The 283253-nt window shown below is 40.6% G+C and overlaps 5 protein-coding genes across 9 annotated transcripts; 1 reads left to right on the top strand and 4 right to left on the bottom strand.

Annotated features, from left to right (window-relative positions):
* Positions 1-78884: 78884 nt before the first annotated feature.
* On the bottom strand, positions 78885-210015 carry LOC125751272 (protocadherin-8-like). Its single transcript, XM_049029929.1, has 9 exons — positions 210011-210015; positions 202433-204613; positions 202027-202157; positions 84446-84471; positions 84257-84313; positions 83795-83901; positions 83302-83527; positions 79732-79893; positions 78885-79367 (listed from the first exon to the last, which is right to left on the bottom strand). The coding sequence occupies exons 1-9, from the start codon at positions 210013-210015 to the stop codon at positions 78885-78887; spliced, it is 3378 nt and encodes a 1125-aa protein (XP_048885886.1).
* Positions 210016-228111: 18096 nt separating this feature from the next.
* LOC125747890 (protocadherin-8-like) lies at positions 228112-231870 on the top strand. The gene is made up of 3 exons (XM_049023493.1): positions 228112-230671; positions 230792-230984; positions 231191-231870. Exons 1-3 carry the CDS (start codon positions 228233-228235, stop codon positions 231517-231519), a joined length of 2961 nt encoding a protein of 986 aa, XP_048879450.1. The 5' UTR covers positions 228112-228232; the 3' UTR covers positions 231520-231870.
* A 9816-nt stretch (positions 231871-241686) lies between these two features.
* Positions 241687-250777, bottom strand: sugt1 (SGT1 homolog, MIS12 kinetochore complex assembly cochaperone). 2 transcript variants are annotated; one of them, XM_049023709.1, is made up of 13 exons: positions 250645-250777; positions 250488-250536; positions 250017-250107; positions 249754-249823; positions 248942-249012; positions 248787-248840; positions 248125-248150; positions 247810-247835; positions 247154-247250; positions 246138-246245; positions 244445-244535; positions 244073-244245; positions 241687-242228 (listed from the first exon to the last, which is right to left on the bottom strand). In XM_049023709.1, the coding sequence occupies exons 1-13, from the start codon at positions 250656-250658 to the stop codon at positions 242127-242129; spliced, it is 972 nt and encodes a 323-aa protein (XP_048879666.1). In that variant the 5' UTR covers positions 250659-250777; the 3' UTR covers positions 241687-242126. The 2 variants fall into 2 exon arrangements, with proteins under 2 accessions (XP_048879666.1, XP_048879667.1); XM_049023710.1 differs by having other exon boundaries at positions 247810-247832.
* Positions 250778-251436: 659 nt separating this feature from the next.
* On the bottom strand, positions 251437-265511 carry LOC125747947 (ETS-related transcription factor Elf-1-like). Of its 4 annotated transcripts, none has more exons than XM_049023660.1 (13): positions 262359-265511; positions 262171-262230; positions 261545-261642; positions 261260-261449; positions 260772-261120; positions 259365-259530; positions 258347-258442; positions 257860-257985; positions 257299-257376; positions 255215-255407; positions 253641-254147; positions 252994-253490; positions 251437-252327 (listed from the first exon to the last, which is right to left on the bottom strand). In XM_049023660.1, exons 5-12 carry the CDS (start codon positions 260841-260843, stop codon positions 253001-253003), a joined length of 1728 nt encoding a protein of 575 aa, XP_048879617.1. In that variant the 5' UTR covers positions 260844-261120; positions 261260-261449; positions 261545-261642; positions 262171-262230; positions 262359-265511; the 3' UTR covers positions 251437-252327; positions 252994-253000. The 4 variants fall into 4 exon arrangements, with proteins under 4 accessions (XP_048879617.1, XP_048879598.1, XP_048879608.1 ...); XM_049023641.1 differs by having other exon boundaries at positions 265326-265511; XM_049023651.1 differs by lacking the exon at positions 261545-261642.
* Positions 265512-270300: 4789 nt separating this feature from the next.
* On the bottom strand, positions 270301-276346 carry LOC125747970 (endothelin receptor type B-like). Its single transcript, XM_049023698.1, has 8 exons — positions 275889-276346; positions 275212-275678; positions 273824-273936; positions 273526-273730; positions 273091-273237; positions 272861-272994; positions 272665-272773; positions 270301-271711 (listed from the first exon to the last, which is right to left on the bottom strand). The coding sequence occupies exons 2-8, from the start codon at positions 275647-275649 to the stop codon at positions 271574-271576; spliced, it is 1284 nt and encodes a 427-aa protein (XP_048879655.1). The 5' UTR covers positions 275650-275678; positions 275889-276346; the 3' UTR covers positions 270301-271573.
* Positions 276347-283253: the final 6907 nt, after the last annotated feature.

Here is a 283253-nt window from a genome sequence, read left to right as displayed (position 1 = left end):
TGCTACAATGTTTTCTGATATGTACTATACAGGCCTATATAGAAAGAAGGTAGAAAAAAAGCAAATACACTCATGACTCTCTCTCTCTCTGCTGTTATAGTGTGGTGTAAATGTGTTGGACCAAATGGCGCGCATGTATTCCGTAAGAGCAGCAACATGCAGGTGGCCAGTAGCTGTATTTTACAACATGCTGGACCTGGTGGTGGCAAATTCCTACGTTCTGTACAAGGCATGTACAGGGTGGGAAGGCAAAAGAAGATTATTTTTGAGTCATCTAGCCAAGGAACTCCATTGCCAATTTATGCCACAAAAGGCTATGGGGACAGAGGAAGGCTGCTGCTGTGCCAGGACTTGTATGGACAACTCAGTGTCAGGTACAGGAGAACTGCAACAGAAACCGCAGCAGGTTTACCAGTGCAAAGTGTTACAAATTCACTTGCGCCAAATGCAGGGATGATGGTCACTGGGTCTGCAAACACTGCAAAGTTTGAAACACTCAATTTTTTTTATAAATAAAACAGACTTGTGCTTCCATATATTTTGTGAATGTGTGTCTTTCATATTTGCAGGTCAGTCAGCATGTGGGATATTTGGTATAGATATGGCAGACTTTTGTGAAGGTTTCCATGTCACACACAGAGGTTTAGCCTGCCTTGGATTTTAGCTGCTCTGAGTAAAAAAATGCAAATGTGCCAGGCCTCACAGGTAATGGGTGTGTTTGCACAACAAAAGCAGGAGGACAATGGCCCAAGAAACTCTCAGCAGGGATGCTAGTAGGTGTTAGGCCCAGGGAATTTACGCAAATTTGCGTAGATTTGGCAGTTCTAGTGCTAGTAATCTCATGCAAGCTGAATTTGAGTTAAGTGTACTTATTTACATTGGCAAATTAACTACATACATAGTGATTTCTCTAACTTATATCCCACTGAAATTTGAAACAGCATCATTAAGATTGCATTAAGATATCCTGCCGGTTAAAAGTGAGGTCACTCTGATGGAAGATTTCACCCTGATCCTGGATCTGTTGCCCTCTTGTGGCTGTTAATAATATTTATGGCTCGGGGCAAATAACATATCAGTCACAGCTATGAGATGTACATACAAGCTGTCAACTATGCATCCTATCGCTCAAATTTGTTATCAGGGTTTCCACTGAAAATAAATGTGCAAGGATCACTATCCAGTGCTGGACAATCTGAGTTAAGTCTGGACTGTGGTTGATATCTGCTACAAATATGATATGTAGAGTACGTCATTATCCTACTTAGAAATACCAATGAAATAGTACTTATTTCACATAGAGGGTCTGAATACAAGTAACTGCTGTACAGACTCTGGATACAAAAAATAAGTAACTGTATTCTGTTACAATTACTGGGAAAAAGAAACATAATTACATTTACTTTTGTAATAACTCAGGATTACTTCTATATTACATTATAATAAATCTTAAAAATGAAGGTTGGTTTTCTGATATGTTTATAAAGAATGTGAAGCTGACGTCGCACCATTTAAGTAAACAGCACCTCTAATGTGATGTGTTGACGTTCCTCTTGTAATCAATCCCTCCTACTTGCAGCTGGCTTCAGGTTGCAGATGTACCTTTCTCGATCGCTCTGATCTTTCTTCTTCTTATTATTATTATTTTTTTTTTTACCATACTCCATTTGACGAGAGCAACGTTGCTGTGCCAAATGGATGCCCATAAAAAAAAATCTGTTTAGCTCATGGAAATTTTGCAGTTATTTTGATTTTAAGGAGGAGCTGTGAAAATACCAGCAACATCAAAGTGTTTGACATCAAGAAACATTTATAAGTAAGACTAGCAGACCTATAGTGGTTAAAATCGTTGCCTCACACCTCTGGGTCATGGGTTCAAGTCGCTGGCAGCATTCTGTCCAGGGTTGTTCCCCATCTTGTGCCCATATCGTCCAGGATTGGCTCCGGAGCCCCGGACTCTAAGACCAACCACTGACATTAGCTACAGAGATCCAGGTATCGATATCCAAAGTTAGTTAGCAAAAGTATTATGCACTTCATACAGAGCTGGACAGGTTCATAGGCTATATGAATAATAATTATGCAAATTAACACAATATTGTACTAGTTCAGTTTTATTTGTATATCCCAAATCACAGAAATTCAGTTTTATTTGTAGAGCCCCAAATGACATTGACAATAAATATGATACCGACTGTTCTTAAATCCTCATATAAGATAGGATCATTTTCTCATTGCTATTATTATTATTGTTATTAGGCCACACTGTGTTCTGTTGTATGAGTAGTGTTACTTGTTCTTTTCCTTGTCTAGAGGGAAAAAATGCCAAGGGGAAAACATGTTTTATCTCATGTCCTTACGGCATTCCATAATAATGTATCTGTGTGTGTGTGTGTGTATGTATATATGTTTTAACAACACATGTTTTGTTGCCTTATTAAAAGTGATCTTTTTGACATTTCTTTACTCTTGTCTTTAGTTAGCATTAATATAATCCAAAAGTAGTTGAAGGTGATTAGCTACATTACTTATATTACATTTTAAAAGTAACTTACCCAACCTTGATTACATCAATATCTATTTCTTATGAATAGGAAGGTTTTCATGGGAGGGTAGACAGAAATTCTTGCTCTTCAAAAATATGGCCAAATGTTTTAAAACCGGAAGTGAAATAATACATGTCGAACAATATTTTCTGGGCGGACAATCTTTAAACCATTTTTCCCATAATAGACCTAATACAAACACTGGCATAGTGGCCGTTTAGCCATTGTGGTCACCAAACATCTGTGGAAATGTGGGTTTGAGTCTCCTCTTAGTTCTACATGTGTGAAGTTTGCAAGTTCTTCCTGTAGACCTGGGTTCAAGTCCCCACCCTGGCTCAACATGTGTGAATGTTCTCCCCATGTCGCTGTTTGTTCTCCCCACACAATCCCATCACATGATGTGCATGTGTCCCGTGATGGGTTGGACATCCATGACCACGCATAAGACAAGTGGGTAAAAGCATGGATGCAGTTTACTTGACTCAAGAAACAAAAAAAAAAAAAGTGGCTGATTGGATCCTACAGAAGGGTTTTATTCAGATTATTGCTGCTATAAGTGGTGGCACAAGTTACTGAACCAAGATGTGCACATTGACAGTAAAGTATTGAATGATAGGAAATTTAATTTGAAAATCAATAAAGATTATGATTGCATGTAATTTGCTAATTACGCTTCAAATTGCTGTTTATTAGTACTTGGAGAGTTATTTGTATTAATTAGTTTATTCATGGTGTTTTTAAGTATTAAGTTACCCTGTAACATACATACATTTTCATTCAAGGCTTTCATTCCACCCAGGCTTGTTATGTGTTTAAGTCAATTATAGACTTTTATGCCTAATCTGAATAACAAGTCTTAAAGTCATTGTTGCAAAACAAAAGAGACTTTCATAAGATTTTGCAATAGTAGCTTACTGAAGGGTCCAAAATTACACTCCATTATCAAAATTTGAACTGACAAACTATTGGTCACATGACTGCATCCTTAACCATTAGAGTACCTGTTGCTTTGATCGTGTGATGAAATAAAACTAATGTCGACACGTTAAGCATAAGGACAGTACTCCAAATAAGTCATTTAAGTAAATGGCAGCAGAGATGTTATCAAATCTATGTAATATTTCAATCACTGTTATTAATGTCAAGCATTAGTAAGACAAAAGAATTGGTTGTATTATTGCTAAAGCTAGGCATATTAAAGACATCAATCAAAATGAATTGAATTCTATCAGCCAGGACTTTCTACTGCAGTGAAGCAAACTCTTATTACACCATGCACATTGAAAAACATATTGATTGAAATAATAAAGGTATTTTTGCTGGAAACACTTTAAATCAATTCAGTTTAAAGTGAAATGAAAAACACTACTAGAATATCACTTTTTTGATTGGGTGTGTGTGTGGGAGGGGGGTGTTTAATTGATATTATGCCCCACAAAAAAAGGAGAAATGTCTTCCTTCCCAGGAAAATAATACAGTGTGCATGTAGTAAATAATCCATTAAGCAGTACCATGACCATGCTTTGTAAACTTCGCATAATGATTTTTCATCATTAGAGGGACGGTGTGGTATAGAAAAGCATAGGAAGCATGCTGGTGTGTGGTTTGTCATGTAAGGTTCCACAAGTTGTTGCCCTTGTACCTCATTAGAACACTAGTGTAACCCCTGAGATATCATTTCGTCTGGCAGGAAGTTAAAAAAAAAAAAAACTTGATGGAGCAGGTTTCAATCTATCTGCCCTTTATTATAACATTTTCATTTGCTTATTCAATGTGTCAGAGGCTTAAAGGAATATAAAGAAACACACAGGCCTATCCTGAAAGAAACAATGGTATGTTTACTTATCAATTTTTAATCCAAGTGTACAAAAGTTGTTAAAAATGACCAATAAGGGGACATTAGAACGCTTGAGTCACCACAGACTCCAACTACATAACAGACAAAGCAGCGGCTAATACTAGACAGTATGACTAATGCTATATGGCACAGTAGCTCAGATGATAGCACTGTTGCAGTATTTCTCTCTCTGCTCCACTCTACTCACTGTGTGTGGACTTCTGCCTGTGTTTTCACAGGTCTCCTCCCACAGTCTGAAAACATGATTAGGTGATTTGGTGCAAATTGTACATGGTGTGCGTTTATCTGCTCTGCAATGGACTGGCATCCAATCCAGGATGTTCCCCTGCTTCCTGGCTCACCAAGTCCTTCTGCTGAGTAAGCATATTTAGAAAGTCGATGGATTCATCACAGTGTTTGCTTTATTCTGTACTTAAAATAAACAAATCAGCTAAGCAAGCAAATAGAGTAAAAATATTCATAAAAGCATTTCATTCGTATTGTAGTTTTACTGAAACACACCCCAACTGGTGCAAGGTCGCATCAGCTCTGTGCCATTTTTGTCAAGGTTTAGCCATTCAGTTATAATAAAGGGGTGGTCAGAAGTTGCTTTTAAGTCGTCTGAAAGATGTTCTCCCTCAAATCTGTGGTGAGGGTATTTGTTGAAAGTCGTCTTTATATATCCCAGAGGCGACTTTCAAACCTCAGACATTCCTGCAGGTACAAGATAAGCGCACAGAATAGAAACTGTAATTATTGTTCTGTCAGTTAAAACCCAGGGAAATAAAAGATCAGCCTCTGACAGCAATTTGAATTGAGACAAATTCTTACTTTTTCAGTGTTGTATTTCTGTCTTTAATTGATGTTAAAAGATTGACTTGGAAAAAAACAAAGCATCCCCACCCATGTACAGTAGTGCCCTCCCACCTCTCTCTTGTTGAAGGGGCCAAGAAGGAATTTTATGTGAGACCTTGTGCTGGGAATCCGTGATGGGAATACAGTCTATTAGTCTTATATGAGATTCATATGTGCGTATATTTTACTGATTTTTAACTTAAATCAACCTAAAAGAAAATTAAAAATAGTCAAATCACATTCTGACACCCCTCCATCCAAGTTAAATATTGCTGTGGTCCTGGAACTTATCCCAGGCACCATGGGTAGGACACAAGGCAAGGGAACACCCTGGACAAGATGCCAGTTCATTGTAGGCCACACACTCTTGGCATTTAGAGTTGCCAGGGGTGGGCAATCTTATCCGCAAAGGGCCAATGTGTATGCAGGTTTTTGGGGTAACTTTTAGGTCAGCTGTTCAAACACAGGTGTGAGGACTCTTCAGCCAATCAGTCCTCTAATCGGTAATCTAATTAGGGAGTTGCAGCGAAAAACTGCGGCCCTTTGTGAATAAGACCGCTCACCCCTGAACTAACCACATGTTTTCAGACTGCAAGAGCAGACCTGTTTAAACAGCAAGGGAATATGCAAACTCCATACACAAAGCCAGGGGCAGGATTCAAGCACACAGTCATGGAGGTGTGAGGCCAACGTGTTTTCCACTGAGCCATCGTGTAACGGGTTAGTGTTGTTTATGCCAAGTTCTGGAATGCCTGTTGAGCACAAATTGCTCTCACTGGCCAAAATAACGCCACTCTCTTCACAGATAAGTTATCAGACTAACGTGTTATCATTCCCAACCTATACAAGCCTGTATGGTCTTACAATATACAAGCGTCATTGCATTGTTGTTTTCCTAACCTTCAGAATACGCTGTGAAATGGCTGGGGCAGAATATGTACTTTTCATAGAATGATACTAACAATAACAAATATGATGAAATATGCCATTATGTGTTTGTACGTTTGTTTGCCTATTTATTTTTTAAGAAAATATACCAAGCTTCTTAGTCTGAGGCTGGATCAGAGTGATTGTTTCAATTTGCATGCATGTGACGTATATTGTGGCTGTGTCTGTACTACAGTATCAAATTGACTTAATGCTAAATTACTGAGAAAATAACATACATGAACTCTATATGCTTGATTTTGTATATCATGAACAGTTCACGCCCTACCCTAATCAGGATAGCCAATGAAACTTTCAATTTTTTCTCTTGTGTAACTGCTTTAATATAGCTATAGATATCAGCCTCTTTAATTTCCAGACATGGTTATGCACTGTATCGCCAATATTATGTTATTTATGCAGCTATAGCTAAAAAACATTAAACAATCAGGTATGTTAGCATGTCCCGTGAAGTGTGTTTCGGTGAAGAGTCTCCAGGGTGTCCCTAATGTCCGTGATATGCTTAGCACATGGCTTATATGAACAAATGCTTTGGCTGTGCACGTAGCTTCTATCATACTTCTATCTGTTAAAAATTTGGTTCACCTCTTGTTCTTTGAAGGCTGTCTGAGAGTAATTACCCCTTAAAAAGGCCTTCATTCTCAATGCCCGCTGGTTGTTGTCAGCAGTCCTTGTGCCCCAGAAATGGCCTCCAGAAACAGAATTTTCTGTCTTAGCTAATCAATGATACACCACCGAATGAAAATAAACATGAATAAACACAGCAATTTGAACTTCAAGAAATGGACAAAATAACAGAAACATCACATGAAATAGGAATTTACCTTTGAAGTAGCCTTAGCACCATAACGATGATAACTACAACGGTGATTCGTATTAGATTGAATGCCAATTAGTAGTATGTGTCAGTTATAAAGGAGGTCTGACAATCAGCCCTTTGATATGTGAGTTTTCAAAGCAAAATGAGGCAACTAACAGAGTACCAAATAGTTGGTGCCTGATTTACAGGTGCATCGGTCACAAAAACTGCAAAATTATTTAAGGTGTAGGATACAGTTAAATTTAAAAGTGGATCCTCAGATTTGGTTCTTTTTTTCTTAATGAATTTTAATTAAACACCTTTCCAAGAACTGATCATAAATGGTGAAAAAAGCACATGCATTTTTTTTGTCCTTCTGAAATAGAACTTTGTATCTTCTAGGTTAACTCATGAGGCGAATTGATTAAATATGCAAACTCTGCTCACAGCTGGGGGGCTGAATTTTAGCCCACAACCACGGAGGTGTGAGGCACCCCCTCTTGAGCCGTTATGCATTTAAATCAATTATTTTCCTTCTGATATACACAAAGTAATCTGCACTGCAAGTAGGGGGTGGGTTGGGGTAGAAAAAAAAAATTTAAAAGAAAATCCCCATTAGGTAGGCGTTCACCATTTTCTCAAACTTTCCTAAATAAGATGCTCAGCAGCCAGTTACCACTAGAAATCTCCAGATGACTTGGAGTCCATCTGTGTGCTGCAGCAGCCACTCGCATGATTTCAGATTAAATACGGCGCACTTGTGCACCTGTCTCTGTAAGGCTTCATCATAGTTAGGGCCGAGATCTCAGGAAGGAAAAAAAACCTTCCAAGAAGGCTTTGAGAACAGCTCTGGGAAAAAGTTGCGGAAAGACATAAAGCAGGGAAAGCGCATAAAAAGATTTCACAGGCTTTAGATATACATTGGGACCCAATCAAGTCAAACATTAAGAAGTGGAAAATATATGGCGCCATTCAGAATCTGCTTAGAGTAGGCCAGCCTCCTAAAGTTAGTAGCTTGATAAATAAGAAAGGAAAATTGGACCCAGAGAGCACCATGGCTGACAAGGGAAAAACCATCCATGTGTCAACAATAACCCAGCTTCTTTTTAAGCGTGTGCAGAAGATGGGAAACACGGAAGACTTCTGAAAAATTCTGTGAAAAATCCAGTTTGGAATTAAAGGAAAAGACCCAAGGGAGACTTTGAAAAAGATGTGGTGGTCTACTGAAACAAAGCCTGAACTATTCAACCAAAGTGAACTTGTTGGCTATTTCTGGAACAGAATGACTTTGAAGGATGGTGGTGACAGTATTGTGTCATTTGGATGGTTTTCATCAACTGGAACAGGGAGCTTATCAAAGGGCAGTTTGGATGGATCTAAAAGCAGGTGAACCTTGAGGTTAACTGTCTCATTCTGCAAGATATTTAAGAGTGGTAGAGAGATTTAGCCTTCAGCGGGTCACTGACTCAAAGCCAAAGACACACTTGAGTAGCTTTAAAACAGGGAAATTAATGTCCTAAACGGCCTAAATACCATAAGTTTGAATTTGATTGAGAATCACTGACCAGACTTTTTACAATGAGCAATGAAACCAATTTTATTTGTAATTATTTTGCTTATTGACAAAGGGAGCTAATATTAGGTATAATTGAAATTTTAAATTTAAACTTAATTTAAAAGGATTGGAAGTTTGAACTGTAGGCATTTGAAGACGTAGTTTAGGGTCATGCAGTTTGGTTTGGGCCAGCTTTTTGGATCAGGACAATAACATGACATTTAAAAGGCCAAGCTCTTACATTTAAAAAAGAATAATACAAAAAGGCACAAAAATACAGTATTAACATGTAAAATAAATAATTTGAATTAACTATATTATGAATTACAAATAAGCATTGCTTTTTATAGATGGATTTTTTTTTATTGATATGTATGTGTGAATATTTATTTAAATAAGAGGCTTAGCACAAAACAAACAAATCACTGCTGAACTAGATATATGCAGGGTGTCACAATCATGTGTATGGTCCATCATATGTTATAATATATATATTTTTTTAATGGTCAGCGAGGATCCTCTATGAACACAACTTATTTAATTTAATAAAAATTAAATTTAAAAACAGTTATAGCTAGGTGCTGTATTAAGATTAGCAGCTAATGATTCAGAAAAGTAGTGAAAAATGATGTTTGAAAGAAAACAAGTGTTGTCTGAGTGGGTGAATGATTTGGTTCTTTTGCACCACCAAGTGGACAGATAAATAGCGCTAGACATCAGTTGTCATTTTCAGAAGGACACGCAAGATTGAGAACTAAAAAACATTCAACCATGGTATACATATAGCAATCTTATAAAATTCTAGAAATATAGATGCACATATCATCGGCTACTGCATATCTCTTGACAATATAAATATATGTGTATGGTTGCAGTTTACTGAGCAGTACAGGGCCCAAAATGAATGTACATGCAAAGTGCATTTTAAATTTTAAAAACATGAATGGGGGTGTTTTGTGTAAAAAAAAAAACTTTTTTTTGTTTTGTTTTATGTGGAACTATTAACCTAAGAATTGCTGTTGTTAATGCTTGTTCTTCATGCACAGACAAAAGGTATTATTGCTCTGTCTTCCGCACCTCTACATGACTCTCCACAGCCGCTCCTAGGCTTGACATACAGCCAGTCCCTTCAGCCACTGCACGTCATTGCTCTCAGTCTGCTCCTTTTCAGCTTTGGTTCTCAAAACGCTGGTCTACCTGTCCACTCACTGCTACACCTTAGCCCATGAACTTGTGTCAAGCTTTGCTAGAACATCACCATCAGATGCCTGAGACACTTTTTGCATTCCATATCAAGCCCTCCTGTATATATTTTTCTCTTTTATCTCAGTTTGAAGTTTTTAACATCTGGTCTGACAGAGTATATCGCTGATTATTTTCCTCAGGACACAATGACCTCCTTCCTGTGCAGCCTTTCCATTTGTGGATCTCATCCATAATTTGGAGGTTTGTTTTCTCCCTTATTCATCATCTCTTCCCAAAAGTTGTCAGTTGTCTGAAATTGTAACTTTTTCTTACCAAATAACTAATGGCACAGTATCACAGTACCTTAAAGGTCACCATCGGCTCCCGCACAGCAGCCAGACAGCCCTGCTTAGCATCCTCTGAGCGCTTCAGGGTTTATCTGCCCCCATGGGCTGCATAACTTTTCCTGTTGCCTCCATAGTGGAAGTGGTTTTCAGCTCCTGTCTGAACCCAGGCTACTTGTTTACCTTCACCGCAGGCTAGAGGCATGTTAGAGCAGTTCCAGAATGCAAATGCTCCTTCTCCCCAGTGTCCGTGTGCAATCATGAATTCATCAGGCTTAGCGTGATCACTTCTAGCTTTACACACAAGCAAATGTACTCCTCGAGTGTTGTGCTTCTTAGAATCAGCATTGTTACAGTTTTGGTTGCATGCAGAAGTCACCTGATTTGTCTTTCATTGTTTTGCCGGACAAAACCGAATAAAGGATCCTTAAATGCATATGCTTAAGTAAGCTACCACACAAGCGTGAGCACTCACATCCCCACATAGACGACTCAGTAAAAGCTGTTCAAGCTTACTCTTTGGCAAGTTCCACATGGGCGTACAATTGATATTTGTGAAATATTCATTTTTCTGTTGGCCAAGATTACCATCAGGTGCAAAAACATTCACAGCTATACTTTATGGGGCAAACAAAAGAAGGTATGATTTGTCCTTTGAAAGCTGGCTTCTGCAGCTAGGGATTGCTGTGATTTGACTGGACAATTTGCATGCTCTGAAACCAGGCCAGATCTGTTTAGCTACTCTGCTTAGTGGGCTGTCAGTGTTTACGTCTGCAGCTCCATCGTATAGTTCATCATGTATATGTCCTTCCCTGCATTTTCATTTTTTCATTACAACCCCTGCATGTTCCTCCAAGGTCTCCCGGGACACTTGGCAGACAAATGACTTACGATACATGACGCATTCACAGCTTCCAAGGTACATTAACAGCAACCTAAATTTATACTGAACTATGAGCTCTTAAATTATTCCGGGCCCTTGGTGATTATTAAATAAAACATGGCTTTGCCTTAGCACCCCACCAAAATTTCACTGAGGTATTATTTCAAGTCATACAAAAAGAATAATCTGTAACATATCTGGGGTACTTTCACTATGACACATTACCGTGCCAAGCCATTCAGTCTGCAGATATAGTGGTAACCACGGAAACAGTCCTTTCATCAATACTGCACTGGCCTCAGTTTGATGGCTACTATAGGAGTACAGATCAAGTCCAGGATTTCTTTACAAAATTTTAGTCGTTTAGTATCATAGTCACGGGCATAAATTTGTTTCTTTTGTTGCAAAGCAAGTAGAGAGCATAAACATACAAAAAACTTCTTTTTGACTGTGAAACTTGAGGGAGAGTATCAAAGAATGCCTTTTTTATTTCTACTTTATGAGAGCTTCTCAGGTCACTCATTCTGCACTTAGTATATTTTGATGGGGATGTGATGCAATTTTTTTACAGACTCACTTCTCAAGGACTATTCCATCAGATCTGTGGACACAATAATCAATTAATGAAATGAACTCTGGAGTATAGTATTTATGCATCTGGATCCAGTTTCTTCCTCATTATACCATAGAGTGATTTTAAAAAGCAGTATATAAATGCTTCTTCTTTTTCTCTTCTTCTTCTTTGTGCTATTAAATCTGTTCTATTTGGGTCATGTGCTTGATGTAGTTTATACGCAAAACTGAATATAATAAATATGATGACATGCAAATTAATTGATTTTCCATACTGTACAATTGTTTTGTTCTTCTCACTATTTTTTCATGACTCTATTCACTAAACATGTCTGCTTTATTTACAATTCAGTGCACACAGAATAATGTTTCCTATAATAGCTTTAAATTGGCAGCTAATCATGTACTTTGGGAGTAAAAACTATTTGTGTTGTAATGAGGTACGGGATTAGACTGGGCAAAATTAAAACAGAGGAGACTTTCACACTCCACCACTCTTCCCCTGACCATAACTCTCACTAGGCTGTCAGTATGGAATCATGGGCACAACTCAATATTTTGTGCTGGAGAAAAATAGCATGGTAGCCTGTTAATGATTCCATTTAAGAGGCCTGTTCTATGCACGGGCTGGGAGTGGGGGGCGGTCTGTTCTGCCCTGGTTTCTAAAGCCATTTCAGACCTAATAATGAATGACCCATCAGTGGAATTCAGCCAATCACATACGTTAGTCATCAAAGAACCACAAGTGCGAGCCAATCACATCATCAACTTTTCCGGTTGACAATCCAAGTGCCAGACATTTTTCTTTTTTGCTGCCACTCATGTTTTGTGCCTGTAAGACTGAATTTCATCTTTTTGAACATAGGAACACAAGGAAAATAATAAGATCCAGTGAATAAACTATAGTCATCGATGCTTAAAAATGTGGAGGATTCTTTACAATTTCTGGCATTAATATGAATGTCACATTATCCCATCCACAAGTACATCACATAAAATAGCCATTTTCCAAAATAATAAACTCTCAACTTTCCAGTGAGTGAATCTCTTTACAAAAATCTTTTTAAATAATCACTAACAAGAATGTAATTCAAAAACTAAATTCCATGCCCCGAAACATGAGATAAGTTATATATCATTTTGACATTTAAATCCTTGAAGAGGTATTTGCTGTTACTGGCCCATATAAAATGTGAAAGCATTTCAGATCTGGTTATGTTTCTTAGATATAGTGAGGTGCTGCATCAGTGGAAAATCAAATGAAGTACGATTACATGATCAAACCAGAAAATAGCCACGTTGATGGGACGCCGATTACATATGAGGCCATTTGTACTATGATGCCCTTGCTGTTTGTTAACTATCATGGAGAGCAGCTGTCCATCTCTTACTATAATTTAAAAATGAGAAAAAATCAGTAACACTTTACTCAAGGGGACACAAGTAATTTAATAACTCTGAAAGCTACTGAAGCACAATTCATGAATAAATATAGTAACTGCCCGAAATCCACAAACCATTATGACTGATTAATGATGAACATAGGATTAGTATGTAACTAACACTTAGTTTCTGGTTAATTAATATATTTAGTAAGTGTGTATAACTAGAAAATAATTCAATTGAAATAATATATGACTGATTTGATAAATACTGTTATATTGGATTAAGGGTTTGATTCAATGTACTGTATAGATTCAAGATAAAATAATTTTATTTGTCACATGCATGAATGTACTGTATACCAGCAGTGAAATTAAGATAAAAAGGTTATAAAGAAATATTTAAATAAGCATCAAAGAACCCCATCACTACATATTTACAGTGCAGGTAGCAGCTATACCTTATGTTTGATTGGGAGTGTTAATGATCTTAATGATTCTCAATCAGTCCTGGCCTTAAGCTTCTGGAGGCATCTACCTAAGTACCACCACTGGAGCAGTTTACAGCACGGGTGGTGAGCATCTCTGAAATTACTTAATGCCCTGGACCCAAATTGCTGGATGTAGATGTCATGCAGGGTGGGCAATTCTGTTCTGGAGATTCAGCCAGTGCACCATATCACCCAAAAGCCAAAGGAAACATTTAATCGCATATGCGACTGCAGACTCCATCTGAGAAGTGTTGACTTGAACAGCAGGCAAAATGTTCTCTTGTAGTGGCCCACTTAGTCAGTTACATCACTTCCTGCTCACCCGTATTTATATGTGAAACATGATCTCTGGTGACAAAGCTTGATACGGTGCAGCGGAAAGAGTCAAGTCGAAGCAGCAGGCAGGCATTGCTGTCATTTACAGGTGATCTAATCGACAGTGACAGCCATCTCTCATGCAGTTTTCTTCTTCACACTTGCTCCAGGGTGTCTGTCCGCAGTTTATTAGAAGTGTGCTTCCGATGATAAAGTGCAATTATACTGCTTTTTTTTTCTTACTTTTATATATTCTTCTATTACTCGGGATATATATATATATATATATATATATATATATATATATATATATATATATATATATATATATATATATATATATATATACGGTATACAGTATACACAGAAAAAAAACATGGGTTGATTTAAAAACAGTAACTCATGTTAAAATAAATATATAAAACTGCATGCTGGTCTCTCTAATGGTCTTGAGAGGGATGCGGCACTTGCTTCAAAACAAGCATGAAAAAAAGCACATTTTTTATCCAAACTATGGTGGCTCAGGGACATTCAAGGATTTTCAGAAAGTAAAAAAATATATAATCAGCTAAACAGAAAATAAGGGAATGTTGATATCCATCTGGTAGACTGCGACATTAGTGTCCTTAACGGCCACAGATGATCGCCCAAGCTTAACTGCGCTCATCAGTATCTCTGACTGCCTCTGCCTTCCTGGTGATGCATGACTTCTTTTTTCTTCCATTTTTTGCAATGCAGGAGCAGCAGGGATATTTGTTAGCCCATCGCGACACCTGAGGGAGCGCTCCGACATGTGGGCCATTCTTCACACGGCATACATAAACCACGCAGAGATAAGGTTAAACGCCACTTAAGAGCATTGTTATTAATGACCCCAGCCTGCCCAAGCGCTTTAAGGATGCTGGAAAATGAGCCAGATGAAGTTTGCTGCTTCAAAACAAATGGAAGCACGAAGAAAGGACGAAGCCTTTCCTGCCAAATTCTGTGCATCTTTCTTTCCCGTTACCATTTTTCAGCGCCAGTAACGTGTCTAGATTCACATCTCCATTACTTCATAAGCACTGCTCTAAAAACTTTCTTTAAGGAATGCCAGTCGCTACAAGTGGTTTTCCTCTAAATATGTGAAACACCTATTGCCGAGACTTTTGAGAAACCCTTAACCTTGTCATAATTTAAATAGGCGCCACTACTACAGAGCCTATAGTATAATCATACAAAGCATTATTTTATACATCACATCAAAAGATTCAAAAAGACCATACAGAATTTGACTGCGAAATCAAAATACTAGCTGTCAATGAAGTGGAATGTACTGTAGCTTCAGACCTGCATGGTTGTTGGTTTGATTCCCAGAGATGTTCACAAGTGACAAAATTAGACTCTCATAGTTCGTCAGGCTTATATACATCTTGAAAGTAATCACTATTTCAAAAATGGCTGCATTTTTGCAATAACATCTTTGTAAGAAGCTAAGTACTTTTCAGATGTAGATTTTAAAACTAATAGTTTCTCAAAAACAGCATTACTGTATGATGAAGACTTGAGCAGAACAGGTAAACATTAATTAGTGTGAACAGCTACAGACACTGGGGATCTATACTTGCCAACAACAATCAACTATGTATACAGAGAGAGAAAAAGAGAGAGAGAGAGAGAGAGAGAGAGAGAGAGAGAGTAAGAGATCTGTACTTATATCTTTGTGGGGACTGTCCATTCACTTCTATGGGTGAAACCCCAATTGCAGCAATGACAACCTTACCCCTACTTAGTCCTAACCTTAACCACAAGCAACCAAACAAAATACAACTCGTCTTCTTTAGTTTTGTGATTGCAGTCACAGATTTTTATATAATTGGTCCCCACAATGTAATGTATACTCTGCATGAGGCAGCCAGACCAAACCACGCTGGGCTCTGTCGTCCACCACGTTAAAGTGACGTGGTTAGCTATTGAAAGTCCCTTTTTTGTCAAGCTGCTGAAATAAATGCACGTAGAAGTAAATCGCGAGTCGGATTTTTACAGATCGTTCCAAAGCAAAAACTGGATAAAATTGATTTGTCTCTCACCTCGTGTGTGTGTGTGTCGTGCCCCGCTCGTCCACTCCTCCCGTGTGCCACACCCCTTCATCTACCTCATGTTTACCAGCTGTTTCTTGTTGCTATCATTAGTGCAATCTATTTAAGTCTGCGTTAGGTATGTTTTCCCCAGTCCGGTCATTGACATCCATCTTGTGTTTATTCGATGTTCCTGGTTTGTCTCCTCTCCACTAGACCCTCATTCACTCTATCTCACGGCGTCTGTATTGCTTCTCCGCCGAAAGACATGACAGAATGACCGGACTCATGAAGAAGATGCCTGCCCTGACCAAGGAGCAATACTTCAGTCTCGCTTACAAGGAAATCTACTGGCTCGATCAGCTGGAGGTCAAGGACGACCCGGTGGCATGAGCCCTCGCTTTCTGGATGAGGGATATTTTATAAGAAATATCCCTATCCAAAGATGCGCACCTGCGGCGGCTGAGACGTGGGGTGCCGAAGTCCAAAATGCTCAGGTACAGTAGCCTGGGACAGCGGACTTCCCTACGGTCTGCTTTTGGAGCTACCAGAGGTGCCCCGACTCCGCTGAAAGCTGCAGGGAAGAAAAACTGGAGGAAATGAAGATGGGAGGACATACCGGAGGTCTTCCTGGGGTCTGTCTCGGCCTCCCCTGCAGCAAGTCAGGAGGAGCCCCTCCCGATTCTTAATCTGGCGGTGTTCACGCCCCGCGTTACTGCCACCACTTTGCTGCCAGCGCCAGGAGCTCGCCCCATTCTGGGGACGCACCTGGCATTTAAAGGGGCCAGGTCTATTGGATATGCCATCCCGTGGGTCCCCAAGTTCCCTAAACGGGTGGTGCCTGCTACCGAGGCACAAATCCCAGGTCCAGTCCCCATGGCTCCTGCTCCAGTCCCCGTGGTTCCTGCTCCAGAGGCTCCTGCTCCAGCACCCACAACTCCTGTGGCTCCTGTCCCAGAGGAGGTCCCTGACCCCCCAGACCCTGCTCCCATGTCCCCCACTCCCATGGCCCCTGTCCCCGAGGAGGTCCTGGACTATTGGACCACTCTTCCTTCCCCCTTGGTGGAGGAGGAGCTCAAGTGGGACTCCTCAGGGATTTCCCTGATTGCCCCACTGAACCACTCCAGTGCGTCGCCCTAGTCACCACCCCAGCATGGCAAATTTCGGCCAGGACTTCGTCTCTAAGTCTCTCGGAGAGGAAGAGGACACCTGCCCGACCGTCCAGCGCTCTGGCTCGCCTTCAGTCCCCATGCCTCCTGCTCCGTGGTTGCCTGCGGGTCTTTCGGCTGCGGTCCCGCCTCCAACGCCTCGTCGGTCGCCTGCGGGTCCCCTGGTTTCGAATTGTCGGTCACCTGCGCCTTGGCCAACTGGGACTACGCCTTAGCCGGCTACAGCTTCTGTTCCTTCCTCCCCTCCACCAGTGTCCCCTTTGCCTCGCTCCTCCTCTGTAAGTCGCTCAGCTTTCCTCCTCACCCACTTTAGTGCTCCCTTTAGCTCCATGAAAATCCGAATACTTTAGGATATAACACTACAGGCATTATGCGGGGCACAATGAAAAGGTGCAGGCATGTTTTCAGTTGTAAGAAAATATAGCTTGACTTGGAAGGATATGTCAGAAATCTTTATGGGATATACCTGCCAGGTTATGACTTTTGGACATACCTGCAACATTATGAGATTTATGGCAATTTATACCAATCTGTGTCTCTGTATAACAACGCAATGTAGGCTATATATAATTTATGACACAGGTAAAGTAACGCCTGTTCCTAAGCAGTGGGTCTAATGTAAAATAACACTCGGAATTAGTGATGCACGATTTGTGATCGTTCTTTTGAATTGGTTCTATTCAGTGAATCGGTCGAACAGGGTTTCAGATCTTAAAGAACCAGTTATAGTAGCGTCCCGATCCCAATAGCCAATGCGAATATCATTTGTTATATACTGTATGCTGTGGCTTTGGTTTTTATTCTTTGGTTAAAGCATTTTAGACAATATTAGACATGTAACGATGAATCGCGAATCGGTTAAAAAACAATGTAGATGTATGACGATTTAAACCAGCTGATGTGAAAAATGAATCGCTACTTTAGGAGTACCGTAATTTCCGGACTATTAAGCGCACCTAAATATAAGCCGCACCCACTGAATAAAAAATATATATTTATTTTGAACATAAATATGGCGCACACGTCTATAAGCCGCAGGTGACTACATTGAAACAAAAGAACTTTACATCGGCTTGTAACAAAACAGTAGCCTACCAAGAAAGTCATTGGTCACTGTCTTCCTCCTCTCGCGCACTGAAACCACTGAAGTCATCCCCTTCGGTGTCGGAGTTGAACAGCCTCAGAATTGCTTCATCCGATGTTTTCTCAGGATCGTTTTCATTGTCGAAACCCGTTGATTATCGTGGATTTTTTGACAGTGCTCCACGCTTTCAGGATCCACTGGCAGACTTGACCATAAGTTGCTCTTCGCATGCGACCCGTTTTGGTGAAGGATTTCTCCCCACTTGTCATCCAAGTTTCCCACTCAACACGGGGCGCCACGTTAAATGGACGATTTACACTGATGTCGAGTGGCTGCAAATACTTAAAATAGCTCTATTTCCTTTTCCAGCAGCCAGATCGATCGCCTTCAACTTGAAAGCTGCATCATATGCATTTCTCCGTGTCTTTCCCATGATAAAGCTCTGTATTTGGCAAAATGACAACCTTAATCAGAATGATTCAGAGGGAGCACGTTCGATTTAATGTAAAGAGTTTCATTGGTTCATCTGTTCAGCAATTTCATTGGTGTAATGTTACGGGCCTCAGTTTTTTGGCAGCATGAAACTGGTAAAATCTGGAAAAATCCATAAATTAGCCGCTTCATTGTTAAAGCCGCGAGGTTCAAAGCGTGGGGAAAAAGTAGCAGCTTATAGTCCGGAAATTACAGTACTTCAAGGTACTTTAACGTAAAAACTGGTTTAATATTACATTTGATTTCATAACTTCAGTTTGACATCTGATGTCACTACGTACTCACTTTGACGTCAGTTTTTGGTTTTGACCGAACACGAGATAGAGATCGAATATTAAATTGAGGACACACCCCTGGGTGCCGTGGTGGCACAGTGTTTATTGCTGCTGCCTCACAGCAAGAAGGTCTTAGGTTATTACATACAAAACCATGCTAAAAAGCTGCACATGCAAGCCTTAGTTTATTTGAAGATTTTTTTTAATTTACTTATTTTGATTTTTTCAAAACAGCATTTTATTGAATTTCAGTAGCACTGTTAAGAAGAGGACACGTTTTGCACAGTTTAGAAAGATACAAAAAGGATTTTTTTTTCAGTTCATTTGTCTGCAGCTCATTCTGCTAAAAAATCATGAGAAAATCATATTGTGAACTCCTGAATCGAATCGTGAGTTGAGTGTATCGTTACATCCCTAGAAAATATGTTTGGAAATTTCTGAAGGTACTCCAGATTTTATCAGGTTTTTGGAGGCTGACTGTTCCTACATATTTAAACACGAAAACCTGCTTACATTATTGTTTTTCATTTTAATTAGATCTGAGGCTATCGTCAGGGTCTACGGTGCATGGGCAGGCTGGAAGCAGCAAAGGATGAGGCAGGTAGGCGGAAGACAGGAAAATGAGGGTTTATTAGGGCTGACGGGGGGGGGGGGGGGGGTACAGCGACACAAATTACAACAATGACCGACCTCACAGGGCAAGACGTGGACTGATATACAAGAGACAATTCGAAATAACAGGAACCAGCTGGGCGCAATCAGGGAAGCACACACGGATGATGAGGGGGCGTGGCACACACGAGGATCGAACGAGCTGGGAGTGACAGAACACCCCCCAAAGGCGCACACTCTGGGCGCGTCTCAGGGGAGGTGACGGATGAGACCGGGGACACGGAACCTGGAAGGCAAGAACAAGACCATTAAAACAAGTACAACGGCAGAAGCCAGAACAGGACCTAACACAGAACAGGGAACGCAGACAGGCAGTTAAGGAAGGGAGACACAAAAGGAATAGAGAATGGAGGAACAAAAGGGCCAGGAGTGAACAGAGGCACGAGGAGCAGAGACAGGAGGAACAAAGGGACCAGGAGCGGGCAAGGAAGACCAGACAGGAAAGGCCGGGGGACAAAGGGGAGCCCGAGGGAGCCACAGTGGGCAGCTGGAGGGGCCGCAGGTGACCGGGAGGCCGGAGCAGGAGGGGACCTCGGAGGAGCTGAGGAGACAGGTCGAGGGAGAGGCGAAGGGGGCGAGGAGGGAGCCAGAGGGGGCACCAGGGGAGGCGAGGAGGAAGCCGGAGGAGACACCGGCAAAGGCAAGGAGAGAGGGGGAGCCATAGCAGGCGACGGCGTAGCCACAGCGGGGGAACCCGCAGGCGACCGACGAGGTGTTGGAGGCGGGCAGGGCGACGAGGCGTTGGAGGCGGGACCCATAGGTGATCACCGACCCGGAGCCCCAGGACCCACATGCGCCCCCTAAGCCCCAGCCAAGGCGAGCGAGGGCGAGCCAGGGGGCAGGGCAGTTGGGACCCTAACCTTGCACCTGTGTCCTCTCCCCTTCCGGGACACAGACATGCGGGGTTCTGGCCGGGGTCAACCTCGCCGGGGCGAGGGAAGAGGAGTTATCAGGGAGGTCCCTGAGGGGTCCCAATCAAGCTCCTCCTCTCCTTCCATCAAGGGAAGAGGAGCGAAGTTCTGAAAGTTCAGGAACTCCTCGGGGATTGGAGTTGGAACTGGGGGGACTGAAGCAGGGTTAGGGACAGGGACTGGTAGGGCTACTGGGGCAGTAGACACAGGGGCCAGAGTCACAGAGGTAGCTGCAGGAGCAGCAGGCGGAGGCGGAGGGGCCTTGGGCAGAGCAGCAGACGGAAGGGCCTCGGACGGAGCAGCAGGCGAAGGCGGCGCCGCCTCGGGCGGTGCAGAGAGCAGAGCAGTAGCTGGAGGCGGGGCCTTGGCAGGTGCCTCAGGCAGAGCAGGCACAGGCACCGCCACCTCTGGGCCATCAGGGGGTGCCACAGGGGCCAGAGCCGTGCTAGGCAGTTCAGGCACGGGCAGGATAGGCAGTTCAGGCACGGTAAAAGTGGGCGCTGCGCCTTTAAGAGTCCTGGGGATTCGTGGAATAGCGTCCCACATAGCTCTAGTTCCCTGATTCGCCAGTTGCGCCACCCGATAGTAGTAAGTCCCCAGAAGCGCCGGCTTCTCTGCGGCGGCAAAGTGCAAGCCAGCCCGGTTCATGGATAGGGAAGAGTTCCTCCCGATACTCGGCCGGGAGAAAGGAAGCGGAGAGAGAGCAGGCACCCAGGAGGATCGTCAGGTCTTCCGCTGGCCTCCCCTTCGGTCTCGTCCACCTCTTTCTCCGGCCTGCAGCGGTGGAGAGAGGCTGCGCCGTGTCCTCCAGGACAGGAGCCTCCCCAAAACACTAACTGGGCTCTCTGTTCATCTATCCGCTGCAGCAGTCACTGGAGATTCTCGCGTACCTCCCCTAACAGGTACGCGTCTCTGGCCGGGGACATTCGCGCCAGGAGGTCACCGCTCTGCTTGACCACTTCCAGCACCACCGAGTCCTCCTGGTCCTCGGGCTGTTTGAGCCAATAAATTATCTCTTGCATCAGACCGAGATGCTGGCTCTCGGTCTGCTGCGGCATGTTGGCTTGTGGGTCGGTCATTTTGTCAGGGTCTGCGGAGGACAGGCAGACTGGAAGCAGCGAAGGACGAGGCAGGTAGGCGGAAGACGGGAAAACAAGGGTTTATTAGGGCTGACAGCAACGCACATTACAACAATGACCGACCTCAGGACGTGGACTGATATACAAGAGACAAGTCGAAATAACAGGGAACAGCTGGGCACAATACGGGGAAGCACACATGGATGATGAGGGGGCGTGGCACACAGGATTGGACGACCAATACAATAATGAAAATAAGAAATTAATACACATGCAGTTTCATTAAAAGTAACTGAACAAAGGGCACTTTTCCACTGCACTGCACTTTCTACTTTGGTACTTTCCCTTTTCCATTGAGGTGAGTGCTTCCATTGAGTACCAGTACCAAAAATTCCAGTACTAAAAGTGCAAACCAGCTGAGGTACTTTTTCAGTATTTTAGAATGGAACTTGCTGGCGCCTTTGTTGTCGATTGGTTATGCAAATACAAATGCGGAAAATAGTTACGAACTCAGAAAACAATGACAAACTAAGTAAAAAATATATAATAATTGTTATCTGGTCAGAAGGACAGATACAGCAAAAAGATCAGAATGACATGGCAAGAAATTTTAAAAGTTTTTTGTTTAATACACTAGGACAGCACATATATAGGTCTAGCATGCTGTCCTAGCGATGTCATTTTGTTGTAAAAGTATTGGGGCATTTATGAAGCAAAAAGGAGTTCATACATTTCTCACAAACCCATCTAGGAGTGATTTAAACAGCATGGATGAAACAGCAAGGATGAAAGCGTGCACCCCCCTTTCCCCACCACTGATTCCTTGAAGCGAGTGTTCGATTCATTTAAACGAACAGTTCAACAGGATCAGATCTGTAAATTTAATCGAACTTCCCATCACTACTCAGAATATATTTGTCAGAGCAGGTCCACGATTTGAGTTAGTGGCAAAACAGAAAAAGCGTGTTGCAGATTGTTGATCCCGCCTGGCGTCACGCTTCTCTGGCTCCAGTTCCTATGCTCAGTGCACATTCGCACATCGTGATGTGTTTAATGCCTTTATGGTTTGAGGAAATTTATACCCTCAAGGCTTCGCATGTGTAGAAATTTCAACACAGCCTTAAAGAATCTTATTGTTCACGAGTCAGAGTCAAGTCCAAGTCAAAAAAGAATTAGTTGCAAGTCCAGTCAGAAGTCGATTTAAGAGCCTCATCTCTGTTGATTCCCACCCTTGGCTCTGGGTATTCACTGAGAATTTTCCTCCTTCAGTCTGAATATATGCAGCTAGATTAATTGCATATTTGTCATAATGTATGGATTTGTGTGTGTGTGTGTGTGTGTGCATGTGGGTGTGGCCAGGTATAAAAGTCCGCACAATACAATGAAAACCCGTTATTTTGACCTTTTTTTTTTTTACAAAAACTCTGTGACTCTGCAATCAAAAAATCTAAATTGTCAGAAGTCTTTTATTTTGTTTGCTTACCTATGGCTAAGGTTAGAGCTGGGTAGGTGCTTAAGGTTGTCATTGCTGGAATTATGTTTTTTTCCATATGGAAAAATGGGCGGTCTTCTACAAATGTGTGTGTGTGTGTGTGCGCGCATTCACGTGTGTGTGCATAGTATGCCATAACTAATGACTAAACAGAGGTGAGTGCTACATAGGCTACGTTCACACTGCCAGCCACTTCGTTCAATTCCGATTTTTTGTTCAGATCGGATTTGTCTATCTTGGCGGTTCACATTCATAACTACAAGTGACCTGTATCTGATTGTAATGTGAACGTATCGGTCCTCTAAAATGACATTTCAATCATGCAGACATTGATACGTTTTTACACGGGTCAACCAACAACAAAAAACATCATATCTGTGGGACGACTCATGGAATTAAAAATGGAGGCGTTAGTAGCTCACGCATGTATCGCACTTTGTTCTGGAGGACGACAAACAGTGAATCAGCTATACATGAGCAGGTCGAAAAGGAGAAAAAAAGTCAGGCGACTAGCTTTTTCTGTTTCCGTTATTGCTGAAACTGCTGCACCAAGAGATGTGTGGGTACGAGCCTGTCGGCGCAGGCTGATGATGTCAGCGCATGCGTATAAGCAAAAAGCTACATGAATTCTGATCTGAGCGTTCACATTCAGGTCGCATGACCGTGAATCGAATACATATCCGATTTAGTACCACATATGAAAGTGACACAAATCTGATTTGAAAAGATCAGATTCATGTGTCCACACAGCCCTGAAAAGATCAGATCTGTGTCACATTAAGGCAAAAAAATCTGATTTGAGTCACTTCAGCATGGCAGTGTGAACATAGCCATAGTGGTGGTGGTTGTAGTGGCTCCCCATTGCTTCTGCAAAGTGCTTTGGGTGTCTTGAAAAGTACTTTATAAATGTAACATTCATTCATTCATGTTCATACATGTTCTCCCCATGGCACTGCTATCTTGTGCCCCATTCTACCTAAAATATTTAATATATACACAAATGTCAATAAAATGTCATATTTTAAATTTGCATTCTCTAATATCAACCCCAGTTGATAATTTTACATCTGGAGAGTCTTGTATATATGGAGGTTTCTATCACTACATACTGCAGATGTTTCTCAGTATACTTTCAAAATGATACATTTTGGGAAGCTTTAACATGTAAATGCACTGTAAAACCATTTATGTCTTCAAGCCACTTTTTCTCTGTTTTTCACTATTTCACATTGTTTCCATTATGAATATACACAACATTGCAATTTATTCACCCATGAATAAACTAACTTCCTATCAGTCCCCTATTCAGAGGCCATTTTAGATGAAAAACCACTTTAGAATCCATAATATTATTATGCCTAATTGCTATCCTTAACTTGTATGTCAAATGAGGATTCAAATAAAATGACAGTCCCATTTTGTTAAAAGTTCATCCACTGTTTACAAAAACAACTACCAGGTGGGGTTGTTAATATTTACCTACTTATAAGATGACATCAGGGGCCTGTTTCATGAAGCAGGATTTCTTGCTTAGCAGAATAACTTGTGGGATTTAAGGTAGTATGGGCTAACTGTAAGTGAATGAAGATAAAGTCCGTTTAGCCCAGACTACCTTTAATCCAACAAGTTATCTGGCTAAGTAAGACATACTAAGGGTCCAGTGGGAGGAGTCTACAAAAGAGAGATGAAATTGGACATAGCTCATCTCTGTTCATGTGCTATTAAGGTATGTCTGATAAAATCAAAGATGGATGCACTGCATTACAAAATTATTGAAAAAAGAGATGGAAAGACATCATGTTAAGTTTTCTGAATGACTATTAAATCCATGTAAAAATTCAGGATAACTGTGGGCAGCCCATAATTATTGCATCTGTTGCAGATGTCATGCCCGGCTCGTCCGCTCCTCGTGTGTGCCACGCCCCCTGATTACCCACGTGTATTACCCTGATTGTCTCCTGCTGTGTCCGCTTCCTTTGATTAGTCTTTGTGTATTTAAGTCCTGGTCTGACCTGTTTCCCTTGTCCGTCATTGTAGTTCATTGTGGATCTTGTGTGGTTTAGTGTCTCCTGCTCCCAGTTCCGTAATAAACCCCAGTTTTACCCCGATTTCCGCCTGCTCCCTGCACGCCTGCCCGCACGATCGCCGTTCCGTCCGGCTTAGATCGTGACAGCAGGCATTTATCTGAAATTTTTGTTCATCAGGACTTTATTAGTAAAATGGATTTCCATTGACATTAGTTACTCTTTACATAACATACTGTACATGCATTTTTGTAAGGATGTCAAAGTACATTTAGAAATTAAATTAATTTCTTCAGTAAAAGTACAAAGTACTGTATACCAACCTGAGTTTCACCCCCCCTCCCCAAACCCAGCTTAAAATCATAATTTTATTTTTTTATTATTATTGCTGGCATTATGATTTAATGTTTGTAGTAGCTCACTGCACAGTCCCATGCACTGAGATATGATAAGTCATACTTAATTTCATAAAACTCATATGAGTTTCAACAAATCATAAAACTCATATCAAAAAATGAATAAAGCTTGATGTTTTTAATTTAAAGACAAAAGACAACTATTTACAAGGACGCCCAAATGACAGGAGGGGACAGCTCATTTCAGATGTTGTGCCCATAAGGGAGTAAAGTAATAAATCTTTACTCTCTAGAACATGTTTTTCATTCCTGACCTGCTACAGAAATTAAGTCCATTTAAATTAAAGGATAAGGAGTTGTAGTTAATCATCAGTTAAATCATAATCTTATTACAAAAGTATAGTAAGTGCAAATGCATACCTCTTATTTATATTAAGTTTGAGGGTCATAATGTATGTGTTGCAAAAAATATTCAGTGTTTGTTGTACAACTCACACCACGTTCAGGACCTCCAATTACTGTCTAGTTAAACTATTGTATGATGAGGCATCATGCAATAGAATATAAAACATCCATCCATCCACCTATCCATCCTCCCAAGGTTATCCTGGTCAAGGTGGCAAGGGGCTGGAGCTGATTGCATGCAGCAAAGGGCATGCGGCTGGGGTACACGTAAAATCTAAAGAACACAATTCTGGGCTATGCAATAGTTAAGAACATGCAAGCTGCACACATGCTATTTTTACTTATTGGTGCCTCTCAAAATATGAGGCTTTTTTCCCTTGTTTTTTTTGTCTTTTGTTTTCCTCATCGATGATGAATAATCTTTATTCTGATAGCGAACTGGAAAACATTATTTTATTTTAGATTATCATTTGTCAAAAGTGGATTTTCAATAGGGTGTAAAAAAGTTAATTGGCTAACTGATTAATTAAAGTCTCAAATGAAAGGAAAAGCAACCAAGTTAAATAAAACATCAGTACCCTGGAGCTAAGGGACCATTGTAGTGTGGAGGGTGCCGTGCTTTCGTTATATGCTACTGTAAATCAGGGTCCTGACTGGTCAGAAGAAATGGTAGGGGCATAGTTGTGGATTCCCTGCCCTGATTGCCAATCAGCACCTGTCAGAAAAAGAAAGAAAGAAACAAATCTAAATTATAATACCTAGAAATGCGCAGTCCACAATTCCCTACTCCAAGCCATCTTGAATGAATTAGCCAAAGTTAAGTGAAAAGTCAGTAGCTGACATTGCTTATGAAATCCTCCATTCTGTGTAACTCTTAGGTACTGATATACTCCAACATAAATGTTATCAGAGTGTGACGTAAATGGGATGATGTTTATCTCAGGACAAACACTCCAGTAAGAGGTAGCTCATTTACGCTGTGCTCTGAGCATATATTCTGCGGATTATTTCAAAACATACTAATCATATGTAAATCCATCTTTGCGTGAAGATGGGGTAATTCAATCTTCTTCTAATGTATACATAAAGGTTTTTCCATAATAATTCTCTGTTGATGACCACCCGCCTCCCCTCTCTTTATCGCTCACGATCATGTTTCAGTTTAAGTGCCCATGCCACACTCTGCACTTGACATTGAACATCCTCCACAATCACCAGCTTCTCCACACTCCCGTTATTAATATTCCTCATACCCTTGAAGTCAGAGATGTAGTGCAGAGGGTGGGTCTCACGCCACTGGTACGATGTTCCTTTATTGATGCTCTGATTGCAAAAAGTGCCTTGGCTGTCGATAAATTGCCGATCAACGCGGAGGACTTTTTTTCCCTAACGACAGCAAGGAGCTGAATTTCTCCAGCCAAAATAAAAATTTGCCTGTTATTTAAAGCTGACCTTGAGCATCTTGAGATTTCTGGATCCCAGTGTGCACGTCAGTTTGGCCATAAATCTGGTTACAAATTTAGCTTGGAATGATTGCTTACCTGGTGCAGAAAATAAACTGTGAAGGAGGGGGGGAAATGTAATAAATAAAAACATTTACAGATGGAGAGATAAAAGCAGAACCTGTTTTATTATTTTCTAAGAGTTCCTATGTAACAACCATGCATCCCAGACCAAGGCATATGGTGCACATACAGCTATAAATATATATAGTATATAAGCAAGCAGCATTGCTCTAAAGCAGTGCATCCAATCCATCTTTTCTAGCATGTTCTGTCACCTACTATTACATTTTCCTGTAGCAGCCAACCAAATGTATTGAAAATACTGTATCTTTCTTTCTTATACTGTATGTGTGCGTCTGTGTGCATTAGCTTTATATTACTTTGTGGGGACCAGTAATTTTGATGTGGTGGATACAGTTTCTCACGTCTCCACAAAGATCTGTGAATGCAAAATGTGCATTTTGTTTGCTTACTTATGGTTAAGTTAGGGCTGTGTAGAGGTTAAGGTCTTCATGTTGTGATTAGAGTTTTCCCCATAAAAATGAGTGGAGAGTCCCCACAAAGATATAATTACAAACCTCTATGAGTGTGTTTTTTTTTTTCCCCTTCTCTTCTCAAGGTCACTCGTAATCACTGGGATATTTTGCTTACAGGGATCAAGACAGTAATGCACATAGTGCCTACTGAACGTAACAGACGTGTCAAGAAGACATGCGAGTCTAGCTTTAGTGTTCTTGCATGATATGAAACAAAAGACTGCCTGTTATAGTCATTGTCTTCCTTGACACTTTTTGTTGTGGGGTGAACGTTTCTCATCGTAGTAAAATGTATGTTTAATAAATGTCAGCAGTCATATGAGTTTCCAAAAAAGACTGTATCACTCGGATGTTCAGTCACAATCCCTAAGAGTCTGACTTTGACATACAACCGACGTTCCCAAAATGTTAATCTGCTGAAAGAAATGTTAGTCTGCCCAGGGGAGTTGGGCAGCCAGTTGACCTTGGACCCCCCTAGAGATTTTTTTTCCTCCTTACTTGGAAGTTTTTGCTTCATCTCCTCTATTGTCATCTGCCTTTCTTTCTTTATTTTCTTTCCTTCCTTTTTCCCATTCTCTCTGATGGTGTTTAATGTATCACAACACATCCATGTAAAGCACTACATAAAAATAAATTGAGTTGAAAAAAATAATTATTCTTCCGTCAAGATTTTTTGACTGAAAAAAAATACTTCGAAATGTAAGGTAACAATTGGTTTGCGCATTGGATATAACATGATGAACCACACATAATGCCTTCTTATTAAATTTCTCTCACAATTATTTTTTCGTAAGGGTGTAAACATATGTCATAATGCAGCAGGGTGCCCCTTGTGATCAAGAGGTGTTTAATGAACGATATAAACAAATGTAAGATTCTTTAAGAGGCATTACCTCAGCATCAACGTGCTGGGAGCTGAACGGCACTAAGGTTGCATGTGGGACAGATTGCTAAACAAGGGACAGGAACTCTGCACGGCAAGCAGGTTGCTGAGTGCCCTTGGCGTCAAGTGTCCATTTCCACCAACCTGGCAGAGGATTTAGGACTGAGATTTAATTGAAAAATAAACAGATCTCATGGGACTCGTGCACAAATCTGATGGGCTGGAAGGACCTGTAACCGACAACATGAATGTTTAATCGTGTTGAGTTCTGGATCCAAGGCAAGATTAATTAACCTAATTACATCCAAGTAAAAGCATGAGGGAGCAGATTACTGCCTTGCTTATGAATACCGAATGTAAAATTATTACTTGCACTGATGGGGATTATGTTAGACCAGCTACTACATTTACAGAGTATTTTCTCTGCATTATAATTCCAATAAATAGTTACCACTGGGATGTTTTTTTTTTTTTTTTGAAAATGACATTGAAAATGAATTTGCTTTAGCCTTCCTCTGTACACTTCAATAATAATCTTGAAATAATTACTAATTTCTTTTTATTATATTAATTTATTTTAGACTAACTCTGAAGTTGATGCCCTGTCATAAGTGTGTGTGCATGAGAGAGATGAAAGAATGGAGCTTCTTCTTTATATATCATACAATGCAAATGGGACATTTGGAGAATACTAAAGTAATAATAACATAATGACCTTCACTTAATGTTTCAGCGGTAAGGCAATTTGGAATGTAAATTTAACAGTAATGCAGCTACGCACTAATGACTGACACTTCCCACTATTGCCATTTTAACAATGTTTCAAGATTGAGTGTCTGATGATATGGTTAGTATACATGTTTGAGTACTTTGATCTCTGCAGTCCAAAAATGCAGGTAGTCAATCTGGCATCTTAGAATTGGCCATTGTGTTTGTAAGCGTGTGACCCGTGATGTATTGGTGTTCTGTCCAGGGTTTTTCTCCCTCCAAGTGCCCTGTGCTTCCTGGCCTGGTTCCAGGCTCCCCATAACCCTGTACTATGTACTGATTATGAAAGATGGATGGATAAATAAATATACTGATACCTCAGAAGTACGAATGGTAACTCAAGATCTGACAGCTTGGGAAAACATCAGGTAATTTATGTATATGCAAAGTTAAGGACCATCAGGGTGAACTTATTTATAAGACTGTATGTAATTGTTAAATGATATATGTGCTGCGTTACACTTTTAAATGAATATGTGCAAAAAACATAGATACATAAACCACTAGCCAGTGCTCGGCTGTTTAAGGCAGCAGCACCAGGTTGATGACACGAATCGGCCAGTGTTTGTTTATGCTGTCGGGTGCCCCCGTCGACATACCCTGCAGACCCGTTTCCCCCTGCAGCTGAAGGGCTCCACACCCCACACCTTCACCCGTCAGTCATGCAGCGTTGTAATGCCCACGCTGCTCCAACCAGCCCCTCCTAATCTATGGGCTGGGTGGATGTCAGGGCTGCACGCGGCCTCTTCAATAATTTACCTACTGTGGGAAGGCATCGTTTTTCTTTTTCTCTTTGTCTTAGCACCAAAGCCGCCCAAAGCAGATCTCACTGTCATTTATAGAATATGTCAGTGAATCGTATTGCTTTACAGATTCATAATATCTGTGTTTTTTTGCTACAATTTTACAGTTAATGTGGATTTTTTTGAAGAATATTACCACCCCTCTAGCTATAAAGAGAACAGCATTATATAGAACAGCCATATAAAAACAATAAAAGAAAAAGTCAAGTACATCAATCCAGTTTTGTTTTCAATATACTCAGTGTCACCCCACCTTTCTGCATTTGTATTCCTGCCAAAAAAATTGTTGAAGATCGATGTCGATCAAGAACTTTTAAAACTACACAAAGTATCACATTATACAGCACAACTAACTGATTATTCAACTGGGGGGGATTTCTCTAAATTTGGGGGGGAGGCTTTAGCCGTCAAATTTCACCATAGAGCGTTCTGTGGCTGTGATTTACACATGCAAGAAACAAAATACTGCAGCTTGCAGTATGTGTACACTCATAGAATGATTAATTAAAGCAATCCTGTTGTGGCCAGAACACAGCATGATTCATCTGATATTGTCATTCAGAAGCGCGGCTCTAGCTGTAATGACACATGTACACTTTGTAAAATGCCACGCTGTGTGTGTAACACTGAATAGCTACCCTGTCAGAATACAAAAAGCCATCCATATTCCTCGGTCATTTATCCAGTAAAGGGCCACACTGTGCCTGGAGTCCATCCCAGGAAGCACAGGGAACAAGGCAAGGTACAGCCCGGATTGCACACCAGTCCATCTCTGGGCACATATTCACTATCACATAATAACAGCAATTTAGAGATGGAGATTCATCTAGCGGCATGTTTATGGATTGTGGCAAGAAACCAACATAAATAAGTGATGCCCACTGAGCCACAGTGCCACCAGAACACCAAAATATTTCCATCAAGTCAAATAAGCATGAATCAATGAATATCAGGCAGCACCATCTGTTACTTTACCAAGGAATATTTGGCAATTAAAAATAAAAATTTTGAGCTGAATACAGAAAACAAATTTGTTAAACTGTTAAAATAAATTTAGTTCAGTCAAAGCCAGACAAATCACAATAAATCTCGATTTGTTGACTCCTGATGCACAAAGTTTTGTTGGCTTGTCCTTTTCAGGACCCACAAGCAGGTCTGTCTGCCTGGCAATAGCTGTAAGAGTGGGATGCCACAGCTGCCAAACCATGTCAGATTTCAAGCTGGTAGATGCAGTGAGAGAAATCAATTAGCATTCACTAACCCAGCAGGAAATAAAGCATCCTGGAAGGTTAAATACATGTCTTACCTTCACTGGACAAAAGGCTGATTAGGGTGACCTTTGCACCAAAGCAGGAAACAAAGTTTCTTTCAACTTCTGTATTGCACAAACAGACTTATTTATATATTTTTTGTTTGTTTATTGACTGATGCTTAACCATTGGTACTTTACATTTTAGCCGATCCAAGACAGAGGGCTAATTTACAGTAGATTAAAAACATTTGACTGAAGCCAGAAATCAGAATACATAAAACACCAGGAAAGACAAACACACCATAGTGACAAACAAGGGATCCATGTTTGATGAACCCTGGATGACACTGAAGCTACAGAACATAGTTCAACACATTGCTGATAAAGCAAGCCAAGAATAACATGCTAAGATCTGTACTGCTGGGTCACCTCAGTAGAAGAAGGGATACTGATCATACAGAATCATGACAGATAGAATGAGATCAGGAGTGAGCGAGAAAACAGGAAGGAGAGCAAGACCTGTAGCATATGAGAACATCCTGTATTCATCAGGGAGCTCAGATTATGCTTTCATTGCTCTAAGTAGCATATCAAAGGGCTCAGTATTGTGATTGAGATACTTTGGAGAGGTGAAGTGTCATATCATGCCTGATAGTACTAAAGACCCTTTAACAAAGAGATGAAGAGGGATTTGCATATAACAGGGAATATGCATATGCATTGAAGAAAAAGTCTTACAACTCTGAATTCTCCAAATTCAATAACTAGCTTATCACTCCATATACTCATTATCCTTATATTTATCTTATATAGTTGAATGCTTCTCATTTTCTGTAGAGGATGTGGACCATGACTAGTCTCCTTTGACTGACTGTTTGATACTACTAATAGTTTGATAGTACCAATAGCTCCATTTCAGGCATCTTAGTATTTCTGTCTCAGTTTACATAACACACAAAAAAAAAAAATAATTTGCTGCTTTATATGTATTGTATGGACTGTTTATGCAATGCATAGAAAACATACAAAATGGTTCATTTAGTTTTGTATGTATTTATTTATTTTCTCAGATACACTTATGTACTTCATAACGACATTTCGGTCAGCGGACTGCATATACAACTGTGGTCCCATAAGATTACAGTATAATGGACCTGAAAAATGCCTATCGCCTAGTGACATCATAACCATCATACCATCTGTCGCGTTCAAGTAGAAAGGAAGATGCAGGAGCAAGAGTAAGGGCTAAAGAAAAGGGGTTTATTCAAATGAACAGCAGGGAAGGGAAAACAAAACCAGATCATGGGGGGAACAGAAGGGACCAAGGGTACAGACTATAGGCACACGCAACTTCAATGACAGGACTATGGATCACAAGACCAGAAGTACTTAAATAGAGAGGACTTAATAAGTGAGCATAGCAAGAGGGAACTGATGGGAATCACAGAAGGGCAGGAATGAGAGGTAAGAGTCATACAACACAGGTATTACTTGGTAGACCACACTAGGAACAGAGACAGGATCAGCTGTCCAGGGCGTGACATCATCATAGCAATGCATTACTCATGTGTTTGTGGTGCTGCTCGTATAAAAACCCTATTACTCTGCCTGTCGTAAAGAGGTGCAGCACATACAATTATGTACTGTACATAATACTTGATAAGGATTACAATATATAACTGTTACTGGTTTATGTATTTACTATACTGTATCTTTTGTCATAATTTCAGAGTGTAAACTTTCTACATAAAAAAAAGTCTTGGTGTACAGTAGGCCATTCCATCTGGGTTCGTGCGCGTACATTCTGATGTTTGCATAACAAAATTGCCTAATGACGCATTTCTCCGAATATGTCACCTTCGCTAAGCAATGCATGACGTCAGGTAAAATAACAAAGCATGTAGTGGCCACCTGAAGTACTATTTCACTCATCCTTCCACAGATGGGTGGAAATAATTAATTGATGCCTGTGGATTTGGTGTTACCATTTCCACATGTGTAACAAAGGATGAGATTTTTGTTTTGCACTCACTGTCAGCAGGAACAGTGCCAGGTGGAATGCAGAGAAGGGCCCTGGTCTTCAGCGTATATCTGAGAAGAAGCACGCTGAGATGTAAAGCACCAGATAATCACAACCTGATGACGGGAGAGAACATGAGCTCCCAGATTAGACATGCACAGTACAAAACAAAGAGGGGAGGGATGCTGGCAATATTTAGTGTAGAAAACAAAAGCCCTGTGGAAAGTTTCGAGCTGTAGCCAGGAGGCAAGTCAAAACCCCGGGAAAGTCGATGCTGTAGTCGCTGGCAGCAGGGTGAAGGTGGTGGGGGGTTGGCTGGAATTGGTAAAATGGCAAGACTCCTCACACCCTGGAGTAAGGCCAAGGTAAGCAGCAACAGTCCAGTAAAGAATTTGTGCAGCAGGACCTAAGGCAAAAATGAGTCTTGATATAAATATAGAAAGAGCAACGTTAAAAGAGAAAATGTGGCATGAAACCTATAGTTTTCTTTTGTTTACTACTGCAACATCGTCTTCCTCTTATCATAGAGAAATACAAAGTCATAGCTTAAAATCTTTTTGATTTTGCAAGTTTGTAAATATTTACAGTAGCTGGACGATTATGATTTTTCTTGAAATGGAGATTACAAATAGATAAAACAAAAATCCCTTATTGCTAAAAACATTTGCTGTGATTCTTCAATTATCCAGTTTGGGTATAAAATGATGCCTTGGAAGCTTAGGGCACTGGGGGCACACGATGACACGTGCACACACTGGATCTAACAACCCATCCATCCTCTCAGCATTGCCAGGAGCCTATCCAAGGGCACAAGGCTAGGGTTCAGCCTGCATGGGATGCTAGTCAATAACTGAATCCACAACCTTTATATTGTCAAGCAATAAGGCAGTGTTTGGAGTCAACGTTCTAGCCTCATTTTAATACTGAAGAATTCTTAACTAAAATGTAACCTCTACTCTAATGTTCAAGTCTAGACTAAAAACACACTTGATTAGTCTAGCTTATAGGGACTCTAGTTCTAGCTCTATCTAATTCCCCACTCCCAGTTAGACCTATAATGTTAGGTACAGAACTGGGTGGGAATCAGTGCTATTGGCTTTGGATGAACTGAACTCTCAGTGCTGTCACTATAGCTTCACAATCCCTTGCGGAATTGGAGTGCTGACGTTTCGGAGACTCCCCATGCCTGCATTCCCACTTGCCTTTCCCTCCTACTTACAGTGCCATAGCCATATCTGCCGGAGCTTACATATTGCACTCACCTAATTGTTTGCATTGCCTCTAGTCTCACCTACTTTGGCTACTGCACGTTTTATTTCCCCTACTCCTCTTGGGGTGTGCTGCCTGAAGACCCAAAATTATCAAGACATTCTGCCTACCCCTGCGACATCCCCACTACCTGTGGAGTCTTTCCGGCCTGCTTCCACTTCTGCCTCTGATGTCTCTCCGGTATGTCCTGCTGCTGTACCACTGTTCATCCTTCCATCTGCAAGAGCACCACCACATGCCTGCCATCACCTGCCTGCCCCCTACTTTGAGACTCAAATGTTAAAACTGGGACAGTGAGAATTGGAATTTTGCCATCTTGCCCATTTGAATTCGTCTGCCATCCCATGGAGGATGGGCTCCCCCTTTGAGTCTGGTTCCTCCCAAAGATTCTTCCTTCTAGGGAGTTTTTCCTTGCCACTGTCACCTCTGGCTTGCTCACTGGGGGCTTTGGGCGTAATGTAAAACACTTTGAAACAATGTGATGTTGTGAAAAATGCGTTATACAAATAAAATTGAATTGAATTGAATACCATAGTTTTCAAGGCCAGTACACTTGCTTTTGTTTACTCTTCTCATCCCCAGCCCCACCAGAGAACATGCTTTTTATCCATTTTCTCATCCTCCGAAATGGCTCCTTCATCTTTCATGCTGCTATCTGGCATGTCTGTCGCATCCTGTAGATCCAAAGCAGTATGCATCCTTGTGTGGCCCTGCTCAAAATCCACAAATGAAGGGATTCTGTTTTTAATTTTAATTTTAAATTTTTTTTTTTGAATGAAAACTACTAGCGCGCTTTGCATTTTATGTGTGTAACATGCGTGAAAATGTACCGGGCTTTTAGCGAATTACATCTTAATGAGGTGGAGCAAACTTTAAACGAACTGCCGAACAAAATGAAGGCTCACATTTTCTCAGCTCTGTTCTCATTCATGACTTTGCAAATCAAACCAAGCTAATAATGAGGAACACTCTGTCAGAACACTGTATAGCAATAGCATTAAAATGGCAAAATCACAACATTTTCATCTTGTTGTCATTTTGTTAATGCAGAAGGAACAAAAGATATTCTGGGTGAGAAATGTCACTTGGGTAGGAAAATGGAACCTACAAATGAGAGCGCAAACAAAAGCAGAAGAGCGTAAATATTTGAGCAGTGACTCTCCAAGGTTCTAGCTTTGGGAATTCACCACTGTTGCCTACGGGATGATGCCAGCACAGTTCCACAATGCCTCTAGAGGGGGGAACTGAGGACAATGACAACACCTTTAGTGCTTTGATTCTTTTAAAAGAGGATTTTGTGAGTTTGATCAGCAATGCAGAGTTGTGCCAGTCTTACCAGGTTACTCTGCATCGATTGCCTCTCATGACACGACAGTTTGACAATGCAAAAAGCATTTTGATGTCTGACTTTGCAGGGAAAATCCGTGCTGTGGTGGATTTATTTCTATAGATATTTATAATCTTTCTATATAAATTTTTAAATAAAGAAAAAACTGGAGAGAAAGAGCAAGTCTGTGAGTTCAGCAAGTGTCGATAACTAAGTGGTGTGTTATATGTGACACTGCAGATTATATCTGTCTATCATGTGCGAACAATTCTGTGAGGCAGGTAGGGGACAGTGTGAGGTCAGTTGGCCTTATCATGGCAGGGCTTATCCAGTGACCTAGAGTATTGAGTTGATTCAGTCTACCTCCTTTTGGGTTGGTTAAAACTATTAATGGTTTCTTTTTCCTCTTACTCCCCAAAACCCTGTCCAGACCTAAGAACTCCTGTCTTATTCCCCTTGACCATTACCTACAAGCCCATGTTTGAGCTACCTTTGCTTACCTGTCTAGCCAAGTAACCTACTTTCAGTTCATCGCCATAACTCCAAAATGGGGAAGACTTCTCCCCAGTAAATTATATGTTCCTTCTCCCAACCATGTACCATCTGGTTCTGTTTTGCTATCCCAATGCAATTCTCACAAGTGCATATTTGGACTTTGACAGATGATACAAATTTGCTTTGATTTTTGTTTCTAGTGACGTCCTTTTAGTCAGAGTTTTTTAACCTGCAGGATAGCCAGCATCATACAGCTAAATGATTTAATCAATGAAATTGACATAATTGAGCTGTGAATATTACATCAATGTTTAATTTACATATTCCATTGATGCAAGTTTGTTCCCATACCTCGTTTAGAACCTATAGGAGCCTCCTTCAACCCTATGGTGTTTAGATCATTATTTGATTGGTTCTTCAACAGTGAATGATAAAGCCTAACGATCTTTTGATAATGTAGTAAAAAGATGCAGTAAATTCCTCAAGAAGTACTACTGTTGTGCGTCCATTGCTCCATAAAAATGTCCGTGTTATACGCACACTGTGCCGCATATCTCTGGGCTCCTGAAGAGAAACTGCAAATCATTTAGAACCACAACTTCAGCAATGGAGGTTTTGACAGCCTGAATAGTATGACAGCAGTGTGCATCTGCCAGTGCTGGCCTGTGGTGATGTTGCATAGCATTGTCAGTATCCCTGTACAATACACTTACATCCAGCCAAATCCAACCCAGCAATGCAATGGCGGAAGGTCACGTCAATGTTACGAACATCTTGAGGAACCTGGCAGGGCTGTCAATCTGCAAAATTGGCAGCCAGACCAGTTTCCTTAGTCGCCTGTAGCAGCTTCCATTATTTAGAGGGTCCAGTTCAATACCCCAGTACTTCTTCCAATAGAAAGAATATGCCAGCAGATGTTAGATCTTCACCAGCCATGTATGTGAAACCACAACATGTTTGTTATGACCCTAACTGTATCTAAAGCTCATTATTTATCGAATTATCAAAGTAAAAATGTTCACTTTTGGAAAACTTCAAGACAAGTAGGGCTTTAATGTATTTTTTTAACTGTACACAGTACAGTACATGGTTAACAAATCCACATTTCTTTCAGACCAAGGTCCTGCATAAATTAGCACAAGACTAACACAGTATGACAACGCAGAGTGTATAGTGTGAAATCTATGCAAACACTTCAGGACAGTGCAAAAAGACGACATCTGACACAAACAGCATATTAAACCAAATAGTAATAAGGGCCAGTTTGTTGATTGTGCTAAATTTTTATTGTGTGAAATAATGAGAAACACGTGTAGAAAAATATGATCGTTATTCACTGAGGTTGCAATAAGATAATCCGGAGTAGTCAATTATAAATAGTTAATAATGTACGGTGTGAATGAGTTTGTGTGTGCATGTCTGTATGCTGTGCATGGTATCAGAGTAGTCCCTGAGAGTTCAGTAGTCTGACAGCATGGGGGCGGAAACTGTTTCTGAGTCTGGTTGTGAAGGTCTGAATACTCTGTTACTTTTTTCCAGAAGGTAGAAGGATGAAAAGATAATGTGAGAGTTGAGTGGGGTCATCCACAATGTCGGTGGCTTTGTGGGTGCAGCGTGTGGTCTGAATGTCCATGATGGAGGGGCAAGAAACTCCAATGATCTTCTCTGTTGTCCTCACTATCGCTGTAGGGTCTTGCGATTTGCAGTGATGCACTTCCCAAACTAGACTGTGATACAGCTGCTGTCATGAATCCGGGCATGAGGCACGATGCAGGCTGAACAGAAATTCGGACGACCCACTTGTGGCTCACCGAGACAGAAGGGGTTTATTTAACAAAACAGAATACACTACAAACAAAAGCAGACTTCGAGGGGTCAGAACTAAAAGGGGTAAGCAAAAACTAATTTCCAAACAGGTCAGGGCAACAAAGGGCAGGTAGGCTATAAATAACAAAACATCAAACTACATACATCTACAGAAAAACTTCAACAAACATTACTTCACTGACATCAAACAATGAACCACTAGGGACTAAAACTCAGGCAGGAACTTAAATACAAAACACTGAACGGGGTAATGACAAGCAGGAGTGAGACAGACAATTAACCAATCGGGGAAGGTGCAGGACAATGAGGAATCAGGAAAACACACAAAGACAGGCAACAGGTAAAGTTAATAAACTAAAACATGAAACTCAATCTAGAATCAGAATCTAACAATGGGGAAAACTGACAGGAAAAAACACAATCAAGGGCAAAAACCTAAACTGAATACAAATGAAAACACAGGGACTAGAAAACTGATACACTTGAAACACAAGGGAACAAAATCTACAAAAACAGAGGAGGTGGGATTTGAACATAAGACAGGAAGGATCACAAGCAGCCACATGCTAAATGTGTTGAGCCACGTGGCCAACAGAGAATTGGGAAAAACACAAAGACTGACAATAGTAGCGACGGGATGACCAGCAATGCCTGCTGGCCAAACAGGGAAGGGACACAGAGTGGAACAACAGGAGCTGACCCTGACAGCTGCTCAAAATGCTCTCAATATTTCCCCTATTGTGAGGATGGCTGATGGGAGGTGGGCTCTTCTCAGCTTCTGCAAAGCTGCTGTGCTTTGTTGACTATGGAACTGGGGTTGAGGGACCAGGTGAGGTTCCTTGTTGTGTTTATTACATTATATTGTAACATTCAGAATAAACACTTTCTTTGGCATGGAAAAGAAAAGCAAAGCAGTAATTCCTGCAGAATTATGTTCATTTACCAGCTTCCATAAAAAAATCATTCATTTGAAAGAAAGCTTAAGATGAAGCAAAATTAAAATGGCCAAAATAGGCACTGTAAAAACATAAAATATTAATATGCTACAGCATCTAGGAAGGATGGGTTTCATTCTGAGAATGTGTTTTTTCCCCCTGTTGTTCGGAATTATGAGGCCCACTTGGTATCACATCAGTCACAAACGTTCTTCCGTTGTACTCAAAAATGAGCTACGGCTCCCTCGTTGGGTTGTTAATGCAAAGACAGCCAGAGCAAGATCAAGCTGAGGGAGCTGCCAAGGAGCAAAAGAGGTCTGAGCACGTTCAGCACATAGCATGGAGTGACAGAGAGCTGTGAATGGAACACAGTCATAGTATTAAACTGTTAAATAAGCCCTGAGTTAGTTGATGTAGATTTGAAGTCTTCATCATACAGAACTATTTTTACAAAGTAAGGCATTAATTCCTAACCTCGTACTGAGATAATCAAGCCATCTTTTAACCACTTGGTCGGGGTCACAGAGGAGGCCTGTAGACTATCCCAGATATCACTGGGTACAAGGCTGAGGTACAACCTAGACAGGACGCCAGTCCACTGGAGGGCACATACGTAAACACAATTTGCTTGACTGCATGTCAAGGAGACCTTCACATCCATTGCTATCAGAAGGCTCCTTTGTTCCACCACATTTAACAAAATATGCATTTCCATAGCTACCTGACACAATTTGTAGGAGCAGAATGCGTATTAACAGGGCAGCTGTGCCGCCTGAGGGAAGTGAGCGTAAAGGAATAAAGTTAAACTGCTCGCCATAGTTTCTGGCCACTCACACCCACTTTGACACCCAGAAGGAGCTTTCAAAGGTCAGGTAAAGTCTCATGGTTCCATGAGTTCAGGAACAGAGGGAGTTGTTCAGTGAAAATAATGCTATTATACTACTCACCATGTAAATTCTAGTTAACTCAACAGCTGCTCATAAGCATTTGAGAAGCAAAAATTAGTCAATATTTTCCGTAAATGACTGCTAAGGGCACCCTTATTTATGCTAATATAAGAACAACATTTCATTAATACAATTAGTAGATCCAAAAAAAAAAAAAACTTTGATCCTCCTTGTATAATTTCTGCATATAAATAAAAATTTGATAGCTTAGCAATTGCCCTTTGATGTCATTAAGCTCTCTATGAGTATTAATCACCCAGTAAACATCTGATTAATATGCTAGTCAATCCAGTATGGTGCCAGAGTGATATAAATAATTGTCTTCCAAGTACAGCTCAAAAGTGTCTGTGTGTGTCATAAAGCAAGGCAGGTTTCTCTTTCAGCAAAAGAAGACACTGCTTTGCTTGAAGTTTTACATTTAAATTTTTCAAAAAATAAAAAATCATCATGGAACAAAATCTTCGATAAATTGCACCTTAGCTTGGTTTGTCATCACTAACTTAAAAACATGATTAATTTCAGTATTATTCCCCTTTTATATATCTATCTTCTTTCATTTATTACCATTTTCAGAACTGTCTGATCTACTGTTACCATTTGCACTTTGTCGATGTGTCTCTTGCCTTGTCAGTTTGTCCTGTGTCGTATTATCTGTATTTTTTATATAGAATGTCTATTCAAACTCAATCTAAATTTTGTAATCTAGATTAAACATTTTAATTGGAGGGTACACACACCAGTAAGCGAGAAATGGTATTTCGGTTCTCATGTATGTCTTGCACATAAAATGTGAATTGACAATAAAATATCTCTGAACCTTGAACTTTTTTTTGAATGAAGTTAAAATATAGAAGCAATTAAGAGGCTTGCTGCTCATTCTCTGAACTAAAGTAATAATGCATGTTTCATCATGAAAATAAATGTATAAATAGTCCGTTATCAGGAATATCCAGGCGTCCTCACTCAGACAGGTGTTCATCAAGCATTACCTTTTGTCTTCAAACAATGCAGGCTCCATGACGCAGTTTGGGGGAAGTGGTGACGTCTGCTGAAATGAATGCTCTCTTTTTGCTTGTAGGTACTCTGTGCGTCTGGTTGCCGTGTTCAATGAAATAAGTGGCAGAATTACACTTACATCTCATATTCTCAGGAGCACCCAGCAGAGGCCTAGGATCACACCTCTTACTCAGAATGAGCAACATTGCTGACTAAGCGGGTCAAGAACTCAGGAGCTTTTGGTTTATTCAGACTTTAAAAAATCAATGGAGACAATTAACCTTTTATTTTTCTCATAATAGAAAAGCCATTTGATTTAAAAAAAAAAATAATGCAAAACTACGTACTATTCATTTCAAGTATTTGCTTTATCTAACTTAGCTGCAAATCATGTAGCCGAGATTTTTTAGCTACACTGCTAATTTATAAGTTACCAAATTAGCATATGCCATTATGGTGGAATTTCGGAAGTAGAGCCATAATGGTTAATTTGGGTGATGTTTACCTCATTTTCTCTGCCCTGGTTCCAATGTATAAAACCTAATCAATTTACTACAACATAGGGCAAATCCTATGAAAAAAAGGCAGACTGTTTCGTAGCTTTTATGGACGGGGAATGTAATACATACCTAATTTATCATTTTCTAGTTATGTATGGCACTTTCATTTCTTATATTAAAGTCATGGCTTCAAAGAAATGGATTTAAAGGTGTGATTTATTTCATATGGCCCCAAGCCCACTAATATTCAGTGTGCATGTGTGTGTGTTTGTGTGTGTAGTTTATATGTCCAAGATCACAGTGCACTACCTACAGTGACATTTGTTTCGTAATTCTTCATCACTTTGTCAACTTTCTGTCTACAAATGTCTTTCTGACCTGTCACCACCTGTTGGTAAGGCTGTGTTTTAGTAAGCAAACAATCTGGAAATACTGAAATTCCTCTCTACTGTATATTTAAACAGATTTATTGAATGAAGTTAAAGTGATACATTTCCAAACCCTTCTTGACGTGAGTGAGCAGCTGTATTGGGACGTTGAACCAATGTGTGACCTGAAGGAAGCAATTAGTATCTGCAGAGAAACCTCCTCACAGGGGTTGGTATGCCTCCACTGTGCCTTCATGGAAATTAAATATCATCTTCAGGCTAAAATAGATGGACATATTTGGCAAATTAATCTGTAATCTTAGCAAGCTTCATAGGTAAATCTTGAATTATATAGCCAGACCATTAATGGCTAAATCTACTGAATTCCGAAAATATTTCGCAACATATAAATGTATATATCACGTTACAAATCATAATTTATTCAATATGCAATATGTTTGCAATATAAAACAATTCTAAAATTCTCAGCAGGAACTATTTAAACTGATCATATACATACATATGAGAATCAAGTATATATCTTTAAACAAACAGAATAATTTTTCTTTCATATTCAAGTCCCATTTGGATTTGTTTTCACTTGTGCATGGAAACAGATTCAATATAAAACAAACAAGAAACAACCTGAATTTTTCCTTTTCATCTATTCAAAATGTGCATCAAGCCACTTTCTCTTCCTCTGTTACCTTTGAGTAGTTTAGCATAACTATTTTCTATCAGTAAATGTAATGTCTTAAAACTGCTTAATATAAATATATATGTATTTCAATAAACTATGAAATATCATTTATTGTAAATATTTATATAGGCGTTAAATTTAAAGTTCACAGTTTCACATTTTATTTCACAGGTTCAGCCCCCCCCCCCCCCCCCCCCCCAATCCATGTCCCCCACTTTTGAGGGGAAGAAATTAACACAACTTTGTTAAGTAGCATCCCTAAATAGGGTTAAAATACGGTGATGTTTCTGCTGATTAAATTGTGTCGACCACAATTCACAGCATGTGTTTGCTGCAGGTAGGAATCCCCTCAGACATATGCGCATCCCCTTGCCTGTACACTTGCATTCCCACTGCTCCTTTTATTTCGTTTGTTGGCAGACAGAGTAAATTGCATGCATTCATATTATGCCATACATTGCTTTAATATTATTCACTTCCACAATGGCGTACTGACTTAACGTAGAGCAAATAACAGACACAGATGTCACTTTCTAAAACATTCGATTCAAAAACATCTATACTTTATGCATTTGTAACTTTACGCATTCTGTTTGTATTCTGCCATTTTTGCATACTGAACAAGTCAAAAGCTGAGCTGCCCTAAACTGCGGACGATTCAGTTTTGTTCACACGGACCAAAGTGGTACGCAATACGTAAAGAAAGCAACCCGGGAAAAAAACAAAGATTTGCCACAACGTTTTGTCAAATAGTTACCAATGTAAGTAGACATAAACTATATATGGGTTTAATCTATACCAAGCCTATGCTGGATGCAGTTGTCAACATAATTTTCCCATATCTCTGATAGGCTAATTTATGTTACTGCAACAAAGAAAACGACTTAATCCCAGTCTGAGCTAATGTTAAATAATGTATATTAGAATAAAGCTATAAATCTATGAACGTGTCCTCACATAAAATGTAACGTTACAGTATACTGGGGGGTGAGTAAATTTAAACTTGCAACAAACTATAGAGAAATCTGTTATTTATGCTATTGCCCAGTAGGCCATTTCTGAGTGATTGGCAATTCCATACCAGACAACACTGTAACATTGTATGTATGTCGGTCAGTATCAATCAAAATGTTTAGTTGATTCAATCACGCTGAATGGTTCATCAAGCGTGGCTGGATGAGCTTAAGTGCTAAGACTTACTGTTTGTTCCCCCCCACTTCAAATATCTCTCCTCTCCCCCTGTTATTTCGTATCTCTTTATGATTCTGCTGCATTATGTTGAGTGTGTGGAAAACATGTTAAAGACACTCATGACATAGTTACAGAGCAGCGAAGAAGCTGCTCTGATGAAAAACAGAAATTTATGTTAGCTCACAAATTCAGAAATAGTGTTTCAAAAGATTTTATTTTTGTTTTTGCCTTGTATCTTAATAACTGGTTGTACATATTATTTCCAGTTCCTAACAGGGGGGCAGTGAGTGGGTCAGCAGGCTAGGTTTTTGTGCCTATGATCAGAAGATCATCTGTTTGAGTCCTGGCCTCAACAGTATGGCCACATGTTCATTGGCCAAAGCCCTGACTCCTCAGTTTCAGGGACACTGTACATTAGCTGCCGCTGTGCTGTTACTCCCGAGCCGAGGACAGCAAGATGGGCTCGGAAAAATGAAGCATTCCAGTATGCCTGTACTTCTGCAAATGGGCAATAAAGCATGTTTGTCATATAGTGCGGCAAGATGGAGAATATGGAGTCTGGCATGGGGGCAAACAAAAGTGGATTTATTAAAGGCATGAAGAAAACCAGATCATGGGGTGGTCGAAAGAGAGAGGATATGGACCTGAACACATGACACGATGCAACACAACGTTAATGACGGACCTGAGATTCACAGGACAGGGAAGCACTTATATACAGGGATAACGAGGGGCGATAACAAGAGGCAGGTGGAGTGGATCACATGCTAGAACAAGAGGTAAGATGAATGAGCAGTAAGTGTGGCTTGTTAGAGCTATACCATGGAGGACTTGACGGTAAACCCCCCCCCTCCGGGCATGTACGACTCACCGGAGAGGGATCTAAGGAGCCATACAATGGGACGGATGGACAGGTCAAGACACCGGACGAGACAGGGGCCACTGGACAGACCGACCATACTCAACACCAGGGGAAACACCAATGATATGGGACAGAGTATAATGGAAAATGAAATCACAATTCAGGCAGGGGCCAAAACACCATACTAGGGTAGACGATGGCATTGCTCATACAGTAGCCAGCCCAAGTACGACAAGAGATACAGCAGATACACAGGACCAGACAGGACAGAAATGGATGAAACATCTGACATATCACCCCACTGGACATGAGACCAGACAGGGCACTGCTAGGGAGACTGGACAACAGGGGCCAGATGAGGGACAATAAATAGGACAACATACATGACACACACCAAGACAGATCTGACAGGTACTAGTAGGAGCTACAGAAGACAGTCGTTATGGTAGACGAAGGGTTAGGCTACACATGAGGACTTAAGGAAAGACAAAGTAGTGGGGAATGGGGCTGGGCCTAGGGGTCCTCTGGAGCCTGGGAAGCTGGGTGTTGACCCCGGCATGTGGGTCCTCCTGAGCTCCACCTCCTCTGGGCCAGAGGCCATCACGGAAATAGGCGCCAGGTCACAGACGGCTGAGGAATCTTCTGTTGGAGAGTCTAGGACTCCAGAGTCCAGGCCATTGCAGGGGCAAGCGGGACTGCTGGTGGCTGCAGAGCAGGGGGCCGATGAGGTGGGCACCGACAGGAGAGCAGGAGCTACCGAGCAGAGCGAAGCTTCAGGAAATGAACAAAGCTGGTGCAGGAGGCACCGGGCGGTGGGTGGGGACCTATAGCTGCGGGTAGGAACCATTGGAGATGGGCAGAGAGCCTGGGGAAACAGGTGAAGCTAGGAAGTTGGGCACTTCTGGAAGCAGGAGACACTTGAGCACTTCCGGAAGCACCTGCGTGAGGGCTCGTGGCAGGGCAGCCTCCTCTTGGCCAGGTTCCCACAGCTGAAGGGCCTCTTCCAGGCTGGCGTCCCATGGATGAGCGGCCTCTTCCAGGCTGGGTCTTTCCAGAGCAAGCAGGGGTTGGCATCTGACTGGTCCAGCCCGCTGCTCCACAGCCGTCCGCACTGCGGTCAACAAGCGCTTAATCTGCGGTTAACAATAAACGACAGTAACAAGGTGGTGTGAGCCTCGTGCAGGGCTTACTGGCAGTTCAGAGGTGAGTGATCGCCTCGGGACTCCTCCAGGTAGCCAGGTTGCACCAAAAATCTTGGATGGCCGCCAAGAGGGAGCAGAAGATCTCCTTAGACAGAGAATCTCTTTTCAGATATTCCAGGAGAGGTACACGAGGTTTGCAGGACGCTGGGTGAAGGACAGTGTGAAAACCGAAACTATCCAGTTGGCAGTAGCAAGTGACGTCGCCAGCGAGGTTCATCATTCTGTCATGTAGCAAGGGAGGATCAAAAGCAAGAGGATATGGACCTGACACACATGACATGACGCAACATAATGATGGACCTCAGATTCACAGGATAGGGATGCTCTTATATACAGGGATAATGAGGCAGCGGCAGTGGACCACATGAAGACTGGAACAAGAGGTATGACAAATGAGCAGCATCCATGGAGGAGACAGGAAGATCTGGCAGGGCAGGGCGTGACAAAAAAATTAAGGAAAAAAAATATCTGTTAAAGATTTTCCCATTAACCCCTAAGATCTTTCTCAAAATGAAATTTTGATTGAAGAATGGTACATATTCCGTGAAAGCATGTATGAAAAAGTAAAGGAGTACACATAATGTTTTTCTTGAATGTACTCAGAATTCAGAGAGTATGGTGCATCACCAAAAACATGCAGATAAATTAGGATGCGCAAAAATATTGTTTCAATGTATATAACTGTACTGGCTGAGAGCTAGAACTTTCCAGCCCAGGGGCAAGGTCTACTACTGCCCCGACATACACAAAGCTGCATATAGTCACATAAGATCAAGGCTCCCTCAAGGTCTATGCCCAGGGCAACATACAGGGTTATGCCCTCCTACCAACTCCAAGTGATGACAAACTGTTTGGATAACAGAAGACCTGATTTGAGTCGTCTGACTAAATCATCCTACTTAGTTTGGCATTCTGGGAATGGTGTTTTTCATTGAGTTTTCTTTTTCTTTTCTATGAACATGATTTTATCATTCTTATCCAGTCTACTTTACTGGTTGATAGACATACAGTATATTTTAATGTGTTTTTCTTTTGTCTGCCAACAAGGTGAAGATTTTGAGAGTTATTTCAAAGGTACCTGGCATCCGAAGATTTCCCTGACATCATTTTGTGTCTTTTATATGAATGACTTTATGGCACTGTTGCCTCACAACTCTGGGACCCGGGTTCAAGTCTCCGCCCGGGTCATATGTGTGAGGAGTTTGCATGTTCTCCCCATGTCGTCGTGGGGTTTCCTCCAGGTGCTCCGGTTTCCCCCCATGGTCCAAAGTGTGTCCAAATGTGTGTGTGTGTGTCCCTGTTATGAAATAGAAATGCATTCCATGGTTAAATAAAAACAGCTCTCTATTACACATCAGACTAAAGCAAAGGTACAGTCATTGAGCAAAAACAGGACAGTTTACAAATGTCTGAGAAATGGATACTTTTGACCCAGTGATAAAGCACCAGGTCCCGCATTGTGAGTGTTTAGAATATTTCAAAAGAAAATATTCTAGTTATCATCTTAAGGTGGAGCAAATATCAATTGTTATATTTGATGATTTCAACAAAGTACCGATTTGAAAATGTGCTTTGACCTTGCCTTTACTGTCTCATCTCCTGATCAGCCCCCGTTTCACTGTTGGAACTGCTGTTTCAGCTCCCAGGGTAGGGGGGAACTGGCTTAGCTTTACACTATGTATTCCTGATTTGAGCATAATTACGGAAAAAATAATTAGTCCCCCACAAAGTATAGGATTCCCATTAACACCAGCAATTTAGGTATTGATCTGAAATAGGCCATTTAAATATTTCGCATGCTTTAATAAAAGAAGTTGCATAGCATTCTATGGTGATGTATGGTAATTCCTCTCAGTTTCTCAGTCTCATTTAAAAGGAATGTGAACATAATGGTTCAGTGGGATCAATTATTCATCTCAACCAAGGATGATTATTATTATTATTATTTAAATAGTTGTTAAATTGGTTGATTGATTGATTGATTCATTCATTCATTCATTCATTTATATAACCCACAATTAATGAAATACCATTCATTCTTTGTTTGAAAGATATGACCATGAATTGCATAACAACTTCCATCTTCAAATTGGAGACGAATAGAGAATTTGTGTGAAAAGTGATGCAATATGATGAAAATGTGATGACCGCTCACTGTATGACACACAAGGGAGAATCATAGTTTGTTTTTTTCCGGGATTTGTTCCATATGGATCCATTAAGATTGTTACAATTAATCTTTGCTGATAGAATGAAGCTGAAGATTAATCTTTTTTTATGCAACATAAAAATTTGTTTGCAAATGGGGTCCATGTATTCAACTAAAATTTGCATCAGCAAAATGACCCTGATACATTTACACAAGCGTTCTGCATTTGCGGTAAATTATATGACTATGACAGTAGAGTCTTCATAAGTATTACAAAAATTGTGTTTCATTACATTATTTTATTTGGTGTGGAAAGAAGTGAAAGACAGGTAACATACTATTTTTGCATATGCAGTTTATTACATTAAATTATGCTCTTGGCAAAATTTGTGCATTCCCTATATTTCTGTAATTATCTAGCTGAGTGTGTTTTGAAGTGTTAGTAATGTGGAAGTAGAGATGTGTGTTTCACAAGTATAGCAAGTTATATTTTATACAAATCTATAGATATGCCAACTGAATGACTGAATTAACTAGCTGAATGAAATTTTGTGACATAGTAAAATCAAAGTAAACAATGAAAATAACAACATTAGCAGCAAAATACACCTGTCTTCCATAACCATTTGTGCAGTACAGAATCATAGTACCGTACAAAGCCTGGGGTCAGTTGAAGTCACAATCTGTACGTGATGCCAGTCCATCACTGGGCCTACACTCACGGGCAGTTTTTGTGGATCCAACCTACCTAAACTGCTTCTATTTAGTCTGTGGGGAGCTACCTACACATAGGGAGAACATAAACTTCACAAAAACTGCAGAGCCAGGGCAGGGATCAAACTCACACTCTGCAAACATAAGCTATGCCACCTGCTGTGTCGCTATATCAGCCAGAGTTAGAGAGGAATCAATAACAGTACACATCCTTCGCTGCTGTAGCAAAGACACACAAAAATACAGTTCATCTCAATATATTGTCAAATGTTATCAGTGCAAATCATTTGGTTCAGTTCTGCTTACGGAACACAACAACAAAGCATTTAAAGGCAGAGCTTTAGCCCAACTCAACACTGAATTACACTTCTGAAAGGTGTGAAAAACCACATTTGCAAATCAGCATCTCATCAACATAATGGGAAATGCAGGCACATGGGAGCTGAGAGTAAATGGCTCAATTGGATAGGAAGATGTGTCAATCATTTAATGGTAGAGAGCTATGTAAAAGATAAACATAAGCACAAAACATCTCATTTCATGGGTCAAGGGGAAAGAGACTTACCTGTGAAATGCATCAAAAATGTGAATAGCTGCAAATAGAGAATATTTGGTCTCAAAACACCTTACAGTCGAACTGTGTACTTGTATATGAGGGTATCGCAATCATCCTCCCCAAAGGTGAAACGTGTTGGAGACAGAATACATACCTTTCTAGCAGAGACTGTAGATAGGGGCCATGTCCTCATTTAAAGGGGTAGCTTGACACAGGATTTGCACATAAGGAAACAAGGTAAAAACCTGTTGGAGTTTCACACCACCTGCTGCAGGACACCATCTAGGGCAACATGTGTCTTTGGTTTCACTGACGAAACACACACAGCAATTTTCAGCGTTAGAACTACTTCCTGATCTGCCCTTGTTTTCAGCAAAAGTGCATGCATACTGTGGTAGCATACAGGAAAACCGCAGGGCATCACAATAAACTAAACACGTTCACAAGGCAGGTGACTAACAATGAATAACTCTTCTTACACCATCACTGTGTAAGCAAGCTGAGACCATTATTCCTCATTACCACAAGAATTCCCTACTGTCCACAATATTACAATCACTTCTGTAGCCTCACCAGTTTCAAAAAATAATACCATTGCACCTAATACAGTTTTTCCAAATAAGGATAATCCTTGTAATGTGCTTGTCAGTAAATGTCTTCATAATTGATGCTAAATACATTTTGTGTCAAACCTAAATATAACCCAAACTAGAACTCTAATCTTAATATAATACAGAGTCCTTCAATACCAGACTTGGGCAGTGTCACACTAAAATAATATGATCCCTAGCTGTTGGTGGACATTTCATTTATAATACTCCATTATCTTGCTTTTGTGATACCATAGAATATATGAAATTAAATATTCATATGCAAGATTAACATAGCAAACATTAAAGCATGATGTTGATTAATAGGCACATGAAGCCTTTAAAAATTCCAGATGTTTCCCACATGTCTATATCATGATGTCATTAAGTTGCCGTCAAATTGTTGTTGGTTAGATGTCACTTATGCAAAACATTTGCCCTGTTTATTGCTCTAACCATTAGCCTCTGGAACACGTAAATTTGCTTAGTCAACCTTATGGTGTTTGATGATCTGACATCGTGTTAATGTCATCTGTGACCAGAGTTTGCCTCCCCAGTCGCCCACTCATAAAGAGGTCAGGGCCGTGATTCATGGGCACTCGAGCTCACCGTGAACAGCTGAATGAAAGCTGGAGAGTCGGTCTCTGCTGTTGCCTCTCTGTGCCTGCAAAGTCATGGTGTACTCATTTAATCATCTCGCCCACTATTCTCAACTGCCAGCTGCGAGCTGGAGCACATTTTACACAACTATTCAAGATTAGATTAATGTCATACATGGATGTGCATGCGTACGGAGCCATGACTGAAAAGAGGCTCAATGTCAGGATGCTATTTCAGGCCCTCTGTTTCGGATGCCATAAAAGTGCTTTTCAATTACTTTAAAAGGCATTTTCAGGAAAAGAGCTTTACCCATATATATACAGTTGGTTACGTAAAAATGAAAATTACACTTGCAATCAAGGGAGGTGATCAGTCTGTACAGAAGACAATACATTTAAAATGAAGGTCTTGAATGGGAAAAAATTAAAGAATGTTTACCTTTTAGGATTTTTTGGGCTGATTTTAATGTTTATCTCTTGCATATTTACATTGTACTCGTAATACTTGCTTCCTGCTAATCCCTGTCTAGATAAGCAGCCATAGTATGGATGGATGGATGAATGGACAGATGAATAAACGACTGGATGGATATATGGGAGTGCAACATTTGGCACCACATGCAACATGCAAACCTTTTTTTCCCCAAAAATAAAAGTGATAAAGTTTAATAGTTTCATCTATCTACATATATTTCAATGATTTCTGAGTATTACCACACTCGGCAGAAAGGAAATCACAAACACATCGTATGAAAAACTCAAGATAAGTGAGGGTTAGGCCAATGAATGTTCTAACATACCAATGGAGCACAGCATGAAGTCTGGGTGTGATTTAACACACTACACTCCCACTTCCTAAAAGTTCACGTTGTATGAGCTGCTCAATTAGACGACCGTCAAATGGAGCATTTGCTCTGTGTGATGTGTGCCAAAAGTCAAGTGACACGGTGCTGCTGCTGTCTAATTGGATGTGCAGGCTGAGTTTACTGAGTTTACTAAAGTGATATCATCATTTGTTAATGCATGCATACAATTCTCAGTGGCCTTGTTATTGCTAGTGTCAGATGTGGTAGATCCAGCACCTCAAAAACAGCCACCATTCTGGGATTTTCACAAACTACAGTGTTTAAAGAGAACATCCAGTCAATGGCATTTCTGTGGTCAAAAACACTTTGTTAATAAGAGAGGTCAGACGAGAACAGCCAGAGTCATTAAAGCTAACAGGAAGGCCTCAAGTGCAAAATAACAGCTCAGTGCGGTGATGGAGTGTAGAAAGTCTTCTCTGAATGCACAACTCATCTACCCTTGAAAGCAGTTCTGAAGGCAAAAATGGGTTCTGCCCAACACTAGCTAGGTGTACTTAATAATATATAGTTTTCTTTTTTTTTTTAACAGCAAAAATACATCTTTAGGACCACACGGGGAACACAGACTACCTGTAGATAGCAAAACATGGAAAAAAGTCTCTAGGTATTGTACTTTTGTTTGTTTGTATGTCTGTATTAGATGTATTCTAAGTCTCAAAAGTGCAATGATAGTTACCAGGTGGGAACCATCTACAGAATATAGATTGTTTCAAATTATAGCTAGTGCTAAGATCAGAATTATGAATTTAACCATATTTCTCAATAGCACTTATGCAAGGTTGCTAAAGATCATGCTTGCATGCATGGCATGATGGACTGGTGCCAGCCGTGTACATAATGCAAATAGTTACTTGCATTGTCACATATTGCGCTGTTAGTGTGGTTACCATAATGATACATGTAGTGTTTCACCTTAGGTGTTATATAGTGTGTGTGTTGTTAGGACAGTCAGGGTGGTCAGCACAGTAGGTTAGAGTTGTCGCATGTGTTTGGTCCTTTTAAGAACTACAATAAAAGAGCCAACCTGTCTGAAACCATTCCACTTCATATCATTCGTGCTGCTACGATGCCTGGGTCTGCCAAATGGCACAATATTATTCCATTAAAAACCTAAAATTAGTTACATCACAAGCGCTGGGGTAGTTTGGGAATCCTACAGACTATTTACAAGGTATATACATACATGTAAATGCGTGTGCATGTATTTTCAGACATTCAGAGATTGAAAATCTCATTCCAGCCAGCTGACCAAAGTTGGCAACCCTGCTTACGTTTTAGGAAAATAAAATGCCTTCACCAGATATAGAGCCTCCAGTTATGCAGTTGTACTCCAGAATGACATTTCCATTTACTGATGTGACCTTGGAGCAGAACTTTTAAAAATACAGGAAAAAGAATGGAATGCATTATATTCCATTTTTCATTTCTAAAACCTTGTTTTTTTCTTCTTATTATTTTTTGATTCAGCTATTTCATTGCAAGGATCATTATTTTAGACTTCTATACCTAAGCACCTCCGAAGACTTAACAAAAAACATCTGAACTCCCTGTGCCTCTTGCCAGCTTTGGTTAGCCAATATGATGGATTGCCCATTATACAGCCTATTTCATCTGATCCGCTTTTCTAAACTGTATTTTCTGAGCCATTTTACTTGAAGCATCCATTTTTGCAAGACATAGTTATCCATCAGGGATGTAGTGAGCAACACCAGGCCGTGGCTTACCTCGCAGGAAAGCATCTGTGACGTATTAAATGACCAAAATCCACCAAGGCATTGGTATATCCTGAGATTGATTTGACTTTTTGTATCTGTCAGTCTGAAAAAAACAACATAGATCTCCCTGATTCCATTAAAGTTGTCCATCACTATAATTCCCTGTTAATAAAGCACTTAATCTTGCTTTGTGACAATCAAGGCAAGTTCCTAATAAAAAAAAAAACAAGAAGATCAAAGGAGGAAACCTAAAGTGCTGGATCTTGATGGAGCAATTCTGTCATGGAACATGACAGCAGAATAATAGGTATGTTTAGAAACTAAAATGATTACTTGAAGTTTCCCTCCGTGATGTCTGACATCTCCATTACAATGTTTATGAGTATTTAACATTGTATACTATTAGCATATGTGAAGTAAATGTGGTCCGTGAATTTTGTACAATATAAATAAATATTAAAATTGGAGTCTGGATTGCCTGTGTCTATGGGTTTATGGAACAACAACAACAGCATAATAATAATAATAATAGTGATAATAATGATAATAATAATAATATTTATATTTATATTAATGTCATACATGCAAAACATACAACCACAAGAATATTTATATTAAAACTAATGCAACCTTGGATCTTACAGCAGCAGACAGGGAGAGCAGATATAAGAAACTGAAATATTTGGTTTCAGTTTGAGAACAAGTAGTCCATCTTCATAACTGATTGAGAGCAACAAGCATAGGTGGAATTTCAGACAAAACAGACAATTATAAGAAAAAGTATCTCAATGATAAGAAATCCAATATGTATTGAAGAGCTCGCTTGAGGCTGGCTTTTAAGGGGACCGATAGAACAAGTCAGTACTCTTCACAGAAGACCAGCAGCAGGCAGACTGTTGATTGATTACGATGTAGTATAACTGCAACATCTAAATCACCTACTAAAACAATTTGACTATGGAAATGTAGTCTCCAGGCAGTCATGCAGTTGTGCAGAAACAGACAACATGAAAGAAATAAATGGCAAAAGAATAAATAATAAAACAAATATGCCTGGACGATTTCAAATATCTAAGGAGCAGAAAGCAATGGAGAACAAATTATTTAAACATTCTTCGTGCTGATAACTTTTATATCAGAACGCGTTAGTTACCTATGCCTAAAATTGGAATCATAAACCCTTAAAATGCAGCCCATAACCCCTCCCCTCCATCTTTTACACAGTGACAGCTTACCCAAAGGATAATAAAATCGTGTCACTTGAAGAGAACAAAATATTAATTAAATTTGTTCCACTGACAGTTCTGGCTTTAATTCAAAACTTGATACAGCATATTGTTTGCAGAATTAAAGGTTGAATACTGTTGCAGCTTGTCATCATATTTACCAGGAAGTCATTTCCATAAGCTTGCATAATTTGCATGACACTGGGACATCTTCATTTTCTCTAAAAATATGGAATAATACATTAAAATTTAATATGCATACCTTTCAGTTATGTGGACACAAAGGTTAAAATGACTTGAATTGGACATTATTATTATTATTATTATTATTATTATTATTATTATTACTACTACTACTACTACTACTACTACTACTACTACTTGGTGACTAGCTTATGCATACTGTTTTTTATATTTTATTTTTCCTTGGTAGCAAGACCAAACTGACAGATTTCTTGTACTGGTATAATATGGTTGTATGTTTTGCATACATGTTAAACTTAAATGTAAGCTGCTCATTCATCTCAGCACAAGGTTATCATGCAATGGCACCAAGGCACTCCTTTAGCAATATAAGCATAAAAGGAGGACAGCGTCCATAGAAGAGTCGATGAAACGGGCTGAATATGTTAAGTAACTGCTTAATCAAAATCCCTGTCCTTGGCTGTTGGAGGGGAAGAACATGATAAATAACTGAAAAAGGGAAGCTATCTCTTGGGCTGGGGTCCAGAAGTGATGGCTACAGAGAGAGAGAGAGAGAGAGAGCGCCTTCACTCACCAAGGCCGCTCTCATCCTGATGACCTAGCCACCATACTTTCTGGTAGCGGAAGGGAGTAAAGCATGTCTTGGGTATGGGTGCTCAGCGTTCCTCATACTGGCTGCCATCCTCTTCAGAACTGCAGTTCTTTCAAACAAACACACAAACAAACAAAAAAAAATCTATAAATAAATTGCAATAAACAGACAAACAAACAAAAATGAACAAGTGAATGAATGAACGCGAAGATCACATGCCTGATGCCGTGCTTATTACGATATAGGACAGGATGACAGGATGGTACTTTTCTACATCTTAATATGCAACTTGAACATTACATGACATACAAACATCTGTGTCAATATAAACAAACCAGGGAGGCCCAGTATGACAGTGGTGCTACGCAAGATTATTTAATTCAAGATTCTTAAATTGTCACATGCATAGTCATACAGGTGCAACATGCAGTGAAATGTATCCTGAACCGCCTGACTGTGCAACTAGTAACAAAGTATATGAAAATAAATAAATGAAATTAAATTAAATAAAAAGGATACATAAATAAAAAAAATTAAATATAACTTTGAATATAATACAGATTTGACACAGATTTGCAGATGCAGTTATAAGTTACACAGTGATGTTTTTGGGAAGTGATTTCTGTTGTATTGGTCTCATATTATGATTTTAGGCTCATGAGAAAAATTTAATTGATTCCAACAGTGCGCTTTAGTGCATTAATGATTTTGTTTTAGTGATTTAGTTTTCTAATTACAGCTTTTATTTTTTCCCACTACAAGAGATGTATTCTGCATCCTTAATAGTGTTGCATAAGCTGCATAAAGAAACTATTTCTATTTTCTCTGTTACTGCAGGGAGTAAGGCTGGTACAATTAAACATCCACCTTACCTACGATTGGGCCAAAGATAATACTGTTTTGGCAGGACAAGGTTATTTAGCTACATAAAAAGGGCACAGACTAATTGGTGGGCTTGGGAAACTGTAGAGATCTGCTGTTTCACTGCTTCTCATTGCTCAAATGCAGAGGGTCAGTGTTCACCATTAAGAAGCCTTTGTCCACTGTACAGGACATGTATGATTAGGGGAAACTAACACAATGTGTGTATAACAGGAAAGGAAAGGAATCAAGTTATGAGTCTGCATTAGTAACTTTGGTAACACTTTACTTGAGGAGACATGAATAATGTCATAGTACACGATTACATAATGCATCAATTACCCAATAACTAAGTGTTTGTCAAGTACTGATCCCAGGTTCATTCATCATTAATCAATCATGACACCTCATGTATTTTTATGGGGAAATGTATATTAGTTTATGATTTGTTCTTAATAAATCAGTTAAATTTTACCACAAGTGAATTTTTACCATTATTAACTATTTAATTAATTGTTAAGTAATACAGTGCTGAGGGCAGCATGGTGGTACAGTGGTTAGCACTGTTGCCTCAAACCTCTGGGACCCGGGTTTGCGTCTCCATCTGGGTCACATGTGTGCAGAGTTTGAATGGAACGCATGAACTATCACGATTGATTAATGATGAATAAGCATGGGATCAGTACCTTACTAAGACTTAGTTACTGGTTAATTTTTGCATTAAGTAGGCATGTACTACTACATTATTCATATCCCCTCAACTATAGAGTGACCATAACTTTTTAAATCTCCTGTGGCGGATAATTAAAAAAATTTAGCATAAAGTGAAAGTAGAGACAAGAAAAAAATCCAAGCACATTCTGTAATTCCACTTGCAACCAACCTTGTTCCAAAATGTACCGTATTAATACAATTCCACAGTATCTGGAAATGATAGTAGTCTTGATTCTGAGACAGTTCTTTAAGCATACCTTCTGTAGTATGTGATCTTTTTTGTCTGCCTGCTTGGAATAGGCTGAGAGATGTTCAAAGAGGAGCTGAATGAGTCAAACTCTCTATTAGTCTGCCCACGTCAAGACAAAGAAACCTTATACCTTCCTGTGGGGGCAGTGGGAATTTTCTGAGATATAAAAGACATTTTAAGCAAAAATAAAACCTAGATGAGGGTATTATTATTAATCTATGTTTAGCACATCTAAACATACAACACAAACTCATAACAGGAACTAAAGAGGAAAAACCTTCTCCACATTTTCCATGTATTCTTGTCCTTAATTATCTGGAGTCAGCTGTGGCTTTATTATTCCTTGTTAAATCAATACCCCCCAATACACAACTTTAAAAAAAATAAAACGTTCAGTACTTACAATTCAGTTTTGGTTCATCCAAGTAATATTATATAAAGCAATGCTCAGTTATTTAAAGGGTATTGACTTTAATGTTTTTTTTCTGTTTTTCTATTAATATGATTTCCTCGCCAGTTTGATTTTTTTCATAGTTCCCACACCATAAATACTATAGCTGAACATGGAAGTAGAAATTGCATTCAGTGTACAATTGAGGGTTTTTTAACATTGCTGTGATGGAGGATTCTTTTTACTGAGAGGAAATTTTGGCACCTTTTTCTGAGTGTGTGTGAATGCACAATATAGTAAAAATTGTTGCCTGGTTGTCATTGTGTGCACATCTATATTACATGCTAAAATGTTTCCATAATTATCTTTACCAAGGATGCGCTGCTTCAGTTCCAGCGTTTGCATGCACACTTTAATTAGTGTAATTTAACAGCCACAATGTTGTAGGCTGAGCTACAACAACGTTGTTAATAATTTTAAATAAACATTATGTGGACATTGCTGCAATCAAATATCTACTTGTGTCTGTCTGTCTGTCTGTGTGTCTGTCTCTTAACTGTATTGTCCTCACAGGTACATAAAGTTATTTCCCTGCCCTGAGTAGCAAGAATGAACCAGCTAGAATGTCCTGATGGTTTGTAATCTACATTATGGCTTTTTGGTGGATTGGACAATTGCACAATGCAATCGAGAGCAGTTCAGAGAAGTACACCATCAAACAGCCTCAGGCTATTGTTGTTTTGTTCTTTTGCCTTTTGGGAAATAAATGATCTTTCTCTAAAGCTAAATAATTATTTCAGAAGTGGGGACATTGACTACCTTGCTCTGTGAGTTTTTTTGTCAGCATTGTTCACCTTGACACGTTTCATGGAAAGATAATGACAAAATTAAAAAAAGAAAGTTTATCATTTGAGGAGCTTTTTCAGGGGGGAAGCAAATTAACATTCAGATAGGAGGGGTTCATTGTGTCCTGAATTGCCACCAATAGAACACTTTAAAATGTTCAGCCCTTTAAGAGTCTTTAAATTTGTGACTCCAAAGTTTGAATAAGAAAGCTAATAGAATACAAAACAAAGCAAGCTGGACTGGATTAATTACACAGGAAATAGGAATTACACAAGTACACAGGAAACTGACCCAGATAGATGGAACTGCATCCTTCCTTTTTCACTAATATTCTTTTAAGGGGCTGAAGAAGATCCCTGGTCTCTCAGTACTGGCGGTATTACAAGGCTGATGAGAGTGGGGGATATGGAGCCCATCAAAGGCAGCACAGGTCACAAGGCTTGAGATGAACAAGGCTAAGGACACTCTGGATGGGATAGCAGTCTATAAAAGCTCTCACACACCCACTCACCCACCCACCCACACACACACACACACACACACACACACGCGCGCACATGTAGGGTATACCTATCCTTATGGGGCCCGCTCATTCACTTCTATGGGAAAAATGCTAACGCCTTAACCCCCACCCAGCCCTAACCATAACCATAAGTAACCAAGCAAAATACAAGAGTTTGTGCATTTTTAGTTTTTTCATATCAGTCACCGATTTTTATAAAATAGAGTTTTCCCTTATGGGGACCAGTTTCCTGGTCCCCATAAGGGAAAAAAATGGATATTTATCACGTTATGGGGACATTGTGTCCCCATAAGGATAGGTATACCCGCTCACGCGCACACGCACACACACACACACACACACACACACACACACACGCAGGTTTGTAATTATATCTTTGAAAGGACTCTCCATTCATTTCTATGGGGAAGACTCTCATTCCAACATGACAACATTAACCCCTGCCCACCCCTAACCTTAACTACAAGTAACCAAACAAAACATGAGAGTTTTGGCATTTTTAGTTTTTTGATTGCATTCAAATGGTCCCTACAATTCAATATAAACATAATCCACACACATACCTTTACATCATTTTGTTTGTTTGTACATTTGTTTGTTTCTTGTTTACAAAAAAAGCTTGGAGAATTAATTTCTTTCATATATAAATGTCTAATGAAAATGAAGCATCTGAAGTGTGAAAATAAAGGCAGATTTCCTGAAAACTGTCCAAGTTGTAATATATCTGGAACATACTTTGTAAACAAAACACTATTGTTGAATTATAATATACAATATTCATGCATTTTAAAATTTCAGAAATGTCCTCTGTTTCCTAATAATAATGGTACCAATAATTCGATTGTAATTAAATAATAATTCAATTGTAATAAAAATTTTAAATAAAGTCTAAAGTCACAGCACAGCAAAGAACATACATTTTATTGATAGAGTGACTTTATGGCTCTGTGAGCTAAGTACTACACCACAGAAAGAAGGTAAAACCTTGAAGAAAAGGCACGAAGGCTGCAGCAGTCTTAAGCAAGGAGGTTACAAGCTGTAATTTTGGTGGGCAAGCGAGAAATTTCAGCTGTAAGGTGATGCAGTAGAAAAGTGTTTCCCAACCCGGTCCTCAGGTACCCAGAGACATGTTTTTCCCCTTCTAGCTCACTACCACACATTCTATGTTCTTGCTACTGGAAGCTGGGAGGAAGCAAAAACGTGGACTTTTTGGGGGTCCCCGAGAACCAGACTGAGAAACACTGCAGTAGAATAAATAGAAATGATGCTGTCTCCATTCTGAAGACATGGGGGACAGTGTGACAGCATGGAATCTGTGAGTTTTTCCTCTGGGCTCACTGCCACCCATGAGACACTGACAGAACGTGGAACAGCTGTGACCATCATCTCTAGCTGCAGGTTAAACATAGCTGAGGCAATGAGCTGTATACTTAACTCTGCTGGATAAGATCTGCATAACAGTGCAGCTTTGTGTATTTGTTTATTTGCTTATTCATCCAACCCTCTACTCATCTTGCATATGCTTATTTTTCATTAGGCAGTCATAGGGACCCCGGGATCACCGGGTTAAAGTACACCTGTGAGCTCCCATTGAACACAAGATTGGTTACTAGTAGCTGATTACCACTGAAAATGAGACTGATAAATGAAATGCCAATAGGTAACTCATGCCATAAGTGATTGGATAGTAAATGGATAACAAGATAGATGGGTCCAAGAAGTCTTGGCATCCAAGAAGTTGGTTTCAATAGGTAGAAAAAATATATCATTACTTCTGGTGGATGTAACTAATATTTATACAGTAGCTAGCTAATATTGGGTAGATATATACCCAAGCATCATATAGGTTTTTACAAGAAACTATGGAATGGTGTTAAACCTAGCCAGACTTTTAGCATCCGGGCCATGAAAGGATTCCACATCAAAATGTTGTCAGAATGTCTGGAAGGGCTGACTTTATGATAAATATGGAATCACACCTTCAAGGTGATGAGGCATCGCATAATGTTCCATCACTTGCACCAAACTTACGAGTCTGGGTGCTGAACAGGGTGAAGGTGATCATATATCCCTGTATTCTTGGACTGAGTGACAACTCATTTGTCAGAGTTCCTCACTGACTTAGAGGTTATGTTCCTTTTATGGTATTTGATGGGCTGAGGAGAACATGGTCATTTGTCGACTTGTATGTAAAAAAAAAACCTTGCATGAAATTTGGTATCGACACATAGTGAAAAGGTAAAATAATTTGATGAAATCTAATTAGGTAAGAATGTTTTGACAATCCTGTGTGAGATACAGGCTGCCTTCTGCAAACTTATAACATAATCAATAATCATAGGTTCCTAACATTTTTTGAGCAAAAAATATATATGCCAGCCATGGACTAGCTAAGACCACTTTAATGATGTATTTGTGCCTTCTGGGAAGGTCATCTGTAAGACATCTATCTTGGGATGCATGCCTCTCCTCTGGTTGGCATCGTTGTTGCTCTCCCACCGAGCTCTTACGTGGCAGAAGCCTTTGGATGTATAGAGGCGTCTCTGGGATGAGCAGACGTTCCCTTCCACCAGAAGCACTTTCAAGAAGATGACATCAGGGAGACCTTCCTTTCATATGTTTTTGTACAGTTTGTAATTGTTAATTAAATATTTCAATGATTAGCATGGTGATGTTAAAATATATTCTATATTGTACAGTTAAAACGTAAAGGTCACTTAAAGGTTATTTTTCATCCAATGGTTTTCCCCAGAACCTCTTTTATGTGCCGATGACAGACAGACTTTGCTCTTGTTACAGTTTTACTTCTTAAACTCAACTCTAATGCTTTTGAAGAGAATTTGTCCATATATATTTATGTAGGTATTACAAGGAACGAATGACAGTGTAACATGTGCGATAGGCAGAACAGTGAGAGCAGCTGATTTAAAAATACACAATGTGCAGCCCTCAAATAACAACCTGAGGTTCGACAGCAGTAACAAAGCCTCCCTATGAAATAAGTGGTGCCAGGCCCCCGAAACGGACATCTGACTCGTCTCAGCTGAATAAATTCTTTCATTATAAGCTTGGCTCAACTCAAAAGAGAAAAGAAAATAGGGTTTATTTTACAATTATGCTTTTGAAGAATAAAGCTTCTTCACGCTTTGGGCGTTAATAGGAACAAAATTCCCCATGCATGGTTTGCTTCTGAGGCAGAACTGTTTATCTGTTCACTCATTTGGCATCTCTCAATAACATACATGAAGATATGTTTTTTTTATTTATTTTGGCAGAAAAGCGTCTGTGGCTGAAATAAACATATGGCATGCATAATAAAAAAGTTATAACTAATTTACTTCTTGCCGTTATTATAGATAGATATAGCTAGATTGAAAAATATACATATATAAATATACATAGATAGACAGGGATATATTATGCGTGTCTATGTGTCTGTATATTTTATGAAGGTGTGTGTGTGTGTGTGTGTGTGTGTGTGCAGATCATCCCTAGGTGATTTATTATAGCGGATGTGCCTGTGGGTTGACTTGTGATTTCTTATAAAGTTGAAACACATGCCGTCTCCCTTAATTACTGTCATGAAGGCTTGACTTTCTGCAGTGCTAGATTGCATTTCCCTGACTCTGCACTCTGACATAAACCTTGAGACCAAACTTTATATGACCTGCATGTTGAAAAGTAGCATCTAGTGTCAAATAAAACAGCAGTCCAATATCCGGTGCCTTAAAATATCCCATAGAGAATAAAAAAAATACTGGAGTGTATCCTATGGTAATTCTAACTAGAAGTTTTACAATGCAATTCAAAAATGTTATTTTTCACAAGGAATGTAGTATATATGTTTGTGTGTGTGTGTATGTATATATGTATGTACATATGTATGTATGCATGTGCTTTAAATATAAATCACAAGCCTATGATGAAACAAAAAAATAAACATTCAACCTATTAAAATGTTGTTCTTATCAAGGAACACACCCTCCCTTAAAAATCAATGTACTGTCATAAAGCTGAATGATTATCTTATTGCCAGGAAAGTTTATAAAATTCTTCCCTCGGTTTTTGTCTGAAAGAGAAAAAAAAACAAAAGGCTGGGTTACCTGGAGTTTAGGGACAACAAGGATAAATAAAGCTCTCTGTGTCTGCCTTTGCTAGTGGCTCTGCCTATGCATGAATCTAAAATTAGAGCGCCTGGGGTCAGTGTGGCCAGCCAGCTGGGGAATCGGACATTGATTGTGCTGGAGAATGCAAGAGACACAGGCAAGGAAGATTGAAATTGCCAGCTCAGTTGTGCACATTGCAATTCTGTGTCCCCTCCTTCCAAGGGTACATCTCTCCGGCAAGAAGGACACAAGGGAATAAACCTGAGATGCAGAAGGAAATATTGCATAGTTTAAGTACATTTTACGCACTTAACTCTCATGCATCTTCTCTATTGCTTTTGAAAAATAGCACATTGCATGTGAGTTACCTAGTGCATCCCCTCTTATAAGAGCAACTCAATGTCATGTCTGTCTGTAGCATATGCCTCTATACTCTTTACTTATAAGTCTTCTCCAAAGACATTTTTTCCCCAGGACATCACTGTGTGGTTACAGGAACTTACCAGTCCTGTACTGTACAAAACTAAAACCACTGGGGACAAAGCAAAGGGTATAAACAGATCAACTCAGGATCAGTTTATTTTGAATCTCGAACATTACTATTTTGTAAGCTCAATCAGATATGACTTTAACTATTCAAAGGGATTAGTTGAGTAGATGAGAAGAGTCACAGACGAGTTACATTAATGCTTGTTATTATTACTATAATTAATGATGGGACTAGCATCTGTATAACAAAATTTTTTTTTTCCCACTGGGAGTATTTCCTTTGCATTTAATGACATAAACAGCAAGGTCTTACGGGAATATAATGCCATACCATGAGAACTGAATCTGGAGATTGTGGGGTGTTTGGAAGAAACCAAAGTGTACTTTTATCATTAACATTCAAGAATAATCAGTGAGAGTATATCACCATTATGATTACATTTAATTATAGCTGCTGTTGTTGTTATTATTTTTATTATTATTATCTTTATCGTTATTCCAACTATCCTATACATCTGACTTAGTACAGACTTTTTATATAAATGATTGCATCTAAATTACTCTTGCTGCAAAAGTGTCTCTTTTGAGAGTTCCATTTACTTTAGGCTTAATGCAGCGAAAGCTTTCCAGATAATTCTACATTAATGCGTTCCAAATTAAGTGTCAGGAAGACCTGATTGCTAGCAAAAGTGTAAGAGTTTTCCCATTAGGTGTTTATTATTCATAAAGTAAGGCTGTGTCCCAAAGCTTTCTTTTATAATTTAGGCTTGTAATGATAGCAGCTGGGATGACATTAGACTGGGGACATGTTTCCAATAAGAGTACTCTTCCCCGGAGCAGTCAACAATCCGCCTCTATTACAATCTAACCACACAGAATAGCCCATCCTCATATTGGAGGTACATTATTGAAGGAATCTTTATATTTCTGAACATTTTTTATTTATACAAAATCCTTTTGGAGAAGATTTTTGAATTCCGGATTGGACCAAATATGCCATATAACAATATCTACTGTGACCACCTCAAGTATAAGCAAAATATTTTGATGAAATACATTGACACTTGGGGGTGGCATGGTGGTGCGGTGGTTAGCACTGTTGCCTCACACCTCTGAGACCCAGGTTCGAGTTTCTGCCTGGGTCACATGTGTGTGGAGTTTGCATGTTCTCCCCATGTCGTCGTGGGGTTTCCTCCGGGTACTCCAGTTTCCCCCCAGAGTCCAAAACATGCTGAGGCTAATTGGAGTTGCTAAATTGCCCGTAGGTGTGTATGTCTGAGTGTGGCCTGCGATGGGCTGGCCCCCCATCCTGGGATATGTTCCCTGCCTCGTGCCCATTGCGTCCGGGATAGGCTCCAGACCCCCCACGACCCAGTATGATAAGTGGTTTGGAAAATGGATGGATGGATGGATCTTGACACTCAGATCTATGGGACAGACACTTCAATGTGGTTATAACAACATATTTAGCGGAAACATCAACCGTGCTGTCCTCCTTCTTCACTGAAAGCGAATTTTTGAACTCGGCAGCCTTGAGTGCTATTTAACGTAACGCCAAGACGTCTTCTGTGTCTATACATCAGCTACCCAAGGCAAAAACACGCTGCAGGTATGCTAGGAAAATAGACTGAGGACTCATTGAAAAGAAGCAGCCCTTGGAAATAATTAAAAATGGATACAAGGCCATAAAAAAATCAATTGAGTAGCCAAGAAAGCTGGCCTATGTATAAGTATATAAAACAAAATTTAAAAAAAAGATATTTTAAAAGAAATCATACTTATAAAAAACAATGTGTGTATGGAAGGACATTCTGATGGGGAAGCACAAGTTTAATTGTTTGTTTTATAACTCAGTTAGGCCCAAAAATGTTGTCTTGAGGTGGCTATAAACCTCTTTATTTATCTTTGTTAACATCCATGCCCCAGAAAAAGGCTCAGACAAAACACACATATTTAATGATCAAATATAAGAATGCTTCAATGTTATATTTCAAAGTTTTTGATGGTGGTTGGAAGGTGACTAGAGCAGTACTCTAGACGGGGGTGGAGAAGAGCCCATGTCTTCCACACATTGCAGCGATTGCTCAAGTTTGTGATGTTCAGTTTACTTTTTGATGTGTGCAGAAATAATAAAAAAAAAATTAATAATAAAAATAAACCCTGATGGCAGTCAGTTTTTTTGTGGATAAAAGCGGTTGGAGGTGATACAGCAACATCAGACAGAATATACCTATATAAAAGTCAAAGAGAGTCAAACAGAGAAACATGTTTTTTCTGATCAGTTTCTCTGTGATCACCAGTAGTGATTGGCTGCATGTTCTCAGCATAAAGCTAAAGGGCCAGGTGTCACTTCTCTAAAATATTTATCTATTGCACTATTAATCAGTCCAGTATGCAAGTGGGGCAGGGAATGCAAATACATCACCCTTTGTAATTGCAGGTAAAACTAGACTTCTGGGCAAATCAGAAAGTTTTCTGTTGGCTTTTATGAGAACCTCTACAGTTCACAAGGCTCTGACCCCCAGCAAAACCTCATTTAAGAATTGATCAGAGGAAGGTTTTAGATACCAGCATCAGTATGCAGAAAGTCATAGCTGTGATGCAACGGCGGTGCTGTCCTCTGGCTCCGCTGACAGACTGCATGCTGAGTTTAAAAAAAGCATTGTAGGATTGTGCTGGAAAGGATATATGTGAATGTCTTCTCAATGGAGACTTTCCAGGCAGTCACCAGACACTATACTGTATACTGGTGTAAAAACATTAAACTCATTATAATAAGATACTGTTGCAAGATTTATGTTGACAAATTCAATATAACAACATCAGGTTTAGGACATCTCATCAAATCAGTAGGACTTCAATAAATAGCATGTGAAGGTCATGCGTGCTACCTGAAAAAAAAGATTAAAGCAACTCATAACTTATTTCTTTCACTAGTTAAATTGCAAATTGTATACATTTGGTCACTGAGATAAGATTAGGGAAAATATAAATAAGTAATATTTAATTGTTTCACTCTCCCATATTAATAAGAATGCTCTTGATAAATGAATGCTCACACTGCTCTTAGTGCTGTTAATTAAAAAAACAGATTATGCATTTTACTGTATCATTAACAGCTACCAACATCTGGCTCTGGAATTAAATTAAAAACAGAAAGCTGGGTCTGTTTATTTGTGTTGATTCATTGTGATGAGGCACATTTCACTGCAGTCCTAGGTGTTTTCAGCTGCTGCTGTATCCTCTTATATTTAACCTTTTAGTGAAAACCATTTGCTGTGAATCCCTTTGCTGCTGATTAAGATTTATTTGGGATAATAATACTGAATACTGTTTCTCCAAATTGGGTAATGAGAAGCTGAGCATGTTTGCTACATCGTTTTATCCCTAAAGGCATTGGTCGGTATGAGTGTCTTGGCATTTAATATGTGCAGTGACACGTTGTTAATTTGTAATATGGGAAATTGGTGAAGGATTATTTTAATCAATGGGCCTCCAAACATTTGAGGGGAGGGCAGTCTTCTAGTACTCACATTTATTAATGCCCAGCGCATCACATGACTGCTAGGATCCTCAACCCATTGTTTTAGTTTGAACCCATTACAATGTAATTATAAGTCACAGTTTGTGTCATGAAATGTGGGACGAAGGATAAAAGGCAGGCGTTTGGGGCAAACAAAGGGAGGATTTATTGAAACAAAAACTGAACAGAACAACAGGGGCTCGAAAACAAATAGAACTGTGAGGGGTCAAAACAGGAGGACAGCTACAGAGAAGGACAAGGGAAGATGGGTAGAAATGAATGACAGATATTTAAATATAAAGACAAACAGGGGCAACAAGCAATAGTTCAACAATTTACTTTGTACTTTTTTCACCAATGACTTTTCAGCTTCAGTAAGAAAAGAACAAAAAAAAAATCTGTGCGTGTGGGTGACTTCTCTGCCTCTGCATACTTTGATACGAAACTGACCTATAATGATTATTTAATTCTGGGCTCATACATCCTCTTCGTGAAGTATGTCATCCCTGTTGATCTGCCAGCACACTGTTTCAGCCTACTGGAAGGCCCTGTATGCAATGTCCTCTACATTTTTATGGCAAGGAAATAATAATAATAATAATAATAATAATAATAATAGGGGCGGCGTGGTGGTGCAGTGGTTAGCACTGTTGCCTCCCATCTCTCGGTCACATGTATGTGGAGTTTGCATGTTCTCCCCATGTCGTCGTGGGCTTTCCTCTGGGTACTCCAGTTTCCCCCCACAGTCCAAAAACATGCTGAGGCTAATTGGAGTTGCTAAATTGCCCATAGGTGTGCATGTGTGAATGAATGGTGTGTGAGTGTGCCTTGCGATGGGCTGGCCCCCCATCCTGGGTTGTTCCCTGCCTCGTGCCCATTGCTTCCAGGATAGGCTCCGGACCCCCTGCGACCCAGTAGGATAAGCAGTTTGGAAAATGGATGGATAATAATAATTATAATAATTGTCACGCTTGGCTCATACGATCCTCGTGTGTGCCACGCCCCCCTGATTATCCACGTGTGCTTCCCTAATCATGCCCAGCTGTACCCTGTTGTTTTGCCATGTCTTGTCTATTTCAGTCCACGTCTTGCCCTGCTTGTTGTCCGACATGGATGTTAGTGCTGTTGTTCTGTCCTGCCCTACCCGTAGCCGTCTTCTCCTTAATGAATCCCCGTTTTTCCCGACTTTCGCCTGTCTGATTCATTCTTCCCTGCCAGCGAGAACCTCCAGCAGCTGGCCCAGCGCATGACGGAGCGGAGGATAGCGCTGTGCGTCAAAGAGGCTGTCAGGCATGACACAGCTTCCTGCCACCACCGTCAGCCGGAGGAGAAGGAGAAGGAAACCGGCGAACGCCCTGACCATCGCCCTGGGGGCGTGCATGCTCGTCCCCACTTCTCTTCCTGCCTGAGATCGGGAAGCATGTCCGATCCTCTCCGACGTCACCACCACCGCTAAGCTGCCTGCTCGGGCGGCTCCCACCTGCCTGGGAACGCGCCTGGCCGCCGCGGAGCTACCGCCGCCCCTTGAGAGGTACAACTTCCGGGTAGTGCGGCTGGCAAATAAAGGGGCCAGCGTGATAAGGGACGCTATCCCATGTATCCCCAGGACTTTAAAAGGGGCAGCGCCAGCTCTCACGCCGCCAGCCCTGGCGGCGCTTGCCGACGTGCTGGATCTGCCTGTCCTGTCTGTGCCTGACCAGCCTGCCCCAGAAATCCCCGACCCAGTTCCGCAGAGGCCCACCACGACATCCCTGGCTGGGACGTATTTCACCCTCCAGGGTGATGGAGGACCAGGTGGCATGCGAGACTCCTGAGGCTGCCTAATTGATAACGCAGCTCCAGGAAGCCTTTGCAGCATTTTCTCCAGTGTCGTAGTCATACGAGCTGGAGGAGATCGGCCCATCCTTGGGGAGGCTGCTACAGTTAAGGACGGAGCAGTCCCCCTCAACAGAACCCCCCAAGATTCCTGAGGCGCCCTCTGCTGGTCCAGAGTCGGCAGCTGCTGCACCGCCCGAGCTGGAGAAAGCGGCTACGCCCGAGGCTCTGCCTCTGCCCGAAGCGCTGCCTGCAGCTTCGCCCGAGGCCCCACCGCCTCCACCTGATGCAGCCGCTGTGCCCGAGGCCCCTCCGCCTCCACCTGATGCAGCCGCTGTGCCCGAGGCCCCTCCGCCTCCACCTGATGCAGCCGCTGTGCCCAAGGCCCCTCCGCCTCCACCTGATGCAGCCGCTGTGCCCGAGGCCCCTCCGCCTCCACCTGATGCAGCCGCTGTGCCCGAGGCCCCTCCGCTTCCGCCTGAGTCCCCTCAGCCTGCGGATCCGTCCGCGCCTGTGCCTGCTGCCCATGTGGCTCCTATCCCGGTCCCTGACCCCACTCCAGTCCCCCCAGCTCCAGTCCCCGAGGAGGTCCCGGACAATCTGACTATTGCTCCTTCCTCCTTGGAGGAGGAGGAGCTCGAATGGGACCCCTCGGGGACCTCCCTGGTGACTCCTCTTCCCTCGCCCCGCCGATGTCGACCCCAGCCTGATCCCCAAATATCTGTGTCTCGGAAGGGGAGAGGACACAAGCACAGGGTTAGGGTCCCACCCGCCCTGCCCCCTGGCTTGCCCTCGCTCACCTAGGGCTAGGGCTTGGGAGACACCTGCGGGTCCTAGGGCTCTGGGTCGGCAGTCGCCTGCAGGTCCCCCTCCGATGCCTCGTCATCCTGCCTCTGCCGCGTCTCCGACGCCTCATCGGTCGCCTGCTGCAGGCTTGGCCAGCTGTGGTGTTGCCGTCGCCTGCTGTGGCTCCCCCTCCCTTCTTGCCTTCATCGGTGTCCCCTGCTGCCCCCTCCGACTTCTTCCTCGTCCCCGTCGCCTGTCCCTCACCCTGCCTCCTCAGCCCCTCCAAGGTCCCCTCCTGCTACGGCCTCCCGATTGCCTGCGGCCCCTCCGGCTGCTGCCCGTCGCCCGCTGGGGCTCCGTCGGGCTCCCCTTAGTCCCCCATCCTTTCATCCTTGGTTTCCTGTCTCTGTTACTCCTCTGTCTCCTCCTGTCTCTGGCCCTCGTCCCTCTGTGCCTCCTGGTCTGTCTGTCTGTGTTTCCTGTCCTGTGTTGGGTCTTGTTCTACTTCCTGTCCCTGTCCCTCTTCTGTGTTTGTATTCTGTTCCCGGTTACCCATTAACGGTTGTGTTCTTGTCTTCCAGGTCCCGTATTCCCAGTCTTGTCTCATCCGTTGCCTCCCCTGAGGTGCGCCCAGAGTGCGCGGCTTTGGGGGGGGGGGGTTCTGTCATGCCCGGCTCGTACGACCCTCGTGTGTGCCACGCCCCCCTGATTATCCACATGTGCTTCCCTAATCATGCCCAGCTGTATCTTGTTGTTTTGTCCTGTCTTTGTTCCATTTCAGTCCAGGTCTTGCCCTGCTTGTTGTCTGTCATTGATGTTTGTGCTATTGTTCTGTCCTGCCCTGCCCGTAGCCGTCTTCCCCTTAAATCCCCGTTTTCCCCGACTTTCGCCTACCTGATTTGTTCAACAACAAAAACAACAGGGGTAGCTTGGTATTGCAGTGGTTAGCACTGTTGCCTCATACCACTGGGTCCAGGGTTCAAGTCTTCTCTGTAGTTCCATGTTTGTGGAGCTGGAATGGTGTCCCCATGTCATCATGGGGTTTCCTTCAAGTACACTGTTTCTCCCAACAGCCCAAAAACATATTGAGGTTAATTGGCGTTACCAAATTGCCTATAGGTGTGCCCTGTAATGGGTTGGTGCTCCACAGTGGGTTGTCCCCTGTCAGCCCCTTTTGGATAGGCTACTGACCCTGAATAGGATAAGTGCTTACAGAATATGAATGTATGGATAATGATAATAAATAATTGTATAAGGAAATTGGAAAACAAAAAATGTAGTGTAGGTCAATGGGTAATATTGTCACCTCCCACCTCTAGGGTTGAGGGCTTTGACTCTCACCTCTGCTCTGTTCATGGAGCATGTATACAGTATCTGAGTGAGTTTCCCCCAAGCACTTCGCTTTTTTCCCACAGTCCAAAAACTTACAGTCATGTTAACTGGCATCTGTAAATTGCCCACAGTGTGCGAATGTGTGTGTGCATCCCATTCAGGTTATACCCCAGGGCACACTAACTGAGAGAAGTGGTTAGAAGATGGATGGATCTATTTATTCATGTCTAATTTTTAGGTTTTTTTTACGGTGTATGTATTATTTCAGGCTTGCTGTGACCGCAAGAACAAAAGCAAACTATAAAAGCAAGCAAATTACCCTCGCATTTTACCCAAAAAAAGATGATTTAGTTGCTCTCCCTCTTCTCTCAAGCAAGTTCTGCTTCCCACCAGACCCCTAAAGGATCATACGACTGCCCAGAACTGCAGAAAAAGGCAGTCAGCAGGGATGCTTAGAGCATACACTATAAATCAATAGAGAATACACCTGAAACCTTCAGTGGTGCTCAGAGCAGAATTCCTCAGTCTTTACACTCCATTTGGAGCTGGAGGCTGGTTGAGAAACCAGGTCCCAGTGCTCCTCCCAGTGAGACCTGCTCTGCAGAGAAAAGCAGAAATCTCCCCAGCTTGCCCTCCACGCAAGGTTAAACGCTGAGCTGAATGATGTGAACTGCTCCTAAAGCCACTGGGAAAAGGGCATGTTTAAGCGAAGCCCCCAGACGTTGGCTGTGGGGAAATGGAAAGCATACAACACTGGAACTGCAATTATCCCCGTAGTTCCAGACCAGCTACTTCTCATATCATTTTGGATGCTGGGATCAACTGTGCATTACCTCCCCTGTCATACAGCTTTGCATTTACACCTGCTATGCCTGTTGTAATTACTTTACATTCATTACCTCTAATGGCTCTGAAGGCGTTTTAATCAGTTTCCCAAAATATGTGGATACATCAAGTCAAAGCTGTTGATTTAAATGTCAAAACTGGATAATTAATCTTAGAGTACATAATTAATAATCCTTCATAAATCCCTCGGAAATTTCTCCTGTCATATTTTTAACCACTGGAATACGTGGAGAGCTAATGCCAAGCTAAAATTATAATTTTATCACTGCTTTAATCTTTAAAATAAACACTTGATTGTGGAGAGCAGAAACAGGTACGAACAATAAATCATTTCTTTCAAAAGGCTGGCTGTCATGTCATTTGGCAAATGTCTCAAATACAGATACAGTAAAAAAATAAATATGTTGTTTTAAATATTGCATGAAGCTAGCTTTCTTATTTGTTTATTCTAATTTGTGCCGCTTTTCTGACAAAAGAGTATATCAACAGACATTGCATATAAAGAATATAAAATCAACATGCCATTTTGACTAAGTTGCATTTGATAATAGGACTTAAACAACCCTTACAATCTGCTTTACAATTCCTTTTGTCCTGGAAAAAGTTATTTAGACCACATGAATTTACCGATTTCAGATGTTTTCCGATATCTGTCCATTACATTCAATCTCGATATATTTCATTTAATGTCAGAATTAAAGTGAAGTCATATAGCCTAAAAATCTCTGTAAGGTAGTCCTTTGTCTTAATAAATACAAATAAACCTACGTAAAATAACAAATACTGTGGTGTCCTGTTGTAAGTAAGACATCATGATGTTTAGTAGATAAAATCAGCAAACTGAATTCAGGACCAGGGGTACCATAGAAACAAGTATCTCTTCCTGTCCATGACTAAATCTTTACCAGCAGCTTCTGAGTTACAAGAGAGTGCAATCAATAAAGCCAAAGAGATTAGGCTTATTCTAATCTGATAAATCTCAGGGAAGCTATTATATCCCTTTACACTCCTGACTAATTGAAGTGTCATAAACATTAAAGATCTGTATATAACACGCTGACAAGGTAGCCATGTTTGAACATTCAGCTTGCCAGTGATAAAAATATTAATAGCAGGGGCAATTTTAAGATAAATGATAAAGGTTTTGCTAGTTGAGGCCGATTATTATGAATACATTGCTTTCAAATAATCCAATAATGTGTTTAGACAAATTATTGGTGAAAAATATTTATGACAGATTTGCCTTTATGAGAATTTATGAGAATCACCATAATACTTGCTGCTAAAATTTAACTTATTCACTAATTTAATCTTCAGAGAGAGTAATCTTCAGAGAGAGAAAAATTTATATATTGCACATTTCATCATACTGTACTGTAGCTTTCTGAAAGCTTTCAACAAATGCTGATTTGAAGCAACAGAATCAGTGGTGAATATTACATAATTACTGACAGTTTATGTCAAAATAAAAAGACAGAAGGCAATTCCCGAAGATGGAGTTAAAAAAACACCCCAGTAACAAATATATAATATTATATATAATTAAGGAAACGGAGACCTGTCAGAAAAGATATTTCAATTCATGTCAGGGATCTGTTAGGCAAACATGTGGAAAACACAGCAAGATAGGCTGGTTATTCTTCCAGATGGAGATAAGGTCGTGAGGACATTATGTTCCAATCATTCATCCAGTGAAGGTTGAATCCCAATCATCAGTGAAGGACTGAAACTGTATTTAGGTATTCTGCTTGACCTTGGCCACAGACATAATGCAGTGTAAATGACAGCTGATGGAACATGAATCTCCAGACAGATTCTCATATCCAACATATGGTTGAGTTAAGAGGTGCAGTCACCTACCTTTCAAAGAGACAGAAAGAGAGAACCTTGAGTCGAATACTTGTGCTTATAAAATTTAACTTAATATTTCACTTGGTTTCCTTAGCAGTTTCTTTACTATATAAAAAATATATGAGACATTTACAGATTATTAGTGGGTTCTGTGTGTGGATCGTGGGTCTGATTCTCACTAATAAGTCTGTGTCTGAGTTTTGCATTTTCTCCTCACACTTTTCTTTCCCTTAATTTTTCTCCCCTGCATCAGAAAAACATGCACTTGCTGGGTGTAAATTATCCCCGTCGTGTTAGTGTGCTTTGTAAAAATTCTTCTTAAGCCTCGACATAATTAACAGTTATGACCATATGTGGCAACACCAGCATTTTTAAATTTAGTGTTGCACAGTAAACTTAACTAAGCAATGCAAAACCATATGGAACATACTGTAAACATCGAGCCACCGATCCGTCCATCCATCCACCCATGCATGTAAACACTTGTCCTGTTGAGGGCTACAGATCAATGAGCGAAGATACCCAGCTCCGGAAAACTCTTCTCGGGGGGATTCTGAGTTGGCACTTCTAAACCAGCTATGTGATTAGAATTTCTCCACTATGGTAACATCAACAAAAGTATAAACAAATGTGACAAACAGTCTGGAAAAACCATTCATAATACAGTAACAAAGGAATATAACTTTAAAAGGGTCTTTAAGAATACCATCAAATGTGTTAGCAGGATTCTGAGTTTCACTCTAGAGTGAAGATTTAACTAATGTGACCAATTGAATTCATTATCATAAAAATCACTGAAGTCGTTTAGGGGACAAAGGTAAATCATTCCATTTATCCAGATCATTGTAATCGATGCATAATGATTACAGCAAGTATTCACAAAGGTTAAGAGGGAACCATAAGAATGCCAATGGGTGAATACATTAATCTAGGCTCATTTGACTTTGAACGTTGTTAAGGTTAATTAAAATGGCAATTATATGAACACAAGCATGCCTGATAATTTCTTTCATAATGTAAATTGATAAACTTGTAAAGAAGTATCACAGTAATCCAGGCTGTATCAGCATACTGGCATGATCCATTGTTCAGCCTAGTATTCTCACCACGCCTCTTTGTGGATATTCAAGGAAACTTTTATTTATATGCCAAAAGTAGAAAACTCAAGGCAATAATTCCAAAATTACCCAGGGAGCCGGCTGAAATGTGGGCTGACAATATCAAAAATAATTTAAATTGCAATGTTTGTATACTTTTTTATATAAAAACAAAGAGATTGGGTTGAGTCATTCAGCCAAATCAAATTTATGTTTGTAACTGCTCAATTTCTGGAACTAAACTTAAAAGTCCATTGCTTTTCTTTGTAATTTTAACATATTTGCATAAAATACTATTTTTTGGGACACAGAGGATGATTTTTGACAGATGATCAAATTTGCACCAGGAAGTGTCAAAAATGTAAACATATTTAATGCTCGGGATCTGGAGTAATACACAAAGAAGTTAAGCCAAACAGATGCCAATAAGATGATTATGTATCCTGTATTAATTTGCAAACAGCTCCAAATGAAAGTGTTCAATAAAGCGTAAGGCAAACACAGTGTCATGTATTCGTTTAATCATCCTCCCACCAGATGACAATAATTAACACAATAGGTTTGAAAGCCCAGACTGTTTTAATTGTCTATGCAGATGTTTCTGTCCGATTCATTTTTTTAAAATAAAAGAAAACTTCAATCTATTACATACAATCCCAGTGTGTGTGTAGAGAATAAGAAGCTGCGACCAGATGATTGTCTAATGTCTAATCATATGTCACTTTATTGAGCTTGAGCTGTCTTACTATAGCACCTGTTTTTTTTCTTTTCCTCTGTCAAAAATAATTATCCATAGTCATACCATAAACCTGAGATTTTGAAGGGAACAACCCATGTCTTTCCCACAGATTTTACTGCAGTATAACTAGTGACAAGGTAAAAAAAAGAATATGATATTCAGAAGATTTACTTTTGTAGTTTAGTAATTTTCTAGTGTTGATCACATACAATTCAAAACAATTAATGTCTGCATATGCAGTTATATGCATTCACCATATGGACAAAAGTATTGGAGTACACCTCTTAATCATTGAATTCAGGTGATTCATTCAGACCGCAGGTATATAAAATCAAGCACCTACCCATGCAGTTAGATTTACAAACATTTGTGAAAGAATGGGCTGTTCTAAGAACATAAGAAATTTACAAACGACAGGAGGGCATTTGGCCCATCAAGCTCGTTTGGGGAGAATTTAACTAATAGCTCAGAGTTGTTAAAATCTTATATAGCTCTGATTTAAAGGAACCCAGGGTTCTAGTTTGCACTACATGAACAAGAAGGCTATTCTATACTTGCTGTGTAAAGAAGTGCTTTCTCAAATCTGGTTTAAAATGTTCTCCTGCTAATTTCCACTTATAGCCACGAGTTCTAGTATTTTAACTAATATTGAAGTAGCCATTTGGCTGAACAGCATCTAGACCTGTAAGAATCTTATACACCTGGATCATGTCCCCCCTTAGTCTCCTTCAGCTCAGCTAACCTCTCCTCATACAGTAAGACATTCCTCTAGGACCAGGAATCATTCTTCTAGCCCTACATTGAGCCTATTCCAAGGCATGAATGTCCTTTTTAAGGTATGGTGACCAAACCTGCACACAATATTCTAGGTGAGATCTTCTCAACCAAGGAAGCTTAGTGAATTCAACCATGGTACTTGTGTTGTAATGTGGAAGTGTTTATGAACAGAAGACCATGTAAAGTAGTGTGTAAAAGTGACAATGCTTTGTTGATTCAAGTGCACAGTTTCAAAGTTCCTCTGGCATTAACACCTGCACAAAAACTGTGTGCTGGTAGCTTCATGGAATGAGCTTCAACTGCTGAACAGCTGCAAGGAGGCCTCCCATCACTAAGCACAATGCCAAGCATCAAAGGGAGTCGTGTAAAGCACGCCACTACTGGACTCTAGAGTTTTGGAAACGTGTTCTGTGGAGTGACAAATCACACTTCTCTGTCTGGCAATCTGATGAATGAGTCTGGGTTTGGTGGATGCCAGGAGAAGGTTACCTGCCTGACTGGATTGTGCCAACTGTAAAGTTTGGTGGAGGAGGAATAATGGTATGGGGTTGTTTCTCTGCAGTTGGGCTAAGCTCCTTAGTTCCAGTGAAGGGAATTTTTAATACTTCAACATATCAAGACATATTGGACAATTATTTGCTTCCAAAATTGTGGGAAGACTGTGCCTCACTGCACAAAGCAAGGTCCATAAAGACAAGGCTGGATGAGTTTGGTGTGGAAGAATCTGACTGGCCCTGACCTCAACTCCACTGAACACCTTTGGGATAAGCTAGAACGGAGATTGAGAGCCAGGCCTTCATGTCCAACATCACTGCCTGACCTCATAAATACTCTTCTGGATGAAATGGCAAAAATTCCTACATAATCACTCCAAGAGCTTGTGGAAAGCCTACCCAGAAGAGTGGCAACTGTTATTGCTGCAAGGGGGGGGGGGGTCCATATTGAAACCTATGGATTTAAAATGGGATGTCATAAAAGTTTCTGCAGGTGCAATGGCCAGGTGTCTCAATATTTTTGTCCATTGTGGAGCTGCAGTGCAGCAGAAAAAGGGAAAGAGGCAGTCAACACAAGTAGAGCGCCACAAATTTATGTATTTATTTTAGCGTGTCTAAACATCCGAAAAAACCCGCGTCCTCGCTTGGGCATGCGTGCTCACCACTCCCTGCATGCATGAGCGTATGTAAAAGGGAATGAATTCTGCCTAAATAGTAGGAGCCCCTACACACACCCCCCTCAGTCCAACTTGTGGGGAGGCCAGACCACTCGACTGGCACAAGTCACAATCTGCTGGGAGGCTCAGCCGCCCCTGCACATGCACAGAAGCGGGGGGTGGGGGCTGCCAGGGTGTCCACGTCCAAATGGGCAGGCTTCAGATGGTCCACTGAAACTCGGTCCGGCTTTCCCCTAATGTCGAGTGTGAAAAACTTGTCCCCAGATTGTAGCACATGGACGAGGTCATCGTAAGGCGACCGCAGCGGGTCCCAATGAGCATCATGGTGGACAAAGACATATGCGGCCCCGGCTAAACCCTCTGGAACAGGTATCTGGGGCACCCCATGTTGAGTCGTGGGCACTGGAACGAGAGCCCCAGCCCTGCAGTATGGAATGCTGAGGTCCAGCGCACCAAGGGGCTGTGGTGCTGGGCAGGAAATCCCATGGCACCCGCAGAGTCTGCCCATAGACTAACTCGGCCGACGAGGATTGTAGGTCTGGCTTGAGAGCTGTCCGGAGGCCTAACAAAACCCAGGGAAGCCTGTCCACCCAGCTGCCATCCCTGAAGCTGGCCTAAAGAGAGGCTTTCAGGGAGTTGTGAAAACGCTCGCACAGACCATTAACCTGAGGATGGTAGGCTGTGGTACAGTACAATGAAGTGAAACCCCCAAAACCTGGGCCACTGCAGCCCAGAGCTCAGAGGTGAACTGGGCTCCACGGTCCAAAGACACATCAGACAGTACCACAAAATGGGGCACCCAACCACCGATGAAAGCCCTGGCCACATCTGCCATGGTGGTGGATGACAAAGGTACACTCTCTGGCCACCGAGCAGACCTGTCCACCACCGTTAGCAAGTGAGTAAAACCCAAGGAAGGGGGAAGAAGCCCGACCAGGTTCACATGTATATGATCAAAACGGTGCTCAGGCACCACAAGATGTGCCAGCGGTGCCTTGGTGTGTTGGTGTACCTTAGCACACTGACCCGGAACACAGGAAGCGGCCCAACTATAGACATCCTTCCACAGCCCATGCCAGACAAACTTGGTGGCTATCAGACGCTTAGCCGCTCGTCTGCCTGGGTGTAAAAGCCCGTGCACCACCTCGAAGATGTGACAATGCCAACCGACCAGCACGATAGGCCTAGCTAGACCAGTTTAGATATCCCACAGGAGGGTGGCGCCACAGTCAAGGAAGGGAACATCAGCCAGCCGCAGACTGTTGACTGCAGTCCTATAAGCCTGCTCCTATGGATGGACCCGCTGATCCGCTGCCGATCGAGTATAATCCACTTCCAACTTGGTTGGAAGACACTTGGCAACTTGGTTATGCTTTCCTGCTAAATGCCGGATGTCAGTCATGAACTCTGATATAAAGGAGAGCTGCCGCTACTGACGAGCAGACTAAGGCTCCGATGTCTTAGCCATCGCAAACGTCAGGGGCTTGTGGTCAACGAAAATTGTGATTGGGCGGCCCTCTATGAGGAACCGGAAGTAATGCACAGCCAAGTACAGGCTAAGAAGTTCGTGGTCAAAGGTGTACTTCCACTCGTGTGGCCTGAGCTGTTGGCTGAAAAAGGCCAGCGGCTGCCAGGCACCCTCCACGAACTGCTCGTGCACGGCCCCCACAGCGTAGTCTGAGGCATCAATGGTGAGCGCGACTGGAGCATCAGACAATGAGTGGGTCAGCATGGTCACGTTTGTCAGAGCAGACTTGGTAGCTCCAAAAGCCTTGGTCTGCTCAGCAGTCCAATCAAGAACCTGCTTGGCTGTCGTAATCCTGAGAGCCTCATACAGCAGCCGCATCATCTGGGCAGCCCATGGGATAAAGGGATGGTAGAAAATAACCATGCCCAGGAACTCCTGCAGGGCCCTGGCTGTAGCAGGCTGCGGAAATGCAGAGATGGCCTCCACTTTAGAAGGCAGTGGAACTGCCCTATTGCCCAAGATGCAGTGGCTGAGGAAATCGATGGAGGACAAACCAAACTGGTACTTTTATGGGTTGATAATTAACCCATGACTGCTCAGATGCTCAAAAAGGGTCTAAAGGTGAGCTATGTGGTCAGTTGGAGTTACTGGCCACCAAAATGTCATCCAGATAGACGAACAGGAACGGAAGGTTCTTCAGGACACTGTCCATGAGCCGCTGGAAAGACTGGGCAGAGTTTTTAAGCCCAAAAACTATCCAAAGAAACTCAAAAATCCCAAATGGGATGATGACCGCAATCTTTGCAATATCCCCTGGATGTACTGGGACCTGATGGTAGCCAAGCACCAGGTCAACCTTCGAAAAAATGGATGCCTCCACCAACCGGGAAGAAAAGTTCTGGATATGTGGGATCGGGTAGCGATCCGGAGATGTGGCATCATTACGCCGACGGTAATCATATGCAGAGGGGAGGTCCAAGCACTGCTGGAACGCCGAACAATACCGAGGCTCTCCAATGCAGCAAACTCTGCCCTAGAGATAACCAATTTACCCGAATCGAGGCGTCGGGCTCGGGCATGGACGGGCGGCCCTGTCGTGACAATGTGGTGTTCAATACTATGCTTGGCCGTGAATGATGTAAAAGTGGTCTAGGTGAGGTCTGGGTACTCTGCCAGCAGGCGGGCATAAGTGTTATTTGCCCCCAAGGCACTAGACAACTGAGATGAACCAGCCCTGCTGCATGAGCACAGCACTGAATGGAAAGTCCTGGCATCAACCAGGCGCTGGTGTTTTATGTCCACCAGCATGTTGTTAGCACATAAAAAAATTGGCACCCAGTAGGGAAGTGGACACCTTCGACACTACAAAACGCCACCGGAACCGTTGGCCACCAAAACAGACTGCCTTGACACAAGTGCTATAAGTCAGAATACTGCGGCCATTAGCACCTTCCAAAGTCTAGCCCTTCATCCCGGAGCGCGTATCCACCATCAACACAGGCAAAACACTCACCTGTGCGCCCGCTCCAGCTGGCGCTAACAAGCGCCGGCCCGTGCGTTTCCCGTCCCCAAGGGGGGATGCATTTTTTTGCTTTGTCACCGTACCGTGCATGGTAGAAGCAGTGGCCTGATATACTGCTCCGCTGCGCAGCAGAAACAGTAGCACTGGCCCGCGGCGGGGAGCTATCCGAGCTCTAAGCACACATGGCTGAACAAGCTGCCAACCTGGCAGTATGCACTTTGTCAGCCTCCCTAGCAAGCTCCCTGCAGTCTTTAAGCGGGAGGTTAGCTAACATCCCCCGCACCTCTGCGGGCAGCTGTTGTAGAAAAAGCTCCCTATAAATAAAGCAGGGCTGATGGTCACCTAGGAGAGCTAGCATGTGATCCATCAGCTCCAAGGGCTGTGAATCGCCCAGCTCGGGCAGCGCGAGTTTGTCTTGGAAAGCTTGTAAGTGCTCAGCAACAGCACTGCAACGACGTAATAATATTTTGTTTTGTTCCTCCGTAATCCCGTGCAAGGCGAATTGAGCCTCCGCCTGCACAAACCAAATTGCCGCCTGGCCGTACCAGAACCCTGGTATTTTTAAGTGCAACTGTGTTCACGAGCATGGTCGGGGCGAAAACAAACACACCGAAACATCGGGGTCACCACTGTGGGAGCTGCGGTGCAGCAGAAAAAGGGAAAGAGTAGAGCGCCACAAAAAAGGTGTATTTGTTTCAGCGTGACTAAACACCCGAAAGAAACTGTGTTCTTGCTTGCACATGCATGCTTACCACACCCTGCACACCTGAGCATAGGTAAGGGGGAATGAATTCTCTCTAAAAGGTAGGAGCCCCTACACCATAAAGTGTATGTCACAATTTACTCATTCACCCAAAAGAGGCTAATTCACAAGCAACATTATTCATAATTGAAATGTTAACACCATTAACTAAAGTTACTTTTCATTACAAGAACAATAAGCCATCGGCATATAATCTCAAAATCAATTATTAGATCTTTAAATAAAAGCAGGTCACCAAATGGCTTCATTTTCTCCAGCTACTTACTCAAGCATAATGGATAAAGAGATTTCTGACTTATAAATGCACTGCATTAGATGTCATGCAGTAAAGTGGCTTAAGCCAGAAGTATGTTTTCACCTATAAAGATGTACAGCTGTAGCCATAAAGAATGAAGTTAATGAAATATGAAATGTAGCGTTATGTAGAGATATAAGTAACCTGACATTGCATTTATACATCATTGGTCATAGAAAAAATATGCCCACTAAATGGGGAAGACTTCCTTTAGTGTCAGCTTTATTACTTTCCTTACAATATGAGATGTAAAAATTTAGTTTATTACAGTGGTAATCAGCTTTGGCTTAGTTTGTGAGCAAAACCATATCATAAAACCTCTATAGTATAATTACTCACAAAGGAAAAAACTGCCTCTGTTGCTAGACTCCCAGCATCAGGCTCATCCATCTTCCAACCGCTTATCCTGGACAGGGTCCCAGGGGAGCCTGGAGCCAATCCCAGGCAACATAGGGCAATAGCCTGGGGATATCCTGCACAGAATGCCAGTCTGTTGCAGAGTACATACAAATGCACTCACACAGACACTCAGGCTCACTATAAATAATGATCTGCACATTAAACACAATTAAATACTCTTAAATAAGATGATATGTTTTACATGAATGCTACAGCTGCAGTAACTGAAGCAACTTAAGGAAATCCAATGGTTGTGTTGAACAGTGTTCATGTTACTTTTGACTCACTGACAAAGTCCAAACAAACTGCTCCCAAAAGACTAAACATGTTAGATATCTTAAAATGCTCTTATTCACACTCCTGTACTGAGAATGAGTACTTGGAATAAGTTTTCACTGCCACCTCTTTCCCCAGGGTGGGTGTACACACTGTATGATGTGTGCTACTTCCATCTTTGATAGAAATTTATCTAGTACATGGTCATGGTCAGCCAGAAGCTTATTTTGGGAAACATAATGCACAAGGATAGGATACCCTGGACAAGATGCGAAACTGTTGCAACACGAATACTAAAACTGTCATATACTCTATGCAATTAGAGTCACAATTTCACCTACAGCTTCACCTGTAGCTGCATGCTTTGGGACTCTCAAAAGACAAACTCAAACTCCTCACAATAATCAATTAGTTTGAATCATACTCATTGAAAGCCTAGTTATTGAACAAAACGACTGCAAGGTGAAGTTATAAAATTATACCATGAAAAGCATTTTCATTCCTTCATTTAATCTTCTGCTTCTAGTCTCTAGACAACTGCACTTTTGAGATACCTTTTACAAGTGAAAATCTCAAACATTTTTATTCTTCGATATTAACCTGCCCAGCTTCCAGGAATTGTACTCCTCCTGAGTCAGGAAACGGGCAGGGAAAATCATCACAGATCCCTCATACTTGGGCCACAACCTCTTTGAACTTCTCCCCTCTGGCAGGCTCTACAGATCACTGTGCACCAAGAAAGCAGTATAAGATCAGGCTCTTCCCACAAACCTTCACTCTTATGAACAGCTGACCCAGTTGCCTCAACTCAGTTGTACTGTAACCCCCCCCCCCCATTACTACACAATACATCATTGTTGTAAATTCATTGCATTTACTGTGTTATATTTTACATATTGTATTTATTCCAGCATTCCTTGTGTCCTGGGTATGATGTTAAACTGCATCTGGCCCTACAAGTGGTCCTCCAACTTGCAGGGAAAAAAATTCTTTGGGGGTTAATGTTGGGATTGGCACTCTCCACGGGAGTAGCTCTGCTACAGCCGCCTGCAGGAAGGCTGCACGCATCATGAAGGGGATGGGGCAAAGCCTTCGGGATCCCCATCCCTGGATGAGTGAAAACCATCGGAGAACTAACAGGGTCAGGTCTGTTGGGGATCGGGGCTGGTGTGATGCTGAGGCGCCACCTGCCGCATGGAGGTGCTTGGGTCTCAGTTTCAGGTGACCCATCTGGGTAGGCACATGGAACATCTCGTCTCTCTGTTCCTCCATGTTCCTTGACTTTGTGAAAGGTCAGGGGCTGCAGGTCACTGGATCCTGGATCCGATGCCCCGAGCCGCATCTTTGGACTTGGTACTCCAGTACTGATGGTGGGGCGAAAGACATCAATCACATCCTCGTGGTCAGATGTTGGAAACTCCTGTAGAACTGCAGGGTCTACAGAAGTGCCCAGTTTGTGAATTCTGACCACAGACTTGTTGTTGCTACTCTGAAGATTCAGTTAGATCCAGTAGGCTACCACCAACTAGGAGAACGTGGCTAGATTAGCCAGACTCCAAGGTCAAGCTCTTTCTGATGAGTTTGCACGCAATTTGTGTGAAGAACTTGCAGATTTGGGTGCGACTGCTGACTCTAATGTGATGCGGAGACCTTCTGAGATAAGGCCCTGAAGGTTGCTGAGAGTTGTGTCGGTGTTGCCGGTGTTCTCAGAATGAGGTGTTTCATCTCGCAGGGCATGCTGGATATTAAGAGGAATCGCAGCACTCTACTTGGTGGCAACTCCAGGCTATACCGGGAACTGAGAAGAATGGCTGTGAGGGCAGATAAGGACACGTTTGTTAGATGAATCTGTAAGCAGGTGACACACCGTCGGTGGTCTAATTACCTAGATCCTGATTACAGAGGAATTGAAGCATTACACACATCTGAATCTGTTACTCGGAGACTTGCAGTCAGGGCGAGTGATGGACCGGTCCTTACGGATGACACTGGAGTAGTGACCCGCTGGGCCAGCTACTTTGAGCAACTATTTAAAGCTGACCCTCCAGTATAGGATGTTGGACATCTCTGGGTCCAAGGTTCTCGAAGCTGACCTTCCAATCAGCTGTGAACCACCCAATCTCACTGAGATTGCACAGGTAGCGAATCAGCTAAGGGTAAGGAAGGTCACAGGGATCTGTGGTATCCGGGGTGAACTTCTCCAGGCTGGTGGTAAGACTGTCCTCCTGGCATTGCAGACAATCTTTGCTTCCATTTGGGAGTCAGGCATCATCCCAACTGACTGGAAAACGGGACTTGTAGTCTTTATCTGGAAAGGGAAGGGTGATCGCCTGGATTGTGGTAACTATAGAGGGATAACACTGATTTCAGTGCAGGTTAAGGTCCTTGCTAGGGTCATCCTTAGCAGGATCCATGATCACTTGCTTGTCTGTCAGCGACCGGAGCAGTGTAGTTTTACACCTAAGAAGTCTACCATCAACCATATCCTTGCACTGAGGGTGCTTATCAAGAGCATGCTGTGCAGAATGGAAGGAGAACCTCTGTGTTCTTTCCATTTGATTCTAGAATTCGCCCTGGGTGTGTTCTTGCTCCTACTCTATTCAATGCTTGTATGGACTAGGTGTTGGGCAGGGTTGTGCTGTTCGGTAGCTGTGGGGTATCTGTTGGCGAAGAAAGATTTACTGATCTTGACTTTACCGACAATGCTGTGATCTTAGCAGAGTCAATGAAGGCTCTGATTGGGGCTCTCGAGAGACTGAAGAGTTTGAGTGTCTGGGATTGTGGGTGTCCTGGATAAAGACCAAGATCCAGGCATTTAATGACTTCTTGGGCACAGCCGTCAGTAGTGTGTCAGTTTGCGGAGAGAATGTCGACCTTGTCGATAGATTTACCTACCTCGCCAGTGACATTCATGTCTCTGGTGACTTTTCCTATGAAGTCAACAGATAGAGTGGAAGAGTATAGGGGGTCATGAGGTCGCTGGAAAGGGGTGTGTGGCATTCCCGATATCTTTGTAAGAGGAGAAATTTCCAAGTCTTTAGAGTCCTGGTGCTCCCTGTCTTGCTGCATGGCTGTGAAACATGGGTGCTATCTAGACTGGACTCTTTCAGTACTGTGTCTCTTCAGAGAATCTTTGGGTACCGCTGGTTTTACTTTGTGTCGAATGAGTGGTTGCTTGAGGAGTCCCGAATGAGGGACATTACCTGCATTGTGAGGGAGCATCAGCTACGGCACTAAGGCTATGTGGGGTGTTTCCCTGAGGGTTTTGCTGAGGACCCAAGCGACTGGACCAGGCCAAGGGGGCGCCCAAGTAACACACGGCTGTGGCAGATGGATGGCTACTTCCGGAGGGTGGGACTGAACCGTGTATCTGCCTGGGGGATTTCCAGCCGGGATCCCGAGGAATTTCGCTGTGTGGTGGGTGTGGCAACATGCTGCATCAATGTGATAAAAAACTGTTATTTTGACTGTGTGAGGACCATTTTTCAGGTCCCCACAAAGATCTATGAATGCAATCAAAAAAATTACTAAATGGACGTATTTTGTTTGGTTGCTTATGGTAAGGTTAGGGCTGATTATGGGTTATGTTCATTATGTTGGGCTTAGAATTTTAGAAATAAACAGGGAGTCCCCACAAAGACATAATTACAAACATGTGTGTGTGTGTGTGTGTGTGTGTGCATGTGTGAGAGCGAGAGAGAGAGAGAGCATATATAGGACTTGTCCAAGGAACCTGATTCTGATTAATTCAGTTTCATAAATATGAATTTGTCTTCAATAAGTAGAATACTCAAATGAGCAGAGAAAAATCTAAAATATATCAAAACTTCTCCCTTTTGTTTACCAATGGGTAAATGTCTGCTGTATATACTATATTATGCAAACATCTTAATATCCAACCTTTAATAAGACTTCTGAAATAAAATGAATAAAAAAAGACTACAGAGACCATTCACTTTCATGCTTTCTAAATATTTCTAACTACTGTATACTGTCCATTAATTTATGCGAAACATGTATAAGGAATTAAAAGTTACTTCGTGCAAATTACACCTTCCATTTAAATGGACTTAATATATTAAGAGATAAACACAGACATGCAAAGTCACAAATATTCTTTTTTAATTAGACAGCTTCCTGTTATTTAAATATTGACTTGCAGGAGATAATTCTGCAGAAGATATGTCTTTGTTTACACTACGTGTTTGTATATGCATGGAGCATATTTGGATACTGGAGCAACTTAATTGTTCTGGCTTCATGTTCTTTTGATTGGTTTGAGATGACCCAAATTGTGGAGTAATTCCAACTCTGGGTGGACATGGTGCTGCTACTGCTGGTTCAGCAAAGAAATGGTTTGAAATTTCAAAAATAACATAAAGATTGCCTTCTAATTATTAATGAAAACATAATGAATCAGTAGGTACATGTATTTAAATCTATATACCTTTATCCTATCCATATTTTAGGTGATTGAAAAGATCCTTATAAATCTCATATTCTGCCAAATGACTTTACCACAACACATATTTACTCAACCTGTTCACCTTAACTTATAGTTACAAAGTCATGGAAAATTCCCCTTTTGTTGTTATTTAACGTATTACTTTGGGTTTTCTTGGTTTATCATGTGTTTGTTTGTGTATTTCCATTATAGTTCCTTGTTTTTTCTCTATGGTCCCTGTTTGTGGTATGTTCTGGTGGTCGATGAAGGAGGATTTCTTGCTTAGCCAGATAACTTCTTCCCCTTACATTTAGCCCTGACTACCTTAAATTTGACAAGTTATCCAGCTAAACAAGAAATTCTGGGGGGCATTCCATGAAAGTAGCTAAAGAAAGCCAGACTTTCCCAAAAAAGTCAGAATCAATAGTACCATCTCTAAACCATCTCTAAACTTAGCCTCATGTTGTTCCACTAACGCAATTCAGCTTTAACTAATCAAGGCTCATACAAGGCAGGCTTGTATAGTCTCATTTAGTGCGCACACCCGAGATATGTACAGTATTAAGCCCAAATGAATGGATGAATGATCAAATTAGTGAAAAACCAGAGAGGTGTTTCTTTCCCACCTCAGAACAAACGCTTCAGATGGAGCTGTATGAAAAATACAGAGATGTAATCGCTAAAAAGGCAATACTGTGGCCATAAATAAAGCCAAGGAGCCAGGCTTGGCAAAGAATTGCAGACAGACTAAATGTGTAAGTTATGTAAATGTTACAAATGCCTAGTACAATTGCACGGTTGTACATGCTGTTGCCTTACACCGCAGAAGTTCCTGGTTCGATTCCCATAGCCAACAGGGAACCTTCTGGGTTATGTTCACGTGCCATTCTTACTGTATAATGTTATTCTGTATTATCCGTATGAGATGTTCTGCACAAATAACCTTATCTTGTCTTTGCTTTTTACTAATAAACTTTCAAAGTAGACTGTGAGTGAAAATATAAATATATCTTCCTGTTCATATTATTTTAATGGATTTTTTTTCAATTTCAGTCATTGCATTTCGTGTTTGACTTTTGTAATATGGGTATGCTTTAAATTATTTTGAAATTAATTGGAATGCTGAGACAAGATTATTATAAGCTTTATTGTATTTATTAAATGACATGAGTAGTGAGAGCGCGGAATTTCGTCTGATGGAATAATCTTTTGGGAATCTGTTCCCACACATCGGACGCTGTTTGAGACAATGCTTAACTAAGTGAGCCAGTTAACCTGGCCCAGAGCAGACATGTTCACTCGCGAAAGTTACCATGGTAGCTCAGCGGGGATTCATTTAAGACACGTTGATGGAATGGAACTCCCACTTTTATGAGCCAGACTTGTCGAAATAAGTCAGACTTTCCCTTAATCCTACTTCGTGGAACAGCCCTCAGTTTTTCTTGTTTTAGTTTTCCTTGGTGTTTGGTCCTTTTTGTATCTTTTGATTGACCCCACCTGTTCCTTGTTGCCCCTAGGCTCTTGATTGTAACAACCTACACCTGCCCCTTGTTAGCCCTCATTATCCATGTACAGTATATATATATATATATATATATATATATATATATATATATATATATATATATATTTGTTTGTCCGTCATCTGTTATTTTAGTTAGTCACTTTGGTTGTTGCTGTGTGGTTTTCTTACTCTGCTGGTCTATTATGATTGGTCCTTTTTTGGAAGCTAAGTCATGTCAGGGATCTATCTCCCTCAACCCCTCATTAGTTCGCAGCCCAGCAGAGAGATCTGCTCTCCACATCTAGCTGAGTGACCTGTATGCACTTCAGGTATTATGAGACTGTTTGGTTTATCACCCAGCTACTCAATCCCAGTTTATATCAAGTTGTCTCAAAGAAGCAGGAAGACAACACCTATAGCTCTCTCCTATGTTACTTAGTGGGGATATGGATAAGCTTTGGGGAGTCTTTGCATATTCATCAGAATCTCATTAAGCCTGGCTGAGAAGGGGCTGCCACCCCGTATTCCGGGGGGAGGGCTACTGTGTAGCTGGTGTCCCTGGTCCAAAAGGGGGCATTCTGCCTGTTCCAAATCCTGAGAAGGTCAGGGGTTTTCTTCACCTCCTGTGAATGCCATGCTTGGCCCCCATTCCAAGAGGAAGAAGCTGACTGTTCCTGCTTCACACGAGCCTCCAGAGCCTGGCCTAGATAGGACTGTGCAGTTTAAGTCCCAGGTTATGGACCCATAAGAGGCTGCTCAGCCTGTCTTCATTTATATAGCTTTTCTGTGGAGGGGTCCCTGGTGGCATGGATGCTACTGGTGCCTCCCAGATTCACTGCCAGCTCCTGTTGTGGTGCTTCCTTGCTGATAAGTCCAGGCCCTTGGTGGTCCACTCTCCTTGGCCTTCTATATCACACCGATGGACCCTGCCCCATTAACCCTGTTCTGTCCCTGTTCCATCTTCCCCAGCTACAGTACAGTGCTGCTGCCCAGCCAACCACCCCACAGCTAAACCTATGGTGGTTCTCCCTGCCTGGTCTCCTTTGTCTTGCTCCCCATCCAGTGTCAAAGTCCCTCAGCCGGTGGTCTGATCCTGCACCTTCCCAAATGTGTGCCCCTTGGTTTGCTCCCTTGCCTTCCATGCCTCTGGCCATTAGTTCTCTTTATCTGCCTCAGTCCTCTTAATGTTCTCCCTTGCCGCCTGACTATGTCTCATTTGTTCCTCCTGTTGTGTGCCCCAAGTTCAGTTCCCTGTTGTTTTGCCCTTTCCTGGCTCATTGTTCTCAATCTCTTTTGGTTCCCCTGTGGTGTATGGTCCAGGTGCTGTCTGTCCTGTCCCTGTTCTTTTCTTCCATGTAGTTATGTTTTATTTGTATGTCTGTTTCCTGTTTAATCAGCAAGAGTCACTGGCCATCCCATGTCCTTAACCCTTAGTATTTCCCTGTTCCCCTGCCCACCATGTGGCTTAACAGGCTAAGTGGTCAGCCATTGTCCAAACTCCCCTTTTGTTTTGGGTTGCTCAACTAGTTTGACATTGTGGTCTTGGTATATCATGTTCCTTGTTTTTGCTCCCTGTTTTGTAGTATGTTTAGTTTTCCTATATCTATGACTCTTTCTGCATCTGACCCCACCTGTTCCTTGTTGCCCCAACTCCCATTTGTAACCGCCCACCCTCCCCTTGTTAGTTCTCATGTCCATGTGTGTACATTTCCCGGTCCTTGCTCTGTGTTCTCAATTGGTTACTGTATAGCCATTACCCTGTTTACTGCTGTTCTACTATTGGTGTTCCCAAATGTTGCCCAGTGTCGTAATTGTCATTTACCAGTTTTGGTTTAGAGTGAGGTTTAATATAGCCTTTTTGAAGCTGCTATAACATGTTCAACTTGAATCATCACCACTGACTCAAAGGTCTACAAAGACAAGCAATATTATATGGCATATGATAGCACTCTCCTAATCTTACAGATATACCTAATATAGCATCAGTAAGATCAGGGTTTCTGAGTAGCTCAGCTTCAAGTCCAGGCATTCATTACCTTGTAAGCAGACTACTGTAACCCTCAGACTGATGTAGATTCAAAATTCAGCATGTTTGGTATTCAATCAGCCTAAATTTTATGTTACATCCCTCCTTGCCTATCTTCATAGGTGCTCATATCTAGTTCAAGTCCTTGGTTCTGGCCTTCAGATATATTAATGGACAGGTACCCATCTGTAACAGGTTCTCTGAGACCTACTTTCCATCTTGCCCTCTTTGGTCTGCAAACCAACTTTTCTTGGAGATTTCTCTGCCATGTGAGAAGTGTCACTCCAGATGTTTGTCTTGCGTGGTTCCCTGATGGGGGGATGAGCTGCCAAACTACATCTGGTCATCTGAATTGCTACCTTCAAGAAATGCCTCAAGATTCATCTGTTCCAGGAATTCCTGACACCACTCTTGCCTGAGTGTTCTTAATGTTGCATTTCCTGTCACTGAATAGTCTTATTTGGTTCTTGTTTTGTTTGTTTGCGATGTTATGTAACTCGTGAACAGTCCTGACACCTACCTACCATGTACTTGTGGGTATAACAATACTTAACTACCCACGCTAATCACAAACTTCCTCAAGTTCTCAGTCATGGAGGCACTATGCCAAGACGGAAAACTTAAGACGTGGGGCTTCCCCATTTTGTGGCTACTAAAGTATATATTCGTGTGAAAGACCATTGAATGCTGGAGGTCATATATACCACTGGGATTTTACAGAATCAGCATGACAATTACAAGAGTCTTCCTGATGGAATGAACTCAGTTCATTGATAAATAGCTAGAAAATATGTAACCCTGAGAGGAGTGGGAAATATTAAGTGGCTCCACCTTTTACATCACAGGAATTACTCTCCTGCTCGCTTTGAAAGAAAATCAATTCATCTAATACATTTTGCTCATTTTAAAAGTACAGTCACAGAACAGAGAAGAAGGGCTAAGTGGCATGAATTCTCTCCCACCTGTATATTTAGGGGGACAAAATAATAGAAACACTTCAAAAAGAGTTTTTAAAAAGAACTAACTTTACATAAATGTAATCACATAAGCACATGCAAGGGTGCTTCAGATTAGGTTGAATGCCAAATAGCAGTGAATATCAGTTATAAAAGAGGTTTTACAATTAGTGCACTGATATGTAGGTTTTCAAAACAACATGAAAAAACTAACAGAGTTCCAAAGAGTTGCTACGTGATTTGTCGGTGACAAAAAAATCGTAAAATCATTTAATATGTCAAAAGGAGGCATCTCAAAAAGCATGACAGTATTTGCCAAACACTGGACACCTAGAATATGTTCAAGCATCACAAAAGTGGCCACTAGAGATACCACAGAACAGACCAACTGCATGACCCACTTTCGATGAAAACTGTAAGTCTCAGTCTTCACTAAGCTGGGATTTACGTCACTGCTGCCATGTGGTGGTTATTTGTATCGAAGGCCAATGCACAAAGACACATGACCATGGACCCGTGAGCCATGGAAAAGTAATATGGTCAGTCAGTCAGTCAGTCAGTCATCTTTTACCCTTTTTTCCCTCATTGAGAAGGGTTTACAACTGGACTAACACAAGGGATGTCTGTTGGTATGGGCAGCTATTGAGTCCAATGATTGCTCTGCATGGCCACAACAATAACCAAGGAATATAAGGTAATTACACTAGAAATATTGTTGTTGATGATGTTCCCATATTGAAATATAATAATATCCTCACGTGCATTACTAAATAAATGCAAGAGGAGCTTCATAAACATCATGATAAAGTAAAATACGTTACTTTGCCTCCTCAATAAACAAAATAAATCATCATTGAACCTTTATGGGAAATTCCGGAGCACAAAGTAGTTTTTCATCTCCTTCATCCCTCAAAAACTAGAAGCTTTTCTTCTTGACCAATGGTCCCCTATTCCATTACACACAAGACTCGCATTACAGCATTCCATGAATGATTAAAGTTGTTATTAAGGCAACTGCTTGCCCTACTACTTGTACATTAACATATGGTTATGTGTTGCTGTTATTTTTATCCTCTCCACGTACTTTATTATTTATGATATAAGTGTATACGTTTTTTTCAGGTATTTTTGGATTTTTTTCCACATATAAATCCCATAAGCAATGCGTGACAATGTATAATTTATTTAGTAGGATAACTGAAATTAATTGACAAGCATGACAGTAAATAAATGGATGAATATAAATAAATGGAAATGGAAAAATTGGAAAAAATAGAAAAATGGAGAAGGTCCATGAAAAGAGACCAAAGCCAAACTGTGCAATAAGACCTGAATCCACTTTCATTGTCATTGGCTATGAGACCAGAAGCCTCACATGTGTGCTAAATCATTCTGAACTCCTTTGACGCTTAACAGGATTTCTGTACCACTGTTCAAAGACGTACATTCCAATATTATTTCCTATCACCAAGGGATGCAATATTTTAAGTGCTTGAATCAAATCATGCACAGTAGCAGTAAAACTCACAGTAGCAGAAAAACTCTCCATTCATGGTATTGAACAGGGAGGACAAAATATGACCACAGCAGAGACAGAGGTGCTTGTATCTAATTCGCATAGCTAAATTTTAGCATGGAATTATTAATTATTAATGTATATTAAGCTAACTGAACTAATTAGCTAATTAAAGTAGCATTTTAAATAACTGACAATGTCAATTCATTTTCAATCAATTCAAGATGTTAAAATCTGAAAATGATGAATTATCAGGAATTATATGCTGAATTTTGCTTCTACCATCCTTTATTCCTTCATGGAACGCTAGGGAGTCACTGTGGTGGATAAGCATAAATATGTATCAAACCTGACATGAGCTATTTTTTATATTTTTCGTCAGTATTAAACTGGTCTCATGTTTATATTGTCAGAAGTGCAATTTGGAGATAAAAAAGCCAATTCAAGGCATCTCCACTGTGTTGTACATATTGCTAAGACCATATGTATTCAGCCAGCTGTTTAGCTTTATGGCCAGGAAATTATCATCTAGATAAAATTAATATTACCCTCCATCTAAGTGACACAGAGAGTCAGTATGATACCCTTATTCCGACCAGCTTAAAAAAAATGTTGCAAAACTCATTTGTGCTTTAGTCATAAGTTTATTTGGTGTATATAAATCATGCCAGCAGTCAATCTATTCAGCCTGGAGAGAAAAAAAATAAGCTTGCAAGCTTTCTATAAGAATCACGAGAGTCAACAGCATTAGAGTCAACAGAAAAGAGCTTCACGCCTAAAGCACCTTGCACTTTGATTTCTATGAATCATATCTGTGTAATTCTATATATGTACATCCATATATTCAATTGCTTCTGTCAACACAATGTTATGAAACAGATGGATGAGAAGTAATGTTCATTTCACAGAGGTCACTGGGGCTGACCCATGTCAGAGATAAATGTCTACATGGCCACCTTAAACTGAGATCCTAACGTTTAGGCCTTAACCTTTAATTTGCTCCCTGCCACTTCTTTCCTGAAATAATGTTCTTACAGCTGTACCAGTGAATTTAAGGAGAAAAGATATGTACTGTTCATATTAATTAATTAATGAGAAACACGGGAATTCTGAAGCTTGAAAAACAGCATTGATGATGGGGATGCAGTAAAATGAACTGTTTATAAAGGCAGGTTCTTTCATTGCTAAAATCTAATCAGTATTAAGTGACTCATAAAATTTTTGTCAAGAATTGTGTGTTGACTGTTAATTATCTATTGTTACGTCGACACGTAAAGAACATGTGAGCCCCCAGATACCTCATTTGTTCATTATTGCCAGTGGAGTTTTTAGTTGCTCTCTTTTGTCGCCTTGCTTTTTCAAGACTAAATGTTAATTTTGCATATTTTGTTGTTGCCTCCTATGATCATATTGTATGATGATATTATTACATTTTCCCTGCTCTGCGGTTATATTCAAGTAGAGATGATGTTGAAATGCAAAGGCTATCAGGAGAAAATATCTCTTAATACGGCGTGTGTTACAAATTTTCCATGAGGTAGTTTTAATGCATGTATTTTTGTTGCTGTGTTTATGTTACTGTGGATTTATATACCACTTGTGTAAATGCTGGCAAATGGATTATATATAAATGTAGTAACTAGGGTGATGACATGAGGGGCAGCACTGCATTCTCATACCTCTACAGTTATGGGTTCAATATCTGCCCTCTTCTCTGTGTTTGGAGATCCCTCCATTTCTTCCTGCAATCCAAAATAACATACAGGTAATTGAATTGGTATCTCTAAATTGCCCACAATGGTTGAGAATGTTCCCAGCAGAGGAGTGACTGCCTGTCCAGGATGTACCATGCCTTTTGACTCCTGGGTTGATTTCACTGTGACTCTTTACTAGATTTGTTTTTCAAATAAATTTAAATCCCTTCAAAAAAAAAATACGAAATTTAGAGTGAACAGAATATGTTAAATATTTTTTTGAATTTAATTACCTTTTCTTGAATGAATCACTTTCTCATTTGAATCCTATCCACTTTCTGTCATAGCAACTTTTTAATCACCTTTGTCATACACTGTATCCCGCCAAAGACAAAGGATACCCCTTCTTCAGCAGAAAAAATGGTGCTCACTGGTAAATAACCATTTGTTTTCATTTTCAAACCAGAGATAAACTGTCAGCACAGAGCCCTGAGCCAGGCGGAACATCTTTTGGATAAATTATAAAAAAATTAAGGTAAGGTTGAATTTGGGCTCTTCAGTAATGGAGCAGACTAATGTTTCAAAGGAAAAGAAAAGCACAATTGTCCTGGCTTTATACCCTGATGTCCATTCATGTAGTCATTAAAGTCAAAGCCTGGCCAACACACTATTAATTTTCTATTTATAACTGCACACATCCCAAGACTTTCGTTAGAATAGTGCACAACAGCTGTGGCCCAGTCCATGGAGGTGTATGTGAATCATTAGTCATGGATCAACACCAAGACATCAGCAGAAGCCACTGGGCACTGTGGAGCCTTGTCAGGGCCCAGGGCTATCCTAACCACGCACACCTGTAACCCCTAACCTCATCAAAATGGAGTATAAAATAAAGACTGGGAAGACTCGGGGCAGCTAGGGTTAGGAACGTGAAGGCTCATAATAAGGCAGAGAGCCATCTTTAATCGGGAACCTGCTGAAGAAGAATCATCAGAGGGTGACTGGCTCCAGCTGGGTGGCATGACTAAGAAGGATGAGGAGGCTCAGAATGAAGCTTTTCCTTTAGCCATCTTCGCTGATTGACAGAGCGGGTTCTAACCAAAGGCTGTGGGTGTATCTGTGTGTGTGTGTGTACTGTTGCTTGGAGAATGTTATATATATATAATATTGATATGTAATATTTCTTTATCCCCTCATAGTGTAGAAAGCTTCACTATTCCTTGGGCAATGTTGCCTAAGGGTTTTTTTCATGACTGTTAAATAAAACACTGAAATGTTTTTTTTTTTCTTGTATTATTCTTGTGTCATGTTCTGCCCCATGCTCAGTAAAACAGTGAGAGAATGTTCTGGAACCGTTTATAATGATCTGTACCCCTGCATTATTTTGACACAAGATTTTCAATACTGTCATGTTCAATAGCAGCAAAATGAGGCAGCAGAAGGACAAAAAGAGCTTCCCTCTGACAAGAAAAGCGTCAGAATTAAATTCTCAAATTATACAGAGGTGTATAATATTAAGGCTTGCCAGTTAAAAACACTAAATACTTTTCATTTTAGGATGATGTGTTCTGGCCTGGCTGAAAAATATTACCACTTAAATGGAAATAAATGATTGGACTTGTGAACTTTAAATTACTTTCAGAAAAGTTGCTGAAACTCTCTATTCTCTCACTTCTCTATTTTCTCAGAAAAAGAATATATATGAATCACTCCTCAACTCCATGACAACATGGCAATCAACCAATTAAGGAACAGCACTTAAAAAAGCCCATCAATTAAGCAATTGCCTGTAATGACATAACTGCTTCTCAACTCAGAATCTGGGAGACCCTCAGACAATCCATATTTTTGATCTCATACACCTGTACCAGGTATTTGATCTTCTTCATTATTTGGTTCAGGTATGCAGGAAGGAAGCAAAATGTGGACTTTCCAGGGGTTGAGAAACTCTCACTTAGCAGCTTTGCAGTTGTTATTAAAATATATGGAATACACTGACATAAATTTAGAGGTAGCTTAAGAACCTTAACTACATCTTTAAAAACAACACTTTAAACACAGCCTAAATTACTACAGTGAATAGCCATCTGTACAATTAAAGTTGCCAAATTGATATTATGCTGAAGTCACTTGATGAAAATGGTCAAAGTCAAAAATAATATATGAAATTATGTAAGTTAAAAAGATCCCTTTATACGAAGTACCTATCTATGACATTGCAGCAATTATTATTATTATTGTTGTTGTTGTTGTTTTAAAATGAACAACTTACAATTGTATGAACTGCATTGTTTTAAAATGCTTGTGTGAACAATAATCTTTTTTAAGTCTCTATGTCTCTAGTTCGGTTAGCAAATAAATCAAAGATACATAACAATGCAAACACAATGAACCATGTGCATCACAATCAAGCAATTAAATGTGCTAAAGTCTGAAAATGAACATGGATAAAAATAAGCTCTGAACTAAGTCTTAATCACAGTGCTGTTTTATCTGAAATTCTCCTTGAGAATCTGGACACAGGCCAAATCTGTAAATTTGAGTGCAGATTGTTTTAGATGTTTAGTTGTCAAAATACATCCATTTGAAAGTTATTGAAATATCTATGTCAGTTTTACAAAAACTCCAGCATGACAGAATATGTTACGGTGGCACCTATGTTATATAAATATATATAAATATATAATATATAAACATATATATATACACATACACACGCATGAATTCAGAAATCTTAATTGTGGTCTTGTCTACGATAATGTTACTTCTCAAAGTCCATTTGAATGAATCTCTTCTGTTATTCCTTTCCAACTGGCACATTATTAATCATAGACTCTTCAGGATTTAATGGGCATCTGCTTTTCCTCTTTAAAACAATGTGCAATATGGGACTGGACGTGAAAAGCCATGTGAGAAGCCTGTCTTACTTAATGGCAGGCAGCTGACAATGCTTGGATTCAGTGTCAAGGTTCAGTTAAGCAAAAGGAGAAGTAGAAAGAAGGGCTGCTACTGCATATTTACAGTAATTCTACTAAATATATTTACCTTCTTTAGTCTTCTTTAAACTGACTCTGCCCCACTCAAGTTCAACTTTTAACATGCATGTACACATTGTTCATTTATTACTACTAAACCAATTAAAAAAGGATAAGCAGTAGTACCTTTTATCTCCCAGTTAATTCCCACCAAGACACTAATGAATTTCTGAGCACCTGGGTCAGCCAAAATGTGTCCCGTAGCCTGGGTAGGTCTCTTCTTGTTGTCTCTTACAGTCACACTAGGGCTTTTTTTGGCATTGCTCAAGTCGCACCTCTGCCGGAGGCAACTGCTCAAACTTACCTCTGAAATCTGCTTCTCATTGCACTTATTAACACTTAAGTGCTTTCCTTGGGCAGACACCCAAAGCAGCCCTTCTTTATGCAAATAAAGGATTTAAAGACACACCGTTTATAGTCTCAGCTATTTGTACAGCCTTCAATTCACAGGGAATTTACTCAGGGGTATGAGAAACTCTGCCTATATGGGTGTCACATCTGTGACATTTATGACACAAGTACGCATTGGACACCAATTCTTTGCACAGACAGAAAAAGTTATTAAGTTATTCATTATATATAAACGACATTAAAATTACAGATGAAGACTCTCAGACCCTGAAGAGCTGGGCAGCGAGTGTGGGTGATGGGTCCTTGTGGACCCATTCCCTGGCGAGAAGGGACCCACCTGGACCGTGGGACCAAAGGGCCTCAGAGGGCCAGCAGGGCCAGAGGACACTAAGGCACCAGGACTTGGGACTGGGTTAGTGCGAGCACTGGGCTGAGATGGGGTCCCCAACGCAAGACTTGGGGCAGTGGTTCTCAAAGTCGGTCCTCAGACCCCACTGCCCTGTTTGTTTTCCAGCTATCCCTGCCCTACACACTGCTGATTACCTGGATCAGGTGTGTTCAGTCAATGAGAAGCTGAAAGACAGCTGGCACTTGTTTGTGCGGCAGGGATAGCAGGAAAACAAGCAGGGCAGTGGGGCCCGAGGACCGACTTTGAGAACCACTGACTTAGGGCAAGGCCTAGAGGGCATCTGCTAGGTTGGTTCAACCCAGTGACTGGGGAGTTGGGTGTCGACCTGGTAGCAGCTGGGGAGTCAGGCACTGGCCAGGCAGCGAACAAGGAGGAATGAGGAGACCTTCGGTGTCGAGCCAGTAGACTGTGAGGTGGTGTTTTGCCGACAACATCGGGAGATGTGGTGGGTACTGGCAGGACATCAGAAGACTGGGCTGGAGCTGGCGAGACATCAGGAGACTGGGCGGAATCCAGAAGTACATCAGGAGTCTAGATTGGGCCGGGACTTCTGGAGGCATGTGGGGCAAGACCAGGACACCTGGAGGTGAGAGGGGAGAATCCAGGGCACCTGGAAGCGAGCAGGGTGAAGTTAGGGCACCTGGAGCCAAGCAGGTCGACCTGGCTGCTACGAGGTTAACTACAGATGAAATGGCACTTGGGTGAAGTGGCCCTCTTGAGGCTGGGCACCTGGACCCCAGATAGAGTGGCCCTTTTGGGGCCGGGAGCCTGGCTCTTTTCTTTCAGACGCGCAGCAGAGCTGAATACGGGCTGTGGACACGTGGCAGAGGTGAAGATGACAGCAACATCTGGACCGGATTCTGGAGGCACGGAACGGGCGGCGACCTCTCCCGGGCTGTACTCTTAAAAATCAGGTGGAGTGGAGGCCCCTACTGGGCCGAGTTCTGGAGGAACTGCGGCAGCATGACCAAGACCTGGCGCTGGAGGTGCAACGACAACTTCTCTTGGGCCTGGAATTGGAGGCACAGCGACCTACAGTACTGATCACAGGCACAGAAGCTTAGCCTAATAAGCCACACACCACATCTCATATTAGCCTTGATAATATCCTTCCTGTCCGCATGAAGAATGTGCTAGCTTCGGGCACTCTCCACACTGCAAGGTTGCACCTCCACTTCAGGTGTTGGCCCAGGAGGGTGAAGTAGTCTTCAGCTTGAAGGCGGGGCTGCTCTGGCAGACCCAACAGCTCTTGCTGGGTTTCAGAATTGGGAAACATGGGGAATCTGGTCTGCAGGGTGTAGGGAAGCCTGGAAGCCGGGGCTGACATTAGTGCTGTGAAGTTTCTTATAGTGTCTAGTCAATCTGTCATGACATGAAGGACAACGGACTTGAGGGCAGGGATTAGTCAAAACAATAAGAGGTTTCATTTTACCAAACATAAACTAAATAAACTGGAGCTGGAAATAAACAGGACCACAACAGATCAAGAAGACAATACTTATAATTGGAAGGACACAGAATTATAGACGGAGCAACATTAATGACTAGACTGGGGAATACAGGACTGGGAAGCATGTATATACGGAAAAAACAAGGGAGGTAAAGAAAGGCAGCCGGGAATGATTAACAAACGAGTTAAGACAAATGAATAAAAGATGTAACTTGTTAGGGTAATGCCAGGGAGTAGACAAGAAGTTAAGGTGGATTCATATATAATTTTTTGTTTACATTGCTTGTAAACCATTTTTTAGCTTTTCACTGCATCCTTAGTTATCCAATTTGAAATGCACTTGAAATTTTAAGTGTAGATTTCTGTAGATTTCATCCATCTTCCATAACTGTTTATCCAGTACCTGCTTTCGGTGGCCTGAAGCCAGCACTGCAAGGTCCCCAGCAGAGGATAGCAGTCCATTGCTGAGCATTCTCACCATCACACACTGTGGGCATTTCAGAGATGCCAGTTCACCTAATTGTGTGTTTTTAGACTGCAGGTGGAAACATACTGAGAACAGGCAAACTCCACACACACAGACCTGAAGGTGGAATATGAATTCCTAGTCCCCTAAAGCATATGGCTAGAACATTTGCCATTAATATTAACACATTAACTGTGGTCATTGCAGCAACATTTAAATGCTACCACTACCCTGCATAATGTCTCACTATTTCTTTCGGGAAATCCTCGTGAAATACCCTCACTACAGCTTTGAATGGCATTTGACCTTTGTGACCTTGGAACACTCGGAATGTTCCAGGCTGCTGCTGATTATGTAGGGCACTGTTTAAAGATGATTTTGTTAGAACTGACAGGCCTAATCCTGACAAATGCATCACTGAGTATGTTTTCAAAAACTCCACGTAAGAAATGAATGTGCAAGGAAAGAAGGGAGTGTGTACACACCACCTCCCTCATAATTGAAATAATGTACTATAGATTATCTGGCAGTTGATGATGTTGAGAAAGCCCCTTGTTCTCACAGCTGTGAGCTCATGGAATACGAACGTAGCTTTATAGACTCATAAATCTGGTGGCTGACTGGACATAGCGAACGCGGCCCTACCGTTTTTCCGATAGCTCCCCGGCATTATTTATTCAGTTTGTTTAGCAGCGCTAGCAGCTGTGGCAGCCCTTGCAGGGCAGACCTATCGAACCGAGGTATAATAGATGTAATACATCAATGCATTTGAGCTGAACAGCTTTAATTAGGCCTTCCTGGTCATTTAATCAATTCACTCTAGTACCAGTGGGATTCGGATAATACCAAACCTCCTCCAGTGCATGCAAATCGCCGCTCTTCAGTGACCTGTGCCACTCACACCGCAAGGTTAGACAGCAAAAATGCTAATTTACAGCTAAGTGTCTATTATCAAACAGTGCTGCTGCTGGAATATCAACTAATGGTGATTATTTCAGTATAGCAAAATAAAGGTCTGGATTAATAATTCAGAAGGCTGCCATTGTCCTTGCTACCATGTTCTATCAAAACACTGTAATTTTAAATACCACAGAGCCCATGTGCTTCATATAACTCCAACCAGAATATCTTAACGCACTATTCATCCATCCATCTTCTAACCGCTTTTCCAGAGCAGGGTCATGGGGGGCCCTGGAGCCAGTCCCAGACAGCAAAGGGCACAAGGCTGGGGTCCACCCAGGAGGGGATACCAGCTGGTACACTCTTTATTTATTTGGATACTGAATGGACATGCAAGCTACGTTCACGCAGACATGCAAGAAGCAACATGTCAGCATCCAAAGTTGGTTGTCGTCATACTGCTGACTACGAGTTGATCAATATTTATCAATTTCAATATTTGCAGTGCCACAAGGCTCTGTGATCTCAGTAGCAAAACATCAAGGCGTCCTTTTCCTAATTCTCACGTTCACTGGGTGGTGCCTATTGATGGTAAGCATTCCTGAAATGTTCCATGTCTTTCAAGAGTGTGATAACATCACTGCTGATTGCCCTTCAGCTAAGGAGAAGATGTCTGGGAAAATCGTAGCAGCAGACTGCTCGACTCCCTGCCGCGTCGGTTTCATCTCCCCCGTCGCATCCCAGGATTTGCCGTCTGTGAGGGTGTCGTCCCTTTTGAAAGGATGACTCCCTGGTGAAAAGCGTCGCTCTGGCTGACTTCACTCTCCCACCACGCTGACATATCCTCCCTCGGGTAATGATGTGACTGGTAGACATTAATTGCAAAAGGCGACACCTTGCTCATAACAAGAGTCCCCGCCGAATGCTCACTTGGGTTTAGAAGCTTGCTGCCATTTTGCACGTTATATACAACTACATTTTAATCATGAATGTTTCTGTAATCTATCTTATTAGATAAGGTTTTTGTCTTATTTTTCATTTTAGCTGTGACAATTATGTGTGCGTTTTTTTCTCTAATCCTATGCCTATTTCACATGCACATTTTCAAAATATAGAATTCATTATCTTCAATGGTGACCCTCAGAATATGTATCTAATAAATATGAAGAGGAATTTAGAGTCAGGACAAGGAGAGATCCTTTAAAAACTGCAGAGAGCAAAAATATAGACAACAGCTGAAAAGATGCACAGCAGCAGTGAGGCTAGTCAACATGCACCACGTAAATAGTGTTCATCTGCATCAACAGTCCATTCTGATTAAAGTTCTAACAGATCTTGATGGAAGTTCTGATGTCTGTAGGTAACTCATAATGATAAAGAGTGTTGGCAGGCAGCAGGAACACAGCATGGAGCAGTGGGACACCACAAGACTAAAAGCTGTGGGAGGACAGAGCATACAGGAGAAGAGTATACAGAAATATATCAATAAAGGTGAACAAAGTCACAAAAGCAGAGAACACAGCGGGCAAGAACAGGGGACCAAGACTGAATTTGGGAACTGATGGGGCATAAGGGGGCAGAGGACTGCGGTTTTTATAGCAAGTCACAAAGAGAGGACCAGACATGCATATGACCTTGCATAAATCTGTGAATGAAACAAGGAGGTTGTCCAGCAGGAAGTTGTATAAGTCAAGCCTGGAGAGAAGAAATTTTAGGACTTTCACAGAACGAGTATCAATTTATCAATTCGTCTTACATAAAAATCCCTCCACATTGCAAGAAGGGAAAGCCAATAGGCGAGTATTACATAGCTAGCTAGACAGGAATTTCAGCACTTCAAGAGTAGCATCTGTTCCCCAGAAAAGCAAAATCATGTGGTTAAAATATGAAAAGTATCAATATTGGTGTATTATCATCAGAATACAGCAGTTACTGTCTAATGTTTTTAACATTATTTTAACACCTCAAAAGAGAGGGGTTGAGGTCCTACGTATCGATAACCAGTAGGCTGTAGATTGCACTTTGTTTGGGCACTAATCCCCAAAGTGAACAGAGTACCTAAAAAGATGAAGCTTTGAAGGCAATGAGAAAAATAACGATGAACCAATTAACAATGATGGCAGGAATCTGGATTTATAAGATCACCAGTTCATTGAAACCACCGGTTGTAATTGAAACATAAACAAAGGAATTGCTAGAACCAGCTATTTTTTGCCTACACAAAATATATGCAGCAACATCTCCTTTAGAGACCTTTAGTACTATTGTGTAACAAGCCCACAGTGTGAAATGAAATGTCACTATGACTGCATTCGCGTGCAGCATAAAATGATTCCGGATTTAAAATAGAAAAGGAAATGAAAACGCCTTATGTTAAATGTTGCCTAAATTGTTATTCGATAATCAGTGTCATAGAGCTACAGCAATGAATATACAATCACCTGCTACTTTGTAGGGTCATTTACAAAAGATACTGTACACACTCAATAAATGATCCATTGTGTATGTGTACATGTATACAGTATATGTACGGGGTGGATAACAGAAACGCCGCATGAAAAAAGACTTTGAAGTACTTGAACCTCAATTACAAACGTAGCTACAAAGTGAGTTATTTGGGTTTGAATGCCAATTAGCAGTATGTGTCAACTATAGAAGAGGTCTTGCAGTCAACACTTTGATATGTGAGTTTTCAAAGTAACATGAGGCAGCTAACTGACTTCCAAAGAGACCAAAGAGTCTTAAGCGTTTAAATTCGTTAGTCACAATGAACTGTGTCACATCATGAAAGCACATGACAAACACAGACGAGTTGATAAGATGATAAGGAAGGAATAGTGGTGGTATGTCGAATATTGCCAAGAAGGATATAAGGGCACTTATCAGGATAGCTGCTATCCACCACAAAAGTATGGCCTCAAAAATGACCAAAGGACCGAGCTGACTTCACAAAGCTGGAATTTATGGTAGGTCTGTCGTTTGGACTCAACTCAATGCATAATATGATCCTATGAGCACCTGGACCCCTGAGCAATAGAAAAGTAACATGGTCTGATGAACTCTTTCCAGACATGTTGACTGGCTAGAGAAAAATCTTGCGAAGAAAGCGAGAGTACATGGCTTCTTACGCGCAGGTGTGTATGCAATTAGCCACCATAGCAGTTACTCCTCTATTCATAATCACTTTAGCATTATTAATCTAAGCACAACAATTTTCTAATAAGGTATAATTGATATACACAATGCTCCATTATCGTGATTGTTTTAATTAATGTCAATTTGCTAATATTGTAGTCATTACCTTGAACAAAAGGGAGAGCAGCCTAATGATATGCATCTATTCGTTTACGTAGTACTCCCACGTTTAATGCCTACATATCACCACCTCTGTACATCTTGTCTTTTTCTTTCTCCTTTACTTCTTCTCTTTGCCCTGTGCCACCTTGCTCAGATAGCACACTGTTTGAACAAGACACGCACAATCTCCGAACCAGCAGATAACACCATTGCGGCTGTCACCTTTAACCCTGCCAGCTGTTTTTATTTGCTTTTTCTTAAGAGCTCTTAGCTACCTTAATATTGGCACTAATTTTTAAAGCATGCTGGAACAGCCAGTTCAGCACCACTGAGAGCTCCCCAACTGACCAACGGGAACAGTCACAGTGGTGTCAGTCACCACTTGACACCTGTTAATAGTTCCATAAAAGAAGTGTATATTTGCCGTTTAGGTGATTACATCTGAACTGCATCTTCTACAGGTATTCTACAGGTAATGAACAAAAACACATTCAACTGCATGAGCATTCCAGTCCATTGTGGCACACACACACACACTCACACACACACAGACCTGTACTCATATCTTTGTGGGGACCATCCATTCATTTCTATGGGCAAAACCCTAATCCCAACAATGACAACCTTAACCCCTACCCAGCCCTAACCTTAACCATAAGTAACCAAACAAAATATAATCTTTTGGCATTTTTGTGTTTTCCAAATTTTTATAAAATTTCCCAAAAATTGTATTTTTTTGTGGGGGACTTAAAAATGGTCCCCACAACATTAAAAAAACAGGTTTTTATTATGTATACAGTACCTGGACAACACACGCACACACACACACACACACACACACACGCAGACATACAAACACACAGACTGGTGTACTACATCAACACAGGACGGCTAATATATGCTTTTCTAAGGCACATCCTCAATAGGTTCCCTTTTCGCATGCTGTACATCACATCATACAAAGACAATAGATAATGGAGCAGTGACATTAAACCCCCACTATTGGCGACCAGTAACTCAGAAGAATGACAGCCTCCCCATAGAGACACCCGCATTATCAGACAACCACACTGTACCTCCATCATCTTCTACTGAATACAGAAACATCAAGCCTAGAGTCGAAAGAGGAGGCAATTTATTGCAGCTCACGCAACATGTTATCTATGGTACTAATGGCTCTGTCAGTATAGTATGTAAGATGGTGTAAGTGATCCCTCACGAGATATGGTGTCACTTTGCATTATAGAAATGAATGACTTTGTTTATTTATCATAAAGATGCAATAACCCGAAAGGCCATCCATTCAATGACATTTTCAACCATGGCTGGAAACTGGACAGAACTGTAACTGTAGAAAAACATTAAAGTGTACTATTACATTAATGAGAAATGTCCAAACATAAATTTATTTTAGTCATTATTTAGCATTCAATTTCAGGAATATTTTTGTAACATAGAAAACTCTCTCTCTCTCTCTCTCTCTCTCTCTCTCTCTCTATATATATATATATATATATATATATATATATACACTGCTGCAGAGAATATATTTAGTCCCTTTACATCATATGCTGTTTTTAATTATTAGGAGAATGTGGTATTTATCATCATATCACTAACAGCAGTATTACTGGCTTCCACCATTCAATCAATCATGGCCTAAAATAAATGTTATGCGTCAAGTACATCACAGATATTTCCAGTAGTTCTGTCTAAATCTGACTGAGGCAAAAAGTAATGCAAAAATATTTAATAAAATAGAATTATTTAATAAAATAAAATTTATAAAAAGTATTAAGTAATAAAAGATAGCAGTAACTGATATTTTATATATTTTTAGTACATATACCTCATTTGGACATTTTTTTTTAAACGGTTTTAAAGTATATACAATGATCAGCCAAAACCCACCGACAGGTGAAGTGAATAACATTGATTGTCTTCTTATTATGGTACCTTACTATGGTACCACCATTATGTATTAGGCAAGTGAACAGTCAGTTCTTTAAGTTGCTGTATTTAAAGAAGGAACATGAGCAAGGGTTACGATCCGAGCAACTATGACAAGAGGCAAATTGCAATGGCTAGATGACTGGGTCAGAGCATTTCCAAAATAGCAGGTCATGTGGGGTTTTCCCATTATGCAGTGGACAGTATCTACTAAAAGTCCAAGGAAGGCCAACCAGTGCACTGGCAATAGAGTCATGGTCACCCAAGGCTTATTGATGCACGTGGGCTTGTCCGTCTGGCAGCTTCACTTTGCACCATAGCACAAATTGCTGAAAAAGATAATACTGGTTATGATAGAAAGGTGTCAGAACACACATTGCATCACAGCTTGCGGTGTATCGGGGTGTGTAGCTGCAGACCAACCAGAGTGCCTGTGCTGACCCCTGTCCACTGCTAAAAGCGCCTACAATGGGCATATGAGTGTCAGAACTGGACCATAGAGCAATGGATGAAGGAGGCCTGGTCTGATAAGTCATCTTTTCTGTTACATCATGTGTATGACCTAAACATTGTTGCAGACTATATATACCCCTACATGGCAACAGTATTCCCAGATGACAATTGTCTATTTCATCAGGATAATGCACTCTGCGACATTGCAATAAATAATCAGGAATGGTTTGAGGAACATGAAGAAGAGTTCACGGTGTGGACTTGACCTCCAGATTTCCCATATCTCAACCCAATCGAGAATCTGTGGGATGTCCTCGACAAACAAGTCTGATCTATGGAGGGCCCACCTCTAGGGTTACCGTATTTGGTGAGGCAAAAAAAGGATGTTTCTAGGAATCAGAATATTAATGAGTTTTCAGTTCACTGATCAATCAAGTACCGCTGCTCTTGTGAATATTAATGGTTTTTCGCCTTCACCGGCCAATCAGGTAGCACTTGTGCATATTGTTTCATTTTTAAAGTAAACTTGTGCATAAGCCTTGAAAATGCTGTGTGATGATGCTGAGTGGCTCCTATATATTGAAAAATTGGTGCCTTTTTCTTCACTTTTTACTCTATTCTACTTGCAACACTGGGTGGTGTTGCTTGTAGATGGTTTTGGTGCTAAAGATAAGATAAGATATGTTGAAATGAGATGAGGTATGATAAGTTGAGATGAGATGAGGTAAGATAAGATAAGATAAAATAAGATAAGATAAGAGCCTTTGTTAGTCCCATGGGTGGGAAATTTGCATTTTACTGCGGCAAAGTGGACAGTGAAAAAGAAATAAGCAGAATGCAGAAAGTTCTTAAGCAGTAGCAGTAATATTAAACAATCGAAAATAAAACATAAAATACAATATATACAATACGATCAAGAACTGTACAATATACTGAAAATAAAGTATCAGTGTAATGTAGGTTAAGTTGATTGGTAAACCCAGACAAACCGCCGATTTTTGAGAAAGCGCCCAGGCACTTGGGCAGATGCCCAAAAATAGGAAGTGTCCAGAGATATGGTAACCTTACAAACCTCGCAACATACACAACTTAAATGATCTACTGCTAACATCTTAGAAAACACAGGACAAACAAGGAGACTGACAAGCCATAAGAATTGCATGGGATAACCGGGCTCGGTGCATGCTTGAGAATTCAGTACGAACTCGTGAGCTATATTTTTAGAGATTTAAGGCACAGGGCTCTGAATTGTGAGCTGCAGCAGGGGTGGGAAGGCAGTTGCTGTCATCGGAATTATTACACATTTGTTTATCTGCTGAAAACAGGATGGGGTGACCGCGTTGATCGGTAGAGCGAACGCTGTGAAGGACAAAGGCAGGCGCAAGGCACAAAAGAGCTTCATTGTGGGCCTGGCGGATGAGGAAATGAAGGCATGGCTGGGAGCAGCTTGCGTGTCAGCAGACATGCAGAGGTGAGGGGAGCAACTGAAGGAGCCACAAACAGACCCTATAAACATGCTATTAAATAACTCACTTTTATCTTGGGCCTCCCAGTAAGAGCACCAGTGTTTTTGGGAGGACCTATATGCACATCTAATATTAAGATGCTGGGAGGAAAATAATCTGAAGAGGCCCAGTTAAAATGGACGTGAAATCGCCCATTTTTTATTCAGGACTGACAGACAAAAAAACAATATTAACCCTACAGGTCACACATAACATTCGCATGATACTGACACGGTAGAAGAGAAACACAAAGTAACAACAGGAGAATACCTAAAAATCCTGCCCTGTCAACCCCCCCACCCACCCACCCACCCAATTTTACATATTCAAGGGCCCTTGTCAAGTGCTGGGCCCCCTGAATCTGCCATGGTGTCCATGCGCCTCCAATGGCCCTAGTAACAAACAAGGAGCCAGAAGTCAGTAGGAAGAGAAACACAATAAATAGCACAAAGGAAGTGGGACAAGCAGGACTAAAAAGGACTATGTGAGTAAAAAGAGAGAAGGTGTGACTAGACGCTGACCTCAGACAACCCAGCCCAGGCCTTGGTGTAGAGGCAGAAAAGACACTCCTAATCTCCTGAATTGGCCCTTAGAGCAAAGAGCCAACAACAGAGTACTTGCCAGAGATAGTCACAATCTTCAGGAAAGATGGGAGAGGAGGGGCAGGCAGACTTGGGCAAATACGTCATGTAAATGTGAAAAGTTAGTGATCAGTGCAGGAGTAAATATAAAGAAAAGTGAAGCTATAAAGGAGAAGCAGATTGTCTGTGGACTGTTTACGCTTGAATGAAGCTAGGTAAACAAGTGTTCTGAGAGTCGAAATGCTTTCAACGTTTCAGTGATAAATTCATCCTTAGCTTTTTAAACATTTATAGCTACGATTTTCTAACGGCAGTATTGTAAATTTAAGGGAAAATTCCAGCAACACTTCTTGCCAGGGAGCTGGCCAGGGAAGACAACTATAGGCTAAGCAGAAGGTCGCAACTGGGCAGCACTCGTTAAGCAAATGGAGCTCAGGTGTGGCCACTTAAAGTTTGTTTTAATCACCTCACACCGCAGTAAAAGGCAGCATCCTGGCCTGATCTGATGTCAGATGTGTGATGATTTCAGATAGATAGTATTATTTATTAGTATATTTTTATATTTAGGTTTATAATTTATTAGTGTGTAATTTTATATTTCGTTTATTATATTCGGTCTCATTAGAAGAGGTAATTCAAGCCCTGAGCATTAGTGAGGGGCTTGACAGTGCGAGGGTGATCTAACCCCAAGCTGAAAATGTGCATTAGCCCAGCACATGATCGTGTTTGCAGTTAAAGAAAGAATATTCAATGACCTGAGATATTTACTGCTCTCAGTGGCTTCATCATCAAAGCAAAGGAAATCATATCAGATTACTGCAATGTTCAGTCACAGGAAAGACGCAGCCTAGAGACAGTTGTAGCTCGGAGAGGCTGGTGAAAACGTTGATATTTTGCCATACTTGATGAAGCCAGAGTGTATTGTGACCCTTTTGAGTGAAAACTGCACAGATAGAAACTGAAAATGAGGACTTTACCAATTATCACAAGGGAATTATGAGTAGCTGGGGTTTTCCACAAACAGATATATTACATCCCAGCAGGCAGAGAAAACATGAAGTATAGTGCATCTGTTATGTTTTCAACAATGTGCTGTTCAGATGACAGGTTGTGGATATTTTCACAGGTTTTCCTGGATTTTATTTTATTTATTTATGTGCCACCATATGGTAACAGACCATAGAGGAGGACACTTTTTTCTAAATATAAAAACTGTCCATTATAATGACATTATCTTTGTCATGTAATAAAGGGGAACACGCTGAGCCTTTAATTTAATGGTTCAAAAAGCAGATTTTTAATTATCTCTAAGTGTCATGGAAATAGTGAGGTCAGTTGTTTAATAGGTTCCATTTTTGAATCTACAAGTTTACCTACTGAATGACTGTTTTATGATTAATGCTGAATTTCAATGGACATTACTTGCCATGACTCTGTCCACCTTAATTATTAGCAACTTAAACTGAATCAGTGCCATCATTCCTTTCTAGAACAAGAGAAGTACAAGAAATTACATGGAAGATGGATACCGTATATGAAGGGCGAATAGGAATTAAGTTACAAAACCTAAAGCAGTTCATACAAACTGAAGAATCTGTTATTGTGAAAATATGTTGTTTGTGGCAGCTGCTTGAAATTATTGGTGACTCGCTATCTTATCCACTGATTGCATGCTTAGCAACTGGAAATAACCCTTGACATCCAGGCCGATATAGAGCAGAAGGGAAGAAGAGGTGAAATGAGGTGATCTTGGGGTTTCTGCCTTGAATGAATGAAGAGAAACAAACTGTGGAACGAATACAATATTATCAATAAAGGAGTATTCACACTGCAGTTCACCACACATGGCCAGTAATGCTCTATATTAACACTATTCAAGACAGAAAACTTATAGGCTAGTGAATTGTTATTTCCGAAGGATTTAAATGGACTTTAAAATGTTCAAACCAGATGATTAATTAATTGAACCTTTCTTTTATAAGTACTCCACCTACAACCAATGCCATCAGTATGAGTTTAATCAGACTAATATATGTATATATATATATATATTATAACTACAGAATAAGCACTTACCAGCTATGTTGCAAGGCATTAATATTGACGTTAAACATCACATGTAAAAGACGACAGTATGATAAAAAAATACAGTATTTTTGCATGTTCCTTCAACAAAATGTCTTTATAGAAGGATGAAGATAGTCGGGGTTATCAGTTCGAATTTTTGATTAGAATGAATGATACAGATCTTGTATTTTTATTGCTTATCCAGATCCAGGCTTAATTACAAGGCCAGGAAAAAAGGGGAGGATAGTCAGCTCTGCTACAAAAGTAACGAAACAGATTAATCACATGCAGCTAGAGGATAGGTTTCTAATGATGAAAATAAAGCAATAATGTTCTCCATTTACATATAAATTAACATAATAATTGGTTGCACTTTATTTTCTCAAAGGGTCTAAGCTCGTCATTGATGTAAACATGTCAAAATTTCCTATGCATTTTTGGTAATGAAGGTAAACATTGAACAGTTTATATCTTACTAAATTACCATATAATTATCACCGTTTTCTTGAATGGCTTAAAACGGCAGCCACTAGTCTTAGCTGAACAAACCAGACAGCACCATTGAAAATGACATTATGAATCCCTCTTAAGAAGGCTTTGCGAATTTCCGTATGTAATTTAACCCATGCAACATAGATTACCACATTTTATGTATGCTGATATAAACAACAGAAAGTCAAAACTTTCATGAAAAATCATAAATCCCCCTGATAGCTGTATAAAATCAAGCCGCGATTTTAGATATTATCAGAAACCCAGGTTAATAATTGCAATTTCTGCTGTCCCTATACAGCACCTAAAGCAAGCTGCTGTTTACCTATTGGTCATATGAAATACAATAATTTAATAAACCAATTACACTAATCTTCCTAGTAGAAATACAAATAGGTAGACTTCTTGTTTCTTTTTTAAAAAGTATTAGCTTGCTTTTCATTTAAATAAAATTTGTTCTCTGAATGTGCCATAATAAAGGTATTTAGCAACAAAAAGCCATCAATGCACAAGGTTAGGGTCTTCTGTACAGTAATTGTATTCATGTGATGATCCCATGTGTGCACTGGCTCACTATTGATGATTATCTGAAATGAAGAACACTGTCACTAGCTATAAATCCAGCAGCCTCCTGAACGGAAGATCATTAACATCCTCTCTCAGTAAATGATGTTTGCTTTCTCTCTTCCCTCGTATTAGTATTCACCGCACCTTCCGGCCGCCTGCACAATGAAGCGGGCTAAAGAGAATCTCCGCTACAACATGTCTAAGCAAAGACACCGGCAGATCAAATCCATCAGCAAAGTGAACGTCTTGCATCGCCGGACAAACGGAAGCCGTGGGTTTTGCCGTGCCGTATGCGAAATTGGTAAAGATGAGATAAAAATCGGCAGCTAATATGCTCCGCGCCAGGTTGATAAGACGCCTGCTGAATGTGAGATCGGGAGCATTGTAAACAAGAAAGGTGGTGTTCCTCTGCAGCACTGCGCTGCTCCCCTGACAGACGGAGGTTAGTAGACAGAAGCAGATGGCCCGGTGATAATGGCAGCCTTTTGGAAGGAGACGTGCAGGCGTTCAGCCAGACCTCTCTGCGTTCCTGAAAACAAGACCTGCTGTATCTCAGTCTAAAGTCATGTCTGCAATATTAACGATCCGTGAATGTCCTGCTTAATTTGACCTTCCTCGGGGGTAAAAATATAACACTCGGTGCGGAAGAAAAAAGGCGCATGCAGATGCGCTTTGCTTAGTAGTGGTACGTTCATGTTTGTTAATACTGACTCAGTTAAACGTCAGGCTTCCTGCAACTTTTTCCAGATATTAATTATACTCTCATGCTTCTTTAACATCCCACATGAAATGAAATAAAGCAATTTTTCAGACTGACAGGCTGAGGGCTGGCGAGATGCTGTGGCTGGCATGAATATTTGTTTAGACGGCAGAGTGCTTTTGTTGGGTCAACAGAGGCAGATTAAAAGAGTAATCCTTCTTATGTAATTCACTGAATTGATGAACACAATGGCGGCCCTTCATTTGTTTAGGAAACCCTCGATTAGAGACATTGGTGCAGCACAATTAAAATGGTTGTGCATATATCACTTGTGGGATTGAAGAGTGAGGAGTGGGAGTTCAAATGTGTAACTCAATATTCACTATAGTTATTTTGTTTACCGCAGGTAAATCTGTGTTTTCTGTGCAGAAAAAAATAAGAAATGTACAAAACCTTTAATATCAAAACAAGTGTTCAATGTGTCATAGGAATAGAATGTTTGAAAAAATCCTTTATGCTATGATTTTAGGTTCATATAGAAAATGTGGCAGGTCGTCTCATGAATGTCTCTGTGTACTTATTCATCCATCCATTCATCCATCTTTCATACCACTTAACCATTTTGAGCCTGAATCCCATGCTAGGAAGCCCCAGGCACAAGGCAGGGGGCACATGGGATGGATGTCTGCTTTATTTGTCTTACATGATGAGCAGAGCATCTCTCCCCTACATCCCAAAGTAATCATGTCTTGAAGATGTTCTGTCATGTTTATTTTGGTGGTATGTACTTTTTTGTATTTGAAAACGTTTGAATTGTTAGCTGATGTGTCTGCAAACCTTTATGGTTAAGCACAAAGGTAAATAAACCTATGAAATTAGCTGTGTTCATGTTACTGGGTTTTGTCACAATTGCATTTCTTGTTTTTTTTTTCTGTTGCAGTGTTTGCATTGCATTGCCTAGAATTTCCCATGCTAACTAGACTATTTCACATGCACTCTAGTTGATAGTATGTTAACAAGCCTGCAGTTAGCAAATTGTTGAAACCATTAATGATGCCATCCTTGCACATGTTGCACACATGCAGAAGCAGATTCAATGTGCTTTGGAACCGCACAATTTAACTGAATGGAGTCGCAGTAAAATAATAATAAAGGAGTATTCTTTATTACTGGGACTTACGTTACAGTTCGCTGCTGTGCTCTCTAGTCTCACTCGGCAACGATGAATGAACCGATTTCACGTGACTGCATGGTTAGGTCTAGTTCATACATTATTCTTTCCATTCGCGTATTCGTGCCCTTCCGGTCTGGGGAATGTCTGTCCACGTGGCAGCTTGCGATCATACTGTGGATGCAGATGGTTGCGGCCGATGCATGCGTACTGCAATGATATTCCACAAGAGCAGCAGAGTGCAGATGACATGTCCTAGGTCTGAAAGAAGCTTACGCTAAAGCAGGATGAGGACGCTTTAAAACCGCAAGTCTTCTTAAAGTCTTCTCTGGTTTTTTATAAAGAATAAAAACACTTCTTTTGTAAAACTACTTAACTTAGTCAGTTTTGTCTCACAAACAATTTAGGCAGTAAATATGTATAATATTTACCTCTGCCCAATCACATTTCTCACTGAAAGTGCTATTTGATTCTTGTGATAAAATTAGATTTTTGGGTAGAAATGAATAATAAAACATAGGTGGAATATGCGGAGCTCGTAAGAGGTCAGGGAGGGAAAATATATTTTTAAATAGTTTTGCAAACCCAATACACTTGCTAATTGCTGCAACGTGACAAGGATAAACCTAAATAATTTTTGTGTGTGCACTTTGCATTCAATGGCCAAGCTATCTTGTTTATTTACTGGTGGTGAATATGATAAATACGGATAAAAACACATATATGAAAGTTATATGGCATAGTCCCCATAGTTTAATGCTTAAAGCAAACATAACTAGACATGTCTGTATGGTTTAGGTTTATACTTATTAGTCGATCAATGTACCCCTTATGATGAGAAAAATTTTGGATTCACGGTTTCCCTTGCCCGGACGCGGGTCACCGGGGCCCCCCCCTGGAGCCAGGCCTGGGGGTGGGGCTCGATGGCGAGCGCCTGGCGGCCAGGCCTACACCCATGGGGCCTGGTCGGGCGCAGCCCGAACAAGGCACGTGGGTCCCCCCTCCAATGGGCTCACCACCCATGGGAGGGGCCATAGGGGTCGGGTGCGAGGTGATCTGGGCGGCGGCCAAAGGCGGGGACCTTGGCGGTCCGATCCTCGGCTGCAGAAGCTAGCTCTAGGGACATGGAATGTCACCTCTCTGATGGGGAAAGAGCCTGAGCTGGTGCGCGAGGTTGTGAAGTTCTGGCTAGATATAGTCGGACTCACCTCGACGCGCGGCTTGGGCTCTGGAACCAGTCTCCTTGAGGGGGGTTGGACCCTTTTCCACTCTGGAGTTGCCCGCGGGGAGAGGCGCCGAGCGGGCATGGGCATACTTATTGCCCCCAGGCTGGGCGCCTGTACATTGGGGTTTACCGCAGTGGACGAGAGGGTAGCCTCCCTCCGCCTTCGGGTGGGGGGACGGGTCCTGACTGTTGTTTGCGCTTATGAGCCAAACAGCAGTTCGGAATACCCACCCTTTTTGGAGTCCTTGGAAGGGGTGTTGGAGAGCGCTCCTCCTGGGGACTCCCTTGTTCTGCTGGGGGACTTCAATGCTCACGTGGGCAGCGACAGTGAGACCTGGAGGGGCGTGATTGGGAGGAGCGGCCCCCCCGATCTGAACCCGAGCGGTGTTTTGTTATTGGACTTCTGTGCTCGTCACGGACTGTCCATAATGAACACCATGTTCAAGCATAAGGGTGTCCATATGTGCACTTGGCACCAGGACACCCTAGGCCGCAGTTCGATGATCGACTTTGTAGTCGTGTCGTCGGACTTGCGGCCGCATGTTTTGGACACTCGGGTGAAGAGAGGGGCGGACCTGTCAACCGATCACTACCTGGTGGTGGGTTGGCTCCGCTGGTGGGGGAGGAAGCCGGCCAGGCCTGGCAGGCCCAAGCGTATAGTGAGGGTCTGCTGGGAACGTCTGGAGGAATCCCCTGTCAGGGAGAGTTTCAACTCCTACCTCCAGCAGAACTTCTCCCATATCCCGGGGGAGGCGGGGGACATTGAGTCCGAATGGGCCATGTTCCGTGCCTCCATTGTGGAGGCGGCTGACCGGAGCTGCGGCCGTAAGGTGGTCGGTGCCTGTCGCGGCGGTAATCCCCGAACCCGCTGGTGGACACCGGTGGTAAGGGATGCCGTCAAGCTGAAGAAGGAGTCTTATCGGGCCTTTCTGGCCTGTGGGACTCCAGACGCAGCTGACGGCTACCGGCAGGCCAAGCGGAATGCGGCTTTGGCGGTCGCTGAGGCAAAAACTCGGGTGTGGGAGGAGTTTGGTGAGGCCATGGAGAACGACTTCCGGACGGCTTCGAGGAAATTCTGGTCCACCATCCGGCGGCTCCGGGCGGGAAAGCGGTGCAGCATCAACACTATTTATGGTGGGGATGGTGCGCTGCTGACCTCAGCTCGGGACGTTTTTGGTCGGTGGAGGGAGTACTTCGAAGACCTCCTCAATCCCACCGACACGCCTTCCAATATGGAAGCAGAGTGTGGGGACTTGGGGGTGGACTCGCCTATCTCGGGGTGGAGGTCGCTGAGGTGGTCAAAAAGCTCCTCGGTGGCCGGGCCCCGGGGGTGGACGAGATTCGCCCAGAGTTCCTCAAGGCTCTGGATGCTGCGGGGCTGTCCTGGTTGACACGCATCTGCAGCATCGCGTGGACATCGGGGGCAGTACCTCTGGACTGGCAGACCGGGGTGGTGGTCCCCCTCTTTAAGAAGGGGGACCGGAGGGTGTGCTCCAACTACAGGGGGATCACACTTCTCAGCCTCCCTGGTAAGGTCTATTCGGGGGTCCTGGAAAGGAGGGTCCGCCGGATTGTCGAACCTCGGATTCAGGAGGAGCAGTGTGGTTTTCGCCCTGGCCGTGGAACAGTGGACCAGCTCTATACTCTCAGCAGGGTTCTGGAGGGTTCATGGGAGTTTGCCCGACCAGTCTACATGTGTGTACATGTGTACCGGGCTCCCTTTTAAGGGCGGTTCGGTCCCTGTATGACCGGTGCCAGAGTTTGGTCCGCATGGGCGGCAATAAGTCGGACTCGTTTCCGGTGAGGGTTGGACTCCGTCAGGGCTGCCCTTTGTCACCGATTCTGTTCATAGTTTTTATGGACAGAATTTCTAGGCGTAGCCAGGACGTTGAGGGCGTCCGGTTCGGTGACCTCAGGATTAGGTCTCTGCTTTTTGCGGATGATGTGGTTCTGTTGGCCTCATCGAGCCGTGACCTTCAGCTCTCACTGGAGCAGTTTGCAGCCGAGTGCGAAGCGGCTGGGATGAGAATCAGCACCTCCAAATCCGAGACCATGGTTCTCAGCCGGAAAAGGGTAGAGTGCTCTCTCCGGGTTGGGGATGGGGTCCTCCCCCAAGTGGAGGAGTTTAAGTATCTCGGGATCTTGTTCACGAGTGGGGGAACGATGGAGCGGGAGATCGACAGGCGGATCGGTGCGGCGTCAGCAGTCATGCGGGCGCTGCATCGGTCTGTCATGGTGAAGAGAGAGCTGAGCCAAAAGGCGAAGCTCTCGATTTACCAGTCGATCTACGTTCCTACCCTCACCTATGGTCATGAGCTTTGGGTAGTGACCGAAAGAACGAGATCGCGGGTACAAGCGGCCGAAATGAGTTTCCTCCGCAGGGTGGCTGGGCTCTCCCTTAGAGATAGGGTGAGGAGCTCAGTCATTCGGGAGGGACTCAGAGTAGAGCCGCTGCTCCTCCGCATCGAGAGGAGCCAGATGAGGTGGCTCGGGCATCTGATCAGGATGCCTCCGGGACGCCTCCCTGGGGAGGTATTCCGGGCATGTCCCACTGGGAGGAGGCCCCGGGGAAGACCCAGGATACGCTGGAGAGACTATGTCTCTCGGCTGGCCTGGGAACGCCTCGGGGTCCCCCCAGAGGAGCTGGACGAAGTGGCCGGGGAGAGGGAAGTCTGGGTCTCCCTGCTGAGGCTGCTGCCCCCGCGACCCGACTCCGGATTAAGCGGGAGATGATGGATGGATGGATGGAGTCGATCAATGTTTCATACTTTAAACGTAAAACTTTCAAAAAATATTTTCTCACCCTGACCTCGTAGGGGCTCTGTAGTAATATATCATTAAAAATATAAATAATAAGAGGTTCCCAGCGCTATTAATATTTATTGTTTTGAGCTGAAGAAATTGTAAGGACAAAGTTTACGTACAAGCCACCTTCTGGATACCCCTACCCTGCACATGCGCAGTCAATGCACAAGGTTTCCGCAAGACTTAAAAATCTGGGCTACCCGCGCACCGACCACAGACGTCCGCAGCCATGGAAGGTCATTTGGGACTTAACGTCTACTCTATGTCAACACGTCAAACAAATTACATCTTAACACGTACATTATTTACATGTTAAACCATTTGGATGTCTTAACATGTCTTAAAACTATTTGTTAACGTGGCCAATGTGAACCTTTTAAGACGTTTGGTTGGCATAAACGTACACACCCCTTTTGATGTGGGCTATATGTATGCAGTATAGTAAGTGCCCTGTACGTTGTAGTCACGTGGACTCTACGTTCAACCATGTGAGTCCTACGTTGTAATTACGTATTGGCAACATATGTATTACGTGTCAAACGTGACTGTGATGTATTCGGCACAGTCCATTTGTTGCAGGGGTGAATCGTGGGCTTATTTAAACTGACAGAACAGATATCTGAAATGCTATTTTTGACTAGGAAGAATTGAATTAGAGATATCTGCAATACATATACAGTCTAGCGATTAAATGTTAAAACACCTTGCCATACTTTTGCATGTACTGTTCCTGTGCTGCAGAATTAAACTATTTTAAAATGCAAAATAATTATTCTGTGATTGCATTGTTTATTTTTTTCCACGTTTTTTCCAAATCTAATTTAAAAGAAAAACTTTAAAAACATGGAATGAATCGGGCAGTGACAATCAATCAGCTACCTGAGGTCATTATCTAGTGACCGAGGAACATTTTTCTCTTCTTGCAATGATTGTTTGCAGGGCTTCCCCTCAAAAACCAATAAAGTGGTAGCACCCAATTTTTTTTTTGACACGGACGTCAAAGTAGACGCTAAGTGCCAAATGGCCTTCCATAAATAATGTGCGTGTTAAGACGTCATTTGTTTGACGTGTTGACATGGACGTCAAAGTAGACGTTAAGTCCCAAATGGCCTTCCACACGCAGCCAACCCCTGCTAAAATATTTACGTTATGTCCCCTCAACCGCAACAAAAAGAGCACGCGGAAAAGTATGAATTGGCCTTTACATAGTCATATACGAGGATATAATGTAAATATTCCAGCTCCCTTTGACAAAATGCAACAATAAAATAAAACCCTCAATAATATGCACATTGCGATGGGCTGCCCCCCCATCCTGGGTTGTTCCCTGCCTCGTGCCCATTACTTCCGGGATAGGGTCCGGACCCCCCGTGACCCAGTAGGATAAGCGGTTTGGAAAATGGATGGATGGAATAATATGCACATGAATTGCATTCACTTTTCATTAACATCAAACATCTTAACATTTTAAAGCGGCATATCATCGTGCTGCTTTTACCTGCAGTTCAAACTCTTTTGCTGTGTGAACGCGAGATACTTAAGCCCAATTGCTAAATGAATTAATGGCTCTAATAACCAAAACATGTGTACCAAACGTGCTTATTATACTGGTCATTACATGTACAAAAGGATCAGCGATATACATCTTCGCTTTCTTACCTATTAAACAAAAATAAAGGATTATTCTTTATTACTGGGACTGACATTACAGGTAACTGCCGTGCGCTCGCACTCTCTTGTCTCTGGTTTCATTAGCCAGCCGCGAAGGAGCCAAATTCATATGGTCGAGCATGACAGCCTGGGCACGCCAGTATTACAGGCTGGGGTGACATTATACTGCATTTAGAAATAACAAATTGTGTTTAAAATGACATAATTAATTGGGGGGATCACAAGTTGCACACTGTGGCAAATTTTAACCCACTCTGCACACACATCTTGCATTTGAGATGAAATGTGATTATTGATTGTATTAAAATTGGAACTCTACATCCATCCATATTCCATCTGCATGCCCAGTCAGCGTCAGTGAGCATGCATTTCAGAAAACACAGAAAAAGCAGGAGGACGTTATGGATGGGATAGCTCTGCATTACAGGACACATAGTACTTCACAGAAACCCACATGATGGGAAATTCACAATCACAAGTTTTCCCAATTGCATAGTTTTGGGAGGCAGGAGGAAACCCAAAATGGTAAGAACATGCTAAACTCCGCACACACAGTGAAACAGGATTTTAACTGCCAACCCTAGAGGTAAGAGCCTACAGTGATACTGCGTGTCAGTGTGACCCAAATATTTTTTTCTTATATCTCTAAATGAAGTTAGCTGAGAGTGGGCCTAATTGATCATAACTGTCACAACATGCTATTATAAATGTATTTTATTTACTTTTTCCATAAAAAGGGCTGTATAGTGAGTAGCATTGTTAACTCACATGTCTAGGGTTGGGGGTTCGAGTCCTGCCCCTGCCCTTTGTGTGTTGTAGTAAATGCCCCATTAACTTACTTTTTTAGGTCTTGAAATCAGTGTGTAGAACAAATAATATATGTTTATAACTACAAAAAAATTATGAATTCTTACATAAAAATAATTCCTGAAACACCGCTAGATCATTCTGCAAATTGTCAATGATCCTTTTATATCTGAGACCAGCCATACTGTACAGTGGAATCGCAATAATATGAATAAACATTCGGTAAATTACCCTCTACACATTAAGACTTTTGTATTCATAATTCTTTTCCTACTTTATCACTTTAAAACCATCCCACGCACAATTTTTTACCTCCAGTGCTAATTTTGTGCATTACACATAATGTAAATATTTTTATAATCCTCTTATACGACTTTCACATACACCACTCACAAGAAAGCCAATATAGATTGAATATACCATCTGTCTGAATCCCACAGTTAAATTATTGAGCAGGGGCAGAGGGCAAAGTTTCAGCTTGGCCTCATACTATATGAAAGTCTGTCCAGAGACACTGAATAGTATTAATCCACATTCCTATTCTCCCACGTCAGTGAAATTTATTCCCATAATAATTTATTTGCACTGACACCTCAGTTCCGCCTAAATAACTCACCCAGTACTCAGAATTCACTGCATTCACTTGTGGTAAACAATGGGAGAACACTAAGAACACTGGGACTTATACTGGAAATAAGTATTATTTTGTGGATGCAGATGTACTGTATGGGACTTTTATGAATCGGAACAATTAGTGGCCATGTGAGTCAATGAAAAACAGCAGAAATAGAACTGGTTTTTAAAAAATCAGATTGAAACATCATTATATTGTCCCTATTTCCCTTCACTCCAGTATATACAACACACTCCAGTACATCACACTATAACTCCACAAAAACTTATTTTCAGACCTTGAACCCTGATCCACAAGCTTTTTTATACAAACTATGAGGTTCATAATATAATGCTGCATGCATGTGTACTAAACATTCTGATATTGTCAATAACTTGACGACAGGCAATCCTAGGGATAATGTGAAACAACTGAAATATATCCCATGTATTTCAGGTAAATAACCCATTTTATCCTATTAGTATCAAATTCCCTGGATTTTTGTGAATGAGATTTTATTAATTTATTGATTACGTATTTATATACATCATCACAGTTAATTAAGGTAAACATGTGTGTAGCTGTTCTTTATATATACCACATTCTTTACTGTAACACCGAAGGGTGCTTCTCACCTTGTGTAGCTGAGGGCTAATACTCAGTACAGTGCTTGTTGAAGCATAATATAATAGTCACGAATAAAAAAAAATCTAAAGCATTAAGAAATTTGCTCACATCCTTTTTTAATGTACAGCATGCACTGCCCTGAAAGGCTTAACCTTTTGTATGTATTTCATTTTCAGTGTCTGTTGTGTTCATGACATGTTCCCTGATAAGAGACCAAAAGGACCAATTTATTTGTGTTACGGTCATCGCTAGGACATTCACCAGTTCCTCAAACTCTTTTGATAATTCTCTTGGAGGACAAACACACAAAATGAAATGGAAAAGTGAAATTATGTCAGAACATCCGTCCTTCCTGCAAGGATGAGTGTGAAGGTAAAGGACATACAAATTCTGCAAAAGCACTGAAGGCCTGAAGTTCTTCATGGGCGCTGTGATTCATTTCCTTGATTGAGAAAAGGCCTTCAAGCATTTAAAGACACATGCACTGATTTATTAGTTCAGACCTCTGCTTGCACCAAATCTGCACCAGTCTGGATTTTCCACTCTGACATAAAATGTGAATGGCCAGAGCAGATAAATAGCTGAAAACGTCTTGCAGAGAATGATCAATATCATTAACATTTCCCATCAAATAATGCATGTCTTCTTTGATGTAATTCCAGTTAGCAGTTGTTTAGCATTTCTCACTTTGAAGAAAATCCAGCATTACTTTATACATGTATAATTTGTATAATATTTATATGTGTGTGTGTGTATATATATGTGTGTGTATGTGTGCATGTGTGAATATATATTCTTGTTTTTGTAATTTAATATATTGACCTTTTGGACAAACCATGCAGGACAAAATAAATCATCTTCAAAATACATTAAAAAGAGAAAAGGATTTTATACTTTGGTCTGTACATCGTAATGATGTGTCTTCATTATTCATCAGTATATCTTTCCTTCATTTCGTGAAGGACCTTGATGAGGCACGTATATTTATAGACAAACCTCTTTAAATAATCTGACACTCTCCCTGCCAGACAAAAACCTCAACAGCATACTAAATCTGTCATGCTTGTTTCATTATTCAGTCCTCATGCTCTGCCCTCCATTTGAGATGCGAAACATGAATTACACAGCTCTTCTTGATGCTCAGTTTCTCTCCTCCTTCAACAGCCACTGCAGTCCCATCCCATCACATAGTGTTGACTACTGAATACTGCAATTCTGTTTTGCTTTCGGTCTTCCTTTCTCTTTTAGTCTCTCACATCCACTTCACTTCTAAATGCACATAAAAACATGAATTTCGATAGATCTGCAATGTATGTATCTTTATTTTTACTGTACTTGTTGACAACATGCCAGCATCTACTAGGAATATATGCTAACATTTCTTTGCTTCATTGTACGTTTGCAAGGAATATGTAACAATGTGTAAGGCATTCATAAATACACTATTAATTTTGTCATGCATGCAGACTGGCTTTTATAAAAAGCAACATCTTGACATACAAGGTCACATTACTGCAGCAAGTGAAATTTGTATTTAAGTGATGACATTGTACACAGTCTTTTAGCTGCAAAGAACTGTCATGGATTTGTCATATTTCTTTCCTTTTTTGCGATATTTCTACATTAAAAGTTAAGAAGCACTTTTTCTTTTCTTGATTTCATACATTAGACACGTAAACTAGGCCTAATTAGTCATGCTGCAAATTTTCTCATAGGACAGTAGTTATATGGAAAAATAAAGAGTTCATTGTTTAATTAAAGGGTGATATGTTTTTATTTTCTGCTTAAATAAAAATACACTGTGAAGCTGTACCATTACATCCCTGAAATTTATGAATTTACATATAAAATATGCATACACACACACACACACACACACACACACACACATACACACACACATAGCTGTGTACTCAATTTATAGGCTTTGGTGCAACTTTTATGGAAAATTCATGGATGGATGGATAGAAAGCCAATGTATATATTCCAGGAAATAACTACCCAGATAAATTTGTAAAATGGCGTGCTACATATGACCATAATAAATTCAAAGCAAATAAGAATTTATTCATGTTTTTTCACATATGTGTATTGTGTAAAGTTGTGTAGCGACAGAAATAAATAAAACAAAAAGTTGCCCCTGAATAATTGATTTTATTCACATTAAATGAGACACTGAAAAACTTTCACAGTGAGACTTTAAAACACTCCATTAAAGATGCCATCATTCAGCAGCTTAATTTATGAAATACATGCAGTTCTGCAAAGTGTTTTTGATAAATGCTCCAATTTACACTGAACTATTATCAAAAAAGAGAGGGTGGATAATGGTGAGAACATTTAAGCGCCATCATCCAATCAGTCCCTCTAGATGACAGCTTTAGATGAGAGAACAGGTGTGCCTACTTCCAGTCTGATACCAGCAGTGTATGAAATAAATGGACGTAAATCCTCCTGAAAAGTTATGTTTTACTCCCATTTTTTTGTAGCAAGCCACAAAAGGCAATAACAATGTAAACAATCTGTTCATTTTGACTGAGCATATTGAAAAATATACCTAATTCACAGTTTGAAAGTGACAACAGTGCTGTAAACCAGGAAAATAAAAAGAATAATAAAAAAAAATTGCTGGTGTATTTTGGCTTCAGAATATGCATAATATGACTGATTTACGAAATGTGGCTGCTGTGAAAAGCACAGGCTTATGGATAGAAGTTCAGAGTATCAATGGAGATGATTTCAGAAAATGCAGATGCTCTTCTGTTTCTCCATTTGTTTTTTTATTAATAGAAATTCAGTTGTGGACCAGGCTGTGACACTACTCTCACCATCAGGGTCAACCAGAGAAACCTGCAATACCAGTGAAACCATGTCAGTGTTGTGGGACAGCTTCCATCACCTGGAGGTCTTCTCTATATTGCTCTTCCTGAGATAGCAATGATGGGATTGCTTTCCTCAAAATTGTTAAATTGTAATCAAAGACATTGGCCTGGTTGTGACTTCTGCAAAGACAGCTTCATGGAGAGTGTGTAGTGCATACCCACGGAGAAGAGGGTAGGAGAGAAGGTTAGCTTTATTCTTTACCTGCCTTCATGCTGTTCCTTACCTGGATATTTTTCACTTGTTTTTTTTTAAAAAAAAAAAAAACTTGGTGGTTTTATCATTTACCACAAAGCATGATCTGGTGTCCTTCCACTAAAATGGGATGCAATAATGAATAGGTGCTGAGGAGAAGGTGATAGAGTGGAAAGGATATAAGTCAATGGATGAGGGAGAGTTGAAATTCCAGGTCATTACACAGGGCATAGATTGAATTTTTTTGGCAGGCCACTGTTGGAAGCCTGCCACCTGCCCACCAGCATCTTGTAAAGGTCGTCACCAGTAACATGGTTCGTTCCCCTCCCATTGCCATGGCTTTGCAATGAATGAGCCACAACCAAGTCTTTCGTTTTTTTTCTTTTTATTATTTTCTTTCTCTGTCTTTTTTTTCTACTTTTGTCTTTCACTTCATTCTTCACGTATGAATTGTTTGCCACCCACTATATCTCCTTTTATGACTTAACATTTAACAATGTATTTTATGCATTGAGTGTTTCCCAATCTATTTTAAGCACTTAGTATTGCAAGAGCCTCACAGCTCTTCTGTCACGTGCGTGATTCTCACACTGGCTTTATGTGTATAGAGCCTGCATTATTTCTCTCTGTGTGGCTTTTCTTACACATAATTCAGTTCCTTGTCACTGTTCAACTAGACACAGTTATGGTATCCATCCTCGTTTTTCCAAAATTGTCTATGGGGTGTGAATGTGTGCCCTGCAATGGCCTGGCACCCTGTCCACGGTGCCCCCTGTGTCGTGCCCTAGGTTTCATAGAATAAACGAAAGGCTTTCTTTTCATCATGCACATGTTTAAAACATTTGAAATATTTCTTAAATGATGCTAAAAAATGCATTTATGGTTTTCACTTTATTTTGACTTTGCATTGGTCTCTAATTTTGGAGGCATTAAAAATAATTTTAATATGCATGAAATATTTCACCTTTTTATGTCTTTTTCATGTGTTCTGCATGCATTTTGTTTCCTAAATCATTAATTTCCACCCAATAAAGTGAGCAGTGATCAAAGGCACTCTCTGAGGAATGACCTAGAAAACTAAGTAGCATATTGTATCTCAAGAAAGATTTTATTACTCATTAAATTTTGAAGAAAAGGCTCAAAATATTCAGGAGTATGAAATAATGGGAATTTCTGATAGATGATTTCCTCCTGTATTTACCTACATACCTGCATAGAACCCCGAGGGTCCTATTCCCTAATGCATAGGACTTTCTGAAGGATGGTTAAACATATTCCACCTGTATTGCTGGATTCTGTGTTTCCTACTGTGATACAGCTGTTTACAATTTGGAGGCTTTTAGTTGTGCTTAGAGCACGATCTCAACCACTGGATATGAATAGTATTGGCGTTATCATTGATTCAGTTTTTTTATGTTATTGCGTAACATTTTGTGTGAGGAGGATGGTAGATGGTGAAATGAAAGGAAGAGCCCCATGTATAGCGGAAGTACAGGTGTTTAAAAGCACTTACATACTGCAAACCTGCAGATTATCATTCAGCAAAAGAGAGAGAGAGAGAGAGAGAGAGAGAGAGCAAAGGACTTAACTGTAGTTAACCACATGTTTATGAGCCTGAAACCCATGACATGCTGTCAGATGTAAATATTTATGTTAGTACCTTGCCATTATTAGAGTAAATGTAAATACAGGTGAAAAGTATATAATTGCGCCAGAGAATGACATTCCTAAACAAAGACGGCTCTCACAGCAGCTCTTAGCATTGCTGGATGCCATTATATTGAAGAGTAAAAACAAGGTAAAACACTCTTTTTCTCCCTCACATGCAAAAATACACACAAGAAGAAAAACAGAAGGTGAAGACCTGCTGAGATGACATTTATTCAAAACCAGGCCTGAAATTCTGTGCAATGTAGCTGTCCTCTGCAAGCTGACGTCCTGGAAGTTTCACACAAGCATCGTGCTTTATGTGACACCTTATGGTGACATGATACGCTTTTAATGGCAGATGGGCTGCCAGTTAGAAATAAGCTGGTCAAGTAAAGGTAATCTACACCAGAAGAGCAAGGCAAATCGGAGAACCAGAATAAAAGTATAAAACCGGAAGGTTTCCAACTCTAAAACTTAGTCAGCCTAGTGAGAAACTGAAATAGAAACATTATTTAATATGATGGATTAATAAAGTAAATGGCTCGCAGTGAAATTTATAATTTCATATAATATTGTCGTCCCCCTTATGAATCTTTCAAACGCCACATCCTACGTGTTATCATCATCAGTTTAACTTATGCAAGCAAAAGTAATAATGGCAGTTTTCCTCCCGCAACCATGTCCGGAGGCCTGTGTCATGGAGCTGGATCTTGCTTAGCCAGAAAATGTGTCAGATTTAAGGTTAAAATGGACTTTGTTTCTAAACAAAGTTAACTGATGACGATGGTCATATGACTTGGTGTGGATGCTGATCCCAGATTATACCGTGTATTCTTTGTCCGCAACAATTTACTATCAATTTAAGGCAAAAGTGCTTTATCATCATTTTATTCCCCCAAAAAAGTAGCTAGCGACCCAAACAGGCTAAAGTGGTTGCATTTTTGCACACATTTTAATGCACATTTTAAGTGCCAAACAGCACTCGATGGATTTTGGGCCTCTTCTGATTGGTGAGCATGACTGGCACGTGAGGAGCACAGCACTTCTGATTGGTGAGAATGACTGTCACACAAGGTTTGTTCAGCTATTCTCACAGTTTTAAAACCAGGCTTAGATGTGCTGTTTAATACACATTAATAATCCATTAATAATCCTTTTAACCGGTGAAAGTGCGTTCAGGCGCCATTGTCTACGTATCCTTGCAGATATGTGGCGACGGCTTATTCATTAATCTTTGAAGACTGAAACATCAGTAATGAGAATTGTCCATGCACATACTTCAGATTACTTAAAATACACTATATTGACAAAAGTATTAGGACACACCTCTTAATTATTGAATTTAGGTGTTTCATTCAGACCCATTGCCACAGGTGTATAAAGTCACACAACTAGCCATGCAGTCAGGTTTTCAAAACGTTTGTAAAAGAATGGGTAGTTCTGAAGAGCTCAGTGAATTCAAGCATGGTGCTGTCATAGAATGCCACCTTTGCAATAAGTCAGTTTGTCAAATTTTTTCCCTACAAGATATTTCGCAGTCAACTGTAAGTGGTATTATTGCAAAGTGGAAGCATTTAGGAACAACAGACACTCTGTAACCACATACATGTAAGGTAACAAAGCAGGGTCGTCACGTGCTGAGGTTCATAGTGCATATAACTGGCCAACACTCAATAACTGGCAAAGTTCCAAACTTCCTCTGGCTTTAACCCCAGCACTAAAACTATACATCAACGGCTTCATAGGACGGGCTTCTGGGGTCGACTAGCTGCATGGCAGCTCCACATCACCCAAGCATTGGACTCTGCAGCAGTGGAAATGTATTGAGTAAAGTGACGAATCATGTGATCTGCCAGATGCCAGGAGAATGTTACCTACCTGACTGCATTGTACCAACTGCAAAGTTGGGTGAAGGAGGGATAACAAAAAGGAAACACAAAAACATGAAAATAAAAACGCAAAATGCAAAAAAAACAAACAAACATAAAAAAAAAAACGAGTGGTCCTGATTTTAGTTACTTATGGGATTAGCCCTGCGAGATCAGCTACTCCGTCTTCAGTTTCTCTATAGTTAGTAGAAGGCTTTAGGAATGACAGATGTGTTTTATTAGATTATTGGACTATAGTGGTATGTTTTATCGATTACGTCTGTATATTTATCTCCATAGCCACATGGGGGCTGTTCCACGAAGCGAGCTAACCTCAAAAGCCAGGCTTATTTCGACAATCCCAGCTTAATTTTTCCAAATTCGGTTCCACGAACGAGGCTAACCTGAAGCTCCGCTTAGTTACTATGTCAACATATGCTTTTGGACAAGCCTGCTCCGCGGCAAGTTAGCTGTGAAGCTTAGTTTAGCTTGATGAATATGATTGGACAAGCCGTGTGATGTCACAGCAAGACATTCTGCGGGGCTGGGATTATTCTGATGCTGTTCTCACTCTCTCTCTCCCTCACTCACACACATGGACCCTCCAATATAAAATTATTACAGATTACATGCAGATGATTCCAATTACTCAGAAAGTTTAAAATGACAAGGAGTGCATTGAAGACTTTTACATGAATAACCATGGCGTGCTCGTTTATTCATAATCCAGTTGATGAGGGAGCACGGCTCATTCGTAGAGCTTTAAGGCAACAGGTTCCACAAGTACTTTGGCCCAGGATAGATCAGTTGCATTTTCCGGATGATTATTTATACGGGCGCTATAGATTTAGTAGACGCAGTATTGCATATTTGTGTCAGTTATTGGAACCTTACATTTCTAAAAACACACATCGCTCTAAAGCCTTTACAGTTGCACAGTCTTTGTGTATCGCTTTGCGTTACTTTGCCAGTGGTTCATTTCTGTACAGTGCGGGGGATGCTGAACATTTAAGCAAAGCTACGGTGTGCCGTGAAATCAGGAAGGTTTACGTTGCGTTAAAGTCCTTTTTAAATATATTCATTACCTTTCCTGGCCACAGAAGGAATTCTTGCCATTAAGGAAACTTTCTTTGGAATTAATGGTGCTGAATCTTTAAACATCTACTCATTTACAACACATAAATAATTACCCGATAAGTAACTGAATTTAATTTGTCAGGCTTTCCTAACGTCATTGGAGCCATTGACTGTACACACGTGAGGATAAAGGCTCCAGCAGGTCCAACAGAGCTTGATTACATAAACTGCATATCATATCACAGTATTAATGTACAGGTAAGTACTGATATTACCTCACATTTATATACGAGGTGAATGTGCAGTTGTCCAACAATATCAATGTATGTCATTACCATTTCCTAAAATGTTTCAGATGGTATGCACTGCTGAACATTTCAAACATTGTGGCAAAATAGCCAGGATCAGTACATGATGACAGAATTTTTCGCGAGTCTTCAAAGTGGGTTTTAAATTAATTCTTTAAAAATGTAGTTCTAATTAGATTTACTTTTTACCATTCTGAAGAATATTTTTGTATTTAATCTTCACTTGCTGCCCGGACCTATTCGTTCCACTCATGTTGCTCCTGAAACCAAGCATTATTACAGTAATAATTACAATTGCATATCACTTTTTATCCAAGATGGACACATATAATTAACATGCTGTCCTGTTTATCAATGTGTTAAAATAACCTTAAAGTACCTTACAACTGGTAACACAATGCATATGTAATAGGAAATATTAATGACTATATATTTTGAAGGCTTGAAACTGTTCTCATTTAGTTGTTAAATATTTTTACATCCTTAACACAAAGATTACTTAAATCATGTTCTTACGCATTTAACCTGTCAGCTATTTTCTGCCATGCAGCCTCACGAGCTTTGATAATACAGATCGTGTTCCCCTTTCTAGTTATTATATCTTTGTAGTCCTCATAGGCTTGTAATAATAATTCTTGCTCCACCTGGGAAAAAACGCAGCTCTTTCCTTTGCTTCCATTCTTACTTATCCAGCATCGATTAACAAGGCTGCCTTTTATATCGCGTGGACGCGCACGAGTCTCGCTTATCAAGCTTGGCTTGAATTAGCGGAGATTAAATACACCTGAATTTTGTTCGTGGAACTCAATGAGCCTGAAGTGAACTGTTAGGCTAACTCAAGCGAGGCTATTACAAATAATCCTCAATTTTATAAGCTCGCTTCATGGAACAGCCCCATGTTTTATTGATTATAAATACATTAAGGAATGTTTTTAAAAAACAATGTTTTATTAATTACATTAAATTAAACGTTCACATTTAGCTGGATAGTATAACCAGTATTTTATTATGGTTTTATCAACACATTTAGATTATTATTGCATTTTTAGCTCGATAGTTGTTGTGTTATTGAGTAATTGGTGGTGATTGAGTGAATATCGGCCCTGTCGGATCGGAAGTTGTATGTTACTTGCATGTACTGCTAACATGAAGCACGGTGCAGTAAAGCTCCACTTCAAGTTTAGCCGTCTCATCTGAGTCCTTTATTTGATCCGTCCCATGCAACAACATGGTGTCAGAAGTGGGATAGAAAGGGATAGAGACCATTAGAGAGAGTTTGTAAGAACTTGAAACAGATTGACACGCGGGACTCCTGAGCTAATCTGGAAAACTGAGAGCAAGTCTGTTGGAAGAATGGAAGAACAATATGGGGCGGCTTTAGATCCCTCCACCACCAAAGTTTGACATCTCTAAGCCAGAGGAATGACCTAAGTAGAAAAAAAGGTTTGAGAGATACCGGATAGCATCGGGGCTGGAAGAACAGCTGGATGAAAACCAGGTAAACACCTGAACCCTCTGGGGTCCAGGGCTAGGGAACACACTTGCACTGACTGGGGCATGGTCACACATGGCAGTTTGTTTGGATCCCACATATCTGGATGGCGTTTCACCATTGCGTTGCTCATAAAATTACCATGCGAATGCGATTCGAATATGCGTTAATGTGACTATTTAGAAAAAGTAAGGTGACTTGGTTTATTTTTTGCCGATTTAACATAATTCTAAAAACTTTAATACTTCCCACAATGGACGCTTTGAAAAGAAGACAGATTACGGATTCAGGCAGTGTTTTTTGCATGTTCCTGCAATAATATGTCAGCGAGCTATGAACTGAAATACACAAGAAAGATACGCGGCATCACCGATGATGCTGTCAACTCCAGAGGGTTAATACATGTATACACTATGGGAGAGGGTACCAAAGACGTTATAACATCGCTTGCATTAACGGCAGTGCAGCAGGCCGATTATGCAGTTGTGATGAACCGACTCGAAAACTACTTCGTAGTTAGCAGAAATGTGATTTTCGAATGTGCGGAGTTCAACCAAAGGTATCAAGAAAGCAGAGAGACAGTACATAATTTTATCACTGCACTGTACTGTTCAGTGGAATACTGCAGCTATGGAACTTTACACGACGAGATGATATGTGACAGACTTATAGTGAGCCTATGAGACAAAAAGCTGTCGGTGCAACTTCAGATGGATGCTGAATTAACACTCGACAGAGTGGTTACACGCGCATGACAAAGTGAAGAAGCAGCAGGAGCTTATGAAAACTAACTTTAAATTAGATGCAAACGTAGATTGTGTCCAGCTCCACCAGAAGGCATATGCAAAAACACTAGAGAAAATACGCATGCAAGCTAAGAAGAAATATATATTTTTCTAAGCAATGCATGTCACAGATGTAGGAGAGCACCAGCTCATGTAAAGCAATAATGTTTGGCGTGAGACAAAATTTGTAATAAATGTCGCAAGAAGGGACACTTCACGAGGGTGTGTTGGAACAGAAGGGTGACTGCAATAGAGATCATGTCAGAAGCGCCAATAGATGAGGATGACACTGCTTTTTTGTGATTAATCAACTCGGACAGTACAGAAAATGAGTGGATTACTGAAGTAAAAATAAATAATCACAGAACACAGCTGAAAATAGGTACAGGAGCTGATGTAACAGTTATCCCATAATCAGAGTTTACTGCATGTAAAGCATTACCACCATTGCAGAGAACCGATAAAGCCTTATATGCGGCAGGTATGAACCATCTCGCAGTGAAAGTGAAGTTCACTGCCACACTTAGAGGCAGTCGCCGAAATAACACCAGTGTGGAGTATGTGTATGTGGCATCAGGACTGCAGTCAGGACCACTACTGTAGGTTGCACTGCAAGTGTAGCACTAGAACTTATCACTAGAGTTGACGGCACATTTTGTCCTGAGACTGTGATTGAACAGTTCCCAAAGTTATTTAGTGGGTTGGGAAAATTGCAGGGGGAGTACAAGATAAAGCTTGAACCAGATGCAAAACCACACTCTCTATCAATTCCAATACGCATTCCACTGCCACTCATGTCTAAAGTCAAGCAGGGACTGAGGCGCATGGAAGATCAGGGCATCATTTAAAAAGTCAAAGAGCCCACAAACTGGTGTGCTAGCATGGTGCCAGTTCCGAAACCAAATAATGAGGTTCGTATATGTGTGGACTTGACAAAGCTGAATCATCGGTGCAGAGAGAAAAACACATGCTGCCCTCAGTAGAATATACTCCTGGTCAGCTAGAAGGAGCGAAAGTCTTCTCAAAATTAGACGCTAATTCAGGATATTGGCAAATCCCCCTCTCGGAAGATTCCAGACTGCGGACAGCTTACTCCATTGGGGAGGAACTGCTTTAACCGTTTATGTTTCGGCATTTCATCAGCACCAGAGCACTTCCAACGACGAATGTCCTGTATCTTGGAGGGCTTAGAAGGCGTCGTTTGCCAGATGGATGACGTGCTGGTATACGCAGAGACACTGTAGGCTCACAAGATTCGTCTTTGGAATGTATTGTAAAGACTAGCAAAAAATCACACTGAAACCTGGAAAATGTGAATCCTTCAAAGATTTGGTGAAATTCCTAGGTCAAGTTATTGATTCCCAGGGAGTCCGAGCCGAACCAAATAAATTGAAAGCAGTGACCTCTATGGAAGAGCCAAGAGATCAGCGGCGATACACGGTTCCCAGGGATGGTGAATCACATCAGGAAATACATACCTAAACTAGCAGAGAAAACACAGTGGTTACGCGGACTTTTGCGGGCAAGAAACGTGTGGACATGGGGACATGCCCAGGAGCAGGCATTTGACAACATCAAGTGTGAGCTTAGCACCACACCTGTCATGGCACTGTACAATAGAGAAACATATACGGTCGTGTCTACTGACTCATCCTTGTATGCACTGGGATCTGTCTTACTGCTGGGGCAAGAGGACCATGCACTGAAGCCAGTAGCATACGCTTCACGGGCTCTCAGTAAAACAGAAAGAAAATATGCCCAAATCCAGAAGGAGGCCCTAGCCATCACATGGGCAACGCTTCTCCGACCTTGTGGTAGGTATAGACTTTCACATAGAAACTAACCACAAACTCCTTGTACCCCTGTTAGGTTCAAAATACCTGGACAAGCTGCCCCCAAGAATTCAAAAGCTGCGAATGAAGTTGATGTGATACAGATATACCATCTCTCGTGTAGCCAAAAACATGGCTTCCGCAGATGTGCTGTCGAAAGCACCTGAAAAAGGAAAGCTAGACACTTGTCTAGAAACAGATCTCAATCTGTACATGAATATGGTCATGAACAGCTTATCTGCCTCAGAAAAGAGACTGCAGGAAATACTAGAACATCAAGACCGAGTCAGTGAGAGAAGTCAGGAGATGGAGTCGTGAAGGCTGGCCAGACAGAATATTGAGAGGTGGTAGGTTCCAACAATATATGCCGTTTGCTGGAGAGCTGACTGTGGAACAGGGTCTAATACTCAGAAACAAAAGACTGGTTATACCTAAAGCGCTACAACCAGACATACTACAGAAACTGCATCTAGGTCACCTCAGTATTGTTAAATGCCATGAATGCAAACAATCAGTTTGGTGGCCAGGACTAAGTACTCAACTAAACTCCCTAGTTGAGAGAAAGAGTCAACCACAAAGAGCCATTGATATCCTCTGAATTTCCGGAGGTTGTAGGCACAGATTTGTTTGAGTGAAACAGCCATCAGTATCTTTTAGTGATTGATTATTTCTCCCGTTTTATTAAGATAGGGAAATTATCAGGAACAACATCAGCAGCAGTTATAGACCGCCTTAAATCAATTTTTGCTCGACATGGGATTCCTTCAATAGTGCAAAATGACAATGGACCCCAGTTTTCTTCAGACCTTTTCAGCTACTTTGCAAGGACATGGGCATTTAAACATGTCAGATCAAGCCCAAGATATCCTCAGAGTGACGGAGAGGCTGAAAGAGCAGTCAGAATGGTCAAAAACCTGGCATATCAAGCAACACCACTTTAACGGTCACAGTCCTGCTGAACTGCTCATGGGCAGACGCCTTAGAGAAGTGCACAATGGTGGCTTGTATTGTGTATTTAGTCCGCGTCTGAATCCATCTTCCCCAGACTTGTCCTTGACGTTAGTAATGTTAGTTAATGTTGGTTTGTTGCCGTCTGCCCTGTCTTCCCATTCCCTTATTAAACCCTCATTTTCCCGTAATCCTGCTTACCTGCCTCATCCTTCCCCGCTTCCTGCTTGCCTGTCCAAACCCGCACCTGACAGAATGACAAGTCTCCCAAAGAAAGCATCCCCCGTGACCGAGGAAGGTTACCTCGGTCTAGTTGAGGAGGTGCTGTACTGGATCGCCTAGCCCGACGTCCAGGATGATCCCCGGGCGTGGGACCTCGCAATCCAGAGCCGGGACATCCTGGTGGGGATGCCTCCAGCGGCTTCGGGACTGGATTACGGAGAGGCGGAGCTACCTGGACCCACTGCTGAGGGAGGAGGTAGCCGACCTGCTGTCTCCGCTGGTAGCCACACGCCGGAGATGCAGAAAGAAGCGGAGAGAGTGACAACTGGAAGAAGAGTCGACGATCTTCCTGGGAACCTGCTCTCTCTCCGCGGCGTCGATTGCGGCTCAGTATCTGTAGGAACCCCTTCTGGTCCGGAAACCGATGAGGCTCGCCCCTGATGTTGCCGCCGCCGCTGAGCAGCCCCCGCCACTGGTCGCGTACCACTTCACAGGGGTCTTAAGTTTTAAGGGGTCTAGAGCCGTCTGGAACGCCATTCCCCGGATCCCCAGGGCTTTTAAAGGGGCAGCACCCGCTTTCACGGCACCAACCCTGGCGGCGCTTGCCAACGTGCCGGATCTGCCTGTCCTATCAGTGCCAGACCAGCCTGTTCCAGAGATCCCCGACCCAATTACACAGGCGCCCGCCGTGACGTACCTAGCTGGGACGTATTTCACTCTCCATGGTCTCTTCTGGAGGGTGATGGAGGACCAGACGGCATGCGAGGCTCCTGAGGCCGCCCAACTGGCAACGCAGCTCCAGGGAGCCTTCGCAGCATTCTCTCCAGCGTCTTCATCGCCGCATCCTTGGGGAGGCTGCTACTGTTGAGGACTAGGCAGTCCCCCTCGACAGACCCCCCCAAGGCATCCCCTCGAGGGACATCCCCACCAGGATGTCCCGGCTCTGGATTGCGAGGTCCCATGACCGGGGATCATCCAGAGATGAGATTTAGTATGATAGCTTTCATTCCTCAAGTCTGGAAATTTCAGAGATACCAAAGACTGAGTAGCTGATGACATATTTCCGTAATTTACTGGCTGGGTTTGTACCTCAGGAATGCTCGTTTTTGTTTTTCTGTGTTTTCTTTTTGTGTGCTTGAGTTTTGCATGTGCGAACTGCCAATTTTTGTTTTCACGTTTTTTGTTTTTCTGTTTTTTTCTCTTTTTTTGAGTTTTGAACTTCAGTGCCACCGTAGCACCGTAATGGAATAGGGTCTTTTTTTCAGGGCGTGGCCTAAGTCCCTTAGTTCCAGTGAAAAGGAACTCTTAATGTTTCAGCATACTAAGACGTTTTGGACAATTCAGTGCTTCCCAACTTTGCAGGAACAGTTTGGGGAAGACCTTTTTCTGTTCCAGCATGACTGTGCCCCAATACACAAAGCAAGGTTCATAGGGTTAACATATTTGGTTAGACGAAAAAGATGTGCCCAGGGATTAGAGTATTAATGAGTTTTCATATTCACTGGCCAATCAGGTAGCGCTTCTCTCATGAATATGAATGCATTTTCCTTAACCACCCTGTAGAACAAAAATTGGCATCCAGGGAAACTTGGACATATGGGACCTTTACAGTAAACTCTCATTTACAATCTACACATAGTTGACACAATATACATGTATACAAGTCTTTTTCATGTATACAAGTCACAAAACGCTAAGTTAAAATTTATAAGTATTAATGAGTTTTCCCTGTCCAACCTGTAAACCAAAAATTCACGTTCAGGGAAACCTGGACGTATAGTACCCTTACTTCAAAATAGCCACCCTTTGCTCTGATTACTGCTTTGCACACTTGCTAAACACCTCTGGGAACTCCTTCAAGACTGTTGGAAAACCATTTCAGGTGACTACCTCTTGAAGCTCACCGAGAGAATGCCAAGAGTGTGCAGAGCAGTAATCAGAGTAAAGGGTGGCTATTTTGAAGAAACTAGAATATAAAACATGTTTTCAGTTATGTCACCTTTTTTTGTTCAGTACATAACTCCACATGTGTTCATTCATAGTTTTGATGCCTTCAATGAGACTCTACCAATGTAAATGGTCATGAAAATAAAGACAACACATTGAATGAGAAGGTGTGTCCAAACTTTTGGCCTGTACTGTATATATATATATATATATATATATATATATACACACACACACACACACACACACACACACACAAACACACACACTGTATATTCTCTTTCTGTCTGGGGAAACAACTAAAGGGGTTAATTCAAATGTAATGCTGTTTAGTAACTGACAGAGACACACATTGTGATTAGGTAGGGAACCCGGGGCACCACCCATTTATTTACCCAAATTAGGGGGCACTGCAGGTGGATGGATAATAGTTTTCCGTGGAATAGTATATTCAAATGTGTTAGGAGCAATGCCAATGATTCTAACTGTTATAAAACTTTCATGGTAAAAATGCAACTTCCATTTAAATGAATGTCATAAAGCAGGGAGTTAGATTCCCAAGCCATTTCCCAGGCACATTCTGGTTCTCTAAGGGACAGAGCCATCTCTGACTCAATGTCATCCTTTCATGATTAATTGTGAACTTCATAAACAATTTTGATGGCCGAGCTGCCGCAGGGAAGATGCATAATTGCGCATTGATCACACACGCATAAACGAGGGGGATTGCTGATTTAGTTGCGATGATGGGGTCACATTAACTAAAGCTTTGGGGGAATTGCAATATGTGTGTGCACTCGATGGATAAAGTTGCCTGCTATGAGTGCACCAATAAATGTGTTATACACTAAGGGTATAATTTCCAAAAAGTTCTTTGATACCAGGGCATGCAAATTTCTGAGGTAATTAAGCTATCGACTGTTTTTTATGCATCACAAGTTGCAGTTGTACGATTGTGAAGAGTCAACATAACAGGAAATGCCTCGAAGGCTTTAAGAAGATGTTAGTAATGTTTATGACATTTTTGCTGTTTGTTTGTTTTCTCTCATTATGTTGATGAATTTTAGCTGTCAGACATTTAGCGTAATGAGTTCTTGTGATATTTATCTTGGACTTCAGTTATTTATTTATTTTGTCCTCACATCCCAAGAGCTTAACTTCTGACATTTATCACGTCGCCTTTTTTCCTTCTCATTCTTTCAGTTTTGCCCCTTTTTACCCTGCAATTCATAATGACTTGTAAGACAGGATTTGCGATGTAAGCATTGAAAAAATACATACAACTTTATTTTATTCTGTAAATGCATTAAAAAGGTCTGCAAGCAACAAAAATGTCTTTTTGTAATGATTTATAGCCTGCATGCATTTTGTAGAATTAAAATGAAGAATTAATACTTTAGGACCATCTTTTTTTCTTCTTATTGATTATGCCAGGCAAACGTTTGGGGTACAAGTACATAGCTTAGTGTTTTGTTTATTTACAACAAAGAGCAGACATTCACTGAATTTTTCGGGCTAACAAAATAGGTGAACTTTATAACGGTCATACATTGGTAACAATACATGTCTACTGTTTCATTAGTATCAATAAGAATGAAAAAAATATAGGTGTTTTAATACTATACTATTTGTCATGCCATTTTTAAAATTATAATAAAGTTTTGTAAAATCAAACATCTGATGTCTTGTTAATTCTTACGAAAATCTTTTGCTTATTGATCTTGTTTCTCAAAATGATGTTTCAGTACGTTAGAACTGCTTATTATGAGTATAAGCAAAGTATTTGAAATTTATTGCTAGTAAATCTATAAATATTTAATCAATGCGAGAAAAAACACACAATGTAATCCAAATCTAAAACCTGACATTTGCGGTTATGCTTTTACCAGCAGAGAGCCGTGTTGACTTTTGTTACACCCTATTCCAAAATATCTTCTGCAGAGCCTCCTGCACCAATCCATCTCCTACCCTTCAGAACCAGAGCGTCGGCCTGGTAATTTTTTTTCATAATTTGTCTTGGCTGACAACCTTCTCATGCTCAGCACAAAATAAACAAAAATAACAGCCATGCTTTTTATTCTCAGAGGAACATTTCTGCCCTCTTAGCCACTGACCCAGTGCCTGAATCCTTGATATCCTACAGTAGGGACAAGAACATTTTCCGTGTAACAAAGGAAAAACAACCTCGGAAGCTATGCATCCCTTTCAACGTTGAATGCATTTTTTCTGAGAGCTAGTGTAAATGAAAAGCTGTGTATCTACCGTGGACCGTTCAAGCAAATCAACAGAAGTGCATCTTCAGTAAATAAAAAACATTGTTAACTCCAAAGTACTATAGATTAAGCATTATAATGACCACCTTGGGGTTAGTTAAATGTTCCAAGGAAACATCAAGGTCACTTCATTAGCCTAATGTGTGGTTGTGTGCATCTTAATGTCATTTAAATGACTGAAGTATCAAATAAAATGAGTTACATTATCTCATAACAGATTTTACAATCAGCCTTTAAGTCTTGGACATAAGTGTAATAGTTTTGCTGTGAGACACATTGAACTAAAAAGTGTACTGTATCACACAGGGTCCTGAGAAATACTCCCTTATGTCATTGCTATTGATTGTATATTATATGATTGTATATTATCTGTCGGGGAGGCATGGTGGTGCAGTGGTTAGCACTGTCGCCTCACACCTCTGGGACCCGGGTTCGAGTCTCTGCCTGGGTTACATGTGTGTGGAGTTTGCATGTTCTCCCCATGTCGTCGTGGGGTTTCCTCTGGGTACTCCGGTTTCCCCCCACAGTCCAAAAACATGCTGAGGCTAATTGGAGTTATGAAATTTCCCATAGGTGTGAGTGAATTGTGTGTGAATGTGCCCTGCGATGGGCTGGCCCCCCATCCTGGGTTGTTCCCTGCCTTGTGCCCGCTGCTTCCAGGATAGAATCTGGGCCCCCCGCGACCCAGTAAGATAAGCAGTTTGGAAAATGGATGGATGGATATTATCTGTCTGTCTGTCTTGGAAATTAATAATAGATAAATAAATATGAATACTAACACTGTAACAGAAAACAGCCCACAAGAGTAAATTAAACCAAATTCCTTTCAAATGCATGTATGGCCAACAATTTTTAACAAAAAAAAAAAAATGTATTGGTTTCATTTAATTTCATTTCATGTCATAAGCCTATAAACTGCCAACTGCTTTGCCAAATCATTTACCATTTCTGTATACTTTTTCAGACGTGTAATGGAACACATGACTTCATTTGATTGAATGTGCTAATATTTTTAATAAATCAATATTTCAGATTAGTATTATAGCTGGATAATTACTTAGCTTGAGAAGATTGCATCAGCTCTGAGTGACCGGAAACTCATCAGAAACAGAATATATATATATATATATATATATATATATATATATATATATATATATATATATATATATATATATATATATATATATATATTGGAAGCTCTACTTTGCTGAGCCCAGTGTGAAAGATTTCTACACATAATCTGCTAATCTGCTCTAGGAAACTGCCCACAAGCCCAAATCTGTTCCCTAGAAGGTGGCTGTTGGACTATAAAGTTCCTTAAATAAGTTCTCTTTTTTTTAAGTTAGTTAATTGCCCAATACTGAATTAGTTAATTGTCTAATGCTGATACTAATACACAAACTTCTTCTGGAATGCATAAGGGAATAAAAATTATAATTTATGACTAATTGCCGTCATTTATTTAAATTTTGCACAATGGCATTTTAGGGAAATACATAAAATTGTTTTTATAGCCATCAAGCAAATTCAATTAGCCTCTATGAGATTCACTGTTTCACATGCAGCATCAGTAAATGGCCATGAAGCTGCTGAACCATAACAATGTTCCTTAATCCTTCATGTTTCATCATGTCATCAGGTATCATCTCACTACCAGCTTAAGTGTTAACAATATATGAATGTATGATTCCATTCTAATCAGAAGAATGTTGCTAAATTCAGTCATGAATTCCTCTACGTCTAAGACTTTAACGAAATCATTACTTGCTGTTGTGTGTCCCTATTAATTACATTTTCAGATGAGATATCTTCAGCGTTGCGCAAACTAAAATAATTACTTTGGCTGCACAGATTACCAGGAGAGAGTTCATGATCCGATATGCCATTACGGAGAGACACCAAATGAAAGTAATCTTGCACGATAAATAATGTTTCTGTTTCTTATGACAGGCGGCCATCGCTGTTCTACTGTACCATGCCATATTGGATGAACAAAACCCTTCCCTCTTTTCCCATGCAGATTACATTCTGATAAACTGGTAATGGGAGAACTTTGGATATAAATAATTTGTCCTATGCGCTGCTGAGGGAGCATTTCTGATGGAAATTTATTCAATTAAAATCAAATCGATTAAACACATGAAAAGTTTTACCGTATGTTGGCAAGTGAGTTGAGACAACTTAGGCCCTGTTGTGCTACAGGATACGATCGGTGTCTCCGGACTTGTGAGTTTAAAAATGTGCCGTTAAGCGCCTCGCGAGAGGCCCGGAGAGAATCATCATTGATGGAACTGATATAATTTGTTATTCACTCTCCCGTTGTGCATAAGTTTTCAGGTGAGCAGCGATATTAAAAATTAATTTTGGGTAAGGCTTTGCAGTCAGAGGTCTTCTGGGCAATTCTAAAATTGTCAATTATCATGATTTAAATAGCGCTTGACATATATCTTATGCAAATGGTCTTCATTCAAAATATCATCAGTACTGGTTTTATGCATATGATTATTAGATCAATGATACTTAACATCACATTATACAATGTTTTTAATTCTCAATACAGCTTCTGTATTTTCAAACACAAACTGGAGAAAAGCAACCTGTTAACCTGAATCAAACATAAGAATCGAGGTAAAACAGATAGATCAGTTACTATGATTCCCAGAATACCAAGTTTAAAGTCAGATAAGCAAATGAATGGTCAGCAGTTATCGTATTGGTACTCAGCTTTTCTATTCTGAGAGGACATATTTAAATACAATGGAGTCACATCTAGCAGTTGCTTTTTCTTGCCCAGTGCAGTCCAGTGATCTTTATCTTTTTTTTATCTTTATCTTTATAATTGATCATTTACAGACTACAAAAATTCTTACACGTGTGTTACTGGGATTAATCCAGACTCAAAAACACTCATTCCATGTCATGTAATAAACCGTCATTCAATGCAAAGTATCCTGTAGAATATTATCCTGTAAAATATGGGGAGGATCTAGGCATGCCTAAAGTTCTGAAGTAAAGTACTTGTACTTCTGAAGTAAAGTACTCAGTGTGTATATGTATGTTCACTTGATTTTGATAATTGTGCGAAACAAGGTTTTCAAACATGTGAACAATTCAGTGATTCTCAGTTTAATTGGAAAAAATTTACAAAACTAATTTGTGATAAGTTAACATTATGCTTTCTATAATATGCATGTACGTAACTTCTTGATATATAATATTCTAATAAATAAGTTAATTCATTTAAGAAATATTTGAATCCAGTACATGAATTCAGCAATGACTGTGATCATAGCATCACAGTATTAACTGAAGAGAGGCAGATGGGCTGTTCCATCAGATCCGATCAAACCAGGACACACAGATTAACTGGGCTAATTTAAAAATATATGCATTTATTTATTTGTTTTTAATATCCCGCCTGTTCCCTCTGTGTCGCCTTTCCTTCTCTGTCTGTCCGCGTTCCCTGTCAGGTCCTGTCCCATTTCCTGTCTTTGTGCCAGTTCTGTCTGTCCGTCCTGTTCCCTGTGTCTTGTTAATGGGTTTTTTCTTGTTTCTCAGGTCCTGGTTCCCCGGTCTCGTCTCGTCTCGTCCGTCGCCTCCCCTGAGGCGCACCCGAAGAGCGCGCCTTTGGGGGGGGTTCTGTCATGCCCGGCTTGTAAGATCCTTGTGTGTGCCACACCCCCTGATTATCCACGTGTGCTTCCCTGATCGTACCCAGCCGTGTCTAGTTATTTTGATCAGTCCTGTCTATTTAATAGTCTTTAATAAATAATAAATCCCCAGTTTGCCCCGTATTCCGCCTGCCTGCCTGTTCCTGCTCGCTCGCACTGCCCTTGCATATTACCCGCGCTCCCGGATCGTGACAACAGGCTGGTTCTTTCATTCTGTTCATTAGAAGGTACTTTTTTGGGAAAACACAGTGGACTGTAAACCTTCTCACCAATACATATCCTTCGCACTGACCGCATGTTCCTTCAACAAGTACCGCATGTTCCTTCAACAAGTACCGCATGTTCCTTCAACAAAAGCACAGAGACACACTTCTCATTTCTATGGCTGTAGTGGCAGGTTCCAAATGGGCATCGAAGGTAAATCCTCCCTAAATAGCTGCCTCCAGCTTACATTTCGGCAACTGAGGTTCGGACGTGTTCTTACAAAGAATCACTTAATCCAAGATTAGATGATGAGCGACAGTCTGTAAGTAGACCTTCTATTTACCAAGAGTGTAGCCTGAGATTTTACAGATAGCTCACGTTTTTGGAGGACATCACTTGTATGTTGCTTGTCTTCTGTGGCGCACAGACACAGAGTTTTGTTGTGACAAAGTCCTTGTTTACGCAGCTCTTTCATGGTGTCCGGTGGGCTTTGCCACATTAAGATAGAAACACTGTACAAAATGAATAAAACATTATGCTGAGCAGCCTCCCGTCTTTGTTATGTTTTCCTTTGAGTTTGGGGAGCAGCTATATTTACATCTGTGTCGTGTTTCTGAACAAACACAACATGCGAATAAACACAAAACGATCCCATTTGTATTAAAAGAAAAACTGTTTGCCTTAAAGTATGATAATAAAACACCCTGATTTCAGGTCACCACAATCTCAATTCATAGATATTAAATTTAATACTCAAATACGTATTTTACGTGAGTTTGAACAGGGTGTGAATGTTGGTACCAGACATAGTGATTCCAGTATCTCAGAAATATCTCAGCCACCATCCTGTACACACTACAGTATCTAGAATTTACTCAGAATGGCTGATTTGTGGGTAAAAATATCTTGTTAAGGAGAAAGGTCAAAGAGGACTGGCCACACCTCTTAAAACTAATAAGGAGGCCTCAAGTGTGAAAATACATTTATAACTCATTTACCCTTGAAAAGTTCTGGAGACTGAAGGTGGGCCTTCGTGGTATTACATACTGTAGGGGTATCATTGCTAGTTATTAGGGGTAGGAAAAAATATTAATTTTAGGATTAATCACGATCCTGGTTTTGATGATTCAGTATCGATGCACAAAATCCCAAGATTGATTTACTTAATTTGTGCATTGACTTTGAAAACATTTTTGCTGAATTTTACTTGCATTGATCCTTTTATCATATAGGTGATGCTACTTTCTCTCTCACTACAGGATTTGAGCCAATCATGTTAAAGGATTAAACTATTCAAGTAATAAAGGACTTCAGATCATCGGCCATACCAGCACCCTTATCAATTATAGACCGTTAAGTCACATCCCATGAATTCACATAAATTTTTCTAAATGGCCAATTACATTTAATTATCTGTTTTGACATGGGAAATGGAGATATATGTTTTTCGTAGTTTTCTTGCTTTTACTTAGTTTTCATTTTTCAATGTATATTTTCAGTTAGTTTTAGTTCAGATTTAGTTGCTTTTGTATTTGGCTTTCAATGCTGACACATGCAGGTCGCAACAGTTTTGCACAAACTAGTGTTATAGTACTCAAGACTGGAGTTGGTCTTGTGACCACTTTTTTGTGGTCTTAGTCTCGTCTCAAAATCGAATTTAGTTTTACTCGACCTTGTCTCAGTCTCAGACATAGAGGACTCAAGGTTTTATTTCAAGAACATTCAAGACCACTTATCAAAATGCCTCAATATTTATCACAATGCTGTAAACCGTCCTGCTTCAAAGTTCAAATGAAACCAATAAGATGCGTCTTATTTGAAAACAAATGTTACATTTGTACAGAAGCATTTACATTGAAATTTTTAAGAGAAACGTCCATGGTTCAATTTATACTGTGACACAAATTTTATGGAATGTTATCCTGCCAATAGGTTTTGGCAAGTTTCAACACCAGTAATATTAGACAAAAGTATAATGGTTAGCGATCAAATATTGCAATGCAAAAATATGGAGACACGATGAAAAATGTATTAATTGATGCATTAAATGTAATTGGGGTACAAAAAAATAATTACATCTGCTCAGTTTTTGCTCCACTACATCTCTTTTCCTGCTCATCTGCATAACTTCCAAGTTAGTGTTGGTGCTTGTGGTCAACCAATCAGCAAGCTATCTGTAAGCACCTCCCTCGTACTTTGTGCTCAAATGAAAAGTACCTAGAGTAGGTACTGGAACTGCCTCTGAGGAATTACAATTAGGCCAAGTTCCTGTGGTATGAACATGACAAAAGTCCCTGGTTCAGGAAAAAGGTTCCGGTTCCAGGAAAAAATTCCAGCAGTATGAACATGCCTAGACAGATTAGTTCTGGATTTGAGGAACTATATTCATATGTTCCTCAAATTTAAATATCATGATATACAATCCTTTGGCCTTTAACAGTTTTCATAATTTGCTTCTAATGACTCTGTTCCATTTAAAGCTTTTTAAACACCTCTGCAAAAACGTAAGGCTGCTATACAGTGTTTCATATCTCATTCCTATCAGATATATATCAGAATGTAATTGAATCGGGGCATCTGTGCCAATACCCAGCCCTACTAGTCATACTTATGCTTATAAAATACATTGTTTTTCACAGGTTTTTTTTTAATATATATAAAAATATATGGAAGTAGATGGACACAAAGAGAAAAGGTGTTTTGAAACATTTTCTTGAAAGAAATCAAAGTTATGGTTGGTTGGAGCAAATGCGGATGAACAAGGGACTCAAAGGCCCCCAAACTCCAAGAAACTGCTCTTATAGGCACAACAGCTGATTTTTAAACATAAAGCAAAGTCTCTGCTTTCTCCAAGTTAAAAATGTCACATTTCACCCTGCATTACCCTGCATGAAGCAGAATGAGCAACCGTAAATATTGCAGTTGTTACTTCTAGTGCTCCGAAGGTTTTTCCAATTCCATTGCTGTTTGTTGGTTCAAAAAGGTCTACAGCTTGCCAGGTACCAATGTGAGACAGCTTTATTTTTTGCTTATCTTTAGCAGACTATGCTTTTTGTTCTTTGGCTTCTTTTTCCATTCAGTATATACATATATTAGGGGTGCTGATGATTTAGGTTTAGATGTAGAAAGTGCACCTATGTCGAAACCACAAGTTTACTCAGGGATTCATTTTATTGTATAATATTGTGCAATGGGGCTTGCATGAAGAGATTCTCCTGGGAAGGTGAGTGAAATAAAACTATACAATTATAATACTCCATTCCTTGCTGTTTAGTAATAAGTGATACTCAATTGACCCCCAATATCAGTGACTATGTACTTCTACAGCTAACACTTGCCTTAATTGTGCTACTTCGTGACTTTGCAGAAACCTAATGAGCAGCACAGTGATTATGGCTTAAGGAATGAAAGTGATGCATGTCAGGCTAGAAGGCCTTGTACTGCTGTAACTACTTTTTGACACATGCTGGTTATGTGACATGTGCTGGTGCCATTTCACCATTCTGAAAGCACTAAAGATTGTACACTGGGAAAAGATTTAATACTTTTTGTAAAGATTATGCATGTATTTCTTTTAGATACAGTGAAATATCAAAGAGTCATAAAAAGCTTAGTTTGCCCATGTCTACTCCACTGAACATTCCTACAGCCTCTCTTAAAGTGTGTCACGTCAGTTTGCGAATGCATCTAGTCAGACTTCAGTGTTATGCAATTCTTAATGTTTCACAGTGGGAGATTTTTATTTCACATCTTGGGAGGAAACAAATCATTGGTCAATCCGTGTTATAATAATTAAGAATTTATTTCATTTTTTTTTTCAGCTAAAGTAATATAATAGTAATTTACACACTCTACATGTCAGTTTTCCAAGCAATAAATGTTTTTGCTATAGAAATAAGCAAAAAAAAAATTGTTCAAAGTTTGCAACTTTATTTATCTTATCTATCCATCCATTCATTTATACAATCATTTATTTGATTGCCATACCACCAGATACAGAAATGTGTTAATGTGTTAATATGAGAATGAAAAAAAAAAAGTGACGACAGGCAGTTTCCATGGCAACTGCGGCACTACTTTTTTTTTCCCCGTCACACTGAATTCTGCTCCATACTGGAGAGGATTCATCTCTGGGACGCAGCACTGATCTTAACCTCTCACTCAGGCAAATATCACTGTCAGATCAGACCATAATATGGAAAGATGTGTCCATTACTTTGGGGGGCTTAACTGCAGCATTTTCACAGATCTGCTCAGTATTCAGCACAAGCTGTGTTTCTTTGGACTTTCCCTGCTGCTACAGATAATTGCACCAACCACCAAAAGTGCTGTAGCACTGGCTTCTCATATAATACATGAATGTCATTTTGCGTTATGTCCTTGAGGGTGAACGATGCCAGTTCATTCCTAGTTCACCTGTAGTGTGAATAAAAAAAGCAAGGCCAATGAATTTCACTGTCTTGGTGCGTCACTGTGGCAGATATATGTCATGGCAAACACAGGATTGCTTTGCAGGTGCTCTGAATTTCCTGAAGAACAGCTTCTAAAGACGTTCACCTTCTGTGTAATTTGTCCTGTAGCTGTTTTCCATCATATAATTGCAGTATTACATATGATCATCAAATTCAAGCAGGTGACTTTGCTCAAAACTTCAAACTGCAGCTTATTAATCACCCAAAGTAATTTAAACATTGTCGCTTTACACATCAAAGGTTCAAGTCTGGACAGTGTGTTTGTAGTATAAATGAGCACTACAGTACATAGAACTTTCATGAAATAATATTTTATTATAAAACAATATTTTTCAACATTGATTATATTAAAAAAATGTTCAGATAGTAATTTTATCATGCTGACATTGACTGAACCTTTGTTAAAATGTAAAATGTGGAAAGAAGATTCCATTGTAATGTTATAGTAAAAACGTCCTTTGCCAACCTTGAGCAGACCTTCACATAACATTGACTAATGTCTGGGAATGTTCTCTATTTAGCTGGGTAACATAACACTAAATTTGCCAATAGAATTCTTCATACCTGTACATGGCTTATTTCAGCTGCTCCCTTCAGGTGGATGAGTCATATCACTCAAGTCCAAAACCTCACAATTTAGCAATATCTTCTACCCCAATGTTACAAGGATCCTTATCTATGTGCAACTCTTCCTCCTTTAATCATGCTAGACATGCTATTTGTCTTCTGAAATATTCCATTTGCACTGTTTTATGTTTACATTTTCTGAGCAAATCTTTTGCACTTTATTCCTGATTCAACACTGGGTTATTTGATATATTTTCTGTGTTCCTTGTTAAGGATTTGTTCTAGACTGTGTAGTATCTGTTTATGTCCTCTAGTCTTGTTACATTTAAATAGCGCCTAAAGTTACATGCAATGCATAAATAAACACATTTTAATTTAATGCCAGACGTTACAATAGACTAAATAAACAACTAAAGTAGGATATACATAAAAGGTAACATATGTTACTTTTTTTACGCTTTTGTATTTTGCTGTATTTTTGCAATAAATCAATAGTAATTGGTAAACCTGAATCCAAAGCAATGAGATAAACATTTCTATGCTGCTGAAGCTCTACTGTATGTCTACATTTCGGTTATTTTAATTAGACTGTATTTAAAGGTTTTCCATATCCATATGACTGCTAAACCCTGCGACGACCCGGCATCCCATCCAAGGGCTTTGTACCATGTTCTTTCCACGAGAGGCTCCAGGTTATCCTAGATCCTGTACTGCTAGTAGGAAGTTTATTGGGTCCATCCCTCTTGGTGCTGGCCATCTTTTTATTTTTTATTTATTTATTTTTATTCTCTTCCAACACACTGGGACTTTTCATAATATGTCCAAAATAAGCCTGCTTCAGTCTTGTCATTAGTGGTTCAAATATGTGTTTTTGAATGTGTTTATATACGTATTTTTACAGAGGCATCCTGAATAGGGTGTACCCCTGCTTTTTGCCTAAGGTTGCCTGGGATAGTGTCCAGATCTCCCTGTGATCCTGCCCAGGATCAGCAGTGCCTATGGATGGATCGCTGAGTGTATTTATATGTGCTTGTGTTTGTCTCTCTGTTTGCTTTCACAGTTTTTTTGTAATCTGTTAAAGAATCCAGATTATTTTTTTTTCATCAGCATTATATCCACATTACAGCATTTCTTCATTCTTGCTGTTAATGATTTTGAGGGTGGTTGCATAAGACAAGATCTTACACATGTTAATGAAGCCTGACATATCTTTTAATTTGTAAATTCTGTCCCATTTGGCAAAAAATAACTTCAGGCAGTTAATTGGAAATGAGAAGTTTCTATCCTGTTCTTGAAGCCCAGATTTCTGCATCATTGGGATAACACATTTTCCTGAACAACAATTTTGGAATTGTGATGAATGGCAGTGTAGAGGCGATGGGAGACATCGATGGGCTGCCTGTTTGTATCTTCAGCTCTTGGTGTGAGATCCTTAGAATGGTGTCTAGGACACTGGACATAGCAGGACATAATAAGAACTGACGCGAAACCTTCAGAATGTTTCAGCAAACACCCCCTTTCTGATAGTGATGAATTGATTCCCTCACTTAGCTCAAGTTTTATCTAGCACCTTGATTTGACACTAAGTAATATGGTATATTATATGTAGGCACATACATGTATGTAGCTGTGCTTGGGCAACTTCACAGACAGCTAGTGTGTTTCGCTCATTCAATAATCTGTTAGGAGAGCTGCCAATCCTGCTTAGCCTGTTTTTGCTTGTAATTGCTAGCAGGTGTCCTTAAGCCCCAAGGACCAGGGCACTTCCCATCTTTATCCTAAGAATTTTTTATTTGTAATAATGCAATATGTTATGCACAAGTCTCAATCAGATTTAGAGAGCAGTTTAATATAGAGCATTAAATCATCTCTTGTATTTTCATTTCATTACACAGTAATGCTTGGTACTGTCAATCCAATAATTCATTCACTCTCAGTAACTGTTTATCCAATTTAGAGTTACAGGTTTTAGTATAAGATACAAGTGGTATTCATTAAAATACAGGTGGTAATGCATTAAGTATGCATTAATATTCAGTAATTTACTATAATTGTTTCAAAAGTAAATAGACACAGGCTGGCTGAAACTTTCTAACTATCCAGTAGCACTGAAAAGAGACTTGCTGAGATGCCCGGCTCGTCCGCTCCTCGTGTGTGCCACGGCCCCTCATTACCCACGTGTGTGCCACGCCCCCTGATTATCCTCGTGTGTGCCACGCCCCCTGATTATCCTCATGTGTGCCACGCCCCCTCATTACCCACGTGTGTGCCACGCCCCCTGATTATCCTCGTGTGTGCCACGCCCCCCTGATTATCCTCGTGTGCTTCCCTGATCTTGCTCAGCTGTGTCCACTTATTTTTGCCGAGTCTCGTCTATTTGAGTCCATGTCTTGCCTTAGTTCTTTGTCCGTCATTGATGTTAGTCTATGTCCGATGTTTCCTGGTCCCCGTACCCGTAATAAATCCCCGTTTTCCCCGAATTTCGCCTCCTTCCCTGCTTCCTGCCGGAAGTTCGCGCTCACCCAGCGAATCTGACACTTGCCTTATTCAGTTACTCACAAGCTTAGTACAACAGCTTAGTATTAATGCTTACATAGACAGTACAGGTCATCAGGATTAGAAATATTAATTATTATAACTATACATTGAGCTACAATGAACTATGTCATCCTACAGTTGATGTTTATCCACAGATTTTCACAAATTTCTTCCTCAATGTCATGTTCCTCCACGATACAAACGTTTGCAATATGAAAATGTTTCTTTGTATACAGAATTGTATACATCATTGAGGACGTTGTCTAAAATTTCCAGTTTTAATTGATTTTGAGGGAATATTTAGGGGATGATGGCAAAAATGTCTGTGTGGTGTAACCATAAAGACTTTGTTCCAAAATATTAAAGTTGGTTTAAAAAGGTGATAGTCTCAATAGAACACTCTTTCTGTCACGCCCTGCCCAGTCGATCCTCCTGTTTCCTTTCCCAGAATGACGCTAACGAGCCACGCCTGATTCACATTAGTCTTTCCTCTTGTTCCTGCCTTCCTGTGATTCACTCAAGCTGCCTCTTGTTCTCTTACCTTGTTAGTCTTTGTGTGAAAGTGCCTCCCGGTCCTGTGCTCCCTAGTCCTGTCATTAGTTTCTAAACTCCAGTAAAGCCCCTTTGTTTGACCCTCATGCCTGCCTTCGGCTCCCTCGCTTCCTGCACATGACACTTACCCCTTTCACACCAAGCCCTCGCCGGAGCCGGTGCTGGAGCTTACATCGGCCCCACCAAAATCCATCTTGCATTCACCCTGCAATTGGCGTCGAAAGGGTAGACAGATGACGTAAGTGTGTGCGTGTTGCTGTGGGAGGGGTACCATTTCGGAAGTAAAGAGAAAAATGGATGAAGACGCAAGACTTTTTTGAATTTACTGCAAATGTTTACATTATTTATAGCTTTATATGTTATTGTTCCAGGGTTTAACCCAACACAGTTCATTCAAAATGTCTGAGTGTCTCACGAGTCATTTGATTACATCTGCCAGTAACTTATTCCTGCACTTCAGTGTTCCAACGCAAACTACCATTTGTGTGTTTCAGTTAAAAAGAGGACTTCAGTTGGATATGCGTTCATGGATGAACTGTGAGTCATGCACGATAACATGTGGGGATGCACATAACTGTCATCCATAGATGGATTCACCTTTAAAAGTGGTACAGTATGTGAGTCAATCAGTTGTTGTAACTGTAGAAATGCATACTTATAGGATGTGCATTTGTGCTGCTATGGCAAGACATTACCGTGAGTTTTAACCTTTATACCAAAAATGTAGTAGAATTTGCATATAAAGGTTAAAATGCATAGTAATCTCATGCCAAATCAGCGTAAATACACATAAAATAAGTATGGGATACTGAGGGAACTACTGTGCAATATGCATTAATGGACTACTTTGATAGGGAGAGTGAAGACAAGAATACAATGAAACTTTTATTTTACAAATATACAAATAATCAAAAAATATGTAAATATTTCCCGTGGAACTTAATAAATATAAAAACTGATGCTCTTATCCATCTGCATTCTCAGTGTTAAAACAAGCACATAAAAGACACGATAGGTAAATTTAACATCAATTACTGACATTTCAGGCAAGGTAGTGTGAGTGTTATTTTCGTTGCTATAACAAAGCAGATAGCTGTATGGTACAGTATGTATCACTGCCTGGTCACCAAAGTCAAATTCTAATGGTAACTTATTAGTTAGCTAAGTTGTCATTACAGTGATATAAAGCCCAGCCCTTTTCCCAACACTACAGTGTTTAACGATATGCTATTTTGTTTGACGGATCCTTGGAAGGCATCCGACATACACCGCATGATGGTTCATAGTCGAAAGTTTATAGTCGCATTACTGTACAAGTAAACGCAACAATAATACCCGATTCCTCCAAAGCGTTTGCGGAGTTCCGTGCTCTAGTCAGCTGGTTAGCAGGTCTGTTTCCATACATGGAGAACATGATAATTGTTTTTAATGCAGCTAGCTTGGCTTTTATGTAGCTCAGTTTCCGACTTCCTGTATTCTTATTTGTTTTTAATCTTCCTTACGGCTTACTCTGTTATTCTGATGACTCCGGCCTTCTCCACTTCACTCTGCATTGCTTCGTAAATTTTTGCTTTCTGATCTGACAGCTCTAACCCCGCCTCCTGACATCACACGCCCTGTGACAGGAAATCATATTATCACAGATAAGGAACCCTGGTGATCGTAACTGCTGCATAACTAGGTTAGTAAGTCTTTTTTAAATATCAGTTAATTAGACATTTTTAATGTATGATCCGGTTTACATATCAAATGTATGACCCCAGGAAAACATTCACAATTCATCATATAAATGATTATAAAATGATTATAAAAATGATTCTTTACTTTAAAGAGTATGTTTGAAACAAGAAGTCCAGCTGCTTACATAGGTGCCCATGAAAATGTCTATAAAAACTGATTTTAAATTTAAGTGAGAAATGGTGTAACCGGTTACACCATTTGACTCCTATTACAAGCCTGTTTGTCAGAGGCCAATTTTGTGAAATATCAATAGTTTATGGTGGTGACTAAGTGTAATATAAAATAACTGACTATGTGGAACTATTTTCAAATGTCAATATTATGTTTTTGGAAAAAGTGGTGATTTATTCACAACTTTATTATCAAAGCTAGGATGTTGTATGGCCTTGCTGTTTTAGAAATGTTTATCTGTGCATATTTGTATTCCATTCACTAACAAATGTAAGCAATATATTATGTAATACATGTATGTTATTTCACAGTCTAGCAAAATCAAGTGGGTGAACAATGACTGTTGAACATGAACAGCAGCTTTAAAAGACCTAAAACTCCAATAATTGAGTGATAGGAGAAACATTATTCAAACATTAAAATCTGCATCTGTATAATACAATTGATAAAATTTCTGCTATTTCTTAATTGATGCAATATTCATGATTCTCAATCGGAAAAGGCTGGATTGCCCATCCAGGTTGGGGATGACTTACTGCCTCACGTGGAGGAGTCTAAGTGCCAGGTGTATTTGTGCTGCGTAGCGAGTTATGTGGATGCTGTACCTTTCTATTGTGCTAAAGAGAGAGCTGAGCACGGAGGCAAAGCTATCAATTTAGCGGTCAGTCTACATTCCTGCCACAGCTATAATCATGAGCTTTTGCGTAGCGACCAAAAGAATTAAATCTCAGATACAAGCAGCAGAAATGAGTTTCCTTCACAGGATGTCTGGACTCAGCCTTAGGGTAAGGAGCTTGGATATCTGCAAATGACTCAAATTAGAGCTGCTACTGTACACATCAAAAGGCATTGAGGTGGTTTGGGCATCTGTTTAGGATGCCGACCTGGGGAGGTGCTTCAGGTATGTTCGCGCAGGAGGAGACCCCTTGGCAGACCCAGGACATGCTGGAGAAATTATTTTCAGACTACTGTCCCCACCTCCCAGCCCCGGATAAGTGGCAAAAGCAAATATCCTACTCAATATTGCAAAAATGCAAAAACAATTAAGATAATGCTAGTAAAATCTGTTTTTTTTTTTCAAGTTTTTAAAACAATTATTTTTAATTGTATTCATACATGCACTCTTGGGCTACGTTCACACTGCCCGACACATTGTCTAATTCCGATTCTTTTGCTCAGTTCGCATTTGTCTATCAGATCGCATTTGTCTATCAGATCGCATTTGTCTATCACATTTGTCTATCAGATCGCATTTACATAGATAGATAGATAGATAGATAGATAGATAGATAGAAATTTATTAATCCCTCGGGAAGGTTCCTCTGGGAAATTCTAGTTTCCAGCAGCAGTACACCAGCATATTACAAGTTATAAAAATACAATATAAGAGGAGGAATTTAAAATACAAATACTAAGGTAAGAGCCAACATACAGATAAGGATACGAGTAGGGAGGGGGGAAAGGGAAAAACTATTCACAATAAAAGGGAAATAGAGGGATTTAGCAGCAGTTATGTAGAGACACAATGTGTATAGAGATTGTGATATGTATATGCCAATAATCTATAAGGTGTATATATAAATAGATATTGCGTTATTGCACATTTGTCTATCTGTTCACATTCATAACTACAAGTGACCTGCATCTGACTGTGATGTGAACGCATCGGTCCTCCGAAACGACACGCATGCGCGTTGATACGTTTTTACACGCGTCAACTGCGTCACCAATGTACTCATGCATGTATCGCACTTTGCTCTGGAGGACAATTAACAGTGAATCCGCTATACATGAGCAGGTCGAAAAGGAGAATAAAAGTCAGGCGGCTAGCTTTTTCTGTTTCCGTTATTGCTGAAACTGCTGCACCAAGAGATGTGTGGGTACGAGCCTGCCGGCGCAGGCTGATGATGTCAGCGCATGCGTATAAGCAAAAAGCCACATGAATTCCGATCTGAGCATTCACATTCAGGTCGCATGACCGCCAATCGGGTACGTATCCGATTTAGTACCACATATGAAAGTGACAAAAATCCTATTTGAAAAGATCAGATTCACGTGTCCACACAGCACTGAAAAGATCAGACCTGTGTCACATTATGGCAAAAATCCTGATTTGAGTCACTTCAGCACGGCAGTGTGAACGTAGCCTTGGTGGGTCCATCCATCCATTTTCTGAAACTGCTTAATTCCAACTGGGGTTGTTGGGGGGGAGGGGGAGTGGAGCCTATCCTGGGAACAGGCAGGAAACAACCCTGGGCAGTTGCCAACACACCACAGGACCAATCTGGCCTTGCCAATCAACCTATCCTGCACGCTTTTGGACTATGGGAGGAAACCAGAGCCGCTGGTGAAAACCAACACAAACAGTGTGTGAATTCCACACAGAAAAGACCCGGGACTGAACCCAGGACCTACTTGCTGTGAGGCAGCAGTGCCAACCACTGCACCCCTGTGCCACCCGTCTTGGTGAACAAAATATTTAAATTAATTTCAATTGACATGAAACCAACATGAATATGAAATGTACATTTTACCAAACCTGCTTTTAAAACATTTTTTTTTCAAATTTTTTGGATTGCTCATCTTGCCAAACCTTATTTATCACTGACCCACTTATTGTTAAGAATACTTGTATCCAGAGTTGGCCCTGGGTTTGACTCCTAGCTGTCTGTGGTGAGGAGCCTCAGAGGTTACAAAATTAGCATGTGTTGCACTCTTTGGGCAGGTTAAACAGCCTGTAGCTGGTGTACAGGGACAGCTCCTGTTGATGGGATCCTCTGGGATATAGGCTCCAGGCGTGTTTTAACATGGTTTGTGGTAAACAAGTTAAAAAGGTGGCTGAGTACAATTGGAGGTGTTTCCTGGTCTTTGCACCTCTTCTGTTGTTGAGTGTTGAGGGGGAACCTGTGGTGGAGTTTTCAGCCAAGTGCGTCCGAGGAGCATGGATACCCTGACAGAATCAGGGGCCTCAGTATTTTATCGGGGTCCAAAATTTTATGTCGGGGTCCCTGTTGGCAAAATCAGCATCAATCCCCACTCTTCTTAGGGCTCAAGGTGACATTTTGCAAGAAGCCCCGAAATATTGAGCTAAGCCCCTGTACTCAGCCAATACAGATTGGAGGTTAAATTAGAGGGGGAAAAACTCTTCATATTCTCTAACAAAGCTATATAATCTATAATTAAACATATGTAGTTAGTGGTCATGTCAGCTAACAGTTAAATTTACCTCTTATCACAATAAGATTTTGGCGATTAAAATACTTTTGAAATAGACATTCAAAATCTTCCATGCAGGGTATACTGCATGTAAATATACCGTATAATATTTTAAAGCAATGGCCTCCTTAGCCTTTATTTCAATGAAGGATTTATTTAGATTACAATATTGAACAATATAAAAAATATGTAATATTGCATGGAAGAATCTTGCTACCTGCAATCACCGTTCACTAATGATCACCCAATTAGATGTACACATTTGTGGCTCCGCCTGCTCTCATGTGATTATTTTTTAACGTAAATCCACGTTGAAAGGTTCTGAATGTGAATACCGGAATCAATTACAGATTACGTGTTCCTTGGAGGCAAATTGAGATTTGCCTCTGGCTATTTATTTCAAGGCAGATATTGGTCACTGATTATTCCATCACACAAGTCCATTTTCAATTTAAATTGGGTGTAAAATAACTATTCAACTCATTCTTGCAGCTTTATTAAATGTCCCTGAAATGTCATTTTGCCGCTTTGATTACCTTTTAGTGATTCATATACTTTCTTTTTGTAATGTATGACATTAATCCCATGTTAAACATTTTAATTCTATCTATCAGTGTTTTGGTTATACTCTGACTGTAATTGTCAACAGTTGATTTAATTAATTTAATTTAATCGATATTAAAATATTAAAATCATATATACACTTTTTTCAAATTCAGCAAATTTCTCTCAGTCCGCTAGCTGTGTGTCCCGTTCTGTATGTGTACTGAAAAACACACAGTGTTTCTACACAACCTTAGGTCTGTAAACAGGGAAAGACACAAAGTGGCTCAGACCAAGCCACGCAAAACTGTTCCAGCCAATCAGTAATAGAGGTTTTTCACCAGGGATAGATGGGAGAACTGATTGGTTGGAGTCTACCCTCCCCCATTCTGTGCACAATTATGAATTGTAACTGTAGTTCCACCCAATAAATACACAATGGGTGATCAGTCCTAGGAATCATGATTTACACAGTACTAATGTTTCACCTACTGTGATCAACGAATATTCTAAATGCGATAATATAATCAAACTGAAAAAGGAAAATAGTCATTCAATCGTGATAATTAATGTTCGATGGTACAAAAGAAAAGCAGCACTAGCATAACTGTCTGCCTCACAAGTACTCAGGTGGGCCTGTGCTGCTGCACTGAATGAATGACTGACAGGAGTCACACAGCTTCACTTTCATTGATTTAAACAAGAGAATAATTCAACGAAAGCCGTGTGGTAACGATAGCAGACGCTTCACAACGCAACTCGGTCACACAGAGAGGTCTGCACTCTGAACGATCTAAAAAGCCCCATTTGGAAATGTTTCGGATTTTTGGTCAGAAGAGGGCAAAATTGTGGAACCTTTTTTATGGTCACATTTTGGGAGTTTTAGCTTCTGTCAGAGCCTGTGAGCAACAGGGGGCGTCCACAGGTGGTAGATTGAGAAAGCTGATGGGCTGGAGCCTACCCTCCCACGTCCAGAGCATGAGCATGGACTCCCTCTAACTGATTGGCTGGAACAGCTTTGTGCGGATTGCTCTGGGCCACTTTGTTCTTTTTCCTGTTTACAGACCTGGGGCTGAATAGAAACATTTTTTTTTCCTATCAGCACAACACAGAACGGACAGCTAGCGGACTGTGAGGAGAAATTTGCTGTATTTGATAAAAAGTGTAACTGGGTTAAAATCGCATACCCTACCTTTAAACTAAAACATTAAAACGTGTATTTTGCTATTCTGACTGAATGAATATTGAATGATGAATATGCTAAAGACAGAAGCTTCATGCATTGCAGGTCCCCAATGGTTTTATTATTTCCCATTTCCCGTTAAAGAAAAATAATAATTCTTGCCCTATGTTTATCGCACAAAACTCGCTTGGAGAGCTGAATATCCCTTCTTTATACCGTAACATATTTATTTTGTAATGTTTAGGTATGTAGATCTTTTAAAAAACACATTTATGTTGAAATAAGCATACATACATAAGTAGTTATGTCACCAGGGTTCATGTCTCCGCCAGGGTCACATGTGTGTGGAGCTTGCATGTTCTCCCCATATCGTCATGGGCCTTGCGCCCGTAGCCTCTGGAATAGGTTCCAGACCCCCCTCCTCCGGAACCCTGAACAGTATAAGCGATTTCAGAAAATGTATGGATGGATTGAAGTAGTTATGTTTGTTTTTCTATTATTTTGCCTGCTTATGGACATAATACACAAAAACAGATTTTCGAATTGTTTGAACCAATGTGTTTTTTTAGAAGGTATAATCAATCTTGGGGGCGGCATGGTGGTGCAGTGGTTAGCACTGTTACCTCACACCTCTGAGACTCGGGTTCAAGGATCTGCCTGGGTCACATGTGTGCAGAGTTTGCATGTTCTCCCCATGTCGTCGTGGGGTTTCCTCCGGGTACTCCGGTTTCCCCCCACAGTCCAAAAACATGCTGAGGCTGATTGGAGTTGCTAAAATGCCCATAGGAATGCATGTGTGAGTGAATGGTGTGTGAGTGTGCCCTGCGATGGGCTGCCCCCCCATCCTGGGTTCCCCGCCTTGTGCCCATAGCTTCCCGGATAGGCTCCAGACCTCCCACAACCCAGTTGGATAAGTGGTTTGGAAAATGGATGGATGGATAATTGAGCATCACTTTTGGCTTATTTGGACAGCATTAGTTTAACCATTTTTGTAGTTTTGCTATAAGTTTTTGTGTTGTGTTTATGAATATGTGTCTGTGGTGATAATGTCTGTTTTCCACTTTTCCACAGAAAAGTCTGTCTTGTGGGGTGCAACCTCAAAGAACAAATCGCTTTTTGTTAAAGTTTTTATCAGCATTTTTAAGCACCAGATTGTTTTCCTTGAATCAAATATATCTATTCCAATATTGCTGTTAAGGATATATGACAAATAATTTACATTAGACTGTGAGCCAGCAAAAAGTCTTTGAAGTGGTACAGATATGTTTACGTGGAGTCTCTCTGTATGGGAGTTACTTTGCTTTTTACGACTCTGCGTACAATAAGCACAAACTATAAATTCATTGTCCCAAATTATAATTCACATTTTATTTACTTATATATGCTCTCCGTCTTTGCTATATATTCTTGGTCCTGTAGCTGCAATGATTTCTTACATCTTCATGTTGTTTTCGACACTTGTGTAAAAAAAAAAATCAACTCGACTCTGTGGTTTCCATGCTCCATTCTATTCTACAGAGCTATTAGATAGCGCTCATAAATGGATAGCTATTTCATTATAATTATGGTTTCTATTTCAAGCTGTGCCTCATACAAATGCATGTGCCTTCCTTGAGGCTCTGGCTTGCAGTATTTGTGCTAGACATAACAGTGACATTTACTTATACCTGTAATTTGTGTCCAATTTTCACTGTGGTTGGTCTTTGACTAATAAATGAAAGCCAGAATTAAAGCACAACCAAAACTAAGCTTCCTATTAATATTGCCTGCGTAGGTCATTTTAGTTTTGGAGAAAACTCACATTAGGTGTTTATCAGTTATAAATATTTTCTTGAAATGGTGCCTATTAGGTCCCTAACCCCCAGCTTACTCTGTCTGTCTACATGCTCTGTGTGCTCCTGTATGAATTAATCCATCCATCTTATAAATTCTTATCCTGGTCAGGGTTATGGAATCTCTTTAAATCATCTCATTTGTATCCATTTACCTACCTGTCCCAAAACATGTGGTAGGTTCACTGCATGAGTTTCCTTTGACTACATCCCTTTTGATCAGACATTTTCCAAAATAACAACATATATAAGCAAGCAGGTTGACCAGTTAACAGCATGCAGTCCCATCATTCCCTTTGACATTGATCTAAAGCTCCCATCTAATTCCTATCTCATAACCCCTGCAACGTTCTGAAAAGAAAAAACTGACAAACACACTAAAACCTGGTGAAATGTCACTATGGCAAACTGTAAACAGCTTATAATATTCCAAGGATATTTTCCAGAATATAAAGTTTGAAAATAATGTCTCCAAAGGGGATTTAGTAACGTATGCTTAAGAATATCCAATGAAAATCACAACCCCAAAATGTGCAACTACGTAGTCAGTCCTGCTACAACGTGACTAATGTGTTCCTGAAAAACCTTGTGTTCACGGCAATTACTTGCTAAAATACACAGCTCTGATGGAGAAAATGGGGTTAGGGGAATGGGACTACAAAACACCGTAACTTACACAAACAAAATTAATGAAACAATTAAAACAGCAGTACCAGTGGCCAATAATGTAATTACATGATTTTAAATAAGAAATAATAATAGGTTAATTCTTAATAAATTACATCATAAACATCTCCTATGGGTCTTATGAGACTCATGAGAATTACCTAGTAACTTCAAGCTAATGTGCAAAACTATCTAACCTCACGATCGCGGTGAGACGGGAGTTGTGAAACACAGTCACCATGTGGCCAAGCACGCACTGAACACAAATACAATGGAATAAGTTATGCGGAGGGGCACTATATAGTCTACAAAAAGCAAATACAAATCAATTACAAAAGGTTGCTATGTGTTTTTTATGATAATTTGTATATTATTTTTAGATTTTTGGAATCTAAGACTTTGACATGTGCAATGTGTGGATGTGGCTTACGAAATGGTCGATTCTTTTAGATTTGAAAACCAGTTCAATCTATTCACTGAAGATAACTGGTTCAAAACAATGATTTGCCAATGAATATGTTGTATTGGGCTTGTAGTGGAGATCCTAGACCAAAACAACTGGTGGGGGGCGGGGGCATACTGGGTCCAGTTGTTCTGTTAGGGGGACCTGATGTACATGACCTTAATGTATGACCTTTTCATCAACTGAAGCCAATCGACCACCAGCCGCGTTTGCGTCCGTCAGAAAATGTGCTTACATTTGTGTCTTGCCTGTTCCCAGTGCACAAAATTTTAGGCAACATATATAAAGATAAATAATAATAATAATAGTAATAATAAAACATTTATTTCAGACCCAAGTAGCATATGTATATAGGGGGGGCCATGCATGTTGTCACGGGGGCACCCTATATACAATATATTGCTAAAAGTATTGGGACACCCCTCAAAATCATTGAATTCAGGTTTTCCAATCAATTCCATAGCTACAGGTGCATAAAATTAAGCACCTAGGCATGCAGACTGCTTCTACAGACATTTGAGAAAGAATGGTTCGCTCTCAAGAGTTCAGTGAATTCAAGTGTGGTACCATGATAGAACCCCACCTGTGCAATAAGTTCATTCTTGAAATTTCCTCGCTACCAAATATTTCACGGTCAACTGGTATTATAACAAATTGGAAGAAATTGGGAACAGCAGCAACTCAGCCATGAAGTGGTAGGCCGTGTAAAATCACAGAGCGAAGACAATGCATGCTGAGGCACACAGTGTGCAGAAGTCGCCAACTGTCTGAGTCAACAGCTACAGACCTCCAAACTCTGTGTGGCCTTCACATTAGCTGAAGAACAATGCATAGAGAACTTCATGGAATGGGTTTCCATGGCTGAGCAGCTGCATCCAAACCTTACATCACCAAGTGCAATGCAAAGCATCAGATGCAGTGGTATAAAGCAGGCCTCCACTGGACAGAGAGCAGTGAAGACGTGTTCTCCGGAGTGATGAATCACACTTCTCTGTCTGGCAATCCGATGGATAAGTCGGGATTTGGTGGTTGTCAGGAGAACGGTACTTGCCTGACCGCATTGTGCCAAGTGTAAAGTTTGGTGGGGGGGGGGGGATTATGGTCTAGGCTTCTCGTCCAACATCATTGTTTGACCTCACAAATGCTCTCCGGGAAGCATGGTCAAAAATTCACATTAACACACTCAAAAACCTTGTGGACAGCATTCCCAGAAGAATTGAAGTCATTATAACTGCAAAGGGTTGGCCAATTCCATGTGAAAGCCTATGTATTAAGAATGGGATGTCATTAACTTTCATCTGTGTGTAAAGACAGGTGTCCCAATACTTTTGGCAATATAGTGTATATACAGTAGTCATTATAATTACGTGTATAACAATCTTACCAGTATTTAGAACTATGAACATAATCATGTCTAGAGGAAAGAGGAATTGTCAGAGGATCTGCATAGCACTGAGGGGACATGCAGACTGCAAATTCAGAGCCGGAAGTTGGATTTGAATGTGCAACCCTCAAGGTCTGAAGCCGATGTTACCCATGTGTCATACATCTAAGCTCCATTGAAGTGACCACTCGCAAGTGAAAAGACATTCCTCTGGATATTCTTGCATTCTTGTAGATATTCTTCCACATCCGTTTCTCTAAAATAAAACTCCAGACATCTCAACTTTGCGAGACAAGTAGGGCCAGACTCTCATAAAACCTCCAAATATCACAGTCCGAGATGGACACAAACACATTAAAAAGTATCCTGTTACAAATACTTGTTATTCAAATATCCATCCATCCATTTTCCAAAGCGCTTATCCTACTGGGTCGCGGGGGGTCCAGAGCCTATCCCAGAAGCAATGGGCACGAGGCAGGGAACAACCCAGGATGGGGGGCCAGACCATCGCAGGGCACACTCACACACCATGCACTCCTATGGGCAATTTAGCAACTCCAATTAGCCTCAGCATGTTTTTGGACTGTGGGGGGAAACCAGAGTACCCGGAGGAAACCCCACGATGACATGGGGAGAACATGCAAACTCCACACACATGTAACCCAGGCGGAGACTCGAACCCGGGTCCCAGAGGTGTGAGGCAACAGTGCTAACCACTGCACCACCATGCCGCCCCTTGTTCAAATATAACAAAATAAAATGTAATAATGATGTGAGAAAATGCATTTAATTAAAATATAAGTAATATGTAACTACATGTAAAATAGTAACAGTACCTGATCCATACGTGTACCTTCACAGCCCTAGTAACATGTAATATTTACAAAACATATAGCTTGCCTTAATTTTAAATAGAATAATTATTTTGTGATTTACATGTGTTTAGTGTTAATTGTCAAATGAAGACTGGCTTTTGTAACATTGGTAATGTAATGAGAGCTCAACAGGCTGCACCTGCAGTAGCGAGGTGGGGTGGGGTTGTTGTGCTAGGGGTAAATCGTGGTTCTGGCCCACATAATTAGGGAGGGCAGCTGACAAGGGTGTTGGTGTGTGTGTGTGTGCAGGCACAAGGAAGAACACCAACGCTTTACTAAGTTATTAAGCCTTGCAGTAGAGTGCAGATACTGTTTATATATATGTATGCATACATACACATATATTCATATACATTCATACATATATACATACAAGTTCACCAGTCGATTCTCCCTTTTACATGGGCTTAGTGGCTATATAAAAGTGCCTATACATTGAGCTGATAGAAATTAATTTTGTAAAGTGGGTAACCTGATTCATGGGTACAGTCTTCCATATATGACAAACCATAACATGCCACTGCATGAGCTTGCCTGTTGAAATTAAATGGAACGCCACTATTGCAGGGTAGCAAGTTCTAGAGCCCAGCACTGCTGTTTGCTAATTGCTGTGTTTTTCTGTTCTACAATGACATTCAGTGAGCAATATCTGATAGTAAATTTTGCTACATACTTTACCCTGTCAATTTGCACGAAAACAGCTTCCTTTTTTGGACTACTGGTTATGGGAAAATGAATTTCACAACGAGCAAGCTGGGTGAAAACAGGATGTCGCATGATTTACTTGCATCTAGCTGAAGATGGCGATAGGCTATATTTTGTCTGTAAGTCTGGTGATGAAGATTTTTGAAATGATAGAAAATAAACAAAATTACATATTTTATTAAATATTTTAAATACATAACATAATCTCTCACAGTATTTTGTTGTTTTTTTCTGTCCAGTAAAATACAAATTACAAAATACTCGAAGTAATTAAATACATATTTTAAATGCATTTAATTAAAATACTACCCATCTCTGATCACAGTGCATATCAGGTACATATAAAGCTTTCTGAATGTTACCTCACTTAGTATGGCCTGGGACTACAGGCATGTGTTTGTAAATTGTATAAACACAGTAATTTATTTATCTGGTCCTAGATAAAATATTTAATATTGCTGCTTTTCATATCTTAACATAGAACATCTTATATGTAGACCTCAAAAGTGACAGAAGTGGGATGCCAATATTTTATGATTTAATATTTTTTTAAAAATTGCTCCTGGAGAAGAGAACAAGACCCTCCACTTTTAAACTATATTAATAGTAAAATGCTTAGTCAGTCACACTGTAATATTCTTTTCATTAAGATGTTGCTAAACTGTAACTATTGTGCTAGATTAGAGACTGTGGGAGCTTAAGTGACAATTAAGGTACATAATATAGATTGAATTAATGTAACATAACAAATATATCTGAAATGCTCAGAGGAGCCAACTTAAACCAACAACAGAAAGACTGTAAAACTCAAGAATCTTGTTCTCATATTACTACAAAATATATCTAATTGAGAAATGGATGGGGCTGTACAAATGGATGATAATCTATAAATTAGAAGAGATTTTTAATTGCTGCAGTGGAGACATTGTAATGTTTTCAAAAATATTGCTGGAATTTAGTATGAACCACCACTAACTATGTGAATAGAAATCTTTGCCCTTAGATGATACTTAATGTCAGTGCTGAGATACCATTATGAAAATATGTGTATCATACTTGCACAGTTATAGATTTCCCCAGGCGAAGCGAAAGTATTCTGTTACCTCAGAATTCATCAAGCTGTGAGGAATAAATTGAGTTTTCCTTCACCTTGTGATCAGTTTAGAAGGACAGTAATTACATTATTCGTTTGTGCTGTTAGGATTTTAAGGTTTAAAAAATGCAGATTGTTCTGCGTGACAATTTTACACGGGCCAAAGTAATCCATAAGAAGATGTCCAAAAAAGCCACTTTCTGGCTGAAAATTTTGTTTTTTTTTCCAAATTTGAAACACTACCTTCATCAGCAGTAACTGGAAACTCTCAATATCTGACTAATCTGTAATGCAAAAATGTAATTTACAAACCATGTATGACTGAGCTGAATACAGTCAAATGTAGTGACGGCAGAACCACTTCAAGCTCTCTGAATAAACAGTTTTATTAGCTCATATTTATTTTTACTTCACCATAAATACATATATAATTGTCTTCTGTGATATAGGGACATGTTTCAGTACTAACCACCCTGCACCTGCACTGCACAGAAATAGCAATAAGTCAGTTTTATCACAGAAAACAATTTGCTCATGCTGAAGAGATTTAAAGACTTTTTGAAAACAAACCTTTTCAAAGATAATTGAATAAGCTGTTCATTCAGCTTCTCGCTGTAAACACCAATGATACAGTGTTTTGCCATTTTAAATATTGAGCATAAACATACAGGCATTTTATTATGTTGTTTTTTATGTATTTACTGTAGGGTCAGTGAAGCACAGTGCGGCTGTTGGGACTTACAAACAGTGGTCAAGGGGTTCAATTTGTGATTAAGAATTTCAAATTCTGATAGACGGTGGGATGCCGCTGTGTTCCATTCTTAGTAAGTAATTCTGCTGTATTTTTCTCTGGTATAGAAGAGTGCAGTATTTACTGTATGAGGTAATGACAGAAAGCAGTGATATTCCAGAGAAAGTTCATTTCAGTTGTTAATTTCAGTCTATAGTTTCAAATTGTGAATCGCATTTGATATAATGCTTACCAAAACAGTAAACAATTAAAACAATTTTAAATAATGCCCAAAGTCCTTGATTGGAGTATCAATATGTCTCTGGTAGGAGCAGGTAATGGAATAAAGGATGAAAATTGTTCTTAACATCATCAGTTTTGCTGTTAAAATTGTGTCCAGTTGATGAAATATATTTTGTGATTAAAAAAAGTGTCTTGATGGTGCCACGATATTGGCATCGGGCCTCGGATCATTTTAGTAACATGTACAGGCTTAAATCTCATTAACTCACATGAAACTTCTATCCACCCTGTCATATTTGTGCAGTATTTTCAGATGAAGATTATACATGATACAGAATAGGTAGTAAAGAATCACTCTCACAAATGTATCCATCCATGTTTGGTTTGACTGATTTACTAGGTGTGGAAGGATGAACCTTGGCTCAGTCGATAACACTATTCCCTCACAGCTCCAGGACTGGGGCTTCACATCTGGCTCTGTGTGCAGAGTTTACATGGCGTAGTGGTTTTATGCATCACTAGTTCTCTTCCCAGGCTACCTTCAGAATCTATTATTGACATAGGAGCCATTTAATGTTCTTTTTGTCTTTATATTATCTTGTAGGTTCTCTAGTAAACAAAATGCTTCCACATTAATAGAATTAATTTTAGATTAATTTCAAGATGTACCATTCAGTAGAGACCATCAACACACATCAGAATTCCATTATTGTCTGCGGGATTTATACATCCCAAACAAAAAAAACTGTAAATATAGATGTACAATAAAATTGCACTGACCAAGTATTGACTTACTCTCTTTTCTGCACCCTGCTTTTCTTTTTCTCTTCAAATGCACATTTAAATTAAACTTTTATAGTGCAGCCTTTACAATTTAATTTATGAGTGCATGCAGGCAGAGGTTAAAAAAAACCCAAAGATTGCTCAGTTGCGTGATTAATGTTAAAACCATTTGCCCTAACAAGTGACTCGCCTCAAATTATACCAGACCAGAACTTGTTGTTGGTTTGGTTTCCTAACAACCAAAAATAAAAGCTTACCATTAAAAAAAAAACATTTAAAACCCAACCATTTCAAGCAATAGCTTCCATCCATTTGGGTTATATGCATTTATATAACAAATATTACCCATCATGCACAAGAGGATCAAGAGGAAAAACATTTTCTAAACATTCCTCTTAAACTTTTTCCAGTGTGCTTACCAACCATAATCTCGCTAGAAACTAAATTCTCTTTTTAAGCATATGGGAAGAAATCTGAGTGAATTTCCTTTTATCTTATCTGACACAAATCTCTTCACAGTCATTTTACTGTTCTTGTGTATTGCTGTTTGTTTATGAGCATGGAAATTACCGGTGCCCAAGGAAAAGGTAAATGCTTATCAGTCAAGCGTCCCTTTTTCTGGGTCTCCAGCTTTGCTGAAAATGCTGATTCTGTGGTTCACCAGGTGGATGTAAATCTGGAAACTGGTAGGCGACTCAAAGGAACTAAAAGATAGGCAGAGGGCACCTTCAATCTTGTTTACATTTCTATGTGTATCTATCAAAGAAAGGACTTCAATCCATTCCCAATACTGCCTTAATTGTATGTTCATAATTGAAGTGTGTTTGTTAAGAGTTTCTTTTGGGAGACCTAATTAGCTAATCGTCTTTACCTTACATTATAAATGTCAAACCCCAAAATCCAGTGTGCTTGAACAGATGCTAATAAACAGAGATAAACAATGCAAATCTCTGAGGGTGTCCTGCCACCTAGTGAACAGTCACAGAATAATGTAAGTCGTAATGCCTGTAAAGCACATTTACACTAAGCCAAATCCTAAGACAAGATAATGTTAATGTTTCAAGACAAACAGATGCTCAAGGATACATTAAACCTGCCACAAAGGGTACAAGAGCACGTTACCAGAAACCCTTGTCATTCTAAAGACTCTACTCAAGCAACAAACATGGTACAAGGGATTAAACTTACACTAAAAGTAAATGAACAATAAACAGCAACAGTTTGTTACTACCATTTCCTGCGTGTATGTATATAACATGAACACCTAAGCTGAGTTCAACAATGAATCAACAATGAACATAAATCTTACTTAGGAAGGGAAGGTATGGGAATTAACTGCCAGTGAGTGCAAATGGCAGTGTGTGAGAAATGGCAGTGTGTGAGATATAGGTTGCGATGATTCCTAAAGACTATATTACTGTAGCAAACACTGCAGGTGACTCCAGTAAATAGACCTTGAGTAAGATAAAACCCTCCAGCAATACTATTTAGCTCTCCTGTTCCATTTCTTTTAACCCTCATATGTATACAATCACCATACTCACCTAACATTGCAGCGAAATATAGCACTAGTCAGTTTCTGCAGTTATCAATAACAAAAGTGATTTGATTTTTCGGCTTTGATGGGTGTCAAGAATGTATCTCTCAGGATGAAATAAAGATCCAGAGATTAAGCCCAGGCTTCCTGGAGTATTACAGTGACTCAACTGGCTGTTAGCTCACAGTCCCAGTCTACCTACTCCAATTTTCCACTCAAAGCCAAAGACGTGCTTTTCAGGTGAATTAGTGTCTCTGAGTCATTGTAAGTGGTTGCTCTGTGAGTATGTGTCTTGGTAGTGACATTGGTGGTATAGCCTGTCAAGGACATGCTTGGAATATGTTGGGATTTTTTGATTGATAGATGGATGTTTTGTTCAAATGTATCTGTCAAGAAGAACCTAATAAAAAAAACAAGTTAATGAGTGACATGAAGCATGACACTATTTACCTGAAGCAATATAATATTGTCAAGTAGTTAAAACATCAACAAATAGATCAAAAAGGAGTAAAGTAAGGGTTTTATATCTACGGTGATGGGATAATATACGGTGCCACTTCACTTAATATAAGGCTGCCCATATAAAAGGGTTTTTGAATGGTTTATAATCTGGTTATTAATTAGGTTGTAACACTTTGTAAATTATTAATAGACATTTTTAAACAAGTTATAACACAGTATTATTTTTATTAATGAGTTACTACCACTTACAACTAGTAAAAGGGAGCCTTATTGTAAAGTGATACCTAATATACTTCTAAATAGAATCACTGAGTAACAGTTTACTTTACGGGCACAAATAATTTATTGTTACTCAAGAACAAATCATGATCTAATACAGTTCCTGCATGAAATACATGAACCATCACGACTGATTAATGAACAAACATGGCATCAGTACATAACTAACACTTTCTGGTTAATTAATACTTTTTGTCTTTACCTTGTAGTTTCTGCAGTAAACAAAAAGTATGGACGAATAGCCTGGGTCTGATGGCCACCTGGGTTGTGTCAGGAGCGTGATGGCGGTGTAGACGCACTCTGCTGGGCACCTCCAATGCTGGAGGTTCACGGCCTTCAGGCACAGCGTGTACAGAAGTGAAACCACGGGAGCTAACGGTGAATTACTGACACTGCAAATTAAGGTTGTAGGTGGCATAGGTGTCCCCTGCAGCTTATTTACGTTAGCGAACCTCAGCCTGGCCTGAAAGAGGATTTTTATCGAGCTGAGCAAACCCTGTCGAGATAAATCACGTGTCTGTTTGACGACGAGCATATATGGGCCATAATCGTAAGTACAACTTTTCTGTTGATGGATTTTCTGAACAAAGTATTTTACATAGAGAAAGCTTTGCTTCTGTGTCCCTGCACCTCCAGCTTATAAATATGTCCTAAAACACCAGAGGGAGTGACATAGTATAAGCTCTCAACTGTTTTATCGTTTACTGGCATTACTCTGCTGAGTATGCAATGGTAAACGTGTAACATCACTACCTGAAGATTATGTATTACGAAGACTTCTGCTTGTGCAAGGGAGAGTTCTTGCTGAGGACACAAATGTCAACTCCCAGCCAAGTCCTGATGACAGTCATGCTTAAATCCCACTGTATCACGTCTCTCCATCACTGCTGCATTTTACACTTTGTTTGAAGATCAAATACTGCATGGAAACAGCCTCAGTCCTCTGGGTGTCCAGCAAGACAAAGAGACACCAAGGCTTTGTTAAGGTAAAATAATTCCCTGAATGTAAAACAATGCACCCTTATCAACTGTCATATCTCCACATATCACCTTTCGCAAATGAAAAACAATGAAAAATGTCCTGAAGATTGTAGAGTATTGATTGTGACATTAAAATGGCAAGAAACTATTCCATTGTGCTGTAAATGACTGAGGAAACAAACACACTTTGTTTTCCACCTTTCACGTTTTATATTTTGACCTAAGCAGCTCAGATATTCTGACATTTCTATATAAATAATTGGATCGTGTTACTTAGTTGCTAAGTTTTATTCATGTATGTATTTATTTATTTGTTTTCCAAAGTACCCTCAGTCATTGACAGATCTTGGATTATCTAACGGAAGTGATATTTTATATTTAGCAGTATTTCGTATTACTGTAAATTGTAAATATCTGTTTTCCATGGAATCCAAGTGTGTCACACAGCCTAGCACTTCCACTTTGCGCAGCTCAGTGCTCCGATGCTTTACCTCACCTGAATATTGAGATCATCTGTTCATAAACACACGCCAGCTTAATAATTGTTGACACTTTGATCCCCATGGGGAAATTGTCTTTATACCGCACCGAACTTGCTCTCTGTAGGCAAGAGCAAGCTGGCTGTGAAGGGCAGCCACCCATAGTATCACCAAGGGAGCCCGGGGTTAAGGGCCTAGCTGGAAAACCCACAGATGTGCCAAGGCCAGGCTCAACCCAGCAACCATCTGATCACAGGCATGGAGGCTTAGACCACTGAGCCTCACTTCCTGCCTTGGAGCCTTTTTCAGCTGTTCTGTGTGAACTCCATCTTTTCTGCTTTTTGCTTGTTTTCTGACTTGGTTTTTATATATATATATATATATATATATATATATATATATATATATATATATATATATATATATATATATATATATTTCTGACGTTATTTGCCAGGTTGTTTTTGGCCTGTTTCCATTATTTTCTCTGTGTTTGGATTTCCAATTCAATTTGTTGGCTTGCCTGTTTTTCGGTGGAAGAATTAGTATTACGTACAGCAATTTTCAAAGAGCAATATTATAATGCAATTATTGGGCTGGTATTGTTGTACAAATGTATTTTATTATTTTGCACACATTTCGAAGACTACTAAGAAAATATAATGCTGTTATTTTGAACTCTTAGTATAGGAATGTGCACATACTTATGTACTATGGAACCATTTAACCTTAAGTCAAATAATTTGCAGGTATAGGCTATTGTATTATTATTAAGTTTTTTTGCATGTGCAAAGGGAAAGCCAAATGTAATGCAGCAAGATAAATTTTAAAATGGCATTCCGAAAGATGAAAGAAAGTAGCCCTGAAGCAGTGTACTTGCAAATAGATTTTAGCCCATATCATGATGCAAAGGACCTGTCTGCATTTACTTTGCTAATTTTCTGTATAAACACTCATCACAGTCTTAAAATCACTGCCTTTGCTTGATAGTCATTTCCTTGCATCACAGCTAAAGCTGTCTTTACAGCCATGCATGAAATTTTATAGAAATGAATAACTTTGCATTGCATAAATTGAACAAATGTCATATTATTTGTGTATCATGCAACAGGCCACAGATCTCATAAAAATGCATATCTAAAATAGATTTTTTTTTTTCTTGTAGAGTAAACATGCTAAGTAAACTCAAAGGTGCAGTTTCAAATTCATTTTTTATTTTTGTCAACTGCATGGTGCAGGCGGGAGTGAATTTGTAAAATCTCAGTGTTTAAATTAATCTGAACGCACTATGTCTGACAAACGGTGAATAAATTTAAACTGCTCTGTAGCACAGACTCATCAGATCTTTCCAAGTAATACCATAGCAGTGGCAGGGAAATAAAAATTCCTCAGTGAGTAAACTAAGATCCCTGGGTGTAATAATTCTTTGCATTACAAGTCAATCTGTGAATGATGTACTGACATCAAGATATATAGGTCAAACTTTATACTAATAATTACTATCAAGAAGTGGAATATTTGCACTAGAAATTATTTATGTATATAAATATTGATACATTGATACATTGATACATACACACACACCCGCACACACACACCAATGAGCCAAAACACCAACTCCATGTGAAACAAATAACGTTGACTATGCATATATATTAGATGGGATATATTAGATGGTAGGCTAACATTGAGTACTTGTAGTTACCATGTTGAATGCTGAAGAAATGGGCATGAATTAAGATCCGAGTGACTTTGACAAGGGATAAATCCTTATGGGCTGCCGTCTGGGTCAGACCATATCTGACACACACGGCTTGTGGTGTGTTCATGGTCAGCCATTGTGAGTACCTACTGAAAGTGGTCCAAGGAGGGAAAAACTATGACAGGATGTTTGGCAGCCAAGACTCATCGATGCGAGATATGAATGAAAACTATCTCTTATGGTACAAACCAAAAGACAGGCTACCGTGCCCCAAATGGCAGATAATTCTGATGATGACCACGGGAGTGATGTTTTAAGACACACAGTGCATGGAGCCCTGCTGTGCATGGGGCTGCATAGCATGGACTTATCAATCTAATATATCTCACCGATGCTCAAGACTTACCAGGCGGTTCACATGATACAACAGAAAATGGGATTCACTGGACCAGATGACCTTCTTCCATTGCTCCAAGGTTCAATTCTGATGTTCGTGTGAACATTTTAGCCGTTTTTGACAGTGGACAGGGGTCAGCACGGGCACTCTGATTGGCCTGCACCTATATAGTCCCATATGCCATAAGACCCCATACCACATTTGTTGTGACACATTGCTTCCATGATCATCATCAAACTTATGTGCCATTTATGCCACAGTAGCCCTTCTAGTGGTTTGCACCAGATGAGACAGCCTTCAGTCTCACGTATGTACAGTGTGTATATGTAAAACAAAGTCATTACATTAATAAAATATAAGTAAATAGATAAACAATGAGCTAGGATACTGATAATTTACAGATAAAGCATTCATTTTACAATCACCTGATGAAGGTGATTACTACAATAATTCCTAATAATATTTTTGTTGACATTCTTCATATTTTTTCTGTTGATGATGTAAGAAATGACATTTTGAGAATGGTTAAAACTGCTATTGTGTTATGGAAGTCTTACCGTAGAGAGAGGTGAGATGGTACTTATTCAGTCTAGGAATCCCTTACTAATTATAAGGGTAGCAGTTTATGGCAATTAAATGTGGGTGGGAGAAATTGCTCGTAAACCGGCGTTAAAGTTACGAAAATAATGCACGTAACATTCTAAACTAACTTAGGTTTTTAATCATTTTAACAAATTGTTCTGTGATTCACTGTCCTCAAACATATAAACTGTGTTTTACTACCTTACACAGTTTACAGGAGGAGCATATGGCTAACTGTAGACACGACTGTAGATCTGGAAAGGTTACATTATTGGTTTTGGATTTGATTGGATAATTAATCATGGTTTAAGGGGTGTGGGATCTTTTCAGAAGTTTTGGGGAAGTTCAGGGATAGATTCGCTGGTACACAAAAGCCAACACAGAAAATAAATATATGGTTGTAGTGGGTAAGAGAAACAAAAAACGCACAGCACACTGGTAATGTGGGTGTGAGGGACCAATTTCAGCACAAACAAGCACTGGACTGGTGTCAAAAGCATAGTCAGGGTTACTGGGGCCAAAATAACACATAACACCCCAACCTTGCAGGAGCCAGTGAAACCTTCAACTAACCCAATGAACAGTCAAATCGCCGGTTGTCTTTCTTCTGAGAGCCCCCCCTCCCTCCCCCTCCCCCCCCCCCCCCCCCCCCCGCCAAACAAATTGCTGTTCTATTAAAGCTGTGACCACAAAAATGAGACACTCAATTCAAAGGATAAGCCATCCTCACTAATAAAAAAAAAAAGTAGCTGGAGTAATTAGCCGCAGAGACAAAATTACCACCATTCTCACATGACGCCAAATGGTAACTGGTTTAGAAATTAAATAATTAGGTACAAATAGTAGCTACGCACATGAGTCACTATAACAATCCCAGTATCACCGGTGTTCAGTTCTCAAGCTCACAGACTTAGAGGTATGGGTGCAGTGAGACCTTGCTAAATGAACATGTACTGACTGTCCAACTCATTATTTTAATATGATCTATTGTAGTTAATGTGTCTTTTCTGCTATTTTAATTTGTTTTTATTGAAATTTTAAGGAGGGCTCTCCTACCCTGGCCAGAATTCAATGGTTTTAATTCCATGTATCCGTGATTTCACAGCTTTCAGTGTACGTGCCTAATTTACAATTAGGTTACTGCCTGCAAGCCAGAAAATAAGCAGAGAAAAAGGCGAAGTGTGTTTTCATCACTATTATCATTTGATGGCAGAGAAGCAGCTTTATTTCCCCGGTGATTGGAATAATATGCCATGTGTGACACAAGCTTCACCAAGGTGCATTACTGTGCGTGCTTCTCGAATATAAAACCTGTTTTAATGCTGTGTGGCTGAATGAGTGCATTAAATTTATACATGAAATGTCATAAATGTTCCACACACTGGCTAATCGCTGCTGAACTTATAAAAAGAATATCTAGATGATAAAGACACCATTAGTGTTAGTTAATATAAGCAGTTTTCAGATAGCATTTTGCACAGGCACTGAAGAGACAGACAGGCATATAAATAATCTGCATGTTTACCGCCGGTCTCATTTCAGTTTCATTATCTCTGACTCATCTGAGGCTGAACATTTCTTTGCTTGCTCCTGACTTAATGTCACTGTACGTGCTGCACTCATGCCGAAAAGCACCAAGGTTCCTGCATGAAATGATGCAGGGCTGACAGCTCCATCAAGCCCCAGACTCTTAAGGATATCCAGTGCTGGGAAACAAAGTTCCACCGGAACTTTGAGGAATAAAATATTTATTATATTCATTAGTATTTAGCTATAGAAAGATATTTATAACATGCAATCAAGTACTTTGGAATAGTGGGCCATTCTAGTCACAAACCTGCTACCTGAAAAGACATTATTTGAAGAGTTATTGTAATTATTTTATAAGGTAATGGGCTCTTAACCATACTTCTGAGTCCATGTTTTCTAATCAGTGAAGAGCTGTTTACAAGTTTCCCCCATGGTAGTTTAACAAGTATCCAAAGAAAAAGCAGAGAAAACCAGGATTTACTCTCAGTAGGTGCGGTCGTACATTTAATTAAATGCTGCAAAAGCAGGGAGTTTTCAGAAGAATGAATCAGTCACAAGCGAGACTATTTGGCACTGGCAGGATTACAGCCTTGGCCTCTTCTCTCGCATGCAAGGTGATTTAGACTAAATCGGGAGGTATCTTTCAAAACACTGGTAGCAGAAGCAAAATATATTGATTGCAGGCCAGTAAATCATATCCTCTATGGCAGCTTTCAACAGTAGTACATGTAAATTACCACCAAGTAACCTGTGTCTTGTAACTAGCCAGCATATATGTGAGGAGACTGAAAGAGTTACCTAGCAGTATGAGGTAAATAAATGACTGTTTGCCACAATGGAAACGATACATACTTGGTTTGTAAGTCTTCCCACGAGAAATACTACTAAACCCTTTCAAAATTCTTTAAAGAATTATCTTGCCACTTCAAATTATATCTGTCTGTTTAAATCAGTTTTATAGTGAACGGCTTTTCAGTGAGCGTATCTAGATGGAGGATTGGTATGTGTTTAAACTCATCTAGACAGAGGATTGGAAAGTTTCAAGTATTTCAAATGGCCCTTCCAAAGGAGTTTAATATGTCCATCCATCCATTCACTTCCAATATCCACTGATCCAGTTGGGGTCACAGTGATCTGGCGGCAATCTTTGGAAGCAATAGGGCGTAAGGCAGAGGACAACCTGAACCAAATTCCAGTCTGGTGACACTCATATATACACATTCACTTACAAAGTCATACCTTGAACAAAATTTGAAGTCACCAGTTCACCTGCCAGCCTGAATCGGGGATGAGAAGTGGAGAACTTGGAGGAACATGCGAGCACAGAAATTTTCCAGGGGATGCTGTTGGTCTGAAAGTTCTGGAGCAATGACATTTACCTACCATCTAATTTAATGACTACCTGAAATTTAATAATGAAATAAAACGGTAATGTGATATTAAGCATTAATCTTATTTACTTAAAGTGGTATTACACTATAAAACCCCATCACCCTACACTGTTATTACATAACATCATTATCTGCGTAATTAATGCATTCACTTGATAATTATGCAAAACACTGTCCAATGACATCTACATCCATGGAGCTTTGTTTAACTGTGTGTTTGGTTAAATGGGCTTTCTCTCTCTTAAAGAAAAGGAAATGTCCCTGCTGTAATCCACTCAGCACAAAATGGGAGCATTTATACATCACCACTGCCATCACCACTAATACCAGCAAAAATAGCTGAATTCAACTTAAAGTGGAAGGATGCCTATTGGGAAAAGCCGCCTTAGCCTGACCACTAACTTACTGGACTGGAGCAATTCTTTCTGCCCCTCCCCACAAATTGAACTAACAGCACTTTGTTCTTGTGGGAACACTCAACAGAAACACTGCATTTCAGTGGTGATAACTTAACATCTCACTCTCTAATGACCACTTTTTTCACAACCAATTCTCCACTGGAAAACTCAGCGTTTTTAACTTAATCTGACATAGAAATTAGGCTATAGGGAGTATAATCTGTGATGCATTTGACACGCAAATTCCAACCTCAGCAAAAAATAAATTGTTACACACGGAACTATTTAGAAGTAGGAACAAGTGAAATCAATATATTATTGCATCACCGTACTTTCCATTAAAAACCATATAATTTGACAATAAGTTTCCCCAGCCGATGGATTCTTTGACTTAATGTCCATTTAAGAAGAAATAAAAAGATTTTTCAGAAAAGTAGCCAACATATAACTTTTCAAAGTTTAATATAATACTTTCTGCATAAACACAGAAGTCATTAATTATTTTGAGTATTCATTGTGCATTACTTTCCGAGTAGCTAAGGCTCCAAAGCTTCCCGTCAACTTTGGATGTTTCAAAGCAGTATTTCAAGCCACGCCCATTACCAAAGGGAGGGTCACTCTTAGGACTCAAAAAAGCAACATTATAACTGCACTGCTTTCCCAAAACATATGTATGAATCACTTTTTCTTTACATTAAAGTTTGTTAAAAAGGTCAAGGTATTGCTTGACTGCAGTGCATGTACATCTCATATTAGTATCTCATTATCGAACTTTACTCATCCTCTTTTGGCCAAATAAAACAAAAACATTTCCAGACAGGAAAGGGTTTTTTTAAATCAAAAGGTGAAGAAATGGGTAAAGAGAATGAAAAAGAAGCATTTCTTGCTCAGGCTGGTAAACTATCTGTCTCGTCGACAACTAATTTCCCATTATGTATGGAAGTCATTCCGAAGTTCCGCTCGGAATTGATCGACTGCTTATTAAAACGTGCAAATGCTCATTGAGAGAAGAAATTAGCACTCTGGACAGATGAAATACAAGATTTGCCGCAAGACAGGGCACTCGCTACTGTCCTTCTGATTTGCATTACAGGGCCCTGAAGAGGAAGACTCACATTTATCTACACAGCCTAGAGTCCATAAAGTGTCCTGTTTGATTAACTTGGCACAGTTTTTTTTTCTTTCTAAAAAAGCAAAAGAATGTGCTAATTTCGAAATGCATCTTTGAGCCTTTTTTAAAGAGATGACAGAAAAGAATAAAACCACCAGTAATTTATTATGTTTCAAAGCCATAAACACTTTGGAACTAATGCCCAATGGAACTTTTTATTACAAACATAAACCATTTATATTTCTTTCCTCACCATTCAGTGTATCTAAAGATGGCTGTAGTCAATTTGAATGGCATTAAAAAGTAAACAATAAAAAGCTATTTTTCTGATGAGGATTTTGGTTCAACTAATGTTGTAGAATACATTTTACTGCCTGAGTATTATACGTAATATGCATTAGTTTGCTCACGTCTCCTTCTCAGTATGGGAAATCAATCATTTCATTTTTAATTATAATTTCCATATAATTATAATTTCCATTCTCTCATTGGAAATTGACTTTCTTGTCCCCCACATCTACTGAAAGCATATTTACGGCCGTAAAAGCAAGGAAGCATAGGATCTGGCAGCTGAACAGAATAAATGTGGAAAATGTCTTGCTCTCACGCAAAAAGGCGGGCTGTCTCCTTGACCGTCAGCCCAGAGTGCAGGGGCTTGTCAGCTCCCGTGGCTGTTGGTCAGAGTGTGAAATAAGCAGGTCACCCTTCCTGGTTTTCCTCACAAATAAAGCAGTCACTGTTTTACTCCTGGGCTCGGCCACCCTCCCACCGCACACATGTAAGAGCAGACGTCTGCCAGCGGGATACTCCGCAGTCCACCACGGTGATCCGCCCATGCCTCTGGTGAGCAAAGGCTCCGCCAGGATACTGCCTGGCATCTGCTGTCACACACGGCGACCTCATGCAGTGACGCTTCTCCATGCCAACGCCGTTTGAGTGGCCAGCCGATCTGGCGAGGTGTGGAGCCAGCAGAGGACGAGTCGACAGACATCAGCCTCAGATCACACTGACCAAATATGCGAGTGTCATGTTTTTACCCGTCCTTCTTCCTTGTAAACACACTGTGTGATTTTTATGAGGATTATTGCAACCTTCCTCAAGGCCTTATCTTACTCTGCACTAAAAACAGGAACAACATAGTGCTCCACTCTCTTTAATATCTCTACGTACTTCTCACAGGAATGTCTTGCATCTGCAGATTGAAAAAATGTGTGAAAGCTAATGGCTCCAAGTTCGGTCTCCTTTTATACCTACAGGTACTGTATAAATGCACCACAACGTCATTTTAGTGTACGATCTCTTGTTTTGAATTTATTGATCATTATTATTTATTAAAAGAATGTGTTTCATACCGATACCCTTTATCATAACGCATGACAGATGGAGAACATTTATAAGGCTGCTTATATATCCAGAGGTCTCAGTGAGAAGCGTTACCCACTGAACATTTGTGCTATGACCCTTTGGGCAAAGGGAAGACCGTCAAGGTAGGTGCAAGACTCGTCTGCTTCTGCTAATACTTCCAAAAGCAGAGAATAAGAAAGTTAGTTGTCCAGGTGGCTTTAATTTTACCAGATGTCAAATTCATAATGCAGTTTCTTAGAAGATCCTGTTCACAGGCCGTATAATGATCCCGTAAATTATTTAGCTTTTTGTATTAAGAATTGATAATGTTTGTGTGATATATTATGTTGTAATATTAGCCATAATGAAAGAAATTAAGTTGACTGTGCAATAGTGCATGAACCTATTAAGTAATAGACAAATTAAAAATGAAACACCAGTTGAATTACATTTGACTTTTTTCTCATTTTATTAAACTCATTCTCATACTTGATTCTCTCCCACTATCCTCACTGTCCTTTCTTTGCTTTATTCATTTTGTCATTATTGCACTCATGCTTGCATATCAAAATGTATAATTTTTGTACACCAGTGGAGATGTCTTAGCTTGGTTGAACAGTTCAAAGCTGTATATTTGATATTTAGCATGTTACCGTAACATAAATAAGACAAAAATAAATACAAAATAAGTTAGCTTTCAGTTTGCCATCCAAGCAATGTTTTGCAGGACATAATGTTTTTGCCCAGCTATATATGTTATTCCTTACATGTTGTGAAATTCATCTCTGAAACCTTTTCATTTTGTTAAATTAAACTCCACACTCCAGCTAGCTTTACTGGGAGAAAATAGTTCTGTACAAATTCAGTTCTCTGCAGAAGGTATTGTTTTTGTTAATCAATATATAAACAACATTCAGAAATATATAGATTTAGTTATTGTAAATTGTCTGTCCTGTAAATGTTGTGACAAAATTGCAGCAAATACTATTTCTTCAATACTGCCCCTTATATAGTAGGGTAGAGTGGCAAAGATTGCATCATGGGGCAATTGCATGGGGCAATGAGTCGTACTGATGCGATTCATCCTGCACACAGTCAGTTAGCCCCTCCTCCTTCCTGGAAGAAGGTGGCCACTATTCCTTCTGCAAAAAAATACTTTTTTTATGATCAAAGTTTTTGTCATACTGTCTAAATTTTTATTAAATTTCAGTGTCTAGATTTTGTAGTTCAGATGCATTATGATAATAACGACATAAGTGTCAAAACACGATTGTTACTTGTTACTTGAAAATGTGTTTTTATTTTTATATTTATATACCAATTTAACTGAGTGAAGAACCTGACTGTACACAAATAAAGTCAATAAAGGAGCAAAATGATGTTATTTAATTTTAATGAAAGTAGCAGCTGCCCCTGTGGACTGTGGCAACTGTCCCTTGTTTTGGGGGCAGCTGCAACATTTGACTTTGGCTATTTAAGTTTAAATTGTACATATATTATGATATGTACACATGTTACAGCAATGTGGGGGGGTAGCTGACAGATGTAGGTTTATTGTATTGAAATTTTGTGTCTCCAATACAAACCGTCTCAGAGAAATTGAAGGAAATGCAAAAAGTGCTACGACCGTCTCCACTCTCCCCTACTTGACCAAGTCAATTATGATATACAATTGCATGCAGTGAACTGTGTAACCATTTCCACTTTCCATATTCCCCAATCATAAGAATTGCAAGGAACTGAAAGATATTTAACCCAAGGACTCACTCGGGGAAGATGCAGGCTCCAACACAGGGGTCAGAAGATGGCCTAATAAACCATTTCACCATGGGAAGACTTTTCCAACTACATATTGAGACACCTCCCAACATGAAGAAGGTTGGCATGCAAGCAGAAAATGGAGGGAAAGAGTGGAGGAGAGGTGAGGGGAGAGAATTACATTTTTAAATGCTTTGAATTGTTCACTTTGTGGGAATTGTTCACTTTTTACATAAAACAATTGTGATAAAAATGTCAATTTAATGCTATTGGCCACCATGTCAATATTGTTTTTATAAATCCATCATTTATGTTTAGGAATGTGCTAAATACATAAAGCTGTGATACTTGAATCAGAAAAGATTTTCTGAAGAAAATTTACGTGTCAACATGCAATGCTTAATAATACCCCTGCTTTTTGAACTGTGCCTTTGGAGCGTGTGCAAAGACTACGCAGTCATATCTTCAGTGATCCAGATTTGGCTGAATGAAAGAAAAGTGCTTGATTTGGCTCCTTGCAAGGTCCTACATCAAAGGCATGACTGAAGATCAAATGGCTTCATCAGCATGGAAACAGAGTGCTTTACTCTGTAACGTTTTCCTTTCTTTTTCCATCACATATCTCTATTTGAGTGCCGCGGTAAGGTGCCTTAATGGGCAGCAGGGGGGGGTCTCACGTCTCATAGGGTTGTGGGTCTGATCCCTACCCCGGCTTGTGTGAGTTCATATGTTTTCCACATTTACCTGGGTTTCTGCTAGCTGCTCTGGATCCCTCCCAGTATTTCAAAGATGTGGAATTCGGTGTCTCTGTATTACCCTTAGTGTGAGTGCGTGTCCTGTGATAAACCGTCATCCCTTGCTAGGTGAACCCTGCCTCATGTCCCCTGCTCCCTGAGGAAGGCCCCAGGCTGACTGCGACCTGCTTTGGATAAGCAGTTACTGAATATAAATGATCAGATGGATATCTCTATTTAATGCTGACACCAGTAGCATTAGTAACATTCTCCTCTTTATTTTTACTTTTCTAATTTATCGGTCATAGCTAAGACTCAAGTGTACTGACCTGCCATATACCAAGATGGAAGACATGGCTATCTGTACTGCACATCCATATGGCCTATTAAACTAGCCAATGAACAGTACTCCACAGTGTATAATACTGAAAATGAAACTGAAATTGAAGAATAAACAGCATAACACTCTGATAAAGGTGCAGGGTGAGCTGCAGCAGAAAACAGCAAAATAGCTAACAATGATGTGGACTGGCCAAAAGGAGATTCTAGGGGCTAAATGGTAAACACTGAATTCCTGCTCCTATTTATTATTTTCTGCCAAAATCGTAGGCTTAACCACTTAATAATGTTAAACTGTGAAAGCAGAAACAAACTGTGAAAGCCAATTGATATAAGTACTTAAAGCCGGAGTTTTCATAGTCTTCATGGCACATAACAAGGTAAAAGTCTTTACGGAAATCCATTTGTAATTATAATCTATATAATTATGAAATGAACATTTGAATATAGAATGCTCTTCTATTGCTGCCATGATTTCTCTTCCCGCAGTGAATCCTTCACAGCGCAAGGCTTCTTCTCAAAATGACTCGCTCCTGGAGTGATTCCAAGTACAGATCCTCCATGCCCCCTCTGGTGTCTGTGTGCTGCTTGTTAAGGGGCTCACGTATGCTGCTATGCCTCTTTGCCTGTTTGGCAGATAATAGTCAGAACTTAGTTACAGTACAAAGTAGGGGGATGATCCTATGGGAAGACCACTGTAGCATGTCAAGATATTAGCCGGGCCTCTATTACAATGCGTTTTTGCTTCATCTGAATATAAACACAGCCAGCTACTGCTTGAAGATAGGCTACCTTGAAAGCCATGGATGAGACTAAACTGACAAGCCATTTGTTACATTTTACTTCAATGCAGAGGTCCCTGGTAATTTCCATTTTAAAATCCCATCGAGAGCATTACTGGGTGAAAAAGGCAACTTTTGCAATTCTCATAGTCTGTACTACTTTATGGAACAATTAATTAATGGCTGTGATTTGACAGTACAGTCTACATGCCCAGCTTCAAGATAAAAGTAGCTAATTTGCATAGGCAAGTCTTGAGTTTTTATTCTGCCAGGACTTTGTACTGCTCCAAATTAATGTTCAGAGGAAATCTCATCTGCCTCATTGTAGTCATGCAGTTTCATTTTTTCACAATGATTTCTGACTCTCTCAGACTCAATTCTCTTATTAAATCTAAGCTCCTATGTCTCTGAACTATGTCTCAATTATGTTTAGATCACATGACATTGAAGGAGCACTTGACCAGACTGATTCAGAAATACAATCACTGACAATTTTGCATCATTCTGTACACCAATGGGCCAAAATATTATGACTACCCTCACATAAAATGAATAACCTTGACTATCTCGTTAAAATCAGCTCATGTCAAGGTCATATACTACATCCATCCATCCATTTTCCAAACCGCTTATCCTACTGGGTAGCAGGGGGTCCGGAGCCTATCCCGGAAGCAATGGGCACGAGACAGGGAACAACCCAGGATAAGGGGCCAGCCCATCACAGGGCACACTCACACACCAGTCACTCACACATGCACTCTCCTATGGGCAATGTAGCAACTCCAATTAGCCTCAGAATGTTCTTGGACTATGGAGGGAAACCGGAGTACCCGGAGGAAACCCCACGACGACATGGGGAGAACATGCAAAATCCACACGCATGTATCCCAGGAGGAGACTCAAACCCGGGTCCCGGAGGTGTGAGGCAACAGTGCTAACCACTGCACCACCATGGTGCCCCCCATATACTACATATACTATGTATTATATGGTGGGCCAACTCTCGGTACTCATAGGTAATGTGTTGAATGCAAATGAAATGGACAGCATTGTGACTGACTGTGATAAGGGCCAAATTGTTATGACCAGACAAGTGGCTCTGAGCATCTCTGAAACGAGAAGACTTGTGGGGTGTTTATAGTCGGCCGTGATGAGTAATCTCTGAGGGAGGTCCGAGGAGGGAAACTATGAACCGTTGTCAGGGTGTTGGGCAGCCAAGACTCATCAATGTCAGATATGAATGAAAGCTATCCCTTATGGTACAAAACAACAGAAGGATTACTGTGGCCCAAATCGTAGATACTTTTTATAATGTTCATGGCTGTAATGTGTTAAGACAGTGCATGGAGGTCTGCTATGTACTGTATGGGGCTGCATAGCTACAGATCAGACTCACAGATCTCACAGATGCTTGACACATACCTGGCCGTTCATATGGTGCGACAGAAAATGAGATTCATTGGGTGACCTTCTTCCATTGTGCCGTAATGCAGTTCCGATGCATTTCTGCCTATTGTGGGTGGTTTGGAGGGTGGACAGGGATTAGCACAGGCACCCTGGCCTGTGGCTGCACAGCCCCATTTACCATAGGGCTCGATACACTGTGTGTTGAGACTCCCATGATTTTCAACAAAATTATCGGCTATTTGTGCTATAGTATCCCTTCTATTGGTTCATACCAGACGGGATAGCCTTCATTCACATCCTGCATCGATGACTGATTGCCGTTTCTCCTTCCTTGGGACACTCTCAGTAGGTACCTACCACAGCTGACTGTGAGCTCCCCACAAGCCTTGCTGTTTTAGAGATGCTCTGTCCATAATGATTTGGCCCTTATCAAAGTGACTCAGATCTTACCGCAGTCCATTTCATCTGCGGTCAGCATGTCGACTACAAATACCGAATGTTCGCTTACTATCTAATGTATTCCATAGTCAATATTATTTGCTTCACGTGAGATGGTCATAATGGTTTGGCTCATCGTTGTATAGAAATTCATATTGTTTTTAAAAAAATAAAAGTACACATTCATGTGGCAGAGACAGCCGATTCCCAAAACAGAGGTGATTTGTCCATTGTGTGTCTACCTACCATTTTGATCATTTATCCCTTTTTTTCTGCTCATTTTTTGGTTTCTTTCGGTAAATCACAGAATGTTGGCTTTTAAGGGGTTCCAGTGGTGCTGTTTGTTTTGGGAGGTTTCGTCTCGCTTGGGTTTTCTGCTATGCCTCACCTCCCCTCTAGCCACAGATTTATTATAATGAAGACCTTTCCACATCCATTTGGGAATCTTCTATTAATCCAAGGGCATTATGGGAATGTGGTTAGGAGGTTACGTTCATTGTTACACTAAATCCTCTGTTAACATCATCAGAGAGGATTAGGCTTTACCCAAAAAAAATCTGAAAATTTACCATCCATGGCAAAATAAAAAATTTGATTCCTTATGGCATGATTGCAAAGGGATTCAACTAGAACCACGTGTGATTATTATCATGTAAACCAAACCACAGCAGGGCATTAGGCTAACTCAAAAACCATTTGAACAGTGTGCAGGGCTAGTAAAGCTGTAAGTCCTTGAAACATCCATCCATTTTCCAAACCGCTTATCCTATTGGGTCGCGGTGGGTCTGGAGCAATGGGCACGAGGCAGGGAACAACCCAGGATGAGGAGCCAGCCCATCACAGGGCACACTCACACACCATTCACTCACACATGCATTCCTATGGGCAATTTAGCAACTCCAATTAGCCTCAGCATGTTTTTGGACTGTGGGGGGAAACCGGAGTACCCGGAGGAAACCCCACGACGACATGCAAACTCCGCACACATGTAACCCAGGCGGAGACTCGAACCCGGGTCCCAGAGGTGTGAAACAACAGTGCTAACCACTGCACCACCATGCCGCCCTGTCCTTGAAACATATTTGTTAAAAATAACTTTTATTCATCTCTAATGTACAAACTTCCTAACCTTTGTCCTATGTTAGCTTTCTGTTCCTATCTCTTATGTTAAATGGGTCGGTGCCGACCCGTGTCTTAAATCAGCCATAAAATACCCTTAAAACAATTATCTATCATGCAATTTGTTTCTTACCTCTTGCTTACCTTGTTAAGCTTCCTTATCTATGAAAAGATTGGTTTTAGTATTTTTGGTTTGGCTTCCTGGACCTTTCTTTTGACAGCATACCTCTTTTTCAATAAAAAAATAATGGTAAAATAAACCTGAAGAGAATTATATAAATAAACTGAACTGGTCTTATCTTGTCTTACATGTCTGGGCATGCCTAATGAAAAACATTTTTTCTTTTATTTATTTTGTTTAAATAGAGGTTCCTGGTGCAGTACACAAATGTATGTGGTGCTTTTATGCATTTTAAACTTAAAAAGGGGGTCGGTACCGACCCCAACACCAGAGCTGTTATAATGTTGACCAGAGCATTTATAATTTAGTGATTTTTTTGTTTGTTTGTTTAAATAGAGGCACCTGACAAAGTCAAAAACTCTTGATGCAGTACACAAATTTATGTGGTGTTTTTATGCATTTTAAACTTACAAACGGGTCGGTGCCGACCCTAACAACATAGGAAGGCAAACAGAAAAGGGTAACATTACTAGTGATTATGCATAGTATATTTTTTTATTCTTACTGAATTGTACAGTCGTGGTCAAAAGTTTTGAGAATGAAACAAGTATCGGTTTTCATAAAGTTTGTTGCTTCAGTGTTTGTCGATCTTTTGCCAGATGTTCCTATGGTAAACTGAAGTATAATTATAAGCATTTCATAAGTGTCAAAGGTCTTTATTGACAATTACATTAAGTTTATTCAAAGAGTCAATATTTGCAGTGTTGGCCCTTCTTTTTCAAGACCTCTGTACTTCACCCTGGTATGCAGTCAATCAACTTTTGGTAAAAATCCTGACTGATGCCAACCATTTATTGCATAATCACTGCTTAGAGTTTGTCAGAATTTTTGCGTTTTTGTTTGTCCACCCGCCTCTTTAGGATTGACCGCAATTTCTCAATGGGATTAAGGTCTGGGGAGTTTCCTGGCCATGGACCTAAAAATATCAATGATTTATTCACCGAGCCAGTAGAATATCACCCTTGCTTTATAGCACAGTGCTCCATAATGCTGGAAAAGGTATCGTTCGTCATCAAACTGTTTTTGGATGGTTGTGAGAAGTTGCTCTCGGAGGATGTTTTGGTACCATTTTTTATTCATGGCTGTGTTCTTATGTAAAATTATGAGAGAGCCCACTCCCTTGGCTGAGAAGCAACCCCACACATGAATTGTCTCAGAATGCTTCACTGTTGGCATGACATAGGACTGATGGTAGCGCTCACCTTTTCTTTTTTCCGAAACCCCCAAACAATCGGAAAGGCGGTTCATCAGAGAAAATGACTTTACCCCAGTCCTCAGCAGTCCAATCCCTGTATTTTTTGCAAATATCAGTCTGTCCCTGCTGTTGGTCTTGGAGAGAAGTAGCTTCTTTGCTGTCCTTCTTGACACCAGGCCATTCTCCAAAAGTCTTCCCCTCACTGTGTGCGCAGATGCACTCACACCTGCCTGCTGCCATTCCTGAGCAAGCTCTGCACTGGTGGGGCACTGATCCCACAGCTGAATCAACTTTAGGAGACGGTTTTGGCGCTTGCTGGACATTCTTGGGTGCCTTGAAAACTTCTTCACAACAGTTGAACTTCTCTCTCTTTGAAGGTCTTGATGATCCGATGAATGGTTGATTTAAGTGCAATCATACTAGCAGCAATATCCTTGCATGTGAAGCCCTGCACCTGTTTCCTTGCAGGTAACCATGGTTAACAGAGAAAGAACAATAATTTCAAGCACCACCCTCCTTTTAAAGCATCCAGTCTGCTATTCTAACTCAATCAGCATGACAGAGTGATATCCAGCCTTGTCCTCATAAACACTCTCACTTGTGTTGAGATTAAGTTAATTTTCATAGCAAAGAGGGACTTTGCAATTAATTGAAATTCATCTGATCGCTCTTCATAACATTCTGGAGTATATGCAAACTGCCATCATAAAAACTGAGGCAGCAACTTTGTGGAAATCAATATTTTTGTCATTCTCAAACCTTTTGGTCACGGCTGTATGGCATGAAACAGTGCAGCATTTTTCATGACACGCAATTAGTAATGTGATTTGACATGCAGCCTCTAAAACATATTTTTCTTCTTCAAAAACATCACTACTAACTAGAATTTGTTCATAACATATATCTGCTCTCCAATGAACACAATCTATCATGTCAGATCATACTGCTTTGGTGTACTGCCTCTTTAAGAATAAAACATTGCTGTAATGTTTCAGCTTGCGGTGTCAAATCATGGTCTGAATCTGTAACTGAGTCAAAAACCACATTAAATGAGTTTAAAGAAATACAGAAGCATGCAAAGAGACCATTTGTGATATCTGAATAGACATATTGATGCTAAAGAGGCAGATACTTGATTAGCAAAGGGGACATGCAGAGAGAGGGTGATCACACAGTGAAGAGGCAGCTTTCAAGTCTCCACAGCCTTGCTCCTGCCCTACAGTCAGACAGGAGCTTCCAGTGCATCTTGGTCAACATGAAACGGCTTTTCATGCCAGTTAGAAATGACTACCAGCCTGAGGCCGCACAAGGCACGCAGCTCAGTGACTAATTAGACAGCCCAGTCACTTAGTATAATTGATGGGTTATATTAGTTTTCTCATTTCCTTACTCGGATCACTTTAGGGACGTAGGGAGAGAAAACAACATGTTGATTTGTCAATGGACTGCAGAGGATTTCTTAAAAAAAAGTCTCGCTCCAGGAAACAGCTGATCAAAGCTGCAGCTGGTAGCAAACTGCAGCTTGTGAGGATCAACTCCGAGTCTTCTAGAATTCACCATCACTTGCTACCTCAGTTCTCAGTCAACAGTGCTGCTAGATGTAACAAAGGAGAAGGGTGAGAGACAAGGGTTTTCTTTCATTATGGACAATACAGTGACATTGTATGAAAAATTCATTGTATGAACTTCATTGCTAGCTCAATGGGTCAACTAGTTTCATATCTTAATCTGGGGATTCACGTAGAAAGCAGAATAAGGTACGTGTGCATTATTCCTACATCTGTGAACAGCTTAGGGTCAAAAAACTTTACTGAGCTTCAAAGATGTGGATGTTTGCCAGGTACATGTCTCATGTAGTGCTGCACAATAAATGAAAATGGCAGGAGTGCGATATAACAGCAGGGCTTCAGAAAGAATTTCCATCATGTTTTTTCAACCAATCAATCCATCCTTCTCCTAAAGCACTTATCCTGGTCAGGGTCACGGTCAAGTCTGGAGCCTTATTTCCATTTTAATCCATAAATTTTGTATGGTTGGAACTATTGACAAAAACATTCTCAGAGTTTAAAGTTTAAAGACCAAATACAGTAAAACCTCGGATTGTGAGCATAATTCATTCTGGAAACGTGTTCGTAATCCAAAGCACTAGTATATCAATTAGAAATAATGGAAACTCAGATGATTCGTTCCACAACCCAACAATATTCATATAAAAATGATTAATACAAAATATAAAGTAAAAATGCATAAAACAAATTAATCTGCACTTTACCTTTGAAAATAAACGTGGATGGTATGAGGGAGACGAGAGCGAGGAGAAGAGGAGGGTTATTTTGTAGGACGACTTTCACTATAAGTAACGGAATCATTGCTATGTGTTGGCTCACTGGAATCTTTTTATTTTTGTGCTACTTTAACAAGGAACCGGTCCAATGACAGCCGTTTTTTCCTCCTTTTCGATTTCGCGGAAATGTTGACATTGCATTGTTGTTAAACAGATTTATCACTCGCACTGCAATGCCCTTATTTGGGTGGTACTTTTCTACTAAATTTTGACTATACGAGTGAGGCACGCCAACTATTGCCAAGCATGTAAGACGATTACCCATAATCCCGCAGCGAGAATGAGAGAAGCACCATCGGCTCAGTTGTGATCACATGACGCTCGGTAGGCAAAGCGTATACGTAATACTCATATTGCAAGACCTCGCTCGTTTATCAAGTTAAAATTTATTTTAAAATTTTGCTCATCTTGCAAAACACCGGCAAACCAAGTTACTCACAATCCGAAGTTTTACTGTACCTGAATTCCTGGTATCTTCACAGCTACGCATTAACACAAATTGCACTAGAGAAACCAAAAAATCATGGGAGTTTTGAAATATGGACGCACCAAACTGAATACATTATAATATATCTGAATCTCATATATTTGTGAAAGATACATTTATCAAAACATTGTAGGATTACACAACATCTCACATGTCCGACAAACCAGTAACTGTACAAAATTAAAACGCAAAGTTTAAGAATGAATTAATAAAAATAAAAACATGACCATATTACACTTGTCAGTCTGTTTCATAACAAAATGATGCACAAAATCAGCTCTCGTTTGTTGGTATGGGATTTTCGGTGGCACGATGATTAGCACTGTTGCCTCACTCCACAGGGAACAGGGTTTGAGTCTCTGGCTGTATATCTGTGGAGTTTTCATGATCTTCCCATGCTGTCATGGGGATTTCTCCAGGGTCTCTCTTTTTTCAAAAAGTATGCTAAGGTGAACTGCAGTGTGTGTGTGTGTGTGTGTGTGTAAATGGCCCTGCAGTCGGTTGGCAGCCCATCCTGGGTTATTCCCTGCCTCGTGCTCTTTGTTTCTGGGATATGCTCTGGGCCCCCATGACCCTGCAGGTATGGAAAATGGATGGATGAGCATTCATATCAGGTCTTGTCATCTACAGTATTTTTACTAGAATCCAAGGATATACCTGAATTAAGGAGCTCTGCAAAATATCTAGCTTTCACACACAGTGGCATCCCCAAAACAGACATAATATCACAGAAATTATTTTTACGGCCAAGATATGTTTACGGTTGGCTCATTTTTAGTTAATAAGGACCAACAAACTTTGCAGACCATAAATAAATCCTTCACTTTGATAAGCATTTGAATGTCAAAGTCTTTCTGAAACATCATTCTAGATGTTTTTTTTTTTTTACTTATTCGCTGAGCTCTCTGAGTTCCTCTCTTCTTCCGTCTCAGACAAATGGATCACTAGAGGTTACTCCAAGAGCCGCTGAAATGTGTCAGTCTCTCAAGCTTCATGAAAGAGTAACTTAAAAAAAATTGTACACTGTGGGACCTATTTATTAAAGTGGACCTTTTTTTAGCTCCCTTTGTATTTTTGAAAGAATGAGTAAGAAACCCCAGTATGGTAAGTGAGCATACATTAAATGGGTGCACTGACTGACCGCAGCTACCACTATTCTGCTGCCACTGGGAAAAATCTGAACGGTTCATTCTCTACAACATGCTGGAGGCCACGTCACTATTGCTGAAGAGAATGTCTGTCAAGCGTGAAAAGGCCACAACACAGTCCTGCGTGTTTTGCCAGTGGTTTTATAATAGACCTTTTCTCTAAAATGTTTTAAATTAGAGTAATGTATGCACTGCATTTCAGCTATTCAGGATAAGTACCTTTCCCAAGGGTACAACAGGCATTCCGTTAAATGTATTTTTTTCAAGGCTTTGTTAAAACGTTTGTTACAATACATTCATGTATCAAGCAAGACAGCATGACAAGCAAAAATGTCAAGTTATTTGGATATTGTAATTCTTTTATTCATCTGCTTTAAATGGTCTGCAGAACTCTGAATGCTATTTCCCTTTCATTTTCATACCTGGCTTTGAGCTGAACATGCAACATTCATAGAGATGTATAAAGACATTATTATGTTCATTTTCTACTCTACATGTTATGAGGGTTTAATGAAGAGAGTACAAATGGTAATGGCAATGATGATGATGAGAGTAATCCAGAGATTCACCCTCGAATTCAGGTGCTCAGTAGGGATCATTAGAAGGTAACGGCAGCAATTAAGGCTTTATACAGTGTCAACACTCTCAGAAATGTATGTACTTAGAGAACATCATATTTAACCCTTTAACACTGATTGAGTGAAAATGGCTTGCTGATTAGCACCTACATCAAAGAGGTACTAAGGGTCTTAGAATAGGGAGACAACCACTGTGGGCCAATTAGACTGTGTTTATAAGTTCATGTGGCTGGCCAGCCTAGTTAGCTAGTTCAGATACAGAAATGTAGCATTTAGAGAAGCTACACCTCTTTCTCTTCAACTGCGCAATGGGTCTTGAGCTGCTCTTATTCATAACTTTCTGTGGTCGTAAGTGGGCCCAAAGGAAGAGTTTTCAGAGCACTCCTCAGACAGTAAAACAACCACATACTGTGTTGAAACAATCAGACACGAAAAGGCTTGTCACCAGGGATCAGTTCACAGGAGTAATTAGTGATGCCTCCTTCCGGAGAGTGCTTTGCAGTTTGTGCAAGAAAAGTCTTTGTCAACTCTCAGTGACGGTCATTACCTCATCCTTAGAGGACAGCAACCTCAGGTATTCTCACATTGGTATACAAGAGAAATGACCTGTCACTATACAGTATGTTTTAGAATGGTTGCTGAACACAAGAAAGCCATTGGGGAGGCAATAAGGTTGGTAGAAGATCTTGTTCTGCAAAAGGTCAGGGCTAGATACAAAATTACTGTTACTAGAACTATGTGGGATAAAGGATGAGTGACTTGCATGTTAAAGGTGTACAGGGGTAGGACCACATGCCTGTGAGTAATTTCACTAACACACCAGTTTGTACCAAATAGTGATGTGTGAAGAACTATTGACAGCATATAATATCCAAGCACAGAGAAAAAAAAACTGTATTCAAGAACTGGAGATTTGACAGTTGTTTGCTGGAAACGGACCCCCCTGTCAACACTGTTATTTTCATATCCAAAAATGCATACATTGATCTTCAAGTTTGCTCTGCACATGAGTACATGTAAGCACATTACATGTGTAAGTGGTGTCAAACCTCACCTGATTACCTAGATGTTTTGTATAAGTGCCAATGAAGTTTAAGGATCTTGCTATGATACCAAACCTATAAGGCATGAATATCATTAGTAGGTGATGCTTATAATATTCAAAGTTTGGACAGACAACTGTTACTGATTGAAAGGATGCAGTGACATTGTTTGTTTTATTCAGTCGGAAGTCTTTGATTTTGAGGTGAAACACCTCACCAAACATCACAATACAGTAGAAGAAAACCCATGTCAGCAGCCAAGAGTAAAGTACCTTGAGGCAGGGAGCCTTGCAATGTGACTATGTGACTATTAGTGATCTGCTGAATAAGGCAAAAGCCTGATTTGCTAGACACTGGTGTGAAATGTTATAAGGTCAGACAGGTACAGGCATTGTAGACTGGCTGAGGTAGTGAAACAAATTAATCTCCAGGAGCAACTGCGACCCTCCCCAGATATACAGAGTGCAATTCAATGGCCCATGGCTAAGTATTCAGAAAAGTTTGATACTATAAGTAAAAATCTACCAACATGGAAAGGTCAAAACTGCCCAAACCTTTTGATGTCCTTGCAAAAGCACTGAAACTCTGTCTACCAGAATTATGGATTATTGTTGAACTTTTGGAAGGGATGTTCCTAGATTTCAATGTATGATTGCATAAATCTCTGCAAATGCCAAAGGTGAACCAATGAAGATGTTTTTATCGCTGTCAAGTGTTTAGGCCAGGGTTTACCAGCCTTTTTTAGTCTCGGACACTTTCCTCTAAGCAGACTATAATGGAAATGAGGACGTCTTTGTAATTACAGATCTCCCAATCCAGTCTCAGAAGTAGGAAATGCTGCATGAAACATCCTTCTCTTATGGAGCTGTGGAGTGTTTACATTCTAACCTGAAAAGCAGTTTTCTTTTTTAGACAGAGGTCACTGGTGGCTTTTGTATATACATGGATTATACAAAACTGAGAACACTCGTTATGGATGTTTCAATACGACGTTACTTAAAAAGTGTCTCAAGCTGCCCATCATCAGAAAAGACTAAACATCTAATTTATATGGTGTCCCCATGCCACAAACAGATTGTTCACATTACTGATGCTGTACTTCTCTGTGTGAGATCTCACTTCCTATGAAAGCATTTCATTATTAATTTATAAAGAACAAAATCACAAACAGAATGTCCCTAAACAGTTAATTTCTTGCTCTAAAAACAAACACCCCAGATGTGAAATCCTTTACAGTCATTCATACATCTTTTTAGGAATAACCAGTGAGAGATTGAGGGAGAATCTGAAGGCGACTTTCCACTTTCAAAACACATCTTTCATTCACCTCTCTTCCTTCTGCCGCATCGCCGCTCATCTGCCTGCGCCTCCTCATTCACTAATCACATGGGGACCGATGTCAGCTGTCAGTTCAGTTCAGCTGAGATAATGGGGCTGTTCTCATCTAGCCCCAGTGGAAAGCAGTGGATGGGTGTGGCCTTGCCTCGGGCCCCGTTTACCTTGTTTCCAGAGGATTCATTTTCTGACAAGGACTTCAGTTCAGAGCTGGCACACGGCACAATTGCAGCAATGATCACAGGACTCCAGTGGTTCCATGCTCTGCATGACACCCCTCCGTCACTGATGGTAAGACCATCTCACCAGCTGGGAATCTGAGAGCCAGAGGCAGAGTGAAAGCAGGGCCAATGACAGCTACCCAAACGCACTGTGCAGAAACACGCATCAGTAACAGTTAATATGAGTGATCAGAGTGCCTAGCTCAACATTGCTAACATAGCGAGACAGTGCTGTTTAATTTAATTTAATGGTAATAATCCTCCATGGAAGCATCATTTACTTATTTAAGACAGTGATTTCTTATTTGTGGGATAACAGTGTTACTGATTAGTAGCTGCAGGAATGGTAATTTTAAAAATGTTAAATTGCTGTATATCACATTCAGTCAATGGCCTCAAATTTCTAGAGCCCATATCTTGGTGGAAACCAAAAATAGGCTCCTGATCTCTTAAGAAATATTGCCATCTATCTTTGAAAGGTGTTCACATTTAGCTCACTAAACCTATAGCTGTACCGGTGTCTCCATATGTCATGTAATGTTACCCTTTAATACCCCATAGCAAGATTCCAGCTTATCTATAATTCATCAGGAGATGGTTCATTGTGTTTCTGAGGATGTGTAGTGAAGCTTCTACAGCAACATAGACTGCATTTACCATGCTTGAATTAAAGGACCCAGCTGATACCAGAATTTTCTGAATCATCCCAAAGATCTACCTCAGCTTGCAAGCTGCCTTCTCACCAGATCTTACTGTTACATTACTATAAGAACAGGTTTTTTATTTTGCTTAATAATTTAAAATAAAAATGTCTAACTATTAATGCCTGTAGTGGATCTATTTCATTGTATTGAATTTAGATTTAACTGAAATGAAATTAAGTGTCATCATTTGTATGAGAACAGGTATATTGGAATGTGTCAGTTTTCACTTCTCTTACATTGCTGTCCATTTTGAAACATACACATATATAAAGGTCAGAGCAAAGCTTGAGGTCAGAGCACAGGGTCAGTCATTCATCTAATGTGCTCAGAGCATTTTTTTTTGTTATTTAATATAAACTCCATCCCTCTTCAGAAATGCTTTCACGCCCCCTGCTGGTGTAATCTAACATTTTACTAAGGTGGTGAGATGAACATGCCGAAAGGTTGCAATTGTATGAAAATGTTTCATAAGAGGCCCTTTCCTCTATCAAGCAAAAAAAAAAAAAATTACCTTGAAGTTGTATCTTCAAATAATTCTCCAGAATGTTGAGATGCGCATTATGGGCAAATCAGTTTCTCAGTTAAAAAATATTTGGATGTAATTCTGTAAATCTTTTCCTATGTAAGTGTTAGAAACCGACTTCAGCCCATGGTATCATTAGCATCAGTTTATTTCTTAATACTTGCGTTTTAAACTCTGAAAATATAATCTGTTGCCTGTTCTGAAATTAGCTTGATCGTTTGATTATTTTACATTAGAGCACATCATTGAAGGTGTTCTGTGAAATCTTTCATAAAAATGATTATGCTTCACCTTGTGGGACCTAATAAAGGAAAGACTAATATCCATGGATCAGGAGCTCCGGTCTGTATTACAGAGCGTTTCTGGCCCAGCCGTCAAATGAAACTTTAACTTGCAATGACAAGCTACTTTCTTCTCAAATTGGCTTCCCTTGTAGTGATATAATAGCATGCAAATTGCTCAAAGGCCATAAAACTGGGGAACACATCGCCTACATGCGAAATTCATAAATGCTACAACCTGTCATCTAATGGCAGCCCAGCAATACCAGATATTACAGATGATGTGATGGCTGCCTTAGTTACCCTGTAAGTTTGAAAATGACTCATTTATTGCTAATTTTAAAATAATAGTGATGAGGAACAAGAGTAATAAGCAAGACTTACAAGTTCCCCCAATCATGATAAAGCGTACTTTCCATAGTGTCAAAAAGCTCACTATTAAAGATGGCCTTTGATTTGCTGATTGTCTTAGAAAATCAGTTTCCAAAGTTATTAACATTGTCTCGTTCTATCAGAAGGGAACCACTGAAGGGTAGAATTATTGGCAACCTTCCACTGCTGCAAGGTGTGACTCCCAGCTGAGAACGATCTGCCCAGTTCTTCAAGCTCATGAGAATGGATACGTTGCCTATCAGCAAGCTCTACACACATAGAACTGATTTTTAATGCTCTAGATACCTTAACTCCGTCAAAGTTTGCCACACATTAAGTCTGGGTTTCTTAAAGCTACAGCTGTGATCATACTGTCACGTTCAAAAGTCAGAAGGGCAACCCACATACATGATTGTTCTGTGCTTCCGAGAATTTTATTCATACAACAGTAGGCTTATTAAAAGCAAACAATATACCAGTAAGAAATAACTAAACAGTCCTAATTCTGGATCCATACTTTAATCTTCAACAATGTGGGGAATGATGATCTTGCCAATTCATTTCAGGAACCCCCAAGCGCATTATTCACAGAGTTGGCTCCTGTCAGCTACTCGTTGTCGGAATATGACTTCATCCCCTATCTGCCACCAAGCATTTTGGAAGAGTGTGCATCTTTATGTAGAATTTATGATTACATTATAAAGATCTGGGCCATTATCCAACACATCACAATGGTAAATAAGTAGGGTAAGTAGAAGATGCTTTCAGCATTGCCTTTGGTATATGTATGTCATTTCATGTATTTCGAACTTCAGTAATATGTAATTGTAATATAAAAGTTTTGTATGACAAATTTTACTTACACAGCATAACACCTAAAGATCTTTGCACATTCCAAACCGCTTGTCTTACTGGGTCGGGGGGGGGTCCGGAGCCTATCCCGGAAGCAATGGGCACGAGGCAGGGAACAACCCAGGATGGGGGGCCAGCCCATCGCAGGGCACACTTACATACCATTCACTCACACATGCATACCTACGGGCAAATTAGCAACTCCAATTAGCCTCAGCATGTTTTTGGACTGTGGGGGGAAACCGGATTACCCAGAGGAAACCCCACGACGACATGGGGAGAACATGCAAACTCCGCACACATGTGACCCAGGCAGAGACTCAAACCCGGATCTCAGAGGTGTGAGGCAACAATGCTAACCACTGCACCACCATGCCGCCCCCTAAATATGCTCGTATTTGTGAAAAAAATTATATATATATTTTAGAAAATCTCTATTTGTTCACCTGTATTACTCATTTAATGAACTATTTCATGTTTCATAAAGCTTCTATTAGCTTTACTTCACAAACTGCTTCACAAGTAAGACCTTACGTGTCATTGAAGCTTTCCAGTTTTTTTTTCTTCTTTAATATCAGTCTTGAATTGACTTTTGTCATGGGATCAATAGTTTTGTTTAGGTTTTGCTGACATTTAAAACCAAATGAGAATGGAGGAGCAAATCTATATCAGCCAGTTTATAAATTCCCATTTATTTTTCTGTATCGTGATAATCAAGAGGTAAAAAGTATTAAACCATGGTATTGAACAAGCCTTTTCTTAATTATAAGCTGTTTTGTTCACTTTGTTTCTATGCTCTTGGGCTTATCACCAATGGAAACATGTTAATTTAACAACTATACACTTGTATAAAATGCAGGAAGCTCAGTCTGAGATTACCAATTATCTTAATCCCTGAGAAACTAATTAAAGTTCCTTTCCAAAGTTGTATAATATTTAATTTACATATTTTTAATTTCCAAAATATATCAATGACAGGTTAGGCCAGTAACAAAACTTGGAACTTCCAAGATGTAAGGATTATGTATGCACAGCAGATGGCAAAGTAGTTAACGTGCAATATTAGCAACAAATAAAGTGTCAAATTTGCATCTATGAATGCCCATTACTGTCACATCTTTAATTGCAAGCGGCAAGGATTTCAGTTCTACAAAATCAGCTGTGTTTTATTATGAACAAACCGAACACTTACATGGTCACCTGAATCCATGACTGCCCCAAACCCTGCATTTTATGAGGTATATAGTTTTAATAACAGAAAAATGACGGTAGGGTGATCATTGCTGAAATTGTGGCACACAACAAATGGTTACCAGCTCTGAAGTCCTTGTCTAAAACCTTAGTAGACTTTAGACTGCTTATAAAAGCCACTCTTTTTCATATAAAGCTACCTTCTGCTAAACAGACTTGTTTTTAGAAAGGATTATATATGTTTTTTCTTGCCTGACTTCTCTTCATCAAATATTGAAAAACAAGCATGTTTGAGGTGTGAGGATTCAAGCAACATCGGGCTGTTAAATTTAAATGACTCGCATGCTTTAATTCACTGTGGCACACAGCAGATTCCGATACCTTTTCCTGCAAATTCCACTCAATTCTTGCCAAGCTCTGGCTTTGAAACCCCTGCTGGCATGTGACCAATGAATTAATGGCTAATGGCAAACAGACAAATATCCTCGGTCATCTCATTTTGAGGGCAGGACAGATGTCTTTCTGTCACTTTGAACATAATTGCTTCTGTTTGCCCTTGATCCACCGAGCCAGGACTGCCATTTAAAGAAAATGTACACCTTTTTTGCATATATTTATCAATAATTGGAACAGGTATCTCATTTCATTAGCAGCACAACATAATCCTTTAAAACCAAAAGAAAGATTTTCCCCCCTTGCTTCCACCTCTCAGCACCTGAGAACTTATTGAATTTCTCTGCACGTTGAGACCTTTCTGTTGCACTGCAGTCTTCTTCCACGCCCTGTAATCAAACCAGCCGCAATGCATATATATGCAGCTTTCTATATTGGGGTTTTGATGGAACGAAAAAGCGATGTGGTCTTGTGGTCCTTGTCATTTCCATAAATAACCACTAGATGGTAGTAAAGAATGTTTATTGTGCACGTTCATATAAGTATAGCAATTGAAATATTTTCTGTGTTGTCTAGAAACCTAGCATTAACAGATATAGAGATAATTGAGACTAATTGTATTTTAAGCAGTAAATACATTTAGATTTCACAGCTGTCTGCCAACTGCTTCCATAATCTTTAAAGACACTAAAATGGCTGTAATTACAGATAGAACAGCAACGCCTAATAATTGCAGACTTAGCTTGATGGCTACTATAGATTTTTATTTCCCAGTCATCAGGGTCGATGTTGCTGCTCTTTAATAGGGATTTCAGGCTCTGAAAACTCTTGCAGGTCCACGTGTACAAAGGTTTGCGTAGAATTTGATTGTCCAGCTTAATTGGTCCAAACTGCGAATTGTCTCTTTTACTTGACCTACGAACGAGGTGTGAAATACAGTGTTTTTAACATAGGATACGATTTCTGAAATTAAATGGTTACCTTTGTTGCATTGAAAAGTCAAATATATCTTGTAAATTGGATTTAGATTAGGAACCCCGTTGTATATTAAAGATGGACAATTCTGGGCGTCCTGGGCTAATTTGATTTGTGGGAACTTTAAACACTTAACATCTTACATTAGAATTTCAAGAGTAAGTCAGTCATTAACGGAAAGATAACGCCAAAGTCTGTGAAACAGCAGCCTTGTTAAAAGGGTTCGCCTCTTCCCCAGTGGATGAAGTTCCAATGGAAAGATATACCACTTGATGGCGCTGTGGTCGCACGACACGAGTATCCGGGCAGTTTTCCTGCGACACACCAATATCAATCGAGGCGATTTAAGGGTACAGTCACTTAGCAATGTCACCCTTCTGTGGCAGTAAATGGATTTTGAGTGATTTATTGTACCAGTTAGTTTTGGTGTCTGTCCACTGAAAAGATTTATCACAGTAGCTAGTATTTCAGAGAGAAAAAAATAAAGAGGAACACATTTAGCACAGCAGCAGCCTTTATACCACAGTGACTGCAAAAATAGCATCATATTCAACACTCTTCAGCCTATGTGCCATTTGTTGTACAAAATGTCTGTTTAATACATACAGCAGAATCATGACAAAGCCTTGATTTCAAGCGGAGCTCGGTGCACTGTGCTTAAGATTCAGTTTTCGGCCTTGGAGAAGGACACCCGGTAGCCACAGAGGAATTGCTGATGACACCACCAGCAATACACAGGGCACGTGCAGAGAGAGTAAATACCGGCCCATTATGATGGCTGAGTGCAGCGGGAAGGGGGGGGGGGGGGGGGGGGCATAACTCAAAGGCTTCATGCTGACTGCCAAATCCTTTGTGTCCTGTAGGAAGCCTCATGTAAAAAGCATCGTACCACATGAATGCTCTCTACAAACTAGCTCTACACATGATACATTTCATCGCATGTGTGTGCGCGTGTGTGTGTGTGTGTGTGTGTGTTTGTGTCTGTGTAGAACCTGATAGAACCTGTTCTTTTTAATGTTGTTAGGACCATTTTTCAGGTCCCCGCAAAGATCTGTAAATGCAATCAAAAAAGCAAAAATACCAAAAGTCTCGTATTTGGATTGGTTACTGATGGTTAAGGTTAGGGCTGGGTAGGGGTTAAGGGCGTCGTGATTGGGATTAGGGTTTTTCCCACAGAAATGAATGGATGGTCCCCATTTATATAGGAAGACCAACTGTGTATGTGCGTTATAATTAGTAAAGGCAGCAGAGATGTACAGCAGTAAGTCATGTGATCTCACAGCTCCAGTTCGATCCTCCACCCCCACTTTTGACAGCGTTCACATGTTATCTGTGTGTCTGCCTGGGTGTCCTCTCACAGTCCAAAAACAGGGTTAGGGTGAAACACTGTTTCCAAACTGCTCATAGTATGCGACTGTGTGTCTAAATATGTGCCCAGATGAACTGGTATCCCATATAGTGGCATAATTAACGATTCCATTAGCTGAAGAAGACCTCTACTACATTCCCTTAAGATACGAAGCCTTCAGTTAATGTTATTAATGAAGTTTCATAGTCTGATGGTCACTGTTTAACCGAATTATGATTATATGCATATATTTTTTGCTGCTTACACCCTGCTTATCAAATACTCATCAAATTCAGACAGCAGTCCTCATCTAAATGTGTTAGTAAAAGGTTAGGAGTAAAACCTAATAAGTTAGACTTTAAGGAACAGTTTTTACATAATTCAAATTAATTTGTCACACTAAAACAGATTAGAAATTTATTACATTAAAATATGTTATAAATTTGTCATAAATTAAGAAACTTAGAAATATATCTCGAATACATTTAAATACATTTGAATACATTTATACATCTACAGTACATACATTTAAATATTCACAGAACAAATGCAGCATGCGTAAGGCCATCCTCTTCAACACAAGCTTAAACTTATTACATATATAGTTGCAATAACAATTTTCTGAATATACACTCATTTCAGTATTAAATGGGGGTGGTTATAGGTTACCTGTTCTTCTTAGAAATATACTTCTGTTCAATGAGTCTGTTTCTGCTTAATTTTAACAACAGAAAGTTCTGAAAGCCGCTGATTTGACACGCAAACCCCCCTCCTCAATTTGGCATGAGTGGGTAACTTTAAAAAGAGGTTGCAACTTCACACAGCATGTTGATATACTCGCTGTCCTGACACGACACACTGGGCTGACGTGCTGTGTCCTGTGTAGGCTGGTAGGACAGAGGGGGCACTGTGTCTGTCCTGGTGAAGGCTTGCCGGAAGCCTCTCACCCTCGTCATGTGACTGCTGTAGCCAGGGTCCTTCCGGGAAGTGGCATTTGTTTGAGGAAGCCTGCAGGCAGCCGCCAGGGCTGAGGGTGATGTATTTCCCCTCCCATAGGAGACTGGTGTGTTAGCAGGGATTACACAGTAATTGCCCGGCCAATCTGCTGCAAGGGCGTCAGGAGACTGAATCGAACCTGAAACAGAGCGTAGGCATCATTATAAACAAAGAGAACCGCTACAAAGAGAGTGTAAACAAGACCTGCGTCACCAATCCAATTCAGATTTCCGACAGCTGCTGTTAGAAAATACATCGGATGGGAAAATGGGGAAAAGTATGGCTAGGATAGGCTCAGTGAGTTAACATGCTGTGCCTGCAATAGGAAGGTTGTTGGGTCAAATCCCAGGGTCGGCAAAGTGGTTTCACCGTTGGGCCCTTGAGTAAGGCCCCTAACCACAATTGCTCCAGGGACGTCCTGACCCCCTTTTCACAAAAAAAAGCATGTTGCTCTGGATACAAGCATCTGCTAGATAAATAAAAAACAATTGTTTCTTTCACCATTGCCCATTGCCAAAATCAGATAAACTTACAGGTAGCGTGAGCATTCAAATGTAAGGTTTTCCTGCACCCATCTCCGCTGATGTCAGAATCACTGTCATTGAAGTCACTATCCCCCTTGCCACTGTCCTTCACGCTGAGCTGATCACTGTATTCAGCGGCACTGTAAAGACAATTAAATACATCAGCATTAATTTCTCAAAGCACACATTGATATCTCAGACCCTTGAGGCAGTGGTGGCGCCAGTCCACATTAATACAAGTAATTTATGTTCTCATAATTCTTACCTTAGTTGCAAAGTATTTTTATCATTTGGTGGAGAAGAAGAGGATTCCAAATGATTCAAACTGAAGCCTGGTTCTTCTGGACAGGAAACGCTGCGCTTGACAAAAACTTCAGGCTCGCTATGCATGTTTGAATAACTTGAATGAACTGACAGGAGGGGATTGTTTGAAAAAAGATTCTTATTTCCGTAATTACTGTCTCCATTTCTCTGGTTCTTTAAGTAGGAAAATCCAACAATCATAATTGCCATCATTAACAGGACACAGCCCCCAGCGAGTATGATAATAAATACAAGCGAAACATCCAAGTCCAAATATTCTATATCGGTGGGTTGTGATACAAACACAATCTGATCTTCAGAAGGCTGCATGTCCGTCACTAGGAAGCGGATGGGGGTAGTGATTGAGAGGGGTGATCTCCCATTGTCGGTCACCAAAATTTTGATTTCCACCATGTCTCCAATCATGAAAGTCAGACCATACTTGAGGACTATGTCTCCAGTATCCTTGTTGATAGAGAAGAGTTCCAGGTCATCTTCCACAATCTTGAAGGTGAGCTTCCCATTGGCACCCTCATCTACATCTCGTGCCTTCACTCTAAGGACAGAGTAACCTGCAGGTGCATTGTAAGGTATGGCTACCTCTGCAGAGTTATTATATAAATATGGATAAGTAATATATGGGGAATTGTCATTTTGGTCTACTACCTCCACCCTAATTAAGGTTGTACTCGACAGTTGAGGGGTACCACTGTCGATGGCTATGACCTCTGCTTCAATTTGCTTCAGTGTTTCGTAATCAAAAGACCTCATAGCAAACAAAGAGCCTGAAACAGGGTGTACAGACAGATAGGAAGACAATGGAGCTCCTCCAGCAATTTTTCTCTCTAGCAGTTTGTATGTCACTTTGCCATTATGTCCTACATCCCAATCACGGGCTATCACAGTAGAAATATATGAGCCAGGGACATTGTTTTCCATAACTGAGACTTCATAGACTGACTTGCTAAAAAGTGGTGGGTTATCGTTTTCATCACTCACCCTGATGCTGAACAGTTTTATCGTTTTGAAGGGTGGGGATCCAAAGTCTTGGGCAACTACCGTCAGGTTGTACTCTGGAATTCTCTCCCTGTCTAAGGTGGTCATTGTGACAATCATGAAAGTGTCTCCATATGCCTTCTGCAGCCTGAAATGTTCGTGCCCTTGCAGACTGCTGGTAACACGTCCATTTGAGCCAGAATCTCTGTCCAAAGTACTGATGAGAGCCACAAAACTGTCTTTAGCGGCTGCCTCGGTAATGTAAATAACTCCCTCACTAACTGAAGTGATTGGTTTGATGCTTATTTCAGGTGCATTATCATTAACATCAAGAATTTCTACTGTGACTTTACAGGTAGATGGCACTGAGTTCATGCCTAGGTCCCTAGCTTGAATTTTAAATTCATATGACTTTTTTGTTTCATAATCAACTGAAGCTTTTAAGGTCACAGCACCAGAATGTGAGTCTATTTGGAAAACTCGTTTTGCATCTGTGGAGGGGTCATCAGTAAATCCATAAACCACCTCACCATTAGCACCATCATCGGGGTCAAAAGCATGCACTTTCAGCAGAAGGAACCCCACAGGTGCATCTTCAGCCAGATCAACCTTTAATAAACTCTTCTCAAATGATGGACTGTTGTCATTATAATCCAGCACATTGATATATACATTCATTGACCCTGACTTAGCAGGATTTCCCCCATCTATAGCTGTTAGTTGAATTGTATATGAATCCTCCTTTTCCCTGTCCAATTCTTCAAGCAGAACAAGCTCAGCAAATTTAAGTCCATCCTCACCTCTTTGTACGTCTATACCGAAGTGGCTGTTAAAGGAAATCTGATAAGTCTGAATGTAGTTCTGGCCCACGTCTTGGTCTACAGCGACGTCCAATGGTATCCGTGTTCCCACCGCTGTGTTCTCAGAAACCTCGATGTACCTCTCGTTGCTGGAAAACTGTGGCGAGTTGTCATTTATATCCATTACCTCGATCTCAATGTGAACTAGCTGAAACTTTTCATTGGTGAAAACGACAACATCAAAAGAGATGAGGCACCGAGGTGAGAGGGGGCACAGTGCCTCACGGTCAATGCGCTCTCCGACAGTCAGAAGTCCATCCATCTCCCGCATCTGGATAACACATGAATTCGCCTCGTGCATGAAACGGAAACTTGTTTGGGAATTGTTTGATAGATTGATCTTCAAATCTTCCAACAAATTACCTATTTCCGTGCCGGGGTTATCCTCTTCATACGTCTGGTACTTGGTTGTTATACTTTGTGCAATTATCAGCAGACTAACAAAGACAATGCAGTGAAACCACACTCTCTTCCCCGAATAATTATTCATTTCTGCACTACAACAATATGAGATATAATAACTTCTGATGTCTAATCAGCAGAAACAGCTGCTCGTCACTGCCATGCAAACCTCTTAGAGCCCTTAAGGTAAGAGTCCTTCTTGGCTTTAAGACACCCTGTATGCAAATGCCTTAGTGCTCAGACCAATGGCCTTAAGCAGAAATAACAAATGGTCTTCTTTTGTTACAAATGGCACGTTCCTACAAATTGTTTTATAGTTCGCAGCAAATGTTTGCAATAGTTGGACAAGCGAAATAGTTTCAAATGCTACAACATTTTAATTCCATTCCAAACAAGTTAAACTGATAAAGTAAACATTGTTAGTTGCAAACGTAATATAGTTTTTTTGAAATAATCAATAAAGTGAACTATGAGACCATTATAGTTAGGCTACGTTTTGATGGATCAATCAGCAATTTACTACAATACCTTCTGGTACTATGGGGACAAACATGCTCTTCCAGCCATAATACTGCATGTTTGATGTCTTGAGGGTTTTAGAGTATGCAAATATATGATTTTAAAGAAGTCCGTTTGTTAATGATATGGGCTACTGCATTGACTATGGACAAAACAGACATGGAAGTAATGTGGATTGAGTATTCATTGAACATACTAAATATATAGAGAGTGTGAAGTAGATTGCCACTTCCTCAAAGACCTGGTAGCAACTTAATCTTTATTGACAATTTTTGTCAATTTTTGGGTTTATCGGTCCAAGGGAAAGTATTTCATATAATTAGCAGCTGAAACACTAAGAATGGAGATTAAGCTGATGTGATAAGGATCTGCTAGTGACAGTTTGGGAATCAGTGTTAAGAGATAACATCAAGATAAACATAAAGAGATTAATTTTTATAACTTTATATTTTACAAGTAGAGATTAAAAATACCCTATACAGTGATTTAAAAAATGAATTGTTCCTCAGACGTGATGTTCATCCAAATCCTTGTATATAAGAAATGCAAGCATGGACTTCCTGGTAACAAGAAAATTCAGCATGCAATCCCTCTAGACCAAATAAGAAAAATTCAGTTTCTGTTTCAAGCTTAGCTTGATGTCACTGATACTTGATCAAAGCATATTTTGTATAAGCCAAATGCCATTAGTCTAAATTCAGTTCAGTTTTATCATTCGACTATATATAATTATTAGGACAAAGAGGAGCAGTTTTTCTGTAAGGGATCACACAAGCGTGGCCAACTGTTCTGATCTCGTTTTATCAGACTTCCAGGGAATGTCCGTATGCTAAGGGGAAATGCAGTAAGCATTAAATGACTTAAAGCTAGGCGACGCTGGCCATTCCGATAAGCAGAGGAGCTCCTGTGTACTTGAATAAGGTATACGTGCAAAGCAAACCGATTTCAATGGAAATATGGTGCTGATAACAACTCACTTGACTTGTTTTCTGTCTTTTTCTCCATTGCTACAGTAATCAGAATCCTATATCAGCATCTTCATATACAGGGAATATGAGGGAGTATGTGTGAGTTTGTATGAACATATGTATATGTATGTATATGATATGTGCAAAATATGGAAGCCCTAATCGGTGTTGTTCATTTCACCCTTAGGGTCAGTCGCACCATGCTGAGCTGATGTTTAATTTATACCATTTGGATGGTCTGATAGCCAGAGATGGTTTAGCACCAGTCAGATGGTGGCCAGAGTTTAACAAATGGGCAAGTGTTCGCAGCAGATGGAGAGGTGACAGGGGGAGGGGTTGGCCCAGACTCCCTGTGCTATTAACACCTCCGGTGTTACGCCGAGAGGGGCCTGGAGTCTCTGCACACAGCTTCAGCTATGGAGTTTAGAGTATTCCCAGTGCACACATCACAAACCCTAATGGAATACAGATATCGGAATGCTTGTGCCCTCGCTGTCAGAAACAATATGGTCCTTTACATTTTACCAACAGCCAAGTGAGAGCTGTATAATAATAAGAGTTGATACACAGTGTGGTAGCATGCTGGCTGGAAACTGACGGATACATTATAAGCAATGTAGCTTTACCTGATACTACAGACTGAAGATCCCAGTGGAATGTCAAGCTCAATGGCAGTTGCCTGCTGGTTAAAGACCAGTGATATCTGAACAAAATTTTAAAGGAAATGCAAATGCTGTATTATATGCTCGTTTATTATCTGACATGTCATAGTATAAAAAAGGGTCAGACAAACCAAAATTCAACTAAGTATTATGCGTGCTTTATGAATAATTGATTTTGGTTGTTCCAAGCTTATTTAGCTTTGTTTACTGTAATAGTAATTTTGGGGTGGGAGGAGAGCTTGTAATGTAAAATATTCTTTGGAATATTAGATTATTTGTGTGGTCTTTTCTCTGCGTTTGTCAAGAAAAACTCGTAATGGGTTTGAACAGCAAAGACTAATTATCATAATTAAATGCAAGAGACATTTTGTAAATACCAAGTAATTCTGTATTTACATAAGAAAAAAACTCCTTAGGGATGCAAGAGAAAACTAAAATCCTTTGTAATTTGTTCTCAATGGATTTATCCCAGTCACAGTAAATGCAATATAATTGAATGTTGATGCATATGTACAGTTTCTTACAGAGGAGAAAGGAATTGAGAAGGACATCACAATGAATGTGATCATGTTACGCCTTTAGAAAACAGAAAGGGATAGGCTGAAAAAAGAAAAACCCTTTAGCATGCTGGAATACATAATACACCCCCCATGCCTCACCCCCCCCCCCCACCCACCACTGCCCATTTGCTCCTCAGAACAAGGCACCCCCCCACCACCCCCTTTCTTTTGTCTGTTTAGTCCGTTTTTGAATGAAGCAACTCCTCTAGGAGTAGGTTGACTCATTTTTGCTTCTCTGAGAATCTTAATGGTGAGCTGGCTTGGTCTAAAACCGCACATCGGAACATTCCTCATAAATGTCCACCATAACAGCGCCTTTCATGATTCAAGCTACATTTTTTCATATATGTGAACTATGTTATGTGTCTGATGATGCTGGTATTGACTGGATTGAAAGCAGGAAAAATGCCAGCTTCTCTTACATGGTGATAAACGCTTGGCTACATCTGTGCAAATGCACACGGCTGTGGTTCATGTTAAATTTGTCGGTTATTATGTTTATAATCAATAAACCATTTCTAGTGTTCTCATGATTTTCACTGAACTGCACTTGTGGATATGACAGAGTTTGTACAAGCTGTTGTGAGCATGATTAAACCTTCTAAACATCCAGTTTGTATTTTACATAAACCCAACATCTCATTTAAATGAATTTTTTGTGTTGAATAATACATGATTGCATCATGTAAGGGACTGCAAGAATCACATGACATTACTTCCAGCAATAGAATTACACTCCTGCCTTAATCAAGGGAGCGACACCTGCAGGATAAATCCAGTACTGCTTTCCTATTGATGTCATTTGGTGTCATTAGAATGTAGCTTCATCCTTTTTGAAATCAAGAAACTCTCCGTTCTGAACAAATATATTAAGTTGTTTTTTTATTTATTTTTAAGGCACAGGTCTCCTCCTCAACTGCCCCTGATCTCCAGCGAAAATGTTTCTTCTGGCATATCTTCTTATGTCCTGAAGTGTTAACGTTAGCAGCCTTTGGACTGAGGAAGTAGTTTGAACTATGGCTACTCTGGCCAGCATAATAGCCCCCACACACACGTACCCACACACGCGGTGAGGCTTTATAAGGCCCCAGCTAGCTAAAATGTGAATGTGAGCGCCGGCCCAGAACACCCCCAGAAGGTGAAAAATTTGACAAGGGTTAAGGGGAGTCTGGTTCCCTAAGTATCGTGCCATTTGGATGCAAGCTGAACAGGTTTTTGGTTTGACATAAAGAACCCAAACGTCTGGTAATCAGGCTCGTACATTTGGGTGTTCGGCATGTTTCACATAAACCATAAGCAATGCTTAAAAGCGCGTGGATCACCTCGTTTTCTCTATGGATAACTTCATTATACAAAAAGACATAAATTACTCAGCAGACATCTGTTGAATAAAAAAATGCTGCATGTAACACGCTGTTTTCGACAGTAATCACAAAATAATGACACTTGCAATGTCGATGGTTTTTATTATTACATGTATCTATTTTCAAAGAGATAAAAACAGAACATAAAGGTGAATGTAGATCAGACTTCACGCAGCAGGGGTGATTTGCTGTTTGGTTTCACCACTGAGGGTCTTGTCCATGTCACCACAAGATGGCAACAGCGATGCCGCCAGTGCAAGCGCTGGCAGCGGACAGGCTATAGTACCAGAAAACGTCGTTAACGTCTGAGTGATATTTCATTCGTGGCGACAGTGTGCTCCATTTTAAATCTCTCTTTTAAAATCGGCTTATTTTGAAAAAAAAAATGCCATTACTGGCCCCCGCTTCTCTGCTCATTATGGATGACAATTCATTTAGTACTAATTTAATTGCTTCAAGGGTCACTTTCTAACTAGATTAAATGACTTTACGCAAGATGAAAATGGATAGATTGGTATTTCTCTCTTGCTAAATTTTAACTCCGTAAGCCCTGTTGTAACCAAGCAATCATTCAAAAGATGTAAGGATTTAGGGGCCAAATATAATTAGAGCTAATTTTAACAGCAAAGGGTAAAAACAGATTACGACTGTGTAAATGTCAGTAAATGCAAATTAGAACATTGAATGAAAAGATTTGAATATATTATCAGATTCTTTTTAAAAATTCATCTGTTTGTGGCTGTTTAACCAGGTATTCTCTCTATTTAGTTCTCATTATTCCACATTCATTCTATTACTGAGAGATACTAGATTAACATGATGTGCATGTCACTGATATAGGCCTAGAACCGGGTGTTTAAAATAATGAGAGCATTGATAAAATTGATACTATTGTATTAATAAAATTGGTGGCAATTGGAATGAAAGGAAAATATGGTAGACTGTCTGAGTCCAGAGATAAGCAGGAATTAGCATCCCCAAGGCGGTATCTACCCCACTGTGGGTGTGTGTTTCCACAAGCTCCGGAGTCCGATAGAGATCAATCCAGCTGTATCCACAGTGTGACTGGCAAGGAGCGGCTCCATTGTCAGCTTCATAGCCTCAAAATACACCGTGATTGTACCGTCAAGAGGAGGTTAATCAGATCCCAATTCCGTAATGAAGTGCCGTTATTTCAAAGGGGGGACTTTAAAGGCAATAAACCCTAGAATTGAATCACATCTCAGTGCACTCAGGGAACAAGAGATGAAAGGGGGTCTTTGTGGACATCTTAAGAGTTTTTTCGTTCTCTTGGGTTTCTCGGCAAGGGCCTTCTGAGATACTTCAGTAATTAATTGTCTCAGTTTAAGAAATACTCACTTCATTTTTCTTGTAATCTTGCCCACTTCAACTTTTTTGGCATGAAGGGCTGTCAAGCCTAATTGATTTTTGAAGTAATTTTACATTCTGATCCAAGCAGCTGTTAAAGAAGATGAATTTGATTTAACCGGTTGCATTAAGGTTATTTTCAACCGTGTTCGAGACAGGGCGACTTCACTTGGACTGTCAAATTGATGTTTGATGAAGGGCATATAATTTCCTTGTGGGAAGACAATCAAATACATTGTGATAAGATAATGTTCCCCAATCCAATTGAAGAGTAAAAGCTCTTCAGAAGATAAAAAATTAATCACATTAATTAGGGATTGCTCTTTGCATTTATGATCCATTTGGTAAACGGATAAGGTGTACGGCCGATTAATCAGATAACATTCTTCACAGCAGAGGCTAAATCCATTTTTCCAAGGTGTTATAGTCTGTTTTCTGAATTAACAAAGGCTTTATTGTCTGCCACCTATTTAATAATTGAACAGTCATCTGGGGAAAATTTGTTAACAGGGCAGACAATGCGGGATTCTGCTTAGAGGTGCTTAAGCGCTGAGGATCAACTGAGACGGAAAATCCCATCCCGGCGTGAGGAGGGTAAATATGAGGGGGCAGAAGGGGATCTGTCGCTTAAGCTGAGCAGTGGCGGCACTGCGCCATGCTCCCGTGCCAGCCTGTGCCACCCACCCACCCTAACCGCCAGCCAACCAGCCGGCCACCCCAAAATCGTTTCTTGCAGCCTGCCGACGTGTCATGCAAATGGATGCAGAAGGGGAAGGCAGAGGCCCTGTTGTTGCTCTGTATACTTGGAAGAGTCAGACTCTGCTCCTTTTCCTCATCTCAGGCAATGACGATTCACCCGGAGGCTCTCGAAGGGGCTAATTAGGGGCACGCCGCTCAAACGTTTGGCTTTAAAAAATACACAACCCTAATGCATATCATTAGTAGTATGCAAAATATTAAATAAGCTTAGCAATGCATTTCATTAAAGATCAAAAGTCTACACGTGCATTTGATTTTTTTTGGGAAAGTAAGTTAGCGATAAGCTCACATTAATTATTGTATTAATATTAGCATAAACACTGATTAGCCATTTGTTCAACAGCTGCCTTCATCTAATCATACAGTACAGCACTGACATGTAACAGCTGCTCACCTTCATTTATTTATACCTAGATTTTTATGCAGGTGTATTGGGTTATTTATTATACCCAAATCATCTGAGTGCATATACCCAAATCACCTGTATCAAGTGTATACATATTTTCAAGCTTTTGGCCATTAGTCTCTTCCTTAAGCCACAATGCACCCTGAGGGTTCAGTATGTACCCAACACAATGTCCTACTCCTGGCATGCCCTGCACAGAGATGGTGGTAGATGGGGATGACGGCTAAAACAAATGAGCGCTACCAATGAATCCATAATTTAATCACAGGTGCGAAGAAAAGCTGGTGAAACAGATGAATCTATCTAACAGATCAGTGCATTGAAGGCCTTCATGGACGACCTTCAAGATAAACACCATGAATACTTGAGTCTCCATGTAAAATAGAACCTCTCCCTTATGGTACCTCTTTAAGTGTCTGTCGTCTGAGTAGATAGAAAGTATTATCAGTATAGGACCAATCCTTTTTCCTGCAATGAGGAAGCTGGGCTTGAGCATTTCCACTCCAATCAACAGTATCACTTATAAACTGAATTATTTTTATGTACCCGCTGCCACTGGATTCTGTACAAGCCATTTTGCGTGAATGTATTGAGCAACATGCATTGGGCGAGTAGACTTCAATCCACAAAAGGAAAATTAGTTTCATATTTCAGGCTGCCCCTTTCAAATCTTTTAGGTAGTTTTAGGTAACTGCAGCCCATTTGATTTCTCTCCGGGTTTTTACACTGCTGTTGTGAAGGAGACACTCCTAGTGAAAATCACATGGTCGATATCGCTGACATGGGAGAGGTGAAAAAGCCTATTGATCCACTGCTCGTTCCCCCATGCTGCCAATTCAAACATGCTCTTTCATTTGTGAGATGGTTACCATTCAATCCTTGTGCAGGCATTCTCATTAAAAAACATTCCTGTCGGTTCAGGTTTTCAGAAATGACAGACATCCTCTGGTGTAAAATCGACGCCTTGTTATTTCCATTTTAAGCACTTCCCTTTGCCTGAAAACATCCTCGCAGTGGCTATATTACAAGCATTGCGCTCTAAAGCCGGTCAAGACAAATTACGATGCAGTTGTGCAATTTGTTTTTTATTTAAGGTCTGCGAAAATGTTCTGCACATAGCCTACACCTAATCAAAATCACCCAGGGCTCTGTTTCGGTCTCATTTGGAATGGGAGTTTAAGGCATATACATAGAAATTTCTATGAGAAATCCTAGTGATGCTAAAACTGTCTGGAGCTATATGGGAGTGGACTGACTCCACAAGCTGTATGTCACTGTAGCTGGGAGATTGCTATTAGCATGTAGGCCAGTATATTAGGACTCAGCACCCTTGATCATAAGAATAAGATGGGCGTGGCAAATTCGCAGACCTTACACCATCTCTATTGCTGGACATTCATATTGGTGTTTTTTATTGAGTTCTGAGCGATAAGCATGCGAGTTTCCCAATCTGTCAGCTTCCATCTCTCCTGCACTTCAACACGTTGTTGTTTCCAGCCAGAGGCTCCCTGGTTTACCCTCTCTGTGACCCCTCCCCCAACCACAAACTACTCTTGGGAGCTTATTGCATGTTCAAGTGACTGAAGTTTAATCCCTTTCAAGTGGCTGAAAAATTTAAAATCAGTTCTTCAGAGCTCAGCTCAAATGGTACTACCCCATTTTTTCCATTGCTGATGATAAGCGCAAAGATTTAACGTTAATTGTGTCCCGGTTATCACTACGACAGAGGTGTTTCTACACGTAACACATTTTTCTTTACATTTCTTTACGACTGTTTTTTGTTTAAGCGGCTAATTATAGCATCCAATCCACACTACATTTTTCACTAAGCTCCAACAATCCTGAATTCTGGCATCTTCATTGCAGAAGCATTCAGCTGCCTGAGAACAGCTAACCAAATCCTTCCGAAGTCCTTTCCTGCTCCTTTCCATTCCCGCCAACACGATTTAGCCATCCCCAGCGAACAGGACCTCGCCAAGCACAGAAGGAGTGCTCTGAACTGTGAATGCCTGCTGTGGACAGGCAGAGGCCAGCTGCAATGGACCGTGGGTGCTGTTCTTGCTCTCGGTTGCTCAACACGGTACAAATTAATATCAGATTAAATAGAGCACAACACTACTCGTGGTCAGCAGCTTAATGCAGCAATTTCAAAAATAGCATCAAGTTGCAGATATGAGAAGTACAGCGGTAACTCCCACGGCCAAATGTATAACTGGGAATGAGTATGTGAGAAGCATTCAACATAGACAATAGGTGTAAAGAAGGATGAAGGGAGTCAGAAAGGAGACCATGAAGCCCAGTGAAGTAACCAGTTTCCAGTGAGAGGCAGTTTGTTTATATTTGTTGATAATGAGTGATATTTGAAGTCTACAAGACACTTTATATGTATGAGGTGCACGTCTTCAGCAGTCAAGTAACTTCCCATCATTTTTTTAAATTAGTGACCCTAATTCTCAGTCATGTGAGAACAGACATTTATAACCTCAAAAAGGGAGGGGGCACCGGCTGCATACAAAGCCAGCAGGGTCAGTTTAGTGTGACCAGCCTGCCTTTCCCTACACATCTCCGCTTCTCAGCACTGGATCATTTCTGCAGCATTGATTAAATTGTGAAGTAATTCTGTATATAAACCTCCTCAAGTACACCAGTCTTAGTTCATTCTTTGATAATATAATGTATTAATGCATGTTGTATGTGCAATTTTCTAAAATAAGAAAATACTAAATTCATGGGAATCTTATTTCTGATATATAATGGTATTTAATGCTTTCATTTTTGCAAAATTTATTTGATTTTATTTTAATGTTTTCTATTGACCTGTGGAGGCCCTGGGAGAGGAGAAGAATGAACCCTAAAGATACGTTATTGGGAGATTCTCCTTCAAACTGCTATGCATTATGTAAAAATAGCAGGACAATAATCTTGGGTAGCTGGGCTTTCTCCATTGCTTTATCACATTAACTCTGACTTGAGTTAAACAGGAGGGAAAGTAATGGGGAAAAAATAAATTATTACTATTTACATTTAAATAAGAAGTTCTTGAACTTTTTAGATGCATCTTTAAATCAGTGGGATCCCCCTTTAAAAGTCCATGATTCCTCCAATTTTTTCCGTCTCATTCTGTTTTGTTTTTGTTGTAGTGGCCATTATACTGTCAGTTTAGTTTTCATTCTCGGTGCGGTTCGGTTAACTAGAACATTTCTTGTTCACTACTAGCATTCGTTTCTGCTTCTCTTTCCAATGATAACCCTGTTCGGCATATGGCCGGGGTTAGGGTCAGACGTATAAAATGTTGCCGAGTTCAGACAATGGTTAACAACACATGAATAAAAATAAAAAACACAGATAAAACTGCGGCAAATAAATGTCAGGGGGTGGGCTGAGGAGGGCGGCGTTTGGAGGTGCAGCTCAGGAAGCGTGGTCGGCAGCCCTGCCCTCCCCTTCCACTTCATTACTGTCATTGTGCCTGAGAAAAGGGCGCTTTCTGTGTCTTCTCAGGGCAATCTGTGCGTTTTTACTCGCCAGCTTTCTAATGACTATACAATGATGATTTGGGGGTCCCAAATGCCACTCCCCCGCCCCCCATCCCATCCCAACACTTTGTTTTGCTTCTTGAGAATTTGAGTTCTTTTCGAGACCACCATCCTGTGTCCTGTCTGGCAGAGGGCCTCCGAACCCCATCCCCTCTTACACACTGCCACCACCCCCATCTCCCAGCAGCCTCCAGGTCACTGGACAAAAACAACACACATTCAGCTTAATGTTTTTACACCCAGGACCACGTCAATGTGCAGAGTGCAATTTGTAACTGAAATGGGCTACGACCACCCCGCTGAGCTGAATGGTCATCGTTTTGCTTATTGTTTCCATGCGGCCCTGATCGTCTGGAAACATGGAGGCTGAGCATGAACACATTTTAACACTGAGAAACACATCTGTCTTCAAGACGGGCGAGGCGGTGTGTCACTGCCAGGAGAGAAGAAATGGCCATTTTAGTCCATTTCAAGTTTGGAGGTCCATGGCTGGAACAGGGGCTACTCAAAGCAGCGGAGCAAAGAGGAACAAAGAAAAAGCAGGATGGTGTGAGAAAAAAAATGAATCAAAGAATCACAAGCATTGGGGTTTGCACATCATTACTAGGGAAAGGGCAAACAGAAACCAGCTATCAATGTTGGCGTAACATAGACATGGCATCCGCAGCCCCCAACACGAAACACTGACTGATGACCTAGACTTCAAAGATTATCAATTTTTAAAGCAAATTTAAATAAATAATTTCAGAAAAAAAGGTCAGTATATGGGATTATATGGGAACAAAAAGACTATATATGCATGTCTATACAGACTTTAAAGTTATTTGGCTTAACTCTTTGGATATAGAATTTCTGCCAGGTTTGAGATTCAAGGCTAAAAATGAGACTAGTAAACTTGACATATGTCAATAATCCGATCCATTTTTTCCTCATTTGCAAAATCCCTGTGCTGTTAGCCCAAAAGCCGCTACAAGCCGACCCAAAGCTGTGTGCAGCCAGGGCCCATGACCGATTTCTTTCCTGGTATAAACAAAAGAAGTGTCAGGCCGATCTTCCGCACGTATCTGAAGCTGGTGCAATTTCACTGCCTCCCTCAGAACGGCTCTGCTTTTCGGACGCATGTCCATGGTACCCTGGACTGCTAGGAAGCCCTTTGCACTCACGTCCCTCTGTCGAGTGCATCCAAATCAGAATGACAGCAGTGCGCAGGTGAAGTGGCCCCAAAAGCACATTAGCAGCTTCCCAGCCAGTGTGTTAACAGCTCTGACAAGTGCCTACATGGCGGCCATGTTTGTTTTTTCACAACTGTGTCGCCTAGTTAATCTTTAAAATCTTGTCCTATTAATGGTGAAATTCAGGAGACCTCAGGCGGTTGGATCAGATGCCAGAAAAAAAGTTCACTTATATTTGTGTTTTGACAAAGTCTTTACACCTTTATGTCTTTACAAAAAAAGGTAAAACTGCATTAACTTCTGTTGCCTTTGTCCCAGTTGGGTTACTGACATTGGAGTGGCTGTTGATCAACTGTATATCGGTGTAGTGTGTGATTCTTTGTGATTCTGTGTGTGCTGTGTGCAGCTGGCCTCCTGTTCATGCCTTGTTCTTTCTGAGGTAGGCTCACCATGCACTGTATGGATGGATGTGCAGTGTTACTCTTTTTTATCTTCCCCCCCCTAATGTACAACTATGAGGACATTTTGTAATCCAGGTTTAGATGATGCCAGAGCATTGCTAAAATCTTAACTCCTCCGGGGGCGTAGCCCAGAGACCAAATCTGTCCGAGGGTTCTCGAACTAAGACCAAAACATCTGAGCGAAACAAATCATTTGGCTCATGATGCGTCTGTGTTTTAGGCGCCTGTGTTTTGTGTCATATGCATGAGCTTATTTTAGTTCTTTAGGTTCTCCAGTCTTTCTTTTGTTCACTCACATTTCCTCTGATCTGGAGATTTTCTCCTTCATTGTAGTTTTGGATGACAACTTACTGAAAAAAAGCAGGAAACAGTTTTCTGTAGAAGTTTTTCTTATGAAATGAAAAGATTGTGTTCAAACCTGGAAAAAAGTGAGCAGCGTGTAAGTGTTCAGTAGCACAGATGTAGGGGCATTTCTGAGAGAATTTCTAAAATAGAGCTTACAGTGAAGGAATTGTCTTCGGTAGTTCAAAGGCTTCAGAGGCATAAAAGAGAGCGGGATTGATGTTTGCGCGGCAAACTCCGAGCATAAGTGGCCCAGGGTCTAATCAGACACCCACAGCCCCCCCCAACACACACACACACACACACACACATATGCACCCCCCTCACCCCAAAAAGCCTGAGGATTTTCTCTCACTATTCAGGCCTGATGGATGAGTCCCCTTTGTGTTTCATCTTTGCACTTTCTTTCCCTTGAAAAGCCCATTCATCCCATGCAAACGTAGAGGGGAACTTTTGCGCTCTGATTTTTTGCAGTTTTTTTCCCCTTTTCTTTTCTGAGGCTGAAGTGTCGCTCACGAGCGTTCCTCTGTCTGGCCTCCCGTAAATTGTCTCTTCTTTGTCCCGCTCCTCGCCACCCTTCACGTGCCCTGACTACAGCAGAATAATAGGCGAACGAAAATGTTGATTTACTTCCTTGCTCTCCCTTCAGAAGCGAGAGGGGGCTCAGCTTTGAAAACACATGAACTTGTACTGATTGTCTTCTCTGTACACCTCGAGAACTGTATTTTTAAATCACTTATACTGTAGCATAGTATATGAATGTTCACAACTTTGGAAAATGCTTTCTTTTATATGAATTCCTTGTGATAACAGTGTGAAACAGATAATTGTGATTCATATTTTTGGACTTTTCATTCCTTCACATATTAACAATGTGTTTAAATTTCATTGTTTCATTGGTAAATTAATAAATCCATAAGACTCAGTAAACACATTTTTTTTATCAGTTGATGGATTATATTAGATTATATTAGATTAGATTAGATTAGATTAGATTAGATTAGATTAGATAAAATCAAATTAGGTTCAACTTTATTATCATCATACAGGTACAACGGAATACAGATTAGCATCTAACCAGAAAGTTCAAATAATCGAGTAAGATGCAATCGACGGTGGAGGCAAATGGTACATTACAGTGCAATAAGGCAGCATATAAATGAGAATAAAAATCTATAGAATTTGAATTTTGAGGTAGTATTTATTGCAATACATGATACATGACATATGAATAGATGAAATGAAATATGTTATATACAGGATAGATATATGTAAGCGGGTAAAATAAACATAAGGGGCAGCCGTAAAGTATTGATATTTAGAAAGGTCAGTTTCTGAGTGGTAATTGATGATAGTTCAGAATGGTGATGTTTTTGTGAAACCTGAGCCTGCTGGTGCGGGACCTAAGCTTCCTAAGAACGGAGGAGGGTAAACAGCCCATGTTTTGGGTTGGAGGCATCTTTATAGGGATTCATCAGTGCCAGACAACATAAAATGACAATTTTGAAAATCCATCAAAAGCTTTATAACCATATTCAGTATAACCAACATTGAGACAATATTTTCTCTAATAACACCCACTGAGAATTCTTTGTAGAGCTCTGTTCTTTAAATATTTCAGTGAAAATTTTGCCAACAAGTATGATGATTGACAAATGCAACCTTTTCACCTACCTTTAAGAAGCCCTTATCATGTAATGAACCCCCATCCAAATACAGTATTTCACTTTTCACACAACCGGGGGTTTAACTAGAAACTGTCAGGCTCTGTATCACCTGACCCTGCCCGTTGTGTCTTTTCCCATTTGACCTGCAGGTATTGCTGGTTATCCTCCTTTTCCCCTCTGTCTCTTAGCTCTTTAGCCTTGGGTGGTTTCCTTCTACTCCCCTTGACCACTGCGTAGCTCATGGGTTGAGTGAGGGGCTTAGACAATGACACTCCTCTAGTCAGGGGTTTGAAATTGGCCTTTGACCTGTTTCACTGTTGGTTTATTTTTAGGTTTTGTTTTATCCTTAGCTTTTGATTTTCCTTGTATCTTTTATGGTTTATCTTTACATTCCTGTTCTGGTTTATCCTGCCTGTGTTTTTTGGTTTAGTTCCTAGTGTTGTTAGCTTTCAGTGCTTCATAGTGCTCAGTGTTTGTTGCAATTCCCTTGTTCTGTGATTGGTTAATTGTAATGCATCCCACCTGTTTCTAGTCCATCATTATCCCTATGAGTTGATTACAAGTTACACCTGTCCTTTGTTTGTCCCGATGCCTTGTGTGTATTTAAGTGCCTGGTCTCAGTCAGTTTGTTAGTTGGTCATTGTTGTAAGTGTTACTGTCTGTTTGTTCCTCTGTTCTACTGCTGAGTTCAATTCCCAGTGTTTCTGCTAAATTCCTTTGTTGTGCTTTGTTTCATGCTCTTAGCTAATTCAGTATTTTTCCTGTTTTGTTGACCCCTTGTGGTCCTTTTCTTTTGGTGCCTTTCCCCCAGTGTTCTTTGGTTTCCCCAATAAACCCCTTGGAACCACGAATGGATCTTCACCGTCTTTTCCTGCCTACCAGCTATTGGTTGAATGAACCAAAGAATATCAAGGACTATGCATTTTGATTTTGTTTCTGATGGCTGACTTGTGACTTGTATGACTCTATTCCTTTTCTTTCCTCCTACTAATTTTACTCGTATAGAGAATTCAATATATTGGAACATTTGTAATGGATGTTATCCATCTGCTCTTCAATACAGAATGAATCTCACTGGATTTCAGCAGATATATTGTTTCAAGTTAGATTTTGTGTTTTATACTTTGGCATTCAGTGTTGAAAATGAATACAAAAGGATTGCATTTGCTCATACGAATTCGTACATGAGGTATTCTGGTAGGAATATGTGATTCGCTATGGCACTTATAGCTGCGAGATACAGTTGCAATTTGTGCCTCACAGTGAAACTTGGTTGCACCCAATGGCGTCTGTTTACCTTTATCTACCTGTGGGCATACTAGTTATTACATAATTAGTCACTCTATGTTTTTGGGCAGTTATTTAGCATTGAGGTATTATTAAAATTACAGCTATTGTAGCTCTATTGTCTTCCATGACAATCAAGCTTTTTGTGAGTATAATTTCCCTTTATGTTTGCTATAGGTACCAGGAGTAAACTGGCATGTCACTTCAAACCCAAATGATAATTGTTTGCAGGTGAGTTCCAGTGGATCTTTGTGTAGATTCTGCAAGGGTCTGAAATTGGAATTGAGACATCGTCCTTTTATGTGTAATTCTATTAACTGAAATATTGTGAATGTGGGTGGAAATAAATGGTTTTGTTCATGTTTTGTTGCTTTATTGTAATTATTTGTTTGATTTTGATTGAACTAGAGGTAGTATATTTGGTAAGATATGAAACAAATGCCGCATGCCAAAGTGTAAGAGTTGCCTCGGGGGCTGAGGGAAGCGCACAGAGCAGCAGCCCGTGGAGCTCTGTCTCAAAGGGATGATTTCTGAATGGGAGCAGAACCCTCACCTGATCTCAATGGCCCCATTCGTGTTATCAGTTCACATGCTTTTCTACAATCCTGCAAAATTAAAAAAAAAATCTAACTAATGCAAGGGAGCTAAAGCAGCAGAGTGAAAACAAGAAACCCAGGAATAACCTGGAGATTCATGTCGTCACATTACAACATACTATCTGACATGTTGGGTATAAAATTAAGAGACAAATAAAAAAAAATACAACACAAGGAATTCTGTCACAATGTATTTATTCTTACATGTTTTAGTAAATGTTAGTTATTCTGACATAGGACACGACATATGTCTAGCTGAAGCAGAGAGTAAAGCTATAACATAAATAAATCATTCTTCATGTTTCATGATCTATTCTAATGACTACAGGCTGGTGTCTCCACCAGCTGACTTAAGCTATGATTCGCTGGGGCCTGATCTTATACATCCTCGTTGGAAGCATCAGAACTACTGGCGCAAGGCCATAATTTAACCCTGACAGTGTGGTCAGTTAAATCAGCATCAGGTAGGTTTTATAACCTGAAGCAATTGGCATGAGCCTAGTCACCAGTTACACTAGGAATGCAAAATCCACTCATCCATCTTTTAAGTGCTAATGGCAAACAGGGTCAGTGGCCAGGCAGGCCTGGAACCTATCTCCGGGAGCATAGAGCACAAAGCTGGTGTATGCTGTACCCTGCATGGGATGCCAGAGGTAATGCAAGGTATTTAGTGCAGAGGAACTATGTGATGCACCTTTAGAAATAACGACTGAATGCGACACCACACTTTCTGCTGCTTCTTATATCAATGTCGCCAGATTAAACATAATTTATTTTATGCGGTTTTCAGTAATTGGTGCATCAGTTACTAAAATGTCACTGATTAAATGATGAAATCCCTGCATGGGAAAACTACTGTTCCATATAGTGCAGAAAAACAGGCTTCACTCCTGGTAATATAGCACTATTGTCAGAGTGCTGGACCGCAATGAGAGAATCAATCAAATATAACAAAAGGAGGTCGCATTTTGCTTCAGTACGATTTTATTAGACATCTTCACACAACACAAACGCGTTTTGCCGTAATGCCTTCACAGCACACAAGTGTTTCAGCACACACGGTGATTAAAAGTACAGTTTTACTCATGAGTTAAGTGCTGATTTGCTGTATTAAATTCTAAGTTGTATACATGGCTAATAGAATTTTGTTATGCAATTCCCTCTGTGTAACGATATAAGCCAAGAGAAGACATTTTATATCTAGCAAGTACTGTATCTTCACACATTTATGCTAAAATTGACATGCCTGTAAAGTGACAGAAGAAGATGCTTAGCAACTTGCTTTTGATTGCTAAATACAAATTCTGTGTGAGAGATTAGAGAGCATAGCTGTTGCAAATCTTTAATAATCAGCTTCTTTAAATGGCTTCTAGCAACATACTAGTTTTGCTTCTGGTAATTGTTGCCTAAAGAAAAAAAAATCACCTCAGTACTTTTTGTGTTGGCTTTTGCCCTGGGAAATATTATTTAAAAGAATTTATGTTAAATACCTGCATAACCCATTATACACACATGATAATATACTGTATAATACACAGAAATCAAACACGGAAAGAGGAGAAAAGGTAATTCTATGCTGAATTATGTACCTCTAAAGTACTTGAAGCTAAAAGTTAGACTATAGCAATTGAACTCGGCAGAAATTATATCAAAGGGAAGTTCTAGTGTCACACTATACTGGGATCCTCTTGGGAATTAGGCTAAATTATGTATTCCATGGATTTTTAATTCAGAGAGAAATCCAATAACACATTTTAAGATAGAGACATAGGATTTTTCTCACTTTATCTAAAAGCAGACTTTCCTGGTTAATTAAAATCTGACAGGCTTTTGGAGAATAATTTCCCGCTCACTTGAATTCACCCGGTCAAATATATTGCCCAACATATAATATTTCTATACAAATGTGCTTCTGTATGCCAAAACTTGAAACATTAAAAAGCTCTTACGTTCGATATCCAGATTGTACTTTTGGGTCGTGACACGTAGGTGACACATTTACTCTGAAAGCGTTACCACTGCTATGTTTTTTCATGGCTGATTTGCATAATCCCCCGTCTCATTGTAAAATCCACTCGTAACTCACTCGTGTGCCCTGGAATGGATATTGCTTTAAGCAGAAGAAAGCGAACAATTATCACATCTTTAACCCTAAAAGCGGGAGTATAGGAAAAGGTCGTACTATTGGTCCCATCTGTTACATTTCTTTAAGGTCATCACTTCAGTTTTTGGGCAATGTTTTATGAAAGTCTGTTGGAAAATAAATATGGATTTCCTTAGCTGCGAATCATCTTTGTAGATCATGTAAATACAGCGTGTCTTACTTCAGTGTTTAAATATATAGTCCATTGCAATTGTAACTGTGTGGGGCAACTGTAAATATTGTGTCGATGGGTTTCTATTCCAAAATAGGTTAGTAGCCTACATTGAATGAGGGTCAATATTTCTCTAACTTTGAAGTAGCTTAAATTATTATATGGGTATACAAAACAGTAATGTATTATCTTGCTTAATCGTTTGTGAATCCAAAGCAGGAGGGTTCCTTGAGGGTTCTTTAAGCGTCTGGTGGTCTTTAATACCAGCATGAAATTATCTTGGAAGACTTTACATCCAGGATCGTATTAATACAGGACACACCCCGTTCTCCGATATGACGCATTTATATTAAAGGTTATAGTCCTGAACGTTTAAATAATTGACCATTGTATTTCCAGTTGCATCCCTTCCGTGAAATAATATAGCTTAGACGTCTTCATTGAACCAAATTGTACGTAGTTTCCCTAAAAAAACTGTCTAATGGCTAATGACTTTGTTTCCTTTGCTGTTTTAACACATTGCGGTCTTTGTCTATGGATGTTGTGTATATAATGAGTATCATGCTGTGCACTCCCTTTGTGCTAAGTTTAGCGAGCGCAGCTCCCTACCGAGTTCCATTATTTGGAAGAAAGGATGTCTTTATCATATTAGTGCTGATTTATTTACTGTTCAGATTTTCACCCAGATATAACGCATTTAGTATATTTAATTAACAGTTAGTAAAATTAACAAGTCAACAAAAAATTATACGGTTACCGTTAGGCGTTTATTTTTACGATATTTACATATGCTGGTTATTAATGGATTTAGTAACCTTAATGAGGTAAAAAAATAACCCTAAAGACACTTCTTTAGAGCAAAGAGTTGCGCAGGTGTCTATATACAAACTGACCTTAAGTGCTATATAGCGGTTTCGACGCAAGACTAAACGAATGAAATCCTAAATATCTTAAATAAAACATATTGTTTATCGGTTTCCAATTTTAAATACCTATTATGTGCTACAAAAAAACTTCAATCCAGATACTCTTTCAGATGCCTTACCACTATCGGTTCGACCTTTTTACTAACATAATTTATGAGGTTCCAGACCTATAGTTGAGGCAGCATGTGGTGGCAATAAAGACTCTTAATTGTCACTCCCTATTGACAGTTCGGTTACGGAATATTAACAATTTTATGCCTACTACAAAGGCTGCTTTTCCTTCAACTCATACAGCTGCAGGAGGTTAAATGACAAAGTAACCTAGAGATGTGACACCATCTGCTATAAATTCCCGCTTCCTCCAAGATCGCTCTTACATTGTAGCTTGAATGGGCCTTCAGAGTATATCTGCGTTGCCCACTTTCTTCTCTTAATTTTTGGTGGATCTTGTAAGCCCACTGGGTCATAAATACTGTAGCCTACTGGGGGCCCAATCACACTCCCCAAACCTGAGTATGGCAACATGCTCAATTAATTGACTATAGACAGCTGAGCACAAACTCTGGTCAATGGGTCAAAAGATCGAAACGAAATATAGACATAATTGCAGTCAATAGCCCATCAGTAAGTTTTGCCACAGCTCCCTGTACCTCAACGTCATTAAATCAAAACTGAATTACACAGAAAGAGACATATCAATACAACAAAGGGCAGAACTGTACTAAATCATAAATTCTCAAAGGAAGTTGTTTTTCATTCATTGGTCACTACACGCTCAGAAAAAAAATGGTACAAATTTGTACCATTGCTTATCACTGCGGCTGTACCCTTGTACTTGTACTTTTTAAAGGTACAGAAATGGACTCTGAGGAACATTCCAAAGGTACAACCAGCATTGATGTACCATCAATGGTACAGAAATGTTCCTCAGAGTACATTTCTGTACCTTGAAAGGTACATTTACCTACAGCGAAGGGTACAATTCACAGACTCTTGACGGTATATCCCCAGTTACAAGCAAAGGTACAAAATCCCCCCCCTTTTTTCTGAGAGTGTATGAGTTACTTTTAATGATTTATAAGGACAGTGACATCCCGTGTAATCATCCTGCTTCACTCGCATCTGAGGGTTTTATTAGACGCATATAGAAGTACCACTTGCCTTGGAAACTATGAAGAGACTCTAGGCTAAAATATCATAATAAAATATTAAAGCTGTGTAATTAGAGTAAACTATAATCCTATATATGGTTCGTTCACAGGCCCCAGTTGTGCCTAAGGGTGCATATCACCCTCAATTTTATAATGTTCCCCCTCAGGTGGGAGTCAGGCAGTTCATGACTGCGACGTGGTTAGAGATTTTGTTATGGACCTTTACGCTGTTAGCTTATATAAATATTAACAATACCTGATTAACCTATTTATTGATAATGTTGAAGCATTAATGCCAATGCTTATCATGGGAATTTAAAAAGACCAGTTGCATAACAATTAGAGTGAATATTGTCTTTCCATAATCCATTAATTGTACTTGTTGTCAAATATTCTGAAACTGTCTTGGATACGTACTTCAGACTATTGAAAAAACTCAAAACTAGGTAGGTCTATTCTTTATAACCCCGAAATGATCCCCAGAACACAAGTACAGCACTTAGCTCAGTCAGTCCCATATATTTGCCACTATATATACAGGATATTAAAGTCTGCCTTTCATCGTTGTGTAATGTACTTGAGACATTAGATGTCAGGCATCCATGCAAAGTCATATAGTTAGGCAATTATGCATGTGAATATGTTATGAGCCACGAATTGGGCAATGGGTGAAGGTATTTAATAGTCCTGTGAAGCAAAAAATCCTAGACAATAAAGAGATTTATCTCATCATTGGAAAATCATTAGAAATCTGGAGGGGAGGGCATCACAGATTGCAGGAACAAAGCTCTAAACACTGCCATTTTGGATAATGCAGTAAATGAACTGGAAGAGAGGAGGGTGTGGTTTGGGAGACATTTCTTAAACGCGTTAAGTTATTTCCTCCTTCACGCTGGTCTTAAGTTGTATTCATGAGTTGTTAACTACTTTCCAATGTTATTCCCTCTCGTTGGTTTTATTTCAACGCCCTGTTTCTTTTCTGGGTACCAGATGGCTGAGCATTCACCAGAGTCTTTTGGAGATATTCACACGGTTATACGAAGTCTGTATAATCCTAGCAGACATCTAGCAACAAAAATCTTTGCCTAAATGAATTAGTAACACATCGAACTCACATAGATAAAAAGTATGCTATGTGGTAAGTGTGTTTATATGTCAGTACGAAAGAGAGAATTGTATTTCATTTGTAAATTTATTTCTTTAAGAAATCGGTAACAATACAGTTTTGCCCAGATTCATCTGTGCAAGTAGATATAAATTTCGCAAACGCTTAGCTTTCACAAAAAAGTAAAAGTCATTTGAATGTTACATTGCAAATGTTTTTCGGAGGCTCACAAATACGTGTTAATTTAATAGCTGTTTGCTTCAAGCCTGCCAAGTAACCTAATCAGTGAAAGTTTTGCTAATTGAGTATTAACTGTTTTAAGGAGTAATTAGTTGATGGTGTGATGGCACGCGAGTTGAGTATGCAAAGGTTATTGGGGTCGCGACAGATTCAGAAAACAATGCAAATGTAATCTTAATGGCAAATCAATTCAAGGATCGATTGTTTAATCCCCTTTGCCCATTGCTTATCTACGTAACAAAGAGCCAAATCACCTCTTTATCATACCAAAAGGTCTAAGCCTACTCCGGAGACCGACGCATATGACTAACTTAGACGACAACCGACTGGCAATCATGAGAACAAATGTAGCCACAATGGCCGGCTATCTCCATTTTAAAGGGAAAAAATGCAAATATACTTTGGGAATAAAAGATGGATTTTCTTGGCTCGGTCTAATTCTGCCATTGTAGAATTCGCGTGCAGGCGACAAGGCTAGCACACAGATCACACCAAAGAATAGATGTATGCCGAACTTATAATGGCATTTAACAAAAGACAGCTCAGTCGGGTAAGTCTGCCTGGCATTTTAAAGAGATCTTAGAGGAACGGAATCTCCCACACGCAAAATAATCCATGCAGCAGCTAGTGATTCAACACCGCATAATTTCTTTCCGATTACAGTGTGTTCAGGTAGGAGTTTAAACTGCAAAGCAAATGTAAACCCTCACCACATTTCGAGTTTGGAGTCGCATTCCCGGGCACTGTGATTTGCTTTCCCCACATCTTAGCCGGAACCAAATAAGCGTTAATTCTACTAAAAACATGAGGGTAGGTGTTTTGCATATTAGAATATAAATCTCCGTCGGAAGCATTCTCAACAAATACGACGTGAAATTTAGGTCAAATGCCGTATTCATTCTGAGGATCATATCAGTGAACGGTGCACTTTAGCAACATTTTTCTAATCTACGTTTATATAAGTGGCTCCATTAGTTATTAGCTTTATCTTCTCTTGAAATTGGCAGATGGTTCTATTGCCTGTGGTTATTGGCAACTCATATTTTGTCCTTCTGCCGGCGAGCAAGAGGGGTCTCAAGGAAACAAAAAGACAAAATCCACTAAATAGCCGTGACGAGCTTGGTTGGTCTCTAAATGTATTTTAATACGAGCCCGAAGTCCTGTACAATTCAACACCCATCATCGTTTAGTGAAAGAATTATGGCAGTGATTGGGGTTGAATGAGGCAGCACAAAAGATACATGTGGCGCTTGCTCATTATGTTCAACTTAGGCGCACCCCTCTGTGGAAACTGTTAGAAATTCCTCTCCCAATAGGCTGCAATGCCAGAATAATACAGACGTTGAAACCTCCAATGGGATACCCCACTATGCTATTATATCTCTCTTGCTAACGAGGGGCTCGTAGCCTTTGATATAATCACTCTATAGAAATCCGTCCAAATCTCTGGTGCTTAATATAAATCCTATTTAAATGGGATTTCTTCACCTGCTTAGCGGGCAAGGTTAGAAAAAAAAGATGCACAAGCAGTGACATGCATGTTAAAACCCCACAACAACAGGCATTTCAATAGTATACTGCAGCCTGATCACACGAGATCGTGTGAGTAAAACATTCATGTACAATTTCAATAAAAGTCATTTCAAGCAGAATCGGCTTTGCGGTCTCGTCGCCAGGAACTTGAGTTCACACACAAAAACGAAACACAATTTGTATTAGCAAAAAGAAAAAAAAAACAATCGCGCCAGTATTTCAACCATATGTCACAACTTGCTATTATTTCAAGAATACATACATTTTTTTCCCATTTTTTAACGGCTTAGTATCACAGTCCCTATTATTCAATGGCATGAGCTACGACATCTCACTTTCATGGCTCAGATTATGTTTGCGTTGCCAAATTTAAAAAGCAGGGAAATTTTTTAAGTAATTGTAAAATGTGTACAAAGCCTATTTTAATTCCATTTCTCTGCTAAATTCTTCGTTCACTCAAGGAATTTCCAAATAGGCTTAGAGTTCTTTTAAAAGTACCATTTTTAATTTCAAAGGGGGATTGGTCACACTTCGTCTCATTTGCATGTGGCGCCCTATAAACCGCTCCAGCGGCGCAGTTTTTGGAGTTCGGAGGGAGACTTCGTAGGTGCTGCATCGTAGTGCCTGGGTGGTGCGCTGAGACCATTTAACACTGCCAAATGCTTTGTTTTATTTAACAGCTAAGTTATTTAGATTAGTAAACCTATATATTCGGACACTATGGCTTCAATAAGGACTGAGAACTTTGCATTTTTCTGCCACAGTTGGTTATTCGGATTAACGTTTCTCCACATTTTGGCTCTCTTACCCGTTGCTTCTGAAGGAAAAACGATGAAATACCAAACGTATGAAGAAGACAGCGCTGGTACAGTGATCGGCAGCCTTGCCAAGGATATGTCATTAAGTCCTCTTAATAGCAAGACAAATTTCAAGATGATGAAGCAGTTCAACTCTTCTTTCATCAGACTCAGAGAAAGCGACGGACAGCTTACTATCGGGGAACGAATCGATAGAGAGAAAATGTGCAAGCACACTCTTCAGTGTCTCATCGCGTTCGACGTTATCAGTTTTTCTAAAGAGCAATTCAAATTGGTTCACGTCGAGGTGGAAATAAAAGATATCAATGACAACCCTCCAGAATTCTCTAATAAGGAATCCACTGTGGAAATTTTTGAAAATACAGCAGTGGGCTCCCGAATTCCTCTGGATGTTGCAGTAGACGCGGATGTGGGTTCCAACTACATCCAAAGCTACCAAATTTCAGTAAACAGTCATTTCACCATTGATGTGCTGAACAGAGCCGATGGGGTTAAATATGCGGAGTTGGTGCTAATGAAACCGCTAGACAGGGAGACTCAGTCATCGTATGTTCTTGAGCTTGTTGCTACTGACGGAGGAAATCCATCCAGATCTGGCACGACTAAAATTCACATAAAGGTTAAAGACTACAATGACAACAGCCCCATTTTCGATCAGAATATTTTCTCAGTTGATTTATTTGAGGACGCGCCCGTTGGGTTTCTCCTGCTGGATTTAAACGCAATCGATCCAGACGAGGGTTTAAACGGAGAAGTTGTGTACGAGTTCGGTAATCAGGTGCCTGCCGAAATCCGACAACTTTTCAAAGTGGACCGAAAAACCGGACGCCTAACTCTTGAAAGCCAGATAGACTTCGAAGCAAAGAAAACGTATGAATTAGACGTCCAGGCGCATGACTTGGGTCCCAACCCAATACCTTCAATGTGCAAAATAATTATTCATGTTCAAGACGTTAATGATAACGCCCCTGAAATTAGCATTACTCCTATGACTTCTATTACAGCGGGGATCGCATATATTACTGAGGCTGCAGCCAAAGACAGCTTTGTCGCTCTCATCAGCACCTCGGACAGCGACTCCGGCGCAAACGGGGAAGTCAGATGCACTTTGTACGGGCACGACCACTTCAAACTTCAGCAGGCTTACGAGGATAGCTACATGATCGTCACCACGGCACCACTGGACAGAGAAAAGATAGCAGAATACAACTTAACCGTCGTGGCCGAAGATTTGGGATCTCCTCCATTTAAAACCATAACGCAATATACAATTAGGCTTAGCGACGAGAACGACAACGCCCCTCTATTCAGCAAACCAGTGTATGAAGTTTCTGTCGTGGAAAATAACGCTCCGGGTGCATATATCACCACTGTTGTAGCAAGGGATCCTGATATAGGGAACAACGGAAAAGTAATATATCGGCTTTCGGATGCTCAAATAATGGGCTCCCATGTATCAACATTTGTGTCCCTCGATCCTGCTACGGGTTCAATTTATGCACTGAGAAGTTTTAATTACGAAGTAATGAAACAGTTGGAGTTTCGAATCCAAGCTAGCGACGGGGGGTCTCCACAGCTTCACGGCAGCGCTGTCATCAGCCTAAAAATAGTCGATCAGAATGACAACGCTCCTGCCATCACACAGCCTGCTCTCCATAATGGATCTGCTGAGGTCCTTCTACCAAAAGATGCGCCTTCTGGTTATATCATCACCCAGATAAAAGCGATTGACGCCGACGAGGGCGCAAATGGGGACCTCTCCTACAAAATTATCAAAGGGGACAACGTGATGTTTTCCATGAACAAAGCCACGGGGGATATCCATCTGAATCGTGAACTGAACTTTGATGTGAGCGAAACCTTGACGGTCTTAGTCACCGTCAACGATAATGGTAGACCTTCACTGACTTGCACGGCGACTATCTTCTTAACTGTTGTCGCAGGGGCGCCCCCCAGCGACCGAACCATGGTAAAGCAGAATAACGAAGACTCAATCCAGTGGGACGCGTCAACGGTAATCATTGCCGTTCTAGCAGGAAGCTGCTCGTTGCTTTTGCTGGCAATTGTCTTGATTGCAACCACATGCAATCGACACAAGCAGGATAAGAACAGCGGCGGATTCGAGGACAAATTGGACATGGGACACATGGAGAATGGGAAGAGCAGCCATAACCTGATGTCCAGTCACAGTGGCGACATGTTTAGTGTTACACCATATTCCAAGCAATCCTTCACCAATCTCCCCAAAGCAGACAGCGAGATGTGCTCAAGCTCAGAAGACGGCAGTGAAACAACGTGTGTGTATGAGTCTGAAAACATAATCCGAGGATCTAAATTGGAGGTTAGTGATAATTAATTATTATTTGCTTATATATTTATATCCAATGTCATTGTTCAATGTTTTCCATTGTTCTCTATAATGTAAACTCATGTTAAGCTGTATTGGCTCATGTTTCTCCAGGGCTATTCTACACTGCCTGGCTATGGCAAAGAAGCTGTCAGACCAATCACAATATGGAAAGGTAACTCTTATACCACCATCTCAGCGAGGGATCCTCAGTTTAGTGGCAAGGATAGCGGCAAAGGGGATAGCGACTTCAATGACAGCGACTCTGACATGAGTGGAGATGGCATCAAAAAAGACTTCCAACATGGTGAGTTTTTAATATTTTTTATTTATATAGGCTACAACTCTAAATTTAGTTACACAACAAATATTCATCTCAGGTGCTAGATGCAGTACAGAAAAATTTGCATAGTGTTTTCTTTGCAAAAAAAGCCTCCATATCTTTTGCTGTACATAGGCCTATAATGTTACATGCCATGCGTTAACAGTGAAGCATCCGCTCTCTCTTGTCAGGTTTATGGGCGTGTACAACTGAGTGCAAAATACTCGGTCATTCGGACAGATGTTGGAGTCCATCGGCGATCAGGAACAATCCCAGCATGCCCCAGGGGCAGCATCTCTCCACGTTTGCAAAGACAGCCTCACTGCCGAGAAACACGCTCCGTAGAGACACCTACCTCCATGCGCATATCCCCAAGACTATTGGCTTGCAGAGCGTGTACGAAAAAGTCCTGCACACCGAGTTCGATTATGTGCTCAGCTCACCATCAAGACCCGGCAGCGCTGAAGAATCCAGCGAAGACACCTTCCCACCCTACGCGCCTCCGGTTCCCCACAAATAGAAAATAAAGCTTTAGAAATGGTGACATTATTCAAAAACTGTGGAAGTGAGAGCCCACTGGGCTTCTAGTTATTTAATCATTGACTTTGTAAGGGAAAATATGATATCTGTGTATTACATTTTAAATGTCAGTGTAAGTTGATTGTAACGTCACTTGTATGACTTTGTCTAAATACTATGTATATTATGCAATATTTTATACGCACAGAATATATTTTTATAAAGATATGTAAACTTAATATTATTGATTTTCATGGCATGCTTACTACTTAAAAGAGGCCTGAAGTCATGATGACACTTGGGTCTTTGAGGCCATAAATGATCTGTATCAAGTTGATAACAATGTATTTAATTATTTGAATGCAAATGTTACTGTGTTTGTTTTATCACAATATCTTTTAAATAAACATTAAAATATTTGATTTTGCGGTGTATATATATATATATAGTGGTTTAACATCCGGTTAAGGATCCAGTTCACAGGTTAACCTCAACAGGAGTAGTCGTCCACCGCAACCCCCCCGCCTCCAGATGGTTGCAATATATGGTCACCTGCACCCGCAGTCAGTCTGTCTTCATCGATTCAGTTTAAGCTCACTCCTCCTTTTTCTTGCATTTGGTTGCACTCCCTGGTTGTTCTTGGCAGCCTGGGATGCCATAGGCGTAGAACTTTTGGATCAGTTCCAGTTTAGTTGCCGCTCGCCTGACGCTGCTTTTCCACAGCTTCCCCCACGTGTAGCTGCGTATCCCGCTCTCCCGGTGCGGCAGTGAGTGCTCGGAGACTAGCCTGAGGAAAACTGTCATGGGCCTAGAGGCCTTGGCATCGTAGGTGTATGTCAGTGTCCCTTGTGCCATATCCGTGCCACATGGGATATTTGTAGTTCCTGAATGCATGTGCGATCATGGCTACTAACCTGAATTTGAACTTTGAATGTGTTAGCTTGTAAAAATTGTGATGTACTGTGTAGTTATTGTCATACTACTAAATGTAAATTTGTAAGCCTTCAGTCATACATCTACAAATTTCAATGCAAATTATATTCATTGACTTCATACTGAATGAGACAAGCAAGCATAGTTTACCCTAGAAAAGCAAGGCATTTAAAGTTTTGGGGTCAGATAAAATTTAAAAATGCCTAGGCTTTCTTTACGGATGCTTCCAGATAACTAGTGAAAGTCCATTAATTAAACACCACCGTGTACCGTGTATGCACCCAAATAACATGTAGCCTAGTTAATGCAAGACTGCTATTTGCTTTACTATTATTGGTGCTGGGTAGCAAGTAAAAATTCCTAATGAAACTAGGCTAAAATCAGTTTGATCAATGGGTGTCTGGAGAGTTTGCTTTAATCACCATGTGTTACTTTGGTAATGTTTTGGTAATTGGGCTAATACAAACCATTCAATCAGGTTATGCCACTGCGCCATGCAGGCCTATCACTCAATGATAATGTGTACCAGGAAACTAAACATCAGTAAAATTACCATGCATCTATAAATATTGTTTTTTTTTTTTTTTTGTGGGAATATACCTACCTGGGTGTTCATTTTAGGGTATGACCGGAGTGAACTATAGGAATAAGAAACATCAAAACATTTGGGACTAGCTATCAGTGTGATGTATTTTAATGTTTGACAATTGAATATCCTGCATCTTTTCTTGGTTATATGGGACTTAGAAGTTGCTAACTGGTAATGCAGGTTAGTGGAGCATGTTGGATTGAGTCAGACACTGACAATGAAAGGTTTCCCTATTCTCCTTGTTACGTTAAATGCCCCGTTCTTAAACAAAAAAAAACAAAAAAAAAAGTCTTGCGTTTCGGCTTTGTCCTTTCTCTCAAAGACATATACTTCATGCATCCGTGAAAGTGTGGCTAAGTATTTGGATGACTTGCCTAACAAGCCCTGTACTGCCTGGGAAAGGATCCAGCACCCCTGTGAGCACAGACAACCCTGTCCAGGATAAGCTGTTGGAGAGAGGATAAATGGATGACTGCGGTAAGCAGTTTTTCTTGGCCTTTTAAATGCATTTTTTTCTGGGTATGGTAGGGTAGTTACAAGATGTCGTGAATTAGCTGTCATTCTGAGTACGTAGAAACCCCATAGTCTTACCTTTTTTCTTACCTTGTGGCTGTTTCATCTCATATGTAGGTCTAGTGTAAGTGGTGTTTTGTTTTGCTTTTCTTTCTTTCTTTCTTTCTTTCTAAATATGTGGTATGACATTTTGCACGATTGCCCTTTGTGTATTAGTAGCGAAAACTCTGATTAGGATGGAAGTTTACTTGTGCACTTGCTGACAGGATGGAACTGTCAGTCTCTACACTGGAGGGTATACCATGGAGATCAAAGAGGCCAGTATTCAACTATGGAGTTTGCTGAGGTAGTATTTGAAGTCTTTGGTCCATATCTAAAGTGTGGTTTTGAAATCGGGAACAGCCAGGAACTGGCAATTCTTCCACATTATAAACCAGATCTGCAGACCATGTTATGTGTTGCGGCAGCATGATGCTAAGGCTTAGTGTTGTTGATTTGTGGGATTTGGCTCCTGATTACATGAGCCTACTGCTAACATTCCCTGTCCATTTTTTAGGTATTTTGAATTTGTGGCAGTTTTCTGTGATGCTTTCCAGGGCATGATGCAGACTGCTGTCTGGGTCCTCTTACTCCTGGGATTTTGGGAAGAAACCAGAGCATGATGGCACATGCAGGGCTGAGGCCAGATGTGTTGAAGGTGGATGGTAACAGTGCTGCCCCCTGAGCTGCTACTCTGCTTGAGGATGTTATTGCTGTCTAATCAAATAAGGACAACAGATTTTAATTAACAGCACTGCAGCCTCCTGGATAAGCCTGATTAGTTTTACATTATCAACAGTGAACTGAACACTGGCCAATATTGTGAGATGAGTGAATTTGGCATTTTTCAATAACATTATGTGCTCACTTGTAATGGGGGGGGGGCTTGTTTAAAAGGGAGATGCTACCTAAATACTCATCAAACCTTTAGAATATGGCGATGCTGAGCAAGGGGTGTGTGGTTGGTGTAAAGTTACAAACAGAAAAAAAACATAACAATTATTAATCTTTTGGAAATTAAAGTATACTCTTTAAACTCTGAATGACATTCTTTTTGGTGGTATTTAATACAGAGAGATTTGCCAGTTTTAACATTGCTTTGCACAGGCTTTTCCGCTTCTGCTTTTGTTAAGACGCCCCTGAAAATGAAGTTGGCTGTCAAATACACAGCTGCTGCTCTATATGTTCTGTGCTCTAATGCTGCTAGTGGCCTTCGGTCTCATCTCATGCATAATAATCAGTGGTCCTAAACATCCTCCCACCTCCATTTTCCATCAGGACTGCTGTCAAAACAATTTCCGAATTAGCTGGGCGAGGCCAATTCACCGAGCAGCTGCGGCATTCATTTTGCAGAACGCTTTATTATAGTTATAACCAAGTCATTCCCAGGCAAATTTATCTCTGCGCTGATCATTTGAATAATTTATTCTTCAGTTTTGTAGAATGTTTTGCATGTCAATCCACATTTTTCCTTACAGTAGCTGGACCTAGTAGATTATTTATATGAAAGGGAGCTTTTAGCATTTTAATATAAGTGAGTGTTTCAGCTGTTTATTGAATGACAGGTTATGCAGAAAGAGCAGACATTTTCACTAGGAGTAAAGCGAATGTATATTGTCAGACTTATTTGTATAGATTTTATGATTTTAAAGGCATGAATAAGTATGACTGGAAATGATGGGCTTCAAGTGTTTGTTTGGCCAGATCAAGCCAGCCAGCTCAGAATGGGACTTCCTTTGCCTGGCAGTAGACCAGCCAATAAGCCATAAAACATGGAACCTCTGTGGAAACCTTCCCATTTCCATCACTTATGAAAAATCTTCCGGCCTGCAGTCCAGTGGCACCCTGACGTTGGTACATGGGCCAGGAACATATGGTAAAACCTTCATGTGATTTTTTTCAAAATATTTACAGTTTACACTCCTGCCAAAAATGTACAAACATTATATTGTAATGTATTAATTCTTGGAATTTTCTCCTTTTGTTATGTAAATGAGTAATGTCAGTACTGTAAAGAATAAATATCAAACCATTAACCATTGATAAAATAGACAGAAAGGCAAGTACAAGCCTCTGCAGTCTGTTGTATCCTAAGCGGCGTTTCTTTGTTTTGCTTTTGTGGCACAGATGGAGAAGGGAAGAGGAGGGTAGTGATTCGGACAAAATGTCCGTCCAAACCCCAGAGGTGCGACACTGCGGCTGAGGAGAGGAACGCAGCCAGCGGCGGCAGTAGCAGCAGCAGGACAGCAGCGGGAGTGCCGCAGACAACCAGGGGCCTCCAGAAGAGGAGGAGGAGGCGGCAGTGGTGGCGTGCAGCTGCGGAAAGCCGTGTCACGTGGGAGTCGCAGCTCCAGGGTAGCTGTGCCAGTAAGTCCATGAACAAGCAAAGGGGTCTGCGTGAAAGCGTTAGAGCGCCATGTGTGTGATGTGAGCTTCACAGCAGAGTACCATAAAAATGTGACACATTAAACATGGGCAGTTTAATGCAAATGCTTTTAAATTGTTAAGTGTAATGATATTTCTATCTATCAAATCAGTTTATCAAATGCGCATAACTATGCATACAGCAGGAGATGTAGGCAATGAAAAGAGTCTTAATGTCTGTCCGATATAATTTGCAACGTTTCCAGAGTCTGTGACTAAACTCAGTCTCACATTTGGAACTTTGTTTTTCAATGCTAAATCATCTCTGTTCTCGTCAGAGATGCACAATCTCCCTTCAGCTCTAAATGGAGCTGCAGTGGTCATTCGTAGATGTGAGGCCTGGCATCCGCAGGCCCCCATAATCCCGCCACCCCATTGTGTGAGGAATTCCAGGGCCCGGCATCATGAAGGCTCCCGGGAAGCAAACTGTGGCATGGTAGATTTCTCTGCTACACCCGCCACTGCAAGCACCTTTAAAACCTATGAGATGGTAATATACCGCAAAGATGTCCAAAACCCCATAACTAAATCAAGGATGCCAAGAAAGACTTGAGGAAATAAAAAAAAAAACCTTTGCAGTTAGCCAAACGTTAAGGGCAAATCCATTGGCTGTTTAATGAAATGGGGAAGAGGGGCTTAGATCACATTGATGCAGGTCACTGAATAAGCATTAAGTCCCTTCATTGCCAAATTTTAAACTGCATAGTGTGAGAAAACTACAAAGGTAATAACAAAAATTGTTTAAAATGTGCCACGATTAAAATACTACAGAAATAAAACCCAAAAAGGTTAAAATCTCAATGAGGCACTTTATTTTACAGAGAGATCTTGAGGGAGAACCCGGAGCCATAACCCTGGACTAAATAATGTTGAACTAAATAATTTTCTGCATGAATTGCTGACACAACCTCATTTGCTGTCAAAGATCATGTGAGCACCTAGCTCACTACTGGCTGTAGTGTCTTGATTAGAGGCTGCTGGGAAGCTCACCATTTACTGCTGCTGATGGGTGGAACGCATATTGCGTGTTCTGTAAGACATCAAAGTAACTGCCTAAAGTCCAAATTAGTCATTGATTTTCTTTCTAATTGAATAGTACACAATTGTAATTATTACTGTATTTATAATTTTCAGAAATGACGGTATGTTGAGCTGCTGCTCTTCTGCTTCGAAAGGATTCAGGACAGTGGTGTTGGTAGGTGGGTAATAATTTTCCTCTATCACTTTGAAAATACACATTCATGCCTTCACCTGTGCACTGATCCAAATGTAGCCAATACAAGATTGATAATTTTTAATTGTTACACTACAAAACAATTCCTTTGCGGTACCTATCGGAATTTTGCACAAAAAAACACCACATATTGCACACATTAATGTGCAGATATAAGTTGTAATAAGAAGAGAAAGAGTGTTGTCCAGTGAAATGTTTTACAGGGTATGCTTTCTCTTCAGTTATGCCTGAAGAGTGTGGTTTTTGCAGAACTGCATTGTGGGAAAAAGTCTGTTTAGCCCTGTATTCTTTTTGTTTGGGAGTAAGTTGTTAGATAATAGTCAGGGAACAAAAGACCACTCACCGTGAATGCCACATACTGTATAATTGTATATACACATTCCTCCTGTGACCGATATAGATGCTTGACAATTTTTAGGTGGGTATATTGTACAGACTCCAGGGACCTGGATAAGCAGTGAAAAATGAATGAATGGATCATATGTTGTGTTTTGCTATGAATTCTGAGAGTTCCTGACAAGTCTTGACAATTTGTTGAATTTACTGCAAGTTTATGGAGACTCATGTGCAAGGACTTGTGGAATGGTCCAAAAGACCTTCAAGAAAGTGCCAATGTTGGACTGAAGTAAGACTTTGGTCATTCTGTTAAACTTACTCTGAGCAGAGAGATCTGCAAACTGGCCCTTCAGGACCGGAATTTGGGAATCCTGCTGTAGATGAAGCTCACACTTCCTAAGGAATTTAAGTTGCTTGAAATTTACAAACTAAAATTTTGCATCCAGAATATTTGTCATTTCCTCGCTGAATTTTAAACATTTCTTTGCTAAATTTTGCCTTGTTTACAACCCCTTGTCCAACCTCACGGTCACACCTGATCTCTCACCTAGAATTGCTTAATGAGTTTCCTTTGTTCCTGAAAATCATGTAGGTTTTTTAAGTAAAAGACGATTTCAAAAATTCTGTTAATATAGAGGAATGTTTCCTGATCCCAAGCATCCTGCTACCCATGGTGGTACTCAACACAAATCCGTCTTTGGTAAGTAGTAGCATTTGATTTTACCTGTTGTCTTACAAAAGCAGCTATTGCTGTTCAGTGTAATCTATAGATTAGGGTTATGGATTATGATGAATGATGCTTGACTGAGTTTCCTCTTATAGCCTGCTTCAGATGGCAGGGGCTACAACAGATTTACAAAGAGTAATCATATTGTCAGAATCACTCAGGCTGTTAGTTTAGAACCAAGTTAGTTTAGAGCTTTTCTGTCTACTTACATATTTTGCTTGGTTCCAGAGGGTCACGAGTATGAATGTTGTGGAATCATATTACCACTGGGCCCTAGAGCAAGGCCTGAAACTAGCAGACCCTGGGCTGTGATCTCAAGATTTTGTTGATGTTTGTTATCTTGACCTCTCCATATCTTGCCTCAAGCAGCTAAGTTTCCATGTATTTATGTCTCAAGCCCTGTGTCTCCACCCAACTCTGTCTTTCAGTCCTTAGTTTGCAATTTTGAAGAATAAAACTGATATGAAGAAAGCCTAGAGACTTGGACTGCAAACTGGAATACATTCATGAAAAGCAATACTTCAACTTGCTGTTACTCATTTGGCATTGTCATGCAATGGTGTCTTTTAGACTTCTTTTGCATGGTTGAGAAATATAGTTAATTTTATTCCACAGGAATTATGGATATTATCCCAAAAATGAGGTCTAACGTTGGTGCTGGATCTCAGGAGAGCACATCTGGAATTAATCCACACCTCATCACTCAGCTCAGGAAACTGCAGAATTTTGAGTAGTTTGCTATTCGTTGGCGTTTTTCTTGCAAGCAGTCAGTGACCACCGTACAAAATAATATCTCACTGCTAGACTGTTAAGTTACCACGATAGGTGAAGTTGAGAATATGAACAGTAGTTTTGATAGTTATCTACCCTCCTTATCTAATTAAGATTTGTCCTCTTATTTTTGAAAACTTGCTGCAATGGGAACAACATCCTCACCTATAGTCATATACTGCACCCATTGGACGGTATACACCTTTTGATTTCTTATAGGCTTTAACTAAAAAAAAAAAAAAAAAAAAAAAAAAAAGCTAACCACAGGACTCAAACCCACAACCTTCTGCTACAAGCTACCTCTGTGAGTCTATAAGCTGCTTTCTAAGGGACATGAATCATTTAAAAACATTAAACCATGTAGGATATAGGATTTTAACCAGCAACTCTTTATTGTGGGCACAGTGCTTACCCACAACACTGTGTAAGACTTACTTTGGACTAAAGGGAGTGTTGTATATATATATATATATATATTGATATATTACACACACACACACACACACACACACACACACACGCACAGTGGTCATAAATTAAAGGAAAACTTCAGATATCAGATATCAATGGGGAACAAAATCATGCTGGATATCTATACTGATGTAGATTGGGTAATGTGTTAGGAATGAAAGGATGCCACATCGTTTGATGGAAATGAAATTATTCAACCTACAAGGGGCTGAATTCAAAGACACCCCGAAAATCAAAGTGAAAAATGATGCAGTCCATTTTGCCAAAATTTCATTACAGTAACTCAGAATCATACTCAGTAGACTGTATGTCCCCCACGTGGTTGTATGCATGCCTGACAATGTCAGGGCATGGTCCAAATGAGACCATGGATGGTGTCCTGAGGGATCCCATCTCACATCTGGACCAGGGTATCACTAAGCTTCTGGACAGTCTAAGGTGCAACCTGGTGGCATTGGATGGACCAAAACACAATTTCCCAGAGGTGTTCTATTGGATTTAGGTCAGGCGGGCATGGGGAGCAGTCAATGGTATCAATTCCTTTATCCTCCAGGAACTGCCTATATGCTCTTGCCACATGAGGCCAGGCATTGTCGTGCACCAGGAGGAACCCAGGACAGACTGCACCAGCATAGGGTCTGATAATGGGTTCAAGGATTTCATCCTGATACCTAATGGCAGTCAGGGTGCCGTTGTCTAGCCTGTAGAGGTCTAGACGTCCCTCCATGGATATGCCTCCGCAGACCATCACTGACCCACCACCAAATCGGTCATGCTGAACAATGCTGCAGGCAGCATAACGTTCTCCATGGGTTCTCCAGACCCTTTCACATCTGTCACATGTGCTGAGGGTGAACCTGTCTCATCTGTGAAAAGCACAGGGTGCCAGTGGCAAACCTGCAAATTCTGGTATTCTATGGGAAATGCCAATCGAGCTCCATGATGCTGGGCAGTGAGCACAGGGCCCACTAGAGGACGTTGGGCCCTCAAGCCACCCTCATGAAGTCTCTCTGACCAAACAATCAGAATCATTCACACCAGTGGCCTGCTGGAGGTCATTTTGTAGGGCTCCAGCAGTGTTCATCCTGTTCCTCCTTGCACAAAGGAGCAGATACCGGTCCTGCTGATGGGTTAAGGACCTTCTACGGCCCTGTCCAGCTCTCCTTGAGTATCTGCCTCCTGGAATCTTCTCCATGCCCTTGAGACTGTGCTGGGAGACACAGCAAACCTTCTGGCAATGCCACGTATTGATGCACCATCCTGGAGAATTTGGACTACTTGTGCAACCTCTGTAGGGTCCAGGTATCGCCTCATGCTACCAGTAGTAACACTGACCGTCGCCAAATGCAAAACTAGTGAAAAAACCATCAGAAAAGATAAGGAGGGAAAAATGCCAGTGGCCTCCACCTGTTAAACGATTCCTGTTTTGGGGGTCGTCTCATTGTTGCCCCTCTAGTTCACCTGTTGATAATTCCATTAACACCAAAGCAGCTGAAACTGATTAACAACCCCCTCCGCTACTTAACTGACCAGATCAATATCCTAGGAGTTTAATAGACTTGATGCTATACTGATTAAAAAGTGTTCCTTACATTTTTTTTGAGCACTGTGTATGTATGTATGTATGTATATATATATATATATATATATATATATGATTTTTTTTTTTTTCAAAAAAGGACTAGCCTCATGGTTTGAAGTGGTGATCAGCTGACCAGGGTTCAATGACCAAACCCCGAGAAAAACCCTGCTTTCATGGGGCTTAAGGAATCTCTCCACCAGCCAGTGGATTTGAACCATAAACCTTCTGATCACAAACATTCTGTTCCAACTCACAGAACCACATACTGTTCACAAGCAGAGTGCTTTTGGTCTCTCAGAGTATTTTAACTGAAGCCAAAAACCTGTCTGATCAACAAGAGAGGAACGTATGGTATGAATTAAACATTCACCAGGCTGTCACAGAATTCGATGCGTTTGGGGCAAATTCATATCCATTCTCCTGTGGTTCTTTATGGCACAGCTGCAGGACAGGTTTCCTAAACAGAGGAGACCAGGGTGCGAGTTGGTGCTGTAGGTCTGCTCTTGGGAGGAATCACAAAGGGAGGAGAGTCTCATGAAACTTCAGGCATTCAGATGAAGAAAATTTAATTGGATTCTTGTCATAAGGATCCAGAGAGAAAGACCATTTGTATAGAAAACTCAAGGTGAATAAAACCTTTTAAAATAAACAATTTTGATACTTCATGATGGAGGGGGCAGATGATATTACATTTATTCCTTAGGATGATTTTTATGTGGGATTTACAAAAGTAAATGAAAGATGAAATACAAAAAGAGAAACTTTAATAAAAGATTATACATCTCGAACGAAAACCACCTTCATCATCCATTTTCACTATGATGGAGAAATGTACAATATTGCTAGGACATTCGCCAGGATACTTAGAGTGGGGTCTGAAGGAGCTCCAGTGCACTGAGAATCACGCTAACCGATCTCAACAACAAGAGGGACACACGCAAGCAGAAGAGACAGGGTGAGGCCTCCTAGCTCCTGCCTTATCTGCCAGTTCAGAATTTCTTCCACTCTGCGTCGTCCGGGGGACTCACGTCTACTTTCCTCTTTCCCACGTCCATCCAGTTTGTGCTGAGGACAGTCCCACCAGACTCCATCTGCAAAAACCAGATTGTTTGTGTTAAGAGACACATACGATAGACATAAATGACACGTGACCCTTATTGGGCAGCTAGTTTATTCGATAGCTGGAGACAAATGCTGCATTAAGCTGAGCCATCACAGATCAAGCCATGTGAAAAATGTTACCCACAAAGGGCATCAGAGTCGGGGACGGATTTGGCACCTTATCTACAGCCGTGGCCAAAAGTTTTGAGAATGACATAAGTATTGGTTTTCACAAAGTCTGCTGTCTCAGTTTTCATGTCAATTTGCATATACTTCAGAATGTTATGAAGAATTAAGTGCAATTCATCTGACCAAAGTCCGTCTTTGCCGTGAAAATGAACTTAATCCCAAAACACCAATTGCCACTGCATTTCAGCCCTGCCACAAATGGACCTGCTGACAATTTCAGTGATTCTCCTGTTAACACACGTGAGAGACAAGGCTGGAGATCACTCTATCATGCTGATTGAGTTGGAATAGTAGACTGGATGCTTTAAAAGGGGGTGGTGCTTGAAATCATTGTTCTTCCTCTGTTAACCATGGTTACCTGTAAGGAAACAGGTGCAATTATCATTGCTTTGCACAAAAGGGCTACACAGGCATACAAGGATATTGCTGCTAGTAAAATTGCACCTAAATCAACTACACATCGGATCAGCAAGAAATTCAAGGGAGAGAGTTTCAATTGTTGTGAGAAAGGCTTCGGGGCATCCAAGAAAGTCCAGCAAGCGCCAGGACTGTCTCCTAAATTCAGCTGCGAGATCGCGGCACCACCAGTGCGGAGCTTGCTCAGGAATGGCAGCAGGCAGGTGTGAGTGCATCTGCATGCACAGTGAAGAGAAGGATTTTAGAGGATGGCCTGGTGTCAAGAAGAGCAGCAAAGAAGCCACTTCTCTCCAGGAATAACTTCAGAGACAGACTGATATTCCGCAAAATGTGCAGGGATTGGACTAATGAGGACAGGAGTAAAGTCATTTTCTATGATGAACCCCCTTTACGATTGTTTGGGGCATTTGGAAAAAAGATTGTCCAGAGATGAAAAGGTGAGCACTACCATAAGTCCTGTATCATGCCAGCAGTAAAGCATCCTGAGACCATTCATGTGTGGGGTTGCTTCTCAACCAAGGGAGTGGGCTCTCTCACAATTTTGCCTAAGAACACAGCCATGAATAAAGAATGGTACCAAAACATCCACCGAGAGCAACTTCTCCAGCCCTCCCATCCAAGAACAGTATGGTGATGAACAATGCCTTTTCCAGCATGACAGAGCACTGTGCCATAAGGCAACCAAGTCGCACGGGGAACAAAACATTTTGGGTCCATGGCCAGGAAATTCCCCAGACTATAATCACATTGAGAACTTGTGGTCAATCCTCAAGAGGTGAGAGGACAAATAAAAACCCAGAAATTCTGACAAACTCCAAGCATTGATTATGCAAGAATGGGCTGCCCTCGGTCATAATTTGGCCCAGAAGTTGATTGACAACATGCCAGGGCAAATTGCAAAACGTCTTGAAAAAGAAGGAGCAACACTGCAAATATTGGCTCTTTGCATAAACTTAATGTAATTGTCAACAAAAACCTTGACACTTATAAAATGCTTGTAAGTATACTTCAGTTTACCATAGAAACATCTGACAAAAAGATCTACAAACACTGAAACTGAAACAGAAAATTTTGTGAAAACCAATACTTATTCCATTCTCAAAACTTTTTACCACGACTGTACTACAGCGGATGGATAAACGCTTTATGGGCCATCTTAATGCAGATAAAGGATGACATCTTGGAAACAGCCAGACGTGGGGACACCAGCACGGCTACTCTCACTCACAAAGGACTTGTTCATGGCGCGTTTTACTTCATCAGAGCCATCAGAGTATATCTGTTGGAAGAGCTTGTTAAGGGCAGCGTCCCCCTCCAGCTTCTCGTTCTTCTCTTCTTCCTTGATGTCCACCACCAGCTTGTCCCAGTTCCGAGTATAGTGTGAAGACGATGGGTACTGGTCTAACAGGGACAAAGAAGCCATCAAGTAACTTGTCCGGTACTAGCTTCACAGTTAGGCCTACAGTGTGAAGGGACAGGGTACTGGTCTAACAGGGACAAAATGTCTGATTTGTTCTGTTCACACAAAAGCTCTGTCCTAATTTGCTGGAAAACTACATGAGTGTCCCCCCACACCAAGGTGGCTTCCCAGCACACTAACTTGGCATGAAGTGTTTCACGGTGGGCAGACTGTCTTCCCCCTCCAGCTTCTCCCACCTGATCGCTTCAGCCTTCTTCATCTTAATCTCCACCTGGGGAAGTGAGAGAAGTCCTCAGGTTATTCAGGTCATAGCCTTGCATGTGTGTGAGGAGTCACTGAACGTACCAGTCTCCCCACCCCATGCCGACCCATATAGGTAGCAGCCAAACCGCAGGGAACGGCAAGTCACAGAGCTTCAGAAGCCAATCTGACACGTCCATCTGACATCAGTACACCACAAAGGTAAGCACTCCCAAAGGTAGCTCACCCTCCAACCGATGCTAACAGGCAGGTTTGGACGACTCGGGTCACTGAAGAGTCAGAACACACAGAGTAAAATGACCATGTGGTTTGACTGGGTAGAAGCAATTATTATAATAACAGTGCTAATAAGACCCCAAAGTGACCGCAGGCTATACAATATTAATCCACCTCCCACTTCTGTGGATGCACTTAAAGCAAGGTGACAGGCATGACATATCCAGGAGCTCCTGATGACTTTGCCGCCAAAGCGTTGGAGTTAAGAGAGCCTACTATGCCCTGGGGTGATCACAGAGCTGTCACCGTCACGGTCGTTACATCCAAACCCACCCTGCTGTGTCACATCACCCATGTTTTTAAGCCCCCTAAATAACACTCCACTTTCCTCATCCATGACGACTCTATGCAAGCTGCTAACCTGACAGTGGGGGGCGTGAGAACATTACTCCGAAAATCGTTTTGAAATGATTAGAATGGAAAAGGTTATATGCTGGGTTTTACTGCATGTCTAATAACTTAATAAAAAATAACCCATTAGAGCAACGCTGTCAGCCCAATTTACAAAGGGGGGGAAAAAAAGACCTGCAGAGGCGTTAAGGTACTTGGGGGTTCTAATGGCAACAGGCAACACGAGAGCTACGGCTGCGTTCACAGGCGATGCGCTAATCAGCTTTCATCTTCTCCTCGTCCCCTCAGGTGAAATGCAGTCATGTTGACATTCCCCCCTATATGCAGCTGAATGCTGAGAGAGGCTCACAGAGGACAATCAAGGCAGATTTCAGTGCATGTGTGTTGGGGCGGGGGGGGGTCTCTCTGACTCCTGGAGGCCGTGGAACAAACAGGGCTTTGTGAGACCCAGCACTCCCCTGCTAATGGAAGCCGTGGATACGGATCCCGCAGCAGAGAATGTGCACCTTTGTGGATGGGGGTGTAAATCTCTCTCTCGCACCCCCCCCCCACCCCACTAAGCTGTCCTTTCTCTAGCGAGCATCAAAAACAGAACACCAGATGGCGGATTTTGCAGACTTACACAGGAAACACAGCATGTTTTTGTAACGGGACTTGCAGGTAACAGGAGAATCAGCTCAAGCAAAAGCATGACCTTCAGTGCTGACACCACCCTGAGCACCTGGTACAGCATCAAACACCCCAACACACCGCATTCTGCACAGGTCAAACTGGATTCTTTTTACATGCCACACTTCTCTCTACATCAGACTATACTCGCATCCTCCGATGTCACAGCACATGACACACGGCCACTGAAATTCATACCCCGCATAACTAACCAACAACCATAATAACTCGTTAACAGCAGCCTTGTAAGTTCTCACACGCGGCCTCACGGCTTCATGGCTTCCGACAGATGAGAAATAAGAGGGTTCCCACGGACCTTTGTGGAGAGGACTTTGAAGCTGCTCTGCTGGGGATCCACGTGATGTAGGAGGATGAACTTCAGGCTGAAATCCTCCCCAGACGGCAGCTTCACCTCGGCGCTCAGCTGCGGGTGAACAGAGTAGTTAATGGGACATCTGAAGTGTGACAAAATAAACTCAGTTATAGGACGAGTCCAACTGATGGCTTAAGGGCATCTGAAAGAAAAATGACTGAGGGTGCAAAGTGGACTTCATAGGAAGAAGGCTGGAAGGTAATTAAAATGATTCTTCTAAAGCAACCAGCCGAATACACAGGTAAGCACGGTCGTCAGATCATGCGTGCACCCCGCAACGTGAAAGGGCCTCTCAAGGTCATACTGGAGACAGATACACTGTTCTCAGAGAAAAACTCTTTTATTCCAAGCTAGTGTACAGGTGGCAAAGAGGGCCCAGCTGGCAGGTGCACTGCCCCCTAAGGTCAATGCCAGTGTACTGCTGTTCGTGGGGATGGGGGGAGGGGGCTCATCACTCCCCCCTCTGCACAGTTGCCTATCACACCTGCGTCAGCCCGGCGATGCTGTACATAACCACCATATGGACAGCATTTTTTAGGCAGACTGAAGACTAAAATGCCCCGCGGGCAGATCCCCCACATAAGCAAATTAATATTTTATCTCATCTCCATCTAATTTGCACCAAATTATTATACAGAGCTCGAAATTTTAATTAATTTACAGAACAGATCAAAACAGTTTCTTACTTTGGTTTTGGAAGCTTTTAATGATCCACACTTAGTCCCTTCAAACATTTTATTCTTTTAACTTTCAAGGTATACAGTATACAATAAATATAAATATTATAAAATAATAAATATTGCTAACACACAAGAAATATGGTTTGCAGTGAGGAATCTCTTCACTCACTGCCTCCTGCAGTGTGATGAATTGTATGGCCTGGGGAGAGTCAGCCTCTCATCACGTGCTGTGATCTCCAGGCTCAGCAGGCTGGTAGATCAGAGAGAAGAGGAACCCACCGCTTTTTCTGAGAAGCTGACCCTGACGTCCTCCTTTCTGGCATTTTTCACCATGATTGTGACAATGACCTGAGATTCTGTCTGGTACCAGTCATGTCTAGGACAAAAAAAAGCCCTCTGATGTTATTCCCTGGAAGAGACAAGTCATTTACTAAAAGTGCACCCTCACACAAGGAGGATGCACGACCAATACACAAAAGTAAATGTCCATCTAAAAGTTTCTTTGTAACAAAATAAAAAGACAAAGACCTTGTATATCATTACACAAGGTGTAAACCTCCATCTTTATAAAATACAGGCACATTCAGAAGGCTTTCTTATAATCAGCCGGAAAATGTGCAATTACAAATGAGCTGCAGTTACTGCATTAATACATACAACACAAGCAACAGGGGTGGAAGGTTTATTACAGTTAATTAATACCTTTCACATTTTTTATAATGAAGCCCCAGCTTCTCAAACACTGGCACCAGTGCTGGGTGGAAATAAAACACCCACCACGTTCCAATTAATGTGGCATTATAATTTCTTAAAGGAAGTTAATATCATAAAAATAGAAAGGAGCAAGTGTGGTAGCAGTGTAACATCTAAAGAGATCAGGGTAGGGATGTTTAAAACTGCGCAGTGCAGCGTGAAGGCAAGGCTTAGATACTTACTTCACATTAGCCGTTGCTGCTTGCTGCTAGAATCACATAGGGGAGAAACATTCAGCTTACTTTAAGTTTTAGGTATGTAAGATACATGGCACAGCTGGGCAGGCAAATTACTTGTAAGGAACACAGAACCTTGAAGGATGAAACAGCGCCCTCATGTGGTGAACCAAATGATACAGAAACAGTTTCCCCCATTTATCATTGCCTGGAGCGACTTCTTTGGGCAAAAGTCTCATTTCCATAGACTCAAATGTCTGGGGAAAACAGAAGCCTGGTCTCTTAACCAATGACACTTAGTAAAATAAGTATGAACCTCACCATGTTTGTTCCATTGTGTCTTCCCACTGTAATGAAGAGAATATGGCAGCTGTGTTCCAATATAACAATAAAAAAACCATCTAATTACAACTGTATTTCAAAAATACAAAGAGCATTCTATAAACAGCACCCATAAAAAGAGAACGGTATAAACTAAAAAGGTCAAATAGGAAAAAAAAAAGGAAAAAAAAAAAAACACAAAGCTACCACAAAGCTACTGCGTAATCGATGAAAGTACTTCACAGCCATTTCAGCAAAGCAAAGCCAATATCTTTTTCCCACAAGACTAACCGTTCACTGGTCTTTTAAATGAAAACGGAATGGGGCATTTAGCAGGAGGGGGTAGTGACAGGTTTATATAGCACTCTCCCAAGCCCCAAGGACCAGGAGATGGTGAGAAGATTCATGTTCATTCTCCTTACTGTCATTCCACCTGCCGATATCGCATTAAGCAGTTTCTACAGCAGCTAAACACATTACTGACACTAACAGCTAGACGCATGCCACTGTTATTTCTCAGCCTGCTCATTAAAACTGCATTGTAAAGGCAGTGGGTAATATAGTTTCTCTAAGAACCTGGCTGAATTTAAGGTGATGAACAAGCATTCCAGTAAGATGGAGCCAGAGTCAAAGCCAATGGACTCGGGCACATTTCTACTTACAGGTCATACTCTCCTCACACAGCTTGATCCATATCTCAAAGGATTTATCTGAATCTGTGTGTGGGGGGGGGGGGGGGGGGGGGGGGGGGAAGAACATTTAAAACCAGACAAGACCTTACAGTCTACAATGTTAAAAAAGAAGCTGGCCAACTTACCATCTAACTGTTGTCCTGCTACAAAGGCCTGGTGTGACAATTCGAAGTTATTCAAATAGTATTCTGCAATTCTGCAGCATAAAAATAAAGATAATTGCACTTACATAACAATAATGACAAATTAATATGTATATTTACTGTTAAGGGTAGCACATTTACTTGCTTTAATTTTGCAAAGCATTTGAAGCCAACACCAAGTATTCTGCAACTATGAAACATTCTGGACATGCAGATGCAGGTAACTTCTGCAGAAAAATGCTTTACATAATATAATACATTAATTTTTATCTACCTACAATTTAGCCAGGGGCAGGTTAGACTTCTGTGCCTGTGATCGGCAGGTCGCTGGGCTGAGGTCGAGCCTCCACATATCTCCACTGGGTGCTTGAATAAACCCTTAACCTTCTCAACATGCTTCAGGGGCACCAGATAAATGACTGACCCTATGCTCAGGCCCCAGTCTTCAATCTCACCTTTATATACGAGTGTGCGTGTCTCAAAGGAGAGCTAGATGGGATTCGTAAAAAGAAGCATTCCAATTTATCTGTACTTTGGCAAAAGGCAAATTAATCCTCATCTATTTATTTTTTCTCATTTTGTTTCAAGAAACACTTCTCCATTTGCAGTATTAACAGTTTTCTGAGCGGAATTCGGCATAAATCTCTCCTGACACCTTATATCTGAGAAGAGCAACATGATGCCAGGCCTGACCATTTGCAAAAATACCCAGCACCATCTGCATATACAGCAAATAACCCAATTACAGTGGAAAAACAGCACACAGGGTTTATATCAAACAGTTATGTACACACCCTCTTCTCATGAAAGCAAGGGGGAAATCGGGCTTCAGCTCCAGGGCTTTCTTGACATCCTCCACGGCCTCTACGTGAGTAAATAAATCAGCGTTGGAATGTGCGGCGATGAACAACACAGGACCGATGCCGATTTTAGACCTGGTTATTTCCATAGAGAAACTGCGCCCTACCTGCCGTCAATGGTTAAATGACTAACTGCGTTCAGGCGCCACATGAGAGCAGTGCATCAGTAAACATCAGTCTCAAGACACTCTGCTTACCGCTGTAGTTTTTCAGTAAGATGTAGGCATAGGCCCGCTGGCAGAGCCATTCCGCGTTGCTGCTCGTCTCCTCCAAAGCCTTGTTCAGATCCTGCATGGCAGAGTAAACCGACGGAATGGTAGGTGTTTACAAACCAGCGTCAGCATGCCGCCATAAGGCGGGATACTCACGGATTGCTGCTACACACAGGCCGAGGCCCTGACGTTTCAAACATACGGAGCACGTATAAATCAGACATTACATGAAATTTTAGAAACCCTAAGAGCCAGGTCGTTAGGAAATCTCGACAGCTAGGAAGATACTACGCGAGCTACATAACGGACCACTTACGCCACTGAACCAAAGAGCTATATACCCTAAGGTTGTGGATTTTCACCCAGCAGCCTAGCAAGTTAAACAGAATCTGCCTTTTAACTCGTCCTCATATAATCATATTTTTGTAGTTAATTAACCAGTCGGAGTCACAGTACCTCAAGAGCCTTCTCGGGATCTTCGTCTATGACGCTTTCCGGAAAGTTCCTGAAAACGGAGAATAAAACATTGGGCAAAAGCTTAACACAGAGACCGGATAATGCAAATACGCCAAAGCGAGGGTTGTGTTAAATTATCAGCGAGTTACCCACTAACCGTCCGCTTGCCATTAGAGCCACTTGTCGTTTAGAAAGTTCTGGATGACAGTCGCGGAGACGTCATGACTGTCAAGTAGACCGTGGAAGAAAATGCAGACTTCCTCAGCGCCGATAAACTCGGCAAGCAAAACTGCAGCACCACCCTGTGGCTCGGAGAGGTACCGCGAAATACAACAGACGTCAACAAATGTTCTAGATGCCACATATTTTATTGGCCCTGCGCATCTAGTATACTGCACTGCTTATTAGTGAAGGGTCAAGGGGGAGCTGAAGTCTACCCCAAGCAGCACAGGGCAAAAGGCTGGGGTATATACATATAGAATTTTACAAATGGGCTACTTAGCCTAATTACCGTACATTTATTTGGCTTGTGGGAGGTAACTGAAGTACCCAGCAAAACTCACATAACATAGGGACACACATGTATACAGGATTCAACCAGCACACCCCCACACTCTGGAGGTAAAAGTCAACAATGCTATTACTGCATTTATGGAAATAATCAACATTTACTGAACATTAATAATCATCCCAATACTCAAAGATGCATCACAATTTCGCCAAACCTATTTTTGTCCCCACTTTACTCTTCATAAATCACATTAAAATACCTATGAATCACCAAGCAGCCTCCAGGCCATCTTCTCTGTGACCAAGCACAGCAGTAGCATCAGTTGTGTTTTAATTCATTGCACAAATGACCATTTTAAAAAATGCCATAACTCACAATGAAAGTTCCTTTGGGACTCCAACCAGTTTTGTAATGTTTTGTGAAATTGAGAGACAGAAAAAGGTTTTTCACATTTATTTTTATTTGCTTGAAAATTAAACTAACATAAAGAGTGGGTTTGTTTTGTACACTTCAGAATGCATTTCACAGCACTAATATTTCCTCAATGACTGCTATAAAAAAATTGTAAAACATTTCATATTTATAAAATACAATATGCAGTAATATATTTCACATTATCTACATTGTTTCAAAATATATGCAGAATACTAAAATCTGATCTTCAATTTTATAATTTTATCAAAAAGTACAGTAGTACAAATTTAAAGAACACAGTGAGAAAATATTTTCTGTTAAAACACTTAGGAAATTCAGCGATATGTAATGCTTGTATCAGTTGTATGCATAAAAGCTGAATTTAATACTTAATGCATATTTTAAAAATCAAAACACATAAAAGATTCGGATTGACATGTGCATTGGTGTAACCAAATTGGGCTCCGTCACAGCCCAAAACACAGTCAGGCTAACTTATGAACTGGTACCATTAAAAGCAGACGGTCTTTCTCCAGACCAAAAACCTGAATGTTCCATCCATTTTCAGCATATAGTCAAGCAAAGAGTAAATTGGACATTACAGGCAACTGCTGTTGTTGGGCTATGGGAGTGCCTGAAGGAAATCCACACAGACACAGGGCCACCAGCACCTTGGGCAGCTAGCTATCTCGTATCATTCTGAAACCACCATGTTCCTGCAAATCCTCTGTAAAATTCACAGTCTCGGTGCACGGTTCTGCTGACCATGCCAGTCTACCACTTGGATTGCTGTTCTGGTCAGGGTTGCAGAGGAATGCGGGTGACAGGTAGGGGGACACCCTGGTGAGGTGCCAATTAATTGCAGTGCCCATAATCTGGGCAATTTACCCAATGGGAGGCATTGCTCAAGGAAACCTGCAGGAACAGGGAAACCAGAAGAGAAGCTATTTTATATTTTTAATGTTGTTAGACACACACACACTTTACATACTACATATGTGCATTCTTCATTGAGACTTTTTCTCTAATTGTTCCATAAAACTATTACCACTCATGCGTAGATTAACAATCATTAAAAAGAAAAAAACTATTACAATGTAGTTTCACTATATTTTTGAGAAACAGACAGAGGCACAGTGACAGGAAAGGCAGGGCAGGCAATGGCCTTGGGCCCCGAGCTGGGAGGTCCTTGGGGGCAGCCGATTACATAGTACATTGCAACCACAAATCTGCTTTATTTATGCATTTTGTGAAAGTGAAAAGTGAAAATGCAGGTCTTGTGTTTACTAAATCTCTTTGTTGATATTAATTTACACTTCATGGAAAAATAAAGATAATAAATTTTACCATGCCGGGGGAGGGAAGTTGGAGCGCTCCATTGAGTTTTGACGGGGCTTACAATATCTTGTCTAGATTTAAGCCAAACTTTGAAATTTGATAAACTTTACTAACTTGTCTTACATTTAAAGATTAGGGGCCTTAAGGGTACATGACGACCTCCCAGGTATATATACAGCAATACATTAACTTTAGCATTTTCAGGTATAACACTTCAGATAAGTGCTCCAGAAAATATCTGACCTGTTCATCATGCTGGGTCCTGTTTGCTGCCCTCCAAACCAACCCAGGCATCACTGAGGACGACTACCCCAGGGGCCTCGGACTTCATTCCCATCTGCCTTTCTAACTCCGTGTCCTCCATCTCCAGCTTTTCAGTTGGTTTGTCTTCTAGGGCAGAGATGACCGAGGTTATGGCGGTACCCGAGGTTTGGGAGGGCAGGTGCTGGCCACCGATGAGCGCAGTCAGAGAAACCCCTTCTGCCAGCGATAGGGATGTGGACAGCACACTCTTTTCCTGACTTTCTGAGTGGTCGTCTGAGGTTATGTTCTCCATTATGACTGCAACTGGCTGCATGGAGGGATACGTCTGTAGAAAAAAGCTAGGAGATGTGGCCAAGGCCCCAGACTCATCCTGATTGGCCAGGACTATTCTTGGAACGGTTTGCAGCGTCAGTGTCTGGATTGGCTGGTTTTCTGTCGACAAAACCACCGGTAATTGTGCTTGACTGGCTAAGAAGCTGAGGAGAAAAAAAGAAATTTAAGCCTGTCGTTTTAGCCCAAAATATAAATGCAAAATTCATCCCGACATAATCTACACGAAAACATATTGCATAAAAATAGCTCTAAAAATGTAACAAAGCAGAGCTCTCCATTCCAGACAGACGTACTTCACAGGTTGCATCGTCTCCCCCTGGTGGGCGTCACCATCGCCATCTCTCTCTTGGGCGTACTGCAAGTTCTCCAGCAGCTGCACAGTCCTAAACACAGAGCCGTTTTGTCCTGGCTGCACTGACTGGATGTTCTGCAGCGTCCTCATCATCTCGGCAGACACGATAGGCAGGTGGTGCTGCTGGATCAGCCCCAGGGCTCGGCCTGCCTGTCCATCTCCTGCCTGCTGGAGGTTCCGCACCTGCTCACATGCGTTATTGGCCGCACACTTTAGCTTCGCTCTGGGTCCCGTGATTCTGGTTCTCTGTTTGTCACTCTTACTGGAAGATTTAGGAGCTGGTGGCGTCTGGATGGGGCTCTCAGGAAATGTTTCCACATCCGCCACCCGGCTGCTATCAGACTGCTCCTCATCATCAATCCATATCAGATTCTTCGGCATCTCTGTAAACTGGTAGACCAGCCTCTGGCCCTCCACCTTGGCCAAGATGCCACGCTGATAGTAATATCTGCCACAAAAGAATAAATGTAAAAAATCACTATTCTAGTCTCATTGTGTGTTTACGTGTACAATTCCACAGCATGCTGAACTCTTTTTCAACCGAGACTTTAGTTAGTAGGTAACTTCCAAGCTCCAGGGGTTTATTACACAGGACACTTATGTGTTTAATGAACAGAAGGGAAATAATAAGACAGAATGACAAGTAAGAAGTAATTACAATGTGAGCTATATCAGGCTAAATGTCATACAGTGGCATACTGCTCTAAGGGATGCAGAATGGGAACACTCAAGGAACGCAAAAGAATATTAAGCTAATCTCCAATATGAACATTTACAGATGATGCTTTTAAAAGGCAGAATCAAGAAAGAATGTAGCAGATAAAAGAACCAAAATATATCTGATGTACAGTATAAATAATGTACTCTGTACTTCAAAGGTCAACAGGGCATAGCAAGAGCTGCCAAAGGGTCTCCAGGAGAGAGGGGTAACATTTGTAAGCTAAAGACACAACACTCATATCATTTATAACATGGTTTTAAACTACCACTCTTCTAGCAATGGCAAGAGGCAATTGGCCCATAACTCCAGGTGCATGGATGTTTCCTGTAAGTATCACACTGCCCCAAAAGAATTACATTGTAATACTGACTACCCACCCCCCCCCCCCCCAAATAATACATTCGTTTATTGCAGTACTTGCTATTCAATACACTTCTTGTAACGCAATAGCCAGTGGCTGCTTTTTAACAGTGATAGGGTTATCTTCTCATCTGCGCTTGTTCTTATTCTTCTTTTAAAGAAGAATTTGGTATTCCAGTTTTTTTCCCCCAAAAACAGGGGGCAGGGGGGCTCGGCTAATATTCGGACCAATCATATCACCACTGAGGCCTTAAGTAACCCCAAATGCTCCAAAGGTGTGGGGAACTGGGTAACCCTGCTATCTGACCCCAAGGTTTGATCACTAGTGTGTCTTATCATTTTGGGCAGAAGTACCTATTAAATGCGAAATGTACTGTGCTGCACCTTGAATGCACACTACAGGCAGTTATCATCACTCTATTGGAGGGACTTACCTTAAAGCTCTGCCCATACTTTCATAATTCATGTCAGGTTTATTTTTGTGTCTCCCCCAAAGACGTGACACCGCCTTGGAGTCCACAAGCTTGAAGATGCCTTTCTCCCTGTGAGTCCATTTAATGTACCGTGGACATGTGGACCGGTCCTGCAGAAGGGCCATCAGAAACTCCCAGAGATAGAGTGTATTTCCTGCAGGTCACACAGGATGTCGCTTGGTGAGCCAAAAACAGAGTGATAATTACCAGGGGCCGGTTGCACAAGAGTTAAGGTCTCCTTAAAATAAAGTCTGTTACACAAAACACCCTTAATTCTCATCCTTAAGGTTTCCTTAAAATTTTCTCTTAAGTACTTAAGCTTTTCTCCTTATCTTGGTCTTATACTTAAGGAATCCCTTAATGGTTGTACTGTACAAGACCGTAGCAACCAAACTAAGGGAAAAAAAATAAGGTACCTCTAACCGTACCTTAACGGCAACTTGGCCGAGTTTATGATAATAAACAACGAAAATGAATACATCCCAAAAAGAGTGTTCTGCGACCGAGAGAACCCCTTTAGATACGCTTAATGATGAGCAATTCATTTTGCTTTATAAATTTGACCAGCAGTCAATTTATGATTTGTCCGACCGTCTGCAGTTGGATCACCCCACAATTCGAAGCTGTGCTCTCCCAGCTGCATTGCAGTTAATGTTTACTCTGCGGGTTTATGCTACAGGCTCCTTCCAGGCTGTAAAAAGTGATGTTTTTCATGTCCACAAGTCAATGGTGTGCCGTGTCATTCATGTCCGCTACCATCGCTGCCTCATTTGAAAGAGGTTTTGGAGGTGGACCTCCACCTTGAAAATGACATTTTGTACAGAATAAATTCTGTTTTTTAATAATTCTGAATTATTTCTTTTCTAGCACATTAGGTTGCAGTCTAAACGTTAAGCCTGTTTCACGTTCAGCTGAGCTCGCTAACTAACCATGGCCTATAACGTTATACACCGTTACAGTCTACTTTATATCTATACCTTAACTTACTTTAATGTGTAATAACCTATTGAAAGAAAATGAGCAACAAGAGATCTATTTCACTGTCAACAACATAAACTAACGTTAACAGTTCCCTCAAGTCCTTTAGTTATTTAACCTATCTGAAGTTGTAAGTTAACGTCAACTGAAGAGTTATCTTACGAGTTTTGTCGCATTCTCTCTTATAATTAGTGATCTCTTTTTTGGCCAGAACCGATAAGTTGTATTATTTGGACCTCTTGGATGGACCTTTTCACCAGACTTCTGTTTGATGTTATTTGCAGATCAAATTTACTTTTTAGTATGTTCTTTCTTTTATTGTATTCCTCCAAAAGTATATTTTTTCCTCCTCTGACCAATTTGGCTCTAGTCTTCTTTCCTCCTATTTCTTTTACTTTGTGAGTAACTTTGTGAGGCGATAACGGGTATCACAAGCAGGTGCAAATGCAAGCATACGAACTGTCTCCATGGAAACGGGACAATTCTACTGCTGTAAAACGTCTTTCAGTGTTGTAAATCCCTTTATGCTTTTCCTTAACTAAGGAAACCATTTAAGGGGTTCTGTGCAGCACCCTTAAATAAATCCCTCAGCTAAGGAGAAATTAAACCTTAAATGTCTTACTTAAGGGGACAACTTAAGGTGTCTTGTGCAACCGGCTCCAGGTTTTCAAATTCCTCATAGGACATTTTCATACATTAGTATCATCTTTTTCAATGGATGTGATTTCTAATTTTAAACAAATCGATTAACAGAAAAAATACATCATGAGGTTTGGATGTTTCCCGGTATATTCTCTTGTAAAATCTACCACCGCAAATTCACGATCATCTCACTCCAGTTCTGCTTTTTGTCCACCAGATGAGCAAAGCCAAATCAGACACAAAGTGGCTGCTCTCTATTACTCTCATTCTACTCAGTCCATTGATATTTTTTTCCATTCCTTTTCAAAATTTTCCTCCCCTCATTTTCCCGAATTCCATTCCACTGGTTGGGGGACAGAATGTGGCCTAAACAGTTTAACGCTGGAAACTGAACACTGACATATCGCAGAACACTCATACTGCACCTCTGCCATCTTTGTTTCGCTTCTTTATCTGGAGATCTGGTGTTGGTGACTCGGGTCGGGGCTGTCGGGGTCGCCTCCCTATAGGGGAGGGGACTAAGAATGAAGGCAGGAATAAAGGATACACTAACATGCACCAAATGATTTCATACTGAAGCGAGGGCAGCATGTGGCTCAGTGGGTTAGGATGTCATGCCTGTGATCAGAAGGTTGTTGGTTCAAATCCCAGGGACAGCAGAATGATTTCACCTTTGGGCTCTTGAGCACGACCCTTAACTAGTAATTTCTCCAGGGTTTATCTGACCCTGCTTTCTCAACAATACAAAATTTGCATTTCTTTGGGTAAAAGTATCTGCTGAATGAACTGAGAAGAGCAGCCATCTTACACAGTGATCATTCAGTGCGGGGCTGCAGTGTAAAATATTTAATTCCATTTTAATATTATAATTAACTACAGATAATATACAAACATTCACAATTCATGTGTCTGATTTAACTTGACATTTTGTTTGTAATCGCATCTTTTACTACATCTTCATTCTTGCAGTGAGATGTCTGACGTACCTTTTTTCTTCCCGGGCTGCTGGGTGGTCGCTCTGGCCACAGCGCCTTGCCGAACCTTGCCACCCGCACTGCGGGACGACTTCAGAGTGGCCATGACCCCACTGCTGCACTGTGCAAATGGGTGACCTGCAGACGGTCAGATGGATGAGACAGGTTAGCAAGAAGCCAGGAGCCTGAGAGCTAGCTTGACAAGTGTCGGGGCAAGAGGATTCTGTTCAAGACTGGAAGCCCAGTTACATTTGCTTTTATTTAGCAGATACTAAATGTATCAAGCTACATTAACACCACCAATAAAATGTTAATTTTCAATTCAGGACTGTGCAGTTCACATTTATATAGGCACTTCCTTCCAACCTTCTGTCCAACATATCGCATCTATTTAGCATCAACTAAAACTGACAGCAGGTGGGCAAAGCGATACAAAAGAAAAGGATCTCCATCGGATGGGTGGACACCAGCTAGGTCAGGTTCATAGCATACACCTCACCCATGTGCTCCTCATCGAAAAGTCCTCTGGAGGAGTCCATTCTCAGCAGGGCCCCTGCTCCTTCTATAGGTTCCATGGCCTCATCACTATTTTCCACTGAAATCAGGGAAGAACTATTAGGCCATTCTGCTTCCATATGAATAAGGCAAAACATTTTTTAGCTATAACACTGCATTACAACACTGCTGGGTAGGTGGCATTAAGGTAGATGGACTGTTTCAGAGTGAGAGATGCTATTGAAGGCAGCAGATGTTCAAACAGCATCAATAACAAGATGGAAAACTCAGGCACCCAAATCGAGATCACGGGAAACTTAGAGGCAGAAGCAGTCTGGGCTCTTGCCTCAGATGAGGGAGCTTTTAGTAGCTGCAATTAGCACTAAACGACAGCAGCCCAGGCTGCCTTGGCATTAGTGTTCCAGCGTGTGAAAAAAAATCAGTAATAAGGATCAGTTTATGAGCCTGTGGGTTTGGGCCAAACAACTAAAAGGTGATTAAAACACAAAGACATCAGTGCTCACACAAGGGTTTACAACCATAAATATAAATAGTACAGATCTAACAGTTGTGTGCTAAGAAGTGCTAATCTCCTTAATATGCAACCAAATGACCTCTCAGAAGAATAATTAAAGACAAAACATCCATGATCACACAAAGATACTAGAATTTTTGTGTAACTCCTTCAAGCCTGAAAGCTAGAATGTTTTGTAAAAACAAAGGATTAAAAGCTATCCATCCTGCTTAACCAATAAAGGGTTGGGCAGGGTGGAACCCGTACCAAGTGTCGCAGAGCACAAGACAAGGGTACACCTTTAAGAAGGCCAGTCTATCACCAAGAACACATGCGCGCACGCGCACACACACACACACACACACACACACACACACACACACACACACACGGGCAGTTTGCTGCTGCCAATTCACTAGTGTGTGTCGGTGTGTAAATCGGTTGTATATTTATTCCTTCTGCACACAAGGAGTCAGGGATTTGTGCCATATTATAGTTTATGAATCACCTGTGAAAGTCACACCCCCTCCATGAACCCCAGGGTCCTCTGCCCCCACAGCTGGATCGAGGCCTCCTGATGCCGGCTGTTCGCAGGTTAAGTCCGAGTAGCTAAGCAGATGGGAGCTGGGGACCTCCTCGACGATAACAGCCGGGAACACCGAGGGGTCACTCAGCTGCACAGAACACAAGACAGACACTGAGGATCACATGGAGAGCCAGGTCAATGCGGCATAATGTAGCCTCCGAGTTACTGATGTGGGCCTGAACCATGAAAGAGGAACTTCACCTAGACTTCTTCATCGAAATATCCAGTTGTTCATTTTGAACACACAGCCAAAGTGATATATTCAGAGCTAAAAACAGCAAATCGGCAACGTGCCAGCGTGGGGGGCTGTGTGGCTCTGACACACAGGCTTTCCATTGGCTAAGGGGAGAAGAGATAAGGGGCGTGTCTAGTACCTTGTTACTGAGAGAGAGCCTGAGGATTTCGCTTAGCATCATGATGGGCCGGGCAGAAGCCAGCAGCGTCAAATACCAATACCAACACCGACACCGATACCAAAACCGACACCAACGGAAGGGCTGCACATGAACACGTTCACTTCTATCTCAAAAAGCCCTCCGACACACTTCCTTCCTCACGACTTGTGGAGGCTGTGAAACCCTACACCTCTATATGCAGAGATCACCATAAGGCCTGTACTGACTGCCTGCCTGCCTGGAGGGCAGTGGGGGGGGGGGGGAGACAAAAACCACAACGGCTGCGGTCGCTGCATATGCCATGTGCCTGTGCGCATGTCGGCTTCCGATGGCGCTGGGGTTGCAGTCAGACACGAGCTCAGTGGCCATCTCAGCAATTCGGCGGCCATGACATAGCCCGTACCCTGGGCTTCTGCCGCCACGCTTCCGTGTCACTTCCGCACCCCCGTACCACCCACCCCCCCATCACTCGAGGCAACCCCGGACAGATCAGAACCTCTGGGCCGTTGTGAATTTTTTTATTCGGTGTATTCTGGGTCAGGAACCCCTGGGCTTCTACCTGACACACCCCTGGCGAATGCTAAACGCTAAAACTGCTCATGGCCAAGATGAAATGCGTGGGGAATACCACAGGAAAGAACAAGCGAATTGCACGGCAGTTAGTCACCAACTCCCCTTCATGACACAAACAAGTAGATGTGAGAAAGGCCTCGCTCTCTGCATACAGTATTTAGGTTCAGAACTTCAGATTACATAACAATATATACCTACACACACTGTATATAGAATATACACAGTAGATCTATATACTAATGTATTCTGCATACATCAGTAACAAAAGCAGCAATGATTTGGATTCACGTTGGACATTGAGGCAGTAAGGCATGTTGCTGATAAACGCAGACGTACACAGATGCAAAACACAGCGTCTTACCTGCTGCACACTGTCTATACAACCACTGGCAAACTCAAAGGCAAGTTCGCTGTTCCCAACGGCCGCCGTCATGTTTCTGGGGGCTCCGGAGTGTTACAGTTTCATCCCAAAGAACTTGATTTGTGCCAGATATGACTGGAGGGCCCGGATGTGTACAGCAGCCTTTCAGAAACGTGCTCGAGGTCCCAAATTCTTCAGAACAATCCAGAGAGCAGATGCACCTTATCTTTGAGAGCCACCACGCATATTCCAAAGAAGCTGAAGGCACTCGTCACCAGACGGATGTAAATTTTTGTGTCCCGGTTTGGGTCAAAATGTTTAATTACAAGCAGAGCAGCTACACCTTAACCTGGAGCGGGAAAAAAAAAAACCTTGATCATTCTTTTCGCAAAAATGACTCTAAATCAACAAAAAAACATCATCATCAAACCAGTCTTTGCCGTTTAGCAGTTATACTTGGCGGAGAAGCACCAGTGGGCAAAAATTACCTGAGGCCTCCAAAGTTGACTGCTGGACTGCTGGTCTCGCTTCCCCTTTATAGGTGCTGCGGTTCGCTCACGGGGTAGAAAGAAGAGGACCAGCCCTCCGCCTCGTCTCTCACAGCTCCCCCAAACACAGGGCGACCCTCCTGTTTCCTCTTTTGCACACTCGCTTATCTCGAACTTGAGGCCGAGCGCGCTGCAGGAAGGAAGCGGGCGTACCACGTCATGGCAAACAAGAACATGCAAACAAGCAGCTGCAGTGAGCAGGGTACCGGCGCGGGGCCTGCCTACCTCTGGTGTCAACATACGGCCACAGCACAGCACGGATCACAAGCACGACGCCTCTTTCAGTAAGCAGATACACAGGCAGACGGGCTCCCAGAATCATACTAAGAAATGTTCAGACAGCTTGAGCCAAATAATTGAATTTCTTTTGTTTAAAACAAACTCTTAAAACTTAAAAAGTTTTTTTTTTTTTTAAAAAAAAAAAGATTCTTACATTTAAATCCAAAGCTTCTGCAGTCCATAACATTTTAGCAAATGGAAACACATTTGACGTACACAGTCACTGCTGATTTTTATATTTTTTTCATTTCACAAACACAGCAAACACATTCGTTAAATACTAATCCTTAGTCTCCTAGGGTTTCTGCCCATATAAAAAGGCATCATTTATGATTTATAACTCAGTTCATGAAACACCTAAGCTGTCATAATGGACTTGCTTTCAGTACCAAGCATGATAAATTATCTACAAACCTTCACAACTGCATTACCCCCCCCCCCCCCCCAGCAAAAGCAGTTGAGGTAAAAGAAATAAAAATTTGACTCCATAAAAGATTTGTTTTAAGCCAAATGAAAAAGCAGATCTCAATTGCTTTGCGTGGATAAAGGGCTAGAGGTGTAGATAATCCTACCTGCTTGCCGTCGGTGAAAGCTTTCAACTCGTCTTTGCTAAAGCTCCCTCACACCAGGCCCTGCAAATGGCAGCCAGAAAACTGTCGTTAGTAGCAGCAAAAAAAAAAACAAAAAAAAAACAAAAAAAAAAAAAAGCCCTTTATTTACATTGTCCTCCCTCATGCCCGCCCCACCCCCATTACCTCACCATTCCTACCGCGGTGTCTGATTACATCACGCAAGCACGGCAGCCATGGCTCGCCCACCGGAGCAGCATACCTGAGCCAAAGCTCCTCCGGGGTCACCTGAGAACTGGGGGGCGGGGTTGACATGTAATGGGCGGGGCCAGGACCGTGTTTGTCAGGGAGCGAAACACCCAGCCAAGTGCGTTGTTTGTGTCATCATGTCACACCGGGCGTGTATCCACAGAAACGAAGCTGCTTCACACAACACGTGAGGGCTCAACACCAGGGCTGCACTGGCCATCTAGCATCCTGAGCATTTTCTCAGTCAACCAATGGCTTTGTAGGCTAGCAAAATATATTGTGCCCCCCTTTCCCGGGCGGCAAAATTAATTGTCATGGGACACCCTCCCCCAACAAAAACCATCATGAGGGGTCCTCACCCTTGGTAATATTTACCGGGGGGAACCCTAATGACCAGGCTCGGATTTTAAAAGCAATCTAGCCCAACACTCACCTCACAAACCCTGTCACCTGTGTACAAACAACTTTCACTAAATGATTTCCTGCAGTGACACCACTTTACGGAAATTTCGGAATCCTGAAATTAAGCCAAATCACAGGGAAACTTTGAGACACCCATCACAATAACTGGACACAGTCATCAAATATCTGGATCCTTCACTATTCATTAACAATTGCATTTCACGTAACCTATTAAAAATGTGTTGTCACATGAAGTTATTCATACAGTCAATTATCACACGGTTTCAAGGTTCTCCAATGGTTATTAGAAATCTTCCTGGTAACAGGATAACACTAGAAATTCATTAAAGTCAACTGCAATAATTAGGGCCCAACACAGCACTAACCATCCTCATGTAATTGACTATAACACTCAAAAATTACATTGTGCATCATGTGACCTGATCTGCATAATTCCCAGCTTGCAGCTGACTTTGTAATTATTTTTGTTCAATGTGAATTTGACATGAATAAAGAGTGTTTGTTAGGGGGTGGGGCAGACACGTTCAGCTTCCCCCCAGGGTCCAAAATCACAAATATTGCCCATGACACCTCGTTCCTGAATACAAACCCCTCATCCATGGTTTACATTATGCCTGATAGATTATCCAATGCATAATTTAACTGTAATTAGGCTTGACGATAGGAAGCAAAAAGTACTGACCTGGGTGTCCCATCACCCAAAAGCAGTCTAATTATCACTGTGCCTTACTATTCTGAGAAAAATGACTCCTAATTACATCTCAGTTATGGTATTCACGTCCTATGTGTTTGGAATCAAGATAACACATAACTCTATCATGCTTTACAAATGAAATATTGAGCAATGAATGCCACAGTTATGGATCAAGGCCTCGATTCTCTGACAAGCAACCTTAAGTATTTAAGCAGATATCCGGCCCTCCATTCTACACGTGTTCTTTTATCTGAAGCATCACATGGCTGGCCAGCCATGCACATACTGCCCCCAAGGAACAGTTACTGCATGTGCTGCTGTGGGCTGTATGAATCACATCGGTTCGATATGCAAATATGCTCTGAGGCTTAATTAGCTTAGCATACTGCATGTAAATCTGTAGTACAAAGACTGCACACAGCATGCTGTAGATCATGATAGAGAACTAAGCAACAATGCTAGCAATTAGCTAGAGAGAAAACCATGCAGTATAGCATTTTATTTATGGTAATGTACATTATATTTCCACTTGGAAGTGGCACTTACTGTACCTAGGCGTTACTTACATAAACCACCCAGCAATACAAAAACAAAAAATAAAAAAGACATGTGACAAACCACTAATTACAAAAGGAATTCACTAATTTGGAAGTTTATTTAAACCAAGTTAGTAAAACAGTTCAGTATTACGCCAAGGAAAAAAAAATAAAAAATCAACTGACACACCCCAAACCACACGCACTGCCACTGCCAGGTATCCTGCCTGTGACACCTTTCCTTTTCACTGCTAACAGGATTTGGGCCACTGACTGAAAGATATCTAGCTCAGGTGCTGAGTGCTAATGGTAAGCACAAAGAAGAAAGTCAGACCAACTAGACCAGTGGTCTCCAATTCCAGTCCTGGAGAGCTACTATCCAGGTAGTATTTACCAGAGAGCAGGTGAGGCTCATCAGAAGCCAGGTATGATAGAAAACCTACTGGATATTAGCTCTCCAAGACTGGAATTGGAGACCCCTGAACTAAACTAATCTGAGCCCTGATCTATGAGCCAGAAAGAGCCAAAACAGTAAAGTGCTGGTGTGGGTGATTAGCCATTGAACTCATGTCGAAGTGGGTGCATCCATATTAATGACTAAGCAAGTCTTCTGGACTGGAGGTGTCGACAGCAAACATGATGTTTCATTTTGCTTGTGTTTTGGCCACATATCCATTCACATTAGAGATACCGTAGATAAGTTTTCAATGCCCTATGGGATCTTAATGGTAACAGTGGAATTCCTGGGGATTTTACATGTGAAGACCACAGTCCTTGACTGAGCTACATTTCTATCCCCTGTGTTAAAGTCGCTAGCAGGTCCGTTTAGTTATCTGAGAAAGGCCTTACGATTATTATATCTTGCACGCTCTTTGGCACACTTAAAAGTGCACAGATCAAACACGTGATGCCGAGTCTAAATCAGGGCAGAACATTTCTTTTTTAAAAAAATAAAGTCAGATCTGTATTTTATTGGCTTGTTTATTTGTTTTGCTTCAGTTACTATGTCCTTGCACTTCCACTCAGATGTCGGTCAGCGCTTACCCTCGCAATTACTAGCTTACTCGTTTAGTCTTTTTCCACGGCTATCTACTGCCTGCACTCCTTTAAGTTGATTAATATATTTTGAACAGAATATTCGTCGAAATCCTGCCACCTTGAAGCACACACGATCGACTCCACATTTCAATTACGATCCACTGCTTACTTTCACTTTCATTTCAGCATAGTCTAAACCAACGTGAAAACAAATTTACCTTTAACTCGTCTTTCACCGATGATTTTCAAAATTCAGTCAAAAGTGAAACATTAGCAGAATAGCATTTGCTGCACCTTAAACTTTCTGATATCTGGCGCATTTCAGCAGGTTTTGGCCACGTCTTTCTGGGAAAGCCAGACTTCTGTTCTGCAAAACCCCTACGCCTCTCAGTCAGGTGAGGCCCAGCCCCTTCAGGAAAGGTAAATGCAGGAATGCCACCTGATCGACCTCTGCAGACCACTATTTTTTAAATTAAACGTTAATTATTTCTGCAACTCACCAATATATACTCTCGCAAAGAGTAGAGTACATATATATATATATATATATATATATATATATATATATATATATATATATATATATATATATATATATATATATATATATATACACACACAGTAAAATAAAACATCCCAACCAAAATGTAAGAAGCAGGTATTCGAATAGAACCACGTGATGCATGGATAGAATAAGGGCTTTGGGTACGAGAGCGCGCGTGGGTTAAAGGAGACGAAGCTGCTTGAGGACGGAAATAAAGACATTTTATCAGGGTTGTCAACTTCGGTCAACTGGCTGGCCCGAGATTTTCAATTTCAGTCTGCCTGCGCAATTACATATTTGTAAAGAGTCTGTAGGGTTTGCAAGTACCCCGACGCTTTTGATATAACTAGTTTTAGGTTTATCACGGAATAAAACAGATTTGCTGTAAGAATTCTTGTGTGAACTTCATATGAGTTGGCAACTGTGATTTTATTTTCTACACAAGAGAAAAATACAAAACTGACGTCAGGTCTTGGAAACGGCGAGTACCTGGTAATCAGGGTATGGACGACTTCAGAGTAAAACAAAACTCAATCAGTTGTATTCATGCACAAGTGAAGCGAATAATTTTTAGCTAAATTTGTTCAGCTCTACTTTCGCCCTTGCTGTTCTTATCATGTTCTTAAAGCGTTGTCTTTGGCTCCACCTAATGGTACAAGGTATTCGAACACAACATTGTCCACAATGATTGTCATACAAAACTACATGGCGCGTTAGCCTGCGTTATCGGTATAGTTATTAAATTGTTTTTTATTTTTAGGGCCATGCGTAGGATTAGGCTTGGAGCTAGAATTACACTTAGTGACATGGTCCCTTTTAGGGTTAGTATTATTCTTCCATCCATTGTCCAAACCACTTATCCTACTGCGTCACGGGGAGGGGGGGGGGGGGGTCCGGAGCCTATCCCATAAACAATGGGCACGAGGCAAGGAACAACCCAGGATGGGGGGCCAGCCCATCACAGGGCACACTCACGACCCCACAACGACATGGGGTGAACACGCAAACTCCACACACATGTACCCCAGGCGGAGACTCGACCATGGGTCCTAGAAATGTGAGGCAACAGTGCTAACCACTGCACCACTATGCCGCCCCCAGTTAGTATTAGTCAAAAATAAATGCCAGCTTATCTGTTGGTTGAGTTTCACCTGGACCTTTTCACCTGGAACTGAGAATCTTCACAGACAATGGGCAGCTTAGACTGAGATTTAAGAGTTGAATTCCACCAATATAATTTTCTATTCAGTTTATTTTATAAAGCAAAAAATACTTACAGGGAATCTAATACTGTTGATAAATGTGCATGTTGAAAACGCAGAAGATTATTAAATAAAATGTTGGGATGGTGCGTTGTAATGTACTGCTTGACTTGACATATGTTATTCCATGTCAAATCATCACACTTTCGGACCTCATCGCCATGGATTCTAACGAAACTTCGCATGCTGATTTGGTCACATGAGTAACTCATGAAACTGAAATTGGGCGTGTCTGGGATCAATATTGAGGGAGATTTAAGCAAACAAAGTTTTAACATTTTTTTGGTGGGGGGGGGGCTATGACTTTGACTGGTTATATTTACCTTAATGTAAGCTGCACAGAGGTGGTTCTTATATTGTTTTAAAGCTATTGTCCAGCTTTATAGATTGAATAAATAATATACCATCCCCGTATGAATAATTACTATGTAATAACTGATTAAATTAGAAAAAAATTCAATAATAAAAAAACCTATATTTCAAAATTGCTCAGTTTTTTACTAAAGCTAGATCATAATGTCTTGAACATCTTCAGAAAGTTTGGTATTTTGTTTTTTTTTTTTGCGATATCTTGACTTAAAGGTTGTGTCACATGTTTTCATATCACTAATGGGCCTTTTTAATGGCAGCCAAACTGACATGAAATAGTATAACAAGCATAGGTGTAAGTAACATTAATCAAGGTTACAAATATGCTATAATGCTATGCTATAAAATATAATGGAAGCTTCATTAATGTCATTGCAGACACCTGTATTTGCCATAATCTTGAAAAGGCCCACATGGCTAGTAAATATAGCTAATAAATGCCCTGCATTCAGAGGTGAGTGAGGTGTGCTAATCGGTCCAGTGTAAGTGCACACTGAGGGAATCACTCGACTTTGTAAGCACCAAATATCGTGGCTGCATATGATGATAATTGGTGGCCAGGATGTCTTGAAGAAACTATTTGTTGGAGATTTTCATGACATTATGTAACTTATTTATGAGTTACTGATGAGACCAAATCAGCATGCCAAGTTTTGTTAAAATCCGTGACGATGAGGTCTGAAAGTGTGTTGATTTGACATGGAATGACCCATATCGTGGGTTTTCACTATTGCCTGGATCATAACATCCAGTCCCGGAGCCAGTTGGCAGCTAAAAGGCCATCAATCATGTTTATCACTCTTTAGAAGAGTATTACAAACACTTGTAGTTCTGGATATTTGAAATTGTAATAAGTGGGCGCTCCACGTGGCTCACATGATTCTGTATGACCACATACACAAGGGCTCACATGATCTGTATCACAATGGCTGATAAAATCTGAGAAGAGTCTCCCTCGGCTCATTATGTATAGCTGGCCCTGTACTTTAGTAACATTTAAAATGCTATGATGGAATTCATGAAAAAATACCCCCACGTGTTACAGGACTTTTGCACAAAGACGGTATTGTTTACTGTGCCGTCTCAAATGTCCACATGCTGCCACATCTGACAGGCCTGCTTATTACAGTGCTCGTGGTGTCAGATAAATGTGTCACAGTTATTGTTTTTTGTTGATTACCTTTTTCAACATGGTGTTTGAATTTCCATGCACACTCATCCAACTCCTTCAAAAATATTTTACAAGGCAAGATGTTTCACATGTAATAATGTGGGCTACTAGCAAACAGGTTACCATTTAAGGTAAAGTTTCACACATAAACCCATTATAACACTGTTAAAGTCTCAAGACAAACTTTCCTATGCTGTGCAAAACATGTGGGTTCCTTGAAGGTTAAATTCTCCTGCATGTAAAGGGTGTCAGCAAAGAGAGACAAGGAGACACATCAAAGCTGGTGACTTCATGAACAGGGCAGGGGGGCATGAGGAAAGCATGGATTGCTCATGCTTGAACCAGATGTGATGATGACATTATCGTCCCCTATAGCTACCCAGGGGAGAACTGAACAACACAAATATTGTGCCCTCTGGATTACACAAGCTGTTACTTGTCCGATAACGTCACTGCAACAAGGTCGAACCACGTTCTGGCCACCTGATTCAATTAAGCTGTGTAAGGTCGAAATGATTAATCAAGCCTTGGGGATATATTTGTATGAATTATCCCAGGTGAAGTACGTCATCTCAGAACAAGCAAGAACAGCAATCTGTCTGCAAAGGATCATCATGTCTAGTCCTCCAGTTTTACTCTCTTCCAAATAAAACTGACCAATGAAGGCAACTAACATACCTTCAAAGAGCAGAACAGTATTTAGTTAGTAGAAATTTTAATACAATATTGGATAATTATTACTGAGAGAATTATTACAGCATGGGTTGGTGTGCCGTCCTGGGTTATTTCGTCCCTTGCACTCAAAGCTTCCAGGATAGACTCCAGAGCCCCGTGACCCTGCACTGGACAAGTGGCTACAGAAAAGGGATGAATAGATGGATGGGTTGATTATTAGATTCAAGCTGTTTTGACTGCTGAGTCCAAAAGTGATCCTTCAAGACCTTGTAAGGAATTGTGGGTTTATGGCTGTTGGCAAGGAAAGTTCTCCGTAAGCTAGTATTACTTGGAAATCATGTTGCCTACAGCTGACTGTGAGGCTTACAGTACTATCAGCCATTGTGAAGAGCAAGGAAAATCTCAAACCGAGTCATATTTTTGAACTGCATGGAGTGGCTCCATATTTTAAATACTTTTATTTAAAGGAATATTTTTATTATGAAATTTTACTGAAAGCTAACAGAAGAACATACTTAATAAAAGGTAAAAATTTTCATAAATAATAAATATATGGGGGGGCAGCATGGTGGTGCAGTGGTTAGTACTGTTGCCTCACACTTCTGGGACCCACGTTCGAGTCACACGTGTGTGGAGTTTGCATGTTCTCCTCATGTCGTCGTGGGGTTTCCTCCGGGTACTCCGGTTTCCCCCCCCACAGTCCAAAAACATGCTGAGGCTAATTGGAGTTACTAAATTGCCCGTAGGTTTGCATGTGTGAGTGAATGGTGTGTGAGTGTGCCCTGCGATGGGCTGGCCCTCCATCCTGGGTTGTTCCCTGCTCCGTGCCCATTGCTTCCGGGATAGGCTCCGGACTCCCCGCGACCCTGTAGGATAAGCGGTTTGGAAAATGGATGGATGGATAAATGTATGTGACAGATGGCAGTTCTACTGAGTTAGTTGAAGACTGACGATAATAATACATGTCCCTAAAAGACACGACAGCAGCATTGATCTAACCTCTCTGTGACTGTTTTTCTCAGTCAGAGTTGTGGGGCCTGCAGGTTGGAGCCTTTGCTCGTCAGCATAGCACACAAGGTGGAGGTATACCTTGGACAGCATGCTGGTACAGGAATGGGGGGTAGTATGAATATCTTGCATTCAGTAAAAGAAGCGCTTTTATTTAACATTCAGACATATTTGTTTTAACTTCTTTAATTTATACAAATGTGGTAATTCATACACGTATGTAATATCAGTTTGTTGCCATATATAGTTGTCTTTTAAAACGATAAAGATTTTTAGATTCCCACTCAAATGACAAAAATGGCAAAAAACAGCAGTTCTGCAGAAAATATAGATGCACGTAAGGGCTAGTGCTACAGTAGCAAGCATAATTACAGACAGGGAGGTAAAGTTATCCTAATGCCATGGACACTTCAAGAGAAATACAGACGCTCTTCTACTTATGAACTTTCAACTTATGAATTTTCAGACATACGAACGAAGAGGACTGCAAGTCCAAATTATGTTCACTGAGGTCCTGTTTCCTGTCCGCAACATCAATTTTTTTTTTCTGCGCCAATTCCGCCTAGTATGACTTCTGGCCGCCGCTCAGCAGCGTACTGTGTGTACTCCCATCATCCTAGTTCTTTGTACTTGTGTATACCCTAAAAATGATGTTCACTAATGACTTATGAACATTTCAAATTACGAACGGCCGTTCAGAACGTATATCATTCGAAAGTAGAGGAGCGTCTGTAATTACATTTTAGATAAAAAAAATTCTGTAAAAACTCAACATATAAATAAATATGGACAGGTAATAAAGATTGCTTCTTAGAGTACAAATTATATTTATGTCAGCCGATTAATCCTATCAATTGGTCTGTTTTCATTCATTGTTTTTCTCATTGAATATATATCAATATCTACACATTAAAAATCACTTTTGTACCACTCCTGATGTAAGTGACCTGCAATCTAACCAGTCAGAACCAAGATTAAATTTCTTTCACTCTTTCCAGAGCATAGTAAACCATTATTGACAGTTAGCTATTAAGCTAAATTAGTTTGAAATATTCTCATTTACAAAAACCCCTCACTTTTTTCCATATATATGACAACATTTGTTTGTTCATGCTCAAATGAAGTGCAGGATTTATTTCCCCACCATGTAGAATATAGTCCTTAACCCTGCAAAATATGTTTGCAGAAAGTCCACTCCTCTTCTGGGCTTAACTGAGTGAGCAACTCAATTAGTTTGTCCGCTTCTGTATCTTAGGAAACTATGAATATCTTTTCCCAATCCAAAGATGACCACATTCATCCAACTGCATCCTCGGTAAGGTGTGTAAATGGAGTATAAAAGTGCATATGTTTCCTCCTCACGAACGGGGTGCCCCTGCTTTATGCCCTCGGTGAACACAGACTCAGCCAGTCGTCTGTGACGCTCCGAATCCCCACTCAGGTAGACGTGTATTTATTGGTGACCCGAGAGTTGCTCTGCTCTGAGCCCCGTTCGGTGACCTTTAGCTTCACGCAGGACTGCTTCTCCTCCAGCTCTAGCATGTCTGGCATGGTGAACCAGCAGCACAGGTATGACTGTGGGGGGAAGAAGGATGCACATTATCGGCCTGCATCGATCACATGGTGAACACCTGGCGCTAAAGGGCACAAAGTAGGAAACAATCTTTTTGAATAACATTTTCAACTGCAGTACCAAAAACCTGCCTTCACAATGGCACTCGTCTTTCAGCTCCAAACCCCTGCCCCCCCGTACTGCGTTCTCGAAGAAGCTTCCTGCATTTCCCAGAGCTCTTTATAAGCACATCGCTCCACCTGGCCTGAAATTTACACTACCGTGCCAAAGACTCTAGTTAACAAACTGCTCTCCGTTTACAGTTAATGATAACAGGGGAAAACTAATGGAGCGCAGCCAGCTGAATGAAATCACAGTCGTATTGCTTCTTTAATAATCACATGCCAGGCAATTCTATCTCCCCACTCAATCCTATAACTATACTTGGCTTCACTGAGAGTAAAAACTCAATCACCAACCAAAAATGGTTATTTTCTGGAAAACCAAATATCTGTTACATATGCGGAGCTACTTGATATAATTTGACACAAATAACTAATATATGACTGCTCTATTGTATACCTGAATGTTTAAATGTCATATTGTGAACAGTGCTGAGCAGATTATGAAAACAGCCGTGTTTTAAAGCCTGGGGGAACTGACAGGATTGTCTTTGCCCAGTCAATAAACTGCTCTCTGAGAGTGCTGTGAGTCAGCACAGACTGCCCCCGGGGCCTGTCTCCCGCCTTTGATCAGCAGCATGCAGCCCTTCTGTTCCTGTTACACACTTTATGGCTGTCTCTCAGCACGGGCTCAGCTGTCCTGTCTCACCGTGTGTCACAACTGGCATTCACCCAAGCACATGTGTCTTGCCGGACTTGGCGACGCCACCACGTAACCCGAATCCCCTCATCCAACAGCAGCCGACACCTGAGATGGCGGTCATTCGCTAAGGCGAGCGCCGGGGTCAGCTTACCCTGAAACAGCTTTTGAATCTTTTGCTGACCATGTACAAAGCAATGGGGTTGATGCAGGAATTCACGGAAGCCAGGTTGATGCCAATGTAGTCGAGGACAAGGAAGAAACTGAGGGGACCAATAAAAATCCACCAGGTTAGCAGTCATTGTTAGTGCCACATGTGGCTTCGAAGTGTGTTCCATTACCCAGCTTACCTAAGTAGCTCACATCTGTTTGGATCCTTCTCGTCATAAATGGTCGATTTCAAGATTCGGCTGAGGTGCAGCGGAAGCCAGCAAAGAGCGAACACAAGCACCAGGCAGAAAACAGTCTTGGCAACTTCACGTCTCTGCAGGGAAAGTAAGGCGGGAAAGTCTTCAGGCTTTGGAAAAAGCACAGCATGTCTGCTCATTAAGAGCTACGAGCGCATTCAATGTGGCCACACCTGCTTGAGGTGGTCGTTCCTGGAGATCTGCATCCTGTTATTCTTCAGCATCTCACAGGTCATGAGTGTGTAGAAGATTGCAGTGCAAGCCAGGGGCATGCAGAAATAAAAGCTGAACAGCCACCAGTCCTTCGCTGGTTTGTAAAACTGCCAGGATAAAAGGAGAGAATGAGGGAAATGGTTAGTCTTGTCCTACTCATTGCATATTTAATCTTAGCATAAATCTACCCTTAAAAACTCTTTTAAATTCATAATGCAAGTCGTTAACTCCATGGATGAGGCACCAGAATTTCATATACAACATACTACAATATGCTGTCTTTTGTATATTTGAAATTTTGTGCATTTGAGTCCAAAACTTTATAGCACATATGTGAACATGAAAAGCTTAGTTAATGTTATTGTTGATAGATATTAAGTGCAGCACTAGTTCACCTGCATGAAGCAGGTTCCCTGTATCGGGTGAAGCAGGCATATTCTCAGATGCTCTCCTTTGTAGTCCATCGCTATCATATCAAAGGCAATCGCTTCAGGCACAGCCAAAAGGATTGATATCACCCATATCAAAGTGATTTCTATCGCCTTCCATTTGGGAACGCCGATCCCTTTGATGCGATTCCAGGATGCGACTGCTCGGTACCTGCAATGTCAGGTGGATTGTCATCTCTGCCATGCTCTGCCATAGTAAACATTCAGCCTCATTTTGAGATCGCCAAGGGCAAACGCACTATACCTGTCAATGCTCAGCGCGCATAAACTGAGCACTGTGATTCCAACAGACGCCTTCTGGATGAAGGGCACCAGCTTACAGATTCCTACGCCGAAAGGCCAGTCCTTCGCCAGCAGCTGAAATATCATGTAAACATTCACAATTCACTTTTTACAGAATGACTAGTTAGGCATTTAAGTCATGAACAACGGCATAACGAAATATTAATATTTATTTACCAAAACTATACTATAACTATTCAAAAAGCAACCAGACAAAGGACAGATCATCAAAGCAATGAACAGATCATTAGAAAACCTGACCAGCCAGACAGAAGAGAAAAAATTATGAATGACTGGCAGCAATATAGTCATCAAGAGTCAGTATCAAACCTGACATCACTTTAACCCTTTTATATGCACTAAATCCATAAATGCAGATTTATCATCTATGTATTGGTTGTCTTTGTGAGAACATACTAACATCTGTTGTCATCATACTTACTAAACAATTACCAACTAAATAAAATGAAATATAGTAAACTGTATACGATAATCCGAGACATCGCTAAATGGTTATAGAAAAACAATTACTTCGGGGGTCTGAAACAAAAAATAGGCGGGCTAAACCCCCCCAAAATAGGATCTAGAACTGACTATGACTACAAGACTGACAGAATAATAAATAAAATTTAGAATAACCTAATTGAAAATGATGATTGTATCAGTCATTTGGTCGTCTTGCACCAATAAGTCGAGTAAAACATTGAAAATGGATTCTTAATAATTAAGACAGTTTGACTAAGGGTTAACATTATAAAACATAAACTCTGAAAAATTACACTGTGAAGCTCACCATGACGACTCAAGGCTCAATTAGAAATAATGTGTTTAAGTGTTGCCGAGTAAACTAAACTTCGGCTGAGTTGCACTGTTTGACATGTCTAAGTACTCTTGGACACCTGTGGCACACTGCTGACCTGGGTGGCTCCTTCTTTACCCTGCATAGTTACGGAAATACATTTCATTTATTCATTTATTTGTGAAACTTTAACTACCTTTTATTTGATTAATGGTCTTGGAAACGTTTGGCCTTAAATCAGTGTTTACAATGTGCAATATTTTTGTGATAATGAGATATGACAAAACAAAATACTTTTAAAACAACACAAGGCTATATTGTTATTTCCATATATTTCCAAGATTTATGCAGCAAGTCCTAAGCCTGCCAAAACATTAATTTAAAGCATGAGTTCATATTTGCATGATGTGGGAAGCCTATGTTTGTACTGGAACTCAGTAACTGCAGCAGACTGAAAATGTGAGGCAGCCAGACATTCCAAATATTAGTATGCACGAAAATATACAGCTTATTTCAGGTCAAATATACAAATGGATTCTTCACTCACTCACCTTGTAGACATTGATTGGTATATCTATCACAATATGTACCAGGTCCCCCAGAGCAAGGCTTGCAATGAGAAGATTGGATCCGTTTCTCATGCATTTATTTTTGTAGATGATTCTGAGCAACGTGGAATTGCCGATTATTCCGACAACAAACACCAGACATGACACCACTGTATTGATGTACTTAAATGTGTCCCTTATCTCAGTTGGACCGGTGCACATTGGAGGGAGCGGTCTGGACCGTCCCGGACGCACGGTATGGGGACTCGAACTGTTGAGCGGAGCGCCATCCTCGTCGACTCCCGGTTTTTGAGTCGCTTCAGGTCCTTGCAGAAGTGAAGCGGTCTTCTGGTTTTCATCCCCGGTCTGTGCACAGACCAAAATGAGATAATGGGCGAGTATAATAAATGTTAGAAAGATTATTTGCGTTTTATTTGCCATGATGATTCTGCGATGTTTCCTTTTGCTGCCTGCAAAATAACATAAATATTATTGAACATCTTGAAGAATCAAAATAAGTTAAAGCAATTGTATATCAGTTAAGTTCATGTACTTAATATTGTAGTTAATTTCCTGCGTTGAGAATATTTTAACTAAATGTATTATATACAACCAGTCCATACATCCATTATTTTCCAATGACAAAATTAGGAATTATAATCTTAAAATTAATCGCTCACCTCTCTCGATATTCGCTAAGGAGCAGTCAGACCTGTTGAAAAATACTTTCAGCTGAACAAAATGGTTGAGAAAACATGAGAAAAGTCCCCTTTGTTTGCCTTATTAATTTGTCAAAATATCTGAAAACCCGATGGTACTTTTTCTAGCTGCTTTTCGCAACTAGCGCTTCACTTATACTCTACTGTCCATATTGATACAGATTCGCTCATGTTAGTTAACTGGGAAGGTTCCATTAGATGGATTACTGAATCACCACTTTTTGCCCTCCGATGCCTTAAATAACTTCATGAGAGCGTAGAAAACAGCGCAGAGCCGGTTTTGAGGCTTCTTTATAAACCCCTCCTACAAACAGCTACCCTGTTATGGGAAACTCCAGGGAGAAGAGGGACAGCCTTAATAAAACGATTTTTAGTTGGTTATTGATTAACTTACATAAATATTTTTTAGTTTGGTTACTTTTTCAGTAATCTAATAAATGCTTTGAGAATATAATTTTAAATCGAATGATACCGTGTGAAATACTGTTTAAACTCTAATGACATTACCGCGGTGAATTTAGTTTTATGTTCGATATTCGCTACATTTACTGACATCTAAACTGTAATACCTTCGGGATTATGACGGTAATTATTGCGAAGATATTGCAGTTTAGATGTCAGTAAATGTAGCGAATATCGAACATAAAACCAACTTCACCCCGGTAATGAACCCTTGACATTACAGTGGAATTACAACTGCAATGGGCACATAACTCTCACTACTTTTTCATCATTTTGTATGTAAAAATAGTTCTAATAAATATCCTCTATACTACTATATGCCTGTGTTGGAAAATAACAGGTAGAGCCAATCACTCAATGTCAAGGAATGAAACATTCGCCTGTTGTTGATTTCTTAGCTTTGAAGCAAAAGAAATTTCCAGAAGCTGCCAAAATTCTTCTAAATAAGCACAAGGACCAGATGTTCTCAACTTGAATGATGGCATCTGTAATGAAAGTTTACATTACGCAGAAGTTTTTAGAGGACAAAGCTGACTTTTTGACATGAGTTGTATTACATATTGCATACTGCATGCATAGTGATAAATAGAGACATCACTATCTAATTACTTTGATGTAACTTTGGAAGGTAAACATAACCCTTTCTGTCTATGTACTTTCTATCGGTGACATTCCTGTAACATAGTGATAAACACAGGCACTATGGTTTTGATAGAGTAGAATGATTCCATCAGTCCAAAACTCCCAATGCTTACTGTCGGGGTTATGGGGAGCAGCAGGGAGGTGGCTGGGGGCTCTGACAGGCAGCAGAGGGACACCCTGGGCAGGATGCCAGTCCATCACAGGGCACACACACTCAGTCACACACTACGGGCAATTTGGAGATGCCAGTTCGCCTAACGGCATGTCTTTGGGGTGTGGGAGGAAACCCACACGATAGTGGGAGGACTTGCAAACTTCACAAACACACCAAGATAAATATTTGTGACTGAGGCTCTACTGAAGTACAAGGATAGATCAAGACCAAGCCAAAAAGCATGCATTATTCTGTATTTAACATTAGGGTAAAAACATATGGTGGACCTTTAGTTTAAGAGAAAGAAAGCAAACGAGGAAAAAATAGTCTAATATATAATGCATAATGTAAACAACCCCTAAGCAGGACATAAAAAGGTTTAAATTCTAATTTTGTTCAGCTTTGTCCCAGGAGGGAAGATCTATGTCAGTAAGGCCATGTGTTAGTCATTTTGAGAAGCACTATAACAATCTTATCTAACGCACACTTTTGTTGCTACATATAGTCATCACTTCATATATGATAAAATGCATTTTATAGTGTTGTATATCATACCAGTAATTTTATATGTTAACCAAATACAAATACTTCAGGATGTGTGTGAATGGTGTGTGTCCCCTGTGGTGGATTAGCTCCCCATCCTGGGTTATTCCCTGCCTTATAGCTAAGATAGGCTCCAGTCCCCCAAAACCCTGTATGTTACCCTTATCAGTAGCTTGTCAGGGCATCCTGACATAAAAATGCAGTTCATAAAAATGAAGATCTCAGTTATTCTGCACACCTTCCTCTGTACACTGTCACTGATCATTTCAGTCCGAAGTCTCAGTTATTATGGTTACAGATATCTGATACATTTGGTGTAATTTTAATACTTTTTCTCATTCATTCAATTTCTGTTATGGTCATATTGAACAGTGTTTGTAGCATAAATTACTCACACAAAAAAATACTTCACCGAGTTAATAATATTAATCCAAAAATAATCAGAAGGAAAGTTAAACTTTCCAAAGTCTTTTTCTTCCAACCATTGTATACCTCCTGGGAATGTTCTCCTTGTAGAATGTCAGTCTAGTCCAGTAGGGGTTGGACTTGATGCCCTATTATCCCAAATGATCAATGTATTGCCCTTTGGTGGGGTGTGACCGCTTTAAATGTAACATACAATTAAACAGTAATTCAATTTCATGCCTCACTGCAAAGAGGCCATTAACAAGGCTCTATATTAGCGATGCGTCTCCAGTACAGATTCATTCAAGAGAGCATAGTGAAAATGGACCATGTAAATCATTACTCAAGGATTCCATAGAAACAGACAAGGACAACCCTCACATTGTTCTGAAAGGTAGAATAGAAGATCCATTCTTATTTAGTTCTTCTTAGGATAAACAAGTATTTTCCTTTGTGACCATGCTAGCAATGGCTGAAAATTCTCATTATGCTGCTGTCTGCATTTTCTTCTCTCATCAGTGCTACATTATTAGGCTTAATTTCCAATTTGTTGTTTATTATGTATTATTATCATCTGCCTTTATGTTCAAATTATAGAACTATTACATAGTCATCTCCCTGGGTTTTGTATTGCGTATTATCATCCATCCATCCATCCATCCATTCATCCATCCATCCGTTTATCTAGTATTGAGTTGTGGGAATGATTATATACTTTCAATTTACCTATTAACTAACTAATGGAATAAGCTAATTCCTTTTGTCCCCTATTGTAAGTAAAAAATGAGTAATTAATTCACAAATTAAATTCTTTTACGAAGATGTGATTTTTTTTTTCATAGATGTCCTTTTTTTCTACCTCAGATGTAACCATTCACTGGCAGTATTTGCTGAAAGAGCTGAACACACTTCCTATTTTGTCTCTTTCATCGCACCCCTTTCATCTATTCACTGGGATGCACGTGATTCTCCCCTCCAGGAACAATACACACTTGTGCTTCCCTCCACAGCAGCCAAAGTGGGGAAATAATTGGTGTATTGTACCAGAAATGAAGAAATCGGTCTGCCAGCAAGTCTGGTCACCTCTTAAAGAAGGGCCGGTTAATAAATGCTGTGTCGGCTGTGTTAGTCAATTAATACACAGTTCAAGCTGCGAGGGCAACAATGGCCTTTCACAGAGGGAGAAGAGAACAGGGATTGTTTTAAGTGGTCGTGCTTGGGCTCCATGCCCCCAAACTTGGTGCAGGTAACACTGACTCACTTGTTCTAAGGAGGACTGAGACAAATCGCATGCCACTTGTACGTCTGCAGCCAGCAGGGAGTCACCATGACGTTCTGCAAATGTCTGTGATGTTTTAAAGCTCAAGAAAGGCGACACGTATTTGAGCATACCAGAAGCAGCTAATGGCTTTCATAAATGTACCCCAAAACTTTGCAAATATATTTCAACACAAACATTTTCATCTGCTTTTGGAAAGCTGAAAGCATTCCTGTCATTCCGCCACACACAGTCCTCACAAATTCCTTCACAAGTGTAGATAGCATATTTTTGATTTATTTATTTTTTTTGGTTTATAGCTGATATGGACAAAAGTATTGGGACACCTGGCCATTACACCCATACTGTAGGTACTTTTATGACATCCCATTCTACATCAATAGACCTCACAACGTTGGAAGCATAGAGTTGTCCAAAATGTCTTGATATGCATACCTTTGTAGGAGCGGTTTGGGGAAGAGTTTTCTCTTTTCCAGCATGACAATGTACAATGCAAGGTCCATAAAAACATGGTTGGGTGAGTTTGGTGTGGAAGAACTTGACTGACCTGCACAGAACCCTGACCTCATCCCCACTGAACACCTTTGGGATGAACTAGAACGCAGATTGTGAGCCAGGCCTTCACATCCGATATCAGTGCCTGACCTCACAAATGGTCTTCTGGATAAATGGGCAAAAATTCCCATAGACACACTTCAAAATTTTGTGGAAAGCCTTCCCAGAAGATTGGCAATTCTTATACATAGCTGCAAAGGGGGGGGGGGGTCAACATCATATTGATGACTATGGATTTATAATGGGATGTCATAAAAGATCCTATAGGTGCAATGGTGTATATGTGAATAAAATGCAGTACCATTCAAGTCTATCTCCCAGTTGTGCTAGCTGCTCAGTGCTCTAGCCCCTCTTTAATGACCGTGTGAAAGATGGTCTGGCCGCCCTATTGGTCCTGCAGTCAGGAACGGCAATTGAATGAGGGGCAGTCTGCTTGTCATAAACTAATTACCTCCGAATGAGCCTGCGTGACCCTCTGGGACATTACATGAACGAACGAATGAACGAACGAACAAACGACACCACAGCTGCTGCAGAGAGAATAAGGTAGGGCATAAATGAATGAATGAATATAGGCAGGAAGATTAAGCCAAAGTACAATTATCCCAGAGACAAAAGGGAATGAATGAATGAATGAATAGGACCAGGATACAGCTGATAAAATACAGATGAGAAAGACAGGGAGAAAGTCTTTGGAAATGCCAACATCCCAAAAGTACTACCTGCCACATTGACCAGAGAAAATAAGATTAAAGTAATTACCTCCAAATGAGCCTGTGTGACCTTCTGGGACATCACACAACGAACGAACAAACGAACAAACGAACGGACGGACGGACGGACGAGCGAGCAGGAAGATTAACGAACAAATGAATGAACGAACGTAATTACCTCCGAATGAGCCTGTGTGACCTGACCTCTGCTGCTGCAGAGAGATTAAGGTAGGGCATGAATGAATGAATGAATATAGGCAGCAAGATTAAGGCAAAATACAATTACCCCAGAGACAAAAGGGAATGAATGAATGGGCCCAGGATACAGCTACTAAAAGACAGATGAGAAAATATGAGTAAACTAATTACCTCTGAATGAGCCTGTGCAACCTTCTGGGACATTACACGAACGAACGAATGAACGACAGCTGCTGCAGAGAGATTAAGGTAGGGCATGAATGAAGGAATGATTGAATGAATAGGCCCAGGATACAGCTACTAAAAGACAGATAAGACAGACAAAAGACAGGGAGAAAGTCTTTGGAAATGCCAACATCCTAAAAGCTCCCACTGGCTTTTAATGAAGAATAATCTGTAGGTCATTTGGCATTCTGGACATGATAGCAATAAGAAGAATAATACACTTAATATGCATACAACGCACTACAATAAAGCAGATAAACAAAATAAAACTGTGTGTATTCTATGCTCACGCATGGGGGGGTAGTTGATGGGTAGCCCGTTTAACATGGTTTCAAATAGAACACGATGGTTCCTGGGGCCTTATTGTAAAACTAACCATATGGTGAAATAATACATTAATTTCAGTTATCCGGCAAATGACACTGAATATCAGCAGGAGACATGTGAACAGTATGTCTGTGTCTGGACATAATGCTGCTTATTATGGAAGTTAATCCATAATAAAAATATATAATACCACCTCCTCCCAATTTAAAATTAAGCTTCTATAAGTAAGTTTTAAATATCCATCCATCCATCCATAGCCACGTACTCTGGTCAGAGTCCCATGCAGAGTAGGGCACAATACCAGGATACGTCCTCGATGGGATTACAGGAGCTTCACACAATGACAGAATTATAAAACATTAAGTTAGGCCTGCTACACTGTCAGTAAGATCATCGAGATTTACAAACATTTGCATTTAACTTTTGAATAAATTCATAAAAGCACAGACACAATGGAAAACCCCACATAAAACAATATATAGGGAAAAACACATTATCACACTATATTGTTTACTGACAGCCTATTCTAGGTATTTCTTGCCTTGAGCGAAAGGGCGTAGATTTGGTTATGAATGGTAGGGACATGTGGGAGTACTATGTGTGTGTAGGGGGGCGGGAGGTTCAGGGCTGATTTGGTCGCTACCAGTTTTGAAACCAAATTTATGGCCTTGCTTGAGTTCCAAGCTTCCTGAGGTATGATTCAGGCTGACTGTGACCCTCTGCTGGTTAAAGGGTGGAAAGAAGGAAGGATTGATAGATTTACTCTCTGTGCTGAGCAGCTGCATGTTGTCTTTCAGCAATTCCTTCACTGCTGAGGATTGATTTCTTTTTCTTCAGTGACATTACCAGAAATAGAAATGATACTGATTATCCTATTCAGCATCCTACAGAATTAGCTTCTTCCCCATTTTATGCATGGAATTTGGTGCAATAACACCATTAAGATCTCGCTGACAGTGTGATCAACCACATCCAGTCACGCCTGTTGTCGCCTGTTCTCAGAAAGGAGGTGAAAAATAGCACAGAACTGGCTAATTTCCAGTCTGTGGATAACATTCCATTCTCTTTTCATCACTGGCGCTGTACTAGTGGAATGAGCATTCAGGCTGACACAGACCGGTGCTGAAGTCACAGGCCCTAGACTCACTTAAGTTGTATGAATGCAGGATGGACTGTTGAGTACGTTTTTTCATTGTTATTGCATTTCCTGTGGAATTAGGGTTATTGCCGTTAGTATACTATTAGTATGTATACATTCATATATGTGTCTGCTAAACAACAAATAAAAACTGAAAAGTATTTGGGGTAAGATGCATTGGTGTTTGTAAACATTCTTGTTTTACTGGTTAAACAGTCACCTATGGCTATGGATCGTCACAGATAGACCAAAAATTAGCCAATCTTTACTGATTTTTAAATTAATAACTTCTACCATCGCCACCCCCCCCCCCTAGTAATGCCACTGCTAGTGACTTTGCTCCAGTCTATAAACAGAAAAACATGTCTCTAGACGGGAAGTAATCACCCTAGACAATTACTCTTCTTCATTGCTACTTAAAGACTTTAATGGCCAGTACTCTAAAAGCTCATTGTGCTAACCACAGCATTAACTCAATGACTGCCTTTGGCTCACTCTTGAAAGCTATAAAACTTATGGTACAGTTAGATTTCATTCACTTCATTTCATTGAGTTTTAATTTCCAGGGACTCCATTGGAGAGTGAAAAAGCATGTACACTGCTGCAGGGAACCTGTCTAACTAATTGCATCTGAGGGATAAAATTCATCAGCCTCCAATTCAGTCAGAAGAATGGTGCCCCTATT

Source organism: Brienomyrus brachyistius, chromosome 1 (assembly GCF_023856365.1).
Source record: "Brienomyrus brachyistius isolate T26 chromosome 1, BBRACH_0.4, whole genome shotgun sequence".
Lineage (NCBI taxonomy): Eukaryota > Metazoa > Chordata > Actinopteri > Osteoglossiformes > Mormyridae > Brienomyrus > Brienomyrus brachyistius.
Note: the sequence above shows the minus strand (reverse complement) of the source record. Positions and strands in the feature narration are given on the sequence as shown.

Bases quoted from the DNA above. Each gene is read 5' to 3' on its own strand.
- LOC125751272 (XM_049029929.1), bottom strand. The intron at 202,158-202,432 runs GTCAGTTCATTC...TTGTCTTTACAG, and splicing joins TTTTCAAACAATCCCCTCCT to TGCCGCTGAATACAGTGATC. The intron at 83,902-84,256 runs GTCAGCTTCGAG...CTTAATATCCAG, and splicing joins GGTTCACAGCTGATTGGAAG to CATGCCCTGCGAGATGAAAC.
- LOC125747890 (XM_049023493.1), top strand. From the start codon at position 228,233: ATGGCTTCAATAAGGACTGAGAACTTTGCATTTTTCTGCCACAGTTGG. The intron at 230,672-230,791 runs GTTAGTGATAAT...ATGTTTCTCCAG, and splicing joins TCCGAGGATCTAAATTGGAG to GGCTATTCTACACTGCCTGG. The intron at 230,985-231,190 runs GTGAGTTTTTAA...CTCTCTTGTCAG, and splicing joins CAAAAAAGACTTCCAACATG to GTTTATGGGCGTGTACAACT.
- sugt1 (XM_049023709.1), bottom strand. The intron at 248,841-248,941 runs GTAAGTTGGCCA...CCCCACACACAG, and splicing joins AGCAGGACAACAGTTAGATG to ATTCAGATAAATCCTTTGAG. The intron at 248,151-248,786 runs GTAAGTAGAAAT...TCTTCATTACAG, and splicing joins GTGTGAGGAGAGTATGACCT to TGGGAAGACACAATGGAACA.
- LOC125747947 (XM_049023660.1), bottom strand. From the start codon at position 260,843: ATGACGGCGGCCGTTGGGAACAGCGAACTTGCCTTTGAGTTTGCCAGT. The intron at 258,443-259,364 runs GTGATTCATAAA...CCCTGATTTCAG, and splicing joins AGGGGGTGTGACTTTCACAG to TGGAAAATAGTGATGAGGCC. The intron at 255,408-257,298 runs GTGCAGTATGAG...TGTGACCTGCAG, and splicing joins GCGAAACAAAGATGGCAGAG to GAAATACACTCTATCTCTGG.
- LOC125747970 (XM_049023698.1), bottom strand. From the start codon at position 275,649: ATGGCAAATAAAACGCAAATAATCTTTCTAACATTTATTATACTCGCC. The intron at 273,238-273,525 runs GTGAACTAGTGC...TTATCCTGGCAG, and splicing joins AGGGAACCTGCTTCATGCAG to TTTTACAAACCAGCGAAGGA. The intron at 272,774-272,860 runs GTAAGCTGGGTA...TGGTCCCCTCAG, and splicing joins AACAGATGTGAGCTACTTAG to TTTCTTCCTTGTCCTCGACT.